Source organism: Vanellus vanellus (assembly GCF_965231255.1).
Source record: "Vanellus vanellus genome assembly, chromosome: 9".
Classification (NCBI taxonomy): domain Eukaryota; kingdom Metazoa; phylum Chordata; class Aves; order Charadriiformes; family Charadriidae; genus Vanellus; species Vanellus vanellus.
In genome coordinates this window covers 8,562,170-8,850,527 of record NC_138914.1, presented here as the reverse complement: position 1 = coordinate 8,850,527, position 288,358 = coordinate 8,562,170, and the positions used below count along the sequence as shown (strand labels likewise).

Sequence of the window (288,358 nt, the reverse complement as noted above, 5' to 3'; positions counted from 1 at the left end):
GAGGGACAGCTGTTTATTTTGCCTTTGTCCTTGCCCCCAGATTTGAGATCTGATGTGTTTTACGCACTAGGACTGGATGGACTGATTCGTTTCAAGCAAATCCTGTTAAGAGTGCAGCCACTTTTTATTTAAAGCCCTGCAAGCCGTAGGTGTGTTTGTACATCCAGGTTGGTGTCACGTGCTGAGAGAGCTGCGGCGCCTGAAGGTGGGTGGGAGGCAGCTGTGACCCCCCCCTCCTCCTCCTCCTGTGGCAGCCCTGACCCGGCACAGCAGCTCTGCCGCCGCGGGGCATGTGGACCTGGGCTCAAAATCCAGGGCTGGGACTCAAGGCGAGGATGCCGCCTCGTGAATGCGGGTTTTATCTGCCCTCCACAAACACGTGGGTTTGGTTTGATTTTTTTTTTTTAATTTTTTTTTCTCCAGGGCATTTGGTTTTTGAGCTTACCACATGTGTTTTGCCTGGGAGCACAGCCAGAGTCTAGCATTTATTAAAAACCGCTAAAATTCCCTTCTCAAAACAAATATTTATCTGTAAAGGATGTAATTAAAGTGTGTGTGTCGGGGGGGTGCCGCTGTGCGTATATCTGCCGTTCTCTGGACTTCCTGCAGCTCCCAGGGGCTTTGAAATGAAACTTCAGGGGAATAATTGACCGCAAAGTGCCAGGCGGGGGCTCAGGTGTCGTTCTGCTGGAGGAGACCTTCGCAGCCCCGTTGGGTGAGGGACCGGCCAGGGCTGCAGCCTGTGGGGACTGACGAAGAGCGACCTCCCGGGGCAGCTCTTTGCGTGCTGTCACCCACCTTCTTGCGATCGTGTACATGCATGCACGTGAGCACACGGTGGTTCGAATTGATTGAGAGTTTTTGCATGTCTCTCTTGCAGGCCAGGAGGGACATTGGCTTCCCCAAACCACCTCCCCCTCCTTCTTGGTGCCGGAGCAGACCTGCAGCCACCCAGCCCGGGCTCTGCAGCTCCAACCTGTCCGGTTTCTTGGCCAGTTACCAGTTACATCAACAAATACTGTTCTTCTACTACAACAGATTTAGTTATAAAAATAAGCAAATAATGGATAATAAGAAAGTATCATCACCTGCATAACCGGTGGGGGAATAAGTTATCCTACATTTAAGAAGTCAGTGGAAGAGCCATAAAATTGAATTCCAGCCTTCCGAATTTCCAGTTTGATGTCTTAAGCTTGGTACCATTGCTTACTCTTTTAATGCCTTATGTTGATTCATTTCTGGTTATAAGAGTTTTAACTATTTAAGTCAACTTGCTTTGCAAGTAAGACAAAAACAGCTTTAGGAAAGTGCTTTTTAATTTCCAAAGGTATTTGTTAATTGATTCCAAAGGGAGAATCAGTTATAGTTAAAAAACAGAAATGTATAAGAAAAAAAGGGTCACTGAAGTCAATGTCAAGATACGGCCAGGTGGTCATGTTTTACTGTCCCGACTCCTTTTTAAAAAAAAAACTTTAACCATAAAGTTTCCATTTTCTGTACTAGGTTCTCTGGGAGCTTCCCCCGTATGGTTATACAGTATCATGAGTTAAAGTGAACCAAATCTAAACTGTTGTGGCATATAAAAACAGCAAACAAAGGAAGGCAGCTTTTTTCCCTAACCCTCTGAGATTTATTCTGACAGTCTGCAACTAGATGAAATGGGTAATGGAAGTCCCTTGTCACAATAACTCAGTTTAAATGTATTGTCAGATTAATAGACTCAGTTATCCACTCTTCCAAGGAGAAAAAATGACTTGTGGTTTCAAATCATGCCCTGGCTCGTGGCATCCCATCGCATTAACCAAACAGGCCGCATTTAGACTCCCAGCAGAAGCCAGGCATTTCATGCGTTGTGTCATAAAAATGAGTTTATTTCTTTATTTCTAACGCCGGCCAAATGATTTCTAATTGCCACAGCAAGGTCTGTCAGTGACTGCGCAGCTGATGGTGGGCATGAGACCCCGGTACGGCGCCGTCCCACAGGCTCAGCCGTGGCTTGCAGCGGGTGTCAGGAGATGCTGGTGCCAGCGAGACCACGCATGTCCCTGTCCCCATGCACGGGGAGGTCGGTCCCGCGTCTTCTCACCCCATCCCTCTGCCGCCGCGACTGCAGCGCCAGCCCCCAGCTGAGCCCAGCGCCCACGCAAAAGCACACGAGGCAGCTAATTGCACCGCTGCTTAAGTAGGGTGATAAAAACCACTGTTAAAAGGACTGCGGTGCTGTGTTTTCTGCTGCCTCAGGTTGATAGGGAGGAGTGGAAGTTTACAGCTGGTGGAGACGCGGCTTGCTGTCTTTCTGCAGAGTTTGTAAAGCGTTCTGTAGGATTTACCCTCGTTGGGTCACAAAAATACCTATGGGAAGGCTCTCCCTGTCCTTCCAGTTCCAGGGAGAACCATGTCTATTCGTACCTCTCCTGACCTTTCACTAAATAATCTTATGAGATAATTTCACTCTTTTTTTCAAGGTCAGGAGTTGTTCCAGAGTTTATACACAACAGAAAAAAAGCGCCCTCATTGGGAACTCGAACTGTTCTATGTGTGCCCGGGCAGAGCCCTCACCGGCTGCGGGGGCTCCAGTACATCATTCAGGGAAAGCACAATTTCAGTATAACCGAAGCAGCCCCTTTTCCTGCCCTCGGCTGGGGTTTTTCAGAGCGGGACTCGCTAAGACGCGGGCAGACCTCCTGGTTGCAGTGTGCCGAAAGCGGAGTGCGTACGGGGGCCCATGGCGGCAGCAGGACTGGGCACAGCGGTGACACTGGTGGTGGGGGCTGCCCCGGCGGTGCTGTCCCCAGCTCCACCGGTCCGTCATTGCACAGTGTGTGGGTTACATCTCTGCATGGCCCCTGTCACATCTTTACGCAGGGTTGGTTGGGGGATTTCGGGGGAGTTTTGATATTTTGACTTTTTACATGTTGTCAAAAAACACATCTGAATTTGCGGTCCATCCATCTGTCGCACGTGGTGCTGCGTTGAAAAAGCAGTGTTGTTTATTAACGCATGTGGAGTGAATTATCCCGGTTTACATCTGGAGAGTGGCAAATTGTTGGATTTAATAGCTGTAAGCTCCTCTGATCTGCAATCACTGTCTGCTGGATTTTTTGATCTGACAGAGCACTGTGCGCAGTACTGCGAGGATCCTTCCCCAGCCTCGCCGGGGGAATCCTGCTGTCAGGCTGCAAATGTACGGTGCATGAAATATGTAATTTTGAAGTCTAAACCTCTGAGAGCTCACGACACTGCGAGGCAGCAGTTTACCTTCAAAGTCGCCTCTCTGCCTGTACTTACCACCTCTTGTGATTTAGCACTACCGCTCACATTTCCTCCGCAGAAAGTCATAAGGTTTACTTTTTAAAAATCTCATCTTCTTCTCTTAATTAGGCGTTTTCACACAATGAGCCATATGGGAGTCAATGAAAAAGGTGTCGATGTGCAGCACAGCCTGGCCCCGTGGATGCTGATGGATAAAGCTGGCAGATGGGTACATCATCAGCTTTGAAGACTGGATGTTCTTCCGAAACCATTGAATAAATAAGACAGGCAGAAGAACTAAATGGCAGGGAGGGTGTGCGGCACAGCTCCTCCCTGCGTTACCAGAGGTTGCTCAGGTCAGTGGGGTTTCCATTTCAGCGTTTCCTTCTCTGCGATTTTTTAAGCCCGTTTTTACTAACACCCGCTGCTACTTGTCCCCTAAATATGGCTGCGTTCGGGTGGTCGCCCCTGAGGGGATGAAGTGATGCCCAGCAAGGTGCCTGAGCATGAAGTCAAAGTCAGTCAGCTTGTCGCCATTGCGCTAGTTGTCTGTAAACCACTTCACACAGAAGGGTGATGAGACATAATTTCATAAATGAAATTCATAAGTGGTAATGGTTTTAAACTAAAAGAGAGTAGACTCAGACTATATATAAGGAAGAAATTTTTTATGCTGAGGGTGGTGAGACACTGGCCCAGGTTGCCCAGAGAGGTGGCGGATGCCTCATCCCTGGAAACATTCCAGGCCAGGTTGGACGGGGCTCTGAGCAACCTGATCTAGTTGAAGAAGTCCCTGCCCATGGCAGGGGGTTGGACTAGATGGCCTTTAAAGGTCCCTTCCAACCCAAACCATTCTATGATTCTATGATAAATCATGGCAATTTTTAACTAGTTTAGCCTTTGCTCTTGTAATCTTACTTTTCCTTTCCTCTTTCCCATCCTAGCTGATGTGCTGGGCCTCCTCTTTCTTTTGCTTCCCACGAAGCATTTTGTGTTGTCCTTTCACATCTCCATTTTCCGTTTTCTTCAAGAACGTAGATACTGTGCCACTGCTTTGGATTTTTCCCTGCAAAGTAACTCAGAATTGTTACAGCAATTTGGTCCATGATCTGAATTCCTTTGTGAAATTATGCACACATTGATTTAGGAAAGCACTTGAAGAGCACAGCGGCAACAGCAGGTTTGGGTTGAGTGCTGTCCCGCACGTGGCTGTTGCAAAAATGTCTTCTCCTCTGAAGTATGTGGGTGGTTGTGTCATTTCTGTAAAACCTCCCTAGAACCATTAATTCCCAGGAACACCTGGAAGTGTTCTCCATGTGGCTGTGTGGAAATTGAAACCCGCAGCGTAAATAGTGACGGAAGCATTTGTGTGACCCTCTCTTGAGTAGCAGAATTGCTGAGCGTAGCACATCCCTGAAGCACACGGGAGCTCTTTTATTTTAAACTGTAACCATGAAATAGGGAATAAGCTCAGTGAAGCAAAAGCCTTTTTTTTTTTTGCTCTTAACACATAAAAATAGAAGCACCTGCTGCCTGCTGGGCTCGTTAAATATGTCTTTTTTATTTTCATAAATCACCACTGTAGAATTTGAATTATTTACTCAGTAAACTCGAGGCTACGTTAATTTCCGTTATCCAGTTTTTTGTAACCAATTGTTTGTGCATTAGCTTTGGAGCTGTTTCCCACCCACCTTTTGTTCGGTGCCCACCTTGGCTTCCCGAGCTGGGTCCCTCCCCCCCAGTGACTGCAGGGGGTTTGTGAACTTCAAAAGCAGCCTGAAATGTCAGCCACACGCAGCCTTTCTGCAGCCACTAAATTATGGATCAGAATACAGCAGATCAAACAGTTGAGAATTATTCACTTGTGGGTCTTTGCTTGGTAAAGCAATAAAAATCTCTGCATTTCTTCTTCGGTAATATGTGGGGTGGTTGTTTTACATGCTCGAGAGTAATGTTATCAGGGGTATGGGGGTGTGTACGTAATTTTTTTTTTTTTTTTTAAGCGAGGCACTTCAATCAAAGCTTCATTCTACTGTAAACCCAATTAGCTTCAGTCTGCCAAGTCAGCTTGACTGTCTGCAAGAATGTATGTAAGGCTATGAATAATTGCTAAACTCAGTTTTCTTTCTATCTAAGAAGTGCCATGAGGCTTTTGTTACGACTAGATAAACCCTCTGCACTTGTCTCTGAGGTTCCAGCTGAAGACATCCGTTCAAAAATCATAAATCTGTTTGAATAGCATTCTGTGCTTGAAGAGGCTCAGTAAAAAGCAAGTGCTTTCTTTGCTTTGGAGCAGAAGGTTGCTGAACCCAGATCCTGGGCTCCTCCAAACGCTCAGAGATTTTGCCATTAGCTTTAGTGGGAGCAGGACTAAGAATTTACATAGCTTTATTGTGTGCGGCTGCAGAATAAGCCCGTTACTGTAGGAAAACAGCAGCAGGGCTCTCCCCTGTGTCGTAGCAAGAGGAAAGGTTAGAAAATGAAATGCTCCAACAATACATGTGGAAAATGGGTCACCTACTTTGTGCGAGGAAGCGGACAGGATGCTCTCGCTGCTCTCGCTGTATTTGAATCTGCCACGTGCTGGTTTCTAGCAGTTTGGACATGGTTTCGCAGCCGGGATGGTATCACGTGAGAATATCAGGCAGTGCTGGCACATGGGGTGCCGGTTAATCGATGGCCCTGGCTGGGGGTGACATCCAGCTGGCTGGGCTGTCAGGGATGATATCGGAGGTGTCCATGGAACTCAGCTGCACAAACCATCCCAACCCACATGGAGAGGTGGGACACGCAGGGGACCGTTGGCATCACCGGCTGTGAATTGCTTCCAGGGCTCCTTCCCATCGCTGAGGTTCGTGCTGTAGATCCTCTTGCTTTTGGCCAGCTGGCCAACATAGGATGTATTTCCCAAGATAAGAAAGGCTGGCCCTGTTCATTTATTCGGTTGGTTTGAATAGAACTTCCCCATCTGCAATGGATTCCCCCTTAAATATTTACTTGTCTTTCCGCTGTGCATGCATAATATCCCTATTTTTCTGTTGCTATCTATAGGCCACCTAAAAAGTTGTCAGAGGGTGGTGAGTCATCCGTCTAATTTGAGTTGAGAGTCCCCTTCTCATTTTTTAAATTGGCCTGTGAGTTCAGTTGGCGTCCCTCAAGGATGATCCTATTCCAGTGACTTCTTGAAGACTCTCCAACTGTTTTCTTTCAAATTTTTTTTTAATTTATTTTCTTTCAAGTCCAAAGTTCAGAAAGTGATATTATATTCCCTGTGATGGCCATTAGTTATGAGCTGTGTGACAAGATTTCAGTGCTTCAGGGAAAAGGTTGGATGTTTTGCAAGATTTGAAAATGTTCAGATTTGTATTACTTAAGTGTTAAACGATGTGTATGTATAGTGACACACATATATAGGCAGGTTTTTTTTCTCCAAATATGGTATTATATAAAGCATTATGACATTATTCCATTTGTCTTTTGTAATATCTGCCAAAAGTAATATGTTCGCGCTAAGACTGAAAAATTTAGATATGAAAATATTTCCAATGCTACAGGGGAAGATATGATTTTGGCTAATTTTATTATAGCAGATACATAAGTGAACGCCTGTTTTGACAACTATGAACTAAGTTGTACAAAGTTGGAGTAACAGTGTGATTCCGCGCAGCAGAAGTCAGTGCCACACTGGTTTGTCACAGCTCCAGCTTCCCTTTTCCTACACGAATGATGGTGGTGTCTATTATCCCCTGTACACAGGGATCTGTCAACAGCTACTTTCTCAATTACTTCTAGTGTGTATGTGGGGGTGGCACGGAGGAGCAGGTGATACCTGATAATAGTACATTATCAACAGGGGAAGATTTCATTTTCTTTAAATAGAAACCATGCCTGAATAGCTGCAACACTCCCAGACGCTGTGAAAGCGAGAGTGAAATTTTAGTCTTAGCTCTTTCTGTGGGATTATCTAAAAAACACACGTACGTCCCATTTCTTTTGAAAAATGTCTTGACAGACTGATGTCTACTGCTCCTCTCTCTGGGTGTGAACAACGAAATAGAGCCCAAGAAGACTGGGTGGTCCTCTAGTGACTCCTCCAAGCACTGCAAAGCACTATATGGTGTATAGGAACAGGGGAGCAGCCCTCAAAAATAGCCATGAGAGGCGTTTCAGTCGAACGAGGACTTGTCCCAGGCAGCTCTTAGTAGCTGTTTGTTGCTGTTCGGGAATTAAAAGTGTGGGTTAAAGTGATGAGCAGTAATTCAGCATCATGGTTCAGTTGGATCCTGCCAGTGCTTGAGGACATGACGGCAGCAACGTTTCTGCTGTCAGTCCTCGGATCCTCACTCCTTGCCAGGCAGACCCCGTCACTTCGGTTTTGCCCGGAGGCTCTTCAGAGCACCCACTGTTCACGTTGGTCCATGGTCATGGTGGCATCCAAGTAGGTGTGACTTATCTGGAAAGAAATAATAGATGTGTTAAACTTGGTACTATGTATTGAGAGATGCCATTGTTACATGAGTGGGTTTTTTTTGTTGTTGGTGTGGATGCAAGTTATTTTAACTGGAAGAGGAGGGATGTCAGCCTCCCCTCGCGAGCTTTCAAGAGTGGCAAAAAATTGTCAAAGCGCTATGTTGTGGTGTACAGAAAAATGCTGCTTCTTCCCAATTTCATTAGTAACCATTTTGGTACGTTCGTTACAAGGACATTATCGCAAACTGTATTTTGGCCTGGATGATTATGCTGTTGACTAAAATGTTAATGGTAGTGCATAAAATACAGCTGAGAAATTAGGGATAATTTCAGTAGCTATTGATGAACGACAGCCTGGCCTAGCTGATAGAGTCTTCAGAGAAAGGAAAGGTGAGAGATTTTGTCTTTTCCAGTCTTTATACTCCCAGTAATCTTACTGTTATTGATTGGGCGCAAGAGAAGTTTTACTCCCATTTATTTTAATTTCTGGCTGCCTGGCTGATTACAGAGGCTCTGTGTGCGAGCTCCGTGCATCTCAGCTGAGGTGCTCAGGGTGTGCATCCAGGGAAGCCGATGGGAGCCCAGCCGGGGCCGGCTCTTCCGAGCTATGGAAGGAGCAGCACAGAGGCAGTGTCCGGCCCTGGGTCTTCTGCTCTGCAGAACCCAGGAGCGTGGCTCCATCTCCTTCGGCATTTTCTTGAGGCCTTTTACTTATTGCCTGTTTAGAGGTCACTGCTTAGGGTGAGTTTTTGCGAGGAGCCTGACTCAGTTTGGGCTTTGTGGTGGGAATTGTTGGGATGTGCGTCTCGGCCGAATTTAGCACGCTTATCTCAGCGTCTTGTAACTAAAGAGAGCTCTGGAATGGAAGAACATGTGGAAGCTATTTTAGAAGACTTTTGTGTGCGTGTATATATATATATAGTGCTTTAAATGCAATTAGGGAGATTCAGCTAAAGGTTTTACACGAGCTCATTAAAGCATGGCAGCTGTAACTGATCCCGCCGGCAATGAACTGCAGTTTGCTAAATGAGGAGAGGCTGCATAGCTGCCCCGCTCCCGGCCATGTGTTGGGGCTGGAGTATTCCAGGATGGGATGGCAGACAGGCTCCTGCAAGGAATGCCAGAAATGTCCTCAGATGGATTTAGCAGCACAATATTTGATATAATCAATATACAGAAGATTGTTGTTGTTTCTAGTCCAATGAACAACTCGAGCAGAGGGAGCACAGCACATGCAGCCGTAGAGGAATTCTGGCAACTGGACTGAAAATTGTAGCCAAAGAATAAAGTGTGAATTTTTCATTTCATTTGAATGTTCATGCATGTGTTCTTTATTCATTAGAAGTGATATGGAGTTGGAGTATGCAAAAGCTCCATGTGCTGCTCCAGGCTTTCTCTGCAGCATCCCTGGTCCTCTTGTGAGGCAGAACTTCTGTGGCACCACGTAAATGAAAACACGGAGACAGTTCGGAGCTCTTGGAGAGTCTTTGGGACTGCGGCTGCGGTACTGGGGTGGTTAGACGGGGCAGTCGGCTCTGTAGGAACCCTGAGTCATGGGAGAGCCAAATTCAACAGAGCTGCTGCAAGAGCCCGCAGGAGCGCTCCAGCTTGGGCAGTGGCCTGGCCCCACCGGTCCTCAGGACTACCCAAGTGGAACAGACAGGCTTTGGCCAGTCGTCACTTTTGATGGCTCAGCTCCGCTCAGCTGCAGCTTAGAGCCAATTAATTTTATGAATCCTATTTGTAGCTCATGTTCCTCCTTATATAATCCTCATTTGTTTCAAATGAGCAGAGAGTGTGCCCCTGAGATTCTAAACATACCTCTTTAATAAAGTTCAAACAGAAATTGTTACCTACAGAAGCTAAACTTAGCACTAATATATGAAATGAGATGAAGAGAATCCTTTTAAATCCCCTACCAGGTGTTAGATAACACGGCACTGTAAAGAAAGGGGGAGAAGGTGACTGCAAAGTGTTATGAACATCAGCATTAATGATCTATTGTATTTATTTCTCCAGTAAGCAGAAGTAGATTAAAAATAAAAATGCAGAAGTTAATTGGGTGATTGCACAGCAATCGGTCTCTGCTTTTGTTCTCCGCTCCCCATGAAGCCGTGCGCTGCCGGAGCAACAGTTGTGAATAACAGCGCGCAGCTGGGGCAGCCTCCTTCTTACCGGCTGCATCAAATACAGGGAATGAAAACAATTTTAATGAAGCCTTGTCCTGTTAAGCTCTCGGGGAGCGAGCAGCCCGTGGTGGCTGGGCAGGAGCGGTCCTGCCGGCTCCCTCCCACCGCCCCGCCGGGATGCAAGCCCAGCAGAAAGGGTCTCTCCTCGGTGGCCTCCCTCCGTCCTTGGGAGGGGCTCGCAGAGTGTTTCGAGAGCAGTTTTATAGCTGATAAAGGCAATCAGAAATCGCGTGTTATCGCTGCATTGCCGCACAACACAACGTGTCTCACGCTGCTGAGGCTGCTGGATGCCCCAGTCAGGGCATCGGTCTCACCTGCCGGCTCCCAGATTCCTTTCACAGCCTTGTGGTCCGTCGTCCAAGGATATTCCTCTACAACCCAAAGCATGAGAGAAACCAGATTGTTTAAGGTATTGAAGATTTTAATGAGCCAAACTGAAAAACGTTCAGCTTTTCTAATAAGCGCACAGTTAAAGAGCACGAGGAGGAGAGGAAGGCAGCAGCCACTTCACAGTTTGCGAAACACCGGCTTCCATTGCCACTGTGACCACGGCACACCTCTCTGAAATCAATGAAAGTCAATTCTGCCTCGGAGCGATAGATTGCTTTGAGATCTCTGTAGAATTTTTCTCCAAATTGCAAACTGGATGAGAGCCCTAGCCTCAATGCACGTTAATTTTCTGGCATATTTCTCTGTGCCATTGTGGGAGCAATAAACAGGAATGAAGATCAGGGGTTATCTGTGGGCTCTCCGGTGGAGCTTCTCCATTGGGAGAAGGAGGGCTGGGAAGAACTGGTGGTGTGGGGGAGCTGGGACGCCCCTCGGGCACAGGTTCGGGGTAAAAAGGACTTTCTTCTAGGAGTTTTTGGAGAACTGCTTTAGCAATGTATTTTCTACCCTTTCTCTAGTCCAATCTAAATCTGTATGGGTGTAGAAGGCAAATTCCCTACTACCACGAGCAGCTCTCCCTGCAAAAATTGTTAAGGCGAATTAAGTTGCAGCAGTATATATGAGAAAAGATTTGCTTTTCCTCTAAGGAATACTGGGATGTTTGTCAATTCCTCTCCGTTAGAAACCTAACACATTCAGAGGTAAAGATGAAAAGTGAAAAACCCATGAAGATCAGATGAAAGGATGGAAATTATCATTCAGGTAACCCAGCTACCTTAACACTGTCACCATGGAGATCCCCGATTATCTGCTGCTCTTTGCATGCAAAGTGCTGAGAAACACCGGTTTCGTAATTGGCATCATATTTCTCTGGGTATATTAAGCTCGCCTGTGGAATAACGCTCATCAGATCCTGAATGATTTCGGATAACTAGCGGTAATACATTGAATCAGATGATTCGATATTATGATTTCCAATCCCGGGATCGCTGGGTGTTTTTCCAGGCGCGGTGCGCAAGCACGGAGATGACTGTAGCTGCGCTGGGTGTGATGTTCAGGCGTTCTGGGGCTTGCAGCTGCTGAGAAGAAAACTGTGGGTTTGATTGATGAGTGAAGTAGCATAATGTTCTGCTGTGGCTTGCTCTATGGTCCTTGTATTTTCAGGTTTCTGTACTCCGACTCTCACTTTCCTGGATTTCTGGCTTGGAAAATATCTTTGCACTGCAGAAGGTGTGTGTGGACCCAGGCTTAACTTTCTCTTTTTTTTTTTTTTTTTCGCATAGGTCAATTCATGTGGGTTCAGACAAATATTTTACAGAAGAAATACAATTAGACGCAGCTTTTTAGATTGTCCTCGCAATCTGCCTCCAATGCATTAAGTAGCTGTCTTCGACGAATTCAGCTGGTGCGTTTCCTCCTTTCCCATCCGGCACGTTTCAGGGTGGGCAGCAGAGAGGTGTCACATTTGTGGCTGTAGCTTTAAATGAAATCAAAATTTGCCTTTCATCCTCTCGTGTCCCTAAAACAATTTAGTCCTACTGTAATTATTAGCATTCTCATTAAGAACAGTTTAGCCGAAAATCAAGACACAAAGATGCAGTGACTTCATCAAAGCAACGCAAATCCAGATAAAGCTAGGTTTCTAATTCGGCTTCTACGCTTTGAAATAATCCTCAGAGCATCAATTACTGTATCTGTTGTAAAGCAATTACTATCAGCCTCCATTGCTCCTCTTTACACATTTTTAATTTAATTATTATTTTTGCTTTAAAATATCGGGTGAGGAATTTTACAGTTCCTCAAGAAGAACTAAAGGAGGCGACAACAAAAAAATTCCATAAAAGCAGAAATTGCTTTCTTTCGTAATCAGGTTGATTAGACTCATGTATAATCATACACAGCAGGTGGGAAGATTAACATTTCACTAATTCCTAGTGGTCATTACTGCAAAGAAATTTAATCTTCAGAGTTCAGAAGGATTGGAGTTGCATGCTGGTAAAGCTCATTTAAAAGACAGAGCAAAAACAACACAACTTTATATTCTGGAGTCCAGTTTTACTCAAAACTATTGCGGCCTGCAGGCAATATGCATACACCCGGTATCTTCTACTTAATTGAAAAATAGATTTGTATTGATCACGACCACTTAACAAGCACATTCAGAACCCGTGCCCATTCGCAGTTGCTTTGCTCGGGAATCCAGGCGGACCCCCAGTGGGTTAAGCGAGTTGATAAGACAGATATTTTTACAGCAAGTGTGTTATTTCTGTGCGGGGGCTGTATTAGTACACAGCACTAATAGATTAGTTCTCATATCTGGATCAATTCAGAATAATTCTGCTGAAGTTGAACAAGTTTTTTCATTTTTTATGTGAAAACAAAATGTGACATAATAATTATGATCAGACTCCGCTTCACTAACCAGGATGTGTTTTTTTTTTTTAATTCAAAACTCCAAAATAAAGCACCCAGCAACTTGTGATGTGGCTCCAGGGTGAAATGGTGGGGTGACCCGCCTGGGCTAACGGGGTGCCCTGACCCACCGCCGGGGGATGGTTCCCTCGCTCCTGCTCTCCCCAGTCCAGCATCCAGGCTCCGCGCCCAAAGTTAAGTATGTCCCATCTTTGGGTTGAAAAAGATGGACAGGAGCCTTGTGGGGCCCCGGGAGAATGCGAGGCATGAGCTACCAGGAAAATGTCAAGGGACTCTCCCTAGCAAAGATAACAAAATTGACGAGTAAACTAAGAGGCAAGTTATAACATCAATATGCACAGTAATAAGGGACAATGAATCACCAGAGATCTGTTGCTTTAATGATGCTGTTGTAAAAATGATGGCCCTGAGCTATTTCCGACCACATATACTGAATTTTGGCTGATGCTTATCAGTTTATATGCAAGAAAATTTATAGCACACAACCTAAATGAAATGGTGCTTTGGACAAGAAGAAATGGATTGCAGGTGCAAACAAGCATGAAATGAAAATCTACTAATGAGTTTCCATTAGTAGCTAAATACATAATCGAATAATTTTTAGCCAACATAGAGCAATGAGAAAATCAATTTATTCCTCATAAGTAGTACAATATGGATTGATGCTCTAGCACATCTAAGGCTGGTTTTGTTAAGTGAAAGCTGAGCTTCGGGTTCAGTTAAAGCTCAGCTAATAGCAACAGAACATGAGTTTGCTTTTACTGAATATGAATGGAATATATTTTCTTTGGAAACCCTATATAACATCAGGTACAATGAGGTATTAGTTACTACGGAGTATTTCCATCTGAAAGCTAGACACGGACATATTTCAGAAAGATGGGCTAGCACTGGCACATCTGAATTTACTTATGAATATCCGTTAATGAAGTAAGCATGGCTCTTCCTCTGCTCTTGAAGCAATAGTATCCTCCATTTCCTTTCTTTTTGCTTTACACAGCCTCCAACCTGAGTTTTGTTTGCATGGTGTTTTCGCACCACACTCAACTATGGTAAATGTTTCTCCTTCACCGATGGAGACCCTGATTTCAAGGCTCTCACAGTCATAAACAAAATAGGTTTGAAAAGCTGGTTTGAAAGTGTCGGTGAGGATTCTGCAGCAGAAGACACACTTCAGTGTTAAAGAGGCACTGCTTCAGCACTGTGAGAACGGCAAAACTGTGCGGTTTTGCAATTACTGCACACGAATGAAATCTGTGCTGAGAAACTGGCTAATATATATGGTACAAATAATTTCGTGTTTCTTCCAGGCCAAATTCTGTCACCTTTACTTCCAGCGAGGTATGTGTCCCATGGACCTCAAGGGGCTACTTCATGGAGGAGATCCCATTCCATGAAGAGGAGCTCATCTGGGCACAGTTTGGCCTCCACCATCCAGTGGTTTTAATTACGGAGAGGTAGGTGGGTTTCTGCTTCATCCCCTTAGAAACACAACCCTGTGAGCTACAAACACTCAGTACTTTTCAGGGCAAGATACTGAAATTAAGAGGAATTTTAGATGGGGTAGGCTTGGAGGCTGACATTAATCACAACATTTTAAGGCTCGTTTATGAGTCAATGTATGCGTAATATTTACCAAACCAGAAGTCAAAGGAGATAATAATAATTGAGAAGGAGAAAACAAAACGCTTTTAAGCACCTTTTTTCAAGGAGGAATTTATTGCGATAGCTCAGCCTTATTAAGTTTTTAAAACACTGCTTGATATGATGGGGATCCTAGACCAGCAATAGTTACTTGATTGGGACAGATATCAGTGGATGTTATTTCTTAGTGGATCTTATACATGGAAGTTGGAGCTTATAATAAGCTGAAAAACAAATGGACTTGCTTGGACACATAATACTTCTGGACACATAATACTTCTAGACGAGCCTTCAGTAAATGTATGGCTGCATATAAATCTTGTATTTTAGCCTGACAAATGTATCCCCTCCTAACAGAAACTTCAGCAAGTTCTGAATGGAAACGTTCTGGCTGGTGGCAGTCCAAACGAGGAAGATGCTGGAACACAACCAAGCTAATCATCCCATTAAATGTCTTGTGTTTGGTGCCCAGCTCCCGCACGCTGATAGCACCTTGCTCCACAAACGGCTGTGCTGAATTCAGTGGAGTGACAGCTTGTGTTCGCCTAGCGCTTTGTATTCAACAGGACCCCTAAAGGGTTTTTGAATTTGTCAAACTGAAATATAGTCCGTTCACTGCTGAAGTCAGCTTCCTCCAGCGTGGAGAGCACATAACTCTGCGAGACAACTGGGAGGGGAGTTGGGGCAGGTGCGGTGCAATGATCTCACTTGACGTTTGGTAGGAATATGGGAGTCTTTACAAGCCAATTTCTGAAAAATACAATGTGGCATCTCTCGTGTATTCGGAATTTCAGGTGTGGTTTTCTTCTGAAAGCAAAGCCTCTAGCTTTAGGCACCTGTCAGATCCACTGGCTGTAAGGCGGGGGGGGAAATTCTCGTTTGACCCCCAAAAAAGATGTATGAGAAGTGAATAAATGCTCTATTTTCAATCTGAGAAGAGGTTACTGCCTTTAGTCTTGATCATACTGTATGGCTTCACCAGAAAATGGTGATGGTAGTGAGAACGTGGGGTCTCCTGGTGGGCTGCTGCCGGTGGCTGTGTGTCTCCCATATTACCCTTATCCTGCCATTGCCACTGCCGCTGCCTCTGCCCACGTACAGATGCGCAAAGATGGACATAGATATAATTCTCAAATCCATGGAGATTGCCATTCTCGGCCTCACACTCAGGATATTTCCTACTGAATTACTGTAACTTACTGCAGAACAAATGCCTGATAGAAAAGCATCAGGAAAGGCATCTTTTTTTATGGTCTTTACCAGTTTTTATTGTAGCAATGATGGCTCTGTCAGAAGTGGTAATGGCACTTCTGAGCTGTTGATTACCTCCACGTTGTGCCATTTCACCACGTTTGATAAAGACATCTCTGTTCTCTGAAAGCCATTGGTGATTCAGGGATAATACAGAAATCAGATTGGATTCCAGGTGCTTTCTCTGGCATCTGGCATTTAAAACGGGATGTCCCTGTGCCGTACAGAGCGAGATGATTTCTTTACAAAGGTGCAACATAAAACACGCTCGAAAATACCTTGTTTTTGTAAGAGTCTGTTTGTAGCTGTGATTTTTAAACCAAAGTGAGATGTAAATTATTGGGCACTATCTGGATATGGCTGAAATGTCTGAGGCTCGTTTGACTCGATTTGTCTGAGCAAATGCCTGCATTTTGGACCCAGTCTCACGGCACTTTCCCGTTGACTTCAGGTGGCATTGTATCAAACCTTAGTGTGCTCTACAGCAGGCAAATGAGAAAACAAAGTATTTCTCTGACTTTCTGCAGAACTCTGAATGCTGGGGTAATTTGCAGATGCTCACAAGGTCCCCCCGAATGCGCCTGCATGGACACTATGCGCAGGTAAGTGATGATAGGCAAGAAACCAGGAACACGGGAAAGCGAAAATATTAGTTCCCAAGTAAGTTCTGTCAAAGCATTAGAAACGCCTGCACAGCCTGTCTAGCTCCACCTTGGAGAGCCAGCTAAAGCATCTCTTCCTTCCCATCTTCCTCTAAAACTCTAAATGAGAAACAAATAAAATTTTTGTAACCTTTTATAGCCGCTGCCGTAACCCTATGTATCAGCCAGCATCCTTTATCTCTCACCGGCTGGAAATCACGCATGTTCATTGTCCTGAATCACCAGATGCATTCATCAAACATGACAAATGCCTCCAAAACACTAAATCATGCCACTCAATCTCAATGGGCTACATAATCATTGTCATACCGACGATAAATTTGAAAATATCTGTGTTCCAGACTCAAACACCTACAGCTCCTACCAGGGCTGAGAAACTGCTGAGGGAAAACTGAATCCTTAATTAAGTTTAAGAGTTTTCCAGTCCCTCAAAAATGATCAACTCATGAATTTTTGTGAGGCTTTCTGATTTATTTTTAGAAAAAAAGTGTGGTTTTTTTTCTACCCACAGGAATGATTCATGGAGTAAAAGACGGTTTCCAAGAATAAGGTTATATCTTAGGAAGTACAAAAATGTAGAAGGGAAAAACTCCTTCCCTGCTGTCCCGGGGCATTTGCGGTTCTGTGGCCCTGCCCATGCCTTGCGTCCTGATGCTCCTGTGTCCCAGAGGACACGTACCTGCCCGAGGGTGGCATTGTAAGGGGCTGGCAATGCCTTTACAGCTCCCAAGGGGAGAGAAATGCAGCAGAGCATCTTCCTCCTTGCTCTGTTTGATGGGACCCTGCACCCAAAAGGCACTGGCAGGAAAGCGCTGAAGTCATCGCAGGTCAAACTTTTGGTATCGCTCAAAAAAAAAAAAAAAAAGGAGAAGTTGGGCTATGGGCATGAGCAAATTGCCCTAAGGATCCCATATACCAACTGACCTGTGAGAACCACGTTTTTTCTGCAGTGAAAGCCAGGCAATGTAAGGTGACTTGATAATCTTAATTAAAGAGATTCTCATCTTCTGTGGAGTTGGTTGAGGCTAGCCAAGCGGTGCTACCTCAGATAACCTGATTTTATCCAGGAGCACACACCGGCAGAGTATAGCTCACTATCCATAAACTGTTTTATTTCCACGGAGCCAGTACTCCACGGTCAGAGTGTTTAAAAAGATGTTTTAAAACAAGTTCAGTAGAGGATGCATGAATGTAAACTTTTCCTCTTCGATATTTATAACCCAAATTCCAAACGCTTGTGTGTGCATATGGGATTGCAACATGGGCACGTAGGAAGTCTTTGTTTTGAGTCCATACACGAATCTTTAATTTTTTAGTGTATTTATATATATGTATGTGTATATACAAAGGCTTTGTCACAAAAGCAAGCATAACATTTGCTGCTATACACTCATACAGCATTTTCTTAGGTCTCTGCTGAGTGCTATTTATTGCATTTTTTATTTTAATTCAGGTCAAAAAGGAGACTTGCCTGGGATTTTTCACTGTGCTTTTGCCACCCAGTTCCCACTGAAGCTGAGTGCGGGATTTTGCTGTAAAAAAGATGCTGATTTTGCAAGAAACCAAAACCTGTGCTGACATCAGTGGGAGTTGTGTATCGGGAACGATTAAAGACCAAAGCCAATGATATGACTGCATGGTATTGGCCTGGGATCTGGGAATGAGTACTCCTCACTCTGCAACTGAATCCTCTTAATCAGGGGCAACATAAGGTGACCGAAAACCCAATCTTGCTCATCATCTGCACCGTGAACTTCTAAAGTCATCTCCCGGCAGCTGCCCATTTTGACCTCGAAAGCTGTGATGAACACCTAGGTAAGAGGGGAGGTCTCCAGCCTGTCCTCTCCTCCGGGCCTTTTCTCCTCCACCTTCCTGGCACGACCGTGCACCGCCAGCAACAACCTCATCCTCTCCTCCAGGCTCCCAGGTCCTCCCTGTGTTGCTTCTCCTTCCACGGCTCCTCGGGCGAGCTGAGCTCCCAGGCAGACCCCTGCAAGAGAAGGGCTGTCTCAGGTATCTATTCAATTGCTATGGCTGGAGATAACTTCCACTACTGTTTTTTCCCAAACATCACCTGATTTACTCCAGTGATAAATCCAAAGTTCTGTATAAACATTTATTTCCTTGACAACCTAGCTTTCTGCTAGAAAAATGCCCAAACCTGGGACCTATTATGGCAATTGACAGGTTGTGCAGACTCACGCTGTTTAGCATATATACCCAAACAGTGAGAAAACGGCGTGTGTCACAAACCCACAACCCCCTTATTATACTGCGAGAGCCACAGGGGATGCACACGGTGACAGGGAAGCCACGTTCTTTTCAGCCCTTATTCATATTCAGAGTGTTAACGGGGCTGAGATCAAAATATCTGAAATGCTTTTCAGTGGTAAGGACTCTCGAAGCGATGATTCTTGCAGACTAATTGCCCCCAAAATAATTTTTTAACCCACTGTTTGATACAGTTTTACCTGCCAAGCTAAAGAGAGGTGTCGGAAAGTTAAACCTCCTGTTTGCAGGAAGCTTATTTGATGTGAGAAGCAGCCAGAAGCCTGGCAGGAGAGGATTTTCCCAGCTGAGAATTACGGAAGCACATCTTCATGTTGGAGATGAGTTCAGAGGTAAGCGCGGAACGCCGGCCAGGCACGGTACCACAACCGGCACGGAGCTCAGTGAGGATGTCTGCCGGCATCCGGAATGTCATGGAGGAGGGGGCTTCAGGTTTCTGTTTTTAGGGCTGAACTCTGCCTCATTTCGCTATGATCAGACGTTGGGTGCTGGGGGGCTGCAGCCTCCAGTTGTGCCCACGGAACCAAAGAACCTCCCCAATAGCCACAACCTGCAGCTGGAGCTTCAGGTTGCTACCTTCAGCTGCTACCAGCAGCTCTGGTAGCACAGGCAGGTTGTACCTCCTCAAAGGCTCCTGTGCCGTCAGAAAACAGTAGGGACAGGCCCAGCAGACTGCCTTCTCTTTCACGTTTGCTGGCGGTGGCTCAGGAGTAGAAGACATAGACCGTCTGTGTGGGGGGGCTGCTCCAGACCTGCTGGAGTGCAGTTACCTCCGCGGTGCTTCATCAGTGGTTTCCATTCAAAGGGTATTTTGGAAGGAGCAGAAAAATGCTTTGTGCAATTAAAATACCAAAAAGGATTTGGGGTGGTAGAATATAAATAACTAAATGACTGAATCGGCTTTCTCTTCTTGGAAGAGATGCTCAACGCAGATGCTGTCGGATATATTGTCTTTGAATGGCTCTGTCCTATTCCTTCCGCAGCCGCCTGTACCTCCTGCTCCGCCGTGGCACGACTAGGCTCCCTGCGTGGCCACACTCCATTTGTCCAAATCATGGTCTTTCAAAGAATAATGCCCCTTTACTCAAGGTTGAGAAACGGCTGAATCAGTGAAAGCAGCTCTTGGAGGTTTTCCTGGGAGGTTACCGCCTCAAGTACTGGTCAGGACCTCATCCAGCTCAGCCCGTTAGAGATGCTGATGCTGCAAACCCCGCTGGTGAGATTTCAGGCTGTAGTCTTTCCCGTTAAAAACCCCACAAATAACCCTCCTCGCTACAGAATGAAATACAAACCTGTATTTTTTCTGATTTCCACAAGTAAACCCGCTAACCTCTGGATGCAGAGCCGCTTTCCACATCGGCAGCCGTCCAACCCAAATGCAATTTTCAAGTGAAATTGTCATTAATGCGATAGCGCGTGTGAATGACAGGTTTGTGTAGCAGCGGCTAACAAGACTGCTTTCACTTGGATCAGCCCAGAGCATTAAATCTGTATTCTGAGTGTGTCTGGTCCTGTGCAGACGTGCTGTAGTCCATGTCAGGTGCTGCAAATGCAAACCTATACCATTATTTTCATTAAAATCAAACCTAGACCTTAATGCAGCAGCTAGATTTTTGGCATGCTCTGTTAAACAGAATATATATTTTAAAAATTAATAATGCTAATAGTCATTTAGTTATGTGAAGTGCTCGCACTTACTGCTTTCACTTTCTCCATGGGGTTACGTCACTAAAAGGAGAGGTTGTTACTCTAATACTGGCCCATGTACAACTCAAACTCAGCCACCGTTGACATGATACAACTTTTCACCTGAGCAAAACAGTCTGTCTTGCAGGAGCCACAGGATCAGTTTTGTTCCTTTAAATGAAATGATTTTTGAATCAAAACCATTGATCTGCTACGGTTAAAGTGATAGTTTCACTCCTACAAATACTTAAGGTCTTGCTGACTCTGTTTTGGAAGTAGTTATTTCGGCGGAGAGGAGTCATTTCAATGCCTGATCAGAACTTTCTGTCATTTGTCTTTTCTTCCTGTTTCTGCCAAAAGGAATCTGCTCTCTCTACCTCTGCAAAGGTGCGTGAGCAGAGCATTCTCTGAACACCCAGTTTGGCTTGAACTTTTGTGCTTAGTGATGTACAAGGGGTTGAGAAATGCTGAGAAAGAAGGCACTGAGCATAGGACACGGCATCTGTGGAGAGTACATTGCGTCCAGAGAGACCCCAGTTGCCTCGAGGCGCTATGAAAAAGTCAGCACTTCATTTTATTTATTCTTGAGTGAAAATTTATGTTGTTCTTACTTATCCCTGCCCAAGGCTGAGCACTCTGACCCTCCTCCAGCAAAGTACTTGCTTTACTTTAAACCCACACATAATTTCATTGACTTGAAAGCAGTCTGCAGCTTCCTCTAAAGTTCATCTCCTCCCCTTCCCATCAACTAGTCTGAAAGACGCACCGTCATTTTTTACCTCATTCAGTAGGTGGGTGAATCAGATGGAGGTGATGAGACCTATGCATTCATCGCACCTAGTAAAGGACGTAGGAGAAACTAGAGTCTACTCAGCCTTTAACCTTGGTGGATCCTTCAGGCTGGTGCAGACCTTGCAAGGGATGGCTGTAGCGGGGGGTGGCTTTCAACAAAACCACCCCTGTGTGAGCAGCACCGATTGATTTGGTACCCACAGTGTGGCACCGATGGCCAAACCCGGCTTTTTCAGACATGGGTACAGGTGCCCGGTGGTTGCAAAGCAGATGGCTCTACAACTGCCTTCACGTGGCGTTTGGGGGCTTTAGGTCTCTTTGGGTATTGCGAGGCATGGAACTGTGCGATAGCAAAATGTGACACAAATAAATTATTATGTAGGAGATACCGAGGTGGTGTGGGTTAGGGAGGCAGGATTTGGAGTGGGAGGAAAAAAATACGTTTTTTTCCAATCCAGCTCACCAGTCCCCTGTGTGCGGACTAATTTTAGAGATAATTGTTACATGATTTCCTGAATATAATCTATTGTTATCTGTGCCCTGCAAAATAAAGCCATGTCTAATTCTGGGTAACCACAGGGGTGATTTCATAGTTAGGCTGAAATGAGAATAAGGACTTGTTAATGATCTTTAAAGATCACCTCACTTAATTCTGCGCTGTTGGTAGTTAAACCAAACAAGTCGCGAAGGGGTGTGGGCTCCTTGCAGGGCCGGCAGCGGCCCCTGTCCGTTCCGGAGGCAGGGAGGAAGAAAGATGCCTCAGGTCGCACATCTCACCTCGGTGTGACGGTATCGGCCAAGTGTTCGAGACAAAGCATGGGAAAATTTGCTATTTCTCCTGTGTAACTACTCCGCAACCTGGAGCAAAGGGCTTAAAGGCCAGGGCTGCTGCTGCCACCAGGAGTGCTTCTGAAGTGCTAAGAGCCTCTGCCTCCCCAAAAAGCGAAGGCGGGAGATGCTGTGAAGCTGGCGGAAATTACCGGCCGGAAAATGCTCGCTCTCCAACAGGGCAATTAGGAACAATGGGAGCTGCTGGGCACCTGATGGCTCGAGGTGAAAAAACCCACTGTGGAAAAGTGACCAACAACTCAGGAGGTGATGCTGCTGTTTTTCCCGCTTTCCGGTGTTTTTCTGGCTTCAGGTGTGATTCTCCACTTTCACGAAACCTTTGGGTTAGGTTATGGAGGGAGAGACGATTCACCTTAAGGAGCGAATGATAGAATCACGTTTGTGCTTTCCTGTAGAAAAGAAGAAGGGAGCAATCAGTTCGCCTCTCCTCTCCAAAAACAGGTCCAGGGAGCGCAGTAGATTGAAATAACGTGATGAAGAACTAAAGTTCACCTAACAAAGTAAGGTAAATTATTTTCAGCTTACTGGAAATGATTCATGGATTTAGATAAAATTTGCCAAATAGTTGTGAAACAACAACTTGGAGAGATGTTTCTGGCTTTTGTTTTCAAAATGGTGCTTTCATTTAACAGTTAGCTAAAAATGCAGTCTTGGAGGCTTTAAAGGACTGTAAAACCTAACTGGGCTGAACAAAAGCTGCTCTGTCACCTTGAAATAAGTTTTTCAAATGTTTAGTCAATGAAACTTTTTTGGGGGCAGGGGGGCTGGGTCAACCCAAAAATATATTTTAATGCCTCTTTCCTTTGCTTGCTTTGGCTACAAAGTGGAAAAAAAAAAAAACCCTCATGATTTCGTAGAGCATCAAACTGGTCCCACCTGTACCAGCAGTTCAGAATTTACTACCAACTTAACTAGTTCTGTGGTGGTTAGATTGAATAAAAAAGGTAAAACTCTCTTATGAGCTTTTTTTTAAAATCCTGGTCCCCTTTTTTTTTTTTTTTTGAAGCCTGGGAGGCACATAAAATGCAATTCTCAGCAGAAGGATGGTAATTGGGAGAAAATGTAATAGATGGTTCACATTTCTCTTTGAAGTTCCCATTGATCAGTGTTGCTGAGACTATTTTTCTAATCCATAACTCAGAAACATGAAGGAATTGTCGCTTTATTCTTTGGGTGTACGTGTCTCACCTCCTAAGAAAATAGACTCTGGGCTCCTGAGTAGCCTTTATTTGGGTTTTCTTGCAACATGGTGCAAAATGGGAAAGAATCAGGACCCCAGCTTTAGTATTTTCTTGAATACAAATTTTCCTGATGTTAACCCAAACAGTAGTGGTCTTATGATTTCTTTTTTATATCTGAATTTTGTGTAAGAAAGCTACATCTACTATTTTTCACTCAGAGAATGTGCTTTTCAGCCAGTTGAGCATTAATTAGGAGACGATTACCCCACCTCCTCTCCGCTGGAGAGGCAGCTTGTGTTGAAAACCCAAACTTTTCACAAAGAGGGAAAAACCATCTGTCCAAGCGATGCTTAAGAAAGAAGTATTTTATTTTTTTTTCATGCTCACATTAGTTGAATCTACATGTAATGACTTGTTTTCATAATGAAGCCAGATAGCAGGACGAATTTTCAGGCCCCTAATTGACACAGCTATGGTGGCAAACCTGTCGAAGTAGCTCTGGCCACAGCTGTTAGACAGATCAGGGAGTTACAGCCAGATGCTTAACCAGCACCGGCACCACGGGCACAGAAACCTCTCTGGAATTGTATATACGCAGAAAAAATGTCCTGGTGTTTAAGGTGCCACTTGTACTGAGAAAACAGTTTCTCTGCATGGTCAGGCACTGCCAGGTCTTGATCTCTTTGGATTTTGCTATCTCCACTGAAAAACAACTTTCCTTGGCAGGAGTTTCCAAGGAGAAAATATTTAAGACTTTGAGGTTCTCGCATACGCCGCCGCTGGGGCCACGTAAGTACCTGATGTGGGGGGGAACCCGGTCACAGAGAGGGCTGCTGGCATGGAAAAAACTTCTGGTGGCTAGAAACAAAACTGGATCTGTGACGCGGGGGTTTTCGTGTTCCACTGCCCTTCCCTTGTCTCAAACATAGAGCAAAACCCACACTTACTGCCCAAAGGTGAAAACGATCAAACAGAGGAGGCATGTACTCGGGTTCCCGACTACATTTTAATGAGAGAGAGAGGGAAAAATTATGCTCGTGAGTGAGGCAATTAGGGTGATCAAGAATTCAGAATAAGAGTAATTAATAAACAACAAATAGAATTGTGAAGAAAATTAATGTTTCGAGGACTCTGAAAAGCGTATTTAGAGCTGCAGTCTGGAATCTGCAAACATCATGTATCTGCCCACGTTAGATTTATCAGAAGTTTGTTAATTATCTGCTTCTAAAATACCTTTTGCTGATGTGATATTAATGAAGCAGTTCGTATCTCCCACCCCGAGACCTTCTCCTAGATCACGTACAACAGCCCTCCGTGCGCGGGGCAGAGCAGTGTTGGGTGAGGGTGAGCTCGCTGGTGGGATGCTGCACTCCGGAAGGAGCGATGCTTTCCAGAGTTTTGTCCTGGTTTGAGGAAAAAGAAGGGAAATGATGATTTCTTACGTGATGAGTTCTACCAGACTGTCTGCAAGTGGCAGGGTTTTTTTTAAGACTCATGTATTTGTAATATGCTGCCCTGATGCTGCCCCGTTACATACCCCTGCTTTTACATTCTCTTTGAACACACTGGTTCCCACTCAGGGACTGACTAATAATTCTTTGTAACAACCTTTTGGGTGTTTTCTGCATCTATTTTTCGCCTGGAAATCTCCTCCTCTTCTGCATTTAGAAATACTATAAAATCCTTCTCCATGGTCAGATACTTCAGGACAAGCTGTGGTCATTGTGTAAGTGCAGAGCACACCCAAATGGAAATGAAAACAATTAAATACACATGACAAGCAGGTACTTAGATGAGCCTAGATTTGTTAATGGTTTGTTTCAACCTTTGAACTAAATTAAATGTTGCTTTCATCTATTTTTAAAGAAATGTCTATTTTTGGTTGGTAGATGCCCTGCTCCATCTGTTCTATTAGATGGTTTTTACTTTATCTTAAATATAGCACCCACTGGCTGTGTTTGTGCAAAGCTTTTTATGCCACTATAGATGAGGACCCACACAAATATATCAGCAAACGAGTGGCCTAAAAGGTAGATTGACAAGCAGTTACCTCCACATCTCTTTTGAAAGTCAAGTCCTCTGTATTTAGTGATGATTGATATTAATTACGTGGTGCTGATACATTTTGCACCGTTACACTTACAGCATGGATTTTTTGGACCTGCTTCTTCCAGTGCAGCTTCACGCATGGCAGCTGGAAGCTATGGAGACCGTCCGTGCTGCTTGTACCGAAACCAGCAGAGCTGCTCACAGCAGTCCAAGGAGCCAGCCTGTGCCACGCTGAAAACACAAGCTCCGCTTTTGTTGGCATATCTGTGGTTGGGCGGCCACGACGGGAGCCGGTCACGGGGCTCTTGGCAGTCGCTCCGCTTGGAGCAGCTCTTGGGAGTCTCACTCTTGCTCAGACAGTTTGAAAATCAAGGGCTGGGGTACCAAAACCCCTTGACTTTGTCTCAATTTCTGGCCCTGTGCTAATGGCAGGCGGTCAAAATACTCAGACGTAGCGCAGAAAAATCAGGGAAAAACTGATCAATATTGGATGTAGAGAAATCACACTTGGATCTTGCAGTCAGGAGAGACGGGGAGAGGGATATTATATTTCCCTGAGTTTTGGGGTCGCCTTGCATTCTCCAAGCAAGAAGACAGCGGATCTCTTGTAAATATTTAAAGACGGAGCCTGACCCACCGAGCGCGGTGCTGCGCTGCGTAAAGGCAAAGACTGGCAGCAGTCTTCCAGTATTTAAATATGTCAGCTCTGAAAACATAGCAAAACCGGCTACTCCTGTCACAGAGGCATTGAGGGTTTTTAATCAATATGCGACAGTTTAATGCCATGTAACGTCTGTGTGTTATTTCTGGGATGCCGGTTAACTTCATTAGTGGAAACTGTTTAGATAAAAACGTGGCAGGGATTTTCCCGGGGATGACAAGGTGCTGTCAGCAGCGGCCAGTGTATCGCTAACGTATATTTGTTTGTCGTCTCTAACGTATATTTGTTTGTCTTTAGTGTTTTCATTCTTTTGAAGTTTGCTGCGCCGTGGCAAAGGTGTAACTGCTATTCTGTCCGTGGTGGATAGTGACATTAAGTATTACTTTCTGGCTGTGATAGTTCCTCTGAGCGGAATAATCTGTAAGGGGTTTTTTGCACGTTACTTTGCAGAAATAGGAAGGCGGCTTCCTCCGCGTTTTCACAGAGGATGGCATCACTCCCGCCACGGTGGGCAGCAAGGCTCAAGGCACTGGGGGGAAATGCTACAGGCATTTCTTTCTCATCTCTCCGGCCTGTGCCGCACTACCCAAGTGCGGTGCTGACAACCAGCTTGCCTTTGCTTTTGCTCCCGTCGGTGGGAAATCAGTGCTTTTTGGGTGCAACCCCAGTGCATCACTGTATTCCCTCTGCAGGGACACAAATACGCCTTGGAGCTCGTCTGCAGCTTCCATTCCTGCTTTTCTGCCGTCTCTCCCCCTGCAGCCAGGGACCCAGACCCGTGGGAGAAGGAACCCTTCGCTCCCCTTGCACGAGTGGGGTTTCCACAGCTGCGAAGTTGTGTTTCCAAGGTGGTATGTATTTTATTTTACCCAATCTGATTCTTATTAGGGATTTTTTTGTTTGTTTGTTTCTGAGGATTCCTCACCCAAACCAGTCACCAGTAGGGGTTTAAATGATAGGAAACACCAAGCAGCTGGCTGGAGGAATGGGATCTCCTGGCCAACCTTGCTTTACATGTACTGTCATGGAGTTGTGTAAAAGGAGTGGAAAATGCGGCAGTACTTGTTTCTGTTCCAGGGAAATGATGGAGGCAGGTTTCCCCAACAATCACCACTGGCAGAAAGACCACGAGCTTGTTGTATGCTTGGCAAGGACACAGGCTGCGTGAGAAGGGCTGGGCTTGCTCCTTCTTGGCATTCCCAGCCCTCCTCTGCGAGCCTGGGCTGGGGAAGGGTTGGAGGAGGGAGGTGGGATGCGGGAAGACGGTGAGAGCCTGCGAGGGAGGTGAGACGGGGAGTGTGGGAAAGTAGGAAGGGAAATATATACCATGGTTGCATGTCATGGGTTGCATGTCATATATGGATGTATATCATGGCTTTGTCTCCGTTTGATATAATAGGTATTGGCATTTGAATTTTGATGAAGGTTTTGCAGGTGGGGTGAGGGTTGGGGGGAGCAGCTGATGGGGTGCCCATCTGCACTCGGGCATCCCTCGCGCCACAGCCGCCTCCTGCACTCAGCAACTGCCCGGCTGCCACGGCACAGGGCGGCTGAGGAGAAAACTCCCCTGGTAAAACCCAGCCTGGGAGATGTCCGTGTAGTTGCAGTTTACCACAAGTACGTATTGATTAGGGCGACGATGTCATTTTGTTTTGTGCTGAACAATCCAGCGTTTGGAATTGAGACCTGTCAGGAGCCAAATGACTTGGCGGAGCAAATTGAAAAGAACAGGGCTATAAATTGCAAGGGAATTCACTTCGTGGTTAACACTCGGGCGTGCTGTGAGAAACAGGGCTGTACGCAAACTGCCCTTCCATGCAAATCCCAATCAATGTGCTGACAAAGTATCCTGCTGAACCCCGGTGTTTCACTCAATATTTCTTAAAATAGATGTAATTTAGGAGGCATGGCAAAGCATACGTTTTCACCTTAAGTGATGCAGGGATGGAAGGTGTTGTGGAATTAATGAGGAGTGTATAGATGAGCTTTGTAGCAGCCTGACTGCATTTATTCATATACTTATACTGCTAAACTGTACTAAAGTGGCTGTAACTGGAAAAGAACCTATTTGATACATATAACATCGTTTCCCTTCTCCAGTATGTATTCTGAAAAGTCAGTACAATATTTTTTCCTAAGTATAAATCCAGGAATTTCCAGAAAACTAGGTCAATACATTCATGCAGGAAACTAGTAAACATCCCCCAGCAAGTTCACCTCGCTGTGCCGGTGACAAACCCCGTGCAACAGTCAGTCCTGGCACAGCGCTGCCGCGGGCTTCTGGGGCTCCGCAGGAGCGCCGTGTCTCTTCCTGCACTTCAGCACCAACCACCAAACTCGACCTGAAGGTCTCACTGAGCTCCTTGGGTGTCTTGGGCTGGGTTATCATCCCCTCCAACTCTCCCTACAATGTTCTCTGCGTTGTCACCCAGCTCAGCTTCCAACCACCCCCTGCTCCTTTATCCTCTTAAGCAAAAGATGGTGGTTGGAGAGATACTGAGGTTTCAAAAGGCAGTGGCCAAAGTATTTTAGTGTCTTATATCTTCGCTGTTTAGTCTTGGTCAATTGAAAAAATAGGAAAAATGAGCAAATACAGAGATATTCGATGTGCAAAAGGAAGCTATGAAGTATTTGGAATGGTACCAATATCGGTTGGGCTGATGGTTGTTAAAAGCAGTTGTGAGCAAGGAGGAGGGCATACTGGAAAGATAAAGCAAGGTGGCTTTGGAAACTGTTCGTTCAGCCATTCGGCGTGGCAGCCAGCTTTTACAAAATTCCTGCTTGACAGCAAGCCAAGCATCGAGGGAGCAGCATTACCATAGCATTACATTTACAATACTAATGCGAGAGCAAAGGAAGTCACACGGTTTAATGAAGGGGACTTTCAAATGCAGTAGATATAATTTCAAGACTTATTTAGATCCCTGTAAAACCTTGTCACCCCAGATTACACTTCCTTATATTACAGATTATCTTTCTGACCAGTGTGGCTGTGTCACGTTTCAGTCCGAGGGCAATTTGTGCTTTGCGTGGAGGGGACTGGTGAGTGGTCTGAGGCCATAATTCCCCGTCTCGGTCAGCCCCGGGGGGGAACCGGCTCTGCTGGAGGGGGATTCGCGCTCACCGGCACATCCCGTCCCACTGCCACATGTACTGGGAATGTGGGGGAGGTTTGGAGGTGGGGGTGAAAACCACAAAATGTAAGGAGAAATTTGGAGTGACGCTTGACAACTTTTTTGTTTTGTAAATTCTAGAGGAATTTGAATTGCATGATATGTTTTCACTTGCAAATGTTTCAGATTTGTTAGTTTTCCCTTTTCCATATATTTTGAGCTTATAGCATTGCATAATCTTTTCTTTTCTCCGTCCTTGTAGAGGAATGAGCAGATAGCACTATCTCAGGAATAATCCCCTTGCAACAGCAGTCTATTTCTGACTGAAGACAAAATAATCCAAAGGATGGTAATAGTTTTAATTTCCAGTTGTGTAAGAGCTGATGCTTCTGGAAAAGTGTGATCTTTACACCTGTAGTACACTCAGATGGCTCTCGGCAGAGCTCTGTGGGAGCTCCGTGTCTGTTAGAGGAGCAAAATATTGGAGCTACAAGATTGTTCTGAAATACAGTGCTTTGCGGAAGTGCAACTGGAGAAAAATAAGCAGATGTTAAACTGAAAGGACTGCAATGTAATTCAGTCCTGGGGTGGTTTATGCTAAGAAAGGGCGGGAGAAGCCAAATGTGTAAGGAGGGCTGGAAGGGAATATTAGACAACAGTAGGAGATGTTTAGATAAACAATAAACAACCTGCTGAGTGCAAGGATTAAGAGATCAGTGGGAGAGAGAGACGTAAAAGGAAATGAAAGGGGGAAAAAAGGATTGTAATAAAATGCTGAGAGGATCTGGTCCTCAACTCGGGCAAACTGGATTAACATCCTTGCAGTCTGGGATCCCCATCTCCCGGGACCGTCCTGCTCACGGGGCAGGTAACGTGCTCGCGGCCAGCAAGGAGTTTCTCCAAACTCGTGGTAGAAAACACAAGTAAAATTGAAACTCATGAATGTTTTGGTGGGGAGGAAGAGAGAAGGAAATTGGCATTCTTTTCTTAATGCCAGCTGGCTCCCCATCCTTTACGGAAGAGAAGGAGAAAGAGGAGGAGGTGGAGGAGGAGGACGAGGAGGAGGTTGGCTCTTCCATGGGAGAGGAGGATGATGGAACGTTGCTGAGGAAACTATTATATTTCCTGGCATGATGCGATGGGGGAATTTGATCATCTCTTGATAACAACAAAAATGCCTTTGCAAAAATTTTGTGCTATCCTGGTAAAAAAAACAAAAAACAAAAACAACAAAAAAAGCCTCAAGAGAGTTCAGTTCTGTGCCCTCATAAAACGAGTGTGGCCTGAGAAGGTCCTTTGAGGCAAAGCACGGTTAGCACAGCATCTCCGCGTTGCATCCAGCCCAATGTGAGATACGTCGCAAGCAGTGACAGAGCAGTTATTGTACAGAGACACTTCTCTGTTATTTTCTTTCCTTCCCATTTTTTTTTTTTCTTCATTACGCTCCACTGCTGGAAATACTCCTAGGATTCTGAAAATAAACATCAGCTCTCTCCTTACCATTTAGCGACCACTGGTGCTGACTCGGGGCAGGCTCTGCCCACCTCGGCAGCGAGGAGCCCTGGAGATGCCACCTGCCCCATCTGGTGGTTGCCTGGCTTTTGCACTTCGGGCTCTTGGCAGTCACGCTCAAAAGCATTTCAGTGGGAAAAGCAACATTTCCACCTTCTTCTGCTGATTGAAGCTTTCCTGTTAATGGCAGACGTTTTCCTTTCCGCTGTGCGCCGTATAAATCCAGTTTTAGCTTTGTGCGATGTTCATTGGGCTCTGTGGGCTATTGTGGAGTTATTCCACTGTTGCTGAGAGAATTTGGATGCCTTCCTATTATTTGTCTGTATTCTAGGGAATGGGCACGCTGGCATTTTCTGCAGATGTGCCTCCTCTACCGAAAAAAATCCCCCACAGCACCAGAAAACAGTGCAGGCACAAAAGACGGAGGTGGAAACATATTCTGAAAATGCCACGCTGGCTTTTCTGAAATGGCAGTGTTGATATTTTGCGTTTACATTATAAAAACCATTGTGTGTGCGTCGGGGAGCAAAGCCGTGGGGTTTGCTGGGCACCCCCGGCCACCCCTGCTCCTCAGCTACCCGGCAGCTGCCGTTCTTCATCTTCTTTGCCCAGGAAGTTCCTCCCAGTTGCCACTCTTGCTCCCCTCTTGTGTTTTATTTGGAAAAATTAAATTGCTGTTCCAGTGTCCTGTGATGAATGTGATCCGGTCACCGTATTTAACGTACCCTTGGATAACATTTAAATTTGTAACAGCAAACCAAGCTGTGATAAACCTCTCACAATGAGTCGAGAGCAAGCTCATTTACAGAAGTACTTCAGTAGGAATTAAAATAAAATTTCCATTTTCCACAGTTACATTCTGATTCTAGTCGTCATTAACTTACTCAAAAACCCATTTGGTATTTCAAACTTTAGTAAATCATTGTGTCTTCCAATTAACTTTTATACTCCAGACAACATAGTGCAACTAATTTCATTCAACTCCGTTGCTTAATAAACATCTAAACAATTCCTTATTTCTGAGTCACGAAGAAATGTGCAGTTATGTTATATTGTGCACGCGGTAATGGGCAAAAGGAAAATTACTGAAGAGAAATTCACGTTGGTTCTTTGGTTTATCAGCCCCGGCGAAGTGACGCTCTGTGAGTGATGGGCACAGCCTGGGAATGCGCCGGCGCTCCCTGGCCCATGCGCGGCGTTATTTGCAAGGAGAAAGTATTGCACTCCTGTACCGAACCTTGGGATTTTGGGCTGCCTAAGCAAAGGTGCTGCAGGGGTCAGTTGGGCGCGCAGCAGCCCGGAGGGTGCAGTGGATGTAGCGGTGGCTATAGCAATGATTATTTCCATTAAAGAGACTGGTTAGGGGAGCCAGGACACTGGAACAGCGGTCGGAGGTGGGCTGGGATCAGCCGTGTGCCCGCACAGCGGGCCAAGCTAAACTTAAATAACATGATACGAGCAAAACAATACTATTTCAATAACCAAACTAAGATGTTACATTATTCAGTATTTAAAAATTCAGAGAGCATGACTGTAGGGGCACAGCTCCGATCCCAGTGTCGTAGCAGAGCCGCTGCAGCCCAGCCTTAGGCAGGCACGGAGAAGGGCAGTGTAGCTGCACAGAGGTTTTCTCACCAATGCTTTCTCATTAAAACTGGCTGTTTTTTAGAACTTGCAGTTTTTACCAGGTGGTCAGCACATGTGTGAATTTTCCTGCTGGTGTAATTGTAGAGAGCTCTGTGCTCCTGGGGGGGAAGTGGTCCCACACTGCTGCTGTCTCTGCAGGAGAGCGCTGAGTGACGGTAGATGACCTGTAAAAAAATTATTAGCATTGAAGAAACGTCATTCTTCCTGATTTTTTCATTTTGAATATTCTCTCCAGAAGAGTTTGAGCAGACGTCTAATCAGGGGGGAGAAAGGCTGCTGTGTAACTTATCAAACTGATCACACTTCAGTCTGAAATTTGAGCATCTGTGGCCTTCCTGGCCACAGAGGAGATGTGCTAAATCCTTTCCAATAACTAGGGCCTTTAAGGAATACGATCTCCTCCAAGGATTTCTGGAGCAGAGAAGAAAAAAGAGTCGATCCCTTGAATGCTTTGCTAATTACTGACCTAGAGCCGGGCTGTGGTGTGCGGACCCCACTCTCTGAGCTGGAGGGCTTCTGTGGTTGGCATCACCCGTGGTCAGGAGCATCACTCTGAACACACTGTGACAAACCTTCTGGTCCATTTGATGTCCAACAGCAAAAATGTGTATATGGTCATAAACTAAGGAACTACAATACCACCTGAGTTGTGGGAAGACATTTACAGAGGCAGTGCTGTAGCTGAATGCAAGCAGGCCATATGGGGGGGGTGGTAAAAAAAAGGAGTTTATTTGGTGGTAAATAATGAGTTTATGCTCTGGTGTTTTTCTCAAATGTGTTTGCAGAGCCATTAAAAGCGGTGTTTAATCTCTGCTCCATTTGCAATCTGATATGCGTTATGCTTCTGCAAGGAGCGAGTGCAGTTTGCGGCAGTGGAGGGCTCTGCCCTGGCGCTGGGGGTGCTGCGCAAGGTGCCCGGCGCGGGGACGGTTCTGCCGGGGCACGCCGGAGGCAGCTCTGACACCCAAACACAGGGCAAAACACTGTTACGCCTTTGTGTGTACCAAACATGCATGCCAGCGGTTGTGACTGAATGAAAACGTCCCTGAATTAGTAATGACGTTTTTATTTTTAAGGGACTCAAGCTCGGGCAGCATTTTTAAAAATGAATCATGATTTTAGGTGATTTCTTTCTGCGTGGCTGCTCAGAACTGCCTGAAAATTGTCTGCTAAAGCTGCTTCAACTTCTGCCTCTTAATGGAGGGGCTCACACTCGCTAAACTATTTGGCAAACACGGGCTGTAGCGTCTCATCCTCCTGATTATATTCCGGACTTGCATTTCCTTGGATATACGAAGAAAAAGCCAATCAACAATGATACAGTTAGAGCAGCAATAGCCAAACTGGGATAGAGCAATAACCGTGGGCCTGGAGGAGACGCAGTGCACCGCCAGACACTCACCGGGCCCTCAGCGGCAGAGCTCTGCCCGGCGTTCCCGGTGCCGCTCGGTGCTGCGGGAGCTGCCGCAGGAGGAGCAGGGGGCTCAGGCTGGTCCTCGACTCCTTGTTTTGTCTTTTTCAGTTATCTCCTCAGAAGGGTGCAAGCCAAGGTTCGATATTTTAACACTCGGCCTAATATTGACTAGGGAAATATAGCAGATGTGCTTCATCGCGTTAAAGATATCAGCAATCTCTAACAGTCTGTTATTAATGTGGGTAGATTGACTGCAAACATTTTGCTTCAATGGCTCTTAAGAAATTCACAGTTCATTTCCAGTCATTAAAATAATTAGGTGGTGTGCTCTGACTGCTCTGCTAAGGGCAGAGCTATAGGGCGCACTGACCTCCGTATGAGGGAGGGTGCGTGCTCACAGCGCGTCCCCTCCTCGCCGGGATGGCGCACGTGTGTGTTCCCACCCTGCGACGGAGGCGATGCTGCGGGGGCGAGCGCGAGCTCTGCCTCCACTGTGCCAACCCCGCCAGAGGGGTGATGAAACCCGGGGGGGGACAGGGCTTAAGTAGGATTTAGGTGCTTAAATGGCTTTGAGGAGCTGGGCCTTGGCCCTGCGAAAAAGCACGTGAATAACCCGCTCAGGCTGGCCCGTTCGCGTTAATGAGACCGCTCCTATAATAAAGATAGTTCAATAAGAAGTGATTATAGCCTTGAGCCAAAAACAATCACTAAGGATTAGATATAACTCATGGGATCAAGAAAAGTCCTTAGTTTTATTGGAGGAAAGGGGAAAAAAAAAGGCTATTCTTCTTTGCTGGATCCCTTTACGCATCACCTTTGCTCTATAAAGAGGTCTTGGAAAATGCGAGTTAACCCAGTGAGGCTGTTCCAGTGTGAGGACATGAGTTAGAAGGACCTCAATCATTGTACTTCTCTTCTTGTATTATTTTTTCAACTAGTTCTTAATCGAAAAGTCTTTTACCTTTTTTGAAAAAGCAAAGAGACGTTCTCGTAATTCTGGAGTTAGGTAGCAATATCTCAAAGCAATATCTCTGTAAATACACTTGAAATGTATAGAAGTCGGCTCAGTGTCCATGCCTTCGGCTGGAGTCTGTAATACTCTGGTACTAACCACAGCAAAAGTAAAGATGTAAAGGGACCTTTCAGATAACCTTCCCTTCAGTAAACTAGAAATGCAAAACAACGACAACAATAATAATAACAACAACAACAACAATAATAATCCACTCACTTTAATGGGATCTGAAGAGTCCAGATGTTTGGGTAAGTTTTCTTTAATTTTTCCCTTATTTGACTTTGATAAATACAACTCATTGGAGTTTTAGAAAACTAGATTGTGAGTGTGTTAGTGATAGGAAAATGAGAAGCAATAAAAAAGGCTGTTGAGAGACTTGTACAATGATGAGGGAATTTTCAGAACAGCTGTGGTTGAGTAATTATGAACAGGACCAATGTTTCCATTGAATAAATTTATATTAGATTATTCCCTAATTACAAAATTAGGGATTATTTAAAAGACAAAAGTTGTAGAATAATATAGACTAGAAGATGTATCTATTTCCAACGTCCCTGAAACCATACTTAAATCTTCAGCGTTATTACTCACCTTTAACATAGTTCTCATCAACTGCAGTATAAGCCTTAGAGCTGACACTTCAGATAAGTACATGATATAGTTCAGCCCTAAAACCCTTAACAGAAAATACATCAGGACTTACTGTAAAATTTCATGGGGGATTAGAGAAAATATTAAGCCAATAGTTCTTTAGTTATTAGGGGCTTTTAAGGTAATCAATACTTTCCAGCCATATTAGTGCCTACGATGATGAAAGATGACATTAATATCCAATTCTTCTTTTTTTTGGTGTATTTATGTATATCCTTTCTTAAGTCAGTCCAGCTAGAATCAATAGCGATACAAAGAATATGGTTATTTTTAAAACGTCATCAATATTGATTTGCGCATTACTGCCAGTTTCAAGGGGAACTTGATTTCAGGAAAAAATTTAATTTTCCATACAAAAGAGTTACCGATCAGCCTAAAACTTTGGAGTACCACCCGACTTTGCCTATGGAGATATTCATGGTTAGCAGTGTGCTAATGCAGCAAAAAGTGGTTTAAAATAGGATTAAAAAAAAAAAAAGTGGTTAAAAATAGGATTAATAGGATTAATTCTAAGAATTCTTTAGAGTTACATGACATTTTATGCCCTCAAAGCATTGCACAGATGTTAATTAAATTTAATTGATATCATTCAGTCCTGAACTTATATGCATGCAGTTATTAATAATTTCATGATTTTGTCAATGGAATAGATTCTTTGCCTTTGACTCTGTTTCAGAAAATCGGACAGTCACCCTATGTATGGTTTTTAGGCTCAATCCTTATTCAGGCAACTCAGGAATGTGGCTGGTCAGATGATAAAATTTCTGATCCTTTGCAACAGCAGCGTTCTTGAAAGTACTTTCTTTTGTCTCCCGCTAGTCATCTGCCGGCTTCCTTCTGCATTGCTCAGGTAGGAATTTGCTTAAAAATTCTGGTGATATCTCAGTGTTCATCTCGGCACATCCAGGACCTTGTTCGTGAGCTGCTCGTTTCCCTGCTTGTGCTGTTCTCCAAACCGCTGATTTATTTGACTGATGGCAGCTCACAGTTTCAATGAGTCCAACCACAACAACAGAAATATTCCAAATGTGTCTGGATCTCTTCGCCTGTGATTGCCTTCGCTCCAGAAGCTAGCCCGAGTAAGTACTCAAGACAGAAACTGCCCATAAAAAAAAATAAAATCCATGTGTCCTAAGGACGTAGTCAGAAGTTCCCATGCTGGGAAATGCCGCGAGAGCAAGACTGGGATTGTCATCAATCTGCATGGCTGACGCTGGTGTGTGACATGAAGGTGGCAGCTCTAATATTAGACTACAGACTGTATCTGCTGGTTCTGTCTCTGGTAAACGATACCTGAATGCATTAATGGAAACTAACACTTTCTCTACCTCCTTTGTTGCCTCAATGCAAGGATTTGAAGCATGCTGCGTCACCAACACTACTGCGGCATCGGCAGCTGCGCAGGGCCAGTCCTCGCACGCTCCGGACCCTGGCTGGCTCCATGGGCTTCTGTTGAACCTGCACCCGCTGAGCTTGCCTGTGCCGGGGAGCCCCAGGCTGGTGGCAGCGTTCTAGGTGGGTCTAAGGAGGGCTGGATAAAGGAGGGTGAGCGTTTCCATTGAGATGTTCTCTGGCTGATAGAGTTTGGGATGCTGCCAGGTGTTGCTGCCAGGGCTGGCTCAGCTCCGGCTCAGCGTGCTGTCCCCCAGGACCCCAGGTCATCCTCAGATGCTGCATGGGATCACTCCTTCCCAGGCACCAGGCTTTGCCTGTGTTCCTGTTGAGTTTGCAAGTTTGTTGTCAGCCTGTTCCTCCAGCCTGTTCGGGTCTCTCTGAATTAAAAGCACATTGACTAGTCCCCCTGGTTTGATGTGCACTTGACAAGAATGCCTCCTCCAGGCTACCATTAAAGGTGTTATATGGGACAAAGCTGCAGCTGGAAAGGAAGGCTCGCCTAGCAGCTTCAGAGAGCACGACTTCGCCAAAGCACTGTAATAATTTAAATTAACGTCTCCATTGAATGGCATCCTTTAGTTCTTTTTTAATTAACAAAATCGTCAACATTGTCATCTAATTTAGTCAAGAGTGGCTGTGAGATCTGCAATGTTTGCTATATGTACGTTACAAACAATATGTGTCAGGAATAACTAACAGCAGGTCTGTTTAATGTAGCAGTTTTCTTATTTGAATGTGACTTTTGCAGACTATTGTTTCAAGTGAAGTGCAGGGTTTATTTGCATGCAGTGATTGCTCAGCTTCCAAGCGAGTGCCAACGAATGAAGAGTGCATACATTTAACTGATTATGGAATGCAGAACTGCAGTATTTTGGCTAGATTTAAATAACGTTGGACTACATGTTTAATCTTGTTTCCAACCCACTTGTACGTTCTGATGGACTCAGGGACCCAGACTCTTGCAGCAGTTGCCAGCTGGAATTTCCCTTGGAAATTAGCCCCCAGATGCCTTGAGATCAGCAAAGCTGTTTCACATACAATTTGTCCCTTTCTGACCCATTCTAAGGCAGCTGGAAGAAGGTCTTGTACTAACTACAGCTGGGTTTGAAAATGAAAGGAGCTTCTCCTTAAAAATATCCCCAAATCCACTGCTTTTAGAAGCTGTATTGGGAAATGTTCCAAAACTGCTCCCAAAAATGAAATAGTTGGAAAGAGCAAGAGAGTGGACGCACTATGAAACCATTGAACCATTTATCATAGAATCATAGAATGGTTTAGGTTGGAAGGGATCTTGAAGATCATCCAGTTCCACCCCCCTGCCCTGGGCAGGGACACCTCCCACCAGCCCAGGTTGCTCCAAACCCCGTCCAACCTGGCCTTGAACACCTCCAGGGATGGGGCAGCCACAGCTTCTCTGGGCAACCTGTGCCAGGGGCTCACCGCCCTCACAGGAAAGAATTTCTTCCTGATATCTAGTCTAAATCTACCCTCTTCCAGTTTGAAGCCATTCCCCCTCGTCTTATCCATGCTGTTTTATGTTAAAACCAGTTACTCCAATGCATCCTAGCGTGAGGTGTGAAGCACTTGATATGAAATAAGTCACCTGCAGCGCACTTGGAGCGTTTCCGACATGGAAACCTATGAATTTCCATCAACTTTCTAAACCTGTGTTCCTGGCTGCCAAGGTTAAAATCCTGTTGTGTCTCTAGACTACTTATGCAGGAAGCACCTTTTTCTCATGAACAGTAAACATCTCAGAAATGTATTGGGGAAGGCGTCTCCGTTGCAATATTGATTCTCGCTCCTCTCGCTGTCGTGGCCGGTCTGGGCTGAATACAATTAGATGTGATCCATGCACTCAGGGGAAACAAGGCTTCTTTTCTCTAACTAAGCCTTCTTCAGCTCCTAATAAATAGGACATTAAAAGGGAATTATTCCATTTTGCATTTTATAAAACGGCTAGTCTTCTTCCATTTGAGTGTCAGACCCTAATGATCAAGTCAGTGAAAACATTGCTAGTTGGGCCTCTTTTTATTTCAATCCCTACTTATCTTTGGAAAGAAGAAAACATAAAGAAACCACCAAAACCACAGCATTTAGCTGACCTCCCCCAATACATCATTTGTATAGCTTTCGCTGCGTCTTTCAAAAAGGCCATTTAGCTTAATACTCTCTTCCATTTTTCATTTCCTTATGCTAGAGGTGCTGGGGGGATGATTTTCAAAAGAACAGTGGAATGACATTTTACCTGACCTTGGAAATGAATCTAGCAGCGGTTTAGCAGTCTCACACCTTGTGTGCCTTAGATTTGCCTTCCGTAACATGGAATGGGTGGTAAGATACTTTAGCAGAACAACAGAAAGTTTAAAATTTTCAGAAATTTAGGCAAAGACAAAATGAATTGGCCTCCATTCTAGTTTAACTAAATACCAAAAAAAAATTACATGCACAAACTCCATTGTTTAGAAAACCCTCTGAAAGAAACATGCCTAACTGTATGGTACATATGTAGACAATATATATTTAAGCCCTGTAAAAACCTACAATATTCAATTTATATGAAATAGAATGAATGAAAAAGGGGCAACAAATGGGTATTTACCTGGAAATTTGGACATTAATCTGTGTCTCGGTATTGATTGTTATTACTCTTATTTGCCATTGATAATGATAGGTCACTAAATGAAGGTCAGTTCCTTGTGGAAGAGTTTGTTGGCTTCTTCAGGGTCTTAAAACTTGTGAACTGTGAAATCAATGACAATTTTTGAGGTGGTATTAGCCTTTTAAAATGTAGAGATTACGGTGATTTGGAACATTGTAGAAATTCAGCTGGTTTGTGAATGACCAACAAAATATTATATATAGTTGAAAATCTCCTTAAATACTCAGCCATTGAAGGAAATTAATCCTAAGTGGGACTTTAGTAGTAGAACTTCTACTTTGATGAATTTTTCATGCTTGATAGATAGTGATATTCAACTAATAATGTTAATAACCTCACTATTTACAGGTAATTATCCCTATAAACGAGCTGTGATGGTTTGAAAACATCTGTTTCCTTTTGGAATCAGTGTGCATCTGCCCTTAAACAAGGTGAAAATTTGGTGTGATAACTCTGAGGACTGAATTGCTATTTTTTTTTTGCAGTGCTATATTCTCTGTAATTAGATAACAGCTGAAAATATGATTACTGCATTTTTATGTATCACTGTGTATATTATTAGCATGTGTTTCCTTGATCTCTCTGCTTTATCTGATGTTGCAGGTATTAAACAAATCAGAGGGTTGATATGTATAAGATTTTTTTAAGAATTGTTTTATGCTTTTGCTTATTAAGTCCTTCGATGGAGACATCCTATTAGTGAGATTTGCCATAACTACTTCCTCCGTGGAGTCTCAGACCTGCGTTGTGTATATCGGCCCACACATTCCTGCAGAGCTCTTGGACTTGCACTCACACACGCAGTCTGCACTCTGAATGCACAAACACAATCAAACTCGCAACTGAGAGCTAATTTGATGCCAGCTGAATATTCAGCTAGCACGCCAAAAGTACTGGTAATCAAACACCTGAAACATCTTGCGCAGAATGAGAATTTCCATTTTTCAGAAGGTATATTTTGCTCTCATTCCCAGTGGAGGTTTTCACCGTCACTTTATCTGAAGTCCTTTAAAGCTGTTAGTCAGTGCGGCGTTTCACTAGGAGATTCTCTCAGCGAGAGGAATCCTCTTAACGTGACGGTTATGCTAGTAAAGGGAAAATACTACTCAGTAAGTCGTTTTGTACATGAGAGAGGTTATCTGACAGAGGTTTCCTTATCCATACACTTGGCAGCAGGATCCTTTTTTTCCTTCCAACAGAGATGAAACTGGCAGCTGGATGGATTTTAAACGTGGGGCAGCAGGAGAATCCGAGCACCTCTCTGAGGCTCTAACTACCCTCCCAAAGGGACTCAGCTGTACCAGGAGGACACAGTCACAGGTTCCCATGCTGGGAAATGCTGTGAGAGCAAGACTGGGATTGTCAACAATCTGCACGGCTGACACTGGTGTGTGACATAGAATCATAGAATTGTTTAGGTTGGAAGGGACCTTAAAGATCATCTAGTTCCAACCTCCCTTCCAATAGACCAGGTTGCTCCAGGCCCCGTCCAACCTGGCCTTGAACACCTCCAGGGATGGGGCAGCCACATGAAGGTGGCAGCTTCAGTGTTATGCTACAGACTGGTATGAGCTGGATATAGCTGGTGTCTCCAATACAAGTTGTAAGGCCAGATTGCCTCTGATTTTCCAGGTCTTTCATGTCTCCCATATTCTTCAAAGTGGCTGAAAAGCCGTTAAAGGGTTTCCTGAGATTTCTTTCAGAGTGTTAATGTTCTGAAGCATCACACCAGGAGATGGTAAAGAACATGTCAAGGCAGATGGAAAGCACAGATAGTCTCGCTATGCTTAATATACCATTACCTATGGGATCTAGGCTGCTCTAACCGATGTGAGGGTGAAGTCCTGCAAAAGCAAGAGCAAAATGAGAACTGCAGAAGCATAAGAGCATGTCTAGAGTGCCCGTTCCTCTGCTACCTGAGGCAGAAATACAGCACAGTTTAGTATTTATGTCCATTGCATGTCATTTATCTCCATTACACTGTAGCCTATATGTTTTTCCACCATCTTTGCAGTGCAGCCACCTTTGGATCGGAGTGATGACTCAATACCACTGCTAAAAAAAGGTAGGGAATGATGTTAACAACATAACTTTCAGCCCAAGAAATGGAGAAGACCTGTGAGCAGACTACAAAGACAGTGTACTCAGTCTCTACTAAACTTCAGTACTTTGTGATGAAAAAACCTCAGAAAGGTCTTGGTATCAAAGCCTTTATTGTGTCCCTTTCACTCTTTGTCAGTGTTACCTCTGACTCGGTGATGTTTTCACTGCCATCATCTTCTGAGGTTACATGCTTTCTTCCCCAAGACAAACTGCAGCCATGTGAAGCCAGCAAAAGCCTCAAACAGAATCAAGAATGTTTTCCCCAAGATTAAGGACAATACTGTTGTAAATGTTGCCATATTAACTTCTCTGAACTTTCCTGAATGTTGAGTGATTTTCCTGCATGGATAATGGAAGCAGCATGTTTTTCTTTACCAGTGCAAGAAAAATACTACTTTTAACTTATACTTAGTGCTCTGTATTTTAAACTTAAGTCAGATTTATTAAGTGTTTACCTCTATCTAAATGTGTATAAAAACAATCACATTATTTTAGATAATATATGGAAACAATTTATTTGTGTCTGTTGGTTAATATATGCAGGTATAAAACCGACGCTGCTCGCGCTGTAAGTAGGGATTGCTGCAGTGAGCTCTGCATAAACGCCTGTTCAGACAGGGCTGGTGAGATCTTCTTCGGCAATACTGTCTGGAACTATATATACATTGATCTTCTTGCTAAGATGAGTGCTGACAGATCCAGTAAGAACAATGGAGAAAGAAAAAGAAATGTTATAGCTGGTAAGACTCAATGGAGTTACTCTTGTTTGCGCTGGCTAAAGATCTTGCCACCTAATCAACACAAAGGCAACCAAAAATTCTGTTATGAAAATAATAAAAGGAAAGATCAGACCCTTATCTCTGATAAATCTTCTTTGCAGCTTACACCAGGTGTGGACACATCAGTTCTGTGCTAACCTCCATCTGAGAGCTATGGACACTTCTCCCGGTGGCCCAGGAGCAGTGCGAACCACAGTGGATCCAGAGCAGGTTAAGGAAGCCCTGACAGAATCTGTGCCTTTGAAGCTCTCAAATCAGCATGATGTCACTGGAGCTCTGCTCAACAATCCTGCTGGTTCGCCCACTGGCGCTTCTGACAGTCCCTTTAATGTGCAGTTCCCCACAGCCACAGAAGGGTTTGGAGCAGCTCGGGATCTGGCTTTGGGGCCTGTCTTTAATTTACATCAGCAACTGTAAAGCTGCCCATCGACGACACTGATTTACAGCTCTATTTGTAGGAGCAGCAGTCCCACAGGAACAGGTCTTGGCCCCTTTTCTCAAAAGGGTACACTCATCTCTAAGCTGTCTGGAAGCTCTGGATTTATGTAGAGGCAATACTCCTAAAGGCTACCTAAAGGACGTGGGGTCTCTTTGACTTGGCATACCCTTCAGCTAGCATTACCTAAAATGGAGTTTTGCCTCACTTTCTATTCTCTTTATTGAACCAAATTTCTGTTTATAGTCACATTTGCTTTCTATCCCATGCTGTCTGTCACTTGTGTTGAATATGGGTTTTGCACACATGCCAAATAGTTTGTTACTTGGCGAGAGTTCACTGGCAAGAGAATTTGCTTCTACGCATAGTAATAGGCATGTTTGGCTAATAGGCTCTTTGTCTGAAAGCTTTTTGCATATTCAGAGCTGCTCATTTGTCACGCTAGCCTGACCTAGGCAGCAAATATTAAAAAAAAGAGTCGTAAATACGCCCTGTTCCCACTAGAATGCCAGCTGAAACAAGCATTAGCTGCTTCATGATAAACTAGTCATCTGCTGCTCTTTAACTTCACGAGCAGTGTCCAACCACACTTATTTCTAGAATAGCTCTCCTGTCCGTCGCTGATTTTTTTGTTTTTGGAATTGCCTTTCCCCATTCTCTGTGTTCTCTTAAAGTACATTCAATATTGAAACAGACAACTCTGATGATGTAGTAGTTTGGGATGGCAAATTTGATAACCTGCTGTATGTGAAGCTGGCAGCTTAAGATCTGTTCTGGTTTTACAATTAAAAGAAGGAATTTTTCCCTGTTTGCTGGAGGCGTGTGCCAGGGCCTTCAACTGGAAGTACTGTGCCCAACTTTGGCACTCAGTCGAATACCATGCTCCATGCAGCAGCGGGCAGGTAACACCTGCGTTACCAGGCACAGCTCGCTAATTTGCGCAACAAAATTGTCAAAAAGCGAGTAGTAAGTTCAACTGGTAATGTGTGTTGATTGACTTCAAAAGCCAGGAATTTCCTCGGGCAACAGCAAATGTCTTTAGCGTTGGGCCCCTGGTTGTTGGTATGAAGGTGGCTTCATAAATTTTTCTTAACTTTTTTCATGTCTAAAGTATAGATTTTCTTTTTGTCCTGCAACAGCTTTCTTACTGTCAGTATTTAATTAATCATCTAAAGGTTAAGAGTCACTTTTTATTTTGAAATACTTAGACATATTCCTTTGTTCTGCCTAGAACTAGTGAGTTTGGGTGTATAACAAGCCAATTTATTGGCAGAGTAGAAATCAATGGCATACATACGCAGGACTTTTCTTATTTTAATTAGACTATACAGACTACTTTTTAAACAGAAGTAGTCAAAACAGCATGTTGCAGAAACACACAAAAACCTAATTTAAAGGGATTAGGTCAGAGAGCAAACTTTTCCATTGTCTGCTGTGAATCCCCTAAAAATAGAAATCCCAAAGACAACAGTGCAGCACAGCTGACTGATTAATTCTCACAAAGAAACGAAATCTGCAAAAAGGTATGTTGCAGCACCATCTAGTGCCTCTTATCCCAGCACTATAGTAAATTCATTTAATTTTCCACTTAATTCAAGTATGTAGGTGGAGAAGAGGGAGTGCATTGGCTGCTTATACATTCTGACAACTTATTTTCTTTTTTCTAGTGCTGAGACAGGAGGGAGCTGAGGGATGTAAATGAGCTATGGCATTTAACACAGCAAAGATTTTGTCAGTACAGCTCCTGTTAGTTCCTCTTCTTTTATCCTCTTACCAGTCACATAGTTTTTCCTCCTGGTGATAGTAGGGAAGTGGACACAGGAGTGCGTATGCTGAGAAAACGGGAGGACGGGTACTGCAATTAAATAGCAAACTGACCAAACGATATATTTTGGGGCAGTAGAGACATATTTTTGGTAGACCATATATTCTGTTCTGCGTGCATGGACGAGTGACATGTTGGGGGTTGCTGTTTGTTTGTAAACACATTGTGTTGAGAACTGCCCCCGTAATTAATGTACTTGTCTCCAATAACTAGCACCCAAGCCTTGGATTTCTTCAGCCCAAGTATGACCCTCAGCAACACCAAATTAAATTCCACCCATTGCTATGTTCTTCTCTGTGTTTTTTCTTCTGGAATGGTGATTAACATTCTCTGACTCTTAAACTACTAAGAGATTAACCAACAGCAGCTTTGCAATTGGCGCCTATTCCCAACAATCAGTTGCAAGATACCTGAGAGACAACATGAATTTGGGCAGTAAACCCCACAAGCTCTGGTAGCATGGTATTTAAATTTTGTTTCTAAATCAATGTTCTTACAAACAGCACTCCTAAGACTAAATGAAAATTCATCACAGCTCGCTGTGTGTATCTTCGATAAACAGCTGCTAAAAAGAAAAAAGCCCTCCATCATATTTAAGTGCTCCGACTTCATCTAAATTACAGTAATTTGGGGTACTCTCAGACAGATTGGCACTGACCAGATTAACTAACGTACTCTGGGATATACATATACTTGCCCTCACCACATTTAATACAGTAACTTGGGATTTACACAAGTTATTTACACAAGCAACTGAGGCTGCTCTTCAGTCTACAACCGGCTGCTTTCTGTCTTTAACCTGACCCAGGGCTAATACTGCTGGAAGAATAGGAAACGGCTTCCAGTGATTCCAGTCCCAGTTTGGGAACACGCCACATGTTGGGATGGATTAAAGGGTAAGATTAATGACTCTCACACTCCTAAAATTAAAGAATGCCTTTTGTGATGATAAATGTAAATATTTATGTGTCAAATGTATTTTTTAACCTAAAAACTAGTCATATTTCAGCATATTTAATATAAACATCCTGACAGTAACATGTAACCTAACAGAGGTCACATATCTCAAGAAAAATCTTCACAGTGTCTTCACTGTGCCCCTGTAGGAAAGGCTGGTGGAGAGCAATGCCTGTAATTTATACTCAGAGACTAAATTAGAGTTAATGCCCAATTGGGCATTTTGGATTTAGATTTAAGGCACTAGCGAGAATTAGCACACAAATATAGCTCTTAGCAGCATTAAGGTCATAAAGAGATGCAATATCATCCAAAATAAGAACTAGGGAACTCTCGGGTTTTGGTCCTGGAGTTTCCAGTACTCATCATTTTATTATGATTAGTATTCTATTTAGTGTTTCCTTAAAAAAACCCAGCTCCTTCAGTCATGTGAATTATCTGAGAATCTTGGTAGCCATACTGTCCCTCAAGACTGCAGAAATGAGCTTAAAAGCGTGACTCAAGTGTACCCTCAGCAATTAAGTAAAAAAACAACAGAAATCAAAATAGATTAGCATATCAAAAGAAGCCAGAAATATTTAGCATAATGGTTTTTAATCAAATCCCAGGGTTTGGAGAAGTGGCTCATATTTTTTTAATACTTTTTTAATACTTCAGTTTGCCAGACTGCAATCCAGCCTGACAACAAAAATATATGATTTTTTTATTAAGGGATATGTAACAGATACAATACCTTGGAATTATTATACTGACATGATGCAGAAAAAGTTATGGAATCATAACTTAATCATTTAAGTGATTATTGTGTTCTTATAAATGCTTAATGTCTCACCACAGGCATGTTTGTGATACATTGCTCGTTGGGCAAATGCGATATTGATTGTTGCTCTAAAGAGATATTCAGCTCAGTACAGACAGCGAGTATTTTGAAATTTCTCACCCATATTGGTAAGGAAATTAGACTGCTATTTATCTTTAAAATTTATTTCTCTAAACCACTTTAATTCTGAAAAAATAAATTAGTATTTTGCTTGCTGGCTAATCGTTGATTTTCTCTGTCACTGATCCAGGGAGAATATTATTGCTGAACTGAAATTGTACATACTAAAGAGAGCAGAAAGTACAGAATTTTGCCCTGTGAAAAAGGCCTTATTTGGGAGACAGCAAACAGGGCTGAGATACTGAGGAACTGTGAAATGCTTGGGAGCACTGTATGGGATTTAGTAATTTGTGACAGTCTCCAATTAATGCTAACAGCAATAAAAAGTAAGTGTTTTAGTACAAAGGGAGAAATCCCAGAGCCATGTGACAGGTTTGTTTGTTTGGTTTTTTTTGTTTTTTTAAAGGGGAAGGTAATATATAATGACGAATTAGAGCATTTGTGGAAGAGCTGGGCAGTACAGAGGCAGCCCCACTGAACTGATTTTTTTGCGGCATATCAACTGGGTTTGCATCCCATGGACCATTTCTGGTGATCGCACCAACCTCACGCCAGGACAACACTTTGCCATTCTAGCTGACAAGTCTCAACCGTTTTCTTTAACAGTGCTACAAAACACTTTTTTTTTTTTTGTGAGTAAAAAATGATTTTTATGAAAATCTGAAGTTCTCAAAAAGAGGAAGCCACTACTCGTGCAGCAGGAAGGCACAGCAAGCGCCAAGTAGAGCACACCTGAGGTTTGGCACTACAGAAGACATCAAGCCATGGATGCACCTCTGCCAACCGCCCAGGTGTTTTTCCGAGACACAAGCACTGCTTTTGTGAGGGATTAGGCTGGAAGCCCTTCCTAAGTGTCCTTGGAGCAGCATCCCCGAGGCCCAGTGTGGTGGTGGTGGGCTGGTGGGACGGGCTGTGGCAGCTCGGCGAGGCCCAGCAGTGCCGCTTGTGCAGAGGCACCATGGTCTGTCCCATGAATAACACTGGCCATGTCAACCATGCCAAGCCATCCGCGCCAAGCACAGCTCCCCCTGCTCCTCTCCCTCTCCTGCGTCTCCATCAGCGAGATCAGGTCACCCTCAGGGATCTCCGCTGGGATTGCACGCATCTAATTGTTGTGTTTTGGGTTTCTCCTTCGAGCCGTGTACCCAAAAGGTGATCCACCATGGATTTTATTCACATCCATTCCCTCTCCCAGAACTCAAAGACAGGGCTCAGGCTCGAAGTGCTGTGGAGAGAAGCAGCGGGAGGCTATGCCCAGCTCAGCCATGGCCGGGTCCTCCCAGGACAGGCGGCACCCGGGCGCCCCGAGAGACACTCACGGCCTCGTCCCCGCTGTCCCCTGCCGCCCCCCGAGCCCCGGGGACCTCCAGGCAGGGCCGGAGGACCTTTCCTTCCCCGGCGGACACGTTGCCGCCGCTCGCAGGGGCCGCCCTCGCCTCAGGGAGGCGCTGAGGTACAGCCCCGTGCGTTCCGCCCGGCCCGCCCGCCGGCAGCGCCTTTCTCAGGGCCCGCTGGCAGCCGGGGCGGGACGGCACGGAGCCCCGAGAGGCGGCGGACAGGCCCCGACGCGCCAGCGACCCTCGCGCTCCCCGAGAGGCGCAGCCGGGCTGGGCCGCGGCTCCCGGGCTCGCTCCGGCGGCGGCGGCCCGGACTCCTCCTCCCGCCTCCACCTCCTCCTTCTCCTCCTCCCCCCCGGCGCCGCCGGCTTCCCAGGCTCCTCTCCGGGTAAACAGCGATGGCCGCCGAGGAAGGAGGTGGCGAGCCCCATAACAACATGGGGAACCACCTACAGCTGGTGCCCGGTAATGGCCGCGGGCGGCTGGGGGAGCGGGAGAGGGGGGGAGTCGGCGGGGCTCCGGGCCGAGCCGGGGAGGAGGCGGTGGGGTGGGCTCGGCGGGCGGGGAGGGGGCCGGCCCCCGGTGCGTGGGGCGAAGGGGCGGCAGGGGGAGCTGTGGGGCGGCGGGAAGGGGGGGCTGCGGGGGCGGTGTGGGGAGAGGGCGAGGGAGGGCGGAGCGGGGCCGTGCTGGAGGAAGGGGAGCCGCAGAGAGGCCCGGCGGGGCGGCTGGAGGGGCCTTCGGGCCGGGTGCTGCCGCCTCATGGCGCTGCAGCCTCCCCGCGGCAGACAGCGCTGGTGGGAGCCATCCCTCGCTCTGTGTCTTAACTGGTTGTTATTGTTTATTATTGACCGAGTCCATAATTCTGCGGTGGAAGAAGAGATAGTCAGTGAGGGTTTAGTCATGGGGTGACTGAAACGTGCTGTTTAGGCATGGGGGGACTGAAAAGTGCCCACCGAAGTGGGCAAACGCAGACGCTCTTCTCTGTAAATGTAGACCTCTAAACCCAGGCAAATTCTGAGGAAAACGTGTTTTGGAAAGGCTTCGCTCAGTTTAAACGCTCTCCGATGCCATTTATAAGCAGGGAAGCGAGAGGTGCAGTGCACGGGGCTGAGGGCAGTGTGGGGTTCCAGGCGCTGTCCGGAATTCTGCAGTAGTCACGGTGGAGGTTGTACAGCAGCCTGGCTTGTCCGTCCACGCAGCATAATTCCTCCTGTGGAATCACTATTGCATAATAACGTGTGGGTTGTTTTTTTTTTTCTGATTTAGCATATAGTTCCTCCGAACTGGCAGGAGATCACACGGTTTTGGAAACAGCTCGCGCTAAACTGAAAGAAACATTAATTCAGAAAAAGCATGCAAAGGATAATGTAGCAGTAACCAATGTCAGCTTGTCTTGCCAGTAACCAATTTAATTTTCTTTACCACAAAATTCTGTGAACACTTTATGCCTGTATATTTAAAATAACATGAAAATATTTCCTGAATACTTCGGGAAATAGAACATTAATATTTCCTATACTGTTTGTGTTTTTTTAAATAAGTTCATGTTTCCTTATTTCTGCTCAAAAGTGTCAAGAGTAGATTTGGTAGTGCTAGTGGGCCAGGATTGTCATCGGGGAATGCCTGACCTGCCACGAAGGAAATGTGAGCTTTGCCTTTGGCACTTGCCTTTCCCTTGTTTCTGTGTACTGGAGGTCTTGTTAATCTTGAAATTAAATAAATCAACAAAAAGTATGTATAGTTAAGGGTGTAAAAGGTGCGTTTTCTTTTGCGGTCCATCTCCTGTTCCTGTAGTGTGATCGAGGAGGTGAGTGAAGATGGTGATGTTTTTTTGACATTCATATGGTGCTGCTGCAGTAAAATGAGTCATCGTTCCTCTCTGCCACCACACAGCAGCTAGTGTGCGTTTTTGGCAGCAACGAGCGAAAGTTTGCAGGGCACAGTTCTTTCTAATGAACTGTTGTTAGTTCCTTCTGTGTTCAGAAAAACAAGTGAAGCAGTCTCTCTCTAAAAGGCTATAAAACTGCTAATGATTGATAATACTTGATGAGAGTGCCTGCAAACCAGAATATCATTTTTTATGGAGTCATCTTCCCTCCCCGACCCTGCACTGCTGCTCCAGAACCAAGCAAAAACTTCCTACTCTTTCCCTCCATCGAGCTAAACAAAATACTGGCCATTTTGTGTGTCTTGGAGACTTTGCAGTTGTTTATGATTAGGGTTCCTAAATGAATGTAATGGAAGAGATATTTAACAAAGAAATTTAATATTTTTACAGCAATTAGGAAGATGATGTCTTACCTCTTTAAGGTCTGTAATTAGGCTAAACACCAAAGAGAGTCTTCAACCTCTTTTTTTGTAGTGCTGGGTCATTTCTTGTTGAGAGAAATACAATATAGGATGGAGCCATAACATCAGCGTGTTGTGTCTCCTACAAAGAAGGTTCTGTAGGCTTTGCAATATTTAAAAAAAGGAGGGGGGAAAAAAAAAGAAAAAGAATGAAGGCCAAGGAAAAAGAAGGCCATTGACTGAACGTTTTATAAAGAATACATTTAACAAATGTGTCTGAAGGCCAAAGAGGAAAGGAGAAGGTTCTCCAAAACCAGCTTACAATGTTGTCTTCGTTGTTCTCTTGTCCTCCCACTCTCAGAAATAGTAAAGTCTCAATGAAAAAGGGTGGTGGTGCTCACATTTCTGATGGAAGAGTCCTTCCTTATGGAGCATCTGTCTTTTGTAAGATTTGCCTACAGAACCTTTCAGATCAGATAATCACTCCACCTTTACAGTTTTCAACTCTGCATTATTTCTTAAGAAGATACTAATTGCAAAGGCAGGCAACTAAATAGATTGTTGTAAAGATATTTTTCTGCCTGTCTTGTAATGTAATAGCTTTCAAGATCTAAATAATCTTTTTCAACACCACTGGAATTATCTGTTACCCAACAGCTATTGGTGTAAGAATCCTGCATATTGGTTTGCAAAGTTTAAAATAACATCTGTTTTAGATATATCATGGTGTATAAATGCTGTTTTGTGTTAAAAGAAATAGGATCAAGTAATACAGTTATATTGCGTTTGTTTTGGGTGAGTAGGCACAGGCATGCATTGTATGGTAATGCACAGAACAGTCAGTGAAACCAGCATTTTAGAGCTAGGTATATTTTTTATCTTCAGTGTGTTTTTTAATTTGCTTCTAACTATTTATACAGATCAATGCACTATTGATGTGTTTCCAAAATAAAATAATACTGATAATTTAACTGTCCGCTTGCCTGAAAGTAATTTTAGAATTGACATCTGGAACTGAGAAATGGGAAGAAAGTAGTAATTTTTAAATACAATTTTGCACCTGAAATCCTTTGCAGGGTCACATTATTTGCTTCCTTAATAGTTGCCTTTGCTGGGTTTGTGCCTGTGCTGGGGTTTTGTGTGTGTTTGGTATGCATTCAGGAGAGGCTGACAGCAGAGAAATTGTCTAAAATACCAGCAAGAATCTTTGCATGAATATAGAGCTTCAGATTACTTTTAACTCGCTTGCTTTATGCGTTGCAGTTATATTGTTAAGGTTTGTAATACTTCAAATGCTCTGTTCAGCATCCTACAAGAAATTAAGTTATCTGGCACGCAGGTGTACAAATAGAAGACATTTAGAATTGAGATAAGGAAATACTACTGTAGTGAAAGTCTGAGCTGACAGAATTTAGTATTTTCTTCCAAGAAATGTTGCTCTTTGGCCTTTCAAAAATAAATTACCAGCTTTTGACTCTTTCTATAGAATGGTGAATTTGCTGTAACAGCAAGAAAATTCTTTTTCCAAGTTTACAAATGCAGAAGTTGCTTCACTGTGAAAGGCGGTAGCCTGAGAATATCGAGTGCATTTCTGTGATTCTCTGATTTTTCTCAGTATCTTACTCTTTGCTGATTGTTTTCTACACAATATTCTGTATGTGCTTATTAGCAGAGAGCGAGGAAGAGGATGACAATGATATGGAAGTTGAAGATCAAGATAGCAAAGAAGCTGAAAAACCAAACATCATTAATTTTGATACCAGTTTGCCAACATCACATATGGTAGGTTCTTTATATATCATCCATTAAATTCGTCTTGAAGAGTTTTTGATTGTTTTTGTGTAATTCTCTTGCAATGTTCTTAAGCCAAAGACCTAATTTTATTTTATGCTTGTACATCACCAAAACCTCTTATACTACTGTCATTTCCAGTATTTAGGCTCTGATATGGAAGAGTTTCATGGAAGAACGGTGCATGATGATGACAGTTGTCAGGTGATTCCAGTGTTGCCCCACGTGATGGTGATGTTGATTCCTGGACAGACGTTACCTCTTCAGCTTTTTCGCCCTCAAGAGGTTAGCATGGTGCGGAATTTAATTCAGAAAGACAGAACGTTTGCTGTTCTTGCATACAGGTAAAATACACGAGTGGGTTTACTGATGGTATGCAGCATGTATTTTTAGCACAATTTCCTTGGATACTAAATCAAAAGCAGATAGTTCCATCAGTTCTGTAGTGAATAACATAAGTTGTGGTTTGAAATTGGTTGACAAAAATTGTCTTCCAATACGTAATGAAAAGGTTTCCATGTCCTATTGGGTAGCTGCATGACAGTATCATGTTTGTATAGAGAAACAGTAAGTGATGATCTGCTTTCCTTGTTTGAGCATCCTCTTGATTTCGGTAACTATTTGAGTGCAGTGCTTCATTTTGCTTGAACAATAAGCCTTGATCTGAACTGTAAAAATCAGATTCTTGTTTTGAGAACTGTATTGTTGTAAAGGTGTGTTTGCTTGTTTTGTGCATAAATTAACAAGCACAGACAAACTGTTTCACAGTGGAGTTGAGAGACAGGAGGTGATAGAAAAGCGGAAAAGATAAAGGCTAATCTGTGCCAAAAGAAGTTGGGAATATTCCTCCCTCTTCCTCCAACTTACTAGGGTTTTAATTTTGCAGGAGGTGGGCACAGTTATTTGTAGAAAGTTAATCTAAAGAATTTTGATGCTTTCAGTATCTGCATTTCAAATGCAGGTGATCCCTGCGTTCCCAGAATTTCACCTCTAGACCCTAAAATGAAACAAAGTCAACTGACATAAACCCCCAGACAAACAAAATGTGACAAGTTGCTTTTAAAATGGAAAAATAATGATTGCACTTACTTGAAGTTGTTTTGCCCAATTTACTTTTTTGATCAGACTAATAGTGTACAGTCAGTGCAGGTAGACTAACTTGTGAAATTTGAATGAACAATGCTGTTTGAAGGGTAACTTTTATAATTCTGTTACTTTTAGTAATGTACATGAAAGGGAAGCACATTTTGGAACAACAGCAGAAATATATGCCTACAGAGAAGAGCAGGAATATGGAATTGAAACAGTCAAAGTGAAAGCAATAGGAAGACAGAGGTTCAAGGTGCTTGAAATAAGAACCCAGTCAGATGGGTAAGAAAATTATGTATTTAATTTTTCTTACTGCAAATTTTGTTTCACCAAAACATTTACTTTTTACTGCAGGTGCATCTGCCCTTTCAGTCACACAGTTGACTGATTAGTATAGATATTAATCAAATGCTTAATCAGTAGCTTCTTGCTTTACTGAGGACTTCTGATATTTCCTGTTCTGAGACTCATGTTTTAGTTGTTAATAACTTCGCTATAAAAATCTCTAAAGAATGTCTACCTGTAGTTTGATTTAATGTGTGCGAGAAAACATCTGTCAGAATGACGTTGTTTCTGAAAATTAACTTGGGAAAAAGATGTTAATTTGTCTGCATTATAAATTCTAAAGCTTTATTTCAAAATCTCTCATATCACTGTTTCAAACCAGGTGTGAAATGAGAGGATACAATAACAAGTGTGTGCCTTCTCTTATCTTGTGGAAAGCCTCCCTGATAGCAACCAGATTCTGTTCCTTTGAAAACTTGTAACTTTTATTTTCTGAAAAGAGACCTTTCTAGAGATGGTCTGCATTGGACGTGTTCCACTTCAGAGCTGCAATTGCAGATAGAGTTCTGAAGTGCTGCAGACAAAAGTCTGACACTACAGCTAATAGCAATATGCTTTTCTATTTTTGTACTTTGCGTGATCTTTAACTACTGAGCCTCAACAGGATGCAGAAGGCTTCCACTGCATGATTTCAGATATGGAGAGGACAGTAACTGTGTCCAGAGGGGCAGAGGTTTTCATGAGAAGCTGTCCATGAAAGGGGAGGAGTGGAGTCTGGTAATAATAATGGAGAAACAAGTAGCTTCTCCTGTTAATTTTTGTCTTTGTAAAACATAAAAGCACACTGAGAGTTCTAGTTAAATATTGGAATATGAAAATAGGTTCTTGATTTTTGCTGACTACAAGCAGCCCATACTGTCCCACATGATATCCTGGTCTCTAAATTGAAGAGACATGGATTCGACAAATGGACCACTCGGTGGATAAAGAACTGGCTGGACAGTGGCACTCAAAGAGTTGTGGTCAACGGCTCGATTCCAAGTGGAGAGCAGTGACGAGTGGCGTTCCTCAGCAGTCGGTACTGGAGCCTGTACTGTTCAACATCTTTGTTGGTGACATGGACAGTGGGGTCGAGTGCACCCTCAGCAAGTTTGGCGATGATACCAAGCTCTTTGGCGAGGTAGACACGCTGGAGGGGAGGGATGCCATCCAGAGGGACCTGGACAGGCTGGGGAAGTGGGCTCAAGCCAACCTCATGCAGTTCAACAAGGTCAAGTGCAAGGTCTTATATCTGGGTCGGGGCAATCCCAAGCACAAATACAGGCTCGGTGGGGAATAGCTGGAGAGCAGCCCTGAGGAGGACCTGGGGGTGCTGATTGACGAAAAGCTCAACATGAGCCAGCAGTGTGCGATCGCAGCCCGGAAGGCCAACCGTATCCTGGGCTGCATCAAAAGAGGTGTGGCCAGCAGGTCAAAGGAGGTGATTCTGCCCCTCTACTCCACTCTTGTGAGACCCCACCTGGAGTACTGCCTCCAGCTCTGGAGTCCCCAACATAAAAAGGACATGGACCTGCTGGAGCATGTCCAGAGGAGAGCCACGAGGATGATCCAAGGGCTAGAGCACCTCTCCTATGAGGAGAGGCTGAAAGAGTTGAGGCTGTTCAGTCTGCAGAAGAGAAGGCTCCGGGGAGATCTTATTGCAGCCTTCCAGTATGTAAAGGGGGCCTACAGGAGAGCTGGGGAAGGACTTTTTACTAGGGCATGTAGCAATAGGACGAGGGGGAATGGCTTTAAACTGGAAGAAGGCAGGTTCAAATTAAACATTAGGAAGAAGTTTTTCACTGTGAGGGTGGTGAGGCACTGGAACAGGTTGCCCAGAGAGGTTGTTGAGGCCCCATGCCCAGAGGTGTTCAAGGCCAGGCTGGACGTGGCCTTGGGCAAGCTGGTGTAGTGGGAGGTGTCCCTGCCTATGGCAGGGGGGTTGGAACTTGATGATGTTCAAGGTCGTTTCCAACCTAAAACATTCTATGATTCTATGATTTTTAGTTTTTCAAATACTAAATCTTGTTTATTTTAACCATTGTCACAGTTTAGTACATCCTTACCTTCAGCAAGTCTTACCTCTTCCTTTCTGACTGTTCACTGATACTTCATTGATAGAAAAGTGCTAGTTCTCCTGTTATTGATAGACAATTCTTTTCATGTGCTTGTCAAACACACTCAAATCAGCTTTGATAGGAGTATTCTCTTCTGTATTCTAGTCCTGTTCTTTTCCATATTGCAGTGTGATACCTGTGATATTTAGAGGCTCCTCTTCCAGCCAGTTTTATCATGTTATATAATTAACACCCTTGTCCACTTAGAAAAGTGACTGAGACTAAGGGTTAAGAGTATGAGACACTTGCTTAAGAGTATGCTGAGTCTCCTGTGATTTTCAGGTTCTTCTTGACATCATGCTTTGCACCGTGCATTGCATCCTGAGCCTCTGTCAGTGTCACTGTCCAGACATTGATTCTGTGAGCATGTGACAATTCTTAACACAATTGCTAGGGGTTTGTGTAATCTTTTCTGCAAGGCATATAACATCTTACTCCAAATCTGTAAATGTAAAGCTAATCATCTGTATTCTGCTATTGGTCGGTATCGTGGCATTTGCTTTAGAAAGAGGCCTAGGAACAGTCTGAGCTCAGCGTTTTTGTATGCTTTTACGACCTGCAGCTGAAGAAGTTAAGAATATGTGTGCTACTTGCTCTTTATTACTATCTAACATCTGGTTACAAATAATATTCCAAATTTTACAGCTTAGAAAAAGCATTGCTTGGACACAAGATGGCAGTACTTGGACAACTATAGTAAAAATGGCATTGTTACAGAGAATTCAGTATCCAGAATCAGTTCAGATGTACAGTGATTTTGTTGTGCTGTTAAAGCATTTTACTACGTTGATTTTATCTCTATGGACTAGCAGAGATCACTTTTACACAGCACATTCACAAGTTTCATTCATAAGCATGAATTCTTAAATGTATGAAATAAAGGAGGGGAAATTGATTTTTCTCATCATGGTAAGCTCTAGATCTGTTGGAATGACTTAAACTATATAGAATTACTCTGCTTTCAAATACCACACATTTTGTGGGTTTGCAGGGTGATTAGTGAACTTGAACCTCCTGGTATTGTAAGTGCACCTTGGAGACATGGGCCTACGTTCTTCAGGTCATCCTGAGGAAGTGATCCTCTCTGCAGGTTATGAGATGCTCTCCAGACTCCTGTGCCAGTGTGCAAACTCTTTCTATGAATGAGCCTGGTAGTGTGGCAGTTTGCTGCCACTTTTGTCTATTCATCAGAGGGACATCAGAAGGGAATCAGGCAGAAGAAGAATGCAATATTCCATCTGTATGAATAAAGCAATTTCATTAAGATCATGTTCCTGGTTTTCATGTATTCGAGGCAACTAACAGAAGAAACAAGCATTACCACTCTAAAATCCGTTTTGATAGAGGGACAAATACTGAGCTTCTCAGCAAGAAAAAAATTTCCATAGTTCTTGGTGTTTCTGATTACTAAGTGCTTATGGCAAAACATAATTTTGTAATTTATAGTAAGTTAACAGTTTTCAGTGTTGTCCCTACAGGTAAAATTGGAAATTTGTAATGACATGCATCTTGATATTTCAGGATTTCTGATTCATAATACTGTTTAAAATGTAAAGCCCTTCCTGCTAGACAGTATTCTTGGTAGCCACATAACTGTTGCTGAAATCTTTGTGGAATAGGCCACCTGGTTGATGCTAGGATATTAAAAGATGATCAGAGTCTATATCCTATTTCTGCTGATTTTGAACTCTAGCTAAGCACATAAGCTCTTGTGGTTTGAAGATAGCAAACTGCATTTCAGCTAAACTTCCTTTCTGAGGGTGTGATGTGTAATAGCTGACTGTTAGGTTATACCAAAAGTAACTTGAGGAGACAAAAATCTAAAAATACAATGCTGAGATGGTAGAATATTCTGCTGTGTTGCCACTACCAATCTGTCTTTAATTCTGTCCACCACAATCCCAACAGATACCTAGAGCTCTAAAATACAAAGACAGCCCATTGTTTCCTATGGAAAAGGTGGCTAACTGAGAGGGGGCGAGGGGAAACAGCAAAAAAACTTTTGCTGAAAAAGTTAAAGCAGTGATCTTTGTAGAGTTCTGTATGCCACTGCAAAAAATATTTGGAAGACAGCTAATGCTCATTTTTAAAGGAAAAGTAGAGATGGCTTCTGTCTTCAGTTTAGCTATACCAAAGTCCAGTCAGCACAGTGGCCGTAGTAGTTTTGCCAAGGGGATGAGATTATCTGTGTTGAAGAGTAGTTTGAGTTTGGTTTGCTACAAATATGCTGTATATTCCCTAAGGTAATTTGAGTTACATCGTTACAACTTTAAAATCTGATTAAATGGATTGCTGCTTAAATTCTGTAGTACTGTGTAGTGATTAATCTATTACCCAAGCCTATGTTTTTATAAGCAGTAAAATAGTTTTTTTTTTTTTTTTTTAACTCTTGTATGTGTATGTATCTCATCTCTTTTTTTTTTTTTTTTTTTCTTTTATCAGAATCCAGCAGGCTAAAGTACAAATCCTTCCTGAGCGAGTGCTGCCTTCAACAATGTCAGCAGTACAGCTGCAGTCTCTCAGCCGATGCCATATATTTCCTTCTTCGAAACCTACAGCGTGGCAGGACCGAGCTATACATCAATGGTGGCAGAAATACCAAAAGGTTAGAAGCTAGTTGTGTTTGTTTGTTTGTTTGTTTTAATTTTTGATGGTATTTTGAAAATCAATATAAAAATCCATCTCTTCATCTCTAGATGAGGATGCACAATTGGGATGCTAGATGCCAACCTCCTCCTTTTGTCACATATTGTGTGATTGTTTATCAGCTGTCAACAATGGGGAAATACATGATTTGTATTATGAGTTCTCTTTGGTTTTAATCACAGTACTATTAGATTAGTGTTACTACATAATAATTGATACAACATTACAATTTTTTTTTACATAATCAAAACACTAGAGAGAGTGCTGGTTGGTAAAGCTTGTGGAGGGTGAAGTGTTGGTGGGGAAAACCAGTAAGTTTGTAGAATTTAACTTATGGGCAGGTCAAAGAAGCATCTTGACTTTTACTGATGTTACTTAGACAATAAAAATACTGGCAATCAGTGTTGACAGTGCCAATGCTCTTGCTTTGTACTTGTGTTAATGGCTTGTTTTTGAAAGTAACGAAGCTTTTGTAACTATTTAACTTTGATTCAGCTAGGAGAGGTTTTTAAAGAGCAGAGGTGGTTTAGAGGTGACTCCCAAATGAAACAGAAGACCTGTAATGTCTTAGTTTGGAGTCACAATTCTGTTTGCTAATTTTGTTTAAAACCTGCATCATTTAAAGGATTAACTTCTGTACCTGCAGTTACTTGCTTATAGAAAATGTGGACCTGCTTTTTTAACAAGTATGAAGACTTTATACTTCTTTAGAGAGCTTCCAGAATTTTAACTACTTGACTCTTGATTTTAAAAAAAAAAACAAAAAACAAAAAAGAAACCCTGAACAACAGTAGATGAGAAATAATCATTATCAAGATGTTGGTATTGCCATTAGGGAATTAGCTTCTGCTCTTGCTTCACTGGCACAAATTCTGTCTTTGCTTGTTTACACTGTTTTTGCATGACTGCAGCTGCGACAGTACTTGGAATCAAAGGGGAATTCACACTAAGATTGTAGGGCAGAATTTTCAAGAGTCCTAAGCGGCTGATGCCAGGCCTAAGCTACGAACTTCTGCATTGCTCAGGGGAATAATAAGGTGTGATTTGTGCTGGAGACAGCTGTGCTGTTTAAAAGGTGCTAAAAGATGCATTTATACAAGTGAATGTGCACTTTTACCAGTGTACAACGTTTTCCTTTAGGAGTCTGAAATAAAATGTACTGTCAAAAGGATAATTTTGCTGGGATAAATTATATTCCCATAATAAGCACCATCACAGTGTATCGTACTAGCATAGTTATACCAGCAAAAGCCTTTCAAGTGTAAACCTAGCTCATTCTCAGGCACAGTGCAGGCTTTTCAAAGACCAGCTATCATCAACAGTGGACAAATATGCACAGTAAGTTAATGGGACAAGAGTTAGCACTGAGGTCAGTAGGAGAGGATGTGGTGAAACAGGGCAATCTGACACTTTTGAAAAACCTAAAATTGTGGCTGGCTTATTTATTTATTATTGAACCCACCGTTTGAATCAGTGGCATATAAAAAGAAAGATACCTTGAAGTCTTCTGTATCGGTAGAGGTCTTTGGAACTACCACCAGAATAGAATCCTAGTAACTCCTCATTGTCAGATGCAGTTGAAGTTTGGATTTGTTTTTTTGTCTTCAATGGTTTTGAACTCTGTACCTCCCCCCCCCCAAAAAAAAAAACAAACCAAAGGAAAAAAACAAAGAGCTATTGATGCTCAGAGTTCTTGAACAAGCTCATCTATCAGTTAACAAGCCCAGAAACACTATGCTTTCGGGGGTGGAAATCCTTTTCGAAACTATCATCTGATAGATAGCTGAAATGCGGTGTACCTGCTGTAAGAAGAACATGTTTTGTGGACTGAGATGCAGATCCAGAGTAGGGGCATTTTTCTGTTGACCTCCGGTGCTATTGATGTCAGTAGAATTGTGACTGTTTCCAATATGACAGGCTATACCTCTGTGTGTTTACTAATATAATGAGAAACATCAGAAAATGGAAGTTGCGTTTTAAGAACAGTTCCTGCTGCAGACAAGAGCTGAACCTGTGTCAGCTGTTACACAAAATATACTTGCTAATTAAAACAGGAACTTGAGTTTTGGTGTTCCTGAATACTTTCATCGAAGAACTACGTATTTGCGGTGGATTTTAGTCTCTATTGCCTGATTTTTCTTATTTGTACGGTAAGGATAGTTGCCCTCAAAGGGAAAATTAAAATTTGATTTGCAAGTATTTGAATACAGGAGTACAATTTGAGATCCTCTTTTGGAAAGCAACATGATTATTTAGTATACTGCTTTTTAGATTTTTATTAACCTAAACCTATAAATTCAAATGTTCTGAAGTCACTGTGGAGAATTGGTTAACTAAGCAAATAACCTTACACTGCTGGAAATTTGGTGGTTAATGAATGCATTTATAATCTAGGGTTTCTTGTCTGCAAGATACGCACAAGCTATATGCAAGCTGACGATTTAGAGGTGATATTGGTGGCTACTTGTATTTTGTTCCTCCAAATCTGCTCTGTACTGTTGCATAGATATTTTCGTACGCATTCAAGTGAACACGGTAGTTGTGTTCATAGGGAAGTATGATACAGTAGCATGGTCCACTCCTATTAGTAAAAGTTTTATTTGAAATAATGCCCTTCAATAAAAAATAGTTATGAGACCTTCAGGGGATTTTTCTTTCTGTTGTTTTTGTTTTCTTCCTCTGCATTTGTTTCTTACTCGGTGTTCTGTTTGGGTCTGAATTTTTCTTCATAGGATGTTGTTAAATGGATATTGTACAATATTTTGTTCACTGTCTTTGGATAGTTTCAATAAAGCTGTTTAGTAGCTTTTCAGTGGGCTGGCCAAGCATTGATGCTTTGTAAGCGTTTCTGAAAATGGAATTTCCGTTAAAAACAGATACCAGAATGAGGGTGGATAGCAATGTGCAATTAGACATCAAGACTGCCCACGTTTTCTTAATCAGTAATTGTTCGGCTGTGAGAAAGCATCCTCTGGAACTCCTAACTTGCCTGTTGGTATTTTTAGTGATGTTTTTAACGGATTAGTTTTCCATTTAAAAAAAATCATCATATATCCTTTGGATTTTTATATGTCAGCTTAAAATACCTGATATGGCCCATTGATCTCTTTCGTTCATTTTATTTACTTATGCATTTGGCTAAATTGATATGAATAGTTTAATTGACTTACATAGTTGTTTGCTGTGGTTGCTGAAATAGCAACAATTGGAGACTAAGGAACAGAAGCACTCTGTAATAGTACTTAAATTTGTTTGAACCGTCTGAAGTTCAGATAGATGATCTTTTGAAAGGCATAATTTCTTATTACTAAACATTAGAAATACTTTTAATGCTGAGACAGGTTTTCTGAGAAAATCCATATATTTTCTGTCTTGCACAGAAGTCTTAGCTCTCAATGCATTTGAGAAGTGGTTTGGAAGCTTCACATTGAAGTACTGGTCCTGATGGTGATAATTTGTTGTGTCTTTAAATAATCAGGTATCTCTCTTCTGTTTTATTTGTTGGAACAAGAACTGTCCCTAACATCTGCTAATGTTAAAGAATAAATATTTGTGCTTTTGGTTTTAGAGGAAGTTCCACTGTGCAAGTTTGACATCTTGGCCTCCCTGGCTCTACTCTCTATATGACGCTGTAAGTTCACCCTATGTATTACCAAATAATCTACAATTAGTTTTGTATGTTTTAATATTTGATTATTGGATAATGTGAAAGTTTTAATTTTGTTGGCTCATAAGTTACATTTTAAAGAAGTGTGTAGTTTTCAGTTTACTGTGAAAAGAGCAGGAAGGGCTTCCTCCTCTGTCTAGTTGTTCCCTCGTGCTAGACCGTGTGTCTGAGGTGGATAACAGAGGTTTGGGTTTCTGCAGGGTTGCCTCAGGGCAAAAACTCAACCCTCTGTCCCACATGCTCTAGGTGAGTGTCCTAACCACCGGGGTGCTGGATAGTCTTAGGTTTGTCTTTCCTTTTGGGGTTGGTTTACTCTTTACAAAGTATATAATTCTTTATATTCATATGTATATTAGTACATAAATTAATTGGTGTAAGAGAGGCAGAAGTAGGGAGGAGGCTAGCTCTCATCTTGTTTGTACAGTTCTAGAATTCAAACGGTTGTCTCCTTATCTCAAATTAATGTTACAGCCGCCATGGGCCATTGGTTCATTTTGGCCCATTTCCCATGCTATTTTGCTCTTAGTTTAAAATACATAGATACAAAATGAGTCTGTAATTATTTTAAGTCTTAAAAGCTAATGTCCACTTAGGGGAAAATAGCTTACTCTACATTTTGCTTCCCTTTTTTTTTTTTCTAAGAAAACAGAAATACCAATGTATTTAAATTAGGCTTTTCTTCTAACAAAAGGAAACCTTGATGGAAAGAGTCAAGAGGCAGCTACATGAATGGGATGAAAATCTTAAAGATGAATCTCTTCCAACAAATCCAATAGGTATGATGTTGTTGAGCTTATGAACTCAAATTTGGTTTTGGGGTATTTTTGGGATATGTTCCGTAAGAAAACAAGAGGCAAAAGCATACTAGATTTTTAAAATTACTGTTATTATGTAAGTCTAACTGTTGGCATGTATAATCTCTTTTGTTCTTACTTTTTATTACCTCCTACGCAACAGGAGGGAAAATAGCACCAGTAACCTAATCACAAAGAAGTTGGGATCATGCCTGAGCAGGCATTGGGGTTGTGCCCCAGTGAACAAGTCTCTTCTCTCTGCAGGTCTCGAGTGTCTAATAAGATGGACGTTTCAGTTGAAGCCTTTTTAAGAGGAAAACATTCTTTCCTGTGTAGACTCTCAAATGGCTAATAAGGGGGAAATTCAAACTGCAGCCTTCAATTAAAGTCAGTTAGGCATCAAATGCAGGTCTGGGCTCAATAGTTTTGATGTACAAGGAACTCTCATTTCTGATTTACCTGAAATAATGGTTGAAAGTACTTGCTGTCTGTTTTGCCCAGAATGCTGCTTAGATGACCGTATATGGAAAGCATATGACATAATCTGTAAACAAACAAAAAATCCAGTACTTCTTGGGCACTTCTTTTTTCATGATTCACAGCACACTGATATTTTGACGACTTTAATTTTCAGCTTTTGAATTATTTTACAGGCTGTGAGGAATGGGAAGATTTCCATCTTAGCAAGGTTTTTGTTAGCTAAAGCAAAGAATGACTGTAGTGAAGTCCACTACCCTTTGTGTTTGTGCCTTTGAATACCTGATTGAAGTTGCTGCCTGAGAATTTACTATCATATTAAAACTTTAAAAAAAAAAACCAAAACCACACAAATTCTGTCGTCTTGACTGAATATTTTTGGGTCTAATTTTGGTCTGCATTCAAATGTGGAAGAAAACCTCCAGAAGGGAGTATATACTGAGTATGTCTTTTTCCTTCTCACAATAAAGAATACTTTCTTAGTGCTAACGTGAGAAATATAACTTGGTTGTAGTTTATGAAGGAGGAGTATGTTTGGGGTTTTTTCTTTAATTTTTTCTTCTGTCATAAAAGCATGTCTTTCTTTTTGCCAAAAAAAAAAAAAAAAAAGGAAGTGCAAGCATAAAGATAACCACCAATGATTGGAAAACTCAGTTATTCGCTGTCAAAGTGGAAGTCTGTATTAGACAATGTTCTCCAGGGGTCTGTTCTGGTTTTAGAATACATTACCTTACCAGCATTGTTCAGTCTCCAGCACAAGTGATGTTTAAATGCGGATTAGAAAAATATCTTAGACAAGGTTTTATGTGTTACGTGTCCATCATCCAGCCTTAGGGCAGAAAGATGTACCGAGATGGCCTCTAAAAGTCTACTAAGAACTTAAGTTTTAGCACTATATGTGTAACTGAGTAGAAGTAGTAGATTTTAATTCTCTCTCAAATTCTAACAAGCCTGGTATTTTCTCATTCCTAGATTTTTCTTACAGAGTTGCTGCTTGCCTGCCAATTGATGATGCATTACGTATACAGTTGCTTAAAATAGGTAGTGCTGTTCAGCGACTCCGGTGTGAATTAGATATTATGAACAAAGTGAGTATTTTTTCTTCACTTGTTATTAAATTGTTCTCACAAAAAAAATAGAAGTGACTGTTACAATCTATAACAAAAATGTGTGAAATTTCCAAATATTACTTCTAGAGAGTTAATTTGGGTGTTCTTTTATTTCTTCTTTCCCCTTTAAAAATTTGCTCAAGAAAGAAAATGCTGACTCTTCATACTAGGCTTTATGTTTGGCAGCAAGCAAGAAGCATATAATAATATTTGCTTTTGTTAGAAATCATATTTCAGCACCTCACAGCACTGTCTTAGCCAAGAGATGGTGCTAGAAGTCCAATGTTGCTTGTAACCATCTTATGAACATCATAACCCCATATTGACAGTATTGTACACCGCAATCAAGTAGTATTGTGCCATGAAAACATGTAGATTTTGTAACAAAAGGTAATTCTTTGTAGTATTGAGCATAAATCTAAGTATTGGACTGAAAGGATTTTTGCAAAAGACGTGCGTTGACTTGTTAGGCAATACCTTTTTAAGATGTTCAAAAACTTCACTTCCCTTCTTTCTATTGCCATGGCCATGCAATGCTCTAAACTTAGGACATATTGAAGTTTTATTTTTACGTAGTACATTTCTTTATAATAGAAACATAGAAAGGTTTAGGTTGGAAGGGACCTTAAAGATCATCTAGTTCCAACCCGCTTTCTTAATAATAGTATCTACTATAAGTGATATTATACGTTATAACTGGTAATGCAACTAAGTATCAGTCAATGATGTGGTGTTAAATCCCACAGTTTTAGGAACAGTATTTGCAACAATGTCTCCAACAGCAGTTCAGATTGCTGTTCTCTTTCCAAAGAGAAAATGCTGAAAAGGGCAATTAGTGTAAATATAAGTTTTAACTGTAAACTCATTTACATGTTTGATAGGGGCAGCTAGCATATTTAGTATTTCATTCTTGAATGGAGAGACAAATGAATATTTTGTTACTACATTCATATGACAAAGAATAGCTGTATACGTCCCGATTAACCCTCACCTTGCTGGTTGTAAGCTTGCTGGGGATACCAAAGTACTGTCCCAAACATTAGTATAACATAACTCCAGCCACTGTTGTGTTTGTCTACTGGAGACAGAGCAGTGGAAATTTTCCCTGTTTGCCTAAAAAGTCCTGTCTATTTCTGGGGAAAAGAGAACCAGAATATCATTTTAATACTGTACCTCTTTGCAAAGCTCATGCACCAAGAATCAAAAAGGGAATGTACAGAGAAAAGGAGACAGAAATCATCTCTTCCAAATTCTGAGACAAAAATGGACAGGAATTTTGTGTGAGGCTCTGTAATCAGATTAAGCTTCATTTGTACTTCCTGAGTTAGAAACTGAATATATTCAGGTATTCTGGTACTACTAAGAACTGTTCATGTTCAGTACATTACATATTTCAGTACGTTGTATATAAATCCCAAAGAAACAAGAGGTCTTAAGTTAACCTCATAAAATATAAGGTAAAGTTGATTTTTAGCCTTCACCAAAAAGGTGTTTTCTTGATCGACATGTGACACTGTTCTCTAAATGTGTTTAACTGTTCTATGTTAATGTGAGAATGGTAAGTGCATCGTGTTTTTTTACAATTTCTAGTGATGTTTGGTTAGGTCAAATCCACTCTTTTTAAGCAAGGGTTCTTTAACGAGAAGGGGTGCTGTGGCAACATAGCCTATGTTTTGGTTTACTTGAGAGGATGGACTTAACACATTTCATTGTTCCGAATGTAGTTTACAGTAATAGAACTGATTGTAAGACCTGATCTACTGTCTTTTGTCTCTAATATCAGTGAATTGCATTGTACTCTAAATAGCTTTTCCTGTTATTAAAGACTGTTAGCTGTTTCTGTGCTTATTTTTAAAGGGATATACATCACTCACAGGTGTAACACTTCAGTGAGTTCCAGTTGAGAGTGCTAATTGTAGTAATTAGATAGGTTTGGAAATAAAGGGGTAGAATTTAGTATCTGTATAAATTGGATTCTGAGATGCATATGTGAGCATTAGATTATAATCTGTGAGTAACGGTGACTTAAAAGAGTGAGCTATAGCAGGCGTTAAATGTCCCTGGTTGGAGAGAAAGGCTGAGTGAGCTTTAAGAAGGGAAGTGAATTGGTGTATGATAAATAGCATCTGTATAGTAGAGCAGTTTTCCTCCCTCAGTCTCCAAGATCAGTAGACAGTGTGTTGAAAGTGTGGGGCAGAACCGCTGTCACCTGCGAGAAAGGAGCTGGAGGAAGGTGAAATGCAGCAACAAGCCCAGAGCGCCTGAACGGAGGAGAGAGCAAAGGCTGACGTAAGCCTGTGGAGTGTCACACAAGTGGAGCATGGGAGTCGGAACTCGGGGAGACTCAGAAGCACAGGCTGTGATGTACTCTGGCTTTTAAAAGGATATACACTCACACAGGGACTTGTCCAAGTGAAGATCCTAGGCACAGCTTTTGTTCCAGAATGTGGGGGATCGTTCTGGGGGTAATTTCACATGCATTAGCCTTAAAAAGAGGTAGAAATAATGCACCTTCTGAAAATTAATGGTAGTGTTCTACTAAGGTGATTTAAATGCTTATTTTCTGGGCAACATCAGTGGCGAATTGTTTCGTTCTACTTTATAGAAATTGTAGAAGATAGATTAATCTGTTACAATTTTTAAGAGAAAGATCAATATTACATATTTTTTTGTGAGGAAATTAAAACCATTGATCTACGGTACTCTCTAATTTTATAAAGACTTGATGATTGCATTTGTACTCCTCTACCTTTTCTGTATTGTATTTTAGAAGAGCAAAGGTTTTTTTCTAAATTAGCTTTTAGAGACCTTAGAGGGTCGACTCATTTATTATCTTTGATAATAAGTCAGATCCTCTCCTGTGTGTGGAATTGGGGTGGGGAGTGTATGAAAATTGTTTTGTCTTTTAGATAACAATTAAAGTTTATCGTAAATAAGTAAAATGCATAGAAAAATATTATTCTTTGATAGAAAGAGAAAACATAAGTGACTGCTGCCCAAATAAACAAAAGAATTGGTACAAAGTGTTCTGAGGGAAGTTTTTATTATTTACCACTGTGCTAACAAGCATCTGGAAATGAATGAAATTACCGTCTTTGTTTTTCTTTTCCAGTGTACTTCTCTTTGTTGTAAGCAATGCCAAGATACAGAAATAACTACCAAGAATGAAATATTCAGGTGAGTGTATTGCTCTTAATCTTTTGGAGGTTCTTGATCAGAAACATTGGCCCGGCAAAACAGATTCAGCTACACTGTGTCTTACAACTACTGTGTTTTCCACAACTCTAATAAAATTTCAGTAAATATTTATAGGGAATTTCCTTTATAAGACAAAACAGATTACTTGAGCTTTTTTAATTAAAAGTTAGTAGATCTGAACATCACCGTCTCTATTGTAACGGGAGTTAGTGTGAAAGGGCCGTGTTAGGCCACCTAGTCTGGCGCCTTGCCACTGAAGAATTGTGCACTCTGTGGTGAGTTTTGAAATATAAATTTGCTACGTAGGAATTTTTGCCCTATTATTTCTGAATAAAGTGCATTAGGTCCCAAAGTTTAATTCTCAGTGCTTCATCTTGACTTCAGTGTGTCAACAAGCTTCGACAGCAGCTTAAAATGCACTAATTGGGTGGTATAGATAAGCTCCCAGGATGTGGTCATGCAAGGAAATTGTCTATTTACATCTTTAAGCATTGTGGTACCTTTTTTATTTTAATAATACAGGCTTTAATCCTAATAACTGCACTAGGTAGTATGTTCCCATTATATATTTGACCTATATAATATCCTCCATGTACAATGATGATAAGATTATGCATTTTCCAAATAATTGTTGCTTCTGGCAGTCTTGTCACCATTTTAATCTTGAATAACTAATATCTATCCATCACCTGTGATAATGTGAAGGTTAAAAGATGTCTTGGTTTAACAAAGCAAGACTCCCCACAGTTTTCCTTTATCAGAGTGATAAGAAGCTGATGTCGTAATTAAAAAACACTTCTTATATTCTAATCAAATAATGGATTCCAGAAACGATGGTTCCTGCTGTGTCAATATGATACAGTTTAACAGAAGAAGGATGAGAAGTTAGTGTAATGAATTAACATTTTTACTTACTTTTAAAGTTACATTTAAAAGTAGCAATATAGATGTTACTTGGTTTTATTGGAAGCTGCTATTCGAAAGTAAATCAAATTATGAGTCTATCATATACCCTTTTTTATATCGAGCTGTAGGTTTTTGAGGGAAAGATTAATAACTGCCTTAAATGAGGTGGTTTCCATAGCATCCTGTCAGCGATGCTCTAAGTAACAGCTGGGTGAGGTTCGTCTGACCACAAGAGTGTTTTAATCCTTACTTGTGATAATATCTTTTTAAATACCTTTTCTGAAGTAGGGAATTAATAAGTAGGTAAGGGGAATAATTTATGTCACTGAGGAACGTGCCAGATTTATAACAATGGACACTTAAATTTCTGCAATTCTAAGAAAATGTGACCAATGATATTTTACGTTAGTATCTATTTTCGTTCCATTTATAATAATATAATTAAAGGTACTTTTTTTTTTTTCTACAGCCTAAAGTGCTTCTTTTGTTATGGAAAATAGTTTTAGACATGGTCAGCAGTATCTCCTCTCTTTACATTTGACAGCCGTTGTTTTTTTGTTTCTTCCTTGAACTCTGACAAAATTGTTAATTGTCTGTTGTAGTTTATCCTTATGTGGACCCATGGCAGCATACGTGAATCCTCATGGGTACATCCATGAAACCCTTACTGTATATAAAGCCTGCAACTTGAATCTCAGTGGACGACCATCAACAGAGCACAGCTGGTTTCCTGGGTAATAACAGTTACAAGAAATTTTATTAGTAAATGATAGAAATTTGGTTGTAAATGTATTCCTGTGATGGTGGAATAGTAAATATGTATTTTTTTGAAACATATGTTATCATTTCACTCATGTGAAAACTAGGAAAGTAAATTTAGACTTTCTCAAGATACAGTACAAAATGGAAAATGCAGATAGAATATTTTCAGAATTTATTTTTTTGAAAATGTGGAAGTCTTAAGACTTTAAAACATAGTCTAGCAACTGAGAGCTATAAACAGGATACTAATTGTCTGGGAGTTTCTTAGTGTATAGTTCTGTATAAGCTGCAACCAAAACCATAATTGTTGTTTCCATGCAGCTTTCTTTGATCATACAGTAATATAGTGCAATTGAAAAACAGAATATATAAATGCAGTTAATCTACTGAAATACTTCTTAAGATCTAAAAACTGAGTAAATGTTATATGAATTGAAAAATTATTAACTTTTGTATTAATCTGATTACCTTTGGTGGGTTTTTTTTTGTTGTTTTTAATTACTCTGGCTCTCTGAACCAGTAGCAGAATTAACTGTCAAGATGTAGAAGTTTGCCTAATATTGACAGGTCTTGCATCAAAATGTCACCCCTCTCTGGTAGCTTTAATTTTTGTGGCTAAATAAGCATTCTTCAGGTGCTCATTCAGAAGTTTTAGTATTTCACTGTTAAAAATACCTGAAATGTCAAACTCTATTTGAATTTTAGTTTCACAAAAATATTCTTTAAATATATTTTCACCAAATCATTCTTCTGTGTGGTCCTTGCTGTGCCAGTGTCAAAAATCATTCTTCTGTCCCTTTGGCTATCATGTCTTCTAAAGCAGCATAAAATAATATGTTGCTATATCTGTAGCTAGTCCGAGGTTCTTGTCTTAATGTGTGTACACATTTACTCTTCTATTTTCTTGTGTCGATCATGTTGGTTTTTTTCTGGATTATGGCACAGCACTGAGTAATGACTTGGCGGGTGTATGGCATATCTGTCCCAAGTCATGCATGCTTTAAGAATCCCTGAAGAAAACTTGTGGCTTATAATATCTGGAGTTAATTTTTCTCATCCTTATGTGTTTTCTTAGCTCTTTTCTTCTATGAGGCTTTGAAATATTCATGTCCTGCCTTTTCAAACTGTTAAAAGAAAAGTTCCATTTATCTGGAAAGTGCAGTTCCCTGTTAATCTAGGAGCTGTGCAAAAATCACTTTTATTTCTGTTAAGTAATCATTTTCTGACTCTTCTTCAAGGCGCACAGCATTTCATCATACTGCTGAAATGTTGTGCTAGTAAAATGCTTTAGTTGCTTTCTCTATTTGAAGAATAATTTTATTTATTTATTTATTTATTTATTTAAATCTGCAAGGTTTTTAGATAGGAGTTGAGCACCTTGGTTGCCAAAGATTCTTTGAAAACCTAGCTTGAGACTAGTATTACCTTCTTACCTGAGGAGTGAGCTGTGTTCCAGTATGTTTAAAATACCTTTTCCTTACATGTTAGCATCAACCTTTTGTTTTGTTTTTGGTAGGTACGCCTGGACTATAGCCCAGTGCAGAATCTGCGGGAACCATATGGGATGGAAGTTCACAGCGACCAAAAAGGATATGTCACCTCAGAAATTCTGGGGGTTGACCCGGTCTGCTCTCCTGCCTCGGATTCCAGAAACAGAGGAAGACTCAGGCCACGATAGATCACCGTTACTTTGCCTGTAATCTAGCAACCCGCTTTGGGGATGAACAGGCAGCAGTCTGTCCCTTAGATGCATCTGCTCAGTTCTGCTTCTGATGCTTACTTAAACTTAAAAAACCCCAAGAACCCACACCCACACACAAAAAAACAGCCAAACAAGCAGGCTCACTACATTTGGGTTTGGTGTGCATCCACATTACTGTTGTTTCAGACATGCTGAGAGCTGAAGGTTGAATCTTTAAAATGGCAGCTGAGGAGAGGAGGTGGCATGAGACACCAAGAAATCAATATCTGATCCATGTGGACAGGCTTGAGACTGAACTTTCTCCTTCCTTGTATAATCTTAGACAATGTTTACTGCTAACAACTTGCAGTGAAAGAAGGTAGGGGGAAACTAAAACTACAGATAAACAAGAGTTAATTTATGCAATATATGTATGATGGTAGATACCAGTTACTTGCTGCGGAGTATCTTCCATATTGTACTTAAAAAAGTTTTTTCTGAGAATCCCTGTTTCTAACTATGTGGAGTACTTCACATTTTATGCTTGTGCTGTTTCTCAGCGTTTCGCTGAATAATACCTATGGGAGTATGAGATGGAATTATCTCTCCTGACCGATGTCACATTGGTAATGGCAGTGGCAGTCCTGTAACGGGAATATGTGAGCTTCCTGCTCTCTGCAGCCTGAACAGTTGCATTATGGGGTGCGCTTTCAAAGGAACCCCTGTGACGTATTTGGTCTTTACAAGTAGTCTGATCTATTTGGTCTATTTGACTTCAGAAGTCTTAAATTTCAAACTATTTATATGAAATATACAGGCCAATCCCAGAACGTAAACTATGTTGTCATTTAATGTTGAATGTGCTTATATTTACTTTTCAAAATTATTTCTGTGGAGATCAGTTTACCAGCATACGTGTCCAGGGTTCTGTGAAGTACTCTCTAAAATATGTAACTATGGCGATTTTTCAGTAGTATTTATTTTGACAAGGGGGAGGTGGCATCTCTTTCATTTTGTTTCTTTTACACTTCCATATCATAAAGTTTCACGTTATCACCCTTACCATTCACAGAGCAAAAGTTTCTAAGTAAAACAGAAATAAGAGGCAGTGCTTTTTTTGTTGTTGTTGTCTGAAGTGCTGTCTGTGCTACAGAAATCAGGTGCCAAAATGGGGCAGCTTTTCCCACTGATTTGTTGGGGTTTTTTCCCCCTCAGAATGCACCTTGGTGATGGAAACTGAAGATTTCTTTGGTATGTATACATACACACTTTTTTCATTTGAAGCTTTACCATTCAGTCTTTATTTCTTCACAGTAAATCTTTGAGAACTTGTATTGCTAAATATAATGACACAAAACTACTTAAGATTTAAGACATTGGCCACTAGTCGCTCGTTCCCAGTCTTCTGGGAGCACTGTGGTGAGCGGCTGGGTCAGACCTCTCTACAAGGAGCGGGTTTAAATGGCAGTGTGGGACCTGCTGCAGTGCGGCTGGAAAAAAATTCCCTGGTGTGAGAAGATGCTCCATGCTGCAAGGCCGTTAGGGTAGTTTATTGCTCTAGGTATGTAGAAACTAATGATTGTGTAACTCAGGTTTAGTGCTGTGAAGCCTTCTACCTCTGTGCTTCTGTGATAACTTTTGTTCTCTCCATAGGCATCTTTAATACTGTATTTAATTTTCTGTGCAGTGCTCTGACTTGCCAGTGAACTGTGAAAAGCAATACGTCGTTGAATATCATTCTGAACAAATAGAGGGTGAATGATGGCTCATTTTCTCCGAAAACATTCTGTGTTTTGATTATGTTTCTATAACAAGCTTTCAAAAGTCTGAAGTGATAAACACTAGTGTGAGAGTGAGACTGTGAAACCTCTGTACTTGGCTAACCACCGAAATCATGCTTCGCTTTCCCCTCACGCCCTGCACATGCGCGCACATGTGTGCACCCACCCACCCCCACACACACACGTGTGCACACAGACACACACACCCCCTCTTAGCTGTAGACTTGGTTTATTTTTTTCCCTCCAGGATACCTAGTATCTCTTGTTGCTGTTGCCCTCAGCAGGGCTTGTGGGTAGCAAGAAGTTTGAGGGTGCTTTGAAAGTACATTCTGCTGCCGTTCCATCTAAGTATTCACTGAGGGATGGGGAGTGAAGTTTTCTAAATGATTGTTTTCTCAACTGTCATGGAACTTCATAAGGTCTTTGGGTTTTTGGCTGAGTCTTTTGGATTGCCTCAACTAAAAATGGCATTATGTTGGCAATGTTTGAATACAAAATAGGCATATTTTTGGTATTGTGTATATATAGTCAAATGTAAACTAATATAATCAAGTGAGATATGTCAGGAGTAAATTCAGTGCTAATTTAATTTTAGTGTGGATGACGCTGTTCCATCTGCCTCACTTTCTGTGTACTGTTTGCTGTTTCAAAGTCCATGACGCTTTCCAGGCTGAAAGGAAGTGTGATTCAAGTTGCTGCGAAGATGAATCCCGCCATGGGGAAGCTGTCTGTACAGAGCTACACCTGTAGGAATGCCCCAACTGTCCAGTGTGTGACGTACAGGGTGGTGGGGGAGTCGTGGATGGTTCTATACGTTGATTAGAATTTTGTATGCTTCTTTTCTCCTTTTTAGAGAGAAAACTACAAGATTGGGATTATGAAAGATTATTACTGACAAATATGGACATCATACGCTTTTGCGAACTTAAAATACAAAGGAAATCACATTTTATGATAATTTCCTATATATTTACTGCAGTCATTGGTTGGCATGTAGCTGCACACATTAATTAATCCAATGGACTTGCTGGCTGCTGCCAAAAGGGATCCTTTTTCTCTTCTCCCCCTTCATAATCTCTGTCCTTTTCTTGGAGCTCTGGGAATTGGGCAGCCGCAGGGTTGGTGGCCTGACTGCGTGGTTGCATCCGATGGAGGGCTGGGCGGGCAACTTGTAGGGACAGAAGAGGGACTCCCCTGTGCAGCAGCAGGTCTTGGCTGGGTTGGAGTAGGTGCAGCATAGACTCGCTCATTTTCAAGCCATTGTCACAATAGCATAAAGACACCACACAGTGGGAGGGAGCCTGTGATAGTGCAAGTTTTTGTCTTATTTTAGCTTTTAGTTTTGATGAATAGGTAGAACCACATAGGACACTTGCACACTTGGTCTAAACCATGTTCCAAATGTGCTGCCGTTTATTTTTAATAATGTTATTTTTGTATGATGCGCTGCAGTTCATTTTGTTCCGGTCATTGTTTTTTCACCTTTGTTTAATTGCTTTGTAAAACCTGCAGAAAGGGTAGCACATTCTCCACGTCCACTCTTCCTCTGTCTGTCTTTTGAAACAACTTTTCAGAAAAACCTTGTTGCTTGCAAACATTTGCAAAGAATAAAATTCAATTTGTTTCAAAATGGATCTTTTTTTTTTTTTTTTTCTGACTGTTGGATGGGAAGAAAGAAAATGCCTGGGTTTATGGTGCGTTTTAAACTGGTTAGCTTCAAAACATACTACAGAACCTGAAAGAACTCAGGCTGCACAGCATGTGCAGGCTCGACTGGCAAAGGACAGAAAAGGTAGGAAACAACATGGAGAGAACGTAGGGTGTCATTCCAAGTAATAATCAAAATGAAACATTAAGTTTTTCATCACAAACTCTTCTCTCTCATCTGCACACTTGCTCTAATCTGCCAGAGTAATTATTTTCCTTCTGTATTAGCTTCCCAATGTCTGAGAGTGCTGATGTTTTTTTCCAGTATCCCCTTTAGCTCCAGTTTCTGCTACAATGAGAAATTGGTAGGTAATACATGAGGAATTGAGAAGTTTAAGCTGCATAAACATCTGCTGAAACCTTGGGGTCCCCCCAAGCCTGTTACTTACTTACACACTGTCCTAACTTCAGTACCCAGGACAGTTTAGGCAGGAAAGAAGGGAAGTTTAGATCTCCAGGTTATAGCCATGGGGCTGACAGCGCTCACGTGGTCCAAGCAGAAGCATCAGGAATGCATCTCGGTAATCATCTGGTTTAATTGTCAAGTTTTCCAAGGAGGAGGTTCTCTGGACATATAAAAGAATTACTGAGATATACAGTTTTAGCTTAACTCACAGTGCCAAAATCTAATTTGCCTTTGGAGGGCTCAAGTTCAGTGTATGAAATGTGCTCTGCGGCTCAAAACACTACACAAGTGTATTTTTCCTAATGAATGTTTTCAAACTGTCCTTCCTGCTGCCTCGTGGCTGAGACTGTGTGGTCATGGGCTGTTTGGGCGCAGTGTTCAGTGCTGCTGTCCCAGAGGTGTTATGGGAAGGAATGATGGTAGTGCCTTTCTGTCCCCACGACAGTAGCCATGCAGACCAGCATGAGAATGCAGTGCCTGCGAGCAGCTCTCAGTTGACTTGGCAATTTCATTTTTGAGTAAACTCCCTGCTTTTCTTGGTTTTCCAATATTTTCAAATAAGCACACACCAGGTGGCTTGTGTGATGCTGTTGATGCAGCATGTTTTCCTAGGTCAGAATGTTTTGCTCTCACAGCAGCTGTGCAATGTGAAAGGAAGGGTAGGGTAAGGTAAAAGGGGTAAGGTCAAAGAGGTGAGGTAAGGTCAAAGGTAAAACGTGAAAGTGGTAGGGTAAGGCCAAAGGTAAAATGACAAAGGGGTAAAGTCAAAAGTCAAAGAGCTAAGGTCAAAAGTCAAAGAGGTAGGGTAAGTTAAGAGGTAAAATAAGGCCAAAGGTAATGTCAAAGGTAAAATGGCAAAGGGGTAGGGTAAGGTCAAGGGGTACAGTCAAAGAGATAAAGGTAAAGAGGCAAGGTAAGGTCAAAGGGGCAAGGTAAGACCAAAGCTTAAAGGTGTAAGGTCAAAGAGGTACGGTCAAAAGTCAAAGAAAGAGGTACGGTCAAAAGTCAAAGAAAGAGGTACGGTCAAAAGTCAAAGAAAGAGGTACGGTCAAAAGTCAAAGAAAGAGGTACGGTCAAAAGTCAAAGAAAGAGGTACGGTCAAAAGTCAAAGAAAGAGGTACGGTCATAAGTCAAAGAAAGAGGTACGGTCAAAAGTCAAAGAAAGAGGTACGGTCAAAAGTCAAAGAAAGAGGTACGGTCAAAAGTCAAAGAAAGAGGTACGGTCAAAAGTCAAAGAAAGAGGTACGGTCAAAAGTCAAAGAAAGAGGTACGGTCAAAAGTCAAAGAAAGAGGTACGGTCAAAAGTCAAAGAAAGAGGTACGGTCAAAAGTCAAAGAAAGAGGTACGGTCAAAAGTCAAAGAAAGAGGTACGGTCAAAAGTCAAAGAAAGAGGTACGGTCAAAAGTCAAAGAAAGAGGTACGGTCAAAAGTCAAAGAAAGAGGTACGGTCAAAAGTCAAAGAAAGAGGTACGGTCAAAAGTCAAAGAAAGAGGTACGGTCAAAAGTCAAAGAAAGAGGTACGGTCAAAAGTCAAAGGTCAAAGGTCTGAGATAAAGCCACAGAGACACAGTAAGGTCAAAGGGAAAAGTTCAAAGGAAAAAGAGGCAAGGTCAAAGAGGTAAGATCAAAGGTCAAATGTGTGATGTCAAAGGTTAAAAAGGTAAGGTGAAACATAAAATGACAAAGGGGTAGGGTAAGGTCAAAGGGTTTAAGGTCATAGATCAAAGAGGTAAGGTGCAAGGTGAAAGGTAAAAGCTGTAAGGAGAGGTTAAAGGTGAAAAAGGAAATGTCAAAAGAATAAGGTCAAAGATGTAAGGTCAAAAATGTAAGGGGAAAGGTCAAATATCAAAGGTCAAAGGACAAAAAGGCAAGGCAGGGTTAGAGGCCATAGGTCAAAGGGGTAAGGTCAAAGCTCAAATGTGTAAGGTCAAAGAGGCAGGGTAAGATTGAAAGTCAAAGAGGAAAAGGCAACCGAGGCAGAAAGGGAAGGGAAATGGAAAAGGAAATGGAAACAGAAACGGAAAAAAAAAACAGGAAAGGAAATGGAAACAGAAAAGGAAAAAGAAAGAAAAGGAAGGGGATGAGGAAGCGGAGCAGGAAACAGCAGCAGAAGTGGAAAAGGAAAAAAGAAACTGAAAAGGAAATGGAAAAGGAAACAAGTGACAAATGTAAAATTTCACAAGTGATGTTTTACTTCACTACAAAATTAAACCTCTCCTTGCAGAAATTACAAATCAGTAACAGGAAAACCGTACTATCTGAAGATCTTAAATACGACAAACACTCTATTGGCTGCGAGTATGGTGACAAAATATTTACTGGTATTTACACTTGGAACAGGGCATGAACAGTTCTCCACTATTATTCAATTTTATAACTTCTTCAGGCAACTTAATAGTTCTTCTTTATCCATGTGGTATCCACTCTTCTTCCATTCATCCCTTAACTGTTGTAACACTGTTCCAATTTCTTTCCCGGAAGACACACCCATTTTTCTTAAATCATGGCCACTAACAGGAAAAGAAGGAACAGTCCATTCCTGCATTTCTCTTAAAAGATTTTCTTCTCCTTGGTATTTTAGAAGCTCACAGATTCTGGAATTTGTATTTGCTTCCCTAGACTAAAAGGGAAAAAAAGAGAGGATTCACTATGGAACACTAGAAAACAGCTCAAACTGCTCAACATTACGTTATTCCCATGACACCTTCTTAGGCAACATCTGGACAACAAGTTGAAACTACAAAAGCAAGGATCACTTCTGACTCACAAGTTTTAAAACTCAGCCCTAACCTGGAGGCACTGGGAGATCCTTGGGGACTTCTTGAATTCCAGTTAATAGCTGTGACTATTATCTCCAACCTCCAACTGGAGAGGAACTATTACCTTTCCTGCGGAAGACAGGGCTCACTGCAGAGACTGCCGCCTCTCACCTTCAGTCTCAGGTACTGCAACAGAAGTGCAGAACTTCACCTGAAAACTACTTGAACTTTGCTGCGGAAGGACGTCAGCGGTTGCCTACTCAACAGTACTCCTCACAAAGAACACAAACCCATGCTCCACAAATTGCACCGGCTTTCAATACATAATTCAAGGAGCTGGATTTCACATAAAAAGCTGGAGTCCCTCCAGGTCCAAATCGTGTCTCATGTTTTAATGCTGAACGGGAGATCAGCTGGGAAAGCACCACAAACTGTCACTCCCTAGGTATGCTCACAGGAAACTTCTGCTTCAGTTGACCGAATATGATATTTTTCAGCCTGACTGAAAGGCAGGCTTTTAAATCCAGTTAAAAAATCCCTACAGAACAGAAGGTGCTCAGAACTGCTAGAAATGCAGGGGTTTTTTTTTGTTTGTTTGCTCATTTTAAATAATTTCTAAAAAATGAATTTACAAGCTCAGTATTTCAGATAGGAAAGAAAGAAAGGAAAAAAAAAAAAAAAGGTAGAAAGGCCTGCTACTATTTATCCTCTTGAAAAGCTACGGAAAAGAATCGTTCTATAGCAAAGTTTCTGCTTTATGTTCACAGAATCACAGACTGGTCAGGGTTGGAAGGGCCCTCTGGAGGTCTCCCAGTGCCACCCCCTGCCAGAGCAGGGGCACCTCCAGCAGTTGCACAGGACACATCCAAGCAGGTTTGGAATGGCTCCAGAGTGGGAGACTCCCCCCCCTCTCTGGGCAGCCTCTGCCAGTGCTCTGCCACCCTCACAGGAGAGAAGTCCCTCCTCATGTTTAGATGGAACTTCCAATGTCAAGTTCGTGCCCATTACCTCTTGTTCTGTCACTGGGCACCACTGAAAAGAGACTGTTCCCATCCCCCTGGCACCACCCCTTGAAGTATTTATAAGCAGTGATAAGATCCCCCCTCAGTCTTCTTTTCTCTAGACTAAAAAGACCCAACTCCCTCAGCCTTTCCTCATAAGAAGGATGCTCCAGTCCCCTCATCATATTTGTAGCCCTCTGCTGGACCCTCTCCAGCAGTTCCCTGTCTTAAACTGGAGACCCCAGAACTGGACACCATACTTCAGATGCGGCCTCACCAGGGCAGAGTAGAGGGGAAGGATGACCTCCCTCGACCTGCTGGCCACACTCTTCTTTATGCACCCAAGGATGCCAGTCGCTTTCTTGGCCACTAGGGCATATTGCCAGCTCATGGTCATCCTGTTGTCCACCAGGAACCCCAGGTCCCTTTCCACAGAACTGCTCCCCAGGAGGTCAGCCCCCAACCTGTACTGATGCATGGGGTTATTCCTCCCCAGGTGCAGTACCCTACACTTGCCCTTGTTGAACTTCATATGGTTTCTCTCTGCCCAACTCTCCAGCCTGTCCAGGTCACACTGTATGGCGGCACAGCCTTCCGACGTGTCAGCTACTCCTCCCAGTTTTGTGTCATCAGCAAACTTGCTGATGGTACACTCTAGCCCTTCATCCAGGTCACTGATGAACAGGACTGGACCCGGTACTGACCCCTGAGGGACACCGCTCGTTACTGACCTCCAACTGGACTCTGCACCACTAACCGCAACCCTCTGAGCTCTATCTGATAGCCAGTTCTCAATCCACCCCACTGTCCATTCATCTAACCCACACTTCCTAAGCTTGCCTGGGACGATGATGTGGGAGACAGTGTCGAAAGCCTTGCCGAAGTCAAGGTAGACAACATCCACTGCCCTCCCCTCATCCACCCATCCAGTCACACCATCATAAAAGGCTATCAGATTTCTCAGACATGACTTCCCCTTGGTGAATCCATGTTGACTACTTTTCCCATCTGCTACCAGCAGGCCTGGTGTTCTGTAAATCAGGCCGTGATCAAAGAACCCAAAACCCTGCCGGTAGCATCAAGTTCAGAGCCAGTCATTGACCTGCTGGCTCTTCCCATTAACCCCCTCATCATGCCCTGAAACTGGAGGGGTAGAAGAAAACAAGACTCGGGCTCCCGATCCCTTAACCAGTCATCCCAAGGCCCCGAAAGCTTTCTGCATTGCCCTTGGTGTTCTTACTACATCATCACTGCCTACCTGAGACACTAATAGGGGATAATAATCCGATTGCTGCACCAGGGACAGAAGCTTCCTCTTAACATCACTAACCCGGGCCACAGAGAGGCAGAAAACCTCCCAATATATGGGGTCCGGTCTACATATTGGGCCTCCTGCCCCCCTATTACAATAACCCATCTTTTGTTTGTTTTTGGGGTTTTTTTTTTTGTTTGTTTGTTTCTTTTTTTTTTTTACTGAGGCAGTTTTGATTCGGGGGGTGGTCCGACTAGGCCTAAGTGATACCTCCAACCTGGAAGGATTATCATCCTCACCGTTGTTCAAGTCCCCTTGCACAGCACTGTATCTGTTCTGCAATGGGACTTCAGAAGGTACCTGTGGCGCCCGTTGCGTTGGGCAGGAACATCTCGGCATTGCCCCATCCTCCACGCTACCCTGTTCAGCCGATCGGGGAGAGGAGTGGGAGCTCTCCGTAGAAGGGGCTCTGACTGCCTGCTGGGTTTCTGTCATGGGAGACAGGGTATGACTCCAGGCATCCATCTCCCTCTCGCATTCCCTGATAACCCTCAGCCTACCTACCTCCTCCCTGAGCTCCATCACTAAGCATAGCAGCTCCTCTACCTGAGCACACTGCCACAGGCATGCTCACCGCTGCCCTCTGACACTGGCGTGAGTGCAGGGCACACCCAGCAGCCCAACGCCTGGGTGGCAATGAGTTCTCACAGGAGCTCCGTCTGCGAAGCAGCATCAGAGCTTGTGCGTGCACAGTTCATTGAGGCCACGGTTTTCTGCCGGGTAGATACCATGGCTACCTCACCGAGTTGGTAGAGTTGCAGCACCTTTCTATGCAACTTGTCACGCCCTGCTGACCCGGTCAGTTCACCCACTCAGGGGTCCGCCCTTCCACCATGCTCCCAGGTGCCACCCTGGGTGCCATAAATAAACAAGCCAGCCGATGAAACGGCTCTTACTTGACTCTCTAAGGCCCTCCCTTTTATTGCGGCTACTCTGTAAGACTGGAAATCTGAAGTTTACTGTGAAGAATACAATAAAGCAATATAAAATACACTTACATCCATTATGAAGTCCTGATACGGTCGAAGTGGTTCTGGACCCATAGCTTTGGTTAACTCTCGCCGGTGCTTCACTAAAAAAAGGCCAAGATTTTTTTCTTCTTTTGAGATTTTCAGCCTCAGATCAAGGTTTGTGACATCATCCTTCACCTTGAACAACGATGTCAGAACAGTCATCGGTTTTGGACACAGATTTTGAATATTTTTAGTGACTCTGTCAAATTCCTCTAAATTTCCATCAAGTGGTAGTCCTAAAGGGAGAAACACAAAAAAGTGCAAGAAAGACTGTTAATAAGAAATGTGGACATTAACACAGGAAAAAAAAAACAAACAAAACCTCAATTTCTTTCTGGGTAAAACCAATTTTTATCTCACTCTGCCATGCTGCAGTTGTGTTTGTATACGATATAGAAGTAGGAAATCAATCTTCATTTCACTTTACCTATGTATTGGGCAATATCCAGCTCATACATAAGTCGAACCAAATGATTTACATGGTTTCCAAGAAGAATTTTTTTCAGTTCCACCCAAATCCTTTCTCCTGATATTCCAGCCAAACCTTTAGCATTTTCTTTAATTGCTTGCAGTGTACTAGGTTCATGATCACCTGGTTTTTCTGCAATTCTTCCATAAAACCTGCGCAAATAAAACCTCTGTACGTTAGATTGAGAACAGTCATTCCACTTATTACTGCTATTCAGAGAATCAATGCTATGACAATGTTAAAAATTCCAATTCGTAACACTAGAGGAAATGTAACAATATGACAATTACAAATCTTGATCTCTTCTTGCATGTTTCTGAAATCTTCTACAATGCTTAGTTCATTTCTTTATCTAGGAAAGGCAAAACCTAGTACCTGAAATATCTTAGGATGCGTAAAAAATCTTCTTGTATTCTCTCACTTGCCTTTCCTACAAATCTGATTTTCTTGTTTTTCAAGTCTTCATATCCATTAAAAAAATCATACAGCATCCCATCCAAACCTAGAAAAATAAGAAAAACATAGAAGAATATGAATTTACAAACACAGTTGGCACAATTAAACACTCTCATTTGAAAATACAGAAGACAAGTTGTGTGATTTGACCTGGTTTGTCAGATCATCTCACATATTTGTACACACTTTTCAGCTGATAGCAGTACAAACAAACAAAATAGGAACAGACAAAGAATTTACTAGCTTATTTTGAAAAGCAGTGTCTCATCTAAGTATTTGCTTTTGAAAGAATTTACCTAAAAACATGGAATTGACAGTCAGATCCCTCCTTTCAGCATCCTTTTCCCAGTCAGTGGTGAATTCCACCTCTGCATGTCGTCCATCGGTGACAACATCTATTCTAAGAGTAGTAATTTCAAAATTCTGTTCATGGAGCTGAAAATCCCACAGACATTGTTACTTCAACACAATTGTTAATATAAATGTAAAAGCTATATATTTTTTCAGTCTCATGTTTGTTTGCATGTACCCAGTTTGAACACTAACTGTATAAAACCATGTACAGTGTTTTCACACAGAGCATAAAATCAAGAAATACTAACACCTGAAAATAATCCTTGCATTATCTATTGTCTAGACAGTCTGCAGAAATCGTCCTGCAGAAGATGGAATGAACAAGGTAGAGGAGGCAAGACTGGGGAAATCAGGAGCAGGAAACACCAGGATCAGCTTCCCCACGTTATCTGAACATGTGGGCAGCCTTTCTTTTCTAGTGATGACACAGCAGTACGAATGTGTTACGCAAAGGCAACGTTCATTAAAATATGGTAATTAATTGAATACTGCAAACAAAGAGTAACCAAAAAAAAAAATATCACTCCATACTTCAAAGCAGGGTCTCATTTAAACTCTTACTGTGATACTTTAGCAAAGAAGGAGCACGTTACCAGTTTTCTATCGGATATTCACAGATACAGTTATAAAAGATACAAGTCAAATCATAAACCAACCCTGGCAGTAATGGTTCCATGTTTTTCTCCTTTGTTATTGATCAGGCGAACACCAGCAGATGTGAACATTTCCTTCATCTCTGCTGGTGTAGCTGTAGTGGCAAAATCTATATCTTGCGGCGTCATTCCACTCAGCAAATCCCTCACAGCACCTCCTGCTATTCTCAGCTCATAGTTCTTCTTCTCAAACAATTCTGGGAAGAAAGCGAAAACCATAAATCACTCTCTAAAATAAAAAACATGGCACACTCAGCCATAACTTACCTTTTCACAGACTAAATTCATAGATGGTATCTAGTCTAAAGTATAGATACTCTATGTACCTATGAAGATACATACCCAAATATGCAGTAAGCAACAAGTATGTAGGTAAAAAAAACCCACAAAGTAGGTACACAGCTGAGTACCCACACGTATTTTCCCAGTCATTTCTGATATATTTTTCTGGGGCATTTCTGATAACCCAAATATTAACAGGTTCCTAATTGACACTGGGGGACTCTGGGCTGTGGAACATTTTTAGCAGTTAGCAGCTGACCAGTGAAAAGCACTTGGTTTACTTCTGGCAAAGCACATTGAACCGTGAATCCAAATTTCTTCAGGAGAAATAAATGCCCCACAACAGCTGATGAACACCACGCTCTGCTGCATCCTTCGAGCCACCTTAAAGTGGCCAGAGCTGAAGAGCACCACACACCTCCCAGAGCACGGCAGCCACCCCTCAGCACCCACAGAAGCCTCTGCCCGTTTGCCTGGTAAGGGGATGGGGGCTGCCCCCGCAGCAGCGGCGGGAGGCCCGGCGCAAAGCCGGCACTGCCCGCCCTACCCCTTAAGGCCGGCATTTTGCTCCTCCTTACGCCACAGCAAGCGGGGACGCTTTGAGGGGTCGCGGCTGGGCCCCGCCGATGCCCAGGCCCGGCTCCCCTCCCCGCCCCGGCGGTGCCAGGCCGCACTCACCTGCCACGCTGCGGAGCCCCGGCGTGAAGAGGGCCTGGAACTGGGGAGACTGAAGCTTCATGGCGCCCGGCGCTCGGTGCCGCAGCCGCAGCGGCGGGAGTAGCCGCAGCCCGGCCCTGCAGGGCAGAAGCAACACCTCAGCCCACATCTGGGGGAGAAACAGCGACACGACCCGTCAGCCGCGCCAGGCCGGGCCGGGCCGGGCCGGCGGGACCCCGGCCTCCTCCCTCTCCCCCCCCGGCGCGCCCCAACGCCGGCGCGAGGAGACCCCCGACCCCCGACCCCCCACCCCCCCCCGGCCACAAGCCCCCGGCCGCAGGCACCCACCCGCGGGGCTCCCGGCACGCTGAGGCGGCGGTGGAAGGCCCGAGGAGCCGGCTCTGCCCGCCCGCCCTCTCTCTCCGGCGCTGCCCGATGACGTCAGACGCTCGACGCCCTCCGGCCCGCCCCTTTCTCCGGCGGGAGAGCTGGCCCCGCCCCGCCGAGGGGAGGGCCCTGGCGCTGCTGAGGGGCGGCGGGGTCGGTTTGCCGGGCAGGCCTCCGCCTCGGCGGGGCCGACAGCCGGGGTGGTGTCTGTCCCGGGGCAGGGGGGGGGGGGGCTTTGCGGAGTCGGGTGGTGAGTAGCCGCGGGTGGAGCCCGCAGAGGTCTGCCCACCATGGTCCTCTGCTGGGGGAAGGTAGATGAGCGTTTGTCCTGACAAGGGGTACTGCACGGAAGAAGGGAGTTGCAAAAGACACAGTACAAACCATAAAAGATACACTGTGGCTCGATTTCAGTTTACAAAAACAAACAAACAAACAAATTGATAATGAAGCAACCGTGAGAAAGGAAACGGGCCAATGACCCCAACACACCACTTGTGAGATCGCTGCAGGGGTCAGCGGCACAGCCCGGCGGCCGCATTGAGCTTTGGCAGCTGCTGGACCATGTCCACCAGTTCGTAGTGGCTGAGCTATGAGAAGCAACTCAGTGTGGTTTAAATGTTAGGTTTATGTTTCTCAGCCTGGGTTGATTCTAAGTTTTCTTTACTGTGTGGAGATACATAACTACTTGAAAGGATGTTGGAGTGAGAGGGGGTCAGTCTCTTCTCCCAAGGAACAGGTGATGGGACAAGAGGAAAAGGCCTCAAGTTGTGCCAGGAGAGGTTTAGGTTGGATATTAGGAGAAATTTCTTCACCCAAAGGGTTATGAAACACTGGAACAGGCTGCCCAGGGAAGCGGTGGAGTTGCCGTCCCTGGAGGTATTTAAAAGCCAGGTAGACGTGGTGCTGAGGGGCATGGTTTAGGGGTAGTTTGGGCAGTGCTGGGTTGATGGTTGGACTTGATGATCCTAAAGGTCCCTTCCTACCTAGACAATTTTATGATTCTATTCTATGTATAGACAAGATGGGATAACACAGGAGTCCTGGGGATTTGGTACAGTTCAGGGGGGGTCAGTTCTTCCCTCCTCACAACTGTGCTTTCACTGCTGTGAAATTACTGAAATGTCACTGCATTTGGCCAACTGCACATCCCAGGGCTTGGGAGAGCTGGGGCTCTGGTCACTTCTTCCTGTACTGCTTCTGCGAGGAGGCATCTCGGAAGGGTTCAAAGGAGTGGAGCCTGAAGGAGGAGCTCACCCAAAAGCGAGTTAATCGGGAGCATGGTTCCCTTGGAAGCCTGAATAAACCTCTGTCTTAGCAAAAAGAGTGCTGTAGGTTTCTTGGCAACTGGGAAGAAACATCACACAGATCTATGCAGCCTCTTAAGCACTTCAGAAATCAGCACCTTGCTGCAGACAGGAGAATGCTTATGAGAACAAAAGGTGGCTTTTTGGAATGACCTATTCCAAAAAAACTTCTTAGATCTACAATAATGTAGTCAGACCTGTGTAAGAACATAACTTTTTCTTACACTTTTTTTTGGTGACTACTGTTCCTTATTAGATTCCTGCTTCACCTTCAGAAATTGTCTCTTTTCTACAGAAACATTTTGCTGTACATGTCAGCTGTATGCCCAGTAATTAGTTGTTGATTCAGAGACATATGGGCTGGCCTGACCTTAGGAGGTCACCTAATTGATCTCTTCCTGATGGCAGGATTTGATTATGACTCTCATTCCTGATTGATGTTTGTCTATAGATGCTCAGTGACAGATTTTCTTTCAGTCCTTGGGCGCCTGCTCCACTGCCACCCTATCCCTAACAGTGAAAGCTTTCCCTGATATCTAACCTGAATTTTACTTGTCCTTATCTTCTAGTCCCAGCCCAACGGACTTGGAGAGCATGTGAAAGCCTTAACAAGTTAAGTTTCTCCACAAATCTTCCCTTGAGTTGTTTCCTCGCTTTTTAGGCCCCTGTACTATCCTTTGTTGTGTACTGGCTTCTCTTCATCCTCCATGGCTTTCTTAAGCATGGTATCTGAGCAGGACGCAGTGCACGTGAGTGGAGGCTTTATCAGTGCTGTGCAGAGCGGAAGGATTACTTCATGCGCCTTGCAGCGGACGCTGGCTTTTGGCTGGCTTGGTGTGCCTTTTTCACATGTGCATAACATCGTTGATTCCTCTTCAGTTTATGACCCTCCAAAACACCAGACCACTTTCTGTGCAACAGATAACTGATCAGTTGATAATTTATTATTTATAGCGAGTAATTTACAGTTGATAGTGCCTAAATGCAGTTGAGAGCTTGTCCAGATTGAACTGCACCCTATTTCCACCAATTTGTCAAGAACTTTCTTAATTCTAGTTAAGCCTTCAAAGCACTCACCTCTCCCAGCTTGGGTCACCTGAAGGTTTAATAGGGTTCTCTGTACTTGCAATCCAAGGTTGTTAATGAATGTAAGTCATTAGCCGCTTTCTTGTCCTTCCTATAGCTCCATGACTCCACTTGCTGAGGAGACCAGCTGCAGTGCAGGTAAGCCTGCACTGGGGAAGGGGATTGGGAGTGAAAAGGGCCGGAGCTGTGAAGGAGCGCAGTGAGCCAGCTCACCGCTCGCTTGGCAAGCGGGCAGCCAGAGGGTGGACCCAGGGCATCACCCAGGAGCACGGTGGAAGGGCAGACCCCTGAGTGGGTGAACGGACCAGGCCAGCAGGGCGTGACAGGTTGCACGGAAAGGCGCTGCAACTCCACCAACTTGGTGAGGCAGCCATGGTACCAACCCGGCAGAAAACCGTGGCCCCAATGAACTGTGTACGCACCAGCTCTGATGCTGCTTCGCAGACGGAGCTCCCGTGCAAACACGTTGCCACCCAGGCATTGGGCTGCTGGGTGTGCCCTGCTCTCAAACCAGAGTCGGACGGCAGTAGTGCGCATGCCTGTGGCAGTGTGCCCAGGTAGAGGAGCTGCTATGCTTAGTGATGGAGCTCAGGGAGGAGGTAGGTAGGCTGAGGGTTATCAGGGAATGCGAGAGGGAGATGGATGCCTGGAGTCATACCCTGTCTCCCATGACAGAAACCCAGCAGGCAGTCAGAGCCCCTTCTACGGAGAGCTCCCACTCCTCTCCCCGATCGGCTGAACAGGGTAGCGTGGAGGATGGGGCAATGCTGAGATGTTCCTGCCCAATGCAACGGGCGTCACAGGCACATCTGTCCAACAACTACCACACCTTCTGAAGTCCCATTGCAGAACAGATGCAGTGCTGTGCAAGGGGACTTGAACAACGGTGAGGATGATGATCCTTCCAGGTTGGAGGTATCACCGAGGCCTAGTCGGACGACCCCCCGAATCAAAACTGCCTCAGTAAAAAAAAACAAAAGACGGGTTATTGTAATAGGGGACAGAAGACCCAACATGTAGACCAGATCCACTATATAGGGAGGTTTTCTGCCTCTCTGTGGCCCGGGTTAGTGATATTAAGAGGAAGCTTCCGTCCCTGGTGCAGCAATCGGATTATTATCCCCTTTTAGTGTTTCAGGTAGGCAGTGATGATGTAGTAAGAAGAACACCAAGGGCAATGCAGAAAGCTTTCGGGGCCTTGGGACGACTGGTTAAGGGATCGGGAGCCCGAGTCTTGTTTTCTTCTACCCCTCCAGTTTCAGGGCATGATGAGGGGGTTAATGGGAAGAGCCAGCAGGTCAATGACTGGCTCTGAACTTGATGCTACCGGCAGGGTTTTGGGTTCTTTGATCATGGCCTGATTTACAGAACACCAGGCCTGCTGGTAGCAGATGGGAAAAGCCTGTCTCACAGCGGGAAAAGTAGTCAACATGGATTCACCAAGGGGAAGTCATGTCTGAGAAATCTGATAGCCTTTTATGATGGTGTGACTGGATGGGTGGATGAGGGGAGGGCAGTGGATGTTGTCTACCTTGACTTCGGCAAGGCTTTCGACACTGTCTCCCACATCATCGTCCCAGGCAAGCTTAGGAAGTGTGGGTTAGATGAATGGACAGTGGGGTGGATTGAGAACTGGCTATCAGATAGAGCTCAGAGGGTTGCGGTTAGTGGTGCAGAGTCCAGTTGGAGGTCAGTAACGAGCGGTGTCCCTCAGGGGTCAGTACCGGGTCCAGTCCTGTTCATCAATGACCTGGATGAAGGGCTAGAGTGTACCATCAGCAAGTTTGCTGATGACACAAAATTGGGAGGAATGGCTGACACGCCGGAAGGCTGTGCCACCATACAGCGTGACCTGGACAGGCTGGAGAGTTGGGCAGAGAGAAACCATATGAAGTTCAACAAGGGCAAGTGTAGGGTACTGCACCTGGGGAGGAATAACCCCATGCATCAGTACAGGTTGGGGGCTGACCTCCTGGGGAGCAGTTCTGTGGAAAGGGACCTGGGGTTCCTGGTGGACAACAGGATAACCATGAGCCAGCAATGTGCCCTGGTGGCCAAGAAGGCGACTGGCACCCTTGGGTGCATAAAGAAGAGTGTGGCCAGCAGGTCGAGGGAGGTCATCCTTCCCCTCTACTCTGCCCTGGTGAGGCCGCATCTGAAGTATGGTGTCCAGTTCTGGGGTCTCCAGTTTAAGACAGGGAACTGCTGGAGAGGGTCCAGCAGAGGGCTACAAATATGATGAGGGGACTGGAACATCCGTCTTATGAGGAAAGGCTGAGGGAGTTGGGTCTTTTTAGTCTAGAGAAAAGAAGACTGAGGGGGGATCTTATCACTGCTTATAAATACTTCAAGGGGTGGTGCCAGGGGGATGGGAACAGTCTTTTTTCAGTGGTGCCCAGTGATAGGACACAAACTTGAATATGGGAAGTTCCATCTTAACATGAGGAGGCACTTCTTTACTTTTGCTGTAGGTGACCCTGCTTGGGCAGGGGTGTTGGACTAGACCTCCAGAGGTCCCTTCCAACTCTGACCATTCTGTGATTCTGGGATTCTGTGATTACGTATAGCCCAACTTTCTGTGGGGTTTTCTCTAGGCCCTTGGGTTGGTTTCTGCTGCTTGTCCTGATGTAATCCTGTGTTACCCAACCCTGTGGATCACAGCTCATAGCTCTAAACACAAGGTTAGGAAGGTGGTCTTGCTCTGGTACTGGTAACTTCTCAAAATACCACTGGTGTCCACATGGCTGTAGAGCAACAGCATTAGACTAGATGGTATAAAACCATTGGACAAAACCTGCGTAGTTTTCCAGCAATGTTTGGATTTCATTTTCCAGGGGATGGAAAACCTGCAATATCAGCTGTGATCGGTAGATAGTTGTCTATAGGTTATTTCTTTGCAGTCAGTCCTTAAACATTCCTCCTCTTGCAAAGTTATTAGAGAATTATCAGGCTATGGTATATAATTACCACTTAATAAATAACGTAAAACCATTTCTGTGCTAAACTGTGTGCTTGTATGGAGCCTTCCATCCTGTGGTTAAATCTGTAGTTCCCTTTTTCAATGCATGCTTGTCTAACTTATCATCTGCCATCATTTCTGAGTACCTATCACATTTGTACTTGAAAGACAGCAGTTATAAAAGAAACCCACAGGGAGATGACCCAGAGGACATTTGAACAAACGGAGCAGACTCTTCACAGAACTTTTGAGACTCTGAAGATATCCTCCTGGGATATCTGTTGCGGTTTGGTTTTGTCTTGTTGTGCTTTGTTTGAAGACTGCAAATGTCCCGATTTTCAAAGTCAGCTTTGCCTTACACTGGGAAATGCATCTAGAATCTGCTTCTGACCAGTTGCCTGTGAGATAGTGGGACACGTCAGCTGTAAGTAAGAAAATTGTTACCTTTTAGAGGCCATTTTCTGTGGTTTGGATTTCTACTGTCCTTTAAGAAAAATACTCTTTACATAGGGAATATAGTCTTTACCTTCTGCTTGTTACTTTTTACTGTATATAACCAAAACATAATATAATCAAGGCTTTAATTTTTCCCTGAGAACATACTATATCCATTTTTGTGAGGAGCTCTTGTAGATTTCTAGTTAACATCTTCACTTGAATACACTTATTTTGATTCTCTTTTTAGTAATTTCTTAAATGAAACAAACAGGGTATCACAGACTGCAAGGTGTTCTTATAGGTTGTGGCCTTACACAGCTATGGAAATACCTCTTCCAAAAGCTGTATTTTCAATCTTAGTCTCATAGCAAGAAAAAGAAAAAAAGCATTTTTTAAAACAAGGCAAGAAAAGATAAACTTCAGGGACAATAACTGAAAACTAATCTATATTACAGTAACATTTTATATCCAGTTACAAATCAGTAAACTGCTGCTCAGAAAATAGATGTGTGTCTAACACTTGCATGCTTTTAGACAGCAGAAGTACCTTTGGAAAGGTCTTTAGGATCTTTTCAAAAGTATAGGGGAAAGAATGTGCCCAGGAAGAATCAGAATTCCTTATTTTTTGAGGACAAAGTGAAAAAAATCCATAGTACCCCAACCCACTTTAAGTAAACCCAAGAGAGAGCCAGCTTTTAAAATTATATTAAATGCCAGAGGAGTCCTGAAACCAACGTAGTGACATTACTCAAGTTAGCAGATGTGATTCTCAAGCAGTGGTAAAACATGAGGCTTTTCAAAGTTTTTTTGTGTGGTTGTTTTTTAATAACGTAGTGAAATGATTGCCCTTTTTTTTTTTTTTTTTTTTTTTAAAGTGAGTGCTCTTAGCAGTGGAATTACTGAAGATTCTTTTCCAAAGTCTCATAGTTGTACCCAATAAAGCTTTGAGTGCAGCTGGGTAAGCACGAGCTGTCCCTCCGTCTCTCTTCTATGCAAGTGGAAATGGCCTTTGGTGAGTTCTTGTGTGTTTCTCACCGCGGTACCTCGTTCACATTACGAGAGCTTAATCTACTTGAAACTGCTTATTAGCTGCTCGTTTTGGTTGTAGGTGGTTGGTGGGAGAGCTGCCATGAATGTGGCGGGTAATGTTAATAGACAGGTAGGAATGCAGATACACACGCATGCATAAAAGCACGTGCACACACGTATGTGTGGTTCAGAGTTGTTTTCTTGGCAGAGTTGTACTGGGGTTATTGCTAGCATGAAAATGAGAAGTTGGTTTTTATTTTCAGGGACTTGAAGTTGATAGATTTTTACTTTTAAATAGAGAATAAAGGTTATTAGTGTATTTAATACTCTCATCAGGTAAATGAGCTATATGGTGTTTTTTGAAGCAGGAAAGAAAGCCTGATCCCACTAATTAGTACAAAAGCATATTGGAAATTTGTGTCGTGTTCTAGCAGTTCTTTTAATTAGTTTTTATTAGACAAAGTGGTATAGGTGTTGCAGAGGTGGTCAGAGATGAGGTGCCATTGTAAACTTATCTTCAGTCCACATAATGCCCTCCAGAGTAACATAATCATGTGAAGCAGGGGTCTGCATGATGTTCCAGTGAGAAAATCCAAAATAATAGACTTTTTCGTGAATTGTAATGCAATAGAAAATAGTCTTGGAGGCATGTTGTAGGCATAAATGTATGGTGTAAAGAATAATTACCTGATTGTTTGTGATTTACATACATTCTGGAAGAATCAAAATGTGTGGCCAAAATGTCTTTCAATAACCCAACATACGTAGAAGCAAACCCTGACTTCCCAGGAATAATCCATTAGCAAACTCTAGAGGTTCAGTTAGCCTCGTGCACATTGTGCCTAGCAGAATAGTAGATACATACAAAATATCAATATAGATAATGAGTGGACTTGGACACTGTATTGTAGATTATGTGTCATTTTAATGAGCGCAGCATTCATACACCATTTTGAAAAATAGTTACCGTATAGCAGAAATACTCCAACTGTGATCAATTGGAGTGCTTCCAGTCCCTGGGTTATTTATTGGAGGTTCAGGGAGAACTGATGGGTTAAAGACGCTTTCTCTGCTCATTACCATCTGAAAATATTATGTTTTCCATACAAGCAATTGCTGTAGTGCCCCAGGGAAGTAGTGCAATTGGGCTGGGAGGGGGTATTTCTCCTCAGCAAGAACATTGTGGAAAGCTGCTGTTCTGTATTTCCATGTTGTTTATATTAGGTTATGCATGAATGATTACACACAGATTTTTTTTCTCCCAGTACTTCATGAAACAATCTGTAGGAAGCATAAGAACATGCTGGTTTTAAGCATTAAAAACAGTCATTCATTTAAATTAGAAACCAACAAAATAGTTTCTCTTACACCCAATAATTAACACTGGAGAATTAGCCTTGAGGTGAGCACTGACTGCTTCTTTAGTGAGCTTTATTGAAGTAGAAACTGGAAAGTAAATTCCAATAAGTAGCCATTTTTATATATAATGGCAGCTAAAAGTATGGTTATTTCTGTTCTTGGAGTAAACGGGATTCTTCTGAAAGCCAATATACCTGAACCCGACTCGCTCCTCTCCATAGAGAGATGTTGTAAGTCCGTGACTGCTGCCCTGAACATCCACACTGACAATGTTTGAAACCAGTAGCTTTTTCAAAGAGGGCTGGCAAAAGCAAAAGGAGCAAAATGAAATGTGGTTGGTGGTACTTATCTTGAATTTAGGTATGACAAGATGGATTTTCCTGCAAGGAAAGGAGAAGAGTCCCTCCCCTGCAAGGTGGCAGTTTCATTCGTTTGATCATGTGGATATACCCAGCTCCATGGTTTGTGTGCTTAACGCTTGGGCTTGTGTTAATTTTTAGCTGTTGGCCTCTGTAACGTGGTGACAAGGCACATATGCTGATACATGGCTCTTCTTATTTACCATCTAAACATTATGGCCAGCATGATGAGAGTTTTTCTGATCCTTCTTTGGACAATGAACTTGGTTCAGGCGAGTGTACCTCAAACTGCAGGAGGTAAGGCGTTTTCCTTCTACCAGTGTGTAACTTTAGCACCAGTGGGCGACCAGGGCCCCTCTATGTGTTGGTCAAATGGGCTCTTCTACACATGAATAGTTTTATGGCATGCCATGATTATGGGACCACAGATGACCATCCTGTGTTAACATGCTTCGTGGGACAGTTGTACCCTGTCTCCATTAGATTGCTCCCAGCCAGTGCCTGAGAACTGCTTTGCTTTGAGAGGGAAGAACCATGAGGCATGTAGAAGCAAGCTGTGCCGTGCCACTTGCCCTTCTGGGCTGGACAGTAGCTCCTGGCCTGGTTTATTCAACAATTTCATCCAGGCAGAGCAAAGGCATTATTCCAGATAGAAATTTTACTTCCAGGAACAAAACTGCAGAAACATGGCGACACAAAGCATTGCTGGCATAATCCTGGTGTATCAACAGCCTTAACGGTGACCTATTTTGTTGGCATCTCCCCAAGGAACATTTTAAGAGAAGCAGTTCAGGGTGATTTGTGTTGGGGTTTTCTGAGCCTTTATGAGGCAGTTTTCCTAATGCAAGGTGCGTACCTGAAAATTGAACTAGTGGGCATCAAAGGTCGAAATCATGGAAGAAGTAAGGTCTGATTGATGTCCCTCAACTGCCTTGGAGATGGCAATTAAGGGAGGGCAGGCTCTGAGAACTCCAGAAATGGAGGGGAGTAGACTGATTATTTCATTGCCTTGCTATTTATATGCTAACATTTTCCCCCAGCATGAAATCTTCTTCATTTCCATATGAGCTCCAGGAATCCCTCCTGCCCTGTCGTTTTAAATTATCATTCCCATCCTTCTATGCTTTCTTCCATTTGTGCTTAATTCCTCTGTCCATCATTTTGTTTCTTCTCTCACATAGAACTTCGTGTGGCTGTCAGCCTTCTCTTAGAAAGACCCCACATTTGCTGTTCTGCAAGTTTATGGGAGTGAGAATTGTTCGTACAGTTGATCGCTTGATCAGCCCTGTTTCAGTACAGCTGTCTAGTGTCTATGTGGCTATGAGGGTCAAGTCGAAAAGCCTGAACCTAATTAACAAGCCAAATGTAATATATCATTGTGATTTTCAAGTTGAAACTGTTGTAAAAATTCATTTTTTTAAGCTAGATTTTAAGTAAACTCTTATTTGAAGATGATTCAGTTGGTATTTAAAGATATATTTCAAATATTAGAAACATTAGAAGCTGTTGAGAGAATATGATATTTAAATGAAATGATTTGCTCGTATTGCTCATTGCTTGTAAACAGCTATTGCTCTAAACAATTCACTGGATTACTATGTTATGAATGTTTTTGTTTTCTCCCTTCCAGTTCAGGTTTTCCCACCTGTTAACTTCACCCTTACAGTCTCTGCATTGGCACAAGTACTTTTACAGTGGAAACCAAACCCTAATCAAGAACAAAAAAACTACACTATTGCATACGATGTGAAAATCCTAAGCCCTGTGCCTGAAGAGGTAAGGTAAAAGATCAGCCCAGTATCCTAAGAAGGTTAAATTCCTGTTGAGTTAAACATGTTGCGCCAAAACAGGGTGCAGTAGGCGTGATATATCTCTTGAACAATTGGCGTATTGAATCACTTGTTCTCTTATATCATAAATACTTTGAGCACTGGAGAGATTCCCTTTCGGCCGTGCTTATCGGTACAGCTCTGCTGGGACAAGGGTTAGCCTGGGAATTGGCAGTCTGCAGCGTTCATCCTGGGGAAAGCTGGATACTGGTTTTAAGTGGTATTGCTGCTTGTTCAAGGCAGCTCACTTAATTCACATTAATGCCAGGGTATCATTAAAATGTCAGACCATGTTTCATGACAGCTGTATGCTGTAGACAAATTTTAGGTAAGATGAGGGTCCTGCTGTCTTAAATGAGAAACCTTACACAGTTCTTGTGTGGGTTGTCCGGACTCTCTAGCTTTATATGCTTGATATAAGCAGCTACGTTAGCTGCCTGGTTTGTCTCTTTGCAAAGGCAAGGTCAGTCTCTGCAGGTCCCTTAATTCAGCTTCCATCACATGTAGTGCTTATTTGATTTTTTTTCTTTTAATTTTTTGTTTCAAGTATGATACAAAGAAGACTCACAGTATCCGAACAGCTGCACTTCACAATGGTTTCTCTGCACACGTTCGGACGTTACTTCTCCATGATGAGCTTCAGATGAGAAGTGACTGGGTGAAGGAAAAACTCCCGCCTCTGCCAGGTAAGAAGAAATGCAGGGGAGGTCTGAATTTTCTGTTCTGCCCCAGTCTGTGGACTAGACATCAAAAGGTGACAGGTTTAATACTTGAAAAATACAGCATTTCCCCCCTACCTGCTACACTGATCTTACAAAACAATTTAGTCCAGGCCTTTCTCTACTGCTGTGGAGCCTGGAGTACAATCTGGAGGCGCAGAACATGGATAACCCGTGTAAAATGTTCTAAAAATGCCTTGCTAAGGCTAAGATAACCTACTTTCATAAACTTTAGGATATTAAAAGATCATGTTACCTTAGTGTACATGAAATATGTAATGGTGCTGTGTGGTACTGCTTTACTTAAACTGTTTGGGAATTTTAATCTATCCATAACGGAGACACCTGTGTGATAAGGAAGAGATTTGGGTACAATAGAGGTAGATATAGTGGACCAAAGACTGTAATCAAAGTGTTTTAACAACATGAATTTCTTACGACTTTTTTCTTTCTGCTTTATAATTCCTTGACTCTCTAGGTGCTCCAGAAACGTCTGTCACTAATTTGTCCTGTGTTACTCGCATCACCGTTTCTAGTACTGTTTCTCTCTTTTGCACGTGGCTTCCTGGCCAGGGGGCACCAGAAGATACCAAGTACTTTCTATTTTACAGGTTGGTGTTTTCTCCCATTTTAGTCAGCAATGAATTTCTTTAAGAGCATCATGTCTCACAAGTATTTTAATTTAGGTATGAGACATACACTGAAGAATGTCAAGATTATATGAAGGACAAGTGGAACAGGAATACTGAGTGCAGATTTTTAGTGACTCATATTGATCCTGAGGAGGTTGACAAACTCATTGTAATACACATTAATGGGTCTAGCAAGTATGCTACAATCAAGCCTTTTCAGCAGTTATTTAACCAAAATGCCATTGGTGAGAGGAAATACATTTATTTTTTTTTTTTATTAAAAATGTCTAGCAGGATTGTCAAAAGATTTATGAGCGAGTACTACTGGATTGAATGATTCCTGATGCAGGTGAAAGTATGTACTGGTTTTGTGTAGACATCTTAATGAAATCGGAAGAGATTATAGGACAGAAATGGATGGTTGTAACTAACTTTGATTTTAATAATGTATTTTAAATGATAGAATGACAAAAAAAAGAAAGCTAGAAAAGACAATTAGTTATTCTGTTTGTTAGCCAAAGCATTATTTCCAATATTAATTGCAATTGATTTAGTCAATATACCTTCGAGTATACTGTTTACTACCTTTTATTTTACAGCCTTTCTTTAAAAGGAAAAAGACAAATTATGTTCAAGATAACCACATCCTTTTAAAGACTGTTGAATAAAAGGTACTATCAGCCATGACTGTCTATCATCTTTCACCTACCCAAATAATTTATTTTCTTTCATTAGTTCCATGCCTTTCACTTTTTTGCAACCAGATAACATTTCCCTTTTTCATGGCTTCACTAAGATAAAATAGTTGACATACTTTCTTCTTAGAAATCATCCCCATAATAGCTGCTGATTCATTCCTTTGAATTTGTTCCAGTTTTCAGTAACTTTCCTGGCTACATCTGGGCTTTTTCTTCTTGAAAATAAGTTTTTCTAACTGTTCTATCATTAATTTTTTGCTTTTGTGAAAATTAATCTAATAAATCCCCCTGCTCCATAATCTAGTTTTCCAAAACTTGTAAGTGGATTTTTAAAACTGTTTTCCCTGAACTATTTTCTCCAATACAGTTATTCCTTCTAAATCCTTATCTTTTGTGTCCAAAATATGAAATAAAATCAAGGGTTATAGGTCCTGCTTGGAAACACTATCAAATTATAAAGTGCTCCAGTTGTTAGTATTTAATCTTTGTTCTATAAATAACTTACCAGTACAGTTTTCTTTTCGTAGAGAAAGTGAATGTTCCCAGAAATGTCACTGTATTCTTAGAGCAAAATGATCTCCTGGCCACATGGGAGAAGCCAATTTCTCCTTTTCCTAAAGAATGTTTTGAATACGAATTTTACCTCTTCAACTTGAAGTCAGGTAACAAGCAGGTAATTGCGTCTCTGATGCCCAAGTATTACATAGCATTCCTGTCTCTGAGCTGACTGCTCTGTATAGCTAGAATTTGCCTTTATGCAACCTGGTGAAAGTCCTCATATTCATGGATGTTACAAATTTTAAAATATTTAAAATAAAACCTGCTATTAGTACACTTTTGAACCTGTGCACTTTTGGTGAAACTTGTGTCCCGTTTGCGACTAGGGTTCAGCAAAACCAAAGTCTCAACAATTTTCATATTTTTCCTCTTTCTGGATGTTGTTTATGTCTGCAACAAACTATCCCCAAGAAACCTAGGAAAGCAGGAGGACAAATATTGGAGTTACTCAGTTTTATGCATCTGGGTTCAGAACAGTAAGAGGATGGACAATCCAGAAAATCCAGCATTAAGTGTTGTAAGGAAGAATGCCAAAGTGAGGCATCTTTCAAGAACTTACCTTGAAGTATTGGTGTATTATTAGAGAAATTACACCTATAAAAGTAGAGATCTTCAAAAGCAAGGCCAGATGCTCACAGTTAATCTAGTAAAGGTGTTTAAAAAAATAAAAAGAGAAATGTGATTAAAGTTTGTTTTCTGAATTGTTTAGTCTTAAGTAATCTGTGATGGTACAATATTGTTTTCCTAACAGATACTGAAAATATCCTCAAATGACTTCAGATTACGGATTGATGTTACCAGCAGATATTCCATTCAAGTAAGAGCGAATCATCACATATGTTGTACGAGAGGATTTTGGAGTGACTGGAGTGAAATTATTTATGTTGGTAAGAATGACATGCTTCTGTCTTGTAATGAATATTATTACATTGCTGGAGAGCAGATGCTGCCTAATCATGAGCATGCACAACACCAAGTAATTTTAACAGAAGCCAGGAAAATAGGCATTTGAAGGAAGAAACTGACTTGTTAATGGCAAGGGGAGTTAAATCTGTGTTCACTAAAAATAAAATCAAAATATCTCCCAAGCAAACTTTTGGACATATGGAGGGGTTTCTATAGACACAAGTTTTTAAATACTTGTGTTTTCAGAGACTGCTTTAAACTAGCTTAAGGCCTAAGTTCCAGGTAAGGCCTTATAGTTATGTTACTTCTTTAGTTTTTACATGCGTTCCCATGGCATGCATCATGATGTTCATGCTGGAAGTTAATGTGAGTGATCGTGTCAACTATTGCTTTACTGGAGCTATCTGAACTCTTAAATGTTGGGGGGAAAAAATATAGAGCATGGATTTAGCATCTTTGGAACAGGATAATTTGCCCCACTATGTTCTCTATTTCCTGCTTGCTGAACATGTTTTTCTGGAAATAACAGTTTCTTTATCACAGCACGTTATCAACTGTTTCTTCTTAAACATCCTCCTTTGCTCTTATCTTTTGAGTTTCTTAACTTCCTGGTTTTCACTTAAAAAAAAAAAAAAGTCCCTTACACTCTCCTGTTTACTATACTTTTCCCTCTTATATCTATTTGCTAGTGAATGCAAATCTGCTGGTGTTTTGCCTCCTTACTCTAACACACCCCCTTGGGCAGAGAGGCTCAGCAACCTGACCACTCACCTGGGGCAGGGGGGGTTAACCAAACATCTTATTAATTAAGAAAACTGGGCCTGTTTATTATTCTTATGCACATATCTGGGAAATATTCTAAATGAGACCAACTTTAAGACCAGTAGACCTCTTCTGAGCCCATATCCTGAGAAAAACACTGGCTTAGACTGCCCGTCCTGGAGCAGCAATCCTCCAACTTTGCTCCAAACTGAAACACAAGTCTGGATCCTTTCTTTGAGTGGCGGTGATAAAGCCCTGTGAAATGCAGCCATCCGCTGCCAAAGTGGGTATTGTAAAACTCCACCTTGATACCAGCAGTCTCTAAAACGTTTTTTTAGAAGCATTGCAGTCAAACAAAGATAGATAAAAAATCATCAGTGCAGGCAAGTGGGCTGGACAACTTCATTGATCTTAAAGGTCCCTTCCAAACTAGACGATCCTATGATTCTATTCTATGATTAATTACGCACGGCTGCCCAGAATGAATCAAATCTGTGAAGCTGTGGGTATGTGTCACTGCCGGAGTTCACAGTTTAAGAGATCCACAGGTCAAGTTTGGGGCTGAGAAGTACCTCAACAGTACATTTGTGCTGTCCCGACTCTGCTTTCCCAGCACGGCTGAAAGAGTTGAGGGCCCCTCTATGTCAGCTGGAGCACTTTTGGTCTGTCTCTGCTGCACAGTGTGATGATGACCAAGGAACCTAGAAACATTGCCCTTTCGGACTACTCTACTCATGCACTGCACATATCAAATATGGAAAATTGATTCTGATGGCTAAAAAAACCACCCAGTTAGTCTTCCATAAAAATTTACTAAAATCTCAAAAATACCCAGGGACAGGTTCACTTACTTCAGTTTTTCTTATGAAAAGGCATTTTTAGAGGTTTGTTGCAGTTCATTGACACAATACTGGTTACTGCATAGGTCGCTGGGTTTCAGTAGGTACTTCAGCCAGTCTCATTAGCATTGCTGTTAACTTGATCTGTGGCCCCAAGGAAGTGTCTTCTGTTCCCTCTGTTTCATGTAGTATGTGGACACCTCTTGTGCCGGTTTACTGTGGTACCTGGTTCCTCTGGGCACATCTGGGAGAGAGAACCGAGGAGGAGCGTGCTGGGCAGGGCCCCACAGCACACTGCACAGCCTCTGCAATTGCTGCTTCTCCCACACCTTACTCCAAGTTGCAGTGAGACGTAGTTTTGCCTGATCATGCCTTTTTGAGGCCATTGCCAACTGACATAAGATGAAAGAGGTACTTAGGACCCTGCCATTTTTCTTTTGGAAAGTGGAGACACTTCCCGGCCATTATGCTGGGAGGCTTAAAATTGGTTTATGGGACAAATATTTTCCACAGTTTGCTGCGCCAGTCATCCTCAAGACTTACATGAAACATAACTTGTTGGCAGTTATATCCTAAATCTTATTTTCTTGAAAGAAAAGCGATAACCCTGAAGACAGAATAAACTGTCCTAACCCGTTAGTAATTGCAAGGTTGCCCGTGATGCCCATCAGGGTGGTATGGCGTAGCACCAGCCTGCTCATGGCGTCATCCCTGTGCTGCTCTTGGGGACTGCTGTGCAACCACAGCCGTTGGCGGAGGCAGCAGGCTCAGCTCCTCATTTCTCAAACAAGCCTGGCCACAGTTGAACTTTGTTTTGTCTACAGCACCAACAAACCCAATGCTCCTGCTGCTGGCCAATTTGTGGCCTTTCAATTACGTGATAATGGCAGTGCTGACACCTTGATGCATAGGACAGGTAGTTATCATAAGCACATGGGGACTCGGCAGCCCTTTGAAAAGGCAGTTCAATGTAAATATTTTTGCTATATGGCATAATGTGGCACAAAATAACGGTCGAGGTCACTGAGCAATGCCTTTTCAAAACAGAAGCATTGACCTTGGTAGAAATATCTGTGTCTGCTCACAGGCAGAGGCAGATGAGAAATTCTTGCTGAGGAAATGTATCAGCCACCAGCTCGCAAGAAAAATGGGGGGTTTTGATGTCATTTTTACAGGCAAGTTTATGAAGCCAGAGAAATGCAGTTCCTGGCTAGGAAGGATTAACAGGAACGAAGAATGGTTTAATGGAAAACAAACAGTTTGTACCTGAGATTATGAACAGGCAGTGTCTTTGCTGAGTGCCGGTCGTGTGCTCGCTGCGTGGCATTGTATGTCTCAGGACAGCAGCTAACGGACCGTATCGTCCTTCTGGTGGGCCAGGCTCCTCACGCTTCTCAGCTTGTTCTCTCCTTTACATCAAAATGAAAGAAATTTATTGTTGAAGTGAGAAAGTCAGTTCCATGGAAATTGCTCTTGAAGCTCTGTGTTTCGTTTCTAATTCTAGATGCCAAGTCTTCATTGTTTGCGTGTTAATTTGTGATCTGAGTATAATCACATAAAACAGCTGATGAAATCTTTTGTAAGAGTGTGTTTAAAGTAACCTGCACCAAAATAATATATTTAATTTCTTTTTTTTCTTGAAATTCAGGGAAAAACAAACTGGAGAATCCCATAGCCTGGATTCTCACTGTGCTTTGTGTGTCCACGTGCTGCATGTTCCTGCTTGTTGCTATAATATGCAAAATGTAAGTATCATTGTCTTCTTTTTCATTACAGTGTAACTAAGGAGTAGGTGTTCCACAGGTGTGGGGGGATGTTACAAGCTTTGCTTAAGTTTAAGAAAGGGCACCGAGTTTGGTATTCAAGCATAACTATACAAAGCAAAAGTACTGCATAAGTAATAATCAGCCTCATTAATTATCGATAATAATATTCAGCAAAAGTGGTGGGGTAAGAGGGTTATTCAATTTAGTCTTAAACAACAAAGCCATATACTGAGTGAGGCGAATTTGTTAAAACTGTATGTGTCCTTATCTTGTTTCTTCACTTAAATGGATCTGGTTGGGTGAATGATTTCCCCAGGTGGACTCTGTCTTTAACCCTGGTGAAAGCAGCTGCGAGCATCTTTCAAGGCTAAAATGTACAGGCCAGTATTTTGTCAGTCTTGGCTCGTTCAGCCCACAGACCTACACTCTATACTGGGCTCTGGCACGTAGTCTGGATTTCAGTTGACATCAAGGAGTGTGGTAGATGCTCTGAAGAGGTAAAAATTCAGTGCCTTTGTGCTTGCTGCTCCTCTTGACCTCTTAACAGGAGCAAGTGCATTGAACTAATGTTTGCTTTGAGTTTTTGAACTATTTGTTCAGTTTACTTTTAATTACTACAGAGGCTATGGATGCCATGTAGTAAAACCAGATGCCATATAGCCAAACATCCCAAAATGCGCTGTGAAGAAACCCAGATACACTTTGGATTTCTGTAGCTGTGTCTAGTCAAATCATAAGTGGTGACTTAAAGAATCAATGTAATTACAAGCTTCTCCCCTGAAACACGCATCAAGCAGCAATTATCAGTCCACAGTAAACACAGCTCCCAGTAATGTAAGTGCTGTCCTCGACTCTGCTAATTTCTTATTCATCTCTTTAATGCCTTTTAATTTATTGGTCATCCTGATGTGTCCTTGGCTATTTTCCTTTCCATACTACATTTTGTTTATCAAATAAAGGTCTTGTCTGCAGGAATGTTACATTAGAATAACTGTTGTTAACTCTTCCTAAAGTGTCTGGCGTCTCTGATAACCTGTTCTTAAGTCAATTTAATTAGCATAGCAGGTCTCAATAAGCAATCCTTTTTGGAACAAGGTAAATTAACTCCCCAGAGAGTTTATTCATGTTGTGCTTTGGATGCACTTGTTCCCAGCTATGCAGCATTGATGTATTGGTGGAAATCCCCAAACTACTCTTACTCACATCACTGATTCTTTTATGGATTGACCTGCCTGCGTAGCTGTAGGTCCTCCACTGCTCCAGCAGTATCTTCACCAGCTCTGTCCTCTCTTTGGGCCAGCAAAACACCAACACCAGTTAGTTTGAAAACCAATTAGTAGCAGTCATACCGCTCCATGTTTTTGGACATTGTGCCGTTACCCCCTGTGGAGGTCCTGAAACAGATATAGGGGAGAAACAGGTATAGAAGAAGAGTTATACTCAAGGACCAGCTTGAAGATTCTGTATTAATGCATTTTATGAACTTCAATACATTAGGCAAATTTAAGCTAACTTTTCCAGGTTCAGCTGCTTGATGATACTTTTGTTGCTTCTAGGAGTTTCTCTCTCCCTGGCTCGTATATAATTCCCTAGCACCCAAAGGCTTATTACATCTTTGCCAAAATGATTATGATTTTGTCTGTCTGCTGTACTGCATTTCATGAAGTTGCTAGCTTTACTCCACCATTCCCAAGCTGCTTCTTGCTCAGTGTCCTTGCCATTTCTCACTGGGAAGTGCAAGAGGATGAAATGCAGTGCTTAGCCTGCTCATTTGTTGTATCTGCAGATATTAAAAAAAAAAAAACAGAAAAATAGAACAGGTTCCCTAGATCACAGTTTCATTAGTACTCTCAGTTTTTACTGCTCTTGAAAATTCATGAAGTGTACTGTGCAATTCAAGCCACAGAATCATTTCAATTTTCATACGATTTGAAGCCATTATAAGGAATTTCATTATTCCAAAGAGTTCTATAAATTTTTCTGTGTGCTTCCTGGTGATTGCAGGCATCAGCGATACAGACTACCGTTTGGGAGAAATGCTACAAGGCAAAGTAGCCCTTTGGGACTGTTTGGATAGTCTTTTCCCTTCACTTACTTGCAGTAGCTGATGGGGTTACTGTCTTGATAAAAAGCACTATTGAATGTTTTCCTAGTTTCCCCTCTCTCTTTATGAATGAGCATTTTCTGTACTTCCTTAGGCTGTGCCTTGGAATAACATTTTCTCCTGGAGGTGAGTCCACAGGAGGATGTAGTTAATAACTTGCTCCTGGCTGCTCTCCAGTTAATTGACACGAGGACAGTCAGTAGCCCTCCATACCCTAACATCAGTGTGGTCACCCCAACCTCCACCAGGTACCCCTCCCTCTTTTGCACCCCACTCTGGTCCTCGACCAGCTGTCACCAGCCACCCACTACAGGGAGATCATTTGGAAAATGTCACAGGGAATCTCGAGGGAGGCAAGACACCAGCAAAGGCACTCTAACACACTGTGAAAACATTTTATCAGTCTCATCGTAGCAGTCAAAAGAGGGAAAAGAAGAACTTGCTCTCTTACTTATTTCTCTTTATTTATCTTTGGCCTTTTCATGTCACAGCCTGTGGGAAAAGTGGCAAATTTTGGAAAGACAGACACAGCACAATAGCTGGATGCTCTGAAACACCGAGTTAAGGCATGAGGGTCCTGTGGGGTGTTTCCAAAGCCTGAAGGTCCAAGTAGCACTAATGGAAAGGGCTGTGCTCTAACCTATGTAGAAGCAAGCAGAGATGACTGGAACACTTTTTGTGACAAGATATTTAATCACATCATAACTCCAACTTTTCAGAGTCCTGCAAAAAAGAACAGGACCATTCTGAGGGCACCACTGTCACCACCCCCACCAACGCCTCACTGCAAAGACTCTTGCACCTGAGAGGCCAGCAGCCCCCACGAACACAAGTGTGCTTCTGCCTCATTCTGTTGGGCGTTTGTGCACCCCTCCTTAAGTGTTTCTATTCCAGAAATGACATGTAACATGCTTTTTGCTGACTCAATAAATAATTTTGGTACGGCTCCATCCAAATCTTTTCTTGACAAACAGTATAACTAGAAACATGCCAATTCTAAACAAAACCAAATCTTGTTGGCTACGTTGCACAGCAATAGCATAAATCAAAACCCCACTCAGAGCTGAAATAAGATACAGGTGAAATTGTGTGGCCTCCAGCACCTTCCTCCTGAAAGGCTTGGCAGACATGATGGAGTGCAGAAGCCATGAAGGCAACAGTGCTTTTGAACCTCACCTGGGTATGGTCACAAAGACCTAACCCTTCGCAGGAAAGCTGGGAGGCGTAGAGCTGATGCCAGGAGCTGGAGTGTTAATATCGGCACTCAGCCCAGTCCCGCTCTTGAGTTACAGCAAAGCCACGTTACTGACCCACTCTGCTGGTAGTGACCACAACAGCCTGACTTGTCCTCTGCAGCCAGCAGTGGTTGGATGCATTCAGCATTTCAACAAAGGAGATGGAAACGTCTCCTAAAGGCAACTCACAGCCTGCTTTTCCTCCCCATATTCCCACTTCTGACTGTACACCTCCATCACTAACCCTCATCCATGTGCAGCAATGGGGAGACATCCCATAGCTCGCTTGGTCAGGTCTGTCGTGTGAGCAGTGGTATGGCCCTTCCCTTTGTCTAATATTAGTTAAGCATAAGTGTCTCCTTCAAGGCAACAGCAGCTCAGGCCAGGAAGGTTTAGCTCCAAACTGATAGTCACAAAATATTATTCCACCTCACCTCCCTGGTTAGGAGGAATACTAGGATAAAAGAAAACTTGATAGAACTCCGAAAGCTTTTGGAAAAAGAATAAGAACATAAGTGTTCAACTAAGCGGACATCAGCCAGGAAAATTGCCACAAAATAAATGAGGAAGAGGAGCAGATCTGCCCTTGGTCCCAGCAACTAGGGCTCCACACCTTGACCAGGTCTCTGCTTCATGGATGTCAGGCTTGTTCAACAGAACAGCCACTAGATACTAATTCTGGGCTAAATCCTATAATCTTCCCTCAGGCCAAGTTCACATTAAAACCTGGGCCTATTTGGACATTGTGCTCTCCAGGGGTAGAGATAGTGAATACATTTTGGGGATTGAAATGTGAAGTCTGTACTCTGGGATATATCAAAGACAAGAAAAAGTTCACTCTGCAGCATTTGCTATCACAAAAATACATATGCCTGTATGCTTGAGCCAGACTAAAGAGTGTCAGGAAGAGAAGGAGGATCTCAAAGGGTGTCAGCAGGATGAGTTATTACACCGCTAAGCAGAATCGTTTACTGTCAGCCATGTCTGGTCCCGTTCCTTGCCTCCTCCTTGTTCCCTTGGCGCACAATTATTTGCAGTTGCTCTCCCACCATGAGACACAAGCAGATTATGTCCAGAAACCAAAGTCTGAGCAAGAAGCAGCCTGTCTTGAATGTCCAAACAAAGTAGATGACAACATAGCCCTTGGGAAGAACGTTGAGTACAAACAGACAGATCAGAGCAATTAATTTGTCTCCCAGACAGGCCTACTGCTGGCCGTTAAAAGCCGCGGCGATGCCCCCTTGGATTGCACCTTCCACCCCGGCTCTGCTGCGGCTGCAGTGGGAGAGGCGGACGAGGGAGAGTGTCAGCCCACCGCCTCTTGGCCATCCGCATGTCCCCAGGGTCCAGAAGTGTGCTGGTAGGAACAGCACTCCTGGCCAGTCCTCAGGGTGTGTGCTGGTGGACCCTTATCCATTACTTTCACCCTGTTTGAACCTGCTGCTGCCCTCAGATGCTGATGACTGAATGGGAGGGGGAATGAGGGCTGGCAGTGTGAGGAGATGTGCCTTCTCGCGGGGCTAAACACATGCTGCTCGGTCGGATACGTCATCATTAGTAAAAGCAATTCCTTCACATCCCTCCACTACTTTTCTTTTGCAGAAACCATATATGGCGTAAACTGTTTCCACCAATTCCAACTCCCAGCAACAAATTCAAAGATCCCTTCACAAATGACTATGAGGTAAAATAACATTTTAGTCACTCTTTCTATTTTTTTTTTCTTTTTCCTCTGACTAGAAGGAACACTTGTGTTTGTGTGTTGCTCTTTCCCAGTAAAGCTGGGACCGTGTACCTTGTTATTGCTCAGTTAAAGCCATTTGACCTATAAGAATTTCTAATATCCGTATTAAATGGGGGCTGCATTGTCACACGTGTTGTGCAGAACATGCCAAGTGGGAAATTTGTGGGTGCAGTTAACATAACGATATGCACAGCCCTGAATATGAGTATACCATTGAGTTAGCCATCAAATTTAGCAATTTGTGAGGCTGTTTTTGCAATCCTAACTGCTGTGGTGGGGTCTCACCTGGCTGTGTGGCCACCTCTGCCGAGGACAGGTCCCAGCCTGCAATAGCTCTGGTTCTGTCCTTGTTTATAGACAAAATATTTTGGGGATGGTTAAAAATGAATAAAAGTATTAAATGCTATTGTCGAGTGCTTTTCTAATATGAAGCTAATTTCAGGCACATGGTGCCGTGCCCATGGCTCTGTCTTTTGTACGGAAATGCGTTGCAGTTGCTCCTACCACGGAGCACAGCCAGGCAGATGCCTCTGCTGTGGCAGGGACTGGAGGTTGACTCCTGGAGAGCTGAGTTATTTTGTGAAATCTAACAATGGGGAATGTTCTGGTCCTACTGTTAAGCTGGTCTTAAGCCTTATTATGTTTGCTGTTACTTCCTGATAAATTTGCCTTAGAGATAAGATAAAGCTCCTCATTGTCTGCTCAAGGGAAGTGCTGCTCAGTAACTTGATTTTAACTCGTCCCTCTTAGAATAGAGGTTTGATTTTTTTGGGCGTTGTTCTTATTCCGTAGTCTGGTCAAGGAAACAGGCTTAAAAGATTATCATATAATGTTTGTTCACTGGTGTAAAATAACACGACTTAGGGTATCACAAATAAGAATATGAGAAATAGCAAATATTAACACTGCAGCTAGAAAATGTGAGCTTACAACAGCTGTTTCACATGATCAAAATCAGCATTGCCTTGTATTTAGTCGTCTCTTTATTTAAAGTGAGCTCAGTGTGGGTAGGTGATACTGGCTGGAGGTTTTCTGCTGGCACCATGGCCGCAAGGGAGGTGGCAGCAGCGGGGAGAGGTGACAGCAGCGGGGAGAGGTGACAGCACAGCCATGATGTCTCTGCTGAGATCACCCGGCAGGGTGAAACCCCCAGCAGCTGTTTGTTCTGGGCATTCAGTTCCTAAATTCCGAGTGTAAACAGCGGGGCGAGGTGACGAAAGCCCAGCGCGGTGGTGGCAGCGCGGCCCGTGGGAACGGCGCTCAGCCCCGAGGAGCGGCTCTGCCTCCCACCACCCCTACGGGCTTCCCAGCAGCTGAACTACTGCTTTCTGCTTCCTTCTGCGCGTCACCCCGTCCCTGCACACCTGCTTGCACAACTCTGCTCAGTACCGAGGGGTCGGGAAGTGGGCGTTACTGCTGTGTATTCAGAAGAATTCACGTGCTTCCTAACACGCCTTCCAGCTCCTCCCGGGGCTCTTCGTCCTTGGCTACAGAGGGGTGTCTGGTGGGCAGCCCTGGTCAACTGCCATATGGAGAGCCTCCCAAATGGGAAATTTGTGGGTGCAGGGGACTGCTGGCCTGAAGGACAGAGCGATGAGACAGAACTTCAGTGGGAATGTGAACTTTCTGTCAAAATTCTTGTTGAACCCAGTGGTCTTTCTTGGCTCTTACCTCACAAAAGGTTTTGGGTGAATCCCTCTTTAAATGCACCAACTTGAAACACTGTGTTTTGCAAAACACGTTAAGTGAGGGCTTTGCAGCATTTGTTTCATGACGAATATTCAAACACAGGCTTAAAATGATATGTTATGACTCCTCGCTCTTAATTAGCGCAGTTTAGTTGATAACCTCAGTTTACCTCCCAGCTCACCAGCTAAAAGCCGTGTTTGCTTTCCAGAGAGCACGTACCTGCACCAGCGAGACGGAGACTGAGTTCGGCAGCTTCACTGAAGATCTCTACTGCAGTGCCCTCGACGACTCTGTCTTCTGAGAGGCTGCGGGGCTGGCGAGGCTGCGCAGCCCCGGCACGTCACCCAGCATTGCCGGAGCGGGCTTCGTGTCTCCTCCGCTGCGGCGGTGTTTCCAACCAGGGAGGAGGACTTGCTTCCACGAGGTGCCGTGCGTAATGTTAAGCTGTTAAACAAAAAGTCCCAGTTTAAGCAGGATAGAAGTACACGGCATATGGGCTGTGTAGGAAAAAAAAAAAAAAACATTCTGAAAAAGAGCTAATGGATTTCTTTCTGGTTGACAGCTTAATCTTTGGGATTTTTGTTTTGTTTTAAATAACTCTGACAACTCAAGACGCAAAATGCAAACTGGGACTTGGTGCAGCCCTGTGTAGGGCAGCAAGGTTCCCAGCCGTGGTTCCTGGCAGTGATCGAGGTGGGTCAAATACTAGGAAAAGAGTAAAACAAGCTGTAGAGCACCCCAGTGCTGTCATCGCTGGTGCTGCACAGCTACAGCACATCCAGCCTGAGAGCAAGGACTCGCACTTGGCCTTCACTGATACACTTCGTAATGAAACGGTGTGAACTCAGCAAATACCCTGAATAACCTCCATGGAAATGCAATTAATTGATAAAGGGAGCGTCTGTCTGTGCTGCGTGTGAGCTGTGAGCCGTGCAGCCAGACCACTCCTGTGCGGGGACTGCTTGAACGGTGCGACAGCCAGGTTGTGCCCAACATGGCAGTGTCCCTCTTGTACTGCCTGAAGGTACTTACATCTTGCTTTTTAACTAAACATAGCACCAATTTCGGATGTTGGGAAAAGGCTGTCTCAGTTACAGGACTTTATAAACCCTGAAAGCCTCTGGATTTTATAGGTTATTTAAGACAGGGTTAGTTTGCTTCTGCAGCTGATGTACAATTAGAGTCTTGTTGGTTTTGTGCACACAACTAGCACCTTGCCTCGTTACTTTTGTACACACAGGTAGCACATTGCCCTGTTATTTGTGTGCATGCAGCTGGCACCTTCCTGCCGCAGGCACAACTCCCAAAATCTCAGGTTTTGCAGGTGGCCTGGTTGCATGCGCTGTGGGCCTGTGAGGAGCCACATTTAAACTTACAGTAAACTCGCAGCCTGGGAATTGAAAATTATTCTGGTAAATAGCTATGAAACAGTGCGGAAAACTGACAAGAGTCTCCCGCTCGTGAGCCACTGGCAACTGAAGAGCCCTTGGCACCTCCCTGCAGCGCAGCAAGCCCAGTGCTGAGCGTAAAACCCATCTGAGCCCCAGTTCCAAGGACGCTGCCAGCTCTCCCCACGCTGCGCTGCCGGCGCCTGCCAGCCTGCACCCCCAGCCCGGACCCTGCTGCGCCTGGGCAGGGCAACAGTCCTCCTCTCAGATTTTTTCCTGCGAAGTTCCAAGATATTGGTAAAAATGTCTAAGCTGATGTAGTTTCGCTGCCATACAAAGACACTTGACTAAGGATATCCTGATGCACGCCTCTCCTCAGCTGTCCTGGCTGTCCAGCGCACGGAGAATTGCTGTCTATTCCTCTCCTGGTTTGTGGAAGTTTATTTTTCCTTCAGGTTACCTTCTTCCTTCTTGTAAGATTTGTACAGTTTGCAGAAGAAAGTAGGCATTTTTCATACCTTGGTTTCCCTGGGATTAAACATCCCCGGGGTTTGGCTGTGTGAAGCCAGTGGGGCTGCAACGGCTGATCCCTGCACAGGGATCCCGGCGGCCGGCCGAGACTGCAGTCTGGGTGCTGCAAGACCCTGATTTCAGTGTGTTTGTTATGCTCCTGTTTCCTGAAGGAGGTGGATGGCTGCTGGGGTGGATGGGCTCTGAAAGCGCATCTCTCTGCCTACGCTCTGAAAGCGCATCTCTCTGCCTACCTGGGTGCTGACAGGGGGAGGCATGGGAGATGCCCAGTTTGCTCTTTTTCAGTCCAAGGCTCCTTTGCAGGCTCTTGCCTTAGACATCAGCTGGCAGCGCCTGCAAAAGGACAGGAAGGGATCGTTCGTGCTGCTTCCTGGTGCAAGAGAGTAAAGCTGGGGGGGGGGGGGAGAGGGGTAAATAAAAGAAAAATGGCACAAACTGATAAATTTCCTCAATTGCACTGACAAAACAAAGCACAGCCCAGGAATGCAGAGTTTTGAAGTGTATAGCAGTACTAGAAATGTGCCAAGGAGCTCTTGGTGCTCTTAGGAGGCTTTCTGAGCTGCAGGGAGCTGGGCTCCTCCTTCATGTGCAACTTCAGCTGCCGTCAGGTGATTTTGAAAATCCAAGCCCAATATTGCAACCCGTTTTCTTGGCTATCTGTTGTTCCATCTTAAATGAACCGAGTTTGAGACAGTGTAGGTTTCTGTTTGTGATTTGTTTACTTACCTTGTGTAATCCACTAGGCAAGTTACCAAATAAACCTCCTGCCTGAAACCACTTGAAGAACTCGGGCTTTGAGCTCTCTGGCTGCGGACCACGAAGCTCTCCTGTTCTTGCAGAGTCTCTTCCACTTCCAAGAAACCTCCTGTCCATGGAGCTGGCCAGAGGTGGGGTTAAGCACATTAACAAAGAATAACAAGAAAGAATTGACCCAGCAAGTAAATTGTTTGGAAAGTGCTGAAAGCAATGGAGTTCCCAGGTGTTACAGACTAAAAATAATTATAATAAATGAGCCAGTTCTCATCTGGGTGAAATAGCATGGCTCCATCAAAATTAATGTAGCTCATTAATATAATAATGTTTGTGCCTCAAATGTCTCTCCTGCACGTGATTTTAATGGATTTGAGGTGCCCAACTTTAACAGTCTAAAAATCAGAATTTCATTACTAAAATCCTAAAAATGAGACTGAAGAGAATTCATTTACTGTAATGTATTTTATGTCATGCTTTCAAGTGGCCTAATAAGTAAAATTTCTAAAAATAATTTCATTCCCATTAATGACAAGATATTGCAGAGATTAATACCATATATTTAAGTATAGTTTGCATTTGAGCCGTACCTTTGGCCCTGTGAACACATGGGTGTGAACGCTCAGCATTACCAGTGCCGGCAGGTGAGATGGTCCTGGGGCATGTGGGCAGGCAGCTCCGGGGCTGGGAAATACACTTTTGGTTGTCAGTGTCACCGATGCAGATGTGCATCATGGGAAAACAATGCAAACAACTGCAATGAGCTGGTAATGACTAGAAAACCCGTGTGGATGTTCATCTCATCAGCAAGGGTGCATCAGGTCCTCGGCACTTCCAGGGAGGATGAGTGGATGGCTTTGACAGCTGGCAGATGTGTGTCACACTTGCTCTAGGAAATAAACCAAACTGGTGTAAAGCAGCGGGAGCACCTTCATGTTCCAGCCGGGCCCTCGGTGCAGCCGTCCCGGCAGCCCCGAGCTGCCTCGGGCAGGTACACGCAGGGGGAACCTCACCTGTAAAGAACAAGATCCACCTGCGCAGGATGAGGAAAGGCATTCCTGGCAGAGCTGCCTTCCTCACAGCCACTACACTCAGAGCAAACAGTCTTCCTTTCAGGCAAGAGAGGAAAGGGAGTGTGTTCAGCACATCCCAGGAGATGGCTACGTGCCGCTCGGGAGCTCCGCAGTGGGAAGACGCAACGAGAACTGGCCGCACTCGGGGCCGTGTGTCACATTTTGCCACTTACGCCAGCCCACACCACTGGTGAAGCCATCTATCCCCCAACTCCTAGATCAGAGTTACAAGTTTTGTGCCTGGAGCACACACAAATATTTATTCGGAAGGTTTTTTTCTTTAAACCCAGCTACAAACCCAGTGTGTTCTTCCCGCTGCAGCTTTTCCCCACTGCCTCCACACAAGCAGCCTCAGGAACATTCCCCTCACCCACCTCTAGAGACAAAAATTTTAAATTTGCTTTTTAAAAACTGAATTGTATGAATGGGCCATTTTGGTTTTAAGCTTCATTGATTACAAAGTGCAATATTGCTCCTTTGAAACGCAAAGCACAGTCATACGACTCCTGTGCTGCCACCCCTAAAAAGCAGAATTACAAAAGCAGGTTTGGTGGATCTAGCGATTTCAAGCAGTGCTCCCCAAAATCACAGAATGGTTTAGGTTGGAAGGGACCTTAAAGACTATCTCGTTCCACCCCCACTTCCATGGGCAGGGACACCTCCCACCCGCCCGGGTTGCTCAGAGCCCCGTCCAACCTGGCCTTGAACACTCAAATCCTCGGACGCCCCGAGGCTCAGCGCAGACGCGGTGCGGTACCTGCAGGGCTTGGCTCGGGTGCGGGCTCCGTGCTGCTCTGCTCTCCAGCGCTGCCCCGCAGCTCCTGCTGCTCCCGGGCGACTGCGATGGCCGTGGTCAGGCACGAGGATGCTGAACGCCGGTTCGGTCTCTGTGTTTGGGTTTTTTCTCTTCTTTTCGCCTCTCAGTGAGACTCCGAGCTCCCCAAGCGGCAGAAGCTCTGCTCTGACGGCTCCAGCCCATGAGAGCTTGGAGAGGTCGTGACTCTACATTAACAGAAATTATCACCCCAAATTCACCCACGCAGACCTTTTTGTCCAGTTTTGGAAACAAAATTAAACCAGAGACATATAAATAGATCTTTTTCTGCCTCCACAAGCTTTTGACTTAAACCAACTCCTATTTCATATCTTCATATCAGTGACAAGCCCAGGAGGCACTGCCTATTGCCGTGGGGGAATTTGTCACCAGGTACAACAAAACATGGAGGAAAAATGCTCCTGGAAGACAGGTATCTTTACAAATGACAGAATATTTATTACCAATACCTTTAAAAAAAGATTACATCTGCTAGATCACTGATAAATATCATTTACACTGGGGAGAAAACTACAGCAGCGTTTTTTTTTGTTCTATTTTTCTTGGTTTTGTAGTTTTTTTGGTTTTTTTTTTGTTGTGGTTTTTTTTTTGGTTTTTTTTTTTTTTTTACATAGAAGTAACCATATCAAACTAAGAAAGGAACACAGCTTGAAATACTGACAATATTTCTCTGGTCAACACCCCTGACTTTTACACAAGTGGAATCCTGATTATGAGTTACTGAATAAATATATTTAGAAGGTCTAAAAGTTAACTGTATTATTGTGTAAGCAAAAAAGACAAGTTACAGGCAAATTCAAGCTATCAGGAAAAAAAAATAATAATAAACCACTGCAGCGCATTTAAACTTGAAAATTTCATAGAAAATTCCGTTGCCTTTTACTAGCGTTATCCCATCTGAGTGAACTTACAAAATTACCCCGTAGTAACAAACAGTCCTTCTCTTAAGAAGAATTATTTTGCGGTGGATATTGTCGTTTTCCAGCGTGACTCTATTTTGCCTCCAGAGTCTCTAAAGAAACGCAGACTTCCCGGCAGAGAGAGCACTGACGGCGCTCCCTGCGGACACCTGGCTCCTCCAGGGGAGCGCGGCTGCCCCGTGGCGCTGCCCGAAGTCCGGCACCGCTCCTCCTCTGCTGCTCTCGCTTCAGACCAGATTTCCCAAGCATTTTCTATCTAGTGGAGTGACGAAGGATGATGAGTTATGTTCCAGTGCACGTGGAAAGCAAGCGCGTGTTCGGACAACGAGCCCAGGGCAGCTTTATTCTGCCTTTATTCTGTCGCTGTATTCTAATTTCCTCGGAATAAAATCCCCTGAAGTGAGGTGGATTTAGCCGGGTTTACACCCAAAGGTGAGAACTGCATCGTTTGCTTGCTCCTTCGGGTACCCGTCCCTTTTTGTCACTAGAGGCAGAGATCGCATCTTTGCAGTATCTTCATTCCTACGCAATTTAATGCTAATTATGATAAAGACAAAGCTATTTCAAGACAGGAAAAACGGACCTTTGCTGCACGATGCCAGAATATTAGCTACATGTCCTGTAGTCCACAACCAACCAAAATTCAGGTATTTTTTCAAGATTATAGCGTTTTTACTATTTCGAGTTTGTCTTGCTTAGACCTCTGAATAAAATATAACCTCTTGTGTGTTATAAGCACTTGATTTAACACAAGAATCACTGTAACTGCCACTTAAATCCAGCCGCATTACAAAGGGAATCTGGAACCGTTCTGCCTTGCGCAGCCTTGTAAAACTGTACACTAAAGTTGCAGCCAATTTACTGAGAACAACTTTGAACTCTCCATCATAAAGGAAAAAATTCCAAATGATATTTTCATGATAATGTTGTCCATAGCATTTTATAGCAGAGGAAAAATTAATATCTACATCATATGTTAACTTTAAAAAATTCTATAAAACACTAAATATATAATAAAAAATATGCATATAAGGACATATGTAAACTGCTTTGGTAACATCATATTACAGATGTTTTCAGTGCATTGCAGAGTTTCCAAGGAAACTTCAGACAAAGCTATATTTGCTTTGAGGAAGTACTGTATAATGCCATTCCTAAAGAAGCATAAACATTTTTCCAGTAGTAAGATGTACTCAAACCACAATATTACTTAGTACTGGGTGTCTTCAAAACAACTAGCTAAATGTTGCTTATATTATAAACAAGAAGTCCTTTATGTCATTTTTGTCATAAACTGGACCGAGCTGTGAGCGATATCATTATTGTGCTGATGGCTGACAGTGTACAGGCGTTGGAGGTCGAAGAGCCGGATCCTCTCGCGTATGCGTCTGAGCAAAGGAGAGAAGAGGGGGGAAATCAGCCAAGGGCGACGACAGCGACGTTCGTTAACCCAGCCCTCTCCCCCGGGGTTTTACTTCTGCCACCTCCCATGACGCGCGGCAGTGGCAGGAGGCTCGGGGACTCCCGGTAAGGTGGGACATGCAGCCCTCGGCTCTGCTTTGCTCCCTTTGGGTAAGTGCCTGGAAGGGGCCGCGGTGTCGGGGAGTGCCGGCTGCCGACGCGGCCGCACTCCGCCACCACGCGCAGTCCCCTCCTCCTGCTTCAATAACCTCCTGTTTACTGTGTTTCACCTCCCTAACTGAATTTTTTGGCTTAACTTTAATTCCTGCCGCTGCTGCGTCGAGGCTACTTTCACAATTGTATTACTTCATGGCCTGTTTACTTATTATTTTATTTTTTTTACAATAGTACTATATCCAAGCTGTTACTTATGGCACCAGCCCGGCACGACGCCCGTCCTGGAGGAGCTGCATAGCTGCTCTGTGGCCCACTGCCTTGAGCCAAATAGGAACTGGCATGTGTTCCTGCTCTCCTTCGCTCTCCTGTGTCTGCTGATTAAATTCCTCTGTATGGTTTATATAGCCACACTGTACAGCTACAGTGGAGATAATTCTGATCTCACCCAGGGTTTTTTACATTGCTGTAATTTTAATGCCATATTCCTGCATTGCAGAGGCTCCTGATTTAATGCAGCTTATAAACTGTGGCATTATTAATGGAAGATGGGACATGGAGATTTTGCAAAAGCAATGTTGTGTAATAAAATACTCTTTTCTGTTTGTTCTTCTACACAACCTCATTTCCCTAAATAAATATTTATGCATCCAACACACAATGGAATATGGCTATACAGTAGCCTTATAAATTTAAAAGCCTCTGAACACTGCATTTTGTATTTTGTTACAGTGAATTGCAGTGAAACAATATATTCAACATATATACAAGTATGGAAGTAAGAAGGTGGAAAGTTTCTAGAAATGTTAAATACAAATATAGCTAGAATCACAGAATGGTTTGGGTTGGAAGGGACCTTGAAGATCACCTTGTTCCACCCCCCTGCCCTGGGCAGGGACACCTCCCACCAGCCCAGGTTGCTCCAAGCCCCGTCCAACCTGGCCTTGAACACCTCCAGGGATGGGGCAGCCACAGCTTCTCTGGGCAACCTGCGCCAGGGGCTCACCACCCTCACAGGAAAGAATTTCTTCCTGATATGGTCTTCCTGATATCTAGTCTAAATCTACCTTCTTCCAGTTTGAAGCGATTCCCCCTCATCCTACTGCTACCTGCCCCTGTAAAACTACTTATGATGGGGTTTCTTATGGTTTAATCCTGACTCAGGATGAAATCAGAAATACCACTCCTGGCTCAGTCTGACTCTCAGCTCCCTGCCTGGGAGACAGCCAGACCTGCTGCCTGCCCGTGCACAGCTTCGTGCCTCTGCTTCGTCCTCATCTGTAGACACAAACGGTGACGGGGGTGAGGCAGGAGGAGAGGGGCCGGGGACACTGGCTCCCCAAGGCTCGGTGGCCGGTGGCTGCCGGAGCGGGCACCAACCCCGCTTCCTCCCATACTTACTTGATATCTTTGGAATTCGGATTTGTTCGCTGCTGCTGCCATCGCCCCCATCACTGAACGGCTTTATCTCTATGATGTAGTCCTCGTCGAACGGCAGGGAGAGTTCCACGGAGGTTTTATTCGTTTCTATCACGGACGTGCTGCTCTGCCTGTTCCACCTGTACAAAACCTGCAGCAAAGGGGAGAGAGACAAGGAGGCAGAAACAGCAGAGATGTCCGTTGCCCTCAGGGCGTCCAGATTTACTGCTGCTCTTGTCCTGCCTCTGATGCTCAGACACACGGTCGGGTCCCAGAGGGGCTATCTTGGGTTTTGCTGGGGACCGACACCAGCACGGCGGTGACAGTGCCTGGGCGGGGAGGTGACACTGGGAGGAGGGATGCGCAGCACCAAACACGGCACCAGTATCTGGTGAAGCCCCTCGGTGAAATCTTTAGCTTGACCAAGCTAAAATAAATCCCACGGGCTATTTATAGAGGTCAGAAACTTCTTATTACGATTCTTCAGGAAACTGAGTTGGGGTATGTGATGCAGCGCCACAAACGGCTTCCCAGAATAAAATGGCTTTCTTGAATGACCTTCTAAGATCTGGGAATTTTACTAATTTAGATCATAAATTGTCACATAAAATATAAGATTTCCAGGAAAAAAAGAAGAAAAATAGGCAATGCTTTGCTGTGATTCAGGAAAGAAATCAGTCTGGCTGTGCTATCCTAACGGTACATTAAAAGAGGATTTTTTAGAAGCCCGCGGGATGGGAGTTTGCTTTTTCAGGGTGATGAGTCTCTCTCAGCCTCTTTCAATTGACTTCTTAATTTGCATTTCAAACCTAAAATATGTAGTGAAAAGTTGGTCCAAACTGCTGAGGTTCATCTGAGGTTTTGACTAAAAACCCGGAGGAATTACTTTTTTTTTGGTAATCCGATACAGAGCACCAAAGATACTTAAAAGTTAGTGCAGAAATTCCAGAGAGTTGGCACAGGCTCGCAAAGCTGCCGCCGCCGGCATTTCAGATTTTGAATGAAGTACAAAGGATGTCCAGGTTCTTCATCGTTTCAATCTCTGGTGGAAAACGTTTGCACAACTCATCCCCCAAGGCAACGGCTGGCAATTCCACGCCGATGTCTTCTTTGGGCCAAATTAAACCCTTGTGTAAGGTGATAGAGCTGAATTCTTCCCAAGATTTCTCTCTAGTTAAATTATACCCTATTAAAGCTGCTACTAATGAGGATTCTCTTTCTTCTCCTTTTGGCTTTGCTTTCTGAAGAAAATGGGAGCTATTAAAAAAGCATTTTATTTATCTGCAATTAAGGAGTCAACTCCAGCCTTTGGAAGGTTTCCAGTACCGGCAGGAGAGCAGTCCTGCAGGTGGGAGCTTCAGAGGAGGTGGTGAGGAGCAGGCGAAAGTCTGTGGGCTGAGACCCAAAGTCTGTGGGCTGAGACCCGCACGGGTGCTGGCAGGGGCGAGGGTGAGCAGAACGTGCTCACTCTACACGGGTATGGCCTCTGTTTCTGGAGGAACGCTCCAGTTTAAACCTGGAAAACCATGCAAGTGCCATGAAAAACACCTCGTCTGGTCTTACTGTGAACCCCAGCTTGACACTGCATTCATGGAAATGTTCCCTATAGCCCGATACCGGACTCCAGCAAGAGATGAAGCTTCATGCTGGGCCAGGGGGTGGTGAGGGGTTGGTGGGGGACAGTGTTGTCCATCTGCCTGTGCTGACAAAACACTCACCTTGTAGCCTCTCACTTCTGACTCGTTGTCCAGTGCTTTCACTTGGTCCCAGTTCAGTATGATCTTGGAGTCGGATGAATTCCATATGATGTTCCCGGGGGGCTGACTCGGTGCTATACCAAAATATACACAGCGCTGTATTACTAAGGAGCACCTGTTCCCAGTCAGATCCCTCCCAGTACCAACGTGGCTTCCACCACCAGAGCTGAGCATGCCCAGAGCCCTATCGCTCTGGAGAGCTAATGAGCTGTTTCACTGATCTGTGTCCTCAAGGTCACAGGAGGTGTGACACAACGCAGTGCTCTAAATGAAAAATGGATTCAGTCAGTTGCTCAACATGCCTCAGACCAGAAGAAAAAAGTCCTCTTGAACGATGAGATAAATATTTAATTTTCCTGCACAGCTGTGATTTCGGTTTTGCATGCTCTGCTTACTTAACACAGGGAAAAGCCTCCAAAAAAAAAAAAAAAAAAAACACAACTCAGGCTGATAAGTCTTCTCTGAACAAAAACCCAGCAAAGAAAAGTCTGACAGCTCCTTCAGACTCGAGAAAGCTTGAGAACGAGAGAGGGGATCGCTGGCAGGAACCCTCCCAGGCAAGAGCCCCCCCCCCCCGCCCTCCCAAACACTCACGCGGCTTTTTGGTTGTGACGTTGACAGCGGCACTGGAGGGGCCGGTGCCAGCCGTGTTGTACGCCCTGACTGCCAAGTGATACAGCGCGTTGCCTCTCAGGTTGGTGACTTTCGCCGACGTTTGATTGCCAACCGTTCGAATCCTTTTCGCGTTCTCTTCCTTTTCGTCGTGTCTCCAACACCTGACCTGAGAAGCAGAGCAGGTACGTGTTTACCCCCAGCGATGGGCCGGCAGCGCCCGGCCCTTTCCAGCGCTGACTGCCCAACGCAGAAGTGCCGCAGGGACAGATCCTGTGCCCTCTTACAACCCCTTCTCGTTCCTCGCTCGGAACCAGCCCGGCTGCAGCGTTCCCTCCCCGGGACCTCAGGCGCTGCGGGGCCGTGGAAGCACATTCCCGCGGGTTCCCCCCAGCAAGCTCCGCTCTGCACGTTCAGCCAGATCACGCACAGGAAGATGGATAATCCTCGCCCGTGCGAGAGAAATCCCCACGTACTGGAGAGACGGGGAAGCAAACACGCCGCAGGAGCCCAGCTGCCCCCTGGGCAGGCAGGAGCAGCCCCACCGTGACCGCCCATCATGTATCTCCTCAGCTTCTTGACGCTTAGCGCTGGAAGGATGCTGCGCTGCGTTCCCGTACCTCGTATCCCTGTATTCTTCCTTTGTGCTGGTTCTCCCGAGGGGGACCCCAAGAAACTTCGACGTCCGAAGCAGAAAGACTTCTGGCCAAAACAGTGGTGGGGGCCCTCGTCGGCTCTGGGTAGAGGAGTTAAAAATAAAATGAAGAGTTTTCAATTTTATGTTCAATCAGTCCCAAACTGATTTATTTTCCTCATTGCAGGAAAAAGAGGCACGCCACCAAAACAAACTCCCACATCCTAAAACGATGGCCTGTGCCTGTGCCAGACAGCACTGCTCCTCTGCCCAAGGAATAATAAGATGTCATTACTAAACTCAACCCAGGATACCATGTACTGTAATTAGGACAAGAGGGAACATTTTCTGATCAGTGGACATTAATTCATACCAAATCTCAGTAGAATTCTTTCCAGATTACATATTACTTTTCCATTAGTATCAAAAGATTTCATTACGATTAATGTTATTTTAATGACTATCAAAAGAATTAATCACAGCTTGTCATTTATTATAAATCAGAGCGAGGATTAGGTATCAAAGGATATGTCAAGGTGGATACTAAACCCTTTCAGACCCGGTCAGCCCCCCCCACGTCCAGCGGTGGGGAGGAGGGAGACGCGGTGGGGAATGCTCCCGGCTCTACCTTCCTCTGCCGAATAGACGACGGTCACGGGGCTGAAGGACCCTTCCCCCTTGTTGTTGTACACCCCCACTTTCACTTCGTAGGGGGAGAAGGGCGGCAAGGTCTCATTGCGGAAGACGTATCTGGCGGCGTCCGGGGAGGCCACGACGGTCTGCATCCAGCTGATGGTGCCAAAGGGCCGGAAGGCCACCACGTACCCGAAGCCACCTCCGTTCTGCAGCTCCTCGGGCACGGTCTGTGGGCAGGCACACCGCGGGAGAAAGGGCACTTTCAGCAATGGCACGCGTTTATCTCTCCGTCTGCATGCTGGCTACTGCTCTCGGTCCGTCTAAAGCCACGGTCCTAAATGGAGCGCTGGAGATGGGTGGTGGCCGTAGTCCTGCTTCACATCTAACCTGACTTCATCCCACCCGGCCCGTGCTAGAGCCTTGCTGCTCCACGAGCGCCCTGTACTCAGCGTGGAAAGCAGCACCTCCACAATTCACTTCACCTAAGACTTAAATCATCTTCTCGGGCACCCACCTTCCTTCCCTGCCCAGACTGGGAGCCTCCGGTACCGATGTGAGTCACTGCAATGACTGAGGCTGAGGTTCGGTGGGGTAAACCCAGGACACGGTTCCTGCTTTCCCAACACTCGTGCGGCTGCTCTCACAGCTTTGGAGTCGCACGTGAAGCCCTGAAGAAGATCTCCTGGCCCAGTGCCACACAGTGACCCAGAGCAGGTCAGCCGACTAGCCTCATTCCACAGGACGTGACCCGTTAGGGACCGTGATGGCAGGGAGGGGCTTGTCACAAATGTGATGGAGCAGGGCAGGTAAGCACTAGGTAACAGCTGGAAAAAAGAACCTGTCACCTCCAGGTCACTTCTGGACACACTGACACTTCCTAGTCTAAGGGTCGCAGCCCCCTCAAAGCTCCACCAAAAGCCAAAGCTTCCAATGTATTAAACCAATCTGTAATTATGGGCCACTCTCCCACAGATGTCCACGGCGCTTAGGCACGCGCAGGGGTTACTTTTGGGGACTGCTTCTTCCTCTGTGTTGTCAGGCTCAAAAAATGCATCGGACCATAAAGAAAAGGCCTCTGGACATTTAAAAGAGTAAACTGCCTGTTCCATCAAAATACAAATTAGATTTTGTGCAAATTATGACTCAAAGTCATGGCTGGTGTTCTTGCCATGTGTGTTTTTGAAGCATATTGCAGTATCTTTAGGAGACACGGCGTAGCTAATTAGTCCAACAGAGGAGGAAATTTAGCACATTGAGCTGTGTGGTAAGGACAAAAACCCATTTATAGTTTTTTAATAACCTTAAAAATATCTCTGGCGATTCATTCTGCCAGCTTGGTCAGAAATAGTGCTAAGTGGAAGTGTTAGCATGTCGAGTGAAGTTCATTATTAGGAAAAATACGCCAGCTGCATCGCAACGTAACATGAAAATACGAGCAGACAAATGACTAAAGTTCTCACCCCGACTTCTGTAAGGAATATTAAACATTTTTCATCTCCGTACCTCCTCTTGCTGGCTTTCATTAGCGGCAACGGAAGCCAGCACGCAACTCGGTAGTACTAACTCTTAACCATTTGCTGCCGTATAACCCGGTGCAGGGTCAGGGCTGCACCTCAGGAGGCAGCCACGGCAATTCTCAGCCTGGTCAGGACGTCCCGCGCTTGGCCTCCCAAACTCTCTCCTGTCCCTCAGCTGGTTCCTGCCCGGCCATGTTTTGCCGTACGCGTACGGATGTGCCGAGTCGGAGGAGCTGAGCCCGTGTTGCCACCGCGACGCGCAGCCTGCTCGCTCCCCGCTGTCCCCCGCACAGCGCTTCTCTGCTGCCTTCCCTGCGCCGGGCCGGGCACGGGCAAGGGGTTCAGCTCAATTTTAATAGCCAGGCTATTTTTGTCACGCTATCTATAGGGGCTTTCTACTGCCAACTGCTTGAAATCTACAGCAGCTTCACTGGGGTCTGGGGCGAAAGGGTGCATCTAGATCAGGACCGTATTAATTTTCCTCTTGGTTTGGACTCCACTTACCTCCCAAGTAATGACCAGCTCAGACTTGCTCCCTCCACCACCACTGACATTTGCTGGGGTCACTTCGGGAACTGCAAAACAAAAAAAAAAAAAGATTGAGAAGATGCACGTGGTGACTTTGAGATGAGAAAAGCGCATTGAAATGGAACAGACCTACGCAGCAACAGGACTCTGCTGCCCTTCCCCTGCTGGGTACCAGAAATGCTATTAGGAAATGACTAATTTGCCATGGCAAATAGCACATTAAAAAGTATGTCAATAATAGTATATTAAAAGTACGTCAATTAACTTGTGTATTCAGCCACTAATTGCTTAGTTTAAACATTTATCTTCCATAAAAAAAAGGCTTTTATTTATTTTCGTATTTCATACTCTGTTCCATCACAGGCTAAAGCAGAACAGAGGAGCCACCTACCAGGGCTTTCCCACAACCCAGCCGCATATCCCCGCAGCCACCATGCTGCACCTACGCCTTCCTGCGACCCCTTTCCACCAGATCAAAAGACGGGGACAGCATCAAAGAGCGTTAAAGCTCTCAACGGTTGTCGCTTGTGCTGGAATCCCTCAACACAGGCGCTACTGAGGATCACTGTTAAGCTGTGCCAGCAGCAGCCTGAAGACACGCTGTGGTTCCAGGAGGCAGCGGTGTGTCTGGGAGAGGGCTGCAGAAGACAGACCTTCAGGAAGCCCATAAAATGACCCATAGGGCAGCTCAGGGTGGTTTCTCCAGGGCTGATGGCCCACAGGGATGAGGTCCAAGTCACTGGGAGAACCACGGAAGCCCCCAACATCAAGGACCTGCCGACTCTGCAGCTGTGAAGCTCAAACTCCTACTCTTGAGGTGCTGTAGTCTGTGCTCCAGAGTTTCACACTGATCACGGGAAGCCAGAGGCACTGCTCTCACAGTTCCTCTCCCTCATCAAGGGATACTGGGCAGTATTTTCAAAAAAAACTTCCCCAAATTCCTTTTTTTGGAAAATCATTGCTTTCTGCAGGGAAAGGGCACGAAGTCTTCCTATGCACATCCGGGAATCATGGAGTGAGCAAAAGAGCCCATCAGGAGCTCCACAACTTCCCCCGCCTGTTGTGTGCACACAAAGAACGTGCCACGAGGGAGGCGAGCGACGGGCACAGAAAGTGCTCCTCAGCTTCCTCCAGTGCTTCCACCCCTTAGCACTGACGAGCACTTATTCAACAAGATTGAACCCAGTTGCCCACCACTACTTACGAGCTTCTTCAGTTCTTCTCTTCTCTGAAGGTCTGCTGGGTTCTCCAATCCCAATCAGGTTGGCAGCCACTACTCGAAATTCATACTCGACCCACGGGTTCAGACCCACCACTGTTGCTGTGAACGTCCTGCCGTCGATGATCTCTGGAACTAGGAGACAGCTATAGGTCAGCAATGCAGTGAAACCCACCAAAAGTATTAAAAGCTGCTGAAAAAAAGGTCATAGGTATCCGATACCCTTAAAAGTGAGGGATTAACATAAATACAAAGTGAATAAGGATTGAGAAACCTTTTCTCATTTTTCTCACATTTCGTTAACTGCAAAGAAGTAAAAGAGGTGGCATTAAAACATTATGCTTTTAGCACATTAATTCCTGCTATTAAGGAGTTTCTCCTAAATTGCCACTTTTTGAAAACAAAGTGTCAAGACAACAGGTTTAAAGGGATTTTATTTTTCTGTTTTTAGAACACAGCGTTCCCTCTATTTAATGGCAACTGGAACAAAATTAACCCCTGACGGAATGAGCAATTACATCATGGGATTGTTCCCTCTATCAGAAAAATAATTCTACTTAAAGATAGGCCAGATGACACGGTCTGTCCCTGAGGGATGTCTTTATAGACCACAATTACTGTTGTATATCTCCAGCGCGGCAACAAAAGATAGGAATTCATTCTGTTTTCCCTTAAACATTAATGAGAAAAATGGATGAGTAATAGCACTGACTGGACCCTAAATCTTCGGGTTGCCAAACTTGAAACTAGTTAATAAGACGAGTGCTCTGCAGCCACTGAGATTACTTTTCACTTCAGGGCGCAGAGCTGCTCCGCTCGGCCCGCGGGTGGGTCCCGATGGAGGTGTTTTCCATCGGTGGAGCGCTCTGAGGAACAGGCGGTGGACCTACCTGTGCTCACCGCTTGCCATCCCACCGAGAAGGGGGTCCTTGCTTGTACGACATACATTGTGATAGGGCTGTGGTTGTCTGCTCCTGGCCTCCAGGACAGCTGAGCGGTGGTGTCGGTGATTTCGTCTATCGTCACACCTTCTGGTGGACCTGGGGGACCTGTTGGAAGAATTATAGGAGAAGGGTTGCTTGGAGCTTTGCAGAGGCTCAAGGAAAGAGCGCTCTGGTCTTCTGCCCCTGCTCAGGACAGAGGTAGCCGAGTCCCCGCAGAGGCGTTGGTGCAGTCTCAGCGGTGGTTTAGCAGCTCTTGCTGCCTCAACGAGACTGGGAGGCACTGGGGGGACAGACAAACCCACAGATCCCCAGCTTCACCCCCAGGTGCCTCCTCGGGAGCAGCAGCGCCGTGGCATGCCTGGGCTACGTGACAGAGCACGGCACTTGCCGCAGCACGGCAGGTCAGCTCTGCCATCCCACTTCCGCTGCTGCACCACTGGCCTACACACCGGAACGGTTTTTGGCTGCAGCTGGGATGCCCCCAGAGACTGGTGAAGAATGAAGGACCTGCCTGCAATTAGCATCGTGCGGTGTGTGGACCAGTATTGTCTGCTTCATTGCTGGGTTCCTTCAAACCAGTAAAGCACTGTAGGACACACCAGAGAGAGGACCTCTCTCCTGTATCATACGGCCGTTACTGTCCGTAGCAGTACCTGAAGTGAAGTCTCTCTCCAAAAGCACCATCTCAAGCAAACTCTCTTGCAATTCACTCTCCGGACTAAAATTATTCTCATATGACATTCAGAGCGCTGGACACATTTAAATATCTAAAATACCCTGAAACCTTCCAATATCCTGTCTTTAAAATGAAAGTTTCAGCAGGTCCAGCCAGATTTAATTTCTCAGAAATTAAAACATTAAATTGTTTTGCTGGGGGGAGCAGCCACGCGATGCAGCCTCACGGAGCAGTCAGCTCCTTCGGTCCCCCACCGCAAGTCACACCAGAGAAATGAAATTTCCTTGGATCTGTCCCAAATTACTCCTACTGCTCAGCAGAGGCTGAAACAAACTGTCTTCACTTCAGGTCTTGGGATAACCGTGGTTATTCCAAACATCTCAGAATACACTTCTTTGCAGGGTGCAGGCTACCGGAGGGCAAGAGAGGGAAAAATTATCGGTTAATGATTTACCAAATATTTTTGGGCTGCTGACAGACACGTGCTTCTGTTCTGATGGCATGAAAAAATCCCATCCTGAACAAGTGGGCTGATCTGCGTGTACTTCTTTACACTCTTGTTTGATATTCCCTGACATAAAGAATTGATTTTTATTCTAGTACTTAATCTCTTAGTATTTTGACATAACTCCAATATTTAAAAAAAACTTATAAAAATTATTCTGAAGGCTGTATTTATGCACCAGCTATTCACCTCCCCCTCCAGTCTCACAGCCCCGGGATACTTCCCAATTTTTAAGCAGTGGGTGAGAGGGTACAGCACAACTCTCGGCGCAGCCGTGGGACCACTGGCCCGGATAGAGACGTCTCTGTTGATGTTTTAGGGAGTGATAAGATCAGTATTTTTGCCATCATCAAGGGTCATTTTCTTGTGAGAATGTCACGTTCCTCCTGTTTGTTTACAGAGCCAGCACTAAGGAAGTTACCTAACCAGCAGGCTGTTTTGAAACGTTTGTGCAAAAAGAAAAAAAAAAAAAAAAAATCATCTGAAATCGTGCTACAGGAAAAACCCGAGAGCAACGGGTAGCAGCCGCCCGGGGAGGAAAGCAGCGGCTTCGCTGCCTCCAGCAGCCCAGCCCTTCCGGCAGCACGTGAATAAGAACGTCAGTGTCCACACTCCTGTGGGGGAAACGTGGGGAAAAGCGTAACAATATTATGAGGCCAACAGAAACGCCCAGCTACAGACAGGGGCGCACTTCTCAGTGCAAGTTCAGGGCTTAATCTCACACGTTTTACACTGGCGCAGCTTTGATAAAGCGGGAATTTCTGACTTCTTTTTCATGCTCTCCTCCTTTCACTGAGTCGCCTGAGAACTTGTGTTACCTGGAGAACACGCAAACTATGCTTTTCCTGGGGTCTACGCGAACCGAGGGTGCCAGGCACAGAGCAGCACCAGAGTTTGCATTCCTCACAGCTAACAAGCAGGAAAATATATATCATATTTATTTTAACAGTCCAGACAGTCATATATCATATATATATCTCATATATCATATGATAGTCACAGTCATATAGTCATATATCATATATATCATATTTATTTTAACGGTCCAGACACGGGTTAACTAATTAAAGTCGTACTTACAGATCACCTGTGTATGGTAATGAGTAGATCCTAAAATATCAGTGAAGTTACTAAATCATATTTATTCTAGAAAAGGAACGATATTGCTGGGCAGAAATGCTGCTCCGTTCATCAAATAAATGAGCTCAGTTGCTGCAAGTCTGGCATTCAGGACACGAACATGTACTACTGTGTTTATCTGTGCTGTGTGTCTGTTGTAGGAGGATGTATATATAAAAGAATCTTTATATGCACTGTTTGAAAACGTACTGTGAAACCCAGCGTGTACTTAGACCTTATTTCTTAGATTAATTACAAGATGCTGGGATCCCAGTGAATGTTTCCGAGCCCAGGAATTGTCCTACCAGCGGCAGAAAATAGGAAGAAAAAAAAAAAAAAAAAAGAAATTTTACAACAACAACAGTAACAAAATTCAAATACCTCTTACAATCAGGTCTGCAGCAGCCGATAGCTTGTCCACACTTGTTTGCACCATGCAGACGTATTTCCCAGCATGCTTCAGCTGGATGCTTCTGATCATCAAATCACCAGCTGAATCCTGCTGATAAAGTAGGGAAAAGTGGTTACAATTACTTTTTAATGAGCGCTAAACATCATTATCACATGAAGGACACTGTGACTAATGGATTTACTTTACACTGGCTGATGAAAACATTAGTAATGCAAGCCGTGCCCTATTAAAATGATGAGTCTGCCTTGAAGATAAGAGCGGGAGCGTTTCTAAAATGATGGCTCCTACAAGGGGCAGGGGAGCCCGGTTTGGGTCCGTTAAGCAGTTTCCCCATTAAAACATCGTGACAAAGCTGATGGAGGGCAGGTTTGCTCCGATTCCTCCTTTCTCTCTCTGGATATCCGATTTACAGCCTCTCTGGTATTCAGATGCCCAAGTTGTGGCCACATCTATTTTGTAAGTGAAAAGCAGCCCAAATTATGAGACATCTGCAATAGTTTCACGGCTTTGTATTACAGCCAGCATTTTGATTGCCCGGCGTTTTTGTGCTAAAGATCATGAGAGCAGCACTCTCCGAGGAAATCTTGCATCACCTAACAGCGGTAATTTGTTTTCCGAACGCCAAGTGCATGTCTGATTAACTGTTGAATAGAACTAATTAGGTTTCTGTATGTATAGGAAGCTGAAAACTCTCTCTAAATTTTTCTCCAGACACAAAGCATTCGACACATTTGAAATCTCAGGGTAACCTTGCGATTGTGGCTTTCTGACTGAGGAATATTAATAAAGTTTGTAATTTTAGCTTTGCAGGCCAATCGGGCGCCGGCGCCGGGCAGAGCTGTCGCTGCCGATGTGCGCCCTAGGCATCAATCTTCAAGCGCATCTTCTCATGGGTTTTTTTTTTTTTAGGGATAACAGCAAGGCTTGTAAATTGTATTTCCTTTTCCTTTCAGCATTAAATTTCACTCCTGACAAATGTAAACACGGGCTGCCAGTCTGCCTGAAACCCGGTGGAGCACGTGGCTCTGCAAAACCTCCCCTAGAGCAGCATGCAAAACCCTTTCCAGTTTTCTGCCTCTGCTGAATATTTGTTACAATTCTTTCCTTCTTTTTCTTGCTACTTTCATCCAATAAAAACAGATAAAAATTCATCAGGAAGGACGAGAAAACATTTTTAAACTGCAACTAAATTAGAAATGAACCCCCCCGAGTCCTGCCTAACATGCAACGGGCCAAATCTGATGAAATCTGAACTGTAAAGGAACATGTTATGGTTACAAAGGAAAGCAAACTTTTTACCCATCTTCCAGACACAGCCTATGAAATGGCTGCTGGATTTTCAGCAAAAAATATTTGGGGATTGTTTTGGGTCAGAAGAATGGCATGAGAAGCTGGGGCAGGTCTGACAGACGTGCCACCTCCTCGTGTGAACCCCCTTTCCAACAGATGGTGCCCTGAGGTACCTCCCATAGCACTGACCTTCTCTGAATCCCAAAATTCATGCCACATCATCTTCAGGAAATCTAAAACTACCGGAAAAGCTGAAACAACCTGCCCTTTACACCCGGGGCAAAAGCAGAGAAAGTCAAGCAGGGAAGGGCCGTCATGGGCAGCCTTACCTTGCTGCCAGCTCTCCGGTCCTAAACCTTCCTGGAGAGGCAGAAAACGGCAAATGACCCAAGCAGATTTTTTCCTCTCCTACAGGAGTAATTCCTACCTTCACTACCCTTTCTTCCCTGTACCTGCCAGTGGATCATGGTCTTGAACAACAGTGGTGGCCAGGGCTGTATTTAATAGGCAGTCTAACCATCATTTCACACCTGACTTCTCCTAACTATTGGATTTCCACGAACATGACCTTTTCAACCTTCAAATAAACAATTCTCTGGACATTGCAAAAGTTTGCATTGTCAGTGGGAACTGACTGGGTTTCACAGAATCACAGAACAGTTTGGGTTGGAAGGGGCCTTAAAGATCATCTCGTTCCAACCCCCCTGCCCTGGGCAGGGACACCTCCCACCAGATGAGGTTGCTCCAAGCCCCATCCAACCATGTTTCCTGTAAACAAACAAACAAACAGACAACCCACCCAAAGACATCAACGTGACATTGCCACAAAACACGCACAGGTAACACTGAAAAGAAATGTCATCTCTGATGGTCGGTGACGTTCATAATGCTATGCAGGTTATTTTGTGTAGAAGAAAAGTCCTTATTTGAAGCATGTGGTCACAAGAAGAGGACAGAGATGGTGACAGATAAACACGCCAATAAACGCTGCCTGAACAAATTTGAGGATATGCTCTGATTTCCTGCTATTTTCTGTATAAATACAAAGTTCTACAATTGTTATATTTTACATTTCTTTTACTGTTACAGCCAGAGAAAAGCTATTATGGACTTCTTCCTTGAATGAGAAGGCAGTTTTTTTCAATGAGAAAACATATTACAGGTCTTCTGACATACATCCCACTGCAATGTGAACACATTGTTCATGCAAGCAGCTTTAAGTCATGTAATTAAGAAATCGTAACAACTCTACACCAACTATAATGAAGTATTACACTGCCAACATTCATCTTCTCAGTCTATAAGACACAAGATAACATCTACTATTAACTTAGTCAAGAGTCCATTCCTTCTGTTAGTAGCCCTTTTCTATGTTGTCTACTTTTATTACTGTGAGGAGATTGCTTTAGTATTAATACTTACCCCTCCAACTCTTTCAAAGTGATCCCCATCTTTTTCAAAGTCTATGAGGTGTCCATTAAATGACCAGGTGAACATGATATCTAGCGAGTGATCGTGAGATACCTGACAAGGCAAGACAATGCTTTCTCCAACAGTGACATCCATGCTGAAAGGCGACACCATAACCCGGGTTGGATCTACAAACAAAGGAAAAAAAAAAGGGGAAAAAAAAAGAATTAATTGTGTCATCCTCAGAAATGGAGAGATGTAGAGCTGAGAAAGATCCTAAGCAGTCTACCACAACTGCACCATCGCCCCCAGAACTTGAAGAATTTGCAGTGATCCCTTAGGAAAGTCCTTAATGCAACAAGTGAACTAGGACACCTTTGATTTTATCGTCCAATTCCTTTCTCTTTCTGTTGGATTGAAACACCATTAGTAAATACTCCAGAATCCTCTTCTAGCCACCATCCTGATGAACAAGGAGAAAAGGCTGGAAAAGAGTGCAGCAGATCTGAAAGGTTCGGTTAACGTTTCTGAAAAAGCTTGGAGATTGGAGATTATTTTATTTGAATCTTCTTACTTCAAAAATTTGTTTCACAGTCATGCGTTGCTCACCACGGTTATAAAAAAAAAAAAACTATTTTGTTGTTCCTAAATTAAATGCTGCTTTAAGAAAATTCTCTCAACGTAAAATCTCCAAAACTGGAATGAAGAAAGGTATATTAAGAACATGAGTGATATCAGCTTGGACCCGGAAAGTGAGAGACTTGACAAACGTTATTGTTGTATGTTATTTTTATTGAAAATTCGGTGCTTGTTAAGAATATTGGCCGTGTTCTCTGCCTAAAGGATGGTTTTACGTTTTAAGTCCAGGTAGTTTTCTTTGTGTGAGGAGGGCCTACAGAACAAATATACGTGATGAGGGATACCAACCAAGCCTCTCACACCATAGAAACCAAACCTCTGCCCCAGTAAGCCAAGCCCCGCAGCAGTGTCAGACAGGGGTTTTGGGGCAGGACGCGGCTCTGGGCGTAGTAACTCCTCTGCCTGATGCGCAGCTGGTTTGGGTCAGTGAGTAGGTCAGACTGACTCACCTTTTGGGACCTCTGTGGTCTTACACGAGATGTCACTGACCTGTTGAACAAGAACTGAGCGAGTATTTTGGGGAAGTGAAGCAGAAGAAAGGTGAGAAAGGGCAGTGTCCTACACACGACATTTCCAAAGGCAAGCCCCCAAACCTGCGGGTATCTGTGACGTAGCAAGTTCTGTCTGATAAATACCACCAGCAGCACACACCAGCTCCACCTTGGGCTTCAGGACTAAGCCCTTATTCACAGCTAAAGTTCACACGGATCCTTTACCACTGGTTTAATTGTCTATTTTTCACTTTAGTCGTGCAGTACAAGCAAAATGGTGGCACAGAAAGATGAGCCACGACACATTATGCAGACTTCAGCTCCTCAACTGTGCCCGCGAATTCCCTCTGCCTCTAAAGTTAACATTTGTCTTTCATTTCTGTGACAAAAATGCAGTAATTTTTTTCTACAGGGCCTCAGAGGAAATGAAGAGGAGGAAAAATGTTGCTTAACAATGAGACCAAAAGTCTGAAAATCATATACAGATAGATATTTTTGCTTATTCCAAAAGTCTATTCTGCACAGCTGTCATGCTAAAATACTACGAGCATTATTCATTCTGTGGTATATGAAACCAAAATCTTAACTACTTCTTCCAGGGGCTATGGGCTGGCTGCTTAATTCTCTGCTAAAATAATAAGGATACAGCAACAAAGTACCGGGCAGAGCTACTCACTGCAATTCTGGGGATGTGAAGCTGTTGCTGGGTTTTCAACGACCTTAGCAAAAGTGTAGAGGAGGTGGTGAAAAAGATTTCATCGCTGACTATATAGCTTTCAGATCAAGTCCTCAGGGACCTGGCAGTACTACTTTGGACATACTCAATTCATCTATATTTTGGTTTCAGTTCTAACAAAAGAGAGTAACTCTTAGCAGAACCACAGTAGATGTTATGAGCTTTAACTAATTAATACAAGTAAAGCATTTTAGATTTTTCAGGTATAAGCATTGTAAGTGCATGCTACAAAATGTTTAATTATTGCCTAGACTTATGACTTTGCTTTTGTATAAGCGATGTATGAGTATTTTACAGTCACTTGGGATTGCGACTACTGGAACTCAAGAAGACCTGGAGCAGCCCAAGCTCGGGCTGCTACAGAAATGCCCGCGCCTGCAGCGGGGCTCAGGCACAGCATCGCTTACTGGAATTCCTTTCCGCATCAGAAGGGCATCCTCGGCCCTGCTCAAAGCCCGTATGAAATATCGATGAAGGACTTGACTCTGAGATGAAGTGGGTGCCTCCCACAAAGCCCTGAGCTCTCCTCTGTGAGTCCCACAATGATCCCTGTAAGCTGTGGTCCTTTACAAGCGCCAGCACCGAGGGTTTGCTGTGGCTAACCCTCGCCTCCACGGCACTTTCTGCAAGAGGTGAGGAGTCCGCACCACGAATCTGGTTCTTCCTGCTGCAATGCATACAATTTATAAACATATAAAGAATGGAACACGGGTGTTTGCTGAAGCCCTGCTTTGCAGAGCAGCTTAGCACAGCTCCTGTGGATGTGGTAGGAACTGCAAGTGCCCGGTGCCTCCGAAAATCCAGCTCTCAATCCCACCATGCCAAGAAGCGTTGCGATCTAATAGCTGAACGCACCGGGTGATGGGAACGGCCGATCCAGCTCGGTGACAAACGATGCGCGGGGAGGGCTCTGACCCGAGCCGTGCTCAGCACAAGCAAGAGCCCCTGCGCCGCACGGTACAAATCACCCCAAGGAGAATGCTTACCCATCGCTTCTCAAGGGCTGGGAAAGCTGGAAGACAAAAACATCCCCTCCCCCCGTTTTAATAACCCCAGCAGAGCAGCAAATGGAAAATGTTATTCAGGAGGTAATTGAGGGCAGCCGAGTGTAGGCACACCTTGGCGATACGCAGCCAAGTGGTAATCAGAATTATTAGATTTGCATTTTCAAAACCTGTAACATCAGGCACTTTTTAAATTATGGCGAGTGCTTTAATGATACCAAAATCGCGTTGGTTAGCATCCAAGTCAAAAATTAAAAAAAAACAGTGATTGGTTTTTTTCTGAGCTAGCTACTCATTTATTCATTGTCCACTTGCAAGGTGAGAGAGACCACCTAGGGAGACAGGTTCTGTGGGAGAGCTGATCTTAATGCTCTGTTACTGTTCTGTCCGCCCCCAAGTGCAGGTTATTTTCCTTAGATGTCTTTGCTTCGTAAGGGCATTATTCCCAAGGACAGCTAACAAAAAAAAAATAATGTGATTTTGGTGATATTTTGAGATGATATTCACTTTTGGAGCACCCTGGTGCATTTTGAGATAGTTTTAGAAATAAGGCTGAAAGATTCAGTTGCAGATAAGGGGTAAGAATTCCCATGAGTAGCATCACCCCTGAGAGCTGGCTGCAGGTTTCCGAGTGCTCCCCAGAGGGAAGCAGCGTCTGGCACTTCCCAGCTCTCCTGCAGAACAAATAGACAAAAAGCAAGCAAAATTGTTCCACGTCACTTCCGAGAAAGTTCTTCTGGCATTACTGAGAAGTTTTTCAGAGGAGAAATAAGTGAATAGTGCATGCCATGGGAATGCTCTTAAGGGATAAAAAGCCTTCTGTCATTAGGAGGGAAAATAATCTGGTTTTCAGTCTCAAATAGAATCACAGAATCATAGAATGGTTTGGGTTGGAAGGGACATTGAACATCATCTCGATCCACCCCCCTGCCCTGGGCAGGGACACCTCCCACCAGCCCAGGTTGCTCCAAGCCCTGTCCAACCTGGCCTTGAACACCTCCAGGGATGGGGCAGCCACAGCTTCTCTGGGCAACCTGCGCCAGGGGCTCACCACCCTCACAGGAAAGAATTTCGTCCTAATATCTCATCTCAATCTCCCTTCTTTCAGTGTCAAACCATTCCCCCTCGTCCCATCGCTCCCCTCCCTGATCAAGAGTCCCTCCCCAGCTCTCCTGGAGCCCCTTTAGGCACTGGAAGGGACTCTCAGGTCTCCCCGGAGCCTTCTCTTCTCCAGGCTGAACCCCCCCAACTCTCTCAGCCTGTCCTCCCAGCAGAGGGGCTCCAGCCCTCGCAGCATCGCCACGGTCCTCCTCGAGACAGTAAAGGGAAAAAAATAACTACACCTTACACAAACCTATTCAGCAGGCGTCCTGTAGGTATAGCAAAGGCAGTGACAGGAGACGTGAACGAGGGTACATTGGCCCGTGCTGGGATGGACCCTCTGCAGACTGGTAGGTGGCTGTCTGTAGGTGTCACTGAAGGCTCAGGGAAGCAGGAAAGCTCCCTCACAGCCTTCCTTCCATGCCGGCATTGTCAGGAACACACTCTGTGTGACAGAAATGGCCCTTTTTTGTTGTACGTGCAGTTTCCCTTGCATGCCAGCCAGGCTGGCAGCTCACGCAGCGGCTCAGCTTGCAGCTCATCGTGGGAACCGGGAAGGTTTGAGCAGCCCAGAAGGTCCCGGGGATGGTCCATAGCTGGAGCAGACCTGCACTGCCGCATGGGACAGCTCTGAACACCACCGCCATGGACACCAGCGGGGTGTGCTGAGGCTATCTGAGCTCATCTTACCCGTTTTTGTCCTGCGTTACATCCCGTAGTTTTATTGCTGCAGCGTATTGCAGAGAATTTGGTGTATTTCTGACTGATAATGTATTTTGGTTTATATCACAAGAGATTTTCACAAAGTTTTCTTGTGAGCTTTCAGTTTGTTAGGAGAAACCGGAGCTGAGCAGCACTTTCCCTCTGTAGGAAGGCTGTAACTGCTTCGCTGTTGTCCCTCGTCCCCCACTAAAGGGAACCCGTCATTAGCTGTTGGTGTCGCCTGCAATTCACATCTCATTTTGGGAAGCTGTGAAGCATTTCTGAGCTGCAAACCAGCAAGCTGCAGACATCACGGGTACGGTCTGAGGGTAACAATTATCCAATCTGAAAAGAAGCCATCCCACCCTGATTTTCTATTGATTGGGTGTCCATTAGGCGGGATTACTTGTTTAGGATAAACAGCTTCGCACTGCTGCGTTTGCTTGTTGTAGCTCACGCAGCGCTGTGTTGTGTCATATTGATCTGGAGGACATGACACAGTGGGACACAATCCACAGTGGCATGACATAGGTGACATAAAATGAATCAGGGACTGACACTCAGAGATAATGCTTTTTTTAAAAAAAAAAAATAATAAATAGGTCAGTCCAGAGCACGCAAATATCTTTTGAATGATACAAGAGGGACCAGGGCAAAGCAAGAAGCGATGTCCCATGTATGGTACCCATCAGCAAGATTTCAACTGACCGGAGGGTTTTTTTTTCGCCCAGGGACAGGCAGACCTGTCTGCGTTAGGTGGTTACTTGGTGTCCCATTTCCAAACGTGCTCCTCTCCAATTTGGCTCAGCTGTGAAAGCTGTGTGCTCCTCCGCTCTGCCGGGAAGGGATTCAGCGATGCTAATAACCGCGGTGCCTTTCATTTAAGGATATCAAAGTGCTCAGTAAACAGTGAGATACGCTTTGCCGGCCCTGGCTGCAGAAGGAATATAGAGTATTTTACTATGATAAAAGATTGAACTGTAACATGCTCAGGAGATACAGCTCCTGTTGTTGGCCTCGAATCAGTGGAGTTGAGCATCTCGGAGACAGATTCAAAAAAGAGATAATGTCAGCATTTCTAATGCTGGCTTCTGAAACCTGCATGCCTAAAACCTAAATGCTTATTTAGACATCTACCCTGGCACAGAGAAAGTGAAAGGAGAAAGAAGAGAAAGGAATATCCAGGTTTTGATATATTTATCCAGGATAAAAGACTGAAGAAATCAGGACTCCCCCCTCAAAACTTAATGGTGCCTTCAGGTTGTTACACGTACAAGGGAAGTTTTCCAAGATTTTGCAAAGGCTTATCCTTTCCTTTCTTCTTCCAGCCTTGCCCATTTCACTTCATTCAAGACTTGTTTGCACTTCCATGCTGCCAGATTTGGTTAATGGAAGCTAATGGAAATTTTGTAAAAGATCCTCCATTGAAGGTCTGCAGCATATGTCCCTCTCCCGTTTACTCTTTTGCCTAAATAGGCAAATTATCTTGTAAATATTCATAGCGTTGGAGAGGAAAGCGCGGGCAAATGGACGTAAGTCGGCTAGTGAAAACTGCAACAGCTGCTTATGGACAGAAGAAACACGGTCTGGTTCTTTACATGGGAAAAAATAAAAGCAGTGTTTGTTTTTGCTGAGGGATATGTACATTTTCTCCAAGTACATAAGAAATATTAGTATCCCGCGTATTATACTCTGAGGGCACGTCTGCGTTAAATAGCAGCGAGCAGCTCAGAGGCGTAATGGCCAGAGCGGCTGCAGCAGAACGCAGAGAGGAGGACGTTTATCCCAGGCTGGACAAGAGGAGACCATCCAGACCAAAGCCATTTCAATATGCGCGGCTCAGACTCTCTGCATCATGTACCGTGATAGGAGCATGCCAGGGCATCTGTTAGCTGTTTAATGAAAGCCAGTGTGGATGACAAGGTAATTTCAGGTTCAAGCATGAATGCTCAAGTGCAAGAGTTTATGTTCAATTACCAGATGCTTCAAACAAGCAGCTAAGACAAAGGCAGGCGATGCCAAACACACGCGGCTGCATCCAACGCGAGAGAAAACGGACAGAGCGCTGCTTTTCCTCGGGCTGAATTTCCATTCATGTTGCTGATATTCCTTGCTGGGACCTCGGCAGATAAGCAGGAGTTTCAAGTTTGATTAACCATCTAATTACCTAATTCTCTTAAACAGCCGGTAGTGTCACAAGGTTAAAGATCTGCCTACATTTTTTGCTTATCTGCATAAGCCATTTCATGTACAAGATTTTAAAATAGGCTTTTCTTGTAGATAAACTATAACTTGAGCATTTGGGACTCACTTTTTTTCTTTTCAGAATACCAGCATGTTTACTGTTCTCATTTCGGTTTTTATCAGAGGGTGTTAATAAATGCATTGCAGATCAATGTCCTCTATTTGCAATGACATTTTACATTATTGCATTGATTTCAAGACAAATCATGTCTGGAGATAATAAAAATCAATCTTGGAGGGAGAATCATCCATTTTCTATGAGCAACCAAAGAATCAAAGTCCAATCCATAAATACTCAAATGGGTGCTAACGTTTCTTTCTCTTCTAGTTGTGAATGAAACATTTATCCAAGACCATAAAGTCAAAAGCACCTGAGACTCGACCAGCTAAACTTCTGGGAGCTCTTAGTGCTCTGGGCACCATCCGACACCACGAGAAACACTGAAGACAGGAAAATATGAACTATAGAGATTAATAACCAGTGAACAACTAAACACGTAGTATGAATCAGCATAGCAAACTACAGCTATCTTAATAGATTGTTTGAGTACTTTATGGGGCATGGCCAAAATTAAGATTAAAAAGAAATAAGGAAAGTCTAAGTATTTACAGTATTTGGCCTTTCCAATATCACAGACATGAGCTGTGACGAGTCACACATACGCTTTCAGGAACAGGCACGTGGTTCTTATGCCAATATAACTCTTCTTTTCCATATAATCAGCTATTATACATGTGCTCTCGCAAGACAAGGAACTGATTTATGAGGCACATTTCTTAGCAGAAAATTTTGCAGCACTTACGGTATCCTCTGGCGTGCACTATGGTAGCTCAGCCTAATAAAATGTAATCTTATTAAAAGCGAAAGGGACACTATCAGTTTAGCAAAGGGAATTTAGGCCTGGGACTAAAGTGACTTCTCTGATTTTGGAAATATATGTAGTTAGCGGTCTAGATCTTTCCGTGCAATCAGGCAGCACCGATCTTTGGCAACGAAGGCAGTGACACATGGCCGTGTATTTAACGGGCATTAAGGAAAGGAAGGTGGAACATCTGACCTTTCCTGGAAGAGCGGAGACTCTGATTCAGCGATACACACGGTTGAGCTGGACATTTAGGACGTGCCGAAATTGCTTTCCTGAAAGAGGATCCTCATCTTGCAGTTTACTTGGCTTGAATCTTGCCGTATCAGAACTGCGGCGGTGTGGGGGACACGCAGTTATTTCTGGATCGGTGCTTCAGCACGTGGCGTGAGCCCTTTTCTCTTGGGCAGCCTCTGCTCTCCGTTAGCGTGGGCAAGGTTGCTTTAGGAGGAGAGTTTAGGTGGTGTTCCTCATGACTGCGCTCCTACGGAACGCGTCCATCCTGCTGCTGAAGGTTCCCTTTCGAGAACGGCAGTTTCCTTCTCAGCTTCATTCAGAGCTGAACTGCAGTCGAGGCACAAGATCTTAACGTATTTCTTAAACTGGCATTGAAAAAGAGCTTCCAGCAGATTGAAAACTGTCTAAACTTGATGTAAGAGTCTCCCTCCCAGGAATTAACGCCTCCCACCTCCCAGACAGGGACCAGGCAGTCAATCAAGGCATTGCATTTCTGCATACTCAAATATTCATTCTTTGTGGGGCTGAATAATAAATGACAGCTAATTTAAATCCAAAAACACATTAAGAATGGAATTGCATCGAAGGATACTGGGGAGGGATGTGCCATTATAGCAAATTCAAAGACAAAATATATGAAAATATATCCACTCCACTGAGAGTACAGAGAGTGTTACTTAAATAACAAGAGGGCACAATACTTCATTTTAACCTCCATTTCACCTAGTGCAATGCAATCTTATCAAATCAAGCTCTCTCCATACAATTGTGACAAAGAAAATCATACGTAATGGGGTTTGGAAATGACAATCAAATCTGTCGCTCATAGAAATGTGTACTTGCTCTTTATAGCAGCATGCAACAGCGCCTGATTACACCACAAAACCCAAACATCCCTTCTCTATCTCTTTGCATTTCAGACTAAAATAAAATCCCCTTCACTTCAGAGGTGCCTTAAATGAAATCGGTGTATTTGACAAACGATTGAACCGTTTGTGACACACTTTACAAATAACCCAGTGAATTCAAGGTGTCACCTTTTGTGGGGTATTGATTGCAACTAGCTGATATCCGTCTTTTCAAGTATGGAATAATCTACTGTCATTGCAGAAATGATGGCCATCTTAGAGAGAAGGTTAATCAGATACAGGAGAAATCATATCTAATCTTTGATAAATTGCAAGTCACTCAAGGATCAATCACGGTTCTCCTCGTAACACAAGCCACAGGTAATTGTGCCCACGTAGCGCCGCACAGTTTGCCATGCAGCCCAGGTACAGGGTGGCCAAAGGCATTCTGCCCCTTTGAACAGTTTAGCCTGCTGAGATGGTTGACTTATGGGGCTTTTAAATATGTTTTGAACAGTAATGACCATAAATAAAAAATTTTCAAAGAGAAGTAGAGCAGCAATAATATGATATGCAGGCATTCAAACTGCAAAATTATGAAGTGACTGCCACAGTCTTTGCATTTTTACGGTACAGCATGTGCTTTATGTCTTTCCTATCTGAGTTCTGTGTCTGTTATCTACACCCTCCTCATCAGGACCAAGATGTTAGGAATTAGCTGGCATGCAAGAATAAATCCCAAATTAAGAGTCATTAGGAACTGATGCCTCTTGAGCTGTCAAACTTAAAGAACAGCAGGAAAATCACCAGCTGGACTTCCCTGCTTCCCAGCGAATGATCCATAGCTCGACCATCCTTAACATCACCCAGAACAAGACTTGCATGTGTCATGAATGCCTTGGGATAAACAAGTCTTGGCGTACAGGTCATTTATCAAGCAGCCCAAGACACGTTCAACTTCCCGAGTACCTGGTGTGAGCGCAGCACATCACCATTTGTATGGCTAAGGGGAACTGGATGGGAGCACCTACTGATACCTCCGAAAACAGGGAAAGTTTTTACTATTACATTAAGAAACTGGGCAAATTTAAGATTATTCTACTTGATTCACAATGTGTTCTAACTTGGTAAAAATAAACCTTTTCACTAAACTGCTATATCAATATATTTACCCACAGTTAGTAAAACCCACATGCACTCTGTAATACAGGTATCTGTATAAATACCATTTTATAGAATAATGTAATTTGCAGGAAGACACAATACGTCTCAGTTCTCAAAATTAATACAATTATTTCTCCATAATAATTGCTCAATATCTTATTATTATAATCAGACTATACTTGCTATAGAGCCACACATACACACAGACGTAGAGGATGTCACCGTGTCATTCTGGTACATACCTACATATCACCTAAATGAAACTGATTTTCATCATTATACGTGTGTGTGGCTGTGTATGTTCAGGGGTGTCGCTAGCTTACTTCAGGCAATATCTTCTTCATGTTGGGATTTTGGCTCTCACGTGCTGCAGCAAAAAATACAGACCCACAACTGCCCTTAAGCTCTATAACGAAACCAGCCAAAGGGAAGCATCTCCTTTCACCTTCATTTGGTCAAGCGTCCAGACCTACCGCAGTCACTTTTGTATTTGGTTTTAAGGTTTTTTGTCTTTGTTTTTCCTGAGAATTTCAATTTTCTGCAGAACAAGAGCAGCACTGGATCTAAGATCTTACTTCTGTGAGATGAGGCTAAAGATTCTTGCTGCAATTAAAAAGGGATTTAGAACACGTAGCGTTTTTCTGCATGCTTTGCCAATTCATCGCCTGGCCCCTGCAGGACCTGTCTTAGGGACAGTGATTGGAGAGACTTTATGCAGGCCAGCACTTAGAAACATAACTTACGTATCACGACTAATACTTATATTGGAAACTACGAGCCCCGTGCTGCACATCAGCAGAATATACTGAATATTTCCATTGCTAACTTGGTTTGGCCAATGTCTCCTGAGGGATCAACCTGCATGGACGGGGGAAGTACGTCCACAAAAAAAACAAGAAAGCTTTGTCCTTGCTAATCATTTTCATCGATTTCCTCCAACTGTGACTTTCTTGGTTACGGAGGCAAAGAACTGGGACCTACTGAATGTATGCTCATTATTATTAAAAAAAAAAGCACCGAGGACAATTCCAAAGTCAAACTTCTGCCATTTAGCAGTTTTACCACTTCTCAACCCTGCTTTTAAAACACAAACCCATTCCGGCTCAGCATGCTCTCTGCTGCTTCCAGACCCCTTAACCCTCAGGTTCGGTGGGTCTGTGCTGTTGAGCTCTAATAAGCAATCAGGACTTACTCCCTTAATCTAACTTTCTTCATTTCTAATGCACAATTCCTTTTTGCCTTTTTCTCCCTTCACCTCTTGGCAGATCTCAAAAAAAATTTACAAATCTTGACAGAAAGCAGGCTACCAAGATTCACTAATTTTAGTAAAGTACCAAATATATTTGTTTATTAAACAGTTTGAACACAAAACTTAATATAAAACCCCCAGGAACAACGTAGAGAGTGTCCCACTGGAATGGACAGCTATCTGTCAATGGGAAGAATGACCACCTCCATTTTCACCATGGAGTGTCCATCTCCTGCTGTTATTACAAAGGTTTATCTGCGGGGTGGGTTGCTGTATCCACCCCGTGAAGGCCTTCAACCTAAGTATTTCTCTAAAGCAGCATTTGCTCCTGCTATTTTATAATTAGAACATAATTAGTAGAATTTCTTGCAGATAGCTCCCATAGAGAAATGACTCAACCACACAAAAGAAAAATCTAAAATTCCCAAGCTATTTACAATCTACACTAAAAAGAAATCTGGGCATTTCTCTAGTGCCTCAGGAAATGACATCCAGACAACAAGACATAATTAAGAAGTTGTTATGCATTGGGCAGGATGAGGTATGACAATCTGCAGCCAAGTAGGGCAATCAATTATGTTTGACTTTTAAAACAGACTTCTACACACTTATCTTTAGTTTCAAAAAATCTTGTCAGGTCAGCTCAAAAGGTCAACCTCAAACAAAAAAGTCAAAATTTTAAATAAACTAAAAACTTTGCCAAAATTATTGCTGTTACAGGTAACATCTGATTTTCTTCTATTTAAAATTATTTTAAAGCAAAATTGAAGTAATTGTTTAAATAAACTGTTATTTCAAATAGAAAGTGGATGCCTCTAGTTAGTGGTAACACCGAGTTCTTATTCAAGTTGAACATATAAATAACAGAAAAGTTTAAGTCCATCCAAGCCACCTTGTGGAAAACATACGCTTCAAAAAGTACCCGTGAGTTTAAGTCAAATGAAGAAAGCACAACAGCACTTCTACAAACTCTGCTACAAACCTCTGGAATTTAGAAGTACCCACAGACCCGAGTGGAGGGAGAGGCGAGCGAGAGGGGGCGACCGCCGCTCTCCGACAGCGTTCCCGGCAGGAGCGCGCCCAGAGCCGCAGGTTTGCAAATGGCGCCTGCGTGGGGCAAGTGCAGCGGCGGGGAAAAGTCTCTTCAACACCAGTTTGAATAGTTAGACTGAATCACAACCAAACGTGAACAATTAAGCTTGACAGAATTCCATCCGAAAGAGCACAGGACAAGCAAGGGAGGGAGCAGAGCACCGGGGCTGTTCTGCCAGCGCGAGCACAAACCTCGGAGCGAGAGGGAATAAAACACGCTCTCCGCCTTACTTTCTGTCTGACCTTGAGGAAGTCATTAAAAGTCTCTGCTGCCTTATTTGCCCAGCATATAAAATGGAAATAAGACCTTCGTTATAAACTGGTTTGTCTTCTTGTACCACTGTGAACAGCAGATATTTTTAGCTAAGATTAACTTTTTCTTGAAACCCCATTGAGATTTCCGCGCTGCCACAGGCAAGACCGAAGCCCAAACCCCTATTTCCGAACAGACCAAGCGACAGTAAGAACAAAACCAAAAGAACAAACCTCTAAAAAAAAAAAATGCTGGGCCACAAAGACCTCATTTGTTTCCCATTTCTCCATGTTCTGTGCTGTCTTGCAAGGAAGTGACTCATGTCTCCATGTTCCAATTAATTAGTGACACACTGAGCAGGCAAACCCTTCTTCCGAGGGATGTGCTACCATTTTGCTCTCTCGTTGGTTGAGCCCCAGGTCCTGATGTTACGGAAAGGGGCAGGACAGAGGCATTATCACACATGTAATGAAAATAACAACCTGCAAGACCATCCCGTCGTTATAACTTGCTCAAAAATTCCCAACTCCTACTCTACTGAATAAATATTCAACACAGAGCATCATTAAAAAGTCTCCCTGACATTTCTCCCATTACATGGCATTTTACTTCAAATTAGCCACAAGTTTTTCTTATGTAAATAATTTCAAGACAAGAATCAAGACCCAACTTGCCAAGACACACACAGAGAAGGGGAGGAAGGCACATCCCGCTGGCACTACCATCTCCCCGTTCCGCCTGGATTCAGCGATGGGCGGCTTTGCCCCAAGCACACAGCTGTGCTCCGGCTTCAGCCATGGTCTGCAATATTCCTCCCCACGTTTCCGCTCTTGGCTGGCTGCTGCAGGGAATGATGGTCATCCTCAACGGCGCCAAACAGTTTAGTTACTGGGACTAATAGGTTCAGGCTTGGATTTTTACAGAGACTTTCTGCTGCGCACTTAGACATGAAAGGAACTGAAATTTTTCACTGGTGAAATACTGCCGCCTTTCTAAATAAACTCTAATAAAGTTTATTATTTAGATGTATTCATAATGTAGCTAAAAGAAAACACAGCACCAAAACCTACAGCTTCGATCACTAGTTCTTCACGATACACTAAAAAACTTCAAACACAAGGAAAGCAAAATTCATATCCCAAATGTGTGTGTGACAGAGAGAACCAGCCCAAGCCACGGCAAGTCAATTCAGCGAGAAAACCTCCTCGTCTTTCAGAGTCGACCCGCTTTTGAGTCATGAACACTTGTACTCATGCCGTACTCCCAAACGACTGGCTTGACGCCGGGATACAGCACACCTAGAACTTAAACTATTCTGGTAGTGTCTGATATTAAATTCTCTCTGCTGTCACAATTTTGGGATTAAGACAAGGGGCTCTAGTCTCCATATTAACTTTGATGGGATTGCACATAATCTTACTTAAGTTGCATTAGAAGGGGGGAAAATCAGGTCCCAGGAGTCCCTAATAGCGCAAGCACCACCTCATCATCACTCAGCAGCACTTTAGTTACTCTCTGATGTGTCAAAACCCATCACTCCTCATCGTTATCCACGTGCCACTTGGCTAATCTTATCTGATGAGCAACTTTGAGCAACCTCTTTGCAATCCAGCAAGGCTCAGGGAGAAAAAGTCACAACAGCTCAAAACCTCAGCAGTTTGGTTCTGCTAAGCCGCTTCCCGAAATGCTTCTGAGAAAATACACAAAAGGACTGATATTTCCCCAAGTACTGTCCCAGATTCTTTTCTTCAACACTTTTACACTTTTTCCTCCTACGACAGAAAATGTGCTCTCTAAACACTTCCTCTGTATCTTTGATGTTAAAACCACAGCCTTCAGGCCAGTCTGTTCTTAGTCACTGTTTTCAAGGATAGAAAGTTCTTAGGATAAAAGAGTCATTCTCACTTTCCCCTTTCATTCTCCCACACTGCTTCCTTCATCTTTACTTGAAATGGAGACCAGCAGTCACTTTCTCAATGCATGGCGTGGTCAGATCGTTATCTCCCCTATCCCCACCTGCACAGTCAGCCCAAATTGCTTCGATGTGGAGAGACGCAGCTCTAGGGAGGCCTGCTCCCGTCTTCCACAACAGGACTGCACGCTACAATGATCTCCGTTTTCTCTGCTGTATTGTTTTCTCTTAGGGTATGGCACTAATTTACCCAAGATTTGTGGGATTCCCATGAAATGCACGTCTGGAAGTTCATCCCACTGCATGCTTTGGAAAAGGACAAACTGTATCTCCCTTTGGGATGGAGATCAGACTCATAAATTTAGTAGACTTACAATGCAAGATCTTATTGAGCAAAGAAGAGAATAGATACGGGATTTACATCCCACAGCAGCACAACTGTTTTCTAGAAACCAAGTAAATTGTGTGAAGCTTAAAGCTCAAGGAGGTGGATCTTCCACTGCCAGAAATTCCTGGTAACTCCACCAAGACACACAAAGCTGCAGGATCTGAGACATGGCCCCATACATTCAAGCCCAGGTGGACTCCTTTCTTCCTAAGTAGCCCATACGTGTGCAGAGCCAGCAGCAGGAACTGTTAACGGGCAGAGCCACCAGCACAGGGGAGGTCCATCAGCTCAGCCATCTCCAACTTTCCTGAGCAGCTTCTGGCTTGCTCTGTGTGCCGGTGCTGCTTCCTTAACTGGGTGGCATCATGCTCGTCCTATAGACCTCAGCTCTTCTGAATTCTCAGAGTAGCTTTTCTCCAAAGGCTAAAGGAATCTTCTGCAACAGCCAGGGAAATGGGTGGAAAACGTTAAGTTGAACACATTCCCTTTCTTACGAATTTGTAACTGTCCCCAGTCTGACAGTAATTTCCAGTTAGCAAGCTCTGGCTAGTCTTTTTCACTTACGAAATTAACTGTTGGATAAAATAGTTTGTTGCTCATGTTTTATGTACAATCACATACACAAACACACACACATAATCAAACGCGCTACATTTATTTTCATTAAAATATCTATCAGAAGCGCTCCATCTATGGTTTCATTTTAATTATGTTGGGTTTTCATTTGTATTCAAAAACTGAAAAATATTTTAACTTTTCTGAAATGGATCATGTTAAAATAAATTGAAGCAAGTTGATGAAAAGCGTTAACCTGCTTTCGTCTCATTAAGAGTCTGTGTTTAACCTATAGGTCATCTTCTCTTTCAGCTGATGTATGGATTTGATCTTCAATGATGAGCTAAACAACCCAATCGTCTATTGATGACTGAGAACTCCCGAACCTCTTGCTTTTTTGGGAGAGGACAAGAAAATTCCTAAAATGAAAGCGCTGAGTTTTTTAAGGACTTATTCTAAACACGTTTTTAAGGTAGGAGAGGTTGCAATAACGCTAACCCTGCAATACATTGTGGGTTTAAGAAAAAAATACAGAACAAAAATGTGAAATCTTTTTTGTTTTCTTCTATAAGGTATACAGACCTAATGATTGAACTTTTCTAAAAAACCTATTTTTTTTCCACATTATGTGCTGAATCACGTATACTTATAATCATCAGCCACTTGCTCTTGTCTTGACTTCCTTATTTACCTGCGCACTTACCAGTGTTAAGAGCCCTGATGTGCTTGAAGGTTGGCTGGGGCTTGGAGGGCCACAGAGGAGAAAGGGGAAGATGGTGGGGGGGGAAGTGGGGGGGGAAGAATCTGCTGCATTTACCATTGTCCAGAGCAAATACTTCACACCGACTGGCTCTCTCTACATCAGAATTAGACAGGCAACATACCTGGAGAAGCTGCTCCGTAAGGGTCAATATATTTGTATTTCTGCTTTTAAAAATATAACTCTAATAACGCTAGAAATAAGTCCAAAATTGGCAAGAGAGATAGGCTGGAGATCTATGCTTTTTAATATCAAGCTCTTCACCAAGATGACTTTTATCATGTTAATGGCTAAATCACGCTGATTGTAAAACAGCCAAAATGAGGCAATTAGTAAGGCCTGTGACAGCCACAGAAAACGAAATGCACGAGGTTTTCAGCGCAAGCCAGATGGATATCTTCAATATATTTCTTATTGTCTGCTTGTGGTAATACATTCAATTAAACTGAATCAGTACTACAGAAGACCCTTTGAATTGCCTGAAAAAAATTAATTGTCTGCTGCAAATTTAATGAAGCTTAACAGTTGTATTATGTTTACAAGTTTTATTTGTTATGATCAGTAAGTGTTTACAAGAAAAAAAAACAACCAACTAACTTACTTCATTCAACTAGCCCAAAGAGCAAACCTTTGATATTTTACAGCTCATTTCATTTACATTTCTTTGCCATTTACTGGTTTTATCCTTAGCAGCTGACCTATTTTTTTTTCTCTCCCAAATAAGAAACCACCAGCTCTTGCTGCGCTGTTCATTCATGAGTTGTTGCGAGTCAAGTCTTGCTCAACGGTTTGACCACCAACTCGTGTTACGCCATGTCCCCAAAGGGGCTGAGGGACCTGCCCAGCCATGGGTTGGTCCCTCTGACACTTGCTATGGTCCTCCATCCACGTTGGAGCAAGGTCACTAACCTCCTCCAGCACACTGCAGCCAGCAGTCCGCGGCTGTCGTGTTTGACAAGTCCACATTAAGGAAATCAAAAGCAAAAGGCGCGTCTGAGCAGACCCGAGGAGGGGTGGCTTTGGGGAGGGCTCGACGGCAGACCAGGCATCTGCTCCTCATTTTGCCACTTCTGTAATCTCAGAATAATTACAACCTTTTTGCTTCAATTAACTGTCAGAAAAATGGAAATGCTGACATGATACACAGCTATTTCATCTTCCCTGGGGTGCTCTGGGGCTGACCTGATTTTTCTAATGACCTCAGGCTCTCACCTGAACAGAGCTGGGAGAAAACCTACATGTTTATCAGGTTCAGGTGTGACATGTGCAGAGGAGATGCACTCGCCAGCTCTGAAACACAAAGGTAAGCTCCTTACCTATTTGGATAGGCATCATATAACAGCCTTGACTGTGGTTTAAGTTGGAAATAAACACATCAGCTGCCTGAAACTATAAAATACTTCATTAAACCTTGTGTTTGAAGTGCCAGATGGAAAGAGCTCCTCAAAAGCTGTGAGGACCCCGAGGTATCTACTGGATACCAGCCCCATCACCAGATTCTACGCGTAGTTTTTCCACCCCGGGTTCATTAAGGAGATGCAGCAAAGCGCAGCCTGAAGCGTTGGGGCTACCATGGTTTAGGGGAGGGAGGAGGAGATGTGGTGGATGCACAGCTCTCATTTATAATTGTGCCTTTCATGCAGTGCTTTGGGTCATAATTTTACTTAAACCTAGCAAAACACCCTTAATTGTGTCCTAGAAATAATTGGTGTTGGTGGAAATAGTCCAATTAGAGCTGAATACATTCCTCTGCAATTTTACAGCCAAAGATTATTGCTTTCATTGTCAATTGCTAATATTAAGCATTTGCTACTGGTTGTGAGTTAGAAGTCAAGAAAGATTTTCAAACTTAGAAGTAAGTTTTATTTCCTAAACATGAAAATACAACAACATGTACTCATGAATAAATCAGTGCTTACATGCCTCTTTGCACTCTCTAATCCTTTTTTGCCTAGAAACCCCTGATTTAGAGATTCTGGAGAACAACAGATTATACTCTAAATTGACTTTTTCTCCCTGAAAACCTTTAAAATGATGTGTTATGTGTGATAAGGAATATTCATTCATGTCAGGACTACATATAAAAACTGTGTCCAGCAGCTACTGAAAAAACCTTTAACAATAATAAAACTTCTTTTGACTTTTTCAGAGTTCGGAGTCTTTGGTAAGTGTAGAAAATCTTGGCTTTGATACCAGCCAAACACACATCTCATGCGCTATCCAGGATAATTATAAAAAGCCCATAAAATATGGACAGCCCTAAAGTGCTGCTCTGGGATTATTACTTTAAACTCTGCCTCTCTTTTTTCAATTATATTTTGTGCTTTCAACACCAGGTGTCATTTAACCTGGTCCTTTCTTAAGGGCTGAGGCATAACCAACATGAATTTAAATTAGATTGAATTGAACCATGAGGAAAGAAAAATAAAGACCTTGCATGACCTTAAACACTGCTGGATCAAGACAGACCTCAGAAAGAGTGACGGAGGGGCTATTCATGTTTCAAGATGACTAACCACTAAACCCGCGGCATTTGGACGGATGGTATGGAAGATGCCTGCAATAGCTTTCTAGGAGAGCTCTCCATATGAGCAAAGAGGCAGCAATGTATCTGACGGGGGAAAAATCAGGGAGGTATAGCGAGGGTTTCTGGTAATGTGGACAGTGCTATAATGGGTCAACAGATTTAAGTATCCGCTGTATTTTTCCGCTGGTTAACGTAAAATACCCAACATCTTAATGTACACCTTACTCTCCCTCCTGGGAGTAAAGTTAAACCCCCACCCCAAGCAACTGATATCCCAGTTACTCAGTAGTCCTGATGTAGCTGAGAACATCTGGTAAAATTCATGGCGCTCGAGTTATTCGTATTCACTGATTAAAAACAACAACAGCAACAACAAAAGGACACTCATGAAAAGACACAGACTCCTTGCAGACAGATTAACATTGCGTACAACTGCAAAGTAAACCCATTGCAGAGTTCCTCCGCAGTCAGATCCCCTCAGAGTACACCCAAACACGCAGAGAGGCTTCGGTAATGCACCCAATGCCTCTGTAGAGGTTGGTGGATATAATTTAAAAAAGCCGTATATATTTTTGACTAAAAGAAAATAGGGTTTATTAAACGCCACCTTTTGTTTTTGATGGAGTCAGCACTGGCACTACTTGAGACCCAGCTGAGTTGTTGGCAAGCCCAGCGTTTGCTGATCCCAGTAGCGCAAACAGCATCAGATTTAAGGCTGGCTGAAGCCAAGGCAGATGCTGAAGACCACAGTCAGCAACACTAGTGCTGTTATGCAGAATCAGTGTCTGCGGTAACGGAAATAAATTATTTTTAAGTAGAAACCAAGATATAAATAGACACATACACCATCCTATGCATGAAAATAATTGTGTAAGGAAGACACAACTGTGATCTAAAACTCCTCATACATTCTGAATATTCATTCTGGATTGAGTTTATCTGTGAATATCAAACAAAAAAAAGCAGAATCGTGGTAACGTGTGAACATTTCCAAAAGAATAAAATAATTCTCTGAAAACCCGTGAGGGATACCATTCCAATGGTATGATCCTCCATCTGATTTTGATCTATTTTCTGAGGTTTATTCTTTAGACTACTATAACTAAACATGGGATTAATTTAAAATTCTGTCTGGACCCTTACATTATGAACAAATAATAAATTAAAAAAAAAAACCAAACAAACTGAAGGCATTATACTAAGTTGTCTTTAACACAATTAGGGGGGTTATGATGATGTCTTCAAAGGTGAAAAGAACTACAAATGACCGAAACTCTACTGCTGTGAAACTCAATAGCCGGTGTTTCACAACGAGCACTGTTCCTGCACACGCATCTGCGGCCACCTTCTGCGCCGTTCAGCTTCAGAAGGCTGATGGGTACCAAGCTATCAAAGTCACCTCGGCCCAACCGAAGAACATTACGCACAAATGGAAAAGGAGGCGTAAGCAATTCTGTTTGATTGCATGTGTGCTCGTTAGCACGTACCAGCTTACTGTATTATGTGGAAATTAAGCCACAAATGACTTGAAGAAACCCTGCACCATGCGTTATCAGCCACCTTCAACCCAAAACTCCTGAAACATGCAATAGCGGACAGATGGTCAGTCATTAGAGAGCGATGTCTCTCCACTGGCGCACACCTGTGGAGCTGTAGAACTAAACTCTTTGCAATTCTTCATGGGCAGTGTAATATTCATAATCTCTAGAGATGAAAAAATGGTTACTCCTTATCTACTAAGACAATCCATAGCAGTATGAACCTACTCTAGCCCCAGGGATACAAGGCAAGCACAACACATTTTCCAAGGAACAGTTCAATACCGATCGATTGATGTCGAAACGGTGACAACCACAGATGGCCAGAGAGGCCAGGACGGCCATCACATGCCACCGACACCGTTTCTACAGAGTGCGAATGCTGTGTTCACGCGGATCAGCAAGCACTGCCCCTGAACTGAGCCCAGCTACTTTTAAAGGACTAGAATAACACAGTAAAAATTGCAGGTTTAAAGGCAATAACATTCGAAGTATCGGAAAAGTTACTCAATAACGGGCCAGAATTTACAGTATTTAATCAATCATTTCAATTTTAAATGCAATACACCAATTCAATGTTCACACAAAGGAATGGGCTTGGAATGGAAAATACGCAATTTTATAGACAATAATTTGGATCACTGTGCTGAACAAAATCAAGACTATCAGTCTCTTCAAGCATGAGGAAAAAATAACCTACTGACATCATCTTTGTATTCTTTTTCTGCTAAAGTGCTACAGATCCCAGCTAACAAAAGTTCTCTTGCCTTTACCGCCTTGAGCCCTCCCGTGACAGTCCAAACCAGATGAGCTAATAGCAGTAGGGAAACGTTAAAGGTGCATCATAATGAAACAGGCAAATGTCATCAGAACTTGCCCTTGTCAGAGATGCAACAATGTGACCGGAATTGCTGTATTTCCCGACAAGAACAGAAACGTGCAGACTCTACCAAGCAGTCACATACTTCTTGGTACTGCTTGGACCACTCTGTGGTCCATTAAACCACAGAGATAAGGGGACTGGAAAGGACTGGATCATCCCGGTCTGGGAGGCTGGAGTGCTTTGAAACCCGCGAGCATCCCCACCACCCCGAAAGCAGGGATGGCAGTCCATGCCAGCGCTCCTCCACGGCCAGTTCCACACCCACAGCTCCCAGTATGGACGCAGCACCAGCCCCGCTCACCACTGCAACCACTGCTGCCTACCTGGAAATGGCAAAGGACTCCACCATCAAACCATGGGCTATGGAGTCAAGCTGAATGATTAGGTTTATAGATAGATTTATATAAAAAAATATATATATAAATTTATATAAAAATTCATGAGAATATATATATATTTATATACAGACAGATTTCTAGCTCAGAACACAGCCAAAAGGAAAGCAGACGTTCGAGAAGCAGCTGCACATGTCTACGGTGGGTGCCACGATCCATTCACCTCCACCATCAGAAAAGCAAAGCTGGGCACAGGCTCATTGCGATATTTAGTGTGTTTGCTGGGAACCAGGCTGCACGACAGGGATTTTCTCGTCCAGTGAAAGAAACGGTGGTGTCTCTGCATTCTGCCATTAACTTGTTTTCGCTGCTTCTTCCACACCTAACGCTGCCAGAGAAACTTCATGTGGGTGTTCGTCATTGCACAAGCTGGGACGTTGGCACCAGGAGCCTCTCCTTGCGCTTCCTATATTCCGAGCTTTTATTGCAACGCCTTGAAATTAGTTTCCCATTTCAGAGCTTCTGCTATATTAGCCAATTTATATCACTGCATTAAATACAAATAAACCCATCTTGTTCAGACTACGCCTGTTTACACTTTTTGTCAGTTAATCCCCTGCTACTGAGAAAGTCTATAGTTTTTCTCTGTGTCGTAAGAATTGAACATTTAGCCTCAAGTATTGGAAAAAATGGAAAAAGAAAGATGGAAAATTAATATTTATATACTGCATGTAAACACATGCCATGTTTTACATAGCTCTGAACATTGTCTGTGGGATTCTTCTCTATCCTTACAAATTCAATCCTGCTTTTTAATTTAAAGGTCAATCCGTACATGCAAGTTTGCAAGATTTCGGGTCTCGGAGGCCAGAGCGGTTCTCGTTTAGCACCGATCAACAGAACAAACCCAAACCACAATCTCAGTGGTTCGGAAAACCACCGAGGTTCACCAGCTCTGACAACGGCATGTTAATGCACAGCCCTATGGGCACCCGTCAGAATTTCATATTTTGTAAGCTGTCTACTCATGCATAATATGAATATTTATTCATCCCTCTCTGGTTGTTTGCCAGAGATTTATTTTAAGCTCCTTGGTTCTGGTGTAACAGATATTGTCCTCCTCCTCCTCCCATCCTTGACTACACTGTCTTTGACACTGTCGGCATCTCTCCCTGAGAGAGAAAGAAAATTAAAAAAAAAAAGGGAACCTGTAATATTAATGGAAGAACAAAGGAAGGTTAGAAAAAATGTCTTTTGACCTTCACAGTTTTTTACTCAATGACATAAGATGAGTTCGAAAATAATATAAGCATATCTTAAGGTTAAAAACCACACCAGCTGATAAATTAGTCTTTTTGTACACCACAAAACTGAGTTAAAATAAGGTATTCAGTTATATTTCCGTCAAAACTCACTGGTGTTTTACTTAAGGCAGAGAAACTCAAGCATTTCAGTATAAAATACAGTATTTTATACAGTTCATTTAGAGTTCAGAATAGTTTCTGCTCTTTGATACTTTTTATGGGATAGACTTTGAAATTGCATTTCTCAGTTTGCTGTTAATATTCACATCTTGGGTTTAAGAGTTTATTCTCTGCTTCATGCACATGTGTCGCTCCCATTAATGCTAATGGAATTGAGTTAAAACCGAGCACTGAGGGAGAAAAAAGTACTCGCTAATCCTTTATAACCTCACCGCAAAGAAAAGTGATTTGTAAACCACATGAACCCGAAGATCAGGTACAATAGCTGCCGACTATTGTGCTCGGCGTTAGGGGCTATTCCTTGGGTGCTGCGAGTAAGAAAGGACAAGCCACGAATTACAGAAGCGTGACTCTTCAATAACAGAAACGAAACACAGTCCTGCTTTCAACGATTGGCTTTTTTTTTTTTTTTTTTTATGGTGGTACAAGCGATCCCTGAACTGCAGACCCTGATTCAAGCCCCTCGGTGCCTCACAGCACTCCAAAAACCAGGACGACCTCGGTCATGCCCAGCCCAGGGATGGAAGGCTGGTGCCTCTCTCCTGCGGTCCCCGGGGGGGTCCAGAGAAGGAGGTTTGATCCAAGTTCACTGTTTCGCTCTCCAGTTTTGCTCTGGGGCAGACAGTAGCTGATCGACCCTTTTAATAATTGACAAGGTCTTTTTTATGTTCGTTTTCCCCGAGCGGTGCTCTCCTAGCTGTTCGCCGGGGGTGCCTCTGTAGGACAACAGCGGGTAAGAAAAGGCAGAGTCAGCTCACACGGAGATCTGACGCTGAGCTTCACTTGTCTCTATTTTTGTTCGTGGGGACCGATGCGGGCAGGGGCAAATGCCCTACAAGCTGTTCAAATCAACCCCAAACCTGAAGAACTCTTGGCGTCAATGTGCCGCGGCATTCCTTTTACAATAAATACCCGCAGAAGACAGGAAGGGATAACACAGCCCTCCGCCCTGGGGCTGCGCTGTTTGGCCCCTCAGCGTAAGGGAAGCAGAAGGGCCACTGCCATGGAGCACAACTCCAGGAACGGCTCCTCTTGCTACACCGACCCCACCGGAGAGCTAAGGCAGAGGCAAACGTTTTGCTCAGCGGAAAACCCGCTGCTGTACCACTGTCACCTGCAGTTTGTAACTACAACCGGGGCTCACCAGCTTTCTCAGCACTCGCCCGATCCTGGCATTACGCACTGAAATGTGCTCTGACTATAAAACCCACGGATTAAAACTTGCATTGAAAGTATTCCCTATATACCATAAAAATAACCGATAGGGAGAGCTTCTAACCAAATACTATCCATCAATGCCAATATAAGGGTGAATTAAAACTGACAGCATTAGAGCTTTGTGATTGATTTATTGCTTTGTAATCAATCTTTCCTGATTTGTTATCCAATATAGGTTTTTCCCCACATAAGGAGGAGATGGAGAGTGATTATAAGTGTAATAATCTATATATTCGTTGCCTATAATAATCCATCAGGCTACTCATAAGCAGGCCAAAAATTAATTTAAGACATTTGTCAGTGTCTCTCACTGCTTATCAAATTATTATTCTAAATATTTTTGCCAAACTTTATAGCTTTTGCTTTTGAAAAAAATATTTGACAGAAAAATTCTGAACACGTATGAATGAACACTTGGAATCCTCAAAATGCAGAAATTCAGCCCTGGATAAAAAGTAATGAATTAAATCAGAGTTTGTGCATCTTTTAAAAAATTATGACATTGAATTGCAAGGTTGAAACTCTTGCGTCACTCTTCAACAAGACGAGATGTACTGCAGAGTTTGGATAGTTTTTAGAAAGACAATAGAAGTTTAGGAGTAACAAGAATAAATGAAGTTGAACTAGCCAAGACGCATTTTTAACAGACACTACCTAATCTCAGCATGCTGAGGGCAACATTTCTCCACGGGTATTCCAGGGTTTTATGCATGTCCTTTGCAAAACCGAATCTTAGGACACAGCTGGCTGCAGCAAGTGCAAGTATTTCTGGAGCGCGATTACTGGCCATCGCTAGAAACAAGTCATACAATGCTAGGGACCAGGGACTGCCTTCGTGTTACAATTCCCATATCATTTCCAGTATATTTTTAAACTATGTGCGAAAACAAACGCATTAACTTGCTGTAAGCACCATCATTCAGCGCAACCACAGAGCCCTTCTCGCTGTTAACGTCGTCTCCGACCCATGAGGCTCAGCGGGTTTCTGAGATGCAAAAGACACTTTAATCCCCCCGGGCTCCACTGGCATCAGAGGGGAACAGTGCTGCATGTGTGGGGCTGCTTCGGATGCTCTTAGATGCTCAGATGGAGTATCAGTTATATGTAATAAAAACTGCGATTACCTTTCACAACCAGACTGCCCGTGCTGCTTGCCGTCCCAAAGTGGTTTGTTGCCACGCAGGTGTAACTACCCGCGTCCGACTTGGTGACGTTGACAATCCGGAGGCTCCCATTGTCCAAAACAGTGATTCTGGAAAGACAGCAGACGCAAAAGTTATATATTTTTTAAGTTAACATAAAACTCTTTTGAGTCTACATTAATTATTAATGGTTTGAACAACAGAGTCCGTTGCCCGTTAGAGAGGGAGTTTAGCTGACAGAAATCTCTTAGGACACAATTCATAAATACTGCATGCATCATTTACATGAGTTTTCCATGTCTTTACTTGAGGGCAACTTTAATTTACACACCAGCAGCTTGTGTAGGTTTTAGGCATGCTTGTACTCTGATATTCAGCACTCACCATGACAACCCTTCCAACGTGTGGTACACCGGCTACATCTAAAAATCTCCATGCTCGCTGCTTAACATTGTAAAAGCTTCTGCCGAGCAGATGCAACGAAGCAGGTGTTTCATTGCCGCTTTTTTTTTCCCAAGGTGGCTGATGGCTTTTCAGCACGGGTACGGCGCTGCCAAGCCTCCCCCCTGCACTCTCTGCCTCCCTGCCGGCAGCAGAGCACAGCCCGCGGGGCTTAGCTGCAGTTGCACTTGCAGGTTAAAAAAAATCCCCATATTATCCCATTTCATTCCCATCCCCTCCTCGCGTACGTACTCCCTGCTAAAACGGTTATCTGCAGCGGTACACGTCTCTCGGATGGCGGGAGGCAGGCGGGGAAGGCACATTAATTCCTGGGGTGGTCCCCTGCCCCTGCTCTTGCACGAGGGCTGCACTTGGGGCTTGCCTTGTGCTCACCGTCAGCTTTGTCTCCTGTCCCACCTTCTGCTCTGCTCTACGTCCATGAAAACAGACACCCCGATCCCGCCCAGTAAATCCCACCAAAACATGAATGGCTGGTGCCCTGCGGGGGCATAATCTAAGCAGACTCCAGAAAAAACTTTCCCCCAGCCTAATATCACCTCTTTTAGCAAAATACTTGGTTGTCTCCCCAATCGTGCTGTCTTGCAGCATGATCTGCTTTCTCCCCTTCAGCCACTTTCAGACCTGCATGGAAAATCCTGCATTAATTCCTGCCTTCTCCTGCTCAATTATTTCCCAATTTAACTAATGTGAAAGAAAATGAAGAAGCCTTCCTGCATCCTTAACGCTAATCAAGCTCTGTGCAACTGGACTGAGAAATTAGGAGGAAAGAAAAAATACTTTGCACCACTGCAGAAGTGCTCAGATGGCACTTCCCACCTTAAAATGCTTTAACAAACAGACCGTACGGATCAGCACAAGCCTGTTCTTGCAGCCATGGGGCAACACTGAGGCAGCTGAATGAAGGACCAGCGTGAGACAAGGCATGAACACCAGCGCAAAGGACACCAGCCCACGCCAGCCGTGGGGCTCCCCAGGCTCCAGCCACTTGCAGCAACCGGGCCGAGCAAGGTCTCCAGTGAGACTCTACAGACATTGTCTCATCTAAGGAAGCCGGTGCAGGTGGCTTTTGTCATGCCATGCTCTGTTGATGGGCACATAGGGGTTACTCAATCCACGCGCATAGACCTGCTTCAAAAAATCACAGAATCACAGAATGGTTTAAGTTGGAAGGGACCTTGAAGATCATCTAATTTCCACCCCTCTGCCCTGGGCAGGGCCACCTCCCACCAGCCCAGGTTGCTCCAAGCCCCATTCAACCTGGCCTTGAACACCTCTAGGGATGGGGCAGCCACAGCTTCTCTGGGCAACCTGGGCCAGTACCTCACCACCCTCAAAGTGAAAAATTTCTTCCGAATATCTAGTCTAAATCTGCCTTCTTCCAGTTTGAAGCCATTCCCCCTCATCCTATCACTACATGCCCTTGTAAAAAGTCCCTCCCCAGCTCTCCTGTAGCCCCTTTAGGTACTGGAAGGCTGCAATAAGGTCTCCCCTGAGCCTTCTCTTCTCCAGGATGAACAACCCCAACTTTGAGTTTGCGTGTCTTCACAGTGACGGTACTGAGTGAGGAGGACGAAGACAGTGCAAGATGCTCCGGCGGCAGCCACCAAACCCCGTCCTGGGGCTAGCTTCTCCCTGACCTGCTCTTGCAGCAGCACAGCAACGTGCAGGCCAGCTGGCAGAGACCAGGGACAGAGGTTATATTTCACACATCAGTAGCAGTGATATTAATAGAAGTTTCTCAACTGGCTTATAGGTCTCCAAATTGTCACAGTCAGTAACATTCACTATTGTAATTTATTTTTGCAGGAAACCAGTGCCATATATTTGCTTGTGCAGTAGTTGCTCCAGCTCAATAATTGGAAGAGAGTAGTATATAGCTCCTTGTCTCTTATCTTCACTACTACGTTGGCACAAATCAATGTACGTATTACGTTAAATGTGCACTGGGGCACAGGACTTGCCACACTGGCCTCCAGTGCAGGTGCCTCAGCAGCGGCAGCACCAGGAGCTCCCAAGGAATTATTTACTGCTGTTATCAATTTCAGGGCTTTGGAAACAGCAGTGCCTTTCTGAAAGCTGAAGGTGCCCTTGGCATGCATTAAAATTCAAATCAATATAAACAACAGAACAACCTCAGCAATATACTCCGGCTCAAGAAGGACCACTCAGCTCCGGCACTGCCCCTGCCAGGCTCTGCACTCACTCCCTCGACATTTTCGCCATCCCAAGAAATCCAGCAAAAAGTGATGTTTTAGACTTTTTCTGTACAGTTGAGATTTTTTTTTTTTTTTAAATTTATTTATGTCTAATTTTTAGCCATATGGTTGAAACCTATTTACTGGATAATCTCTTCCATAGATCATTTTAATTGTATCCGTTGATGAAGCCAGCTTTAATTCCAAATTCTAATGCCTTTTCTGCCTCTGTCTTTCTCATGCTATTGGTTTCCTTCTAAGTCACCTTCATTCCCAATGTAAAATTAGTTTGCCCGATAACATGGACTAGATAGCTCTAGAGACAACCTCTGGATGAGGACAGTCAGTCTACCACCGGCTTCAGCACACCTCAGGGAGTGGGCTCTGTCTTTATTTCCTTCCCTTTCAAAGGTGGAAGCCACAGCCGGCTGGCTGGCGTTAAGTTTTGAGCACAGAGATATCCTTTACGCCTGGTAATACACTGCAAAGTTCAGGTGAGACCTGCACCGAGTTCTCCAAACCCCTTCCTTGGAGAGTCTTCAGGCACGTTTAATTCTCATCTGGTAACTAAGTAATTCCCCGCACACTCCTGTAAACGACTGGCATTAAAACTGACAAATAATTGTGCAAGTTAACTGATATTTGGGTTTTTTTACATAAATCAGACCATTAAAACCTTACTGTCACTCATTGATTAGGAGGGCTTATGGTTATGTGGCTCTTTTTGCTGAAGGTGCTTTTCTACACTGAATGTTTTGTCCTCTAATTCGAATCCAATGTGTTAGAAGTTAACATATAATTATTTTACCGCTTCAAACGTGTTACAGTTAGTTGAGAAAGTGGGAAGGACTTCCACTGATTTTGCTAATTCACAAATTTTCTTTGCAGACATACGTGCATTAAACAAGAGGAGAGGCTCATTTCAGGCCACTGAGGGTTCTCAAACTGCTAATTGCCTTTAAAGCAAACATCCCTTCATCAACTACTTTCAGCAGTTTGGTTGAAAAAGTTCTTTCAAGACACAAAGTTCAAATTAAATGAAGCACCGTTCAGTACACTTTCTTCCTCTTCTGAAATACACCCCCAAAATTTTTCCAGTAAGATGCCTCGGAAGACATAAAAATAAACCACATTTCTTATAAACACAGGTATTACTTCAGAACAAAGTGCTGGTTGCTGAGTATGCACCTCTTTAAACCACTACAAACTCAAAAAATGAGCTACCGACTTGCTATTGAATGTTCCGGGTTCCCTGACACTACTAACCACAACTAAAAATATAAATCTCTTCTTGTACAGGTTAATGCAACTGCTCTACTGACAACCTGGCTCATGGTCACTGCTAATAACAGAGGAAAATCAAAGAAGATAAAAATATCCATTTGAAGAAAAAAGATGATACAGGACAGTTTAGCATCCTTATATAACGAAAGGTCATCTATTTTAAACAGCATTTGTAAGGGAGAATCTATCGGTCTGTGTTGTCAACTGGAGATTTCAGGTCCACAGAGAGCAGAGGCACATCTGAAATTAGGAGATAAAAGGATTGTTTGTTTCCTAAACTGAAACTTTGGGTTCTACCCCAGGAAGAGCTGACCTTGTCAGTGTTTTGATCAAAACTCTTCTGGGGACAAAGGACCTTTAAAAATGTTGAAAACATTCCTCCCTAGCCTTTCTTGCCCATTTTTTTTTTTTTTTTTTTTTTTTTTTTGCCACTGCAGCAGCAAATGTAAGAAGCTGTGAGCTGAACACTTTGCGTTACCCTAAAGCAGCCTTTTCCAAACCCGGCGGGCACACAGTGTCCACAGCAGCTTCTCGTTGATGCTGCACACCCGACAACTGCCCACGCGCCCTTCGCCAGCTCTGCAGGAGTGGAAGCTACTTTGGTTGGTGTGAACTTTGAAAAGTACACGAAGGAGAAAGACGCATTTTTATGGATGACAAATATCTAAGTGTGTGTGACAGTTGTGCACAGCACTGCTATTCAAAGACACCCAAGCTACCAAGAAAGGACCACTTTTCATAATTTACCAGCAGTCCTGGCTAACTGGGGAGCTCCCAAAGGAGTGGAGATTAGCAGATGTGATGCCCTTCTACAAGGAGGGCCAAAAGGAAGATCCTGGGAACTACAGACCTGTCAGTCTGACCTCAGTGCTGGGGAAGGTTATGGAGCAGATCACCTCGAGTGCCATTACATACGATTTACAGGAATAGTAAATAGTATCAGGAACAGTGTAGCCAGCAGGGCCAGAGAAGTGATTGTTCCACTGTACTCAGCACTGGTGATGCCGTACCTTGAGTACTGTGTTCAATTTTGGGCACTGCAGTAAAAGAAGGACATTGAGGTGCTGGAGAGGGTCCCGAGAAGGGCAATGAAGCTGGTGAAGGGTCTTGAGAATAAGTCTTATGAGGAGCGGCTCAGGCACTAGGGGTTCTTTAGTCTGAAGAAAAGGAGGCTGAGGGGAGACCTTATTGCCCTCTACAACTACCTGAAAGGAGAGTGCAGAGAGGTGGGGGTTGGTAGAATCATAGAATGGTTTAGGTTGGAAAGGACCTTGAAGATCGTCGAGTTCCAACCCCCCTGCCATAGGCAGGGACACCTCCCACTAGATCAGGTTGATAGGTCTCTTCTTGAAGGTCTCTTCTCACAAGTTAAAACTGACAGGACAAGAGGAAATGGTGTCAAGTGCACCAGGGGAAGTTTAGGTTAGACATTCGGAAAAACTTCTACACTGAAAGGGTTATCAAAGACTGGAACAGGCCGCCCAAGGAAGTGGTTGCATCCTCATCCTTGGATGTATTTAGAAGTCGTCTAGATATGGTGGTCAGGGACATGGTTTAGAAGTGGGCCTGGTAGAGTTAGATGACGGTTGGACTTGATGATCTTAAACTTCTTTTCCAGCCACAGCAATTCTATGACCCACCTTGGCATCAAGGCTGCATCAGCATGGCCAGCTGCCTGGATCAATACTAACTTGCCCAGGGTCTCCAGCAGCAGCTGGAGATGGATGGAAGAGGTCAGGCAGACCTGGAGCAGTATGAGGAAAAATAGCAGTGCATAACCATTTTTGTCTGATCTATTAGTCCTTATTTTTCAGTTCATGATACACCTGCCACATCTGCTAAGTTGCCCATCAGCAGGTTATGTTACCTCAAACCCCGAATGGAGCACAATAGACCTGATGCACATAGCTCACCGCAGCACTCCCCACTGCTGGGCAGGATTCCCGGGAGCAGATAAATATTTCTCAGTCAGTAACATAAGTATTTAGAGATAGAATATGTCCTGTTGAGATCAGTAAGAGTTTTATCACTGACTTTGTGAAAATGAGATCAAGCTCTTCTTTGGAATATAAACGATGACTGAAAACTGCAAAACTCCCAGAGCACATCACAAAACTGAGTATCAGTAATTACCTCCAGCCCAGCTCCAAGGAAATCTGACCTTTGGGTGTCTGATGGCATCACTTGCATCTACCAAAACATGCCTGCGACCTGCTGCTCAGGTTTGACCTCATGCTTTGAAAGAACATTTGCTTAAAAAATCCCAGACTTATGCTATCTACTGTAACATCTTGCTCTGTTATTTAATTAAAAGAAAATCGATGCAGGTCCAGGAGCCAAGTACATCTGCACTGCAGAGCCAGGGGTTGTTCAACCTCACCCGCACCTCGCAGTCCCCGGTGAAAGCCTTTGCAGGGACAAGGAGCAGGTCCACACGATCACCTTTTCACTGTGAATTATTTCCTAACTCACAAGGTCCACACATCACCGACAAAAGATCTGCACCAGAGAGATGACACTGCGGCTATCTCTCAACGTATTCTTCTCAACTTGCCCTCTATTTTTCTGTTCAGCAGATGGAAACACGTGGAATACGAACAGACCACAAATGCAGTGCATATGGCAGGTTGTGTGTGCGACGGGAATGGTTATCTTCCCAAGGGACGCAGCACACAGGTGGGCGGCACAACTACGGGACTGCAGATCAGGGCTCGAATATTTCTATGGAGCAAAGCGCTCATAATTATAAAGTGATTTTTTTCCCCCCTCTCAAATGGTTTTATTAGAGCTGCTGCGATGAAATGAGGTATGTTGTTTCCTATCTGATAATTTCAGCATTTTAATTTATGAAATACAAACATAACTACACTTGGTTTCACTGTTGATTAAGCACATGCATCCAAAATATTTCACGCTTAGCCAAGTGAATATTCCCCCCTCCCCCCCGCCCCCCCCCAGAAAACAATGCTTAGGATGTCCGATCCTTTTTCTATTACGGGGAGAAAAGATGTCTTACAGCAAGCATTTAAATGAATGTCAGTTGGAAGAAACACACACTGAGTGCAATTTGAGATAAAACTACCATTGATCCCTTCATGTACAGCCTTTGTGGCAGTGGTTGACGTGGCTATTGAAAAGAGACTGCGGTGCCAGAGTTCTTCTAAGAGATAATCCCTCTTCTGAGAGAGGATTTAGGTTAAATGTACCTGTGAAAAACAGTGTATTTCATCCGACATGATGAATGGCCTATTGTCCATCCTCCGGAGCCTTGCTTGGGCTGGGGGGGGGGGTGGTTAGAAGCAGAGGAAGAAAGCAGAAGCACCAGACAGACCCGACCGCAATCTCAGCGGTATATTTGCTCAGCCTTTTCCCATAGCTGATAGGCAGGAATATCTACAGCAATTTTTACCCTAACAGCAACTTTACTTCATGCCACAACTCTACTGCAAAAGTAAATGATTCCAGGCAATTGCATTATTTATCAAATTATTTCTATTTCTATCGCATGTCTTTGTAGCAGTTTATTACCTTTTTAATAACGCTTCCCACGCAATGAAGCAGAGACTGGGATTATTAAAATGATCTCATAAATGGGGTATTGGCCATTTGGCTATTTCAGGAAAACACAGTGAAATTTAGAAATACTCACAGGTTTGGCCGAGAGGGAGGATTTATTGCTCAGAGAACAGCCCTCCCCAAAATCAGGGACACTGCTCACGAGTACCTGCTCATCACTTGAAGAATGGGCTGGTTTGGACTATGGTCCACAGCTAATAATTTCTGTGGCCCTGGGATGTTGTCTTTGTGTGTGACTACAACCTTTATGTTGCCTAAATAAATAACAGTAAGGTCACAGCTTTCTGCTTCGTAACATTAATTCCCATTAAAGTATACGCTGAGGTCAAAGTCAGCTTCTTGTGGCTTCACTCAATACCCTTGATAGTCCCTGGTGTGCAGGGAGGAGACAGTGAGGGGAGAGCCTCGATCCTAATCCCCACTCAGCGCCTTGTCACACCATCTGAGACTTCCCATCCTACATCAATACTGGCCAAAACTGCTCAGCATCCCCCCAGGGCTTTCCAGGCTTGGGCTTTCCCCATGTCCTGTTCCTCCAGATGTTTCTGAAAATGGGTGAGAAAGGGACAGTGCCCACCCTGCCACTAACATGGGACATCAATACATCCCGAGAACTATGGACAGCAACGTAAGCAAGGACGGGACAAGTTGGGTCTGTGTCTAACACATGTCAGGGTAAGCCCGAGTGAAACATGGGACGATACTGTCTGTTGGATTGGCATTACAGTGGTCTCCATCTGATCACCCATCTAAACTCACAACTGGTGTGGACAGTCATACTGGGCAGGCAGTCTTCTACGCATCTGCAACTACTTGTCCTGGACCTGTTAGTTTTGATTTAGATAACCACCTACACCTGCTTCGGTACTTATTTGTCTATAACTACTTGTCTTTTCATGGTTCACAGAAAAGCCTGAGCTAATTTAGAGCCTCAGTCAAAGCCCATTTAATTTAGTGCATGTCTTTCTCTTGTTGAAAGAGAGGCTTTAGATAAGGCCTTCCTTATCCATGACAACTGGCAGGTCTCTTAACAGCAAACTCCCTATAATTAATTTTCAAGTAAGAACTGTATTTGCTCAAAATAAGCCAAGGTAAAATCCTGTTGCATTGAGTTCAGTAGAACATGTCCTACCAGCTTTGCTGGAGATACATTTTAAACGGAGCTAAAGAGCCTGAGGATGAAGTGTTTGAACTCCTGAGGTGTGGGGCACAACTACGTGGGGCTTCTGGGCTCTCCGCCGTAGGAGTGCTTCTCAAGCTGTAAAATACATATATTTTGTCCAAGGAAAAACACTGACTGGAGAAGGCAATGAAGAACATCACCTCTGCACCATTTTTTACTAGTACATCAGAGTCACAAAGGACGCCAGGAGGTTTACTGCTAAATCATGGCAACTGTGAATTGGCTACATATTTATGGTGCAAGAATTTGGGTTCGTTTGGCATTTTCTGTGCTCTTGGACAAGGTAGGAAAGCACCAAGAATTAAAACAAACCTTTTGGAAGGTCTTCCTAGCTAATCGCTGCTCTTGCCTTGCTGCAGCGAAAAATACAGAGTACTACGCTTTTCTTCTTACTTAATTCTCAATATTGATTTCTGAGAAAATACTACGAACACTTCTTCCAGGGATGTGAACTGCTGTGTGTAAACGTGTTTTCATTCTAGGCTTTTCATTTACAGCTTGCTAGGTATGAAGAATTAAAGGTGAGGAGAGTATAAACTGCAATTCCTTCAGATTATCATAAAAACCGATAAATATTATTCTAGAGAGACAGAAAAAAAATAGAACATCTTTTGCTCAGATAAATATTTTTGAGAAAACACCAGGGGCCCCTTTGGCAACATCTGAATTCAATATCAGTTTAAACCAGTCATGGATCTGGCATCCTAAGTTCTCCCACAATTTTCTTTTTCAACAAATTGTTTATCTGCAATGACGGAGCAGTCCAAATAAATAATACTGCATCCAGCCTATATTAATATCTACAAACACAAAAGCTGAGTTTTGTCATCATCCTCCCTTTTCCCCATAAATTTTTGAGACAAGTCTGGAAGTGACAAAACCTCATCCCGAAGGAGTGGGGCGGCGGGAAGGAAAGAAGGGAGCATTTACAGCTATTAGAGACTTCATGTAAATTGTTTAGAGATGCCTAGAGTCATAACTCAAATATAAAAATATCCCTAGGTTATCTAAGAAGAACAGTTCTCTACAAAATATCTTTCTTAAGGGATGCTGATAACAGGGAGAAACAAATGAAAACCAAACATGAGCGCTGCTAGGGACCCTGAAGGAGATGAGTAGGCTGTGCTGAATTTCAAATAATAGAAACCTTTTGCCTTCTCTCCCTTTCCGCTCTTTTTTTCACTACACACAAAATTAAAACAAATACAGTAAGAAAGACCATGTCATAAAAATAAATATTTGAGGAGGCAGATTTGAGTAAAGCAAAGGAAAGCTCCTTTTACACAGCTTTCATTCCTTAGACATGAGGCAATGATAATTTAGAGCTATATGGGAAGAATTTGCAAGTCTAGAAGGGTCCAGTGGTGCAAAGAGCCAATTTTCCGTTGATTTTGGTGGGAAGTGAAGACCACCCCCCATGGGAAACTGCCCTTTCAACACAGCTCTTCAACTTCGCAGTTTATTTTTACAGACTAAGTTTGTCTTTCGCCGTAAACCGTGAGAGCTGCAACGGCACGGTGAGGGACGGGGATGCTCTGCACCCGCAGCCCCAGGACTTCTCCCCCAGATCAGCTCTTGGTGGTGGCGGTGGAGGGGCAAAGCACACTTGCAAACCACCCCTGGAAAGGCTAAAACATCCCTTTCTGCACAATTACCCACCCAGAGACACGCCGCTCCCCACAAAGCATCCTCTCGCACTGGGAAGCGAGGTGGACCTTGTGTAGAAAGCAGCAGGTGCTACGACTGCATTCAGTTTACCTAATGTTCGGTGAAATATTTGCTGTGCTCATTCTTCCAGGGCAGTGACTATAGCCAGAGGCACAGAGACTAAGTGACTTCTCCCGGTCTATGAAGAGGGACAGTGGAAATCCCAGGAATCAAATTTGGAAGCGCAGCCTCCAGCCACCCTCGCCAATAACTCCTTCCCCGACCTGGACAAGCCGTCACCCTCTACCTGCAGCAAATGCTTCAGAGGTTTGGAGAACGTGAGCATTAAAGGGAACTCCACTGAAGCTCATAAAAATTGTTCTCTTATGAGAAAAAAAAAAAAATCCGTGCAAGATTTTCTGTGCCTCAGCTGCTGACACAAACCATTTCTGGGAGCATTCATGAGATTAGAGCAGAAGCAGTAAATGCATTCTCAGCTTATTTGTTCCAGCTGATACCACCCAAACAGAAGCCCAAAGGCACAGTCTTTCAAAGATATCTTTTCCTCTAGTTTCAACAAAAAATGCCCTCAGTACAAAGATAAATTACCCACTCCACTCGTAATTGACATTAACAGAGATTTGCAAGATCCAAAGACACATTTACACCACTTAAAAATGATGTTTAAATAATCATCAAAAATATCACCAAGTCTGCTAGGTTGTCTAAAAAGTTCATTAGGAATCCTTTTTCCCCCACAGACACATAATTATTTCCTTAGATTTTAAACACGCGTTTCTTAACGTGCGGCCCTAAGTGTAAAATCATTACCTTCTTGATCTTAATCACGGAAATATCCAAGAGAAGAAATATTTGATGATAATTTTTCCTTCAAAACGCTACAGACTTCGTAAAATCGTTATTACTATTTTCTTCAACTGGAGGACAAGTCTGAACCACACATCAATTTCGAATTGCATTTAAGAGCCTAATTACAGGCATTTATTTTGGAAAGCGCTGGCTGCAGCGTGTGCTCACAACGGAGAGAAATCCGTCTCGCCGCGGGGAGCCGGATCCTGCCGCCACCGTCACAACAGCACCGCGGGGGGAACGTGCTCTTTGCTGGATTTCTTTACAGAGCGGGAGAAAAAATTCACAGCCGTATGCACGGTACCTAGAGATGAATTTAATAATCATAAAGATGAGACAGCTCAAGCAGGAAAAGCAGCGGCTGTTTAACAGCACGCAGCGAGCGACAGTGTTTCTGATAAGGATGTGTAAACACGGGACACGTCTTCCCGCGCTCTGGAGGTCTGATGCCTCTGAGATGGGGCTCTCCGGATGCTTCATCCTCTCCTTTTGCCCGCCTCTGCGAGCAGGGCTCTACTTTTAAAATTAATACACAAGCCTCAAGGTAAAAGCCCGTTGACTGCTCTAGATACCCTGGGTCACAGCAGCACTGCCAGTTTGGTCAAACCACGGCTGGGCTGCGGTCGCGAGCTCGTTCCAGCAGCAGCAGCGGTAGCAATGATGTCCTACATGTGTATCACGGAATACTACAATAACACCACGCTGAAAATAATCTGCTGGGAAAATAGGAACAGATTGCTGATGTTACAGGAGACTGTGTCAAGGTGTGAGAGAGAGTCTCATTTCTGGAACGCCAGCTGAAGGTTGGGATTACATGCATCGGCATCCAGGTACGCTCGACAACAGTTTGTGCCTGGTTAGAGGAAGCAATTTCCTAGCTCTACAGGAGCAGATAAACGAACATGCAAATTTTAGACACCAGCCTAATTACTTTACACATGCAAAATAAACCAGCACCAAATCTGGACTCTAAATAAATTCTAACCCTTAATAAATCGCTATCCCTTCTCAGGTAACCTTTTGCTAGAAACAGGTCATAGAATCATAGCATCATTATGGCTGGAAAAGACCTTTAACATCATCAAGTCCAACCGTTATCTAACTCTACCAGGCCCACTTCTAAACAGTGTCCCTGAGCACCATATCAAGATGGCTTTGAAATACATCCAAGGATGGCGACTCAACCACTTCCCTGGGCAGCCCGTTCCAGTCCTTGATAACCCTTTCAGTGCAGAAATTTTTCCTGACCTAAACCTCTTCTGGCACAACTTGAGGCCATTTCCTCTTGTCCTATCGGTTGTAAGTTGGGAGAAGAGACCAGTTGCTCGGGAATAGAAGGAAAAGACAATGAAAGAACAAATGGGAGTCACCAACTAACTATCAATGCTGAAGAAAGGTTCAATCATCAGAAAGCTGCTGAAGCGGAAGAGGTGGACAGCTAAGCTTTGGGGAGAGACCATTTATAGGGTTGCGCATGTAAGCACACGATAGATATCTCAAACTACAAAAGCAACAGGATTTATTGTCTTCACTAGATATACAGAAAGAAAAGAAAACAGGTCCGTTAACTGTCCCTAGGAAGCAAGGAAAAGTTAGTGACCTGCTCCTAAAGAGAACTTTGGCAAAACTGACTGGTTTTCACCAATGGATTTCAGTTCACACAAACCAGTGTTTTTCGGTGTTGGCACACGCTAAACGACAAGTGTTTAGCTGACAGACCCACAGCCACGATGAGTTTATGTTAAAACATACTGTGATCTTCCAGAACAACAAAGAGCTAAACCCAGCTTCTGCTGGGGAACAAACACTCCATGAACATGACGCCACCAAGCTTAGGACGACTGATTTCCAAGACCGCTGACCACTGAATCAAGTGGATTCCTGGTTCATTTTAGCTCTCTTTTTGCAGAAAATGGGTTAAACTAAGTTGACACACCAGTTATTTCAGATGTTCCAGTGAAGTAGAGCCATCTTCTGCCATTGTCTTTGAAAACTAAGATGAATGCTGCACTGACGATTCAAACTTCAAAAAGCTATTTGCAGGGTGTCATTTTTCATTTTGCCTAGGCAGGATATAATGAAAACCCGACAAGTTATTGATGGTTTGGTTACCTGTCTGCCTTAAAGAAATTGCACAGGTGTTTTATTTAAAATAAACCCAGAAAGTCAACACAATTAATGCAAAACAATGATAGGGAGCATCCTTTGAGGTTTTATTTTCTGCTGAAGTGTCACTAGACCGCGTGTCCAAAAGCCACTACTGGCAATTCATCTCTCAAATAATCAGTATAAAAATATTACCGTGGTTTGTACTCTGGCATCACACTGGGAAAGATGTGCTGTCTGTCCTATTGCCATTTGCTTTCTGGCTGTTTAAAGTAATTAACCACTAATTAGGAAGTTTGAGGCAACAAATAAAAAATTGGAATTCATACAACTTTTTAAACTCAAGACACACTGACAGAATAAGAGAAAAAACCTTTCTCTTCTTGACTGATTTCACAATTTTTCTTTCTCCAAATGACATAGCATCAAAGTGAATATGTTAAAATTCCTGTTACAAAAATAATACCTGAGGGGTCTGTCAATCAACAACCCTTGCGTGGAAGTCCTAGAACTCTTGAGAAAACCATGGCTAACGCCTTCCAGAGAGAAAAGTCTTTCCGAACAGTTTTGAAGCACAGAAGGCAATGAAAAAATGAGGTGCGATCTTTCTGCTTTTCCTTGGCCACACCCCCTCCACCTCCTGGGAGGAGACACTGCTGCTTTGGGCTTTACCTGGTGACTCCCGCCGAGTTTGTGCTGGCCTGGGCACTGAGGACAGGATGGAGAGAATCCGCTTCTCCCCGCCCAGGACTTCACCTTCCTCACCAAATCAGCTGGTAGCGCCTGCATTGGGTGCTGTTCTTCTTTACAAACCAATTAACATTCACCATCCATATTAATAAGCCTGCAGGCATAGCCAATAGGCTTCTCAGCTACCGCTGCCTTGTGTCCTACAGCCCCCAGCACGGGGTCCCCATCTTCCTGGTAGACCCCAAGCAGAAGACCATGTCTCCTTCTGGTGAGGCTGGGGTTTCGGGGTGGCTCTGCTTGGGTCTTTGTTGGCGGTTGGGTACAAAGCCCCGAGTCTTCATTGGACTTCCACTGTTGCTTCCCAGTCTCGTAAATCTTTATCTTCTTTTCAGAAGTTACCAGGGCACTATGGCTTTCAAAACTGAGCTCACCCTTCCTAGCTCATCTGACTCTAGGCTACAGTGGAGAACAGCGATGAAATACCTGGAAGAATCTAGACCTAAAAAAATTAAATCCTGAAGTCCATAAGCCACTTCTGAAAATGAATTGTGAGCACTTTCTGGAAGCGTGGTTCCTCTCCTGAATGTTATTTGACAAGGTCTGAGTTAGCTGGCCACCCTTTACGCTTCCCAATGCTTCTGTGACTGAACTCAGTTGGTAAATGCCACTATATGCTGCTTTACAGCACTTTTATTGGTTACCAGCTAAAAAAAGAAATAAAAAATCTTCCTGCTTTAAGCAGTACGGCTTTGTGCGTGCAAGAGGGTGCTCATGTATCACGAAGCTTGTCAAGACTGCAAGATAATGGGACCAACAGGGAAAATTTCCATGAAGATAGTGAGCGTGCCTGGAGTATCTAGGTCAGAGGCTGCTCTAACAAAGTGCACTATGAGGGTCCCTTTATACAGAAACTTGTTTAATTAAGATAACAGATGTTGCTATTATACAAGTCATAGTGAGTGGCTGTTTAATTGGACACTTTCATATTCTTTGCTACCAGCACAGAACATCATTTGTTTTTTATGAATTTCTTTCCTTACAATTAAACTGTATAAACAATGCATGCACTGTATATTCATAGAAAAGAAACAGCTCTAATGATGTAAAGGTTTTTACATGAACCAGAATGGGAGAAGAGCAATTTGTTTTGGAGCTTAAAAGTACAATTATTTTTCTCTCCTGGACTGAGTGCGTGTCTGGTGGAAGGGTAAACGTGACTTCCAATAGCTTTAGGAGAACATTAGGAATGAAGACCATTGTGTACTTATTTTAAACATTCGTGATTTCAAGGGAATACACATTAGGTTTGGAGGTGTGCAAGCTCTTACCAAGTGCATGAGATAGCTACAAACACTGCCAGCCCCGCTCCCCTCCTCGCAGCGATGCCCGAAGCAGCCCCAAGCAGGGCTCTCCAACACGGGGCAGCCGCTGGAGCCAGCGCCAGCACAGACCTCAATGCTTCACCTCACTGCCGTACCGCCGCCTGGTCCCGCGCTTTTGCTGATCAACACCTCGGCGGGTGGCTGGTTGCAAACCACAAGACTGGCAGAAATATAGTATTTCCCTAAATAAAAGCTGTCTTGTTTTTCCAGCAAACAGTCTATGCTTGGGGTGCAAGGGAGAATGAGCGCAGCAGGAAGCCGTGGTAGACAGACCGAAACATGACATCTCCCTCATCTGTTTTTGAACCACAGAACACTACAGCTTCGCCTCTGGGAAATGTACTGCGACCAGCTCTGGGGCCCCCACCATCAGAAGGACACGGAGCTGTTGGAGCGGGGCCAGAGGAGGCCCCGGAGATGCTGCGAGGGCTGGAGCCCCTCTGCTGGGAGGACAGGCTGAGAGAGTTGGGGGGGTTCAGCCTGGAGAAGAGAAGGCTCCGGGGAGACCTCAGAGCCCCTTCCAGTGCCTAAAGAGGCTCCAGGAGAGCTGGGGAGGGACTCTTGATCAGGGAGGGGAGCCATGGGATGAGGGGGAATGGTTTGACACTGAAACAGGGGAGATTGAGATGAGATATTAGGATTAAATTCTTTCCTGTGAAGGCGGTGAGCCCCTGGCGCAGGTTGCCCAGAGAAGCTGTGGCTGCCCCATCCCTGGAGGTGTTCAAGGCCAGGTTGGACGGGGCTTGGAGCAACCTGGGCTGGGGGGAGGTGGCCCTGCCCATGGCGGGGGGGTGGAACGAGATGATTTTAAGGTACCTTCCAACCTAAACCATTTCACAATTTTATGAAATGACAGTATGTCCTTCTGACAGATTGATATCTAAACTGAAACAGCCTCAGAAATAAATGTAATTATTACCATTATTGCATGTAAATTAGTCATTTCTCTAAGTCAAAACCAAGAAAAGAGGAAAGGCTTGCAGGGAAAGTGATGCAAATGGGGCCTTACAAACCAGCACCCAACAACCCCTTCCAACGCTCTTCCAGCAAAATCATTCCATGCCAACAGCAAAATATATCCCTTGACCAATTCCATGAGAAATTTCCTTAAGATACTCTAACAAAATGGCCTCTTGTGGTAAGTTATTAAAACCCAGTTCCATCTGTGCAGTGGACTGACAAAACGCCCCAGCTGGCCGACGCAGACCACAGGACCAGTCTCAGGTCTGACGTTAAATCCCTGCGCTCCCACGGCTGAGCCCTCCGACACTGCGCGCCTCCGTGACAGCACCTGGTGCGTTGTTTTTTCATGGGTGACAGAAAACCGCATGAAAATTAAAGGGAGATTTAATTGTTTTAAAACGAACCGTTTTAAATTAACTGCAGAATTAGCTGGTTTAAATTATTTCAAAAACGCTTGCTGATCTATAGTTCAAAGAGAATTACAGTTCCATTGCAGGACGTTCCTCCACCAGTTTGGAGCGTGGGAGCAGCTGTGACAGAGGCTTAGTTTAATTTCAGTCGGCAGCGCTCTGCGTAGCCCCAGGATCTGTCTCTGATCATGCGCAGCCTGACTCTCCCTCCTGCACCCAGGAAATCTGAACGAAGGAGCCGGCGACTACAGCGACGTCTCATTTTGACCACTGTGAGGATGAACCGCTCTCACTTGCAACCGAGCACAGTTCTCCGTGGGAGCCGTGCCGTAAAAATGAAGAAATTGAAAGGTTTCTGTGATAAGATCACCTGAAAATAAAGGTTTTAAAGCACTAGCCTCAGTAGCAAATTTATCTAACGGTGTTGCATTAGAAGTAATTGAATTATTACGAGAGGATTAACAAAATCCTTCAAGAACAATCTGACTGCCGTGACTTCCCCTCCTACTCCTGCTGATGAATAATATATACAGTGTAATACCAGGAAATAATTGTCACAAATGGGAAATACTGTGGACCAGAGGATGCGTGGCTTTAGGAGTTCAGGAGTTTAAAGTGAAGTCCTCCATTCAGGACTTCCTTTCATTCACTTCAGTGTTATACAGCAACCATCAATTAATGGAAGTTTTTCCAAACTTGTGGGAAACTATGGATTTCTGGTTTATATTCGTAAATCTCATGTAAAATTACCCTCTACCTCTGTAACTCCCACTGGTATCTAGGGATGATTGATTTGGTGTCTGAGACAGCTTTGGAGCAAAGCAGAGTTCAAATCATGTCTTTCACATGGTGCAATAATTGCAGAAGACCACGTCTGTGTATATAATGCCTGTATGATGCTTAGATCCTATGTATACGATGCTACACATGCTATGTATTTTATATGCAAAAACTCACTTGATGTTGATTACGTTATTTCATAAAATCAGGGGGATGAAGACATAAGATTATAAGACCACAGTGCCACTGAGATTTAAATAAAACCCGTAAGTCCCGGCTCTACAGTCTGTGCATTCCTCACTCGAGGAGTTTTGCCCGGTTTTGACTGTCAGCCCTCCTTGGGCAGCTGGGCAGCATCGCTCTCCATCTCCATCTCACACGCTGAAGTCCAGCATTGCTTCTGAGTCACACTGACGTAGTTGGGAGGTGAGAAAATAGAACCTATGTAAAGGGATCCCAGATCTCAAAAATCTCTTCTCTCCTAATGTTGAGTTAGAATAAAGAGATCGGAGGTTAAGCGTACCTGGAAACGCGAATATAGGGGAGCCAAATAGTAAGTGAAAAACATTCTGAACTCAACTCAAATCTTTCTCTCTGATGATCAATCTGACACGTCCCAAAGAAACGTCGCAGTTTGGCAGTGACCATGAGACACCACTTCCACTCTGAGCTCCCAGTGCTTGTTGGCTTCTGGAATGACTCCCTACCAGCTGCAGAACTCGACAACTGGCTCAAACTTCCAGGTTATATGCATGATGGCGTATATTGAAAGGGCAAAACAACTTTCACCCGAGGAGCGTGCTGGGGCAAGGGAGTCCTAGGCAGGACTTGTATACTACTGTCTCTCTGATGCTGCAGCCTGCACAGCTTCTTGGTGACCATTCCTATCTAAAAGGTATCTGCTGCTCCTGAGTGAGGGTTTCACAGAAGGTAGGTGTATTTCAGTCATGTCTCCTGTCCTGGTGGCATGGAAGGTGGGAGCTACTGTGGCAGGCAGCAGACTCACCTGCTCTTACTCTACCAGTGGCCCTATGAGGCTGCTCCGTACAGAGTGGCATTAATAGGACTGAAGACCTTCCCCACAAAGTGTAACAGCCGTTTTGCACTGAAATGTGAAGGGAAGATCATGGATAGAAAATGATCTGTGTCCTCACCCATATAGAAATAGTCTTTGTTTCTAAGCAGCATTTGCAATATATCTATATCTGTGCTATAGCCGTTTCTATATAAAATTTACCTTCTGGAGTCAGGCTACTAACTTTTTATTAGGCCTCCAAGGCAGGATTTCCATTATTATGGAGATGAACTGCCTTTAATGACTGCAATAATGTAATTGTACCCCAGGGCAGAATTTCTAATAACACAATTGTGCAGCTCTCAACCACCAGTGAGAGATACCTTCAGGGCAGGTTATTCATTAGGGGTGCAGTACACACTACCCCAGCCTCCAGAGAAGAACACGAAACCTAAAACAATAAAGCTCTTTTTTTCCATGGTAGACTCTGCCCGCTGGGCAAACATGGAACAGCGCGCTTAGTTTTGCCTCCTGGACAGCAGTAGCCTCCCGAGCAAGAGTCCCGGCAGCAAAACGCGATGCACACTATTTCTGTCTCCAGCAAGGAGTCCCTAATGGTACAATGCGGCTGAAAAGTCACACAAGCCCCAGGAGAACTGCTCGAGCGATTGCCATGGTAGCCGTTGGAATTCAAAAGCAAAGACTGACGCATTAATGTTGCTTTTCGCTCCACCTGGAACTGTAAGGACCATCTATATTGATTAACCTTCACATCATCGAGTTCAGTTTGCAGAATCATCCAGATGTTCAGCTGCCCCTCTGAAACTTGAAACATCAGTTTAACCAGATTTCATTTAAGTTTCTTCTCCCACGCCTGTCTCGAAGCTCTGTTTTCTGCCCTAGATAAAGAGATTTCACAACAGCTTTTCTTGGCATCTTTCTTCCTATATGTCAACAGATTTTTTTGACAGCCAAGGAAGTTCTTATTTGAAGCCCACACATAAGTAGGGAGGTACTAGGACTGGACTCCAGTCAGTGCTACTGTCCCCCGGGATGGCAGGGAGGAGATGATGTCAGCAACCGATGAAACCACAAATACAGCACCGTTAAGCAGATGAAACCAGAAATACAGCACCGTTAAGCAGAGGACCGGGCACTTGGCCTCTCCTACCCCTGTGAAGTCAGACAGTGCTGATGAACAATGCCGCGATCATCTAAGACAATATAATTTCCTAATTGCGCATTTCACACAGTTTCTAGGTACAGACTGCAAGGATGGCGTGGTTAATAAAGGCGATGGCGAGGATTCAACACCCTCGTCCCCACGGGAGATACAACCGACTGCGTATAAGAACTAAACAGGTCCAACTGCCAAGTCAACAGAGCACTGTTCATTAAGACATTTTGCCAGATAGGTCCCGCTGGATGATTTGGCTGGCAGAAAAAACCCTGGGCTGAAGTAGCAGAAAATTTCACACCTGGCTGGGCACATTTCACGTCTGGTTTCCCACCCAGGGCTTGGTGCCCAGGTGGGAGGCTCCCGGTTCTGGCGCAGCGTGCTCACTCGGAGCAGGAGGAGCGTGGCAGCGAGCCTGCCGCTGCCACCGGCACCGACACTTCAGCCTCGCCGTGCTTTGCATTTGAGCTCAACGCTGAGCTGTGTTGTACTGGGTTGTACTCATAACCCGTCCCCCCAGCCACTGGGAGTCTGCCCGGGCACGGGGACTGCGACCAACAGACAGAATCACAGAATCCCAGACTGGTCAGGGTCGGAAGGGCCCTCTGGAGCTCCCCCAGTCCCACCCCCTGCCAGAGCAGGGGCACCTCCAGCAGTGGCACAGGACACGTCCAGGCGGGTTTGGAATGTCTCCAGAGTGGGAGACTCCCCCCCCTCTCTGGGCAGCTGTGCCAGTGCTCTGCCACCCTCACAGGAAAGAAGTCCCTCCTCACGTTTAGATGGAAAGACAGCAAGGTATACACTATTTAGCAAGTTTTTACAGTTATACCTGCCTCGTGCCTATATGCCTCAGGAGAAGGTCGTTCAGGAATCCGCTGCAGGTACAGCCTCACCCTACTCACACAGAGGTGTGCACCCTCCAGGGGTGCCCTGCTGTGGATCCCCTCATGTCTACTGTGGTGTGACTTCAGGTGACAGGGTTTCACCAGGGAGCAAATAATAGTTCCTCCTTTTCCCAGCTGCCTGTTTTTCATAAAGCTTTGAAGAAACCTGCTATTTTTGAGGTATATCACTTCCTCTCCTAACCTTGGTGGAAACCAGCTGAAACATCTACAGCCAGTTCAAATAACCAGTTCAAAAATTATTTGGAAGTAAACATACCAGCAGCCTGAGCTACCACCAAGCTTTACGCTAGCCCTGCATGAACCACGCTCCCTTGGGAAATCAGGATCCAGGAATTTCTGCTGTATGACAGCACCCAAATTTTAGGTAGGTTTGCAGATGAGAGAGTAGTGCTCAAAAAAAAAAAAAAATCACTTTGTTGACAGCATTGCACAGCAGTGACCAGGCGAGAAACACAGTGCTAACATTTCTTTCCCTTCCTAAGCCCTTGCTCAAATAAACTAATGCTTCCCCTCTCAGACCTAAATTAAAATGAGGAGAAAGAACTGTGCCATGCCTGGGAGTACAGCGTCGGCGAGAACAGCACATTTCACCTACAGACTGTGCCAGTGAAGACGGGGAGACGGATGGGACCTCATGGGGCTGACGCTCCAGAACTTCCAGTATTTAATACGTCCCCTCCTTTGCGCAATCTTAACCAGAAGAGCAAGTTATTTCCTTTTTAAAAATCAATATACCTTGATCTATTATAACTTTGACCTCGCACAGCTTTGTACCCTGGCTGCTAGAGGAACCTCTGTGTCACTGATCACCCAACTCTTTTTATCCCAGGAGGTGAAGTCAAATGGTCCATAGACAATAGCTTTGTAAAGACCAAGTAAAAGGAGCTAAGTAAGTCAGAAATAAGCCGTTTATTATTTTTCTCATCTGGCTTTAAATGAACTAAGCTTTTCACATACTCGTATACATCCCTATAGTATGTATTTCAATGTCCATCACAGGCAGGCAGGTTGGATGGAACAAGACTAGACTTTCCAAGATAAAAGCACAGCTCTAATGGGTTTAGGCTTTTAAAAATAACGATTTCCTGTAATTTCTGGCTTTTTGACCTTTACTAATAGAACAGGATTTTTCCCATCAATCCAAGTTGCGCATCATATTTTGGAGGACTGTCAAGGGCAGCTCTCCACGTCCCGCTCTCAGGCGCTGCGCAGGTGGGACAGGTAACACAACCGCACCTCTACACAGTCAACAACAAATCCCTGCAAAACTATGCATGTGAATCTGAAAGGTAGGCTCCTACTTCCTACTAATGCTCTCCTTTTGAATTAAATGGAAAAAAAAAAAAAAAAAAAAAAAAGACTTGGCCAGTGTGAAAAAACCTTCTCCAAGTCAGGCGTTAGGACTGCCAAATTAATTACTGACCCCAAATAATTCCTGTTTGTGGGACATTGAGTAATGTACCAGAGCAGTGTAATCTGCAGTGGAGGGTTTTATCTCCTGGGAAATATTTTGAAAAACAATGGCTATTTAGAGCAACGCAGAGGCAAAATATTTGCTTTTGAGAATGCATCTTTATCAGCTTCTTGGCAGGGATGCTTTAATAGCACACAGAGACTGGGATGAACACAATGGGAATAGAAATCTCACCCCCAGCTCCTTGAGACTGAACACTACCTGTTTTCACATTTATTTGCAAGTCAATTTTGGGAAGCTATTAATGACAAATTTAGCTTTCATTGCTGAAAGCCCCTGGGTTGGAGCAAGCTAATGAAAGAAATGGTTACTTTAAGACATTACCTCTCATTTTCTCTTAGGATGTCTTTTCCTTTCTTCCAAGAATAAGTAGGTCTGGGGGAAGCTTTCGGCTTACACTCGATGATTACTTCACCACCCACTTTAACAAGAGTTAACTTTTTCAAGAGTGTTTTGGAAAAGTCAGGACTGACGGCTGAAAGAAAGAAAAAAATAAATACAGATTAGAAATGCCTCTGGAAAAACTAAACTCTTTTGAATGTTACAATATTCCAGGGGTTTTTCTCATCTGGCAGCTCCTAAATGATTTGACTTTATGAACTGTGTGCATGTATGGATGGGGCAAACAGACACCCAAACGCTTCAGCTCTTTACTTGTTTAGAAATGTGTGTTCAGCTGCAAATCTCAGAAAGCGGTAACCTCGGCAGGCAGCAGAAACCCGCCGTCACGCACACCTTATTCGGGGCAGCGCCCCTAAGAACGACGCCTGCATGAACCGTATAATGTAGTTCCATTTTTGTGTCGTAACAGCGTGATCACCATTTTGGTGAACATTGCTACGTGCAGAGTGACAGCACACAGGAAAATAGTCACAAACACTGAACTCACGTAATCAGAAATATTAATATTTCCAGAAAAGTTGACATTTTGATGCTTTATATTCATAACGGTTGCATAAACCGGGTCTTTTATTTTAATCCTATAAAGGTGTGAGTCCTTGACGCAGCCAGGTCCCGAACCAGGCAAAACACGGCAAGACTGAAGTAGGCACCAGGGCAAAAGGTACCCTTGAGTCACCTACGTCAGTCCCTCCAGGACACACTCTTCTATTTTGTGAAAGACAGTCAGATACTCATTGAAGCAGCCAGCAAAGCCCTGCAGACAGTCTGCAGCCGGGCTGTAAGGCAGGAGGGGGAGGCGGGAGATTGTTTGGCTTCTGATTCCTGCCTCAAAGGATTTTTAATGATTTATTTGATGGGACGCGACGACAGGCAGAGCTTCGAGGCAGTGGCCTCGAGACTGACTCTGGTAGCGAACTCCCAACAGACGACCAGAAGGTTTTATTTATATCAAGTGGGACAATTAATTTTTTTCAATAGAGAAAGCTCAAAGCAAATAGGTGAGGCGGCTTAAGGGCTTTATGAACAATTCCTGCCCTGCTCGCAACGTCGTGGCTGACAGGAGCTGACCTTCTGACCGACCAGTGGCAGCAAACTCTGCCCAGTCCCCTCTGCGAGCTGTGTGCCCGCACCCCGCCCCTCCTGCCCCATCCCCATATACACTGACTTCACAGCATCTTTCTTCCTCCGCTTACTTTCTTGCTGCACTCCGGGAGGTGAGAGTTTAGATCACCGTGCACCGCATCTGCTTGATGCTCCATAGAATGATCTAAAGCTCACCCGAAGCAGCTGGGAGGCAAAAAAACTTGCCGTGTGACACAGAAAGCAAATTCATTTTTCTTAGGGCACCTTGTCTGCCTCAATTCTTATGGATATCGTTCCTGCCGCCAAAGAGCTGAATAAAACCTAATCGTACACTGATAATGGGATGGGCTCTATGATCAAATAGATCTCATCTTCCACTTTCATGAATCAGAGCTCGCTAATCTCTGAGCTGTCTTGTCTCCTATGTCTAATCATAGACGGCCGACTTCATTTTAGCATAGAGGAAAACATGTATGTTATTACAGATCATAAAAGAGCCATCTGAAAACCAACACTGGCTATATAAAACATTTCAAAATTAAAGGAGGCATCCCGAGGACAACTTCCCACCAACTCACTCAGTACCAGGTGGATTATTATTTATATCACATTGTCATAATTAATACAGTATAATTTCTGGAAATAATTTCTCAGATTATTCTCCAAAATTTATGGGCAAAATAGATTTCTGAATAATCCTCTTATTTCTGTGTCTGTAAGGAACAGTTTAGAATGGGTTTTTTGCAAGTCATTTGCTATTTCCTTCTTGGTCCTGTGTGAGGTAGAGGAGTTTCATGACACGGGGTTTATTCAGTGATGTTCAAAACGTCATTTGACATTTAGAAACTCTGGGCTCAGTTCTCAGCACTACCACAGCCTTCCTGTGCCACTTCAGAGGTACTGCATTTAATTTCTTCACACCTTGTTTGTAAAATGAGGATTTTAATTAGTTTTTTTTTCACTCTAAGCCCATCATTCGTTTTTGTTTTTTTTTTTTAATTTTTCTAAATTTTTAAACATGTAGCCTGAAAACTCTTTAAGGCAATGAATATATCTTACTATATGTTTTTACAATGCCCAGCACAACAGGACCCCAGTTCTAGCTGAAGACTCCAGGCAATATAATTGGAAACAATAATAGAGAAGAATCACTCTGAGAAATGCTCTGTCTGTAATTTTCTGTTTCTCTTTTTCACTTAATTTTGTTATAAGTCTCGCTTTCTATTAGTGGTGTTTAATCATTTCAAGTGCTTAACTTCAGGACCTTTTAAAATAACCATTTTTATACTCAGAAAGATCTGTTTAAAAGCTAACATTTCTCAGTGAGCTCAGAGCATTGACCTCCTTTGAAAACTCTAGTGAAAATGAAAACATGCTGGTTTTCTTTAAAAATATGCCAAATTAAATCACAGATCCATGGAAATTAACCTGCAGCACACCATTCTGGTGCTTTTCACGTGACATACAGAAGTGAGATTGCGTAACCCAAATGAGAAGTCAGCCAAACGCACATTATCTGGCAGGTTTGTAAGGGCAGGATCTCCAAGGTCTTTGCTTTTTGTGCAGAGACGAGGTCGGGCCCTGGGTGCTGCGGTGCTGCTGGGCACGGGGAGGCACTAGAGGTACCCAACAAGGGCTAAACCTCTATCTTCTGAGATCTGTCTTCCTCCCAAAGGCTCGTTTTTACCAGGGTTTTGAATAGATAGGAAAAGCATCAGTGGGTTTATTTTGATTTCTTTCACGCAGGAACACGTCCAATAAATCTTAGCACTCTGAAGTCTAATTTATTGAGCATTATTGTATTTTTCTTGAACAGCAACAATGACAATCCTTCAAATGAATTTTTTTTCTATGCAGGCATCTATTGCCACTGATAAAAAATGACCAATATTGAAAATGCCATAATCAGAAAAGACCTTGTGCTTTGTTCTTCAGGATAAAGCGGGGAATGATGCTATTGAACGTTTGCTTTGAAAACAACTAAGCCACTATTTTGTAATCATGAATTCTATTCAACCCTTTGAAACTACAATATCTATGCTGGCGTATCAGCCTGCCACTTGTACAAAAGCAACGTTTGCAAGTGGGGTACAGACTCCAGCAGAGCCGAGGCTGGCGGGGACCTCTGGAGATGGTCCCATCCCACTCGGGCTCAAGCAGGGGCAGCTACAGCACATTGCCCGGGCCCGTGTCCATTGGGTGTTGAGCACCTCCAAAGATGGAGATGCCACAATCTCTCCGGGCAACCTGTGCTAGCTTTTGATCACCCTCATGGCAAAAAAGTTTTTCTTAAATTTAAATGGCATTTCCTGTGTTTCAGTTTGTGCTTATTGCCCCTTATGCTGGCACTGGGCCTGGCGCTCTGATCTTTGCCCCCTCCCTCCAGGTATCTAACCACCTAGATCCACAGGAGCTTCTCCTGACCTTAACTGGGACAAGCAGAGTAGGTGTACACAAAACAGTTGGGGCAAAAGTTGTTTTCCTTGGCAAGGGTTTGGGATGGGAGTGTAACGATTGCCATTGGAATGGTCAAAGGTCTATTGAGACAGGTGGTTTTTCAACATTTCCCCAAGAGAGTCACTCTCTGCAGCCCACGAGCAGGCAGCTACTGTCCAATATGCCCCTAACTGGGGCAATACTCGGGTTTCTCCACAATACATTTCTAACCAGCAAGAGGTGAGCGAGCTTGCCAGCTCTCTGTGCTCGGTCACCTGGATGAATATGAGAAGACGGGATGAAGTAAAAGAATTTGTTCTCTGTCTATCCACTTTCTCAAGTTTTCATTTCATACCTTACTTAAAAACAAGTTATCAAAGATCCTCGGTAATTTTTCTGCTTCAGATGCCGAACCTCGGCAAAACCAGGTTGGGTGAAGGCTTTGCTGTTTCAGAAGGTTTGCAACATTTGGGAAAGTACACTTACCTATGACGCTCAGTTCTGCGCTGGCAAAAATGATGCCATGTCTGTTTTCCGCGACACACTGATACATGCCAGCATCCGCCAGGCTGACATTTGTGATGGTGAGCGAGCCCTGCTCTAGCTGAACTCTGCCCTGTAGGAAACAGTGGAACAAATAAAAAAGTAAATAAGGAGATCCCTCCTTGGAACATAAACCCAGCAGTTGTGCCATATTTTATACCAAGGTGCACAAAAAAAGTGGCAGTAATGGGAAGAATTTGCATGCTCCAATCTATTTGTCTGCCAGCTAAAATTATGTCAGGTTAGATACTAAACGGTAAAACCAATACAGTAGTTGGTAAATGCAATTTAAATTGGAGGACTTTCCCTTGACTTCTCTTTGATTTAATACCCAAACCATTTAGATTAATATCCCTTTCAAGGAGACAAACTTGAATCAAAAAATGCGCTTTTGTTCCATAGCGGCATATCACAGCCAACCGTATTCTTTAAAACGGTGGCATCACGAGTACATACGGCAACGAAGGTTAGCGAGACGGCTTGGCATCTTAGCTAGCACAGATACTTAAAATCCTCTGCAGTTTACTGAAAACAATATAGATGTTAATAATTTAATGATCCTTTACTTCATATCAGCCACTAACGGGATTTAAGTACAAGACCATCTGCTAGTGACCAGCGTGAAGCAACTAAAATTAGTGTGTGGAACAAAAGACCAGGGTATCATTTGTCAGCCTAAGGATATGGAGCTCCTGTTATCAATTTTAATAAGTACAGCAAAGTGTTCCCTCCCCCCCCAGGAGTTTCACCACTTAAAAATAGAAATATAAAGAGCTATTGGCTTTCTACTTGGCCGTAGGGTGGAAATTTAATGTTTGTGCAATCTTTATCGGGGTTTGATCAAATCTAGGCTGCCATGTTCTTCCACAATAAGTGACAGGAAAAAAAATGCCAGTTCCTGCGAAAGCAATGCTTCTGTGACTTTGGTTTAGTTTGCGGTGGTATTGAGGGGGATCATGGGAATGAGCGATGCCCCTCTGGCGAGAGGCCAGGCAGACCCAGCAGTGGGAGGGGGGCGTTTTCCCGGCTCCTGCCCATCGTCCAGCTTTAGGCAGGCGATGCTCCTGGTCACCTGCACGGAGACACAGGCTGGCAGAAGGAATGGGAACGTCGCTAGAGACCAGCAGAAACACTAAGTTCACCTGAACATCATAAACTAACAAAAAAAAAAAAAAAGAACCCGGGGTGATCATCTTCTGGCCGCAGACTCCATATGGCCACTTGGCCGTTCCCTCTTCTTCACAAGGATCTCTCCACTCTCAGGTTTGTTTCGTGGACCCTTTGTTTCGAGAGGACCTCAGAATGTAGAGCTGCCCTGGGTCCGCCTGTCACCAACAGCAGCTCTCCCCAAGCAGTGACAGAGGCGCCCACCAGGCACGGGCAGGAACTGCTGCCCCAGCGGGGACATTTCAGAGCACCCCAATCCTTTCTGTTTCCACTCTAAACATAATAAAACATGCAGAGGTGGGAAAGCTGTCTGTCCTGCTCTGAGTGACCCAGGACTGATTTCTCTTCTAGTGCTTTGGAAGACTGCACTTTTAGAAGACTCTATTCTGAATCTGTGAAAATATTTACTTTATGGCCAGCTATGGTGTGTGGGTTTCAAGGTCTCTGTGTTTTCAAGCTCGCCAGGATGAGGAGTGAGATCCGGGTACTTGACCCAAGCTGGCCAACAGGGTTATTTCATACCATGAACATCACATTCAGTATAAATTAGAAGGTTTGCTGAAGAGTTCTCTCTCTCCCTTGATGGCAGTGGTCCAGAGAACTCCTCGCCCCGGTGCCAGAGCCCTGAGCGCTTCCCTTCCTCCTGAAGCTGCAGCACTCGCAGTGTCCCAAATTTGCTGTCACTGCTGGGAGTGCACAGCTTCTACGGATAGAATGGACTGAGGATAATCCTTGTATATTTTATACTGGTATTGGGATCGATATTGGTACTTTAGTGTTATTAATGTTAATTATCTAGTCTCATTCTATTAAATCTGTTTATATTCCAGCCCCCGGGTTTCCTTGTTTTTTCCCGATTCTCTTTCTCGGGTAGGGAGGGGTCATCAGGTGAAAGCATAATTGTCTAAATGACAATCAATTACAGAATCTCCTAGACCGGAAAAGACCTGTAAGATCACCTAGTCCAATCATTAACCTCACACTGACAAGCCCACCGCTAAACCATGCCCCTAAGCACTATATCTACACGACCCTTAAATAACTCCAGGGATGAGGACTCCACCACTGCCCTGGGTAATGCGTTCCAATGCCTGATGACCGTTTCAGTAAAGAAATTCTTCCTAATATCCAATCTAAACTTCCCTTGGCGCAACTTGAAGCCATTTCCTCTTGTTCTAAATTGTCGTGGGTTTCACAAACAGCACTGGCGGAGCGCGAGGGCAGTTGCAGAGCCTGCACGCTCCTGCCTGGCGCGGGGCTCCGCGGTGCCTACCTGGGGCAGCAGCGGCTCCCCATCCTTCAGCCAGCGGTACGAGGGCTTCGGTCTCCCGCTCGCCCGGCATTCCCAGACGACGCTCTCCTCGATGGCTGCGTGGGCATCGCCGATTTTCTGAATCCAGTTGGGCTGAGCTGCAATGCAGAAGGAATAGATAAAGCCTTATGTCTGTGACCAACAGCGCGCTCTCTAAGTGCAAGCAAATGGCCGTTTCTTTCTTTATTAGCACATTTAAGAGTTGGATCTAATAACATGCTTAGTAATGGCTAATAATTTTCCCCCTCCGAGTCCAGTTCTGCTTTCTGAAGGTGGCACGTGCAAGATCAGAACCTGTTTTCCTTTTATCTTTAATAAAAACCCTTTATGAAACAGAGTAGCTTCAAAAATCCTGAGCATTGTACAAAACCAAAGCAACAGTTCATGTGCTGCCCCAGTGGAATAAATGGCACTGTGAGACCCCTGGTCCTTCAAATAAAGACATTTTCTTCTTCAGGATCCATATGACTTGGGCGTCAAAGCTCTAAAATTTAACATCCAACTTCAAAACTTCAGAGCTTCCTCTGCATTGAAATGAAGGTTATTCCAGTAACTTAGGCCTGCGTGGTTACAGGGACCACTTCAGGTCCACATTCGCAGTCTTGTCTTAGATGAGGGCCATATCTACAAGTACAGTCATAGCAAGATCTTCCATGTGAAGAAGCAGATATCAGATATGCATTTTGGCAGAATTTGGTGAAAACTGGCACTGGTAACTTTCAGACACCTATGAGATCACATTTGTAATTGTTTCATGTATTTTTATCAGATTTTGTTGTTTGGTTGGTTGTGGTTTTTTTTTTTTTTAAATACAGCTGAAGTTTAGCCAGACTCCATATGCAAATCAAATTCTGCGAAAACTGCCACATGTTTTTGAAGACCATACAAAACCTCTGACTTTCCTCTGTTACCTTCACAAACCCCATCATCTAGATAGAGCTACAGGACTTTTAAAGAACTCCCATTAAAAAAGAGAGCGACTTCAGCTTTTTAATGGTCATTTGCCCCATTTTGACAGAAGAAAATCTGAGAGACTTAGCAGGAAGATATTACCAGCAGAGGTCTCCAAGAACCTGGTTAATACTTTTTCCCGTGTAATCAGATTAAAAAAAAAAAAAAATTAGATTACTCAAAGACAGGTAACAACTTTGTGTATCTCCTTTGGATAGGGACAGGGGCCAGAGAAAGGTCTGAGAGGACAAATTAAAAAAATACCGCATCAAATTGGTAAGTTCGACATACAGTTGGTATGATAACACCTAAAATATTGGTCTACCACGACGTGACGCTGGATACGCACATTCAGAGGGCTGAGCACCTTTTCAACCTCTGTTCAGGCTGTGACAGATGTGTGCTTAATCCCACCCCTACCACACACTCCCCTTCTCGCGCTGTCTGCACACAACAAAGCACAGAAGAAAGCCAAAGAATTTTGCACAGCAGCTTAACTCGAAGGGACTTGCAGAAAAGCAGAAAGGCAAAGTGAACATCATGACAATGCAGAAGGAGAAGAAGCAGCTGAAAAGGAGAGGGAAGCGGTGTTTACTTCTCTGACTGCCCCTCCTGCCCCTGTAACGTCTTAAGCTTGTTTATTACCTGTATCTAAAGACACGGAAGGGAAAGCGTTTAAATGTAGGAAGATGAAAGTCAATTCTGTCATCCGGAGTAAGAACTTTAACAATGCCATTGAGCTGAGACACCCTGCACAACAGCAACGGGTTCAGTGGCTCAAGGACATTTGCAAATTACTCGTGAATTTACATATTTACTATTCTAACAGCATCCAACTCATAATTTTGAAGAGTCTTACGATACCATTAGAAGAGCTCTATAAAACCATGCAGATTCATTTGCCTTTTTTACTGTACTGAGTGTTTTACTGAATTCCCACATGAAAAAAAAAAAAAATCATACAAAACAACTGAAAGCAACGTATAAATGTAGAAAACCTATGAAAGGTAAGGTGGGCTCTATAACATATAAATCTAAGCTGTATAAAAAGAAAGAAAAGTCTCCTGTCTGGAGCAAAGAGAATTCAATGCTCATCCTTATTTCAGGCAGACTCCTCAACTAAGGAAAATTCTCACCCAATGGAGCGCAAGACTTTCCCTGTCTGGTCTTTCTGCTGTATTTTGCAGGTTACATGTCTGACCTCCTGCCCTAAGGAACGGTGCCGAGATCTAAACGTGCGGTGCTGGAAGCACCGTGAGCTGCCGGCTCCGCTAGCCCGGTCCCTCTCGTGCAGCGCCCGCGCCCCACTTCGCCCCCACCAGTTATTTTAACCGGTGAAGCTTTCTGTCCTAAAGGCATTTTTGATGCAGCCAACTACAGAATGAGCATAATAGGTCAGAAATAAGTCTCAGTGAAAACCAGAGGAGTCCTTTGTTTCACGGGAACTTCGTTCTGCTGCTCTTTGGGAGGCTTTTCTAATTAGGTCAACCTCTCCTTTCAACAGTTCATCTCAGAGAATAGCAGGCACGCTCTTGACTTAATCCCGAGTAATACACAAGGGTTGGCTCATGCAGCAAGTATGTTTGAACCACCAAATGAGAGTCGCCATAATATAATGAAATTTGACAGCCTCCCACCGGGGATCATACCAAGACATGGTAATGTGACACAAGATTTCAAGCCCGATAATTAAAATAATTCAAATAAGGATATGAAACCAGCTACACGCTGCAACATCGTATAGCGACATTATTCGAGATAATGACAAGGTTTAATTTGCGACTGGTAGTAGTATTCTAGAAATAGTCCTTCGGATCATTTCAGTGGTGCTAAGGAAAGAGGAACTCTTTCATATGATGGGTTTGGAAATATTTTGGCCCTATTAGGAGTATTTAGATGTTACTGGCCTCGGTTGGAAACATCAGGGGAAAAATCTTGTACTGAAAAATTACACGGAAGCTGATTAAGAATTCATCTGAGTTGCAAGAAAAATTCATATGCTAAATCTATAAAGTGGAAGAAAAAGCTTAAAAATATAAGTGTGACTCTTACATAAAGATAGTTTTGAAGAAAAATATCCCCCTCCAAGGTGATGAGAGCTCTCTGAAATTCGTACTCAGGGGGACAGAAGAAAAATGATGGCAGCAGTTAGAAAAAAAACTGTTTACCTTTGATCGCTTTCCAGTCTTCACCACCACAAAGTGGGGCATTTTAAATCAGGTGATCGGGAAAATCGGCCCAAATATACTCTTACTTCCCTAAGACCAAAAACCCCAGAATGAGTCTGTCCTCCTTTGTATTAAACTGAAAGGCAAAAGTAGGCACTGGAAAGCTGGACCAGAAATCATGTCCTTAAAGGCATTTGAAAATGAAATGACACAGCCGGTGATGATGCATCGCATCAGAAATGAGTAACAAACCCAAAGAACTATGGAAGCGATGTGAGAAATAAACCAGAAATAAATCTGTAGGACTTAGCAATCGTCTGCGAGTTCAAAACAACCAAAAAGACTAAAGCAAATGAGGTACTAATACATATACAGAATCCAATTCTCAGTTGGTGTATATTGATTTCAGTGTTCCTAAGCCAATTTATAGCAGCTGATGACCTGGTGCAGGCTGGTAATTCATCATTAATGGCAGATGAAAGGCTGAATGACTTGTCCATTACTATATCTATTCTAAGGAGATTGAGACTGAGCCCAGGATCAGAAAAGTCTAAAGACCAGAAAGCCAAGCATAAGAAGTAAGAAAAACAGATGGGAAAAATACATGAGTAATTAAAAATGAAGAATGCAGCCAGTGTATAAGGTTTGTGCAGACAAGTCCACGCGTCATCTCAGTCCAAATGGGGATATAGCTTCTGTAAACAAACCCCATATGTCCCTAATTTTTTATCCTTCCCAATGATCACAGGAACGTGAAACCAGACTTTTAAGTTATCGCTTTTCCTCTCCTCTTCCTTTCCTCCTCTTAATCCCTTCCTCCTGACCTCTACTGCCAATTAAGGACTATTTGAAATCCATACAACTCTCAAAGCTGTGCAAATCCTCCACCAAAGTCATCTGCTTGAATGTTGCACCTAAAGAATCTCCATTTGTCTGCATCTTTGGAAAGTTTACCAGATACTGCCACTCGGGCAGGATGTCTCCGTTCTGCCTCTCTAGAAGACTGACCATAATGGACCGGCCTGGCAGTTCTGCTTGGGACTAAAATATTGAATATCACAGGAAAAGAAACAGAGGAAAATTTCAAGGAGTTAACCCAGCTGATGAAAACTACCTAAATTGTCCTTATCTCTATTTATCTCCTGTTCCATAAGCTATTCTGCACCATTCCGTGACTTTCTCCCCAGTCAAGCCAGGCACCAACGGACTGCAGGTATTACAAGCACGTTCATAAGGACCAGTCCTTGGAGATTTAGTTATTTTTTATCCCTGGCTGCAGTTACCCAGGGAAGTAAGGAAGATGTGAGGGGCTCTGATTAGCCTTCGCGCTTCATTTCTCATACCTATTTTCTATTTTTACTTCTCCTCCTGGAGAGCTTTTATTCCAAGACAAAATTATAATGATTTGAGCACTTTTTCTGAATATCCCAAACCCTGATTTCTCTATAAGCAGGTTTCCACCAATCTTTTGGAAAAGGAAAAGTGGAGGAGAAACATTCCTGCTCTCTGTGCAGAAACTTGTCCCGGGCGCAAGACTCCCCTTGGGCAGCAAATTATTCAAAACTCCAGAATTACACCCTCCTGCCCTAAAGTCTGAGAAAATACCTATTCCCCTGGTGGGAGTCGAGACATCCTCCCTCCGAGCAGCGATGTTCCCCAGGGCAGTGTAACCAGCCGAGAGCGGCCACTGCGACCATCGCTCCCAAGCCCGAATGCCCCTCCCTGAAAGGACGGATTTGGCTGCTGCCAAGTGTTTAAGCAGTGGTTAACCAAGAGTTAAACGGGTGCAATATTCTCAAACAACACAAGATTCGAGAACTTTAAATAAAATGAGTAAGGACAGGCTTGAAGGTGAGAAATCAATCGGTAATTTATCTGCGTAACAGGTAGCAAACTGGGTTTTCTAGTGAGGCATGTAAATTCTAATTAATAATAATACATATTTGTCCTATTTATGTGAATTTTCTTGGATTTTTATGAGCCCAGACACTCATTTTATTTCAAGCGGTTTTGAATTTTTAGCAAATTATTTGTGATCTGGGGCCTAAATGGAGTAGAGACATGCAAGTCCCCAATTTTCATTTATGCAAATTTCCTTTTTAGACCTCCAACCATAATGAAGAGCATAACAGGATTTACGTTTGAGGTTGTTTTATAGAGTGGCCTAAAGTAGTTTTCGCACAAATAAAACACAGGCCCGCTGATGAAAGGGGGACTCTTTTCACTGCAAAATTAAGGAGCCGCATAAATTCCTGGTGGGACTTTGATTTGAGAAGTATTTAATCTGAATAGCAGTCCAGCCAATTAAATGGCTTCTGCTGAATGTCTTAGAAAATGCTGCAAACAACTGTAATTAGTTACAAATAAGTCTGTCTCACTGCTAACGTGGATGCTGCTGCACTGACACTTTTGGAAAGCATTTTAACTGGAATTTTTCCCTCCTCACCTTGGCTCGCCAGGGAGGTGCCGGGCAGGGAGCGGGTGAGCTCAGGCGAGAGATGCTGGAGGACTCAAGAGCGATGAGGGGGAATGGCTTCAAACTGGAAGAAGGTAGATTTAGACTAGATATTAGGAAGAAATTTTTCACTTTGAGGGTGGTGAGACACTGGAACAGGTTGTGGAAGTTGTGGCTGCCCCATCCCTGGAGGTGTTCAAGGCCAGGTTGGACGGGGCTTGGAGCAACCTGGGTTGGCGGGAGGTGGCCCTGCCCAGGGCAGGGGGGGTGGAACTCAATGATCTTCAAGGTCCCTTCCAACCCAAACCGTTCTATGATTCTATGACACAGGCGATGCTGAATCAGCACCCACATACATGCTGGCCAAAACCGAGCCATTTCGGTACTCGGATATTTTCCCTCTCTTACAGGCCATGTAAGACAGCATTGATGTGACTGGAAAGCCCAATGCCAAATTGCATAGTTTTGGTTATAATTCTGGCAGACAAACGTTCCTGGAGATGGTGCAGCTCCTCAGCGCCCAGCACCCTGCCTGTCCCGGGGCGCCTGTCCCCAGCCCTGCCTGCACAGCGCAGCGGCCTCCCCTGCTGCTGCTTTCTTAACGCTGCCGTTACCAGCCCCATAGGACATGCTTATCCTTGGATCACCTCAACCGCCAGCTATTTTTCCTGCTTGCTGTTATTCAGACTATACTTGTTGTTGGGGTGGGGGATATCAAGACGCTGCTTTTTCTCATCAGAGTCAGTATGGGAAAGTGTGAACACACACTGAAGCAGAGCTCAAGGAGTAAGCAGCGGCACGGCCACCTCATTTCATACTTTGCATCAAGAAAGACACTTATATTTTAGAAATAACAAGGTCAGCCATACGCCGGTGTGGTGGTATGGAGATCTTTGATGATGGTCAGGAGGAAGAACCTGGCCAAGGCACGTTAGCGAAGCTGTAGAGGGACAGTGAGGCTCTTGTCCACTGTGGGAAAGGCATTGAGCACAGGGATGAGCAGCCACAACAACGCCTTAGGAATCTGTTGTGCATCTGCCCGTTGCCTCTTGCCCTACACCCAAGACAACCTTGGGGTTGCGACTGTCTGTCTGACAAAGGAAGATCTGACTGAAATGGCATCTAAACTCAACATGAATGAAACAATGTCCACAATGACAATAAGTAAGCATCTCCTTGATGCTGGTTATATGTATGAAAAGGCAATTTCTTTTTAAATTAGCCAGCTAAGGTAATCCGTTTACTGTCCTTCTGCCAAAAAAAAAAAAAAAAAAAAAATTGTTGGCATTGCTTTTTGCTCAGGATATAAATCTTAGCCTCACGGAGGGTTATCAAATTTAAAATTTATGAGCAGCCAGATTAAAAATAGAATCAGGTCAATGGGAGCTCTTCCGAAACGCTGCGGATCAAAACCCACAGCTGGCGGCGTGGCGGACCCCTCGCTGCCAAGTTCAAAGGGAAAGCGGGCACCCGGCGCCGCGGCAGCGAGGTGGCTCCGACCATGCCGACGGCGGAGACCTCACCTGCCTCAGCCACCGGGACACAGCTGTTCTGCGGGGGACGGGCTGCAAAGTCGGGAACGCCGTGCGACGTGCATTTATGGCTACTAAATGAGGGTGGAAAAGAAGAGGTTTTGCAGTTTAATTTGCTTGTTCTCGGGAGGTAATATGAGGCACGTGGTATCTGGTTAGGAATGGCAGAGAGAACAAGAGACTTACGGCAAGAAAACAAGTGATACGTCGTTCAGAGTCATAATAGTCAAGGAAACAGGTATAAATCACTGTAATTGCATTAACATTAACATGTTTTCTATCGTGTAGGTCTATCTATCAAGTAGGACATACAGCAGTCAGAACAAATGCTTTTGCAGAGCAATAAAACACTGCCTGTTGCAGGGGCTCAAAGCACAGAAAATGGAGGAAGAACAGATCTTGCATGTTTAATTAACCTTTCCTGCTGCAACGAGAATGTCAAACAACTTCAGTGTCACTGATATGCTAACAGAGGGAAAAATAAACATTGATACAAGAATGAAATACAGCTAAAGTCAACCTTCCCTGACAACTTCCAGGAGCACCGAAAGAAGCTGACAACGGAGGCAACGCTGGGTTATCTACAGAGAGCAGGCAAATTTGAATTTCATTTTCTTTTTCTTCCTTTTTATTTTATACTATGCAGAGAGGCAGATAACTGGGTTTAAAGGAGTCATGCCGTTAGAGCCAGATTGCGATCTCCAGGGCACCCGTCACGACAGAGCACATCACTGTGCTCAGGCAGCACGTCTGCCCACCCGTATCACAGTATCCCATCCTCCGGAGCGCTCCCTTCTCCGGGAGCCAGCCCTGACCTGCCACAAGGCACTTGAAAAGCTCTGCCGACATTACAGTTGTATTTCAATAATGATGTAACACTTCTCAGCTTTAAAAAGAGAAATGATTAAGGAAAATGACTCTCTTTCAGTTTCAGCTATTCATATAAAAAGTTCACAGTAAGTTACTTTCCCTAAAAAAAAATTTCACCACCACGTGAAACTTCAGAGCCCAGCTGACAGAAAGCAAGGTTTTTTTTAAACGGATCTGTTTTCAGTACTAAATGTCTGCCAAACACAAGCTACCCTTGAAAAGGGAATACTTATAAACTAGTAACTCATCATCTTCAAGACAACAAGGACAGTATTTCACTTAATTTTCTTTAAAACCAGTAACTAGCAGAGGTGGTTGGTTAACACCTCTCCATAGGGAATGCCTCTGCTCGCAGGAAGAAAAGATGATGTAAAGATAGTTCCCAGCACCAGAAAGAGAGGAGGACCCCCCTCTTCCCATAAAATCTTGAGCTGCTTTGCTGAAATGCCATCTTGAGTGTGAAAACCAGCACCAGCCACGGTGGCAGCTTTTGTGTAGGATCTGCAGTCCTCCAGGAATGGCATCCAGGCTGGTAAATTCATTACGGTAATTAGATTATAATTTAATATATGCAATGGTAGGAGTATACCAAAGGCTGAATTTACTGCTTTGCTAGGAAGGCAGGTTTGGCTGTGGGTTGAGCAAAACTGCACAAATAATGAGTCTTTTCATTTACTGTCCACATGGGAAGAATCAGGAGAAACACGCATTGTTTGATGAACAGAAAAAGAAATCTTCAAATCTTTTAATTAGAAAAAACAGTTTGAATCAACCCCAGATTCTGTGAAAAGATTTCATTTTAACACGAAAGATTTTCACTTTGTTCTTGGTATTTCACTCTTTTTTAACATTTTTTCATTTTTATATTTTATTCAATTTTAAAAGAAATGTTTGTTTAAAATGGAAGCCCCAAAAGTTCTGATTTCTAAACAAAAAGTCTTTTAGAAATATTTCCAATTTTAAAACATCCCTATATATGCCTTTAAAAAAAAAATTACATTAGTCACCAAACGCAATCCAGTTTTGCCAGGAGGGTTAGTTCCTAAACTCTTTTTCTGTGGCAAAATTACTATAAATCAAAAACATTCTTCTCATCTTTGGAGTTCAACCCAATCTTCCCTGCTGACAGAAGTTGGACCCTCAGGAGCATTTGGTGGGGAAAACACTGAATTCCTCTCCATGTGTTCGATAAAGAACAACACTCTATTATGCTCCTGAAGATGATAAAGAGGGCAGCAACAAAGCAAAGATTTTCATGATGGTGGGGAGGTCTTTGCACACCTGTGTGCGGGGTACATAACCTGCAGCCTTCGCCCCTCCAAAAAATATGAAACAGAAACTAAGTACCAAACCAACAGCCCATTCGTACCTCTGAAAACCCTCTCCGTGACTCTCGTTCACCTCTACGTGGGTAAAACCACAATAACTCAGAACTTTCCCCCTGCAAGCTTGGTTCATCTCCTGGAAGCACTGAATTTGCTTTGCAAGATGGGGCTGTTTCCAGCAGATGTTTGGGGGTGAGTGGGCACTTGTATCAGGACTAGAGGTACCAACACATCTTCTAATTAACACAGAAGGCCTACCGAGCTGAATTTTCACATTTATATTGTGCCTGCATCAATGGCCGTGATGCGAGTCTAAGAAAAGCGGGTGTATAACTTGGTTGGGTGAGAGGACTCTGCCAGCTCCAAGAGGGTTAAACCTCAACTTTCCAGGCTGTGTGACCATCGACCCCTCTTGAAAGCAGTCCTTAATTGGTTATAAGCAATTGACACAAGCTGGGGCAACACATACGTAATAAATCCCAAGTTGTAACCACCACAATACCTGCTTTACCCTCTCAGCCACAGGAAGGCAAAGGAGCTGTTTGCCAGTGTCTTCTGCACGTTACCGTGCCAATATCCTTCCAGCGATGTGCCTTTGTTCCAGCTGCTATGATTCTCAATTAATATGCAACCGTTCAGACAGGTTTTACTGCAAATTACACCCTTTTTGAGATGAGCGGTTTGTAAAGAAAGTAATTTTAAAAATACCGCCCAAAATTACTTTCTCACAAAGTATTTACTGCATGTTGATAAAACAACCCCCCCGAAAGCAAGCAGACCACTTACCATAAAATATCAGTTGTCCTCGTGCCACGTTTTTCCCTCTCACGTTTTCAGCTACACACTCATAGAGTCCAGCATCTTCTTGCTGAAAATTTGGAATTTCAAGAAGTCCGCTTGATCTGTGTCTCCTGGCTTTTCTGGGTATCTGTTTCCCATCTGCTCTCCTCCAGCTAATCGTGGGAACCGGGCTAAATGAGAAAAATAAAGCAAAAATAATACTCATAGAAAAAGCTATGTCTCTTGTCCTGATAAGCTCTTGTCTGATCAACTTAACACTGTTCATGTTTGAGGATGATGAAGACGTGGTCAGTCTGAAGAGTCTGGCACAGGATCTGGAGCAGTTTTATTATGGGTGGCTTGTACGTAATATAAATATACATAAGTATACCAGTGGTGTACTGCTCACATAGCCTTAAAAGCAGGAGAGTGCATATTATAAAAATGCTGTTTTGACAAAGTTGAATTTTGGGTTCTGCTATGACAACGCACCCATTTTCCCACCAGTCCCACATTTTATTTTGGAAGCGTTTAAAAAAAAAAAAAACTTCTCCAGTGTTTACTCTAGAAACAGGAGACGTGTTTTAAGCGTTGCATGAGAGCTCAGAACAGGAGATGCACAAGCACATCTTCACGAAATAAGTTAAGTCTTCTCTCTTCCTTGGGAGTTTACACTTGCGGCGAGCAAAGCCCCTGCTCCCCAAGTCCCTTGTCTGCTATGAACGCTTGCAATAAGTAACTCCTGCTGAGGAAAGGGAAGGACTAGCAGGTCGTGCAAACTCTACAGCACGGCACTGTGAAAGTGAGAAGCTGGAGGAATAATAATAACGGATCAAAACTTACTTCCCCAAGGCAAAGCACTCCAGTTTCACTGTTGTTCCTTTCGCAGATGGAACCGTTTCTGGGAACTGCACTTCTATTTTCGGCTCATACTCTCCCATCACCCCTGTGAACATAAAATAGATGCTAAGGCTTGAGTGAATTTTTGCAATAAATTCGCAAGTGTTCCCGCGCTAGCACAGAGCTGTTCTATACATCATTACTTGCCCAATTAATCCATTCATTTTAAACATGGCCTGTTTCTAACAGCCGTGTAGTGTGGGCTCTTTTCCCATTTACTGCCAGAGGAAAATCTGAACCAGCGCTCCACACCATCTGCCAAAGATTAAAATTTCTTCATGGCTCCGTTACTTTTTGCTTTTGAATATTCAGGATTTTTGCAGGTAACTTGTGAAATAAGGAAAGCAGTAACAAGGGAGGTTCACCACCTCCTAGAAAATGAAATGCGGAACAAATAGCGATTAGAAAAAGTTTTAAAAGCACTGGAGCTAATCAAGGCTTCTATTAATTTCATGGATTCCGATGTGCAGAGATCACATACTCTTTGGGTAATTTCTTTATTTTTACTGCCCCAGTAAATCATGCACTGTGGCAGCCTCTTTATGAAATTGTGTTTAAAAATTTGTGCACATAAAAAAGACCATTATACTCATGACAAATGGCTACTTTTCTAGTCACTGTACTGTCTTAAAACCGGCACATATAATTTCACCAATAGTGATTATCAGCTAATTGATGATTGCGGTTTAAACGCGAACTGTGCGGCGCCTCCTGGCCGCTGGCAGGCGAGGAGCGAGCGGGCTGTGAGCGGTGCGGGACCACACCACACCGGTGCCACCAGTACGCACAAACGGAGAAACCAGGGAGCCCAGGTAACACAGAAACGAGACAGAACGAGTTCGCAGGGACATTCGGGTGAGCCAGGGCTGCCTTAGGGGGGACTGCAGTCCTGCTTTCTGTCCCCCTGCTTTGCAAAGAGGATGCAAGAAAAGCCTTTTTTCTGTATTTTTTTCCCCACAGTTAAGTTTTAAAGCTGAAACTGCTCAATATGAGCGCTTACGTCAAGTCTACCTTTACTTGTTGACCTGTATATTGCCTTTACTGGCGCAACAGCAGGTTACATCATCTTTCTTCCAAGCTGTTAATTGCAAATAAGCATCGCTGCTATGTTATGTAAAGAGTAGCCGCCGCATAACATCAGTCATCAAAACGAAATGCATTTATTAGCGATACAAATACTCTCTCCATAGTTCCATCCTGGCCAGCACATATAGGAGGAAACCCAGGAGTCTGTGTGAGCGCTCCAACATTTACATACCAGGCAAACAAGAGTTCCAGGGCATGCTACTCGTTAGCCCTCGGCACGTTAACGCTGCAGCCCCGAAGGGCTGGAAGTGTCCGTTACAGTTAATGTCATGGAAAATCCTCTCTGTTCTCCTGACTGACTTTCTAAATCTTCGCAATCTCGCCTAAATTTCTCCAGACGTTACGCTAAACGTTTGCCGGGCAAGCTTTAGCCAAGCCAAGCCCAGCTACTGCCCAGCGGTGTCCGAGGTGGCCTTCGCGATAGCAGCACCGTTTTCCTGATATCAGGACTTATTGAGATCTTCTCCCAGAACAGTATTGCCACGTTCTACAATGAAGACTGAAAATTTGGCAGAGGAAGAGCTTTTGAGGATATTCTTCCCATGAAAGCCTGACGAGATTCGGGCAGCTGCCTCACCTCAGAAGATGCTGGCCTTCAGGCTGGAGACTTACCTGAAGGAACAATGGTCTCCATCACCCTCCTTGAGGTGGCTGAAATGCTCCTCGGTGCCTGTGCCACCACCCGCCCCACCGCAGCCCCGGCGCAGGAGCAGAGGGGACGCAGCCCCCCCCAAACCCGCCCCACAGTCTCCATGGGCCACCAGCCACAGGGTGGGAGATGACACGGTGGCCAAATAACGCGGGAGAAAGGGGACTGGCCCAAGGAGCCGCCTGCCCACAGACAGGCCAGCTACCAACCAGCCCTCAACAAGCAAAATCCCGGTCGTCTACACTGCTGACGCAGGAGCTCAGTCCCCTGAGGCAAAACCGGCCGTACAGCAGCGTGTGACACTAACGGGCGATTTAGGAAATTAAGGCAGAACATATTACTAATACGCCATTCACCTGACAGAGCGGGAGATGGGAATGAGAGGGAGGAAAAATGGCTTTTTTGGGCTTGTCTTCACTCGTTCCTCTCATTGTTCCTGCTTCTTTGCCTCGGGCTGGGTCCGGAGAGCTCTAATCCCCGGGTGACAAAACCCCGGAGCGGGATGGGAGGGCTCCCTGGGGCTGTAGGACACTGCCCCCCACGGCCCCGCAGCTCTGGCAATAGCCGTTTCCTCTAACAACTGCGAGGGCAGCGGTTCTACGGGCGTTACGGCAAACTCTAAGCGCTTAAAAATCAGGACTTGTACCTGGAAAAACCTACAAGGCTCCCAACTGCAATTATAACCTACCTACACATATATATAGAGAGGGGGTGCTGTGAGTCCTGCCGTCTCCACTTTACAGGGGAAACATCACTGCAGCTGAGACATCTCCATCCCGAATCCAAGACCATTTCCACGCAGACAGTCCTTATTATTCCTGCTGTTCCCAGGTGATTTAACACCTGCCTTAGCCGTGCAGGTGGAAGGGATGGGGGCGAAAATAAAAGACTAAAATAGACGCCGGGTTTGTAGCTCAGAGAATGCTTCCAGTGTCATGGCACATCAGATGCTCGATGCGTTTGCATTTCAGAGACTTTCATATTTTTCTTCCAATTTCAAGGCTTAAAAACGTGCTTTTGGATGAAAGTCCTAGGAATTCAGAAGCAAGCTGAGGAGATGATATGCATTTCCTGACAACACCTGTGAAATGTTAAAGTTTAATTGGCCCATACAGCTGCCGCTGACGGTAATTTTATTCCAGGACTATTTCAGTTCTTTCCTACTATTACTGTTTTAATTCTGATGTAAAAAATCTGAAGTGCATTTTAGAGAGAAGAAGTAAAGTAGTGCAAGAGCAGCGGCTGTGAACACCTGGGTGCTCCTAACGGGCTTTGGCTGGTGTTTGCTAGCGGGTGGGATGTCCCAGAAGGTCCCAAATGTGCGGCAGTGGCAGTGGGGATGGCAGCCCCGGGTACCTGCTGCCCTTCCAGGGGACACGGTGTGGAAACCATGGCCTCGAGGGGACAGGGCAGCCAAACAATGGACACTGGTTTATTAAATGAAGGAGAGATTGTTGCAGGTTTGTTCCCTTCCGTCCCTCATTTCCAGCCCACATCCTGTGGCGAGCTGCCAGACGGCTTGTTTGGGAAAGAGCCATTCAAATTTAAACCCTTTTTCTGTCTCAGCTGCAGTAAGGCCTACAATCCTAGTGGACGTCTTTGGTGCCGTATACGTTTAGCTATTTACTTTACTTCCCAGCATGAAAATAGCTCAGAGAGCCCTTTCTTCACAACTGGTCCCAACTGATATGGTCAGGAGTAACTCCTGTCCCTGCAGAACCCAAGCCGAAACCCATCCTCAATACCTTGGGAAATCCAGAAAACCATAAAATCTTTTATGTTTTTGCTTTCGTACTGTGAAAGGGAGAGACGCTTGTCATTCCTGAAGACCTCTGCTGGAATACAGGTGCACATTTCAGAAGGACAGGTCCTAAACCATAAATGTGCCGTTTGGGGGACTGCGGCACTCACATACTATTGCATTTAAAGCTTCTCTCCACCTGCACTGCAAGCATCCTCGCCGCCACGAATCCATACAGCTACATGAAAATACTTAAATAGGGCGTGATTTGTGGGAGGGAATTAAGAGGGAGAGAGGAAAAACATCCTTTTCCCATCACACACAGTACTTTGTACACTATTTATCATCATACCTCTGTCCACAGAAGCAGAGTTTGAGCTCGCAGTGACCGTGACAGCTGCCTCGGCACCGTCTGTTCCTACCACCGTCCCGTAACACTCTATGATATTTATCTCTCCGAGGAGGAAAAGCTGTCTGGGGATAACTAATGGGATAAGAAGCACCTTCTCCTTCCACAGCACAGCGACGGGGAAGGAACCCGAGTTCTGCCAACATGAGCATGTACCGCCGGTTACAAAAAGCTGCTGCAAAAAACATCAGGAGATCTCTAACTCGGGCGCCTTGCAGCTGAAAACAAGCAAAAGAGAAGCACAAAAGGCACAGGTGGGGAAAGCAATCTGCCTACAGGATCTGATTTCATCCCCTACGCCCGTATCTTTCCCTCGTACAGATTACAGCTCAACAGCCCGGCAGTGTAAAGCAAGCAGCGCCTGAAAAAACATGCTGAAAAGCTGTTCTTCCAGGATGATTACATTCAAGTAAAATAACCATGACAAAGATGGCAGGTATTCAGTGTAAAAAGCCTAAACGGTTCACAACCGAGTCTAGAAAAATTACTGCCATAAATTGAAGCAGAAATGTGTAAAGAGACATCGGGGTTCTGGTGGATGAGGTTTCAGCCCAGCACGTGGGGGGGGGGGATCTTATCACTGCTTATAAATACTTCAAGGGAGGGCGCCAGGGGGATGGGAACAGTCTTTTTTCAGTGGTGCCCAGTGACAGGACAAGAGGTAACGGGCACGAACTTGAGCATTGGAAGTTCCATCTTAACACGAGGAGGGACTTCTTTCCTGTGAGGGTGGCAGAGCACTGGCAGAGGCTGCCCAGAGAGGGGGGGGAGTCTCCCACTCTGGAGCCATTCCAAACCTGCCTGGACCTGTCCTGTGCAACTGCTGGAGGTGCCCCTGCTCTGGCAGGGGGTGGGACTGGATGGGCTCCAGAGGGCCCTCCCGACCCTGACCAGTCTGGGATTCTGTGCCATCCCGCACACCCAGCCCGGCAGCCGTGGGATGCGCTGGGGAACCAGCAGTGCTCAGCAGTTCGATGAGCAGTTCGAGCACCGGCTGCAGTAAGAATACTGACCACGTAATTCATACACGCATCTGTCAAAACAATTCAAATTCTTGGTATCAAACAGAACAGGGTCAGCCAAACTGTGAGCATCTCAACTGTTTTCTTCCTGCAGCTCCGGAATTGGGAATTTTTAAAGTTTTTGAGTGAGAGATAGATGATCATCAGCACAAAAGGAAAAAGTCTTCTCTTTTTTTCTCTCTTTAGCTCAGCATGAAATAATTAAAAAAAATAAATACAGGTGCTATTCTTAGTTCTATGCGACCAGTATTTCTTTTGGATAGTATCTTCCTCCACTGTTTGTTTCTTTCAAAGTAATGGGGCTATGTATCAACTACAGAGACCCATAATTAATTCCACATGGCAGCAAAACCTGCAGTTTTGCAATTTAAAAATAGCTTTGATTTTTGAGAGAAACAGAAATGTCACATGGAAACTGTTGTAAAGCACCTGGATACTTTTTTTTTTTTTTTAATTCACAAGAAGTACATCGATATGAAACCAACCAGGCAAGAACTTCGGAGCTTTTAGCAACAATTTTACGAAGGATGCATTGGAGGAGGTCAGGCTATCCCGGGGGGGGCACCAGCCCTCCAGCCCAGGGCTGAGTGGCCTCAGAGCTGTATCGACCCCTCTGGAACCGGGGAGTGGCCGGGGGACCCCCTGGCTCTTCTCCCACGCTGCAGGAGGGCCCCCGTGCCCGCGGCAGCCGGAGGGGCAGCTCAGGACGTGTAAATCAATCAGGAGAGCTACTTTATGAATTTTTTTCCACTTAACTCACTAATTGAAATTAAATGGGATGGAAACATTAATTGTTGATGAGCTAGCCTCCGAGCCTACTAATCTAATGATAAAGTGTTGTAAGGAAAATAACATGTCATATATACTAAGATCTACTGGACACGTTTGGTATGAATACAAAAGATAAAGAAGACAACTCTGCCAGTGGAAATACGTCGTGCCTCACATTTTACTCACCTGTGCTGTTCACACATGTGAAGCAACGTATATAATTTCTCTTTTCAAGCGTGATAGTGAGTTATATTTGGATTTTATAGGGTTACCCCATATGGAATGACAAACTGAGACCTGATGATTTTTAAAATGAAGCTTGCCTGCGATACCAGTGCAATCCTATTTTGAAAGAGACACTTAGCCCACGCTCAACTTTCAAGTACAGCCACCTTTGGCTCTACAGATACAACTGCACCTTTCCCGTTTAACTCAGGAATACGTTATTCCCCAGCCCCTCAGAGGTTCAATTAAAGTTTCATATCTTTCATAAACAGCAGAGTGCACTTCAAAGGAACTGCAGAGCGTTCCTGTGAATTACCTCCGGAAGGCAATTGGTCCCTGTAAATACGGCTGTGCGTGTGGACGAGTGATGCGCTGGGCTGAAGCCCTTGGCGAGGCGCTTTACCGTCGGGCCGCCCAGCAATCGTCCCAGCATCGGCCCCGCCACGGGATGGAAGCAGCCACCGAGCTTGACTGTGATAAATGGGAGCACTCTCAGCTAGGTAAGGGCTGCATAACACTCCTGTTAATGTAATACTTAAAAATATTTCTTCTTCAACAGTGAAAATGTTAATATGAGACAAATTTAAATATTCCTCTTTCTCTCTCATACATTATAGATGACTTATTCTGGACTCAGAGGGACAGATTTACTGTCACCGTGTTTCCAGAAATGCACACACCCCCCGTAAGGGAGAGCGGATCCGGCACAGACCTGGAGAAGCGGCTGTCTGCACCGCTCCCAGCAGAACCGCCGCGCTTTCTCATCACCCACAAAGTTTCCAAACTTCCTGTCCGCAGGAACCACGTTCATGGGACGGGGACGGCCACAGGCAGGAGGCTGGCAGCAACGAGCCCGGATTTCACAGGCATGGAATTTTTGTCAAATACCACTAGGTGACAATGGATCTTCTTCTGGAAGAAGTTTCTAATAATGCATTTCTATTTCTGGAACAAATGTCCTAACTGTTATCCTTTAAGGAGGCACATTTTAATTAATTTTAATTGCAAATTAACATGCAAATTTATTTTTCTTATCTACTCCAAAATGACGATGATACAAATCAATTCTCTGTATAAATTTAGAAATGCTCCTTTGGTGTCTTCTTGCTTTTTTGTATTATTTCACAGACTACTAAAAATAGCACTAATTCTGCTGGGAAATACAGCCTGAGCTAACAGTTACCGAAACAACAAAGTGCTTTTGTTCACTTCTGGGCTGCATAAAATTAGCAGAACTGTAGTGTATCCAAACTCTAAAATCTATTTTTTATTTCCTGTCTTGGGCCAAGTGTCACCAAGTGGTTATCTTTCATAATTATTGCCTGATACTGAGAGTTGTTCCAGTGGTGGGAAGGGCAACCTTGGCCACAGCATCGTAAACCCCACCACTGTCTATGACTTTGAACCACGGCTGAAGCGGAGGTCTCCGGCCTCACTGAATCTCTGTGAAGAGGGAAAATCCCTCCCTTTACTCTGATATAAATATTTCAGGCCATTTCTGCATTTCTGGGTAACAGCCAGTCAAAGAAAACAAAACAAGCTCTGCAACCCCAGCCCCCAATTCTCCTCCTTGAAGTCCTACCGTCGTTCCGGAGGATGAGCGGGGTGGGGGGGCCCAGGACTCTGCTGTTGGTCACCGTGTTCGTCACCACGCACGTGTAGTTGCCCGCGTCCGAAGCTTCCACCTTTGCGATGTACAAATTCCCAGTCTCTTGCGAAACGAAGCGGCGGTTGTCCTGGTGTACGAAGGTCGGGTACTCGTTGAAGATCCACGCGTAGGTGAGCTCTGGAAGCAGAAGGGACCGCCAGGGTTAGCGACAGGCTGTGTATCCCCACGGGGCGCAGGCTGAGGCTGGGCTCCATCCCACCTCGGAGCTAAAGCTCTGGAAATGATTCTTCTCCCTGCCCACTTTGGTTAGGGAAATCGGATATATCCCAGCCCATGAAATGATACAAAGGCTAACATTCTGCAAGTTCTCATCTTTACGGCTACAAATATAAATTTCCAGCCGTGACACTTCTGAGCCTACACGTGGATCTAATATTCTTTTTACTCCTTCAAGTTCTTCCACTCCAGAATATAATGCATTTTACAAGAACCTCACCTTTTTTCTCATGAACATTTCAGCCTAACTCATGACTTCTTTTCTTTCTTATTAATTTTTTTTTCTTTTAAAGACAGTTTGGAGGAGGATCTGCCGAGACATGTTATCGCACACTGTCTGTTTTATTCTTTTGGAATTTCTGAATCAGCAAAAAACTGAACACTGAGTTAAGCAGCTGTAATCTTCTATATGACTAATTAGATAGCACTTTGTTTTATAAAGCATCTTTGGAAGTTATTTGAGCAACAATAAAAGTAAGTGAGAGAGATGCTGCAAGTGGTTCCAGAGTTTGTAAGTGAGGTTAATACAATATAACCCTATTATATTTGCCTAAGACTAACACCCAAACATGCTGAAAATGCTTGAAGAACTAAACTGAATACAAGATTGCAGTAGTTTTCCAAGGGAACACTAATTATACTAGAAAGCATATTCTTAGTTTAATACTCTAATGAGTCATAACTGTAATTGACCTCAACTACCATTAGGTACTTTGGCAAATATATTCTGCCCTCATGTTCCACTGTTTACATATAGAAGAGGCTGAGTGCAGATTGTTGGCTTTTATTTATTTATTTTTAACAACGGGATTATAAAATGCCTGCTTAGACTTTTAGGAAGATATGATAATTATGTTTATGTGGGAATATCTAATCATCATATTTACACATGTGCATCTCATTATAAGTAACCTCATGCTGATGTCAAGAGGATACTCAGAGCAAACAAGGTACCACTTCTCAGCTGGCTTATTATTTTCTGCAAGTAGTTACGTGTTTTTTTTTTTTTTAAATTTACTCTTGGTGAACAATTATCTTGTTCCTCCAGAAGCATCCAGCAATAGGCAAATAAACATTCCTGCCCCAGAATGCACAGAGGCATTTAAATTTGAGCAAATCTTCACCCAGCAGGTTTCCACCAGAGCTCCTGAACTCTGCAATACAGCAGTATTTTGCACTGACTGTGCAGCGGTGAATTAACCACTCGTTCCTCAGGAAAACACAGAACTGGGAGGGTCTTTTTGGGTCAACAATCCCTTTCCCAGCCTATCCTTCCCCAGAAGGTCACAAAGTCCTATTCATAAATAGACCCTAGAAGCAGCAAGGTTTTCGGTTCCTACTTTTCTGTTGTAAATTGGTATTTACTTTAATTGCTAAGAACCCTCTAATTTCCAGGTTAAATATTTTCACTACAAGTCTCTAGCTCTGTGCTTCTGGGCTAATGATGCCTTCAGCTTAAAGTGTTCTTGCCTCTTTGCTGGTGAGAGCCATCAAGAGCCCTTCTACCTTCATTTTCAAGACAGGATTTCCAATCTTATCATCGTTGTAGTGGTTTCTCCTAGCCTCTGCATTAGTTAAAAGTCTTGAGTATTTGTGTCATCGGAGTTGGGTGCTAGGTTGGAAATCCTGGGTAAGCAGGTCCCAGGAGAGCAGAAGGCAAATGTAAAGTTGGGCAACAGTAAAGAGGTCTGATCAAAGAGAGCACCAAATGGTGATGCTCTGGGATTCCTCCACGCAGAGGAACCCAACGCAGAGCGTACCAAAGGAGACCTATTTCTACAGCACCAAACATCAAAAATCTCCCCAAAAGCCATCTTCAAACTCTATTAATTTGGCTACATAAAATTGAGGTGCATTATGAAGATCTGATGTTACAGCTCTGCCTTCCTTTCATTACAACAAATCACTGTCCAGAAAAATACAACTGCCCAAATGACACAGAATTAGGTATTAGAAACAGTCCATTATTGCTATATAATATTTAAAACAACTGGATAATTCTCTCTCTCTCTCTCAAATAACACGGGACTAATGGAATATAGAGCACAGGGGATAACACAGACTGGAGCATCTATAAGTGCATTTGCTTGTGTAGCAGCATGTAAATAAATACTCTTTCAAACTCACTTTGATTTCCTTAGAGATCCTAGTGCAATATTTATGGCTTTTCAAACTTGACGGATTTCTTTTGATAAGGTTTCCCATACTAATTGCTCTGGAAGTGATAGACAGTTCACATCCCATAGGCAATTTGTAACAACTGTGTAAACAGACACTTAAAATACAGCCCGAGATGGTTCCTGGTGACTGCGCGTGATTGAAACGTTTACTGAAGTTACAGACACAGAGTCTTCCAGTACAAAGAACGAGCAGTAACAGGCAATTCGTGGTTCTCTAATTACACATTAGACTCTACATCCTGGAGGAATATATTACAAACTTCTCCTTTCTAATTTGGGGCCCTTTTCATGTAATTTTGCCTCATTTACAACACTTTTAATTCCCCCTTTAAAGCACATTCAAGTAGGTCTCTCAAACACAGAACATTACCAGAAGATTTCTGACCCATATTTGCTGTTTTTAAAGACAAGCAGAAACTCCGGTAGCTGCAATCCCACTGCCAGCAGCAGAGCATCCGCCCGGTGACCCACCGCAAAGGCCCATCCCGTGCTCTGACACTGTACTGTTCTTCGTTGCCCCGATCACCTGGATTTTCATGATACATCAGAAAGAGATGAAGATTTTTGGGTGATTTTTTCTTCACTTCTGTAATGATCAGCAGCAAGGACAGGTGGATGGAGAAGTCGCTTGTACATTTTTAGTACAGATGGTCTACGCATCCTGGCTCGAGCTACCACCAGATGAAAGACTTCCAACCCCAAATCCTTTCTTGCTCTACTGACTGCATGAAGAACCTTTTCCATCTACAGAAATCCATGTTATGGGTTACACACACTTGGGTACACGGAATATCCACACTACCACCACAGGGATGTGCTAGAAGGAGGAAAGCGGGTTTCTTTTTGCCAAAAGAATGCAGGTTTCTGTGCACAAGGTCCCAAGTTGCTGGGTATACGCTCTACTGGTCCAGAGCAAAGACAACAGAGACGGGGAAGAGCACCCTAAATTAGTTACCATCCCTCACCTACGGCAAAGGAGCCTGTGGAAAATTCAGGCTCGTAGAGAGCAGCGGAGGTAAAGGCGGGGAGCACACAGGCGTGTTAGCAGAAGCCTAATTTGACTTTGGCCGAGACAGACAATGGAAGCCATGGGCACAAACACGCAGAGCTGCGGATCACCCTCAGGTCAGACACGTGGCAGGAAAGCCCACTGCACACCCGCAGACCATTAACCTCTTCTCCACACTCCCTCCCCGGCCACCGCAGCAGAGGCTTTCAGGAGCAGCGCAGTCACACAGAGATCCCACAGTATTCCCATGAATATTTACGTCTCTGGGCTAGCGATGGGGAGAAGGCGCTAGGCAGCACGTGGCAGGCAGGCTACGCGCCTCAAACACCCACCTATGCGACACCAGATGGGAACAGTCTGGTTTCAAAGCTCCACCAACAGCCGTTTAGTCAACTTGCTATTTACAAACTTGTTTTACTTAAATGTGCGTGGCAGCAATACCAAAAAAAGAAGCCAGAAGCCTTTTTCTTCACTCCTTTTACCCCTTTCAGAGACCCACTCACACCAGGTGCTCCCCCCATGCGCTACAGCGAACGCTGGTGCTCGAGCTGCCCCTGTGTTTCAGAACCAACAGAATTAACCACAGACACGTACCCTGTACCACATACGAATATCAATGAATATTTAGAAATGGAACCCAAGGCCTCTGCCACTACTGCATGGTTAAATATCATGGCTTAACAAAATTTAGAGCAGCCAGCATTTGCCATCAACTTAAGCAATTAAAAAGGAAATAAATTATTCAAGCCACTTGAATATAGATTTAGGATGTTTAAAGATATGCCTTTTCAATTTTCTTACCAGAGTGGAAATAAACTGGTTTCCCCACCAAGAAGAATTGTGCATTAGTGGCACAGTCTAGTTGGAGGTCAGTAATGAGTGGTGTCCCTCAGGGGTCAGTACCGGGTCCAGTCCTGTTCATCAATGACCTGGATGAAGGGCTAGAGTGTACCATCAGCAAGTTTGCTGATGACACAAAACTGGGAGGAATGGCTGACACGTCGGAAGGCTGTGCCACCATACAGCGTGACCTGGACAGGCTGGAGAGTTGGGCAGAGAGAAACCTTATGAAGTTTAACAAGGGCAAGTGTAGGGTACTGCACCTGGGGAGGAATAACCCCACGCATCAGTACAGGTTGGGGGCTGACCTCCTGGGGAGCAGTTCTGTGGAAAGGGATCTGGGAGTCCTGGTGGACAACAGGATGACCATGAGCCAGCAATGTGCCCTGGTGGCCAAGAAGGCGACTGGCATCCTGGGGTGCATCAAGAAGGGTGTGGCCAGCAGGTCGAGGGAGGTCATCCTTCCCCTCTAACTTGGCCCTGGTGAGGCCAAATCTGAAGTATGGTGTCCAGTTCTGGGCTTCCCAGTTCAAGAAGAACAGGGAACTGCTGGAGAGGGTCCAGCAGAGGGCTACAAATATGATGAGGGGACTGGAGCATCCTTCTTATGAGGAAAGGCTGAGGGACTTGGGGCTTTATAGTCTGGAGACAAGACGACTGAGGGGAGATCTTATCACTGCTTATAAATATTTCAAGGGAGGGTGCCAGGGGGATGGTGCCCAGTGACAGGACAAGAGGTAATGGGCACAAACTTGAACGTTAGAAGTTCCATCTAAACATGAGGAGGGACTTCTCTCCTGTGAGGGTGGCAGAGCACTGGCAGAGGCTGCCCAGAGAGGTGGGGGAGTCTCCCACTCTGGAGCCATTCCAAACCCGCCTGGACGTGTCCTGTGCCACTGCTGGAGGTGCCCTTGCTCTGGCAGGGGGTGGGACTGGGGGAGCTCCAGACGGCCCTTCCAACCCCGACCAGTCTGGGATTCTGTGAAATGTTCTGAGCTGCTTGCCAGGCACCAGCAGAGAATCCTGTCTGCTCCATGCCGCTCCGCAGGGGTGGAGGGCGGCTGTGTTCCCGGGAAGCCGAGCGCACCAGGCGCTGCTGCCCGGCCCAGCACCTTCACGCACCCCGGGCCAAATGAGACACGCAAAGTAGTAGAAGTTGCATTACTTGGCCTTGCTGCACGGGTTTTGTCTGAGTTTTGGGGGTTTTTTTTGTCTTTTTTTTTTTTTAGCCCAGCAAAGCATGCAGCGCTCCTGGGTCTGCTTTTCCCCATCACATTCAGATCTCGTTTTTCTAAAGCATTTGACGATAAACTCTATTAAAGCAGGAGTCTCTCCTGTGCTGCCCCCAGAATACTCTCTGTTCAAGACAAGAAACAAAGCTAAAAACCCTGTAAATTTTAAACCTTCTCTAAACGATAACACGTGGTGAAAAAATGTTACTGAAAGCTGAACAGAAATTCTGCTATGAGTAATTATTATAATTAGATCATATGGCTTGCCAAAAGAATGTTCTCTGGTCTTCTGTCTTGTCACATGCATAATATTTTGTCTTTGCCTTGTCTTTGCCTTTTAATACAAGAAACTCTTTTCTTGATTTTTTTTTTTCCCCCCTAAAGTCTCTTCCATAAAGTCAGGGCTGTCACTTAAAAAGGTCTCTGAAGCTATTATGGGAAAAGCTATTAAAACATCAAGATTATGGTAACCATAAAGCTGAATAGAAGAATGAAATTTTGAAATTAGTATTAGCCAAAAAATAGGGATCATTTATCATTTTTAATAAGAACAGTGTGGTACAATAGACTATTATTTTTTATAGGCATTACTGAAAGTTACAGAGATTAATCCAATCTTTAATGATTCCTATGATTTCTATATTATCACCAACCATGTCACTCTCAGGTTGGACAGGCGGGAACTGGTTTTCAGTGTGCAACAAAAGATTTTGCAGCATTTCCTGTAAATCTTGATGCACAAAAATTATGGTTCATTACACATGGCAAGAAACAAGTACCAAATCAAAAAACCCCTCCCTTCTTAAGAGTCTCAAGCAACCAAAAACCTAATTGCAGTAGTACAGCGTTTTGGAAGAGCAGTACAAGATGTTGAGATTTTTTTTAAATGAAAGGTGAGGCTCACCCCTGTATGTTATAAATGACAATTTAAATTGAAATACAGTGCATACAGCTCTATGAGTTAGGTTTGCACTTCCCTTGATCATGTAGTTCCATAAAATTATGATTGCTTTTTTTATTTTTCAAAAGTAAGTTATTCTTATTTATTATGTATGAGAAGTGCTGAAGTTTTGCTGTCTATTTTACTCCGTATCTGTGTTTTCCCTGTCATAGACAGGGCCTTTCCAGATACAGCCGACACCAATAGCGAAGTCACAGGAAGCTTTTCCTGGAGAGAAGCTATTCCCTTCAGCCCTCAGCTACAGCAATGCAACCGGTGGCAATGAGGAACTGGATCTGGCATTATGTTTGTATATGATTAATACAGACACATGTTTCTTGGCTCTGTGTGTGTTTCCATCTGTGCCTGCGGCAATCCGGGTTTCCATCAGAGAAGCTGATGCACACACGAGCCCAGTCCTTCTTCACCTTCACCTGCATTTCCCGCACGCCAGGCAGGAAGCACCAAACGTTCACACCTACTAGTTATTTTACGTATTCAGATACTATCTTAACGTTTTGCCATACCAAACTCCAACCATGCCCCATTCCCCCCCATCCAGTTCATGAAAGACATTCACATCACAAAGCCATATCCAAGTCTGCCCAAGACATAATTTTCACTTACACAGAAATAGGCTAACGTTGCCCTGAAGGGAGCGAGGGAAGAACCTGGCCATCTGTAGCTTCATTCACCTGTGATGAAACCTGGTGCAAGACCTCACCCCATCAGAACACGGCTGTGGCACAAACCCCAGCACATGCGGCTAATGCCCCGTTAATGCCACCTTCGTACACCTCTGCGACCGCACCCTGCGACGGGCTCAAGTGGGTAATGCCTCTGTCAATAGGAATGTTGCATAAACTTCATAAAAGACCAATTTTTGGTGAATAATTTGTAGACTTGACTTTTTTTTCCTCTGATTGCTTGCATTCCTTGGTGTTCAAATTTCTCTTAAGTGGTACTAACAGGGTGTTTTGATGGTTACGGTACATTTGGGCAATGATAAAGCATAACTGATTATCTGATGAGTGTCCTGTGAATTCATTCTGTATTCTCATCTTGCTTACTAAATTTTGCTGACTGCTTGTAGGGGACACTCATAATGTCAAATTTCACTGCAATTTGATTAAGCAATCAACATCCGTAGCCCCATGAATAACATCACACGAGCTGGAATGACGGCTTGATGCACCACAACACACTGAGAGCGCACTGGGAAAAAGAAAGGATTATCAGGGAAAGACAAATCCCTGGCACAATGCACCATGTACGTGGCCCTACCCAAACCCCCAAGACTCCTCTCCACCCATACCAATCATCTACTGGGAACTGCACTGCAGTTTCTGGAGGTTTTGACCATTTTTCTCTTTCACAGTTTTATTTTAATAGTAAAGCTACATGAATTATGCACTGTACACATTTTTTCTGCGGGCCTACAGACCATTTCATTGCCCTTCTAGCACTCTGGATCAATTTTTTATCTTCTCTTCTTAAATAATTGCCAAATAATTTAAAGGACTCAGCCTGGCTGCAAACATCACACGGTTATTCTCCTCCTGACTCTGTGCTCTGCTCTCTCCATCACAAAGGACCACCCAGCTACATCCCACCATAGCTTCTGTGCCTCGAATGCAGGTTTTAATAAAAAGAATAATGAACAAGATTAATCTAAAGTTAATAATACATTTTTGGATGAACCCTTCTCTGTGCTAAACCTGACAATGCAGTTACTCAGCAGCCAGCCAGTCAACTGTCTGCACACAAAGAAATCACAGAATCATAGAATGGTTTAGGTTGGAAGGGGCCTTGAAGATCATAGAGTTCCATGGGCAGAGACACATCCCACCAGACCAGGTTGCTCAAAGCCCTGTCGAACCTGGTCTTAAACACTTCCAGAGATGGAGCTTCCACAACTTCTCTGGGCAACATGGACCAGTGCCTTACCACCCTTAGAGTGAAAAATTTCTTCCTAATATCTAATCTAAATCTCCCCTCTTCCAGTTTGAAGCCATTCCCCCTCATCCTATCACTACATGCCCTTGTAAAAAGTCCCTCCCCAGCTCTCCTGTAGCCCCTTTAGGTACTGGAAGGCCACAATAAGATCTCCCTGGAGCCTTCTCTTCTCCAGGCTGAACAACCCCAACTCTCTCAGTCTGTCCTCATAGGAGAGGTGCTCCAGCCCTCTGACCATCTTCATGACCCTCCTCTGGTCCCGCTCCAACAGGTCCATGTCTTTATGTTGGGGGCTCCAGAGCTGGACGCACTACTCCAGGTGTGGTCTCACCAGGGCAGAGTAGAGGGGCAGAATCACCCCCCTTGACCTGCTGGCCACACTTCTGATGCAGCCCAGGATACGGTTGGCCTTCTGGGGTGCGATCGTGCATTGCCAGCTCATGTTGAGCTTCTCATCGATCAGCACCCCCAGGTCCTTCTCCTCAGGGCTGCTCTCCAGCCATTCTCCACTGAGCCTGTATTTGTGCTTGGGATTGCCCCAACCCAGATGTAGGACGTTGCACTTGGCCTTGTTGAACTTCATGAGGTTGGCATGGACCGACCTCTCCAGCCTGTCCAGGTCCCTCTGGATGGCATCTCTCCCCTCCAGCGTGTCTACCTTGACACACAGCTTGGTATCATCGGCAAACTTGCTGAGGGTGCACTCCATCCCACTGTCCATGTCACCAACAAAGATACTGAACAGCACCTGTCCCAGTACCAACCCCTGAGGAACACCACTCATAACTGGTCTCCACAATGTGCAGAATTTGAGTTGGAACAGTGTGGAAGAGCCAAAAGTCGTGATTGTCAGTGGCAATCGGAATGATCATAAAGACATGAAATCATGGAAGGCACTGAACAAACTTTGAGAGGCCATCTCTCCAGCCTGAGGCATGAGAACTATGGTATCTCTGAGGTTTTTCAAACTTTTTCTGACAAACCTCCAATGACGACAGCATACAACTTCTGATACAGTCTAACAGGGCGCAACACACACCAGCGGGGAAGCAGGACTGTACGGCAGGCTGCATTGCTGGCATCTCCTGACCACGCACTAATGGGGATGCAAAGTGGCCCCTTTCTACTTAGGGGGCAAATTATTGTTGTAAACATAACGGTGCCCATGTGTTTGTTAGTGTTGGTTTATGGTAACAGAAAAGCTGTTACACATACACACGTATGTGGCATGTACATTAACGAGTCAGAAGTGTGTAAGAATGAGGAAAATGTACAAATCAGCCCAAGACTCATCCTCACAGTAATTTCCAGTGCGTACAGGGCTGTGGTTGCTTCCCAGCCCCTCGACTCCACGCTCACCCAGTATGTACGTACGGGTAATTAAAAAGGTGAGAGGTCTTCATTACCTGAAGCCTAATCAATAATCACCTGTATCTGCTGCATCTCCATTTTTCTGTATCTCTAAAATAGTTAAATATTTGATGGCTGTACACAATTGACCTAGCTTATCTCTTGCAAACAGCCTCCAGCCCCAGTCGATGGCTGGCTACGCTGGCTGCCGTGGCACCAGGCGCATTAATGACTACTGCACCGTGCCATCGGCGATTCTGACAAAATTTTAACTTGAAGTTCCCTCAGGGAGGAAAATCAACAGCAGCCTTTATCTATGACCAAATGGAAAATGTTATGAGATGGAGTCCCGTGCTCTTGTATTTACTACAGTTACATACACAAACCTATTTCATAAGCATCTGACGGGCAGCAGACACCCTCCTGCACCCCCAGTGATCTAGCACACAGACGGGCACGTTTTGGAAGAAACAGTAAGGTTTTTTCATCTGACAAATTTCATAAACTGTCTTACAGAAATTTACAGCTCAGCCTGGACTTGCCTGAAAAGAAACCCCCCAACCCAACCCAACCCAACCCAACCCAACCCAACCCAACCTTTATTTGTCATAAGGGCTTATGCTACCTTTGGGGAACGAGGTTCGGTGTTTACTGAAACTGGTGAACCTTGCCCAAGATTAGATTTGATACCACTCAATTTTATGCACCTCTGGTTTAAATTTAAATTTTTGGAGTCAGGCTCAACCCCAGCAGTGACCCTGCTGCTCTTGGACAAGGCTCTGTGGGAAGGGTCCACCGCCCCGGCCATGCCCTTTCCCAACAGAGGTGCAACCTTGAACTGCGCCAACCACCAGTGATGCTCCGGGCACTTGAAACATTGGGATGTTGGGCCCACCAAGATACTGATCCATTGAAGAATGGAATCAATCTTGGAATGACCACCGCCCTGGCATAAAGGAGTATCCATGGGTAGTCCTGACAGTGGGTTTATGGTGAAATAAAGATTTCAGGAAAATCTTACCAAGCACGCAATGTAATGTGCCATGTTGTTGTCCCAAATCTGGGTTTTTTACCTGGTGTGCAAGCCAATAACACACCGAGCAGAGGTATTTCCAAGGTTACTCCACTAATGTGCAGAAATGGGGTGCTCATCCCAAAACTGGAACACACTTTAGTTCCAAAAATCTCCACTTTTATACGTTGATTATTACATATTCAAACAATTAATAAATATTCATTGTTATTCTCTTTACTGATTGGTCAAGATTTCTTTGCTTCCTATGTAAATTAGTGCATAGAGTCTGTCTTCTTCTTCTTCCATTGTTCTCTTTTGTGTAGGTGGTATCATCTGGGTAGGTGGTCAATGAGTCAGTGGTCATGATCTCCCCCTGCCAGAATTACTTTTTACCAACTTCTACTCTGATCTTGGCAGTTCCAAGTGTTTTTTTCAGTTTGCTGACCAAGCCCAGAGTTCATCACTCTCTTGACAGGAATGCCCTGTTTATCAACAATGCGACATTGTCTGGTGGTTAGTTCCTTCATTGAAGTGTAGATAAATCATGTTTAGTTACTATTTCTCTATTTTAATATTAGGTAAATAATTAAGTAGGGTTGGGGCAGTAGAGAGGACTTGAGCAGCAGGTTTCCTTGGTTGCTTCAATTACATTTTACATTTCATTTTCCCAGTTTACGTCAATTTTACTAGAGCAATTTAACTACTTCAAGCCAACCTTAAAAAAGACCAACAATGCAGAAAGCACTCACATGTGGGTAAATAGCCCTACGTTTGCTACAACCGTTACCCCCACTAATCACCCAACGCCGTACTTTTGGGAACCAGGAGACGCACACTTGGTCTCCTGCGATGCCAATTCAAGCCTAGATGATTTCACAGCTTTTTGCACTGAGCGACATATAGATCTGTATGATGCTCTCTCTGTAAGTAGATTTCAATGAGGAAATTCTGGTAAAAAAAAGAGTAATAGCTTGATATGGGCCACAGAGTGGCATCAACATCCTTCCAAAGAAACACTCATCTTCACCTGACAGCCAGAGATAAAGTACTGCCGTGGCAGATACTGTCAGTAGCAAATGGAAAGGAGAGAGAAGAGGTCGGCCAGAAAAAAAGACAAAGCTGGCTGGACCAAAGATGGTAATTACTTATGGGCAAACATTAAATGAGAACAAATAAGCTGTAAGTTGGGCACATGCATAAACGATGCTTACACTGATTTCCAGTTCTGCACTGCAGTTTTGCTGTGCGAGATTCAATCGTTGCTTATATTTTCCAGGCTTGTTCTACATAAAGTGCTACACATATCACCTTAAGGAATGACTCACAGATTTAATCCGTCAGTTTGTTTTCTGTTTAAAGTCAGAGAGAGTTAGCCTACAAATCTTTTTCTTGTGCACTTGCTTCAGTAAAGCTAAAGGTCCCTGGGCTTGTTTTAAAACATATTTCAATGTGACCTAGCTAATCCTTTAATACTAGCTTTCACTACCTTTGATCAGCCTCTTACTGTAGCTATAAGAGATTAGATCAAACCTTTAAAAAAAGAAAGTTGGTTGCAGAGAATTTTCTTACTGCAGTGAATTAATATGACGATCAACTCCAAGGTTGAAGTATCTGGCCAAGCAGTGCGGGTGGTATGTCCTTTACGGGAAATCTCTGCACGGACAGGCACTGCTACGTGATGCTGTGGCACTTGCCTGTAGTACACTGGAAAAATACATTCTCTTCACATCTTTGACAGATAAACAGTGTTTTGATATCTACCAGCTGAAAACAATATCATGGTTACACATTTAGATATATCATTTAAACAACTGCATGGTTGCATGTTTAGATATATCATTTAAACAACACCATGGTTGCACATTTAGACATTCTATATGTATCAGGGAACAGAAAATGCCAAACCCAATACCCCCCATTTATTGTCCAGCAACAAAATATCGCCCCCGTAGGAAGAAGCGCTCACGCCGCCAGGACTATTGACTTACACAAAGCGGCATATGCATTCGGGGATCTGGAAACCCAAATTTCATTGCAAAAGTGGAGGTACACCAATGCTGTGTTTGTGTCAACAACACACTTTCTGCTGTGACCGTCTCAAGGGGGCCGAAGTCGAGCAGCCTCCCTGGCTGCTCCCCAGGGCTTGGTCTGAAGGGGCCGGCTAAGGCTGGGTTTGGAGGTGAGGGTGGCTGTGACGGGGTCAGCAGAGCCTGGGAGCCAGACTCAGATCTCCGATTTGTTTTATAAAGAGATCAGGAGATGTTACAACTCTCAGGAAATGCCTACGGACTGAATTCCATCAGATGACAGGTTTCACTCATCTTTAGCCAGCCCCTGCCCGCTCTACCCCCTTTCAATACCATTTCAATCTTCATTTAGTGGCAACTGTAACAGAACAGGGGAATAAACCACATGACTAGCTTGCAGATGATTTCTTTTAAAAGATGTCATGAGCTGTCACTGATAAATAAAAAATCCATTAATGTCATGTTTCTTATTATTTCGGTATTTCCAAGGTCTTTACTGGAGAGTTGAGCCTCCTGCCTTCTACCTCTCCGGGAGACGCATTACAAACTCCAGACGTCCCACCTCGCTGCCTGTCCCCCACAGCCCAGCTGGGCCACGAACGTATAAAGGTAGGCGGCTGGTACGAAGGTTGCAGTGGTGCCAACACTGAAGGTGATAAATGACACATGCCAGTTGAAAACTTGGGTCCGAATGCCTGTGCCAAAGTCTGTTGTCGACTGGAACCCTATTTTGCAACTCTTGCTCCCAATCTAAAATGAGCTTGGCGTTTGTGTTACTGGAAATATTTGCAATTTCATAAATTTCTCAATTAAACCAGCACCGAGTGTTCTCTGTGCTGTCAGAAATACTGAGCCAAAACATTCCCAAATTAGGGAAGAATTTATCCTTATCCCTTATCCTCAAATATGTTGATAAATTTGTGCACAAACTGAATCAGCAGTTTTAGAGAAAGGATTATGTCAGATTAATTTTAATCTAATCCATTTCTATCCCTGAGAAGCTTTTTCCTTATTGCTTTTAATAATTTAAACAGTGACTGTGGCATAGTATAAAAAATAAATGATGGGAGATGCACTTTAAGTGGAAGTTACAACTCTCAATCACTTCTTATTTAAATGAGAGTTTCATATGCCCGATTATAAGTTTAATGAAACCCACTTTTGCTGAACTGTAATAAACTTCAACATGTGGCACCAGATGCAGAAGAATTCCGCTCTCCTGCAGCTCCCAGAGCTGGCGAGGGAGCCTCACGTCTGACTCACCCGCTCTCTGTAATGCTGCTACAGAAAGAGATACCTCGAGCGAATTTTGGGCTGTCAAGAAGAAATGCCGCCAGGCTGCTTAGATCCAGCCGCAGCTTTCGGGAGCACTACTCCACTTCTCGTGCGCGGGGACCTCGCCTCGCAGTTCCGCTGCAAGGCACTAGGAATTGGCAGGTTTGGGGAAGTTATTTTCTGGTTCTTGGCCTGAGATAAGTCACTTGGAGGCTTTTCGAGCTCAACAGCTTATGCTCTGGAAACCACTTTTATAATGTTGACACTTCTTTGGTCATGGGAATTCGACTACTGTATGGGGATGTGTGAGTGGCAGTCACTAGTAAGAGGAGAAGCTGATAATAGATTCAGATATTTTTGATGCCGCATTGTTTGCTCTCCTTGTGGTCTTTTCCATCGCCCACACATCTCCAACACGCACGCCGCATCCGCCTCCAATGAGCAGTACCTGGACAAATCCTGTTTGAATTTCATTTTTTCCTACTCCAGGAAAGACACCCGTGAGCTGCTGAGCCCCAGGTCGTGGGGAAACACCACCCTACTGCAGCGTTTCTGTTTGCTCAGAAACCGAGCCTTCTCTCTGCCATTCCCCGCATCCCACGAGCAGAACCGTCCATGCACAACACCGTTTCACTCCTGCCCCGTCATCAGAGAGGTCTGCAACACCTCCTGGTGCTGTAAGTACCACGTTTGCCAACGCCAACCCCACTGCCACCGCCACATTCAAACATGTTGAAAGCATCACCGACTAGTGCTAATGGAAAATACTTCTCTGACTCTTTCTTCTTTTTCTTTCCCTGCCTCACGGGACAGCTTACCTGCTCGTATTTTCGCTCCAACCTTTGGAGTGATCCAGCAAAGGCTGCTCAATGACCTTGCAGCATTTTGACAAATAGTTGAACCAACTCGCGACCAGCTTAGCAGATTTTTTGCTTGGTTTACTAGAGAAATGGAACTTTTACAACCACGTTGCCCACCCATCTGTGAGATACTCCTCTCTAAATTAGCTTCTCGCTAATTGGAACCAAATCTGACCAAGCAGCAAAGGCTTACAAAGACATTAAGATAGCAGAGAAAGAGAAGAAATTATTAATGCCACAAAAAGGAGAGGGTAAGGGTAGTTCAGCCCTTCTCCAATCTGCTCGGCAAGAGGCAACTGCCCAGTCCTGGGCATATGGGTTGTGCAAGAAGCACATTTTTAAAAAGGTCTGGATATACCACACTGAAAGAAACTGCAGGAAAATAAAGGCTGAATATTAAGGTTACTGTAGTGAAGAGGAGTGGGGACGTAAAATGTTCCAGGCCGCTTGCTATGTAAGAAATACGGCAGGAGAAGCATTCTCATTCTAACGAATACAGAAAAGTAATAGACCTTGTAGGATTCAGCTCGCCATTCCTCTAAAGATTTCATATTAATGGGAATGCGCCACAAGAAAAAGATCTGGTACTGAGAAGCCGATTTAACACTTAGGGGAACATGTGCTTGAAGGCTCTCGCCCAAAGCCATTCTGAAGCGGTGATCCAGTGGAATACGAGATGTGTTCCCAGAGCAGCACAAACCTTGCCGAGTAGGCAGAACAGACACACGTTGCTTGGACAGAATTAAATAACCCCCTGCTTTTAGGTACACGTTAGGTGGAAATGCCCTTGGCCTCTATGGCTATGTGCTATTTCTAGAGTAATTTCTTCCCTTTCCATTACCTCTTTCAAGGTTGACTGTTTTCCAAAGTTTTAACACACATTTTGCTTAATGTTGACTGCAAGGACACCAACGGAGAATATTAAAAATGTTTGTTCCCATTGTTACAAAAACACCTCTAAACATTTATTAATAATGTATTAATTCTTCACGAGTTACAAACAAAAAGGCAGTGGGACAATTTTCAAAGAAGAGAGGGAACCAACTGTAAGGTGGCACTATAGGACGGGGAGTAAAAGGGCACAAACACTTGAGAGCAACTGCAGAAAACTCAGTTCCAAAGCACTCCCTGCCGAGCAGTGCTGCTCGGGGGTGTGAAAGCCCCATACGTTGATCCTCTGATGGTATGAAACTGCCTGATAATTGCCTTTTCCCTTCTGCACTGTTCTGATTAGTTTTCCCAGTTTTTCTCCCCTTCCTCCTCGTAGGATGCAGCAGGGGCTGCACAAGCACGAGAGAACACGAGCTGTGATTTGCACGACACATTATTTACGAGACAAACCCCTCAAACCATTCATCACATAATAGAGGCCATCAGCCATACTTACAGCCAAAGCATTTTCACTGTTTCCAGCCCATAAAGTGCCCATCACCGCTTTAAAAAAAAAAAAAAAAAAAAAAAAACAAAAACGAGAGAAAAAACTGCCCAGACGAGTAAGCACGCACTAATCATTTTTCTGCAGAGCACAGAAGTGGTCTTAGCACCACTGTAATCAGTAAAGTGCTTTCTGAAAACATGTCTGGTGTCTACACTTCACTACCTACTGTACAGCATGAAAGGCTGAGATTGAGATGAAATCAGAATTGCCATCTCTTCTGTCCACTGCTAGAATTTAGTTAGTTCTACTTGATTAAGCTGTGCAACAGAACTAAACGTTCTCCTAGCTACTGGGGGAAGAAAAAGGGCAGGAGAGAACGAGAAAACCCGAACACATCCATTACGTGAAAAGATGCGAGAATAATTCTCTGTCAACATTTCAGCTCACAGACACAGACTCCACGGCTGTGTTTCCAACAGGAGTAATGGCATCAGATGGGAAAGAGTTATCTGAACAACTGAGCTTTAATGAATCTCCTCGTCTTCAGGAAGATGGAATTTTACAAGCCCATTGAGAACATGGGCAACTGCAGAGAGACAGAAAACTTATTTTCTTTTAACTCTTGCCTTTGTTCAGCCACAGAGACGTGGTTCCCCGACACTCAGGAAGGTCACCTGCCTCTGCAGCAAGGAGCGGAGGGACAAGGTGTCCGGGGAACTGAGGACCAGAAACCATGCTGGGAAGGTTCAGGTCCTGGGTCGCCAGGAACATCATTAGAAGCCCTGAGCAAACGGGCAGGAGGAGACATGTCCCATAGAAACATCAGCGGGTTTCCACCTGCTTACCTGAACACTTTGCTATCTAAAAGAGCTATCAGCTGACGTACTGCTTCCCCAGATTACTGAGATGAATTAGGAGGAGCGAGGATAAACATGCTGTAGATGTGATGAGTGGCAGTACAGGCTACGGACAGAGATCTCAGAATAAGACATGCCTCTAGGGAATGCAAAGGGAACACGAAATTTAAATAAACAAGTAATTGAGAGATCGTTTTCCCCAGTTCTCTGTGTATATTCACCATTTCTCACAGCACTGGGAAATCTCAGTCTCTAACTGTATAGGGTTTTCCCACGAGGGCAGGAAGGCAAATGTCATGAGAACATCGTGTCTATACATCTTTCTAAAGACGAACCAAGAGAAAACCGGGGAGGGGGGGGAGTGAAGGAAATCCTAAAAGACAAGGTCATTTATCTTCCCAAAGAAGGAACGGGGAAAGATTTACAGACTCGTTTGTTCTGCATGTTTATGGGTGTGCTACCAGCCCGTCAAGTGAAACGTGCATACCTTTCTAGGACTGTGGTTTTTTAATCTTTAGACTCACAATGAAATGCCAGGGATGTTAGAAGGTATTTGGAAAGTGTAGTTGTTAAAATATTAACTAACCCTGCCCTGACTATCAAATAAATCCAGTCAAAGTGGCAGCTGGATGACTCGGTTCCCACAAACTTAAATGAAAAGAACTTTGGCACAAAGGAATATTTTGGTCTTAAAATTTGGAGATGAAGTTAAAAGGACAGTGACCTCCAAATACTTCCCAGGCATATCGATAGCCCATGGAACGGAACTTACATTCAGAGCCCTGAGAAACACAAGCGAGTGTTTGCTTTGGTTTTGGAGGCATTTTGTTTGTTTGTTTCAATTAAGTTTATCTTAGCAAAGAAATGTATCTTCTCAAATTTGATTAACAATACTGAAAAAAAGCAAACAAGAAAAGCTAACCCGTTTCCCCCTGCAAAGCTCCTCTCAAAAGGAAAACATTTTCACCAACATCTTCAATTGAACATTATTTTACGTTTTGAAATGCTTCATAGTTTCTAGATACATCTGAATGTAATACAAAGGCTTAAAAATACAATGGAATGAAACACTTCGGACAAACCAAGGATTGGTTTGTTGTTTTTTGTTTTTTGGGTTTTTTTCATTTTGGCTAGCAACCCCCCCAATCGATTACTCTTACAGCTCTTCTGCTGAGCTCCGGCAGATGGTATTGATCTAGCAGGGCTTTGAAAATGTAAAGCAATATAGCATTGTTTTATGGCATCCAAATTACAGAGCTCGCCCTAAGACATGCTGAGATACCTTAACTAGCTTCATCAAAAAAGTCATGAAACCTTTTTGATGTTCCTCCCATTTCCAAACCCGTCATTGTGATTCAGTTACTGAGGACTGCCCAGTTAATGCTGGGGTAGCAGCCAGTGGCTGCGATGGGGACCCTCGTGTGTGTGTTGCAACAAAACCGAAGCCAAATTTTAGCTACAAACGTACTTCCAGAATCTTGCACTGTTCTCTCTTGTCCACTTAAATACCTACAGCCAACTGATCGTGTCATTACATGGGCCCCGAATGCCATGTTCCCATAGCAATGTTTACCCTTACATAATTTTTTTTGATAGAGCTTCACAGGTAGAACAGTCTACACATGACCATCGTTAGGCTTTTGATTACAAAAGCTGTGGAAATAACGAGGGAACCCCCTTCCTGCGCAGGGTTGTTATGTCAGAAATATGCTAACAACGCAGTGAGGCTTCTACTAGTTCTTGCACTGATTTAGTGCATGTAAGTGAACAAATGGGGAAAGTAAAAAAAAAAACAAAACAAAACAAAACAAACAACCCACAACAAAAGGAAAAGAACTGAAAACTTGTAACAGAGAAGGAACCATAAATACGGCAGGACTGGCTTCAGGGGGCTCAGGCATCTACTGCTCCAAGAGCAGAAAATATGACAGAAGCAAATGTTTGATTTGCATTTATTCTGTTTTCAGTCCAGCAAATTCCCGAGCTCCAGATGAACATTTATTTTCCAAATTTCCAGCACTCAGCACGCACTTCATCACAGGAGGCAATCACATCATTATGCTGCTTAACAAAATGTAACGCCAGGATGCACTGACCTGACAAAACAGCGACTCCCTGCTGAAACCACGCTGCAAGAAATACACATTTCATTTTCATCTTGGGGCACCGGGGGGGGGGAAGTCTATGTGTTCAACTATTTGTCATATGCTGAATCTCCAACCCCTATTAAACCAAAAATTGGGACAATAATGGCGATGCCCAATTTGTTCCGTGCAAGCTGTACGCAGCCCATTTTATGATGCTGAAAATACTTGTTAATCATTTGGACTCATTTTCAGGATGAATTTCTTGCAACATTTGAACAGTAGGAAGCTCTTTATTTGGCATCATTAAGAAGAAGAAAAAACCCCTCAACAACTAATGTATGCAGGCCAACATCATTTCACTTTTAGCTGCCAGCTCTTTAAATATAGATGCTTCCAAGTAGCAAAGTATTAGAGTGAACTACAGTTGAAAGGGTAAAGGTCTGGATGCAGACAGACATTTTTTGTAGTAAAATTCACAATATCTAAGAGCAAGACAACCAGTGACACAACAGCGGATAGGAAAGGATTCCCTTCTAATTCACTATTTTTCAAACTGGAAAAGGGCATAAATACTTATGCCTCACTTCTTCAGAACAACAGATACTCTCAGAATGAATAGTTTTGCTTCTACATTTTTGAAGGTGTTCTTTTCAATGTAGAACAGAAACTAAAGTAAAAAATTAAAAAAAACAACAACAACAACAAAAAAAAACAAAAAAAAAAAACCAAAAAAAAGTAGATTTCCCCCCCCCGACAGTCCTATGCTTCAGCATTGGTCATTAATGTCCCCAGGCACTTTTTGCAAGGATGATGAAGTTAGGTTTTCTGTCCTAATCAAATTTCAAAATAAGTAATTGCATTTTCTCTTAACGCCACTCGCGCTTTCAACGAGATGCATTCTTTTCCCCTGCTAACCTGAACGTTTCTTACTGTTGCACTACAACGTTAAATACTTGCAATGTTATACCCCAGCGGTGGGATATTGGGGCATCGGAAGGAACTGCTCTCTACAGCTTTGCTTTGCAAACACTGCCTCGGACCCTGGGGATGGAAGCTGCCCATGAAACACGGTGGTTTTCCGACGTGCAGCTACTTCCCAGTGATATCTGATATTCTCTTCTGAACCTCCATCTGCCCAGAGCTGGAACAGGAGATAGCTGTGGTAATTATGCAGTGACTGCTAGAGACCAAATAGCTTCGATTACACTGGGAGTATGCAGTTGGCTAATGGAGACGCAACGCACACGACTGAAAAGCATTAATTTGGCAAGTTGTGACTTTTAAAACTCATCCTTATTTCTAACCTTAGGAGGAAGGAAGAGAAAAAGAAAATATTGCCACAGAGGAGATTAATTCCTGCATAACAAAGGTTTCAGCTTGAACTCACTGCATCTATTTTGACTTTCCACTAAGTAACTTCTATGCAAACCAGAAAACAACAACCGGCATAACTCCAGCCCAGCTTAGTTACAAAATTGCAACAGCGTCAATTTGGACTAGTTGTGGATCTGGCTATAATTAAGACCATTTCTAGCTGGAATAGAGCAGATCATAGATGGTGGTCACGTGGTAAGTTATTTTATCCCAATTAATTCCGGATAGGGTGAGGGTGAGCACCGCTCTTCAGCCTCACGTTCAAGGCACTCCGATGAATGGGGTTTAAGGCTTATGAAGCATTTCTGTCCCTGATCTCCCCTTGTTTGTTTTTGTTTTTTTTTTTTTTTTTTCCTTTTTTTGCTATGGAAATGAAGCTCAAACTGATGCTTCAACCACAGCACTAGAGTCTGCAAATGAGCTCGTGGCTGATCCACAACCTGTTTTCAATGGTTTTTAAGATCTAGCTTTGGCAGCTTCTTCAGCAGAGGCAGCAATGAGACCCACCTGAATGGGCTGAGGTGGCAAGCTCCATCCATACTGACCAGAGGCCACGTATTTTGGGGTAAAGGTAACACCACGTGAGCCACTCTCATAAAAGATAGATGCTGTGATAATGAGTAATTTTGTGGACTTGATATCACAGCTGAAAGAACCACCTTCAAGCCGTGAACATCAGAAATGCGAGATACTGAAACTTTAATGATAACTTCTGAACTAAAAGGAAAAACAGCATCAGAAGTCAAAAGGTGAGAGAGGTCCTCACTGAATAAATTAAGTGGGTGGGTACGTTTGCCATATAGCTCCTTCCTCACAGTATGTAAAGGCAAAGTTTCCCATTGGTTTGCCCTCCAGCTGGTCAGACCAAGTGGAAGAAGCTCCGTAAGCACTTGTCTCCTCCTATCTGAGTGATAAAAGCAGCCTAACGGCAAACAGCCTGCCAGGCGATTTTCATCCTGCTGATGAGGACAGACAGATTTCAAAGCAGGATCGCAAATTTCTTTAAAAGGGACACAGACCCATGAAAGATGACCGCTTGTCTGTGACGTACCGAATGACCCCCCGATGAAAGAACCAGCCACAACGGCTGGTTGTTGATGGCGGTGGTTGGCGGCACAACACACGGCGCTTGTCGGGCACACGCAGGCCGTGCCTGGAACGGCGTCCGGCAAAAAGAGACACCGACTCCCTTTCTAAGACTTTTTTTTTTATATGAATGTAACAGTGCAACACGCATGCTCAGGAAGTCAGCCAATGAACACAGGACTGGCACATTTCAAACAAAGCTGTGCTAAATTGAAATAATTGTATTTTCTAAACATTTATAGCATCCTCTTTGAAGCAAACTGCACCAAAGTACTTGCTACATTATTTATTATAATTGGCTATTCGTAAACTTTGCTTTGAATGTATTTTTTTTTTCCCCTACCAAATTTTGCCTTTACCACTGAGAAAACACTGGCTTTCTTAGTGCCATTAATTGCTTAAAACCCTCCTCAAGAACACCGGAGTCGATGACAGTGGCTCTACCCTTTGCTGGGTACCGCACGCTGCCAGAAGAGATCCTTGCGGGGCAGACACAGGCAGCAGCTAGTGTAGTCTTTCTTTTAATCTCCTCGTTAACTACTTCATAACATAAAGAAATATATTGAGAATCCGGAGAACACCAAAAACTTTGGTGTTAAAATTCAGAAGGTACCTGAGCGTTTGGTGTTCTCCGGATTCTCAATACATTTATACAATCCTTTTGCTGTACTTAAAATCTTAAGACAATCTAGAGTAGAAGGCTGTAAATATCCTCCATGTCCATGAGAGCTGACCTTTCCCTCCCAGCCTCTCTGCCCCAGGTGGGTGCACTGTGCCATTGACTTTCCACTCCTCAGGAGAACGTAGGTTAGAAATGTGGCTACAGAAAACGCCTTGGGAATACAGAAGAGTGTGACACAAATGCCTGAAGGACTCGGGGCTAATCCAGCCCAACTTGGCTAGATCTGAAACCTATGCCCCCCATTGAACCCTAGGTGATGCTTGATGAGCCAGTGTGGTGTCTGCAGCACCCCATCCGCTCAAGCAGTATGAGACCACCAGGTGCCACCTGGGCCAGTGCCCAAGAAACAGCCAGCAACGCGATGCAGAGAGATCTGCAGAGCCCCGCTGGGGCCAGGCGTGGGGTGGGCCAGATCCAGCAACTGCCACGTAACCGTAACCATATGGGGACATACATGCCATTGCCCCTATTCTGAACAGTGAGTATAACATGTGTCGGGTCCAAAAATGACAAATTAGTAAGATTTTACGGGGAGATCAATCATTTTATGATACAACCATAGTACGCTCTACAGAGTACATGCTGATAAGACCACTCTAACACCGCAGACTGGGTTTTTTTTGCCTGTCTGCTACTACAGCTTTTCCAGTTCTCCATGAAAGTCAGAAATCTGCCTCTTTCTGAGGTGTCAGAGATACCAGGGACTGTCAAGAGGTCTTCTTTTGTCCTTTTCCACACAGTCTGTATTTCTGGACACTCAACGAGCCCTGAGTTACAGTTAGTACCTGTCTCTGTAATAATAATGGATTTAAATGTATCACCAGAGAAAAACAATAGTGTGCATAGTGGCAAGCCTTCAGGGACTTGCGGTAGCAGAGTTTCTCCATCATTCTGTCCGGACCTTCAGATTATGGTTTCCAGAAAACTAGGTGTGGGTGTGAAGACCAGCAGAGAATACAGTGGTGTCTTCAGCATCCCTACGTAACTTGCTGGCACGTTATTGCCTCCTCTCCTACAATACTCTCCCTTGCCTCTCCCTCCCATACAAAAAGTAGGAAGAGTATGTATTGCCAGTCCACAAATAAATCACCATGAGACCTGGACAACTGCTAATGGATCCCCAGCACCCAGGAAACAAAACCAGTGACAATGTGTGTTTGAAAAAGAACAAATAATAATAAAAAGATGATGCACAGAAGGGGCTCTGTCAGCAATCTTCAACTTTTTTGCAGAAGATACACCCAGGGCACATACAGAAAGGCTTCAAAAAGTTGCACAAGATCTTGGCTACATCTTCTACATGTGCACACACTGCTTTAGTTTGCATCAGTTCATCTCCTAAGTGCATATTCTCATGCAGTAAAATAAGGGTCTTCCTCGGCACTTGCACCCAACTGGAGATCTCCCAGTCAACAGGACCACCCAGCGCAACGCGTTCAATCAGGCCGGCACCACCACAGCCCTCTCCTTTAAGATGTGCCAATTTAAACTTCCTGAATCACACACCGGTAACAAAAACCTCACAAATTGCTGCTGAGTGCTGAGAGCAAGAGAAGGAAACCACTTTACCTCCAGAATGCGGTGGTGGTCCACACAGCAGCACCATGCCCTGGCCCTGGCGGACAGACACCGTGCTTCTCGTTCTGGTTTTGAAGTTCTCAAGATCTGCCAAGAGAGAAAGAACTCAATTAAGGGAGTTCAATGTTTTATTTCCTCATGAGAGGCACAGAAAGTTCATTAGGACTTTGCTGCGGGACAGAGAAACAAAGCGAAGGTCAGCTTGGAAGGTGGGTTGGTGGGAGCTGGGTGGAACGTGGGATAGGGTGAGGCTGCTGTGGCTGCCAACCATCAGAAGCAGCAAAAACGCCTCCACAGGCCGCAAGGTTGGTAAGGGGGGAAAGATCCTGATTTACCCAGGGCAGGAGACACACCTAGAGAAAAATCTAGCAACATGTAACGCTGCTAGTTTTATTTTATGAGTTTATGAAGAATTACTGCCTTAAATGATCACTACTTTCAATTATGTTATAAGCCAGTTCTGTTTCCCTTTTGGAGACTTGTTACTGATGCCCTTGCAACCCACGTGTCGAAACCCTTCCTTTCCCATTAGGACGGCTCTTGTAATAGCTGTACATTAGCCACACAGTGCTTTAATTAAATTAAATTCCTCCTTCCACCTCTCTCCTTCAGAGGCCATGTGCAAAAACGCAACTCCCTCTCTTCTCTCCTTGCACTCTGAATTCAAGAAACTTGCTATGAAGTGACGAGGTGACTCCAGGTACTGATCGGCACCACCGGCTGAGGCGCAGGAGCACCAATACGCTCAATTTCTTTGGAAGCCTTTTATCTTTAACAGTCCCCTGTACTTCAATTTTCATGTCTTTGCTTTCAGTGTAGCTGAGCTGCGGCTTGGTGATTACAAACCTGTCGTCAGTGCAGTTGGGAACCACAGAAAACACACAGGTGACAAATATTTAAGAGCAGGAACTAGTAGGAACATCATTATAAGGTTACAAGGATAAAAAATTAAGCCTTGATTTTTATCCTCTCTTGAAAATGTTTTCTGGAAGCACTGGCATGCATACTTAAACAAAAATAAATAAAGCAAATCAGAAGTCGTCACTGCTTCATCTTAGAAACCTTCTTCACAGAATTCTTCTAAAGCCGAATTCAGGACAAAATCCAGGAAAAAGGTGAACTACAGCAGAAGCAGTGAGTAACAACTCGTTACAGCATGAGTGATCATTGTGAGATTTCCAGCACAGTTCCACCATACCCCTACACTGTACGTGACACCGTTCCTGGGATCTTATGATTATATTATTACAGCTTTTTCATTTGCATTGTAGTGGATAAATATTGCGGGGACTTAGACAGCCTGCTGCGTTGCAGTGAATTATTTGTGAAAACAGAACCGGTCCAAAAGAAGCGCATGGACAGAAGCGACGCCGACCGAACCCGGGTGGTGCTGCGACTGCGTCAGGCGCTGCAGCCGCTGCGTTATCGCACCCTTTGGGCAAAATGGGTTCACACAGGAGGTTCAAAACTACACCCGAGTTTAAAACCGGTCCAAATTTAACCCAGGTATCAATTTAACAGCAGGTTCCCCAGGGTGAGCTGTTTGTTCAGACTCTGTGTAGGTACAGGCAGGCAATAAAGCATGGAGCTTCCCAGCCTCACACTCTAGTCTGAGTCTGTAACTTTAAGCAGGACAATTTTCTTTGTCCTTCTGTCTTTTTTTGCCCTAGGAAAAAAGACAGAAGGAAAACAGAAGAAAACCCATTATCAGTGAAAACAGAGAGATATAAAATTTCAGCCCTATGTTCTATGAAAAAGGTGGAATGGCGCTTTTCAGGAATCTCTCTCACATTCCTCTGGTCACCTGCCAGTCCCATCGATTTAAATATATTTTGACTGCATACAAGTCAAAGATTGGCACAAGATTGGATCTCATCCTCACCGAGGACAGCTGCATAAGGAATAATAGACTAAAACCAAAATGATGCCTGGAGAAATAGATCTGGTATTAGGAAACATTTTTACATGAATATTATTTTCCAAGAAACAAAGAAGTAAAAGCAAAACGAGTCCCAATCACCAAAGCAGATGCTTTATATACGTGTATATACACACATACATGCACAGATGCAGCAGAAAAAAAAAAAAGGCAGAAGTATTTGTAAGAGTCTCAAATTATATGTAATGGGTAGAAGATTCTTCATATCTCTAGCTATTTATATCTTCCTGCACGTTGAGAGAACTAATACATTATGCCATATGCATACACACACACAAAGCATTTTAGAGATTATACAGAATTCACTTTTCAGGCCTGGATCCTAAAAAAGACCATAACCAGGTCTGCTTTGGAACATAGGAAAGAAACATTGCATCAGCTCTGAGCCTGCGTGTTTAAGAGTACTTACGCAGTCCTCGAGGGAATTCTTCGTTAATCACCGGGGAGGGAATGGGAAAGGTCTTTCATTACCAATTATAAGAAACAGCCACCTGCTTGGTGACCCAGCAGCTCTTGATTAGGATGGTACGGAGGGAAAGTGCACAACTCAATAGTTTAAATGCAAATCTAGTCCTCTAACTTTTTTTTTTTTTTTTGCAAGGAAGAAATAACCATATATGTTGACAAAACAGATTGCTACGTATTTATGATGAGAAAAGGACTGCTACCAAGAAAAGAAGTTTCTGCTTGGATGAACAATTAGGAAATGATGAAAGAATGGTCAAAACCAATTGGAGGCAGCAAACAAAGCAGAGCATTCATCACTCCTGCTCGTTGTGCAAACCAGCAAGCTTTGAAAGTCAAATTTCAATTCTGAAAATCCTCATGCATGTGCTTAAAATCTGGCTCCGAGTAAACTAACAAGATTAAGGTAATTATAAGAAAGGCTAATGTCTCATCAAACTGATTAGGCTGATTATGCTCGTGCATTCTGAAATCCACACTTCAAATTTATTTTTGCAATACCTAAATAGTAACTTGAATGAACAATAATCTCACGAAGATTTCATGAATAAGAAACTCCATTTAAACACCACCTTGCAACCTTTCCCAAGAAATTAGGAACAATATTAGCGTTGCTCAACAGTTCCAAAGCGTACAGATTAGCGACGTGCAGATTCAAGAGGTTCTCCTCTGCTTTCGCACGCTGTGCGAAGTGGACAAAACCCTTTCCTAAAAACTTTTGCTCAAATGGGTGCGGAATATTGCACTGAAATTTTGTACGGCTGAATTCCCCACACACGGAGGTAGGACCACTTGCTAAACAAAAGTTAACCACGCTTGGTGAAAACCACCCCGCAGGAAGCTTTATCGCAGAAGTAGCACTCTAACAGTTCTTTCTCCGCGTTTGTTATCTTCCTCCGAGGGAAACACAGCTAGTGCCTTAGTGCCTCCCTACCCCTGCCCGGAGAGTAGGCAAGAAATTATTATCTATACTTTTGACATTAAAAATCAATAGGACAGCAAAAGAGGAAGAAAAAAATAACCCTCACAGCTTCAGAATGACTCTGAATTACGGCAGAAATGGTTCAGCTGTGTGTGTCTCCCCTGACCAGAGCATTAAGTCCCACTTTGCTGTGCCCCCAAACCCAAAGACCCTGCCTAACATACGAAGATTTTTGTTCTTATTTGCCAATAAAAAAAACCCAAACCCACAAAACCACCAGAAGACTAATTAAGCCAGCAAGCTCAATTATTTCTTGGCACACTCACTGTTGGGAAGAAGGTTTGAAGCAGGACCATCATACCTCCACGTTTCCCTCAGTACCAGCTCTCTTCCCACTGGAAATTGCTCCTGAGCAGGAGTAGGTGGAAATCTGAGGTCTGCAGGTCTCCAGCCGCTGGACCTGCCACTGCGCCCAAGCAGTTGCCCCCCACGACACGGCATGTTCAGCACGTGCTGCTACAGGACTGGCCTCTACGTGTGTTTTTCCCACTGTGCCATATTTTACCTATTTTTTGTTTGTTTCCTACTGCTTCTCGTTATATTCTTCCACGGTTTACTGTTCAGCCGTTTCTCCTGCGTACATTGTCAACGAGATCACTGACTCCCAACACAATATTTAAAAAAATAAACCAACAAGCAAACAATGCAACAACCCCCCCCACAAGTTCTTGAAAAACAGCTGAGGATGTAGATTAAAAGAAAACAATTTCAGATTTGGGAGGCAGGGAGGCAGTGAAAGCCTTGAACAGGTCACTACGTTCACAAACAGAAGTGAGACATTTCTGGTTTACACGGAGAAGCACCGTCACGAGGAGACAATGCCGTCTCTTGAAGTGTTTGCTAACCCAGAGGAGGACGTTAATAAAACCCAGAGGTACGAAGCTGAAGTCATGGAAACAGAGATGAGAAATTACACTTACTACGAGTGATGGTGATCAGCTGCCGGAATAAACTACAACAGAGAGCAGTGGGTTCAGCATCCTTGATGCCTGGAGATCAAGACCACCTTTCTAGAATATGTACAAACACTAACTATGCTTTAAGCAGCGGGGTTCAATTAGGGATAAACCGGCGGAAAATACAGACCGTGATAAAGCGGAAGCCACATTCCAGGGCACTGCACCCCTCTAGCCTTTGGATGCACGAAATACCGGGAAGGAGGAGGAGGTCTGGAAGCCAGTGTGACAGCCTGGTGGCCTGATGCCTGCTAAGAGACCTGAGAGTCCCAGAGGTTTGCTTCCTGGGACCTGGCAACATAGTATGTAAGAAATCTGAAAATAATCACGTTGTGATTAATTATTAAGTACCCCATGGAGCACTAAATACCTTATAATAAAAATAAAAGACCTGGTCGTTTAAGGAGTTTACAGTTAAACGTTAGCCGTAATGCAATGAGCAGCGGTAAACAGAAGGGACTGGACAAGACGGAGCAAAAGGATGCCTGGAAGTGATAAGTTCATTAAGTTTTAGCATGCAGGCATCTTTGTGGCTTAATTTAAGTTTTTAGCGTGTGAACTGCTTCAATTACAGTGATCTATCATTGCATAGATCAAACAAGAAAGGAGCTTTAATTTCAGTAAAAATATTTATACGCGAAACAAACAAGACAGGACCAGAATTGAGGACTGCTTACACCAGTGGAAACTGCTTCTTGTCGGAGCCAGGATCTCCGCATGTGCTTTTGCTGAAAGTATATCCATTCAACAGCTCAGGGATTTGGGGCACCAGGCACTATGTGACCATGAAAAAATACTGTTTCTATTCATAGGATCAAAAAGGATAACAGATGCAAGAAGGATGTAAACTTACCCTACCTAATCAAAGCAGCATACGTCTGCATGAGAAATCCTGGGTCACTTGCACCAATGAGTAACTCGCAGATCAGGCTTTTATTTTAAATGTGTGATTTCAAATAATCCAGATCAGATATATGCACAACTGCCAGGAAAAGAATACACTTGCATATTAGCTTTTACCCTGTTTAACTTGGACATTCTCTATTTAGAAAGCAATTGTCAACAATGATTAAGAGAAACCACTGAGGAAGAAAATATTAATGCTTTCCAATTCTGGAGGTCAATGTCCTGCCAAAGCTTATTGGGAGCAAGCAATATTAAACCAATAGAAACCAGAAAAATACTGTATAAGCTCCATAAGTCCAGCATCACATGAGGATGCAGTTAGTAATGTCCTTAGTGCAAAGAGGAGAATATAACAGGGAGGCGTAACAGGAATGCAGACAGGTTATCGCGACTAACACTGTTCCTCCGACCTTATGTAATGAACAATTGAGGATGCCATTTAAACTTCATCATCTCCACAGTTACCAATTCTAAATCAGACTTAACAGACCCATGTGAGTATAAAGCTGTATGCATTTAACCTGTGAAAAATAAATTGATTTGTACCCCTGACACCACTGTACCAGCGATTGCACGACTTTGGGAAAGTCATTTAACTTCTCTGAGTCAAAGTTTGCACATCTCTAAGGATGAGTACTTAAACTGCGTGTCTCAAAAGAGACTTAATTAGCCAATATTTGCAGAAAAACTTGACATCTGGTGCTGAAATGCACTAGAGTGCAATACGCTATCAGCATGTGCACACTAACACCCACCCTTTAACGTGAACTTGAGTGTCTTTTCTTGCATTAACCCGATTTTTCTGGAGCCTCCATTAAAACCCTGCCTTAACATTTACTGGCACAACTTATGCAGGTACTGGTAAGTGATGCCGGTCCGATACAGACACTTATTCCTCAAAAATGCTCAGAAGCCCAGAAGGTGCCAGCAGCCGCTCTCAATCCCATCGGCTTTCCAGCGCGGGTAGGGTATTGCAGTGAATGACCTCCTCCCAGCGCCACTCAAATGTGGTTTAATAAAAGCTTAAACAATCTGGAACAATCCAAAGCCCCTTAAGACTGGGTAGTTTGTCTCAGTAAATGGCACACGGAAATTTTAATCAAAACCATATGGCTTTTCACAGTTACAATTATCCAACTTTGGCTAGAGTAATGAAAAATTTCCCTCAATTTTATGTACAAAAATCAGTCTTTAGAGCAAAGAAGACCCAATTATACAGAAAACAAAAGAGCTGTAGCCTTTTATCCTTTATTAGGACCTACTTGGATTTGTACTTTATTTATGTAGATTGGTAATTCTCTTTCTAAGCAACCACTAGGTAAGTCCTGGAAACCAAAGTTTGCTCTGTCAAAGAAATATTTCACAGATAACTTTGAAACACGCGAGCAAGCCCGGATCAGCTCACTTTCCCGCAAGTTCCCACTGCCGGGGGCAGTAATATTTGACCTCTGCTTTTTGTATTTATATCTATTCTCATTTACAGCTTCTCTGACTGCTCTATTGTTAAGCCCGCTGCCCAAGCGGAGTGGTTACAGCCTTTGTACACGAGGCCCACTCGGTTCCCGTTATTGGCTGCAATGTGGAAATAACTCAGCTGCCGAAGGCGACACCTCCTGGAAACCGGAGCGAAACAAGGCGCCTTCCCCAGGAGCCTGCAAGTCTCAGGTCATTGCTGATTTGACAGAGAGATCCCTATTTTTTATGAGAGCTAAGCTCTGTTTTGCCTTTCTTCGTTTGCTGGAGGAGGGTTTCCATGGCTTGCTTTTTAAAAAAAAAAAAAAAAAAAAAATCTTTTTTTTTAATGTGTAGCATATTTTTAGAATCCAAAATCTGTAATTATGCTGGTTCTGAAATTAAGAGAGAACTCTCTGTGCAAGAGGGCTATTTTAGAACTATTAAACAAAACCAAAAATATTATAGAAAATTACATGATTAATAAATAATTCAAATTGGTGGTGACAGGTGTCTGCACGTCTTTTAGAAAGCCAATTTATGCGACCGTATCATGTAGAAGGAAGCACTGCTGCACATTGCCTTGAATGGCACACTGTCAAAAACTCATACACCGTAAGTGAACCCTTTGTCATTACATTTGTGTTTTTTTTTCCTAATGATTAGAAAAGCAGTGTCAATGCTATTTTTATCTATTATTCTTGTTTAACTGATATGAAACTATTTCTCCGTTTACTGTATTCTAACAAAACCATACACATGTCAATTGCTTCTTTATACATCACTGAATTTTCATTTCCAAAAGAAAACATGACTAATATTCAGGCTTAGAGAAAAAAAAAAAAAGATGTTAGTGGCTTTTATGCTGCTATATTTTACTTAAAGTCTTTTGTAAAGCAAATTTGATAACACATCAGTGATATTGCTCTACTGCATCGATGTTAGTTGCACGCAGCTACCAAAGCATAACACCTGTATCTATATGTCTATCTATATCTTCAAATGGATTGTTATCCCTACGGAGTGAGCTATTCAATGAACCTTGAGAGAAGATGTACGTGCCTGAAGCAAAAACAAGAGGTTGGAACAGGGGACCCCGAGGACACAACCACAAGGTAACGGCAAAGACCTTGCTGGTACAGCCATGGGACACAGAGATGCCTCCAAGCTGTGAGCACAACCCACAGCTCCTCTCCACCAACGGAACGCAACCTCGGACTGCCCAAAAGTGGGTTCGGGTGGAACAAAGAGAACCACGAGCAAGAACACAACTTATATATAACATACATAGTTTGTTTACGTACTGTTACTGTGTCGTGGTTTAATCCCAGCTGGCAACTAGAACCAGGCAACTGCTCACTCAGCCCCTCAGAAAGGTTGGGGGAAGATGGAAAAGGAAAAAAAAAAAAAAAAAAAGAGTAAAGGGAGGAAATTGACTTGGTATATCAACTGGGGACCAGCCAGTGAATTGGTACCAGACCGAGCAGAGACCTCAGCTAACCCTCATTTATATACTGAGCGTGACATCTATGGTATGGAATACTTCATTGGCCATTCCATCCCTCTACCTATGCTGCTATGGGAAGCTGAAAAAAAGTCCTGGAGTAGTGTAATCACTTACCAACAATTAAAACCAATAGGTATTATTTGCATTCCTTTCACAGCAATCACTAGAAAGAGAATTAACTCTCTCCCAGCTGAAAGCAGGACAAAGTGCCTCCTCCTGGGAATGCTGACACCACCCAGCTCATGTCCAGGAGGAGCACGGGAAGGGAAAAGGGTAGATGATGAACTGTGTGCACCACTGTAACTGTATAATTACTGGGAATTCACAATAACTGGACACTATGCACTCGAGCCTTAGTATCACCATAACCGCGCTAAAAATATCTCTTCAATTAGGTTACTAATACTTCAGTCAGATTATCAACAAATCCTTTGATCAGGGTTTTTTAAAAAGTTGGGGTTTTTTAGCTCATATAAATTGCACGGGGTCTTTGGTTTGGTATTCCACCCTTGAGGCTTGGCTGTAATTTGGATACAAGAAACGTAAATGGTTAAAAATGAATTTGGTAAGGACTGACCTTTAATTCATATATAACATGAACTTGGAAGCACGCATACGATAGGAAGTAAAGTAATGATATAGGTAAGGGGTAGTTACTTCTTCATATATGTGAAACACCCAATCCATTTATGCACATAGAAACAGCCAAGATACCGAAAGTCAATTTTCAAGCATGACTTAAAGAGATTTACAGAGCATAATGGGGTTTGCCTTCTCATACCCCTTCTGTAATTTTAAGATGGTCCCAGCAATCTAAGATTTAGAATCACGTTTAAGGTCATATCCAGTCCTTGAATCAAAGTCGATGGGATTTTTTTATTATTATTAAAGACCACATGACTTATCTCAAAGGTATTCTGAAGAGGTTGGCAATGACATCTTGTTGAACAAAAAAAAAACAAACCAAACCAATCAGAGAGTTTGGCCAAGTCTTCCTGGTTCAGATGGAATAAAGAACCTTCTACCAAGAGATAGCTTGTATGCTCTCTTCCAAATTGTTTTCATCAGATTTGCATAACTCTCCACATACAACAGAGCATACTTTCATATCCTGGACAAAATATACAACCAGATGGAGACAGAAGTCATTTGCATCGCTGCCCATGGAATAATATGACTTCATTGGCTGTAGACTATAAACTACACTAATTTGGCCCATAAAATAGTCTTGAAGATAAGATTCTAGTGCATCTCAATCAATTTCAGGTTTTAGAGGACATCGGTTTGAAGAAATCATAGCCCATCTATATGAAGGCAGGCTGAAAGCACTTTAACTGATGACTAGCACCCACAAAAGCATTAAAGCTTTTTGCTCTTGAAACACTTGACAAGATTTGCCTCCTGATATTTATGGCTCTAATATCTCTAAACACTGTCTCTATAAAACCTGTGCCTGACTTTTTAAAAGCAGGGGTTTATGTCATTCCTTTCACAAATACACAAAGATTAAGTCCTCCTGCCCATGTCCTTGCTGTTGTGTCAAGCCTCCGCAGCGGGCTGGGCAGCTCGGAATAACCCCCCCCTTTGATATGGAGCTTGATAGAATTTTAGTTTAAGAGCTGGTGTTCTAATGAATAATTTTTAGAGTCACTGACTTCAGAAATAGTTTACAAGTCTGGGGATGAAAGCTTTCTAATTTGACCTTTAGAACAGAAATTTCACTGGGATTTCTACTTCACTTCAAAAAAAAAAAAGTTTTCGAGGTAAACATCTTGCCGTTTCCCTACCCTGATTCTTCTTTGGAAAACATTAATGCCTGGACTTTATTACTGCAGGCATTAAACAAGGTACTGCCTGGGCACCTTTAACAAGCATCCAGCTCCAGTCTGGACTTCCAGACCATTCCTTTCCCTGATCTTTCCTGCACAGAAACCGCCATCGTTCTCACAAGGTGCCAAAATCCTCAATGAGCCTTTGCCATCTGCAGCTGGAGGAGTTTCATGGCGGGGTTTGCTCTGAAGGCTCAGCTTAGCTGCGTGATGAGGAGAGATGCGTCGCTGGAGGAGGTGGAGGTTTGAACTCAAACCAGAGGTCCTCTGAGGAGGCACACTGCCTCCAGCCGGGGAGAAGGGATCACAGCTTCTGTCTGAGCCAGGAGCGAGCTGCAACGGCCACACTTGGGTTAGGGAAGGAGAAAGCTGGTGTGTTGGTATGCAAGCCAAGATGTTGTCTTCTTCCCGGCTCTCCCTGTCACTCACATCTCTGACCTATGCATCATCTTGGACTTTGACATCTCTATCTGGGTTCTCATATTGAGACTATGTTTAAATCTCGCCAAGTCTTTCTGACCGCCATTGATCAAAGACAGACTGATTTGTCTACCCGCATGGCTAAAACTCCTCCTTGGGCTTTTACCTTGCATTCCAAATGCTGGGACAGCTTTTCCTCCAGCGTTACCAATGCCACTGGCCAACACGCAGCTGCGGGAGTCACGAACCCTCACGCCGTGTTCAGATCGCTTTCTCCTTCCTCCATCACACCGAGCCCGAGCTGCTGGTGAGCACTGGGACGGCTCCTCCTGGCACACTACATCCTCAGCACCTCGCTGGGATTTGATCCTTGCTTCCAAATAAGCAACAAAGCAGCTCCAGTGCTTTTTTTGCCTTCCTTCTTGCCATTCATCTTAGTGGGAAATGGGGACTCTTAGCAATATCTGCAAGGCACCCACTCTTCTCTTCCCAAATCAAATCGCTTTTTTCTATGATGTTACCAAAGAAAGGAAAAAAAAAAAAATCACCCTCAACTTTATGTTCCATTTCATAAAAGCTGCCTGTTTATTTTCTTTCTATAGGAAATATTTCAAATGTTCAGTTTGAAGCAACTCTTCTGCTCGAGACAAAATGCTGAGGACTCAGAAAATTTTATTTTATTACTTTAATCTGGAAAATCTGGGCAGACATTTCCCCTTGGGTTGACTCCAACAGAGAGATTTCACTCCTAGAATTTTTTTATGTTTTCCTAGCAAAACAACACGTTATTCGCACACTCTCTTCCAGCACAGAGGATTCTGCAATAGCAGAAAGCAGTATTTTTACTGGCAGCAGGAGACGGGCACAGCCCTCTCTCCCTTCATAGCTGAGCATTAACACTGCAGGTGCCTCCTGTGTACCCCGCTGGAACATGCTCTGCTGCACCTTCTTACTCTGCGCAGCTAAATGAATGCAAATACAGACCCCAAATAACATAAAATAATGTGACACAAGCTTGCTGAGCTGGAAATTTCAAAGAAAAATGTCCCTTTGCTTGATAGAAAACCAAAACAAAAAAGACCCCAGAGAGATCCTGGCCCACAGAGGGTATGCGACGGTTCAAGCTTGCCTACGGAAATGTACCTTATTATGCCAGGCAGCATCACTTAGAGAGGAGCTACTTTGGCATTCTGTTCATCCCTCACTTCTACTGGCTTACGAAATGGCAGTCACGTTTGTTGCAGACAGGAAAACTAACATGGGACAACTTTTAAAAAACATATTTAAAGTGCTGCTGTCCTTTGCATGCCAACACTGACTCCTCGGTTTTGCTTTCCAGAAGAAATTAGGAAAGGAAAAATAAAACAATGAAAAAGAAGACAATAGGATAAAATTGTTCTGCACTGGCCTTACATCCCATCAACAGGAACAGAACTTTTCTTACAAACACAGGGTCCACCTGTGGGTATAGCCTGTGTTTGACCAGGGGGTCCTTTAACTGCTGTTTTCCATACATTTAAAGACAACGCTGATTTGCATTGATATAGAATCAGTAAGGATCAAACTAAGGATAATAATTGTTTCTTCAAACTGGGTAAATAGCATTATTTCATTTGACAGACCAGAGGATTTTGAGCCAAAAGGGGAGGTGCATCCTAAAAACAGAGAAAAGAACATAGACCACCTGATTCCTTGTCCTATTCTCTATTTACTGGACCTAAAAGATGAGAAAAGCGATTACAATATGTCCCAAAAGCATATGCTTACAGCTCTTCAGATGTTTATGCCACTCGAGGATCAGTTTTTGCAAGATGTTTGGAAAGATTTGTAACGGGAAAGAACCTGAATCACAAGAAGCCTTAGTTGCAACCACAGATGTTTATGTGGTTTAGAGGATCATCACGTATCACCTGGACAGCAGCAGTTCCCAGCCCTGACATACCTCTAATGTCTGTAATGGAGAGAGCGAGCAGACGGAGATTAATTGTTACGGAAACGATGCCCCACATTCATTCCTGCACGATGAAGGCATGGCAACCACGGAAGCGCATGTGAAATCACGAGCAAGGACCCCCGCGTGGGGACACAGTGTACTCCCACCCCAGCTGCTTACGACTATTTCACTGTCAAAGTCTCTGTGGAATTCTTCATCAAAATTTCAAAATATTAACATTTGAAGGAAATATCCTTATTAATTCTTAATAATGATCTGTAAGTCAAGAGGGCAAGATTTCTTTTAAATTTATGAGTTTTCAGTTCGTCATATCTCATTTTGTCTTTTCAAGGAAGTATGGTTCAATCTTGTTGAATAACTGCGGTCCCTGAAGGGTCACTGCACTCTCAATGATACTGCTTTATATTGGCATCTACATTTCCAGGCTATTTCATTAATTGTCAAAATAGTAATTTAAATTTGCAGTTTATTTTCCTCTCTTATTTATGCACCCTTCTAGCTGTCATCAGAGTAAGCCAACTGGACATCGGTGGTTTGCAGAGGTAAGAGTGTACTCAATGCAGGTGGGTGGGCTATATTCTGAAGTAACGAAAATGAAACGCTAATATCATCTACATAGATATTTAACTGTTCCTATCCTCAGCTTTAAGAAAAAATGCTCAGAAAAATATTCCATAAATACAGTCACAGTCAGAGGATTAATACTATTACTAAGGACACACTAATATTCACAGCATATTCCTATTTTCACAGAATCACAGAATTTTCAGAGTTGGAAGGGACCTCTAGAGATCATCTAGTCCCACTCCCCTGCCAAAGCAGGATTGTCCAGAGCACATTACTCAGGACTGCATCCAGGCGGGTCTTGAAAATCTCCAGAGAAGGGGACTCCACCACCTCCCTGGGCAGCCTGTGCCAGTGCTCTGTCACCCTCGCCGTAAAGAAGTGTTTCCGTGTATTTGAACGGAACTTCCTGTGTTCTAACTTGTGCCCATTGCCCCTCGTCCTGTCACTGGGAACCGCTAAAAAGAGCCTGGCTCCATCCTCCTTCAACCCACCCTTTAGATACTTGTACGCCATAATAAGGTCTCCCCTCAGCCTTCTCTTCTCCAGGCTAAGGAGTCCCAGCTCTCTCAGCCTTTCCTCATAAGGGAGATGCTCCAAGCCCTTAATCATCTTAGTTGCCCTTCGCTGGACTCGCTCCAGCAGTTCCCTGTCCCTCTTGAACTGGGGAGCCCAGAACTGGACACAGTATTCCAGTTGTGGCCTCACCAGTGCAGAGTAGAGGGGGAGAATGACCTCCCTCAACCTACTGGCCACACTCTTCCCTATGCAGCCCAGGATTCCATTGGCCTTTTTGGCAACAAGGGCACATTGCTGGGCCATGGATAATTTACTGTCTACATTCTTGTTTTTAGCCTACAAAGAGCAGGATAGATGTCAGATGATGTGCACTGATTCTCTAATAATCTAGACCACAAATGGGAACTTCCTTGCTGGTAAAACAGGTAAGTTGGAAAGGTTTCAGGAGTAAGACAGAGAATAGGAAATTTTGCCTATAAATATCAGATCCTGCACAAAGCCACGGGGAAAGCAAGGAAAAAATGACCAAGTCTTGCTCTCTCCTTAGCTCACCCAGGGAGCTTTACACCGTTGTCTTCATGACCTATGCATTGAGCATATAAAAAGAAGGGCGGTATTAAGTTAAGAGGTGAGATGTCAAAGTGACTGATCAAGCCTAAGGTGAGAAGATCTTCAAATGCAGAGAGATCTACTCCATTTCAAAGTCAAATTGCCCCCAAAATCTGGGCTCAGAACCTGAATACTTACTGCTTCATTCAGAACATCAGAGAAAACGAGAAAACTGTCTTTTTATTTCCTGCCAGTCGGAGTTCTCCACAGCACCCTGACATGATTTAGCACAAAGATAATTTTCTCAAGACGAGAAAGAGTTTCACTGAACAGCAGAGCTTTTTTCAAGGAAAGCTTATTATTGGACCTTGGCACAATAGGACCACATCTAAGCGTTCATTTAAAGCAAACGTTTTAAACAACTACAGCTGCATTTAGTTCTTAAAAATCTGGCCCCTAGAGATATATATATATATAAAAAATATATTTTGAATATGTGTTATTTTACACATTAAAGGCAAAATCAAGAAATATGGAGAGAAATAGGGAAAAAACTGCCAAGCCTGTGCCTTGCTGTTCCCTAAATTTCTAAACCACAAAAGTAACTGTGATGTTGTGATTGACCTGTGATTTTAAGCGATGCCCAGGGGCTGGTGGCAGCAAAATTAATAAATATGGAGAGAGACAGGGAAAAAAACTGCCAAGGCTCTGCCTTGCTGTCCCCTAAATTTCTAAACCACAAAAGGAGCCGTGGCGTTGTGACCGACGTGTGATTTTAAGCGATGCCCAGGGGCTGGTGGCAGCTCTCCTGCCCCGTGCAGCACCTCCCGGCCACAGCCTTCCCGCACCTCCCCGTGCAACGCCCCCTGCTCTCAGCACCACTATTTCTGCCTGATATAAACCGAAATACACTTCCTAAACAGCACTGCAGGCTTACAAGATTACTAGCTTTGAGAGAAGGTGCGCTGATTATTTACAAATGCCCTGCCACTGCTTTATGTGATAATGTATTCATCTTATTTATAACCCTTGGGTGGAAACAAAGCAGGTATAAATCCTACGTTTCTGTTCCAAGTTAAGGGTCCTTCTATCAAAGATGAAAGTAAAGTAGGTTACATATCTCTCCTCTGCTACGTACTCCCTGTTGGTCCTATTCATCAAAAAAAAAAAAAAAAAAAAGGGAAAAAAAGAGCGGCTTACGTGAGGCTTAGCCTAGTTTTCCGCCCGTGGGAGACCGTGTGGGAAAGGTGCGGCGGTGGGGAGCGGGGGCTGCAACGCTGACGACCGCACTCTGCAAGGCCGAGTTCGGAGTTCAGCGAAGGAAAGAAACATCGGGAAACACGTGCGTATAGAAAAATTCACATAAATTTGCTTGTTCCCTTGGTAAGAACACACCCTGCACCACACCAAACCCAGGCCGGGGGGGCCCAAGCAGTAGAGCGTCTGATTTTGGGTAAGCCCATCAGGCCTTTTAGACATAGAAATGGTATTTTTCCCTTCAAGGACACCAGAGGAGGAATTGGGGGACTCTACATGCATACAGGAAAAAACACTCTTGAGCCAAATTTGTCCTAATTAGCCCCAAATCTTATCTGGTGGCCTAGAGAATGTTAATATTATAACTTTGCAGAATTGGGGACACCATAAATAGTGTGTGCCCCCCTCTTACGAGCCGTGACCTGAGAGCTTCACGTGAATCACAGCGCATGGAAGAAAACAAGGACAGCCAGCACATCCCAGCCACTTTGGTGGGACTGGGGAAGCCTGGACAGATGGGACCTCTGGCACTGGACAGAAGTGCACATGCGAGCTCCAAAATAACTCTTTATTTGCAGAGTTTCAGGAGCTACAAAGCAACTCCTCCTTTAGGAAGAATGGAAAGTTTAGGGAATCTCTCTTCCCAGAGAACCTGTAACCAAAACGGATTTATTTCTTGGATTCGGAATTCAAACTGTGTCCTGTACATCTGGGAAATGTTACGGTGACTTTTCTTAACCTCCCTGGGAACTGAACCGGGGAGATCAGCCAGGGGAAGCAGAGGCAGACCCTCCGCAGCACGGTGCCGTTTCTTGCTGCTGCGGAGCCACTCCTGCGCACCGCAACGGAACCCTCCGCCTGGCCTGGCTGCGCAGCGGGCTCTGAAAGGCTTCAAACGGGAAGAAGAGACAGCAAAAGACATTTTGGGATGTGTACGGGAAAGCAGATCACACTAAGAAAACCACTTCCTGAAGATGTAAGAAAAACTTAAGAAAATTAACTTATTTAAGGCAGATTTACGGCCCCCAGGTGTAAGCAAACTCTAGTTGCTGGCTGGGGGTGTGAACTCTGAATTGTGACCCTACTCGTAGCACGCCGCCAAAAATGCCAGGAAAAAGTGAATTAACCCATGGGAAAAGCCATAGATTGGAAGTCCAGGCTCTGAAAAAGCAGCAAGGGTACCCGAGCGAGAAACAGCCGAGCGCAGTATTTCGATATCTGGGTGAAAAGCAGCCCTGGAGCAGAGGCACGCTCGTCCTGCGGCGGTGGCTGCAGGCAGGGGCTGCGGCGTGAACCAAAAAACAGGAGAAGCCAGGAAAACACGACCAACTGGGTTTCTGCCCTTCATAAGAACAAAATCCTTGAAAAAAATAAACTTCACGAAGAGGACAGGCACGGGTGACCAACGGGCTGCTGAGGGACGAGCAGAGCCACGCGCACCCGCCGTCCCGGCTGCAGTCTGACGCTGGAAAAAACCAACCGAAAGCCTCCGTCTCCCTTCATTTCCAGGAGGTTTAAAACACATCATCTTTTTCTCAACACTCAGACGTTAGTAATCACTGCGGAAATGATTTAATTTGCGTGCCGAATGCCTCATTCAGCCGAGCGGCAGCGCATCGCTTCATTGATCAATCAATGCGATTGTTGTTGCGCTTGTTTGTTTGGGGAAGGCAGGGCTGATACTTTGGCGGTTTTCTGAAAATGTTTTCATTATTAATTGTTCTTGAAAGAATTACTTCATTGATCATTTAATCTCCAAAAAGAAAATGAATGCACTTCAGGGCAATAAGAGGGTACAACAGTAAAGAATTTGAGCGGCAATTATAATTTGTTTCTTAGCAACTAATAGCAAAAATTATGGGATTTGCTCGGGTACAAGATATAACAGGAATCATTCCAGCAATGGGAATATTGAAAAAAAAAAAAAAAAATCCTGCTCAGTATAATGTTGGGAGTAATTTTCTTTTTCTACCATCACAGTGAAATTATTTTGGGATGGTAGGTCAAAGCCCCAAAGTATTCTCATTACAACTGCATTATTACTGTATTTTCTGCTGCCGTTTGCACCGCGCAGCGCTGAGTCCTAGCTGCTAATTCATGCGTAACAATTATTTTCGCAGAAACACTTCTATAAAACAAATCCCTTTCATAAAGTGTGGGGGGAAAGAGTTTTCGGAAGCCATATGAATAGTGTGATTCCCTGCAGTTAAGAGTACGCTCATGGTAACGAAGAAGAAATTCAAGAATTTCTACAAATGAACAATCTGATGGAAAACGTACAAAAGGTAAGTCTGAGGCTGCTGCCCCAGTTAGCGGTGGAGGGAAGCCTCCCTCCAAACCCTGCCCTCCAGGCACAGCTGAATCTGCAAACACAGTTAAAACAGTTCAGGCTAAATTCCACACGCAAAATCAGCTGTTTCACTCGACCTGGGCTGTCTGCAGGAGGAGGATACCTTTCCCCTTTCATCTCATCCCCCCCGCCTGCAGCCCGGGGCTCCCCAGGGCAGCACCACGATGCTTTGCTGCTGCTCCAGCATCCTCTGAGGATGACTCCGCTTCAAACCCATCGTCACAGAACGGTTTGGGTTGGAAAGGACCTTGAAGACCATCTCGTTCCACCCCCCTGCCCTGGGCAGGGACACCTCCCCCCAGCCCAGGTTGCTCCAAGCCCCGTCCAACCTGGCCTTGAACACCTCCAGGGATGGGGCAGCCACAGCTTCTCTGGGCAACCTGGGACAGAGGATCACCAGCCTCACAGGAAAGAATTTCTTCCTCATATCATCTAAATCTCCCCTCCTTCAGTTTAAAACCGTTACCCCTCATCCCATCACTCCACTCCCTGATCAAGAGTCCCTCTACCCCTTTTCTGTAGCCCCCCTCTACCGGGGTCTCAGTTCTGTTCTAAAAATTGGTGCCTTGGTCCCCTGGACATCTCAGTATCACTTTTGCCAACTGCAGAAAACACCCATAGCATTATCACGGACCTCTGAAATTACAGATTTGAAGGAAACTCCATAGAACATTGCTACAGGTCAGGATGGCACCGATTTCAGAGAAGCATCTCTGGGCAGAGCGGGAAGAAGGACACCAACCGTCCTCCCAGTATGGGGTGTGACATCATGCAAATTGCTAAAAACCCCTGAAAAGCACATCCCGTTTCTCTCCAGCTCATGTTTTGCAGACATCACTTCTAAGCAGTTTTTATAAGGACAGGGGGGCAAAAAAAAAAACTGTTATGACTGAAAAACTGCACTGATTTGAACTTGATTTTCCTCTTTGGACACTCATTTCTAAATCAACAGCCTGTGACAAACATTAGTACTGATGAGAAAGGCAACAACCACTGCATGGCTACTCACCCACTCTCTGGAGGGTTTATTTTTAACCCAGCATTACTGCAGGTAGCACTGTCTTTGTGTATTTTCAGGTTAAACTGCAAATCCTGCTGAGGAATTTAGGGCCAAATTGTGTCTAGTTATCACAGCAGGGAAAGGATATTTCACCTACCAGCACTGGGGATGGCTCTACGGCAGAAAGCAGGGGTCATGCGCCGGGAGAGCAGAGCGAAGCCCTGGCCCCATCCCGGGGATGCATTAGCTGCCGCAGAGGGAGGTGGCGATGGAGCAGACAGTCTGAAGACGCCGGGATGGAGTCACAGGGGTGTCCGGATTGACCCTCCGCACTGCTCCTGGAGCTGCACAAAAATGTCTGGCTCCAAAGCTTGGGCAGTAAAAAACAAACCGTGGCCTCAGCAAGGTAAAACAAATATCAAAGTTAATCTCTAATTAGAGATGCTATTCTACAGGTGCTCATAAATCAGCTGAAAGGAAAGATAATAATGGCCATTCCCTTTGCTGGGGAGAGTCCTGTCTTGCTCATCCCACCCTACCAACAGGACTGTAAAAAAACAGTCATCAGACATCACTTAGCAAAGAATTACAAACAGAAGGGGAAACCTTACTTAGACTTTTTATTCCTGAACCCATTTCCACCAGCGTTGCTCATGTTGAACAGGTTTGACAAGTTGGCTCTCTTCTTCATTACCAGCCTTGGGTTAAGCAAGAGCAAACCCAAGGACAGTAGAGCAGCCCCAGGTCACGTGAAAGCTGGCGCTCTCCGTGGGCACCCACACGTGGTGACAGCCTGGGGGCTTCTGCAAAGACATTTCTGGTGGGAAGTCATTGGGACTCAGCTGCCCAAAAGCACCGTGCTTTGGACATCTACCACACTCAAGAGCGAATAGATGGGGAGGAGGAATAGACTGGAAAGCCTTCGAGTCATTACCCGCATAGGGCACGGAGTACAAGCACAGTCCAGACCATCAGCAGTAGCTGCTAGCAAGTAAGATTAGCACTAGCAGACGCCACCAAAATAAGCAGAAATAAATCTTAATACGTAGTCTTTCAAATACACACTCCTGAGAAGGGTCTGAAAATGTTGTGCAGAACAGTTTCTCTATGGAAGGGTGTCAATGCTGCCTCGCACTGGGGACAGACAAGCTCTAGAAGCCTTTCCCAGGACTCAGCTTTGTGATTTTATGTGTATGGAGATGTGGGTATAAGTGCACCTACCAGCACCGGTGTGCACCAACGTTCCATTTTGTAAATAATTTCACAGTTAGTAGAAATAACGTGGCAAGGACGCGGGTTAGAAGGGCAGCCCGCTCGGGGCGTCCCGCTCCGCACGGAGTTGTACCGCTCTCCCGTACTGCTCAGCACCTCCGAGTCACGGCACAGAGAAGGGGAGCTGAGCCGGCGGAACAACTTGCAAGTTCATCGCTTTCTGAGGGGTACGGTCCAACTCTGGTGCCACTAAAAATCAATACAAGTTTTATCTTCGACTTAAACGGAAGCAGGATCCGGGCCATCGTAAACAGCTTTAATCAGATGTCTGAATGGGCGGGAACATCTCTAAACTGCAGCATCAGAGCTGCGCCACTTTCCAAGCATAACTTCTTATTGATTTCAGTGTTATTTCCGAACAGAAACTACGGTACAGTAAATAAATTGCCAAGCTAAGCCCCATCCTCTAAAATAAAAAGCACATAATTTAATCTAGTTCAGCTGTGTTTTCGTATATCATTTTGGAAAAGCCATTATTAGAATCCATAGTCAGAGTTTAAAGCTTATTTTATTTTCTGAGAGCCCGTGTTGCCACAAGCGTAGGGTTTAGGGTATCATTAATCCATATTCTGTTACTGTGGCACAGCAGATTCCTTACTTTCCCAAAACATGCTCAATTTCAGAGACAAAGAACATTGCAAAAAAAAAAAAAAAAAAGAGAGAGAGAAAGAACAAATTTGAAATGTAAATGATATATCACAAAGCAAGTATTGGGGGAAAATATTAGCACTTTTATCCAAATGAGTTTGTAACCTAAATGCATATTTCAAGGATTAAATTGCTGACCCTCTCTGACCTCCACAGGAGGTTGAATAGTTAGATCGCAGTTTAATCTTCAGTGAAAACGCTGGAGAAGAATAACACAGCCCTTGAAGAATGAACGAACATATATTAATGATGCCCGAGGATTCAGAATTTAAGCTTTACGAAGAGAAAATAAAGCTCAAGCCCCCAGACATTAGTCTCAAAAGACCCAGCAATAACTTCCCTCAGAAATAAAAATGAGGTAACGCAAAAGTCACACAACACAGTGATCAGGCTGGAAAATAAGGGATTGCTCCGGCGAAGCTACAAACAGGTTAAGCAGCACAGTCCTGAGCCTCTAACCAAATGGTGTTCCGTATTAAAATCACAACACGTAACATAGTGGGGCGTAAGAGAGCAAGCTGATGTGCCGGAGCTGGGTCAGGGCCCGCAGCTGCTATCTAGGGCCAGAAAAGGCTGCAATTTCAAGGAGAATAACTTGATAAAAGGGAAAAAACCCGAGAGCGTGACTGAGGGCAAACAGGCTTAAGAGAGCTCTCCAGTGGCTAGGAAGGGTCCTCCCCATACAGTGTTTCAGGATGTTCCACGCAGACCCTACGGAAGGCCATTCAAAAATGGTCCCCTTTGGAAGAACACCACATCGAGGCAAGTAGTTATATTAAGCAGTGCTACTGCATCCCCACGTCTTGGACGTGAAGGCTGAAAAACACGTTACTAACACAGATGCCCCTTTTTATTGGTTCTTGGAGGGAGAGCTTTTTGTAATGAACTTAAACCACTCTGTGTATTTCATAATTCAGCTAATTCTGGCTGCAAATCCTTTGATTGTACAGGACAAAATGACTTACTGTTTTGTGAAAGCACAGCGCTTACCTTGATAAATGCTACATTTTTTTTATTTAATCCAAATGGGTCTAATCTGACTATGCTGTTTAAGCCATCTAAAATAAATTTTAGGAATCAAAAATAATACATTTATTCAAGTTCACTTTAACTGGAAAAGAACAAGCTTTGTTTTTGAATCCAATCGTCTTAACTAAGAATCAGCCAAACCAGATTTGTATTTGGTCAACTAGAAAACTGGAAAGATTTTTGCCAGGTGTAACATTCATCAAGATAGATAAATTAATCAGTATTTAATAAACATTCTGTACCTGAAGCAAGGACAAAATGCTAAAGGTTACGGTTTCTTAATTTTTTTGTGCAGAATTCCCTGCGTTTGCAAGCTCCTGGTTATTTAGTGCATAACAATTTAAAACTAGCAAGGAAGCTGATGCAGTTCCACTCAAGTAGTGAGTGGGTACTGCACTTGCCAGCATCAGCGTCCTCCCTCCTCGTCCCTGTGAAACCTGGGACCAGCGCCTAAGGAGCTGTGAACTGGTACCCAGCTTGTCCGTAAAGGACTGACTTCAGCAACCAGTACGACCCCAGCCAAGGGGGTGCGGGAGTGCTGTGCTCCCAGTGATGCTTCCCAGGCTCACCCCGGGAGTTAGCAGAAGGCCACGGTTTGCGAGACGGAGCCCCCTGTGAAACACGTGGTCTCCAGAGTGGCACATCAATGCAGTATTTATGAAGCAATCACCTTGACATGCTGAAATCTGGAGCGATGAGATTGGTCTTGAGGAAGCTGTTCATTACCCATCCCGAGTGAAAATGCACCTTTGGCCACAGAAAAGCACAAGCGGGTCATAAGCAAACCGATAATATATTGTAAACTACGTGGGGAGACAGAGGACTTGACTTTACCCACAGTAACGTTTCTCATTACAAATCACCTCTCTATATTGTGTGAATCCGGTGTCTATTGGCATTTTTACCTTTTCATTTTTGTAGCCGGAGCACATCAGCTTTTCTTACCAGTCGGTCAAAAGCATCTTTCATTAAGCTCTCCTGAAAGCCCAGCTCACCATTACTGATAGCTTCGTGTCTGGGAAGGGATTGCCTTGAACTCCTGCAGGCGCATGCAAGGATATTTCATAGTAGGTCCTGCTGTAATTACTAAGCTGCTACGTGCACCCCTCGCGGGACAACGGCGCAGAGAAATAGGAGAGATGATGGATGAATAAGTCTGTGTATCTATTCTCTGCCTTCACCTTCACAACTACACGATAAAAAAGACGACTTGTGGTCCTGTGTTATCATTTGCCCACTCTTATAGACTTTATCCTGTACCTCTAAATGGCTTTTTGTAATTGCCTACAATGCTAATTCACATCAAGACCTGTGTCTTTTGTTATCCTTAGCTTTTGACAAGAAGCCGCAACTCTGAATTTAACCCAAAATAAATATGAAGCAGCCTATTTTCCCTTTTACATGGAGTTACAAAATATCACCCATACCTGAAAGTACTTGTACCTAACTACTAAAAAGTAGGACTTGCAAAAACTGTCATGGTGAATTTAATCCTTACAACATGTATTCCTTATAAAGAGTATTCTCCTTCAAATATTTTGAATCTTTAATTCTCCAAGGAAAGGAAAAAATCAATGGTGAGATCCTGTTTGCCAGATACTTTCCTAGGTGGCCTCTTTCTCAAGAAATCAGACATCTTACCCTGCATACTACGTATAATTTTACCTAAATAATCAGAAACCAAAGCACCTAGTCCTCATTCACATTTCCCCTCTAAATCCAGGGTTTTTCTCTACCCCATGAACAGCATTAGGAAGGGTTATCAAAGGCGGCATTGCTCTCATGGTTTGTCTAGCACGCTGCAGGAACGGAGGCTGCGTTGTTACTTACAAGCAAACTGAAGCTTTGCTTCTCTGCTGACAATTGTTCCAAACGGGTTTGTTGCTACACACTGGTATGTTCCAGTATCTAGGGTTTTATTGGGATTATTGATCAACAGGTTGCCTTCCACCACGCCGTAGCGGTAATCCATACCGATGTCAATACTGGTTCCATTTAACTTCCACCTATAGCACAAAATGCCAAAGTTAAATTCTGCTAATATTAACGAATACTCTTGGCTATTTGAAAATACAACATGTAGTAAATAAAGAAAGGTTTAAAACATCTTTGACTACTTAATAAAAAAAAGCATGAAAATGCAAATTTCCTGCACAGTATTGAAATATTCCAGTATTTAACTAGAAGAGCAATATCCTTGACATATATTTCAGTCTCTGATATGATTAATGCTTATGCAGTTACTAGTGCTGCTGCTCTTTGGAATTAATCATTTTGCAAGGGGAAGTCCCAGAAACAGGATCTTTAAACCATTCAAGTCCACTGAGATTTCTTTCCCTCTTCCAACTTGCTGGCTGTTTGTTTTTTGAATTTACAAAAATTCACTCACAGCACATGTTGTCACAAGCTGGGGCACCGAGAAATTCCAGCCCCAGGTTGCCCCAGTTACAGCAACCCTCATCCCCACCAGCCCTCAATGGAGCCAGGCAGCCGCTACTGCAGAATATACAGAGAGACAATTTGAATCTCTTCGCACCACTGAATCAACAGTTTGTTGCGTTAAATAGTCGGTCATGTCAGAAGACAGTGCGGTGGCTGAGGTCTGACGACTCTTAATGGGTTTCAGAGTGGCATTCACTTTGGTGAACAAAATGAGAAAGGCACTAAAGGAAAAAAAACCCAGCAGCTGAAATGGTTTACAGCAGCAGCATCACAGTGGTAGTACAGCATCTTTTTTCTAAGGAACCCAAAGCTAAAAAGCTAAAAACAGTTAAGAGCTTTGTCCACATTTATGGAAAAGGATGGTTAATCTGGGAGCCAAGATAATTTATAATCCCTCTGTAACGTTTTTGAATCCTTGACCAAATTTTGCAATTGCGTTGCGATGCGAGGTGGTTTCCTGATGCCCTTTTTTTTATCAGCCTTGTGGTAGACTCCAGGGCCATCACTGAGTTACACTGCATGATCCATGCAGGAGAAGGGCTCTTGGGGGATACGGCTGTAGTGTGGAGATGGTGCTAAAGAATAGTTAAACATTCAACAAACCCAATGGTTGGCGTGGGATTTCCTTTCACTTCGCAGCTCAGCTTCACTTTCTTTTCCTCTGAATCCAAGGGGAAGATCATGCTGTTGGGCTCCTGAAGGAACACCGGCCCATGCAGGGTGTTGTCGTCTGCATGAAACAGAAAAAACGTGACGGATACTTGATGGAATCCCCATGTACTCAGTGTTAAAATACAGACTAGTATCATAGCAGCAAGAGGTCGTGCATCATTTGCCCTAGAAAAGATGTGATAATGACACTTTCCTTTTTTTTAGAACAGCCAGATTTTTTTTCCCAAAAGCCATTGAACCTCCTGTGGAGTCAACGTTCAGGAAAAGATTTCTGCACTAAATAGAGCACAGACTGAAACTTTACCCAAAGTTCAAACGAAGGGGAATGGGCATGCTCCTACCTCGACAGCACAGCTCACTTCAAATCACACTGCTTACTTTCACTTTTAAACACTGAAATATTTTAAATTAAAAAACCCCATTATCACATACAGCTACAGAAGGTAATGACTTCCTGTCTTTTAGCTGAATGAACATTTTCTGATCGTGTTCTGCTCTCCCATCTATATGGGAGACCTCTATTCCCACACACCACCAGAGGGGCAAAGGGCAACTGCATGGGCCACCAGGGTGCTGCTGCCGGTAGCCAGCCACCTGGCTGCCGAGGGCAGGGACTCGTGGGGATGCCAGCACGGATGTTGCTTTGGCCCGGCAGCCACGCTGCCATCTACTCTGCTGCCAGAAGTCCACCTTGATGGACGTGCAGGAAATTTGTGGGTATAGGGCTGAGGAGAATTAATAAAGAAAATATATAAAGATGATGGGAGGTACAAAAAATAAGAAAGAAAAAGGAATAAACAGAAGACGATGCATCTTCCCGATGGGAGGAGGGTGAGAATGGACGCGAATAGCCCTTATATCCCCCGACACTGGGAAATCAGATGGATTTATTAGGAATGGAACAATAGCTCTTTACTCCAGGGAGAAAATTCTGTCATCTCCACAGAAGGATTTCAGAGAGGCTTTGCCAGGAAGATTATAATGGAGCAACCTCTCCCCTGTGTCTCCTCCCTCAGGCACCACCACAAAAGAGAATGCGCTAAGCACACAGTCATATCAGTTGTATTTATCTTTATTTTTAATTATATGTTAACCATATCTGACTGAGACTCATCTATTATTCAAAACACATTCCACATAATCTCTAGCTTTAAATTATACCTGTGTGCAACTTACTGTTGCTGGCAGAAAAAGATAATAATACCCATAAAGCATACAGGGCTAGATTATGATATCCTGACTGGTTTCTGAGACCCAGGGCTGCTTCCCTCCTTGAATAGCCTCATCCACCATAAGAAATAATATTACAATCTGGCCCATAAAGATTATAGCTCTGAGTACTATATTAGTGGGCTCGAAAACAAGAGAATTAAAATACGTTTTCATTTATCCGGTTTTCTAGCTGTAAAACACGTAAGTTGGCCTGGTGCGTGGGTCCCGTCTAAGAGTCGCTTCAACGCCCATAGGCAACTTGATGGTGCCGGGCCAGGCACAAGCCAGACCGCCCCAGCTAACCCAGTTAGCCAACGGTGCTGACTCGGGTATGTGTCCCATCGGCTGTACCATCTGCCTCACGCCCCACCAACAGGCTCAAGTCACGCTACGCTGTCACGTGCTGTTATTTCAATTATACAATTTATACAGTACCACATCACACTAAAGGTCAGATTATGGGTCCTCCTCCCATCACAAGAAAACACACCTTGCATGAAAAAAGTAGTAGCTCATCTGCTTGAGTTTGGGAAACAGACCCACAAACGAATCCAAGGGTACAAACGTGTCCCCACGTGTCCGGGACATCACCCGGCTAGGGGATCAGGACCCAGACCGTCATGGTGCAGCATCCTGGGGCGAGACACCGGTCTCCTCTAATGAAACTGCCCCACATGACGCAACAGGGTGTTTGATAGGGAGTCACGTTTGTAAGAAACATTACAAATATTACAATCTGCCTACATAATTAGTAAGCAAAGCACAATTTAGGAAACGTGTCAGACAAAACGTAGAGAACTAGGAAGGTAGAAATAGTCACAAACAGATGAAAAGACTAAACAACTTAATCTGCCTAAGCTAAAATAGAAGCTCACAAATCATCAAACAAAACCACTCTCCATATATTACAACATCAGCTGCTGACACCGTTTAACATTCAGCTTTTATATGGAAAAAAAATGCTTGCCCTTCCTGTTAGCCAGCGAGAAGAAAAGCCCCAGTACAACTGGTACTTGGCTTGCAGGAGAACAGCGCTGCCAGCGGATCAGGGGAACAGAAGAGGAGAAACCTTGCAACGCTGGGTAGATAAAATTATTTTTAATGCCCTTCCTCTTTCTCTTATTGCTGCCTGTGTATAACCAAGATAAGCAAGTCCAAACTATTTAATCTTCAGCCTGTAGAGTTCTTTTGCCACAGTCTAAGACATGATGGAAATCACTGCAGCCCAGACCCTCACGCAGTGTGGGACAAGAGTTGAGCCACAGCACCTTACAGAAGGGGAGGATTTGGTTCAGAGAACACTAAATATTCACTAATAAATAAAACAAACTGCCATCTAGAGTCTTACAGACAGAAAACTAAAAGTACCTGTACCATATATAGTCCATTTTTGACTAACTTACAATGTTACCAGGTAGAAACAGATCTCAGATGTTTAGTGTCAGCACAGACAAATGCATTCGCTCTATGACAGTGTCTGGTTTTATGGGAGCAAAGTTTTGCTATCCAGATAAGGTGATTCAAAAGGTGAATTTGACACTTTTTAAAATTTATTTTATTTTATTTTTTTTTAGTAAAACCAGTAACTATTTCTATTGCAATAACGTTCAGGGACTTGCAGTCACGAAGTGACAATAACTCATTTTTCATTTATCGCTGAGGGACACTACCAGCAGCTCAATCCACAGAAGCCCACCGATGCCAAAAGCAGACTCTTCCCTGAGCTCCGCAGGCTTTTCCCTTGCCCTTCTTATCAGATTGCATTTATTAGGCTCTCTCTTTTGGTCATTTAACCAAACAGAACAATGAACCAGTGCATACGCATATGCATATGAAAGCTGCTCAGTTATTTTAGCTCACTTTGCTCTTTACAATTTTCAGCAGCGACCGTGTAACCTGTGCTACTCCTTACAGGTTTGTTACTGCCCTGGGAAAATACAGTAAGTAACCTTCCCGGACAAGCTAACTGTCGAGACATTCTCGTGGTGACAGATTTTATTTTTCTGAGTTACGTTTCTTTAGCTCGAGCCCAAAATGAGTTAACCCAGAATGAACACTGAGCTGCCCTCAGCTTAAGACAAGTTGCAAACAAGATTGGTTACCCAAAACGCATTCCCCTTCCCCCCCTCCCCGTCAGATGAAACAAATGTACTACTGCTCTGGGTCTGCCTCCTTTGAGAAGTGTATTTCTTTCAGTAAGATGCAGGATATAGGAAATTTCAGTAGATTTCATGATAAAAGAAACATTTTTAAACACAGTACGAGCTGTATGCCATACACTGTTGGACAGAATGTGATGGATAACTTAGAAGAACGTCCTGCTATCCTCGCTTCCGCTGAGATATAGATATTTTTTTTCCTAGTGAATCACAAAATGTATTAAAAATGCTATATTAATTTAAATGCATTCCAAATTAAGATCATATTTTCTGTATCTCACCAGTATCCCAAACGTGAGAGCCAGCCCATCCAGAAGGATGCTAAATGCTCGTCGTCTTTCTGCGCTTTTGAGGAATTGAAACATGAAGAAAGTCAACTGAGGTTAATTCACACAAACAGGTGAAACAATTCCTATTCTCTCTAAACATTAAGCCCAGTGACGGATATCGTTACCTAAATAGAACTGCTTTAATTTTCATTGAAAGTTATGGCCGATTTGAGAGAAGGTTTAATTGAATATTCCACACTGTAGGGAAAGATAATAACTAAACTGAAGAGAGAATTCTTGGAGTATATCCAGTATAAATGATAAAAATCCTTTCCTTGTTTGCTGCCGAGGGAATCGGTTTCCGCTATGTATGCTGGTGTGTTTTCCTACAGCACTACAAGTCGGTATTTCTTCAAGACAAAACTGCACCTTGGGAAGAGCAACTCTTCAGGCAACTGGAAAGTGCAGTGGCTGGGAGAGCTCAAGGGCATCGCTGCCAAACACAGCAGCCTGCTCGTCAAGGTTAGGCAGCTGCATTACATCCTCCTGAGCAGGAAAAGACTAAATTGGCTGGCTCCCTCTTTATTTCTTGCCTATCACTTCTATTAACATCAACCGCGCGCACAAACAGTGCTAACGGCTTTGAAATTATAAGACAGACATTTTTACACCAAACAGCCTTCCTACAAATAATCCTGTAGACTTCTCAATGGACAAGATGTGTTAAAGGTGCTTCCCATTCAAAAAAAAAAACCAAAAAAAACCCAAAAAATTTTATTTAAAAAAGGAGATTTAAAAAGTCCTGTATGAAGTGCTATTTTTAAGAGAAGGGCCTCGAAGCTCTGCAGCTCTGGAGACCATCCCCAGCCTGCCCCCACCACTGGGCTGCCAATCGCTCCTGTCCACCACCGCACCAGGGCTCACCCGCATGTTTAACGAAGAAAAAAGGTCAGGATTAATAAAGAGAACAAAACTCCAACAAGAATCACATACTTTCAGTGGGAGCAAAGCTGCAATGAGTGATGAGGCTCTTTCCCTCCTCATCATCACCATCTCACCACCACATAAGATGCACTTTCTGCAGATCACTGCGATACTCTGAGCCGTGGGAGCAAAACCCCCTCCCAAATCACACTCACATCTCCCAGAGATGTTGTCCACGACACCCCTTGCAGGACAGGCTTCCAGGCCCAGAGGCTGGATGGGCAAGAGAGCCATCACCTCTCTCCCGACCCCTGGCAGCACCAGGCTGCAAGATTGGGCTTGTTCTGCAGCACCCTACAGACCTCCAACAGGGACTGTGAGCCAGATGGCTCCTCCTGCTATCACCTCTCTTTTCTGACATACTTTTATTTCCCAGATGCCTGCTGGACCAAGTACAAGTGCAGTTAAAAGGCTGAGGGAGTTGGGTCTTTTCAGTCTAGAGAAAAGAAGACTGAGGGGGGATCTTACCAATACTTATAAATACTTCAAGGGAGGGTACCAGGGGGATGGGAACAGGCTTTTTTCAGTGGTGCCCAGTGACAGGACAAGAGGGAACGGGCACAAACTTGAACATTAGAAGTTCCATCTAAACATGAGGAGGGACTTCTCTCCTGTGAGGGAGAGCACTGGCAGAGGCTGCCCGGAGAGGTGGGGGAGTCTCCCACTCTGGAGCCATTCCAAACCCGCCTGGACTTGTCCTGTGCAACTGCTGGAGGTGCCCCTGCTCTGGCGGGGGGTGGGACTGGGGGAGCTCCAGAGGGCCCTTCCAACCCTGACCAGTCTGGGATTCTGGGATCCTTGTAAAGTGGAAAGTCATGCTTGACAGGTGACATCTGATGGGCAACCATCTGATACCCACGTCCAAAAGGTGTGTCAGATATCCCTGAGACAGCGTTGCAGACATAAAAATCCAGAGGCTCAGAAGACGGGAAAAAATAAATCTTCATTCTCCTAAATGCAGGTGTGGAAGAGCTCCAGAATTTGAAACAGAGACTGTAACGGTCTGACAACTCTATTTACGAGTGACCCAAGCATCTGGAGCAGTTTGAATTAAAGGCAGGGTTAAACACCCTCACCCTGCGGTGAGTGTGCTCTGAGCTCCAAGGGAAGCCTGGGTCCGCCAGCCAGGGGACGTCAGGAGCCAGCCCGGGTCCTGCGACGCTGGCACGCAAGAGCCAACGTGCAAATGCCACCCGTGGGCCACGCTCCTGCTCGGGGACCGCAGCTGGGAAGCCTCTCAGTCAGTCTGACTGTGCCACGGCAGTATCGTAATGTCACCCATTTAAATGCCACATGATTAATTAAAACAAATGTCACCGAGTTAGCACTTTTCAAGTAAAATGTTGCTACCTGATCCGTACATGCAAAAGCAAGCAAGTTTTCCCTTTGCCTCGTCTACTGGGTCTAGACAGCCAGGAGGAGTCAACTCCCAACGCAGCATAATGAGTGACTTGTCCTATCACAAAAACTTTATTTAATAGAAAGTAATTTGTGTTCTCTTAGTAAGTCAACAGCACGATTATGATCACAGATGTTCTCTTCAGTATATGATAAAAGCACATTTCTCCGTTACTGCAGAAAATCACAAGTTTCTTCACCAAGCAGCCTTCTCCCTGAGTCATCACAGCTGACATCAGGAAAATAAACAGATGAGCTCCCACTGCTCTGTTAAGGATGATATCAGCCCACGATAGAGCTATGAATAATTATAAGACAACAACAGTAGTAATAATAATAATAATAAAGAGTACAATACAGATAACACAGAACCAGCCGCCTGTTCATTAATGATCGGCTTATTTGTTGATCTCCAGTGCTGAAACAGTAGAACAACTAAAGGGATATTTTTGAAAGATACTTTTGAATACATAAACAATAGTCAGGCTTGTTCTGATGTCTTATAAGTTAAGCTCTAGCCCTGAGGAAATCATTCTGCAGTTATATATATCCAACCCTTAGAAACACAGGATTATGACAGGAAATTAAAATACTGTCCCTACCTAGCACAATTCATCTATGGTTACCATTGGGCAGTAATAAAAAAAGCCAAACAAATGCATTTTTCTTCTTGAAGTAACAAAGACATACATTCTAGTTTTGAAATGAATAATATCACAGTTTCACCAGGGTCCTCCAAAGCTTCTGTGTAACACATCTGTTCCGAGTATTCTGTCACAAGGAAGAACAACACTAAGCCTGCGTTACCTAAAGACCTACCATAAACTATTTGTTCCTCTAGACTTAACTAGGAGATATAGACAGCTTAACTTGTCTTTGTTGTTGTTGTGCATGTGCAACTCTCGTGGATCTGCGCTGTGACCAGAAATCCACCCACTAGGATGGCGCCAGCACGTCGCTGAACCAAGCCCAGGGCAAAATCCACGGCAAAATCCACGGCTTGGCTCTTCAGTTGCTGGATACATTTTCCTCGATTATTTTCTTTACTCTCCTGTAAGACCACTGCTATAACAACTCACGGTATTGTATCATTACTCAATTGGTCAATGGGCAGAGATGGGCAAAGACCATAGTTCAGGCTGAAAATGGCTTTTGCCTAGTAAAAGACCTGAATCTGTGAAATTCTTTCGAAAAGCTGTTGCCAGCATCCTAAACTATTAGAAACCTGTATATTTACACCCGGTCGGTTTGACATTAACTTCACCTCCGACCAAGCCCCAGTACAGCACGTCATTGTGCACACAAAGTTGCCTTCAGCTATTCTTCAGCCTCCTCCCCAAAATCTGCAGATCCATCCAGTGCTGGGTGTTTTCGTACAGAGCTATTTGTGGATAAGGTATTATAAACATTTCAAAGGTCTGTACTAATCACCTATTGAGTTATTAGTAAAATTTAAGGTGTTGATATAATTGCTGTCTTCCAAGAACACATATCATTATTGTAAGATTTTCGGTTGTCTTGAGTATGACAGGGACTATAAAGTAGATATTAAAAAAAAGCTGCAGTAGTAGATCTGTGTGCATATTTTAAAGCCACATATTTCCTTTCCACAATACCTCCCCCGAACTTCAAATTATTTTAATCTTTCACATAATAAGGAAGGTGTGTAAAAAAAGCCAGGCTAACAAATGCTATCCTCCCCACCCCACCAGTCAAAAGTTAGGAAATACTCACATTGAAAAAGCCTCTTTCCTTTAAAATCCTGGAGCCTCAGAAAAGAGAAGTCCCTGGGGCAATAACCTATAATCTCCATATCATCTATTGCTCGAAAAACAAAGCCAAGCCTGGCAATGTGTACAGGCTCTCAACTGACTGAGGAGCCCAACTCTGCAGAAACCTTCAAGGTGAAAGGAATTCTCCCTGGCACATCGCTTCAAGGTGAAACCCGATTTCTTGTTTTCAGGTTTAAGTACATTAGGCATTGTCAGAAGTAACGCTGATGCCTGCCAACTTTTTATCCGGCTATTTACAGAGAAGTTTAGGCAATAGATTCCCTTCTCAAATATTTGTGAATAAGCAGATCGAATTACCAGTGCCTGGAGAGCGATGCAGAACCGCTCCTGGGTAGCGGCGAGCGGGGGATAATCAGTCTGGCACACTTCGAGCAAAAGACTGGGAACCTAATTTGCACTATGTCACTGGTCAGAAAATGCACGTACGGTGGTTCAGTTTGTCAACGGGGCACTGTAAATCTGCTTGTTCTGGGTCATGGGCACACATTTTGCAATTACGGCAAGAAAACACAATGCTGTATACAAGAGAATACATCAGGGATGACTTTGACATTTAGTTGCGCAGTATTAAGATAAGCAGCGCTGAGAGCTGTTGTAACGAGCCCTCGCTAATGCTCAGAGCAGGCTGTGCTGCTGAGTAATTATGGGAATATGGAATGCTTTTCCAGGAGGAAACCAGCCTTCAGCCAGTGTGCGTGACTTACTACGAACACACAGGCAGAAAACTTTTAAAACACGAACAAAGCAGAGGGTAAACCAGCTATTTGTTAACTCCATACACAATACAGAATCCCAGACTGGTGAGGGTTGGAAGGGCCCTCTGGAGCTCCCCCAGTCCCACCCCCCGCCAGAGCAGGGGCACCTCCAGCAGTGGCACAGGACACGTCCAGGCGGGTTTGGAATGGCTCCAGAGTGGGAGACTCCCCCCCCTCTCTGGGCAGCTGTGCCAGTGCTCTGCCACCCTCACAGGAAAGAAGTCCCTCCTCACGTTTAGATGGAAAGACAGCAAGGTATAAACTATTTAGCAAGTTTTTACAGTTATACCTGTATATCTCCACCTGTTGCAGTTGGGTCTTCTCCCACTGTTATCTGAAAGTGCTCGGGAGATGCAGTCAAGGTGTTCAGCTTTTATTTAATTGACACCTGCTTAACAGAGAGAGATGAGCGTGCAAAAGCAGAGACCGTGCTAACACAGCCGTGGGTCTGCCCATGGCTCTACCCATCAACGACCAAGGAAGCACAAAGCACCTGTATCTCTTGGATGACTTCTAAAATGCTCTTTCTGTCTCAACTTCCTCTACATTTGCCTGTGATTCTGCAGAACAGCTACTTTATTTTCATCTTGAATAGTCTCAATTGTATTAGAAGCACTCAGTTTAAATGTCTTAAAAAAATAATTCTGACCTAGCAAGTCTGTTTCTAAGAAAAACTGAAGAATAGAGGTAGTGTCCAACTAAATCAAGGTAGCCGAGTTGTTTATTCAATTCCTTTCAATCTTTTAAAAGCATGCAAACTTTGGGAAAAAGCAGCTGCTTTTGAGAAAGATTTCTTTAATACGAGGGCTATTTTATTTTTTTTTAAAAAGGCTGAAGTAAACTGTAAACACATTACTGCAAAAAAAAAAAAAAAAAAAAAACAGCCAGGTATTTGCAATCTTTCTCACTGAATTTCAATATAAAGAAAGGAAAAAGAAAGAGCAAGGGAAAAGCACATGGGAGATGAGTACGGTTTCTCCCAAGATATACCCACATCCATGGCTATGAAGGACAGTGCTTTCTCGTTTTCAAGCCCTGGCAAGGCTGCAGGGACCACCACAGCTGTAGTTTGGTGGCAAAGCCTTTCACAACCCTGTTCAAACTCTTCCACTTGGGATACTTGTAGCTCCCTACCGCAGGTACGTATTACAAATTCAACATGACCTTTCGCAGGTGGCCCCATGTGCAAATAATTTATATTCAATAAGGTGGCAATAAGGTGAGCACAGGTTTTGTGTCCTTTCTGTTACAAAGTACTGTCACAGGCACGTTTTAAGCATCTGCCTCATTACAAATATGTATATTTGTTACTGTTTCTAGCAAGTTCAGCCCTTCCCTTAAGAAAAGACAACAGTATTTCAAAGTAACAAATGTCCGTGTAACTGAAAGAATGGTGAGAAACAGAAACCTCATGTTTAAAATGTTACAGTTTTGGTGCAAAATTGCCATCATCAGCCTGTAACAGCCCCCGGCTGCCTTGAATGCAAAAGCGATGGCATCCTGGGCATGCAGGGTTTAAACAGAACCAACTTTTCCTAAATAAGTGAATAACTTCTCTTTTGAAGTTATACAAAGAGGTAAAGCAAAGCCCTTCTTGCAGCGCCGCACGCCCTCTCCAGACGTGCCAGGGCTCACACTGCACAGCGTCGTGCTGCTGAGCGGCTCCTTTCCCGGGGGACGGGAACACCTTACCAGCTCTTCCCACGGCTACTAAAGCAAGAAAGTGTTTAATCCTGTAAACGGGATCCAATGCTATTATCTCCAGGTGGTTACGTTATAGATAACTGGATTGAAGGCATTTGAAGTCTGCTGCAGGGACACTGGGCTGGCACCTCAGCTGGCGTGTATTTCTGTAATGGCACTGAAGTCAGTGGAATTGCACCAATTCAAGGCCATTTGAGGGCTGTACTTCAATTTTTTAATTTAAAAAAAAAAAAAACAAACCCAAACCAATGTTACTGTAACCCTCAGCAGAGCAGGAACAGAAAGCATTCCTGCTCTCCAGCAGGAGAAGGCCCAGGGAAGCTGCCGTGGCTCCGGCTGCGGGGATGCGCCAGCCACCGGCACCGTGTCCTCCTCTGCACGGCCACCCCCAGCACAGGGACCTGCAGCACTCACGGAGAGTCCCCAAGTCTTTTTCCAAAAGTCACCATTTGTCATCATTTCTTCTGCTGGGTCATCCCCGCAGAGGAGTGAGACCCTCCACACACACAGACGTGCAAACACAAAATCCCACACGAATCTGGCATTAAAATTAACACCGCTGAATACTAAATTGATGGGTGGCTTAAATAAAGTTCCCGGAGTTCAATCAGTAAAACATCAAAAGAGCAACCACAAGTACAATTTGTACAATCTGCCCATGGATAGCGTGTATTCCTTTAATTTTTTAAAAATGTTATGAACTTTAAGTAATGCAGCAGGGAAAAGATATCAGTAATAGCTGTCAAAAACCTGACTTTTATGACTTCTTACACGGCAATTCAGCACCCTCAAAAACTGCTCAGATAGAAAAACGATTTTACTCAGAAATGCCATCTATCTGGTACAACACTACAGGTTAAGCTTTCAAACGTTCCTCGCTCATGTTTCAGCAGCAGTGTGGTGGGGTTACCCCAGAGACAGAGTTCATCTTGAATGGTCCATTTAAGCCTTCACCACCCAGTGCAGTTATGGGAAGAGAAGCTCCTTTTTAAGGTGTTTCTTACAATAGGATAAAACTGCTCCCAGAAACAGTCCTTCATATAATATAAGGACATCAAAGAGCAGCAATTACCAAACAACGCAGCCTATCCCTAGGGTAAAACTTGGATTTTATTTGCTTATGGAGACTTGCGGTTCTTCACCAGGAGGAAGCCGATACTTCAAGCACAAATGTTGTGCAAAATGTAGTGACTTGTGAACAAGCGCTTCAGATTAGACTTTGACCTGATGCACACAGCATTTTCTAGAAACCGGTGTCACTGTGACAGACAGCAGAATGCTCTGCCAAACCTGCTGAGGTGGTCCCGTGGCTAGCGGGGAGAGGTCGGGCAGGCAGCAGCAGTGCTACCGCTGACCCACGTGTGGCAGTTTACGGGAGTCTGTCCTCTCTGCGTGCCTGCTCCGAGAACTGCCGCATCCCGTCACTCAGTGGCACGGAGGATAAACACAAAATAATTGCATCTCCAGAGATGAAATATAGCTAGTTGCCCCCCCACCCCCAAGGAGGCTCTTGTTTTGCTGTTACAGAAAGGACAGGAGGAAAAGCTCTGAAGGAGTGCACTGCAATAAAATGATTAGAGATAAAAACCAAGTCCAATATCAATAAAGAGAGTAAGTCAAAAGTCTAATGGAAGGGAGACGACGTACTTTTTTTAAGAGAAAGTCATCTGACCCAGGCCTGTTACTTTAGAATTAAAAACCAATTAATTTTATTGTTCAACATGAAACTATGTTTTAGTGTTACTGTGATCTAGTGAAATAAATCTGTCACTACCTAATGTCCCCTTATGCCAAACCAGCAAGCCGCTGAAGCCTTTATAAAAGTCATAGACTCAAACTGCAACGCAAACTAATAAACGTTATCCTCCACTATATTTTACTATAAATAGCCAGAAATATCAGGAAGACGCCAAAATAGGAGTTGACTTGCATTACTCATCTGAATGCTGTGACCATCTGCAGCACTTTGGCAACTGGGAGAAAACCAGCTCCAGGATAGCTTGTTTTTCTTTTTCTTTTGGTAAATTACAACTCAGAAGTTAAAAGCAAGAAAATTAAAGAAAATCATGTAATTTCATTCCAGTGAAGAGAAGGCTTAATGGGTAATCGAAATAATGTGCACTGCTTCAGCAATTTTTTCATTCCAATTAAAAAAATAATGTCTTTCTGTTTTGAAAAATAAGGATTATACTGGATTGAGAACTGCACTATGAAGAATCTCCAGATTGCTTTTTTAGATGCCTCAAAGACAAATAAGAATTTCTATAAGCAGCCTTTTATCTGGAATGAAGAGCTTTGGTTTTAACACTACCACACTCCATAATGAAGAATATGCAGACAGAGTAATTAAGCCAAGAATAACTCTTTACGGCTCACTTTGGTAGCACTCTGCTGTCTCATTAGAGCATTGTTCTGCGAGCAGCAAGAAATCAAAGCCAGGGTGGATGTCTGTCTTGACCCGTTTGCTTCTCAACCCGTCGTAGAGGAGAGCGCTTCACATGAGAAGTGCCGCCGCTCCCAGCACTGCTTCTGCTGGGGAAGTTTGTATGAGTACTGAGGCGGCGGCCAAAAATAGTTCAAAGACACTAGAACAAATGCAGCAGTTTTTAAAAAAAGCCTTTTTAAATATGCAAGAGATGGAAATGATAATACATAATTAATACATGTGAGAATATATAACACAAACAGTGCTACGCTATCTGCTGATGCACGCTAGCAGCAGCATTACCATGCCATCGTAAGTATGGCAGAAAGCTCCCAGCCAGACGGATAAACAGGACGGGTTCTTTCACATGGGTTTGACACAGCAGTGGTTTCATAGCACAAGCACATTTGTAACCCTCAGACCTTAAATATACACAACCTTCATTCTTCAGACATAATCTGTCTCCTATAGTAAAAAGATCTTTGTCCACGTTGGAAATGCAAAACATCACTCAAACCTGGTCTTGTTTATTCTGCACCAACAAAATACATCCTTTCATACTACCTTGGCACACACTGTAGCTGTTTACAAAACTCCACTACCCAGAGAAGTCTGCTCGTTACGCGAGACCTGAGCCCACAGCGGATCCACCACCAGAGAGCAGCGCCCGGGGCTTCACACGCTGTCCCCGTTCACATCACCTGGAGCTGGTGAAGCCTTTGCCCAAGAACTGGTCTTGCGCTCCACTGCATTTTTTCCCATCTCCATGATCCATTCAAAAAATATAATGGATTTCAGTTGCAGTTGACGTGTTGACTGAAGCTCGTGTGACTCGAATTAAGCTTCCCAATTCAAAGAATGTACCTAGCTAGGCAATAAAAAAAAATATGTAAAAATGTATTTTGTATAAAATTGGAGCCATTTGCAGCCCAGTTATACCTCCTTTTGCATGGTATTGTATGAATGAGAATATACTCCTATAATTAGAACAGGAATTAACTGCAACAGTCAAGCTGTTAAAAGCCATGTGTTAAATGCTGACTTGACTGACACCTCAACAGGTTTCTGGTCTTTGCAATTAACATCCTCTAATTAAGGACATTTTTCCATATATTAAACCAACTACCAATTAATTACTATATCCTTCAATGAAGAGACTTAAAAGCCTGCAAGTTGGGTTTTTTTTGTTAGCATAGCTACCATATTAACTTTTGTCGTCCTTTGAACTTCTATGTAAACTTTTCCTTAACTCTACTCAGTACAAACGTACCTTTAACTTCTGCCAGATAAACAAAAGCATGCCGGCTTACGGCTGCAGTACTGCTATTTGCTTGCCTCTAGAAAAGAATTAGAAGCATTTTAAGACTAAAGAACAAATGTGTACAGTAAAAAGTACATTGTGACCGTGTCCGTATGTGTGGTAATGCAGCAAATATTTCCCTTACATATTTCTCTAATCCCACAGATTATCTTGCTGGGTTTATTCAGTGGAAAACCAGCAAGCTCCTTCGTAAAGAAGCCAACATTTTGCTCCGGAGGGAGGATGCCCACCCAGGCGAGCAGTTCAGGGCCGGACCGTGCCCCTCGGCGAGCATGCACACCCAACGCGGGGACCAGCTGCCTGCCTGGAAAACTCAGTTACTCCCCGCAGCTCCCACCTCCTCTCATCCAGCTGTTCCGCCAACTTCCAATTCACAAAAGCAAAACCTCTTTAGAACCAAAATAAATACTAATCTTAAATTCAATGTACCCTGACAGCAAATAAGTTTGCTGTGCTTACTTCAGCATGAATAAAAAGCCCGCAAGGAGACTCCTACATAAGAGTATATTTACAAGTTCCATTACCCACTGGAGAGATTGATGTAATAAACCTATAATAAAAAGCCTCGTGTTATGGATTTCTCTAATGTTTCTTATCAAACAGCCTGTATTATCTTGGCTTGTGTATTCAATTTAAAATAGGCTTTCAATAAGTGCCTTAGAGCTAGAGGTCATTTTCACTTAGTTTTCCGACACGCAGGGATGTGTACTGTCTTTTCCTGCCCTTAGAAACTAAAAGCTGTTTGTAGCTTGGTCAAGTGCAGTTTACAAAGTAGGGAGACAGATAGATTAGAGAGAACAAGAGAGGGAATATATTATCTATTCACAGCTTACAGCTACAGCCAAAGCTATCAGGTGCACCGGCCCCGTTATACTATTTATTTTTATTACAAAGTAGAGGGGTGTAGTTGTTCCTCGTGAGATAAAACCAGCACACAGAAATTGTTTTGCCAGCAGTTGTCACCTTATTTGTATTTCATACTGTCTGGCTGTGACACAACCGAGGTGTTTCCCGTGACCTGCGGGCAGACTGCTGTGGATCTGCAGCGGTTACTTCACCTTTTGGGTAGAAATAGTACAAAATGGCACAACAAATGTGGTGTTTGGAGATGCAGGCAACCACTAAGCACTTGTACCTGTTTAATTTTTTTTCCATGGCACTGGATTTAGCTAATAACCAATAGTTGCTAATTATGATCCAATGCAATTTACCTTATGACATATTTCAGATCACTGCAACACCATTACAGTAATATTTTCCTCATTTATTAAATCATTTACATGTGTTGGTTGTTATTTTCAATTTTTAACCCCTTACTCCGGAATGTCCCCTGCTCACTTTGAAGCATGGACCACATATGTCAATTCTTACTTCATCTCCCTTCCACTGACACAATTTCTACTAAAACCTCTTGAATTAACCACTCAGTCCCAGTACAATCCATCCACTGTAACCACGTGGTGGTTTTTCTCCGATTTCAATGGACATTGGACATGCAGCCCAGCTGTCCACTGATGTCAATCAGAGAGAAGCTGTATGGATTTTTAGGCTTTGCGTGTCAACTAGATGTAATGAATTTTTTTCCTTGTAATCAAGAGTTCCTTTCATTAACCATCCAACAGTAGTAGTAAAAGTCCACAACTCCAAGCTCTGTTTCTTACACAAAAAGAATAAAACTGGTTTTTGGAAATATGTTGTATATTCAATGGCAGTGATTTCCTGTAGACAGTTAAAATTTTGTAGAACAAGCTGGTCAAAATGTTGGAATCAAATAAAAACAGAGAGAGACATTTAGTCAAACATACAGGAACACTTACAAAAATCTCATAAAAACCCAAGGGACACTTCGAAAATTAAAAAAAAAAAGAAAAGCAGCACATGCGTATATATTTAAAGCTCAGCAAAGTTTTCTCATCCCATATGGAAGACCAAGCCTGTGCACCCCCCTGCAGTATGACAACTTCAGCCTACTAAACTTCTCACGTTTCTCACTGCGGTAATTTAACCGCAGCAGCGTGACTGCGCCCTTGCTGGTCTCCAGTTCGTGGGTAATCATTGCATCGTAAGCATTTGGTGGAGACACCACGCCATGCCTGATCTCTGCACTGAAATCACAGCTGAATTAAAAGATTTGAGGTCAAACCACACTGTGAAGCTCACATGTGTGTTATATGCCACATTTACTGCATGCTTCAAGTGACATTAAATGAAGAAAATCATTAAAATGTTTAATGGTGCTTTTCTCACCATGGCAGACAATGGTTCACCTTCTTTTCTTACCCACCAGACCATAATGACACAGTTCCGACTGACATTCCTGCTCCGAGTCACCAGGTTCTCAGCCACCAGAGAGGTCCCAGGCTCCTTCACACACCTGCACTTTCATTACACTGAAATATCACTGTAATTTCAGGTTATCTATTCTGCCCTTTTATAACGACTCATCAATCCCTTTGTTTTTTCCTCCATGGCTAAAAGATCTCTGCTCCCAAAACCAAAAATAAGCAGTAACTGGGAAGCAGGACTACAACCTGTATGTCTCCCAGATGCTGGGAACAAACTGGCTTTAGCACATTTAAATAAATATTTGGCTTGCTGACTTTTCAGCCCCGGTGTTATCTCCTAAGCACTCTCACAGCCCAAGAGCTCTGAAACTGGAACCTGAAGTTTGAAAACATGAAGGAGTAGTGGAGCCACAGATGGAAAGCCCTCCAGCCGCACGCCTGGCAGGGGTGACCGAGGCTCTTCACGTAGATTTTATAGGCAGGAACCGTGCCAAACTATTTCCTCATTCAGAGCAAAACCAGAACTTTTCTTGGACTATGTCTGCAAAAAAACCCTTCTGTCTAGCTAATAGAGTTGTAGAGGTCTACAGGAAGCTGCTAAAATTATATGCTTCGGTACCTAACAAAGTGGCATTGTTTTCACCAGTGCTAAACACCTCCCTGTTGTGTTGAAATGTGTGGAATTTAGGGCATCTTAATCAGGTCTCTCTCCTGGATTTTTTCCTTGCCTTCTGCATTTCTGAATACAGATGTGAGAAGTCAAGACAGTCAAAACGATAAACAGATGTCTAGAAAAAGGGCTCCTACTTCAACTGAGGACTCCATGACTTTGACAATTACAGTCAGTGGAGAACAGTCAATCCTCCTGATGCTCACAAAGTCCACCAATAATCTGCAATGAAAATTCTACACAGGGTTTGGACATCTACAGACCCTAAACATGATGCTTAAAAAGCCTAAATTCACACTTAAATAGACCCTTATTATTTTTATAACACAGGTTAGTTCTCTTTTGATTGCCTTTTTCCATGTTTTTAATAGCCTTGAAAAGGAAGAGGATGCTCAGGACCAATATCTCGAGTAAATTATAGTAAAAGAAAAGTCGAATCCTTGATAATTTAAGTGTTATTTTTTACTACTAATGTGAATCCAACCCTAACAAATTAAAACAGGAAGAATTAATTGGATATGCAAATAAGATTATTCAGTATATAAATCTAATTACATACCAATTTGCTTTAACAGCATGAAAAAAAAAAAGTGCTTTGTAAACTGGTTGTTTTAAAAACCACCTGTAGCACAACAAAGTGCTGTATTTTAAAGATACTCATTGTCAGCATTAGTAAAACACTTTATTTTGAAGATGTCATCAAGAGTACTTTTTTAATGGGCACCCTGGCTTAGTCTTCCAATTTATGATATTCCATTATTAGTTTTCAAACTCATAGCAAAACACTGCTCCTGTTCTATATCCCCAGCAACAGACAGAACAGGCTGATCTTGGAACCATGAGGTAATGCCGGTCACAAACCCTGACTTTTCCGTGCTGGTGCGGACTTCTATTCAGGCAGCAATGCAGCACCGCCGCCTCCGCAGGCTGGGGTGGCACCGGTGACAGCGCAGAGCGTGCCAGCAGCGGCCACTCAGCAGCTGCTGCCGGCACCACACACATACCGATCCCTTTCAGGTTTTTCCTATCACCTTTAGAAAACAAAAAGGGACAAAGGAATAATTAGCAGAACACCACACTGCAGTGAGGAAGATTTCTCCCGGGGAAAAAAAAGCCTGTTAATTTGGAGCCTTTTGTGCCCAAGAAGCAAATTACACAGATAGTCAATTTACTTCTTTGAATAACTACTTGTCAGTAAGAGTAAAAATTATAAATGAGATCACTGGAATTGATTAAGATACAGAATAGCTGACACTGTAATTAGTGCCCAGTGTGCCATCTCCGATAAAGGATCCCAATCACCCGTTTTCATTGACTGTATATTGAATTTTGCCATCTAACTCTGGTTCCTTGATTCACAAATCCAGCATATAAAATAATCTGGAGTAAACAGAATTAAAAATGTGCTCCAAAGAATGAGAAAGGGAATACAGTGTTTACACTGGTACAGCAAGCATGTATTAAGATCACCTTATCAAAAGCAAGGTTAATTATTACAATATTATTACAGAAAACTAAATTTGATCCATATAAAATCCAAACTGGATGTATACTACAAAATATTGAGAGACATGAAAAAAAAAAAATCAACCTATGGCCATGAAAGGTCAAGGGAGAGGGAGTTTTCATACCAAAAACTCCTTGGAAATGAATGTGAATTCACAAATACACTAATTTAAAATAACAAAACTAAAACTAGCTGTGAGCTGGGGAAATACAGGAGATGCTGCCTGGTTCACTACTGCTACCAACAAGGAAAGTTGCTGCTTCTGAGACTGAAAATTCAAACGAAACTGTAACTAAACACCCCTGGGTCATCTGGAGGGAAATCCCCATTGGTGATGCCCTGTAAAGCTGCATCCCCAAGAGCGCTGGAGCTCTGGAGCAAGGAGCCATCTCACAGAGAGAGCGTGCACGTGCGGACTGCTTTACAGCGGAGCATCTTCCAACTTCCATTCTGTTTTCCGGGGCATCCTTACTTCATTGTGTCCAGTTTAATTCAGACGAGGTACACGGTTATCAGTGGGGAAGGCAGTTAGTGTCAGCTTGTACCTGTAGGTTTATGAAAGCAGCAGCTGTATCCAAATATGCTGCAATCTCTTTACAGGCATCGTCTGTTCGACTCCATAGGTAGTGTGTCAGGGCTGAGTGCTGGAAACTGAATAATCACTGTATGCCCATGCTGCAGCCTCACCTCAGGTGAAAAGTAATGTGATCTTTAATGCAGCTGATCCTCCAGTGAAGGATGCACAACCACAGAGGATTAAGTTTTTAATGCTGTATCATAGCTTCTTTAGGGAAATCAGACAGCTTTCTAATTAACCAGCCCCCACACGCCCACCCCTACAGTCCTGCTTTGAATGCATGTGCTGAACCATAAACACCTAATTCTGAATCATATTATCACACAGGTTGTGGTTATGTCTATCTTCATATTTATTCTTCTTGTTTTCCAATCCAATACAAAAAAATATAATGGTTCACCAACATCTTTTTTACTGCTCACATTACTGAAAGAAGAGACTCTTAAAAATCCCACAGCTTATTTCATCCCTCTGCATTTTAAAGGGTTTTATGGTACTTAAAAAAATTACTTTTTAAAAAATTAACTTTTAAAGACATTTGCAAGGCCTTGTCTCTTTCTAAGGTTCCCTGCTGCAGGGGAAAGCTGATCTTATTTTTAATGGAAATGCTGAGATTTACAAATTAGCACAGTCTGCCAAGCAGCCGGACATCTCACACCCTTTCGCACACTCCCTCGGGCAATTTGGTCATCTGCCTCTGTTACTATCTTCTCATTGGGTTTTGTTCTTCACCTCTCTGCTTTTTGGGGAAGTGCAATGAATCGAGAATTAATGACTCTGGTATAAGTCCAAACAAGCAAACATTTGTACATAAACATTTTCATGACCATAAGACAGTTGCAAGATAAGCACAAATAAACTCTTCTTCTCACAAGGAACCTACAGTCCCAGCAAACTAAACTGTGCTCCCACCCACAAGAACCCTCTCCTGGTGCCTGGTTACAACACGCTTCACTTCTCAGAGGATTGCCCTTGAACTGCTGGAGAGGAGTACCGAAAATAAATGCAGAAATTTACTGAACACAGAAGGGGTTTTTTTGTCACTTAAAGTCTATATAGAGAGTTTACTTGAAGCATTTATTGTATATTTTAGATTATATTAATAATGAAGGATAGCTCAAGTTAAGCATTATACAGCTACAGAGATGCCAGTAATACATTCATATGGTTTAGCCAATACATTTTTCATTAAAGTACAGACTGGATGCTAATACATTTGTATAGTGAAACTAATACATTTTTTATTACTTTAAATGCTACGTGGGCAACTGCATAGTAACTAATGAATTTGCATGAGATCTTCTAATGTCTTCAGAAACAACTTAAATAGTTTTTAAACTACTACATTCTCCTGTTTACAATAAACAATGATTGCAAGGGACAGGACAAAACTTCTGCAGAGTATGTCAGCGGGGCTTCCTCTGTGTCCTCGAGCACGACTAAACAAAGTGGCAAAAACCCACTTTGTTGTTTTCTCTAAATCTTTCCACTTTTCCACTGCCTGCACTGACTCTGCCAGCAGCAGCCAAGGCAGCTCTCAGGTGTGCGCATTGGCACCTCAGTGCACTGGAACGGGCTTTTCCAGCTGTTTTTCTGGACCTCATTGGGAGTACTGTTTCCAGCTCTGGAGTCCCCAACATAGGAAGGACATGGACCTGTTGGAGCAGGGCCAGAGGAGGCCACAAAGACGCTCCAAGGGCTGGAGCCCCTCTGCTGCAAGGACAGGCTGAGAGAGTTGGGGGTGTTCAGCCTGGAGAAGAGAAGGCTCAGGGGAGACCTTACTGTGGCCTTTCAATACCTAAAGGGGCTACAGGAGAGCTGGGGGGGGACTTTTTACAGGGACATGTACTGATAGGACAAGGGGGAATGGCTTCAAACTGGAAGAGGGAAGATTTAGATTAGATACTAGGAAGAAATTCTTCACTGTGAGGGTGGTGAGACGCTGGCCCAGGTTGTCCAGAGAAGCTGTGGCTGCCCCATCCCTGGACATGTTCAAGGCCAGGTTGGATGGGGCTTGCAGCAACCTGGGCTGGTGGGAGGTGTCCCTGCCCAGGGCAGGGGGGTGGAACGAGATGATCTTTAAGGCCCCTTCCAACCCAAACCATTCTATGATCGTATGAATTTGCTGTGTGTCTGCACTCAGAGCCTCCCTGCAGGCACCTGAGCATCTCAAGGTTCTCCCACTGTCCGTGCAGCCGTGGGACACGCTGAGAAGCAGCAACGGCCCAACCTGCACTACCGGTAACGATACCACATGCACACACAGTGCTGCAGCCACAGCAAACGGCATCAAGCAACCCCTGTTCCCCGCTTTGTGCCGCACTTGTCGGTCACGCAGGCAAGAGGGAGCAGAGGCCAAAATACGGAGCATCCTCCCAGCCACAATGAGCACCCCAATACTCAGAGCCCCTCTGCTCTCCATGGCACTTCTAGATGCAGCAATTCAATTCCTTTCATGCAAAAAAAGCTTCTGAAGAACGAAAAGAGAATTAAACCAGACAAAACCACACTAAATATTAATGTAAAACTTCAGCCTTTTGGACTCAGCTTTCCTACATGAAATTATTTTTGCCAGAATTTTTGTCTTGCTTATTATTAAGCACATGAAGGTCTTGGCTCTTTAACTTCATGGATTTGGACTGGCACATTTTATCAGGCGACACATTAACAATGCTCTTTTTTTTTTTTTCTTTTAAGCTATGTTATGACATCTCTCGAATTACATAAAATCCTTGCTAACTGCTGTAATGTTAACTGCTGTATTTTCAAGTGTCTTCTCCTAAATACTTCTACAAGAAAGCAGTAAAATGCCAGAGAATGTCTGCACTTAAAAATAAGAAGGGGTGGTTAAGTTTTACCAGTAATTGGATGTCACATTAAGGAAAGTTAAATTAAAAAAGTGTTAAAAGCCTCTGCCATCGTTTTAAACACAACACCTTGCAAGAACTGTGAACGCTACTGCTGACTCCAACGTGTAAGACCTAACACGCTAACAACCTTTCACAAATCAATCCTGCAAAACACTGACAGGCACATTTAGCTTGTATCGCCAAGAAAAAACAACGCTACAAGCACATTTTTTACCCAGCAAGCATGTTTCAAAACCAGCACCACCATACCTGCACAGAAACAACGATAGGTATCAGAACAAACTCAAATTGTGACTTCAAATAAAGTTTTAAAAGTTTGGTTCAACACCACTCAAAACAAAGTAATGAGAAACACAGTAATCAGACTTTTACTGCCTGCAATGATACCACCACAACATCCTTATTCCAGGAATAACTATCAGTAGCTGAAGGCTAAGGTATAGGTTTCTCTTCCCCAAATCCCAGGTCAGGTTCCAGTCTGCTGTGCTTTTATGCAGCTTGGTTAGGCAGTTCCTGGCTTTTTCAAACCGTTCAAGTGGTGCTGCAACACCTGCACTTTGTCCCACAGACATGCTGTAGTCCACTGGCACACGCTACAGATGTTTGCAGCTGCAGGCTGAAGTGAAGTTGGTCTGAAACCCTTACAGCCCTGCCCATGATTCCTCCATCTCCTGCCCCCGAGCTGTGCCGATTTCTGTATCTGCTCAGGATGGTCTAAACACTAAATGCAACAGCACACTGAAGACAAGGTTGTTCTGCTTTCTCTCCCTCTGGGTTTGATCCGATTCCCGAGGACGTTCATAGAGAAAGAAAGTATATTTTGTTTTTAAAGCAGGATCTCACTGATTTTCAATCTCATTTCTACCCAGAATGGAATTCATTATTTTTGAGTGAGAAGAAATACAACATCGTGACCCAACAATTCAGTAGCGAGACTACCCACTACAACTCCCTGTGTCAACTCCTGCCGATAAAGCATTTTAATTGTACAAAGGAGCTCTAAAGCCTTCATCAGTGTAACATCCAAGTGCCCCCTTTCCTGCACCCTGAAGTGTTTTAATTAATGTGAGTAACACCTGTCAAATCTTGCTATTTCATGATGAGAGGATTGTATGCTTTGCCTCGCACACATTTGCTGTCCTTTCTATTCATTTGCACACATGTACATTTTAAAAAAGGAGATATCAGCCACGTGCTTTAAAGGTGGTCTGGATTATGAAGTAGTGGTTAAAACTGAGTGCAGAACGCCTCTTTTACTGCTTTTCAGACATGGATATAATTTTAAGTAGTTCTGCACATTCTTACCTAGTTTGTACTACACAGGTACAGTACTACGAGCTGTACCTTTTAATTCCACTTTCCTTTTAAGTAACTTTGGTCGGGTTTGCAGCGTTCCCGTTCACGTGCTTGGCCAGTGCTGATGCACAGCTCAGTGCCTTTCGTTCCCTGTCCCCGGGCCCCATGATGTAACCCAGGAGCACTCTTATCGCTTCTCTCCTGTTGCCGTTTCACAAGGGTAAAGCTCCAGTAATTCATCATTCACACGCCACTCCTGCAGCCACAGTTGCAGAAGAGAAAATGTTTGTAAACAAACATCCATCACGGTTGTTTGCACACATCTATATTTTCTTGCCCTTTGGCCTTTTTTTTTCTCACTGCTGTTTTGGATAAATATAACTGTGTTCGAGAAATCATCACCTAGTGCTGCGCTGCAATTAGCACCAAAAGGGGTGGTAACTAATTACAAGATTATTTAGCGATTCATAAACCATAGAAAAGGTTTATCTAGTGGTGAAACACAGAAATCATGCGAAAACAGTAAGACAGAGGAAACCAGAAGCAGGATGGCAGATCGTGGAAATCCTGTGTCATTAAAACACCATGCGCCAGCTCCTCAGCTGATTTAAACCGGCATTCTTTGACAGAAGTCAATATAATGACTTGCACTATTGGAGGAGCGGGGTTATTTGTCAGGTCTGACAAACCTTGTCTTTCTCAAGCGGTTCGGGGGATGCAGGACCCTGCAGGGAGCGAGGGGGAGGGCTCTGGTGTGCCGCAGGGAGCAATGCTGGACCGTCCACAAAGCTGCTTTCCAGATGAAGCATCTTTCCACAGCAAATCTGCACAAACTCAAGTTGTTCAGCTCAACCCGCTCGCGTCAGCGCTGACCCCAAGTGCTTGCTGATACACAACTCCGCATAAAGATACCGTGTCGACCAAACATCGGTGAAACATCTGTTGCACACGTTGGTGCTCATCTTGCAGAGTCAACTCAACATTCACCTGTAGCGCTGAAGCTCTGACAAATTATAAACCCACGTTACAAAGCCGCTTCCTAGTTCTGGCAGCTTGTGAGGCAGGCACATTAAATGAGCAATAAAATGCAACTTAATGGGGTCGATGTTAAATTAGTTTCAATTATCAAACCCCATTTTAACAAAATGAATGCCTGGCTTACATCCAGGATTCACATAATTTACATGAGAAAGCGCTAGGTTCTCTTTCCTCCTGCTAACTGATGGCGTGTCACTCCTTTGCCTTTCATTAGGGAATAACTTCCATATTCTGTCGTAAGTACATGAATGTACAAACAAAAGCCAGAAAAAAAAAAAAGGGAACAAGCAAGTTCAAGCAGAAATGGAGTAGAAACCAAGGAATGTAAGTGACTGCTAAACTTGATGAAGCAAAGTCAGTATTAATAAATTCCAGAAAATTCTATACAGATTTTTTTCCCAATTAGCTGCTTGAGGACCACTATCATGAGGGTATTACAACAACTAAGAAAAGCCACAGAAAACCTCTACTTTTCACTAAGAAGCAGGGGGACACAGGCTTTAACATGCACCAAGCTCTTTAGATGTTGAAAATAAGAAAAGAAAATGCCTTGCATCTGCATGTTATGTATACCGGAAATCAGCTATAATATTTTGAAATGAGCAGCTAACATTAGTGAGCAGAGATCAATAAAGACCCAGTGTCTGTCCTCCCTCCCTGGAAACAGCAAGGGGATGCTGGTGCATCCCAGGGAACTCACTCCACCCAGCACCACCACTCACTACCACATACGAAAAACTATCTGCACAGTGTTTCCCATTTATAGAACGAGAGACATCACCATCACTGATAACTCGTCTTGGCCACTTGACTTGAGAGTTGCAGCTGGGCTTCCTGACTCAGGAGAGGCATCAGCTTTATATTGCTGCAGAGAGCATTTTTATTCCAGTTGAGGAATACATGTTTCAATAACAGTTTGATTATGTGCTGCACTGCCTTTTAGGCTTGCTTTCATTCCTTAAGTACGTCAGTGTTGCTAACCTGGAGGAACTGGAGAGCGTCAACGCATGCAAACACACACACAATGGCAAACGCGCCTTCCCGCTCGCTCTCATGCAGGTGCCTTGGTTCCAGCTGGACCCCTCAGGCTGTCCTAAAGGACCCTATCAAGCCCTCCCCACCCCATACTCTCCCTGTTTTGTTGTCCGTAAGAGATTTGGGGGGAGGGGGGGGGCTCTTTCAATTATTCTTTCTGAGCTGTCATGTTAGCTATCATTTCATACCAACAGATTTACCGCTCCTCAGCCCACAGTCTCACAGCTCCACCTCTCTCAAAGATGCTCCTTCCCTCAGGAAGAAAATCATGAGAATGAAGCTTGTCTCTCCTTAGGCCTTTCTTCCTAGTTTTTGTACTTTAATTGGCAGTAAGTATCATCTCTTTCAGTAACGTTCGCAATTTCAGAGTTGCCTGTATTTATTTTCTCTGGTTATGGTCACAGTGTACTTGTGCGGCAACAAAAAAGAAGGTTGGAGACCACTGGCACACTATGGACATCGGATCTGCATTATTCATTCAAGGGGATGACAAAATCATGACAGATGCACATGGTAAAAGAACACAATATTTCAACTTATTGCCAAATCACCACAACCTGGACTTCAACAGTAAAGCTCAGAAATACAACAATGCCGCTATTGGTTTCATACATAAGTCCCTTTTAAAGGACATTATAAAAGACAATCTGATGTAGATTACTTGACACCAAGAATTTGGAAGCAATTTTTCCATAGCTGAGGAAGTGCGTATTTCTCATCTTCATTCCACCTGTGCATCCAGCCACCTCCAGCCCTTTTTTGTCTTGGTTTGTCTTCTGCATTTCTCCCTGCTTTCATATCCCAGAAAGCCCAACCGTCAACCTGCCTTCTTTCAAGTCCCCCTTCAGATGTTTTCTAGTAAAGCCCACACAGCACAAACCTAGAGAAAATGCCATTTCACATAGACCCTATGAAAAACGGAAGGAGAATGAATGCTACAGGAATAAAGCTTGATCTGGCTCTCAGCGAGCGTTTCATGTTGTCCGTTTACACAGACAGCAAGCTTGACTGTTCCAAGGCAGGAATAATTTATTCTTGCCAGTCTCACTGAACACCCATTATATTATCTGCTCTTCACAACTAAAAACAACGATAATATTTTGAACTTTGTCAGGGATCTATTTCGCAGCCCCGAAGGCTTTAGAAGGTATGAATTAAAAGACAGTACGGCAGGTATTTCAGACACAAAGAGAAAGCCATCTAAATTCATGCTGCACTCAACATGCACTGGACAGAGTTCAAAAAAAGAAAAGTGCTCAGACGTGCTACTTTTTTCTTTTTAGCTATGTGACATGGACACAGGATGTTTTATAAACGACAATTTCCCTTTCTTAAGGGATGCAATCTTCATACGTTTAAACTCAGAACAGTGGAATTAAGACACATCAATACATGAAGATAGATATATTTTTCATACTTCCACTGACACCTGGGAAGTTTAATTAAGTTGAAAGTCACCAACTTCAGCTGAAGATGCTGACTACTGGCTGTTTAATTAGTTGCCTGTCTTATTGATTAGCAACTTCTGCAGTACTCGATTATAAATGGTTGTAATGTTTGCCTTGCTTCACAGCCTAATTAATGATATAGACTATCTAACAATCATGCCTTAGTTTGATTTATGAAGCTAAGTATGTATATTTTATTGCAAAATAAAAAATTCAAATACATAAGGAAAAAAAATTGAAGCACTGAAGTGATCTCATGCAAGTTCTGCTTTTTCATTGTAATGCACGGGAACAGTTCTCTAAAACTTGCAATAATGAGTCAGTGCAGCCTGTCATGAGTATATCCTTAATTTCAGAGCACAGACTGTCACAGCATTTGACAAACACTTCAATAAACCAGCATTAAACAACATTCAGATGAATGAGCTGCATTATAGCATTCTGTGCTCTATTAATTAAAAGCAGTACTTATTGCGAGCAGCCCACTTACTTGCCATAGACTGACTTTGAGCACAAATTCACAAGAATACGTAAGCATCTGTTCTATTTAAAAGCGCAAACCCTGTAAGACCCAGAGCACTTGCAACAACCAGTGCCTTGCTGCAAAAGGCAACATGCATTTCTATGAGAGACCCTAGAAAATCATGCAGACTTCGGGAAGAGCCTCACTTTCTGCTATGGATAACATTAGCCAGCAATGCTGTGCCAGTCAATTTACACATTTAGCTATCAGTAAAGGGTAATTCTCTTATTGCCCACATTTATAGTGCTATAATTATCAAAGTCGAATTGACCCTTTCCCCTTTTATTCCATTTGGATGATCACCCTTGATTGCTGCTTAGCTGAAAGACCTTTATCCAAATAATAATGAACGCTGCCAACATAATTTTGGGCCAGTAAATGCTCTGCTGCACAAGGTAAAGGCAGAAGGCAAAACATGGATTTAACCCCACAAATCTGCATGGAAACTAATGGGTCCCCCAGTGGCTCCTGTTAATACTCTAAATGATGAAAATACCCGCAAAAGTGTGGAGAAAAGGGAAAGAAATTTTGTACCTGTGCCGGGCAGTGTCAGGGGATGAAACGTTTAGACAGAGGCAGGTTTCTGACTACTTATGCCAGACTTTCCCTCGCAATTCAAGATGAGCAGCAGTAAACACACTAGCTCCAAATCAAAATCTCAAAGAGTGGGAGAGCAGTGTCTTGCATGCAATGAATATGTGTATCGTGATTTCTAGATACACGCTGTAGCCCAGCATTGCAGTTCCTGGAGCATACAGAGGTGCTGTTGTCCAAATCAAATCCCGGAGAAGAGTCTGCAACAAGCCCCTGTGCCCGACCCGACAGGTTTTGCATTGCACCGCATCTTTTACCTTCTCGTTCTCCTCAACGACCACACGAGCACTACAAAATGAGGTCCCTTTCCAATAATATTTAGATTTTCTAAGAATCATACAGTATTTTACCTATAAAGAAACAGACTAATCACCTCAAATTTTGCAATAAAACTTCATTTTTATTGGCAATAAAGTAGTATTTTGGGTCCACATCCTCCTAATTTGATAGATGCTGGGAAAAGGAGGTATTTCTGTAACTCCCTAAATGAGATTTAACTTCAATACCTACATACTAATTCAAATGCAAAGAAGCTAAATTGAAAAGAGGCATCACATAAAATGCACAGGGGATCAATAGACAGCCAGATAGTTGGAACATCTGCTTATAAAAATGTCTGTACAGTCTCTGTTTTATTTAAAGTGCATCATCTTACCTCAGTAACTTTTGAGAAAGATACAATTAAACTTGCCCAGATGGACTTGTGAGTTAAACAGAGAAAAACATAATATACCTAATCATCTGCATGTAAAAGAGAAATGAGAAAATTGCATCGATATGGTGTATAACTTTATAATTTGGGAAATTATGGCCTAAATCGGAGTCAGGTCACATCTAGCAAAGGCTTTGCTGCTGACAGATCAGGAATGTAAAATTGGTATAGACCTCTTATGAGGCCAAGTTAAATCCTCTGCAATCACAGAAAAACTTGCTATATAATTCCTAAATAAGCATAAATTACTCATAATCACATACATTTTCTTAGCTCCCCTTTACAGCTATGTACAGCTGAGTGATATTGTAGAATCCCACTTTGGCAGCTAAAGTCTGATAGTTTCAGCTTAAATGAATTGTCGCCTACTTCAGATTTAATTGTTCTTACCCCAGTGCCCTCTTAGCTTGAGAAATTCTTCCCCTCTGAAGTTTCCCCTCTCACTCTTTACTGCCCTAGGTTAAACCATCCCCTGTTCATCTCCAGCTTCAGTTGCTTCACGCTAGAATTACAAGTCCTCTGGCTTCAAACCTCTGTATGTATAATACATTGGACATTAATATTAGCTATTTTTATCACCCATCACCACCACCTCTACAGCACCTTTAATTCTGTTTTACACATTTATATATATATATATATTAAGGAAGCTTCCGTTCTCAGGCTAGGCTTGCCCAGGAAACGCAGCAGACTGGCAGTGCAGAAGGAGAAGAAACAGCCAAATGAAGTTTCTACCAGGGCTTTCATTGCAGCAGCAAACTTGGACAGCCTCAGAGGAGAAGACAAGGGCAGATGCGCTTGGTGGTGCTCATGACCCCACTTCTTTGACTTTTCATCCCAAATTGAAATGAGAAATTTGGTTGTATGAAGTTTGTAGAACTTCTCCCTGACATTAGTAGAGGAATGCTTTCTGGCTTGAGTTCAAGACACTTGAGCTCTGATGAGCAATAAAAAGTACAAGGAAAGGACCTTCCCTGGGAGGACTCCAGTGCATGGCATGTCTCAGGACCCCACACTGCCAACCATCATCCACAGCAACTGGTAATGCTCACTGTCTTCACCTTTTACAGCTGTTCTTACCTCAAAAGCCTCTACTTTTTCAGCAGTATGTCTCACTAACAACACAACAACTATCAGCTGTGGCAAAATTGTTCCTTAAAATGGCAAAGGCATGTTTAACACAGATCAGCTTAACCATATTCAAGAGGCAGTAATGTTGCTTGGGACACAGGTGAAATTGACACTAGATGTCCTGGTTTGAGGTGGCCCAAACCACAACACTAGAGTTGAACCAATGGTTAACCATCTTAAGGAGTTTAACATCACACTGCAGTCCAGGCATTGCCAGGAAATGAATAAAATCTAATTCCATGACTGTTAAAAAATTAACAGTATTTGTCACAGCAAGGGCTGTCCCCTGCAGAAGCGACCTGTATCTTTATCCAAGTGACCGGTCTCCACCCCACCATCTACTGTCCTCTCCTGCCAGCAGCAGCCCAGCCCTGCTGTGATTAAGAGCAGCCTTTTATTCCAGAAAATGCCTTTTATTCCAGAAAACACCTGTCCAAAGCCCTCCACTGCAGTAACTATTCAGCACCACCTTATACAGATAATTTAAAGCATGTTCTTAGGCAGCTTTTAAAAACTTTTCTTAAGGAAGACCAGTGCACTCAGGGCAACCACCTCCAGCAGTGGGTTTGCTCAGACAGTAAGATTATATGATGTTAAGTATTCACTTTTCAGTGGAAAAATCTATACTCACAGCTAACACAGCGTGTTGTTGGTGTGACATCACAGCTCTCCTGTGACCTCATCACCCACCACTATGGTGACAGGCAGATTCTTTAGGGATCCTCGTTCCAACTGTGACATACCAAAGTCACAGTTGCAATCCAAACGTTATTTTAACCCGGGCCCGGTGACAGAGCAGTCCATGTCACAAGACTCATCCCCGAAGCCCTCTGCAGATCGGGTCACTTGCACACACCAACCGCACCTCCAGCCCCAAAGGGCACGTACAAAGCTCACGCAGCCCTCAGCAGCACACCCTCCCCTCAGCCACAGCCACACCTGCCTGACAGACTTCTAGCGCCTGCTGCGCCCTTTTATAGGCGGCGTGTGCTCGTACGCGACCCCGTCATGCCACGTCTTCCTCCTGATTGGCCCGGACGCCCTTTAAAGGAGAAGCGGCGACGTGCGCAGCTCCCCCACAGCTAATGGCCGCCTGCCCACAAGATGGCGCCCCCGGGGTGAGGCGTAGGGGGCCTCGGGCACAGCTCTGTCCACAGCATTTGAAAATAGAGGACCTTAAAGTGAGCAAAAAACCTCTCAAATAATTCAGAAAAAAAACCCCGAACTGTTAAGGGCGAGCCAGATCTCAACTGGAAAGCCTTCTCCAGTGACAGCTTACCGAGTGCGGTGAAGCCAAGGGCTGGGTCATGTTTGAGAAGTGATTATATTAATAGGAGTCATTCGGTGCTTTATCTGTTCCAAGTGCTATGCAAACATTAATTAGCCAGTCGGGTAGAGAAACGCAAAGTGCTGCAGAACTGACCAAAATATAAATTAATTAATTATGGAACGGCAACAGATTAATCATTTTCCAGCTACCCACTAACATCAAAGCAGCAGTCATGGGAACTACACAGCACCAGAAAAAAACGCTGAACAAATTGAATTGCTGCATTGCTTATAGAAGACCATCATTTAATATGTACAACGGTACTTCTCAGTTTAATTATTTATATTCAGACAAGAAATTAGCAGAATTTCTTTTGTACGTAACCTACATCTTGGATAGAAGCATGAATTCAAATAGGTCTGTGACTATCCATCTTTGTGTGAATTTTGAGGTTTAATTTTTAACAGAGCTGGATGCCTAATTTCATTGGAATGTATTGATACAAATTATGGTGATTTTTCTCTAACAATGGAAAACACTAGACTATATGTTGTTTTTTTAAGAAATTACACAGCCATGCTCTAAATACTCTGGTCTGAACCACTGCTGAGGTATTGGTTATGCTGTATCAGCATGTGACAGAAGGAGAAAGAATGCCTGGACAGGCATTTATAAGAATATTTTCCTGTTAAAAAAACAGTTTTGAAAAAAAAAAAAACAAAAACAAAAACAAAACCACAACCCACATTGAAATGAGCTCTACAGAAATATTTCTCTTTCTTTTTTTGGACTTTGCTCTCGTGTGCATACTTCTAGATTAGAAAATGGCATTTTTCAGCACATAAAAGGTGAAACAATGCTTTTGTTCCACCTTAATTGAAAATATGATAGAATTTGATATTGAAAAATATGATGCCGTTGCTGGATATGCAGAATTAAGTGTGGGTGTTGGTGGGATATCATGACACCAGTAACCGGCTTCCCTGTACAGCCAGCCAGGAAAAAGCCCATTGATAAATACCACTCTAACCCCTGTTCTGATGGCTGAAACGATGTACAAGTTGTACATGCGGTCTTCTTCATATTAATTCATCTCACCCTTTCAGGTGTGAGAGGAAATATGGCTAATACCTAATTCTGCATACCTGAAGAATTGTGAAACTCTAGCTTTTCACGTAACAGCGTGTAGGCATGTACAGAAACAGTGGCGTGACCTATACAAGCCACTCTGGGGATCAATGCAGGTATTTCTAAGTTTCAGGATCACCTTCCATGTTCTGCTAAAAAATTGCCAGCAATCTTTGTGCAGCCCATTTAATCTGTTGCAAAACAAAGGCTTACACAGCTGAGAGGCTTCATGAAGAAGCCAAGATAGCGGAGAGAAAGAACAGCATTTCCTTATTCGTTCACATCAGTGTAAAACAAATACTAGATTCGATATTTTGGCTTGTGCTTTTTGGAGCTACGTCAGTCACCCCTCCAGGAGCGTTGAACAGATACAGCTGCAATAGCACTTTTGCTTTGACAAAACAAACTTGTTGTAACAGAACCATTATTACAGAGCTGCAAGACAAATTCGTTTATTGAAGCTATTGTGTTTACGTGGTGCTGGCTAAGAAAAAAGGAGGGCCAGTCTTGCTGGCTTATGTGTTTGTTGTGTGCGGAGATCTTTCTTTTTAAATAGCAAAACCAAGCAGGCAGCCAGAAACCAGTCTCCAAGAAAAAGCTGAAGATGGAGATTGGGGGCAGGAGAGCAAGCCAGACTCCAACCACATCCATGACACAGCAGACCATAAACGCTTCTTAAAAGCTAACCAGGTTCCTTCTTTTGTTTTCTGTCAAAACATGAGTGGATCTTCACGGGTTAAATTATAAAATATGCATATGCACACTCACACAGCTAATGCGTCTCTGCAACTGCAGCTCATTAACATGCAAATATGACTTCAACAGTGAAACTCACTGCTACAGGAAGTTAATGAGGCAAAGAATTGCATAAGAGTCACAAAAATACAGAAAATTTCCTTTCATATTTGTCCAGCACATTACAGGCATACAGACTACGTCTCAACTTCATTAACACCAGTCGTTTTGGCTCATCCTGTGCAATGTCTTTTGTTTCCCTGTGTCTGTTCCCAGGCTGTACACAAATGCATTTCAGGGTATACAATAGCTATGTGGGGCTGCCCAAGAGAGAGCATTTGTTAACAAAGTCATGACTCGAAGAGCTGTGTGTTATTTTTCACAGGCTATTCTGCCTCTCATCTTACTCACCAAAACTTAAAATTATTGCCGCCACAACTGCTATTTAAGGAATCTGACAGCCTTAACAAATCAGAGTTATTTGGCACCAAAGGAATAATTTGCTGTTACTGCTTCCCAGAGCTGACACCTGAAGAAAAGACTCCTGAAAATATAATCAGAAACTCTGAATCGATATACATCAACTATCCAGCCCAAAGAAAGCATCGTTAGTTTTTATCTGTATGACCTCAGAACAACCAGTGAGAAAAGTGGGCTGAAAAATATGGTCCCAGGTTGGGTGATGGATTGAAAGGGGGTCGTAAGCTCAGAAAGACCTTTAGCAGTGCTTCTGCCTTTTCGAGGGAGGCTGGATGGCTCCCAAAATTATTAGTAGATTTGCACCTTTGGGTAGCTGGTTTAAGTATGTCCCGGGATTGATCTAGCTTTCTGAGTGTTTTATCCTGCTGTGAGGAACTGTAATATCTGAACACCCAGTACATAAAATCAATAGCAATATCCCATGCGGACTGTGAACCGCTCTGGCACGTCTTTCTTCTGGCACGTTGGCAGCAGCAGATAACTGGTACCCTTAACAACACGTTTGGATACTCCAAGTGCTTCGGGTTTGACAGCTGTTTGATGATTGGAATGATACAAGTTTGGACGTTTTAATGCAATTTCTAATGAACAGATGTTCATTTAGGAAGCACACACACACAAAAAAAAAAAAAAGCCCAAGTAGCTGCTGGGACTGGCAGTAGCAGGAGCCTACCAGCTGTCCCCAAAGGGTCACTGAGGCCACCGCCACATGGGGACAGTGGGGCCACTCACCTCCACAGGGAATTTTGACAGGGCAAGACACAAAGCTCATCCTCCACCAGCTGCGGCAGAGACAAATACAAGAGCGATATCTAGGCTGCGTATTTGACACTGATTAGAAGAACTAAATACAAGTATTTGATTTTCAGGTTTAAACTTATTTTCACCAGTAACTTAATACTTAACACAGTTTCCCAGTCCCTTCAGGGTCCATAAGGCACTATGAAGGATTGTTAGATAACTTTTCTGCATCTAATTTTTACCTTTTTTTTCTTTGTCTAATTCAATTATTCATTTTTTTTCTCTCAAGGATGGTTCAATGATTTGATCAACATGAAAATACTACTTCCTAACTTGATCTTTTAAACTTAGAATTTAAGAAGAATTTAACAGAAGAGCAATGACTACCTATTGGAGACAGAAGGAGAGCTTCCATCCTTCCTGGGTAGCCCTGAAGCAGAGACCTGTGCAGGGCAGCAGGAGGAGCGGTGCCCCAGGAGAAGTGGGCAGCCTCAGGCTCCCCTGCACCTCCCTGCTGCTGGGCAGGACATGGCTTGGGAAGTTACCCGTCTCCTTGGAGCTTTTTTCTTGAGATCAACAGCTGAAGTTCTCCAAGAGCAGCATAATTACCAGCAGGGGCAAACAAGCCTCCTGAAACTATGTTAAAAAAAAAAAAAAAAAAAGTAGTAGAACATAAAAATACAAAAATTAAGAAGGGCTGAAGGTTTGTCTATAAACTGTTATTTTACAGCTTTGTGCCTTTTGTGTGGAGCTGCTAAATAGTAACTACTAAAATTAACTACTTTATAGTCATCTCCTCCCACCTTGCAGAGTGCATCAATGCAGAACAAGACGATGCAAGGTAGTTTCCTCCTGAACTTCGGAATATTTAGCAGCCAGATGTGACTGTGTTCACATAGTCCATAACACCACAGCGCTACGCAAAACACTCGCACAGGTCCAGGAGGTATCCCGAGCGCATTAGCTAATAAAAGCACTGCGCCCAAACGAGTTAGCCCTGCTTCGAGGTAACACCACAGCTCATGCAGCAAAGTCCCCTCCATGCCTATAGCTGGCTTGTACAGCGTTGCAGGCAGACACAGAAACTTCCAAATTTAAATCTTGTTGGAAGAAGTCAGCCCAAACCACATTCTTCAACAAAATTAAACAATTTGCTCACTCATCACCTAACAAAAAACTCGCACAAAACTTTGGGCACTCCTCTCACCGTAACTCTATTAAATCTCCCTCAGCAGGACAGAGAAACTCATGCTGTGCTGTGAAGATATTCACTGCCCTGCAAAGATGAGAAAAAATGCCATTGCAGAGTTGTGGGGAAAGGCAGTGCTTATGAGGTGCATTCTTCTAAAAAGTAGATGTACAAGATAAGGACAAGGACCCAAATACATTCCCCGGAAACTTTATTTTGCTGACTCTAGACATTTTGCAATAGGTATTTTAGGTATAGAAATTACAGTAAAAAAATATTTGGCATGCTTTTGTTTTTCTACTATTTTGTTTATTTGCTTAAAATAAAGGATCATGCTTCATGTATTCCTGCAGACTAACTTCTCTAGGGTTGCAATTCCTGAAACACGTGTGGCACTGCATTGCAGAATCTCTGTGCATCCAATTTTCTGCCAGCTCAGAAACTGTCATAGCACATTTAGAAAGACTTGGAACCAAATTTCAAAAATAGGTACCCATAAGTTCCGGAATAAAAGTGGCTTTGTGTTCAGTAGAGCTAAGCAGAAGAAAGTAAACACTATTATAAGTAGTTTGCTATTACCTAAAATGCTGAAAAAGTACCCTGACAACATGAACGTATAAAAGGGGCGAAAGCACAAGTTACTAAAAAAAGCAGTAAAACACTCTGAGCTCCAAGCAGCAGATAAATTAGAGCAATCCAGATGAGCACCAAGGTGCCATACACATTAATTAAAACGTAACACCCTCCACCTCATCCCCCCCAAACAAAATACATGTTAAAGGATAATAATGCCAATTCAAGGAGGAAATAATCAACGATAACTTAACAGCAAAGAGAAGAGAGACTCAAAATAGACTTCGACAGCCCTGGTGTGATCACAGTGCCCGCTCAGAGGCACGGGTGGAGCATCAGGAGCCTGGTTCCCCCAGCTCTCTGAGCAGCAGCCTACGAACAACTCCTTGCGTGTGAGAAGGTCAAGCAAAGCTTTGGTGCGAGCTTTGCTGACCTTCTGCAAATCTCAAATGTCTTCCAAGAACTGTTTCAGCTCCAGGAAAAAGGCACGTGCCTCGGAAATTTCATTTTGCCAGGAACGCTCAAAACATTGCAACTCTCAGGGAAGGAAAAGTTAAACAAGGGCAGTTACCGAAGACGGTTATATCGCTGAAATATGTTATTCTAATTATTTGTTAAATGGAGCGAGGTCTTAGCTGTAACATAACACCGTTTTAATGGGATTTAAAGCCATACTCCACGTAGGTTTAATTGAGCATTGAAACGCTTAGCACAGAACATGGGAAAACAACTTTCATCAACAGCAACTTTGAACTGGAAATGGGTAGAGCAGACCTTTGAAACATTGCTCTTTTGCTGTGGAAATACTGATCAACAGCAAAAGGAGCTTATTAAGAGCATCAGCTTGATCTGTTCGGCAACCTTTCGTAAAGCCGGTCATGGAGCAGGGACTTATTTTGCCATTTTATCACTGGCATATAAAATGCGCTGCGCTTTTGCATTAGTGTGAAATACAGTGGCATTCTTAAATCAAAAGTTTTAAAATGACACTTTACCTGCGAGGCACACCATGAATGATTGCAGCACGAGCAGTTCCCATAGCAACCTCATCTTCAGCTTCCCGGGTCAGAGGAGACGAGTCCGGTAACTACAGAAGAGAATGGGGCTCTTGGAAATTTTAGGCAACCTTTAATCTGTAAAAGAGAAAACATAGATTACAAGATTTAGTGTTGCTGCTCCTTCTGGTTTTGACAGTTTGGTTTTCTTTCCAAGAAAGTTGCATCTGAAGATCAACGAAACTTTTTTAAACCCTGCATTTAAAATTGTTCTGAGGAATGATTTGCAAAATTGGTTTACTCCACAAGTGCTACTAACAGTTGCCTTTTGTTCTTCTTCAGATCAATGCTTTAGATCTGAAGAAGAAGATTGTCAGTAGAAACACACAGAAACTTGCAGAGGAAACCAACAAACTTGCAAAAGTAAGGGTCCATGTATGCTGGGTACCAGATGAGGATTATGAATTGTAA

The 288,358-nt window shown here is 43.7% G+C and overlaps 4 protein-coding genes across 5 annotated transcripts; 2 read left to right on the top strand and 2 right to left on the bottom strand.

Annotated features, from left to right (window-relative positions):
* Window positions 1–47,982: 47,982 nt before the first annotated feature.
* Window positions 47,983–71,378, top strand: CRBN (cereblon; the record flags this gene model as incomplete). 2 transcript variants are annotated; one of them, XM_082487618.1, is made up of 11 exons in its annotated part: window positions 47,983–48,049; window positions 51,543–51,655; window positions 51,806–52,008; window positions 52,886–53,035; window positions 57,637–57,799; window positions 61,409–61,471; window positions 62,199–62,283; window positions 63,751–63,866; window positions 67,000–67,064; window positions 68,594–68,725; window positions 70,270–71,378. In XM_082487618.1, the coding sequence occupies 11 exons, from the start codon at window positions 47,983–47,985 to the stop codon at window positions 70,451–70,453; spliced, it is 1,341 nt and encodes a 446-aa protein (XP_082343744.1). In that variant the 3' UTR covers window positions 70,454–71,378. The 2 variants fall into 2 exon arrangements, with proteins under 2 accessions (XP_082343744.1, XP_082343745.1); XM_082487619.1 differs by having other exon boundaries at window positions 47,986–48,049; window positions 51,546–51,655.
* Window positions 71,379–76,106: 4,728 nt separating this feature from the next.
* On the bottom strand, window positions 76,107–83,693 carry TRNT1 (tRNA nucleotidyl transferase 1). The gene is made up of 8 exons (XM_082487534.1): window positions 83,633–83,693; window positions 83,306–83,453; window positions 82,349–82,542; window positions 81,635–81,773; window positions 81,258–81,384; window positions 80,841–81,034; window positions 80,399–80,649; window positions 76,107–76,948 (listed from the first exon to the last, which is right to left on the bottom strand). Exons 2-8 carry the CDS (start codon window positions 83,451–83,453, stop codon window positions 76,700–76,702), a joined length of 1,302 nt encoding a protein of 433 aa, XP_082343660.1. The 5' UTR covers window positions 83,633–83,693; the 3' UTR covers window positions 76,107–76,699.
* An 8,727-nt stretch (window positions 83,694–92,420) lies between these two features.
* IL5RA (interleukin 5 receptor subunit alpha) lies at window positions 92,421–108,150 on the top strand (the record flags this gene model as incomplete). Its single annotated transcript, XM_082487943.1, has 10 exons — window positions 92,421–92,502; window positions 93,836–93,981; window positions 94,582–94,720; window positions 95,232–95,364; window positions 95,440–95,630; window positions 96,611–96,756; window positions 97,393–97,528; window positions 100,797–100,893; window positions 105,856–105,937; window positions 107,895–108,150. The coding sequence occupies 10 exons, from the start codon at window positions 92,421–92,423 to the stop codon at window positions 107,985–107,987; spliced, it is 1,245 nt and encodes a 414-aa protein (XP_082344069.1). The 3' UTR covers window positions 107,988–108,150.
* A 6,320-nt stretch (window positions 108,151–114,470) lies between these two features.
* On the bottom strand, window positions 114,471–287,942 carry LOC309675273 (contactin-4; the record flags this gene model as incomplete). Its single annotated transcript, XM_082487533.1, has 22 exons — window positions 114,471–114,571; window positions 116,160–116,328; window positions 117,896–118,008; window positions 118,529–118,715; window positions 119,167–119,282; window positions 119,809–120,043; window positions 121,838–121,908; window positions 123,066–123,215; window positions 123,971–124,129; window positions 126,706–126,826; window positions 129,449–129,624; window positions 154,784–154,911; window positions 177,245–177,395; window positions 181,328–181,457; window positions 183,825–183,961; window positions 193,951–194,135; window positions 194,788–194,890; window positions 202,330–202,533; window positions 226,350–226,445; window positions 249,787–249,962; window positions 251,002–251,128; window positions 287,888–287,942. The coding sequence occupies 22 exons, from the start codon at window positions 287,940–287,942 to the stop codon at window positions 114,471–114,473; spliced, it is 3,090 nt and encodes a 1,029-aa protein (XP_082343659.1).
* Window positions 287,943–288,358: the final 416 nt, after the last annotated feature.

What these genes read in the sequence shown, in the direction of transcription:
- TRNT1 (XM_082487534.1), bottom strand. Translation starts at nt 83,453, where the DNA reads ATGTGGGCTGAGGTGTTGCTTCTGCCCTGCAGGGCCGGGCTGCGGCTA. An exon ending in TGTCAATTCCATGTTTTTAG is followed by an intron (nt 81,385 to 81,634) that starts GTAAATTCTTTC and finishes TTATTTTTCTAG; the next exon opens with GTTTGGATGGGATGCTGTAT. An exon ending in GGATATTGCCCAATACATAG is followed by an intron (nt 80,650 to 80,840) that starts GTAAAGTGAAAT and finishes TTCTCCCTTTAG; the next exon opens with GACTACCACTTGATGGAAAT.